This window comes from Numenius arquata, chromosome 3 (genome assembly GCF_964106895.1).
Source record: "Numenius arquata chromosome 3, bNumArq3.hap1.1, whole genome shotgun sequence".
NCBI classification, from domain to species: domain Eukaryota; kingdom Metazoa; phylum Chordata; class Aves; order Charadriiformes; family Scolopacidae; genus Numenius; species Numenius arquata.
Genome location: NC_133578.1, coordinates 1,768,514 through 1,995,844, shown reverse-complemented (window position 1 = coordinate 1,995,844; position 227,331 = coordinate 1,768,514). Strand labels below are relative to the sequence as shown.

At 49.0% G+C, this 227,331-nt stretch overlaps 2 protein-coding genes across 3 annotated transcripts; one reads left to right on the top strand and one right to left on the bottom strand.

Moving 5' to 3' along the window:
- The first annotated feature begins 24,426 nt into the window (after positions 1-24,426).
- FMNL2 (formin like 2) lies at positions 24,427-170,069 on the top strand. The gene is made up of 26 exons (XM_074144725.1): positions 24,427-24,594; positions 99,251-99,334; positions 109,944-110,024; positions 113,437-113,513; positions 115,622-115,705; positions 116,532-116,684; positions 126,086-126,194; positions 127,313-127,389; positions 130,075-130,168; positions 143,102-143,176; positions 148,432-148,542; positions 150,383-150,532; positions 152,395-152,496; positions 153,412-153,727; positions 154,159-154,362; positions 157,695-157,819; positions 159,158-159,360; positions 160,839-161,073; positions 161,718-161,786; positions 161,948-162,028; positions 162,321-162,450; positions 162,602-162,765; positions 162,936-163,037; positions 163,776-163,874; positions 164,355-164,478; positions 169,360-170,069. Exons 1-26 carry the CDS (start codon positions 24,478-24,480, stop codon positions 169,467-169,469), a joined length of 3,276 nt encoding a protein of 1,091 aa, XP_074000826.1. The 5' UTR covers positions 24,427-24,477; the 3' UTR covers positions 169,470-170,069.
- Positions 170,070-173,728: 3,659 nt separating this feature from the next.
- PRPF40A (pre-mRNA processing factor 40 homolog A) lies at positions 173,729-197,425 on the bottom strand. 2 transcript variants are annotated; one of them, XM_074144925.1, is made up of 26 exons: positions 197,039-197,425; positions 195,250-195,387; positions 192,396-192,476; positions 191,026-191,056; positions 190,786-190,808; positions 188,843-188,920; positions 188,637-188,747; positions 188,062-188,182; positions 187,145-187,169; positions 186,466-186,774; positions 184,790-184,898; positions 184,323-184,387; positions 183,602-183,766; positions 182,743-182,851; positions 182,256-182,406; positions 181,187-181,320; positions 180,687-180,801; positions 180,438-180,529; positions 180,141-180,257; positions 179,498-179,635; positions 178,747-178,842; positions 177,674-177,760; positions 177,491-177,587; positions 177,326-177,387; positions 176,024-176,158; positions 173,729-174,840 (listed from the first exon to the last, which is right to left on the bottom strand). In XM_074144925.1, exons 1-26 carry the CDS (start codon positions 197,399-197,401, stop codon positions 174,748-174,750), a joined length of 3,045 nt encoding a protein of 1,014 aa, XP_074001026.1. In that variant the 5' UTR covers positions 197,402-197,425; the 3' UTR covers positions 173,729-174,747. The 2 variants fall into 2 exon arrangements, with proteins under 2 accessions (XP_074001026.1, XP_074001025.1); XM_074144924.1 differs by having other exon boundaries at positions 180,438-180,541; positions 188,843-188,944; positions 197,039-197,401.
- Between the last annotated feature and the right edge of the window lie 29,906 nt (positions 197,426-227,331).

Sequence of the window (227,331 nt, the reverse complement as noted above, 5' to 3'; positions counted from 1 at the left end):
GGCACCCCTGAGCGGCGGGGGCCTCGCGGGGAGGAGGGGCTACAGGTGGCCACGCCCCTTCCCCGCTTCCGGGGTGCAGTCGCTGTGGGCGGGAGCCATCTTGAGGCGGGGGGTGGCGGGAGAGGTGGTCGTGTCTTCGTCTCCCTTTACCCGGGCAGCCGCCATTGCTCGGTATTTCCCCCTCCCAGTGTCAAAACCCGATGTTTAGAGCTCCCTGAGGGCACGGGCTTTGCCGCCTCGGTGGGTGTGGGGAGGGGTGGCGGGCGGGGGAACGGCGCCCGGTGCTGTGGGAGTGTGGCTGTGGGAGTGTGGCTGTGGGAGTGTGGCTGTGGGAGGTGTGTGGCTGAGGAGATGATGGTTGGGGGGTGTGCGGCTTGTGGGGGGTACGCCTGTGGGGTGTGTGGCTGAGGAGGGAATAGCCCATTCTGAGGGATGCGGCCTACCGCCGGCTGTCCCCACTGGCAGGGAGGGGAAGCTCCCCCAACAGCCCCTCTCTGAGGGTTCCTGAGGGGCTCCTGGCCTTGTGACAGCCATCACCGAGAATGACTTTTGCTTATTGTTTAGGTACTTTTGGAAAAAAAAAACAAAACAAAACTGGAAATCAACAGGATTTTGAAGGACTGAAAATTTTATTATGTTCCATGTCACTGCTGTAACACATACTTCTTCTTTACCTTCTGTCAAATACTAGGAAGTTCTATTTTTGAACCTGGTTCATTTATGAAAAGTGTTTACTCATGAAATGCATTCTTAGTACATTCCAGGCCAGGTTGGACAGGGCTCTGAGCAACCTGATGGAGTTGAAGATGTCCCTGCCCAGGACAGGGGGTTGGACTAGATGGTCTTTAAAGGTCCCTTCCAGCCTAAACCATTCTGTGATTCTTTGATTCTATCAAAAGCTGGTTGCAGGAACCCGGGAGCAGCACCACTGCCCGGTGTACCTGCTTTCTCTGAGGAGTAATGTGACTTCAAATGAACTCGGATGGGGTGTGAGTCAGTAGTTTCGCACCCGGTGCCATGTGGTTTTTGGAATATGCAGAGTCATACGTTTTAGATCCGCGTCTCGGAGCAGTCGTGAGCCTTACTCATCGCGGTCGTGTCAGCGCATTAGTCAGAGCCTATTTTTGACTTCCTCCACAAGAGAACTTGTGGAAAGGTGAGCAATACAGTGGCTGCATTTCTTTTAGAAGGGGAGGGCTTTGAAAGTCCTTTGAACAAGATTCCTGAAGGATTCCTGTGTGATTCAGTGATACTTTTCTTCCCACTCATCTTAGGGTTATGGGGCCATGGTTTTTTCCTCAGCTGTGGTATGCAACTATAAAAACTTGGTAAAAATTTCACTTACATGCGTGAAATACAATTTTTAGCGTATTTTGTAAGGAATTTTAGGTTACATATTAGAAAATAAATTTGATTTGAAGAACACACAGATGTTTCTTCCAAACTGATGGCAGAGTTGTTATTACTGGAGCGTTTTGTACATCAGAAGCATTTCTTTTAAATCACGTGGGGCCTACAATGTCCCACTATTATCAAATGTACTGTGTTTTTTCTTTGATTATGAAGTCTCAGCAGATCCCTCACCCGGCTGTAGCCAGTCTTGCCTCTGGGGTGGAATTCCCACTTTGTTCCCATTTTCCAGGGTTTGAGGCAGTCTGCAGGTGGCACCGTTGTCCCATGTTCAGGGCCATCATGGCCCATCCCGGACGCACTGCTGGAAACGAACTCTTGTCACATATTTTAAGGGAAGGAGAAGCGCCTTTGCCTCAGTCTTAAATTTACTAATTACATCGAAACTTACAATTTCACTTAATGATTCAGACTGAATAAAAACAGCACTAATTTGTTCAATTGCTTCAAAAAGGAAGGATGAATCAATTTGTACAGAAAGGCAATAAACACTAATGTTGTCTGGCTGAAACAGAAAATTGGGATGAGTTCTCTATGATTAAAGACAATGAGTTTTCTCGTTTATTAACTTCAGCTCCTTTCCCCTCCGCAGCATCGTGTGTGGCACAAGAATCCCAGCAGCTGCACACGTGAGTAAATGGGGAACTTCTGCGGTTCCTCAAATCCCGTAGCGTTGGTTTTGTCACCTACGTGTTGAACTAAATGTCACATCTTCTGTTATGTTTTTTCTGGTTTTTTATCTGGTCGTGGTGAGATGCGTCTGAGATGTGCTGTGCCTCCCAGCCACGAGGGGCTGGGCAGGACCCGCCTGTGCCGAGTCATGTAGGAACAGAGAGCCTGGAAGCATCTACAGAACTTCTGCTCTAGGTGACAAAAGCCATGGGACATTTACAATGGAAAAACCTAAATCCCACAGTAAATTATAAAATCCGTAGTCATAATAAGACCCAGGAAGAGAAAAGAAAATATTAGGGTGCTGCCAGTTATCCCGAGTCCTGCAGGAACAGACTATTGATTAAGGAGAACTCCTAGGAAGTACGAGAAAAGAGGACAGAAAAATAGGTATTAAAAAAGAAGGTTATTTCTAAACCTGTTTTTGCAGACTCCGGATCTGGCAATCTCTTTATCCCCGAGTAGGGAGCAGCCCATGCCCACGTGTCTTGGATATTTTACCATTATCAGGAGAAGCTGCAGACTGGTGTCCGTATCAGTGACGGGTCCCTGGGGCTTTGTAGGAAGTCGGTGCCTCCCCCTCCTCATGGCCAACGCTGATCTTTCCCCCGCTACTTTTGGAACAATGTGTTGTCATAATATTTAATCTCAAGCCTTAACTTTTGTAACATGTTTTAAAGGACAATTTGTGTTGTCCGAAGTGGACACTTCGTTAACTATCCGGAAGCTTTTTCCTAGTCCACAGAAGCAGCTGCTAAAGCTTCTGGCTTTGTTTTGTGTCTGACTGGATTCTCTCTATTCTTCCAGCTGCCCTCTAGTTTACTTTGTGGTTTGCTGAAATATTTTTTTCCTCTTTTTTTTTTTTATAGTGGACTCTCTCCCCTGGTGCTCCGTGTGGGAGTCATGCAGACAGGGAAACTGATTAAACAGAGAAATGCTGGAAATAATTCTGTAGAAAGCATTTCAAGATGTATGCGAGGACTCAAGATGTATGCGAGGAACCCCCTCAGTTCTTCTGATTTTATTGTTAGGTGATGCTCATGACGAAGGAATTTGGTGAGAATCATGCTCTTTAAAGTGTTAATATTCTGTGTTTTTACGTCTCTGCTCAGCAGATGAATAAACTTTGAATCCCCCGTGCCTTTGCATGAGAAACGATGCTGCATTAAACAAGTATGGAAAAGCTTGAGCGTTTTTAATAACAAATTCTACTGTACACACAGTCTGATGCCACTTAAATGGAACACGCTCTTGCTCTTTAAAGGCTTTGATTCATTATTGTTAAGTTTTCTTTGGCTTTTGTTATTCAGCTCAGGCGCTTGTTTCCTCATAAAAGCCTCTCAGACACTTTTTCGTGCGCGGCTGTTGCAGCGCCCTTAGAAACAAGTTGATGTTGTTAACTGGAATATGGGCCTTTTTTGTAATAATATATTTTATTTTCTTTTACCTGTTGTTACACAGTGGGATTCTTCTTTCTTGCATGGAGGAGAAAGGAGACAGATTAAGCAGCCAAAACGGCCGCATCCAGCTTTTCCCCACTTCCTACATGCACAGCACCCACCCAGCCTCTACATCCAGCAGTCACCCAAATGCAGAGAGGCGATTTCAGCGGCTAAGGACCTGCTTAATGAACCTTGCCCTGAGGGTCTTGGCATCTCCTGCCAAAAATAGCCTCTGCCAGGGTAGGGTTGTGCCAGCAGGATGGGTAGCTCCTTCTGGAGCAGCCAGAAGACCCAACCTTTGGATATTTCGCCATACGCTGCTTGGCCCTGGCATAGGTTTTTATATGGGAATGTTGTGGCTCCTTTGGCCACGGTTCTTGACTCCCTGTTTCTAGTAGGGAACTCTACAAAGAAGTGTCTAGCGCTGTGTAAGGCCTTGGTCCATGAGTCTTTGGGAGGTGTTCTCCCAGCGGTGTAGGCTTCCGAGAGTACTTACAGCACTCTGCAGTGGTATGTGAATGTCCATCGCCTGTAGTGCCTGTGAGAGGGGGGAGCTCAGACAAGAACATGGAGCTGGGGCATCACCTCCTCCTCTGGTGGGGCTCGCCATGGTGGAGAAGCTCCTGTGTGGTGGGGCTTGTAGTGGTGGAGCAGCTCCTCTGTAGTGGGGCTTGTAGTGGTGGAGCTACTCTGTGCCGGGCTCACCATGGTGGGGCAGCTCCTCTGTGCTAGGATTCGCTGTGGTGGAGCATTTCCTCTGTGTTGATGCACACCATGGTGCAGCAGCTCTGTGCTGATGCTCACCATGATGGAGCAGCTCCCCTGTGCCGATGCTTACCATGGTGGAGCAGCTCCCCTGTGCCAACGCTCACCATGATGGAGCAGCTCCCCTGTGCCGATGCTTACCATGGTGGAGCAGCTCCCCTGTGCCAACGCTCACCATGGTGGAGCAGCTCCCCTGTGCCAACGCTCACCATGATGGAGCAGCTCCCCTGTGCCGATGCTTACCATGGTGGAGCAGCTCCCCTGTGCCGACGCTCACCATGGTGGAGCAGCTCCCCTGTGCCAACGCTCACCATGGTGGAGCAGCTCCCCTATGCCGACGCTCACCATGGTGGAGCAGCTCCCCTGTGCCGATGCTCACCATGGTGGAGCAGCTCCTCTGTGCCGATGCTCCGGAAAGTGGAGCAGCTCCTTTGTGTTGATGCTCACTGTGGTGGAGCAGCTCCTCTGTGCTGGGGCTTGTTGTGGTGGAGCAGCTCCTGCCCGTATATTCTTTCATGGCAGCACATCAGATGCAGGTGGATCAGGCTCATTCTGGGACCATCTTTCCTACCCACCTATCCCCTCCAGCATAAGTGCTCCAGTAACCCAGTAAATTTGCCTCTAAGCAGTGATTTTGTTCAGTGGTGGGTCATGTGGGGAGCTCCTGTGGCCATAGACACTAAACCAAGTTTTGTCCACCTGTTTCCCTCCCTTCGGCACCGTATGTGCTTCCCGACAACATCCCTGTGCCTGAATAACCGCGTGCCGGGGAGGAATGCAGCTGTCGGGCCACCCCCATTGTTTCCCAGCGCGAGCCAAATTTGGGATCAGATGCTTCCTCTCCCAAGTTCATCCTCCTCCCACTGCCGACGTTTAAGCCCTGGATGAAAACTGCCGGTCTCTGTTGTGCCTCGCGTCATCCGGCCACGGCGCGCACCCAGACAGTGCCTAAGCCATTCTTCCTGCCGGGACCAGATTGGGATCTGTCTGCGTCCCCATCGCTGGCATCGCACTGGCTGTTGCTGGGACAGCTCCGGCTTTTATGGTCCCTCACAACTGGCAGATCCCACAATAGGTGATTTTTGAGGATGCCTTTACAAAATCTGGCTTGTGCCGTTCAGGGCTGTGGCTGCAAATAGAACTGGGCGCTGCACATTATTTTGGGATCCTCATCCCAACACAAGACTGAGGAGTATCCAGCCATCCTGTGCCTCTAAGCGTGTCATTAACAAGACAGCCTGGAATATGCAAATGCAGGTTTTTAATTAGCTCCGAAGGCAGACAGCCACCTGTGTGGATGCTGCAGTCGGGGAGAGGACAGTGGTTGTGTAAGAGACGCCCACGCCACCGCGCGTGCTTAATGAGTGCTCAGCAATCAGCTGATTGCCCGTTACAGAACGCATCCGGTCTGTGTTGCCAGTCCCGTTCCAGTCTTGGACACAAAAAAACCCCCGAAACCCAGAACAAATCAAAACAGAAAGAACCACCTCAGAAACTCAGGAGGTCACGGGACACAAGAGCAGGCCTGGCAGAATTAACCCTTGTGGGTAACGAGCAGCGCAGGTTAAAATTAAATGTGTCCAAAAAGTGGATGGAGGGGGAAGTAAAATCAATCACTAAATTAAGGACTGGATTATGCCCTTTGGATATGATTTAGAAATCCAGACTCTGGTCAGCGGGATCCTGAGCATGGAGGAGGGCTTGGGGAGGGAGGGATGGCCATGTCCCTGTCCCTGCCACCAGGCTCACAGCGAGGACGTGGGGACACCCCCAGCACCGCTCCCCTCCGTGCCACTGGGCCAGGGCTTCCCTCCCCGGCAGAGCGGTCTGTAAAATTGCTGGCATTTCAGAGTTTTACCCGAAAAATGGGCCTTCCTCTACTATTTCCAAGTGTTGCCCCATCAACTCTTTCCCTCTCCTAAACACTATCCAATACCTTTTTTTTTTCCCTATTGAGAAAGCAGTTAAAGTGGGTGTTTTCTAGAGAATTTGACTTCCTCCAGGGTTAACTTCCGAACGGTGCCTTTGGGAGTGACGGGGAGCAGGAGCATCCTCTGCTCCCAGCTCCTGGCAGGATCCTCTTGTGCTTCCACCCGTAAGAGCAGGGCTTTGGTACCCGCCGTGACACCAGCGTGCTCCTGCCTCAAGGTCACTCATGATACAGGGACATGGTTTGCAATTAACGCTGTCTTTAAGAAAATATTCCATCTTTTTTTTTTTTTTTTTTCCTATGTATTTCAAACCTGCCACAGCATGATTTAAAGGAAATTCCCCAAATTGTATGGAAACCTCCTCTCCTGCCCAAACCCGGGCAAGCTGCGTTTGCGATCACCCACTCGTTGGACAAGTAGGAAAGGCTGGGCCCTGCCTGGGTGTTTTGTGGCTTCGTTCATGTTTATAAACTACTCTGAGATCCTCAGATGAAAAAGGCCTTACGAGCACGAAAGAATTAAGTTGCCAAACTGTTTCTAACCTCATAAACAGATCATTTTAAATTCAAGGAGACGCCGCGCAGGGCAAGATCGCACAAGTGGTCTGGGAACAGCATTTCCATCGCCCCTCCCGGGGGCTCAGACTGCACGATTCCCGCCGTTGCTGTAAAACCCAGCTCGCCTTTTATCACAAGTTGAGAAAAGCCTTCTCTAAATCCATTTTCTAAGTTTTAAGAACAGAAAACTTGTTTGTTTTTACTAACCTCCTCCTCCTCCTTTTGTTTCTCTCTTTGTGCTGCGTTCACAGGGCGTTAGAGCAAAGCTTCCTGTAAATATTAACTGAAACTCAGGAATCGCCTCGGCTCAGTTTGACATTGTTCCCTTATGTCGCAGAAACTTTGGCAAACGTGGTTCTTCTGGGGCCATTCAGCAAAAAAAGGTAATTCGGACCGTTGTGCAAGGGGGGCGTCATGTGCCTTCATTCCTCCCACGTACGGGTTTGTGCTGGGAAAGCCGAAATCGGGGGGGCCAGGCAGCCTGTGAGCCCCCGCTGCCACACGCTGGGCTTGGCAAATGATGTCGGGGAAGTTTATGAGTTATTCACGGGCCGTTTTGCAGAGTGGGGTCATCAATAATTAACCGGCAGCAGCAGTGGGTGAATGGGCTGGTATGTGACTCAGTGGCCATGAGCTGCTCACCCGGCCATCTCGGGCTTCCCTGTCCCAGGGAGCGCTTGACCTCAGCCCCCCTGATTCATAGAATCACAGACTGGTTTGGGTTGTGAAGGGACCTTAAAGATCATCCAGTGCCACCCCCTGCCCTGGGCAGGGACACCTCCCACCAGCCCAGGTTGCTCCAAGCCCCCTCCAACCTGGCCTTGAACCCCTCCAGGGATGGGGCAGCCACAGCTTCTCGGGGCAACCTGGGCCAGGCTCTCACCACCCTCACAGCAAAGAAGTTCTTCCCCACATCTCATCTCCATCTCCCCTCTTTCAGGGTCAAACCCTTCCCCCTCCTCCTATGGCTCCCCTCCCTCATCCAGAGTCCCTCCCCAGCTTTCCTGGAGCCCCTTGAGTGACTGGAAGGGGCTCTAAGGTCTCCCCGGAGCCCTTTCTTCTCCAGGCTGAACCCCCCCAACTCTCTCAGCCTGTCCTCACAGCAGAGGGGCTCCAGCCCTTGGAGCATCTCTGTGGCCTCCTCTGGCCCCGCTCCAACAGGTCCATGTCCTTCTGCTGTTGGTGGCCCCAGAGCTGGAGGCAGCACTGGGGGGGTCTCCCCAGAGCGGAGCAGAGGGGCAGAATCCCCCCCCTTGCCCTGGTGGCCACGCTGCTGGGGATGCAGCCCAGGGTGTGGGGGGGTTCTGGGCTGCAGTTGAGCAGCTCCTGTTGAGCTTCTCATCCAGCAACACCCCCAAGTCCTTCTCCTCAGGGCTGCTCTCCAGCCATTCTCTGCCCAGCCTGGATTTGTGGTTGGGATTGCCATATCCCAGGTGCAGGACCTTGCACTTGGCCTGGTTGAACTTCATGAGGCTGGCATGGACCCACCTCTCCAGCCTGTCCAGATCCCTCTGGATGGCATCCCTTCATGGACATGTCCCCTCCCTGGGACGATGCTTTCTGAGTTTTTCTTCCTGCAGAGGCAGAAGCTCCCCCTGTCCCCGAGAAGAGCAAATCTCCAGGTGGAGCGTTCCCCTGCAGAGCATTTTGGAGGCTCCTTCCAGCACCTACAGGAAACCTGCTGCTGCCAACGGGAGCCCGGTGTGCTCAGGGGGAGCTACCCACCCATGACGTTCCTTACCGGATGAGGAGCAGGAGAGGATGAGGAGGATGGGGAGAGGATGGGGAGCCTGCACACAAGCCATGGTGCTCTTCAGGCGCTGGGGCCGATGACCAGCAGCAGATCTCCCTTCCAGAACCGGGCTGCTCTCCGTGCGATGGAGCTTGCGCTATTTAATAGTTTAATAGGAAGCAACATAATTACAGCTTAATCTAATTAATGAATCCTGATAAGAGCCATTGTAATATTTCCTGTTCAATACGTGCACGGCAGTTGGTGTTGGGCACTGGGAGCAAGGAGTTGGCAAGCCCAAGCTGGCCACCCATGGCCAGGGACGCTGCGGCCGAGGAGGGGGGTGGAAATGCAGAATGAAGAGGGTGGACGGCCATCTGCCACGTGGGAAGCAGCCGCCAGCGCTGACACCCCATTAGGACATGGACCAAAAGAACAAATCTGGTGGTTTGGCCACCGGCGATTTGCATTTTTCTACGGAAAAGGCTTCTGGCATTCATTAAAAAAAAAAAAAAAAAAGCAAAAGGAAGAGGAAGAGGGCCAAGGGATGTGAGGACTTGTTTCAATAACAGAAGGGCTGCTGCCACCCCATTTGTGTCATCAAAAAGAGGTTACAGCTTGGAACTGCCTCGTGGGCAACCACGGCCCAGACTCAGAAGCGCAGCGGTGCTGGATCGCTGCCCTTGAGCGGGGACTCCCGGGGTGTCTGTCCCCCAGCAGGCTGGCTGTGCCCCCCCCGGGCTGCTGCACACCTCAGAAATACCCGAGTCGTTTATTATTTTTTTTAATATAGAAAATAGGAGAAGGCGAGAATCGTAACGTTTCCCTTCCCCGAAGCATTTGATGTGCTCCAGCCTCCTCCCGTGTGTATGAAGCGTCACTGGAAAGGCAGTCAAGAACAAACCAGGGCTGGGTGTCACCCGCCCCGGCTGGGACCGAAGCACATCCTCTGCTCTGCGACCTCCTCCCGACACCGGCACTGCTCCATTGAGTTTTGAAACCATTTTAGTGCGTGCTGTAATATTAAAACCTATGCTGATGCTGTTATTATCCCGAAAATCACAAACCTTGTTACAATTCTACAAATCGCAAATCTTTTCTTACGATACTTAACTTTCCTGTGTACTGAACTATCCCGAATTCTCCCCCTTCCAGCCTCCGGCCAGTGAAACGCGCTCACTCGCTCACTCCACCTTGTGTTTTACCCTTATTTCTAAATAAAACCGAGCTGGAGTATATACGTGGGATAAATGTGTGTGAAATAGCCCAGTGGCGTCGCCAGCCCCGTTTCCACGAAATCCTGATTAATCAGGAGTTATTTAATTAAGAGAAAAAGCATTGTTTCTCCCCAGGCATTAGCGCTGGTGCGGCCAGGGGACGGTTTTCCCTGTGGCCGGCCGAAGCTGGGCAAGGAGAGGGGGGAAGGTTTCCCCCCCCCCCCGGTGCTGTGATTACAAGAGGAGCTTGTGGATGTGTAAACGCCTGATCTGGGCCTGTTGGGGTTGCGTCTTTGTGTCGAAAACCTCCCGTTTAACCCCTTCTCACTCGCTGCGTTTCCCCATCAAACACAGGAAGGGTCATTTGGGTGCCTTCTCTCGCGTCTCCCTCCCTCTTGCTGGAGTTGAAACCCAGCCCCTTCTCCCTTGCCAGAGCCTCAAAACCCGAGTACAATGAGCCTGTGAGTTGAAATACCGTGTCGCGGGAGTTTTCTTCATCTTTAAAAGGATGTTATTTCATTGCTGCTCCAGAAATAGACTCGCATGATGTTTTCTGTGGGACACGGAGGGCTTTGGCCGGCCTGGCTGGGGACGGGAGCTGGGCTGAGCAGGGTCCAGCCTGCCTTTACTAATTACCCAAAAATGAGTGGCTACGAGGAGCGGCTGAGGGAGCTGGGGGTGTTCAGCCTGGAGAAAAGGAGGCTGAGGGGAGACCTTCTCGCTCTCTACAACTCCCTGAAAGGAGGGTGTAGCCAGGGGGGGTCGGTCTCTTCTCCCAAGGAACAGGCGATGGGACAAGAGGAAACGGCCTCAGGGTGCCCCAGAGGAGGTTTAGGATGGATATTGGGAAAAATTTCTTCACCCCAAGGGTTGTGAAGCCTGGGAAGAGGCTGCCCAGGGCAGTGGTGGAGTCACCATCCCTGGAGGGATTTAAAAGCCGGGCAGACGTGGTGCTGAGGGACATGGGTCAGTGGTGGGTTTGTCAGTGGTGGGTTGATGGTTGGACTCGATGATCCGAAAGGTCCCTTCCAACCTGGACAATTCTATGAAAAATGAACATCATCTTGTCCGAAAGGCTGTGTGTAAAACAGCTCTGCGGTTAAAGCACTGCCGGTCCTCTTCTCGTTGGACCCCCATGACTTCAAAGTCCCACCATGGGCTTCAGCTGAACTGTTCCGGGCTCACTCCAAAACCACATCGGTGGGTCACATCCGTGCACGGCCAGTGAGCTCACCCGAAAGCGCTGGAGTGGCCCCATCCCCTCTGCTGCCAGCTCGGAAACACGGGCTCAGCAAAGCTTCCTGCAGCCCCTGGGCACAGGAGTGTGAGCAGCCGGGGGGCTCGCGGCGCTGCCGGTATTATTACTGTTATCCGTATTATTGCAGTTACCGGTGATGACGTATCCCAGGAGGTTGCTGGAAGGGCTCCGCTATGACAGCGGGGGGTTCCCGTAGCTTCGTTAGCGCTAGAGCTAATGCGCAGGAGTGATTTGTGTGATTCAGGCAGTGAAGTTCACCGTGTTTCGGGGTGGGTTCACGACGGGACGGGGGCTCTGGCTTCGGCGACCAGGCAGGTCCCACCGGTGCCACCTCCCCAAGCCCACCAGGACATCGGAGCCGTGGTCCCCTGCTGGGTTCCACCACAGTGCTTGGGAAGGAGCTGCTCCATCCCGGGAAATGCCGGCTCCCAAGTTCATCCCGGTCCGAGGGACCAGCCGTTAACCATTGCTGCTGCTTCCGGATTTTAGAGGAAAGAAAACTCAGTTAAAAAAGCCGGAGGAACGTCACTGACTGCGTTTCTGCATCTGCAACCTCTCAGAATAATTTATTTTAACCTCTGAAGATAGAAGGGAACATATTTGAAGGAGATGGAGACTTGCCAGTATTTCCAGTTCATTATAAGCCAGGAACTGTTGCTTACAGCTCTCTTTTCGGAGCGGGGAGCAGCCTGGTTTTAAACCCCTCCAGCAAGGAGCAATCCCGCACTCGCCGATGGAAACTCTTCTTCCGTAAAGAGTTCACTAATTAAAAGAAATTTAATTTTTAAATCGGGTCTAAGTTTCCTCCCTTTCTATAAACGTTCCATCCGCTTTCTAGGGGCGCTGCTGGGTCCCTGCCCGCCTCGGCGGGGGTTCACCCCCACGTCCTGCCCGCTCTCGGGACACCGGGAAGACGTGAGCGGCCACCGAACGCCGGCGAGGAGACCCGGGGACGTAAACACTGGAGCAGCTCTGCTCGCAGCCGACACGGCCGAGGCAGATACGTATGTTGCCGAGATTAAAGTTTAATTAAATTCCTGCAGGATTTTTTGGGTCTTCATAAATTTCCTTTGAGCTTTCTGCCAACTGGGATACGCTCGCCGGCTTCGGAATATAAAAGCAAGTGGTGGTGTGTTTTGCAAATATATTTTATAATGCGTGGAGGTGCTGACTATGCAAAAGTCTCCCCGGTTTCCACCATTAACAAAATTACAAAAGCACAAAGGGGAGCAGCTCTTCTTGTTTTTGACGATCCCTTAAAAACAAGAGAGGGATCAAAGTATCCTGTGATTTAAGTTCATTAATCACACCCGCCTCGTGAAAAACCATTGACTCTTCTGAACGCGCTTTTTACGGAGGGAGGACGCGCGGGGTTGGCCGGGGTGGATCCTGCTGCGGGTCCGTTGTTTATTTACTCCATATTTCCCAAACGGGGACCTGGATGGGTTGGGGGGAGGTGGGGGCAGGGATGGCTCTGGCCGGGAGGATCTGGGTGGGCGAGGAGTGGGCATCTCCCTGCCCGGCCCTCGGGGATCAGGGGCACAAACCCCTCTGCTGATTTTAGCTCCTTTGTGGGTAATTCCTAGAAGTGAGGGACCGAGATGCAGCGGCGAGGGGTCAGCGGGCAGGATGGGTACAGAGGTCATGGAATCACGGAATCACAGAATGATCTGGATTGGAAGGGACCTTAAAGATCATCCAGTGCCACCTCCTGCCCTGGGCAGGGACACCTCCCACCAGACCAGGTTGCTCCAAGCCCCCTCCAACCTGGCCTTGAACCCCTCCAGGGATGGGGCAGCCACAGCTTCTCGGGGCAACCTGGGCCAGGCTCTCACCACCCTCACAGCAAAGAAGTTCTTCCCCAGATCTCACCTCAATCTCCCCTCTCTCAGGGTCAAAGAAAAGGTCTTCCTCCTCAAAGAGGAGGTCTTCCCCCTCCTCCGATGGCTCCCCTCCCTCATCAAGAGTCCCTCCCCATCTCTCCTGGAGCCCCTTGAGGGACTGGAAGGGGCTCCAAGGTCTCCCCGGAGCCTTCTCTTCTCCAGGCTGAACCCCCCCAACTCTCTCAGCCTGTCCTCACAGCAGAGGGGCTCCAGCCCTCCCAGCATCTCCGTGGCCTCCTCTGGCCCCACTCCAACAGGTCCATGTCCTTCTGCTGTTGGTGGCCCCAGAGCTGGAGGCAGCACTGGGTGGGTGGGGGGGGGTCTCCCCAGAGCGGAGCAGAGGGGCAGAATCCCCCCCCTCGCCGTGGTGGCCACGCTGCTGGGGATGCAGCCCAGGGTGCGGGGGGTTTCTGGGCTGCCAGCGCATGTTGCCAGCTCATGTTGAGCTTCTCATCTACCAACACCCCCAAGTCCTTCTCCTCAGGGCTGCTCTCCAGCCATTTTTCGCCCAGCCTGGATTTGTGCTTGAATGTCTGTCCTGAAGCCTGGCAGGGGCAGACGGACAGACGGACAGCGATGCACTGGAAACCCAGCCCAGGAGCAGGATCCCCCAGCCCTTGTTGTGCCGCTCCCGTAGGGTTTGTATCTTCAACGCTTTTCATCCAGCGCTTGTCCTTGTCAACACCGTGACAGCTTGTCTAACGTGAAGACCTTTTATCTGGTGTATCTGGAAACTGAGCGCTGCACCAACCTTCGCGAGAGGGGCATCAGATCATCACCCCTGGGCTCGGTGTCCCCCCCACATCACGCTCATTTAAAGGCTGCTGTAAATGTTCTCTCTCGGGACCCCGCAGCCGTCTTGCCAGACGCGTGTTAAAGCACTCGGAAAATGCAAGAGCAGCCAGCCAGCCACGTTCCCCAGGCTCGCAGAGAAGCAAGAGAGGGATTTCACGTGAATCCAAGTGAGGACCACAGCTCCGTCCCTACGAGCGGCGTCTGACTGCAGGAGGTACCTTTGTGCATCCAGTGATGGAGCCGGAGGAGCTTCCAAACAGCCGGGAAATCACAGCAGACGATCAGCACAAACCCAGAGCTTTCACAGATGGCTTTTGTGGACACTGAGAAGGACGTGTACCGATGAGGGTCCTCCCTGACCTGCAAACATAGAGCGCCTGGCCCTGGGCTCTGGCAGAAGACACCCCTGTATGGACTGCGCACCCCAGTCACATCCTGCTCCTTCTAAAACCAGCCCCTGGATGCGGTTTTTGATGGAATGCTACCTCTCTGCCCACCGGAGAGGGGGCTCCAGCGCTGGTGGGTCAGGGGTCCGGGTCTGCCGCCTACATTCGGCCAGTGATGAGTGGAGTTCCTCAGGGGTCGGTACTGGGACCAGTGCTGTTCAACATCTTTGTCGGAGACATGGACAGTGGGATAGAGTGCACCCTCAGCAAGTTTGCCGATGACACCAAGCTCGGTGGCGCGGTCGACACGCTGGAGGGAAGGGATGCCATCCAGAGGGACCTGGACCGGCTGGAGAGATGGGCTCGTGCAAATTGCATGAAGTTCAACCAGGCCAAGTGCAGGGTCCTGCACCTGGGACGTGGCAATCCCAGGCACAAATACAGGTTGTGCGGAGAATGGCTGGAGAGCAGCCCTGAGGAGAAGGACTTGGGGGTGTTGGTGGATGAGAAGCTCAACATGAGCCAGCAACGTGCGCTGGCAGCCCAGAAAGCTGGGGGAACGGGCACAAACTTGAACATAAGAAGTTCCACCTAAGCATGAGGAGGAACTTCTTCACTTTGAGAGTGGCAGAGCCCTGGAAGAGGCTGCCCAGGGAGGTGGTGGAGTCTCCTTCTCTGGAGACATTCAAACCTGCCTGGACACGTTCCTGTGGGACCTGCTCTGGGTGGCCCTGCTCTGGCAGGGGGGTTGGACCGGATGATCTCCAGAGGTCCCTTCCAACCCCATAGCATTCCGTGATTCTGTGAATGTGTGTGCAGCACCGAAAGGGTTATAAAGCCATCGAAAGGCTTATTGAGCCACAGCAGCGCCACGTGGAACAAAGCTGGCATTTCAGGGAGGAGACAATGGATTGTGTTTTCTGTGTCCGTTTCGGTCATCCCTTTGGCATGGGGACCGAGGTCACCCACCCGGCCGCGCTGGGCAGCATCTCTGTTCCAGCTCGCAAGGAGAAGCCAAACAAAGAGGAGCTGAGTCGGCAGGAATCGGAGAGCAATCACGTAGGGAAAAAGCGCTCCGTTAAATGGCTTTTAGATAACGTCCTCGCAGCCCATTTTCGGGAGGCTGCTCAAAATCCTTCCGCGTAAGCATTTTCTCTGACACGCGTCTTAGCGCTTTGCACGGCCACTGGTCACACTCAATCCCCGTGTCGCCTCCCAAACGATAATTACGAGCTTGGCCTGGTTTTGCAGCCGAATGATACGATTTGCAACGCCAGCGTTCGAGCACCAGCCAAAAGGCTGGAGCCACCGTTATCCGTCTGTAAATATTCCCGCTAGCAACAGCTTCGTTTCCTTTAAAACGTTAAAAGGGCCGCGGATCAGAGCTGCAGGCTGTCCTGGGCTGAGACACAGGACTAACTTTTCTTCTAGTGCTGGGGAAAATTGCGCTTTTAGAAGACTCTAGTATCTGAATTTGTGAAAATATTTACTTCGTAGCCAGCCAGGCTCTGTGGGATTCAAGGTTTTAGTGTTTTTGAGCCTTGCCGGGTGCAGGGACGAGGAGGAGCAAGGCCTGGGCGTTTGACCCAGGCTGGCAACAGGATTATTTCATACCATGAACGTCACATCCAATATAAATTAGAAAAGTTTGCTGCGTAGCTCGCTCTCTCTCCCTGATGGCGGCGGGTCCAGACAACTCCTTGCCCCGGAGCCCTGAGCCCTTCCCTTCCTCCTGAAGCCATTGCGCTCCCAGTGTCCCACGTTTGGGGGGTTGGAACTCGATGATCTTTAAGGTCCCTTCCAACTCCAACCATTCCATGATTCTGTGATTTGCTGTCCCTGCTGGGAGCGCACAGCTTCTGCTGAGAGAATGGGCTGAGTATCATTCCCGTATAGCTTATATCAGTATCGGCATTAATACTGGTTCTTTAGTATTATTGTTAATTATTTAGCCTTAGTCTATTAAATCTATTTATATTTCAACCCTTGCGTTTCTTTGCGTTCCCCGATTCCCCTTTCTGGCTGGGGAGGGGTCATCGGGTGATGGAATAATTGTCTAAGGACAGTAGATTGTTATGGGTTCTCTCAAACCATAGCACAGCCATATGCAGGCACGGGTCTTGAAAAATATACAGCAGCCACACACACCCAACCACAGAGTCACAGAGTGACATGGGGCTGGAAGGCACCTCTGGAGATCATCTACTCCAACCCCCTGCCAAAGCAGATCCACCCAGAGCAGGTCCCACAGGAACGTGTCCAGGCGGGTTTGAATGTCTCCAGAGATGGAGACTCCACCACCTCTCTGGGCAGCCTCTGCCAGGGCTCTGACACACACACACACACACACACACACGTCTTGGTTCAGCCTGAGCTTTGTGCCACGCAATAAAGAGGCTCAATATGTCGCCCCGGCCTGTTTTCTAGAAAATGTGCTTTAATTAAGTTACTAACAACCGGGAAACCCGTGTTCTCCGTGCTACGGCCTTATCCCCAGGGAGGCGGCTCTGCCTCCTCCGCCTCATCAGCCCGAGGTGGAGAGGGTCAAGGAGGAGACACCCCACACCAGTACAGGTTTGGGGCTGACCTCCTGGAGAGCAGCTCTGCAGAGAGAGACCTGGGCGTCCTGGTGGACAACAAGTTGCCCATGAGCCAGAAACGTGCCCTTGTGGCCAAGAAGGCCAATGGTCTCCTGGGGGGCATTAAGAAAAGCATGGCCAACAAGTGGAGGGAGGTCATCCTCCCCCTCTGCTCTGCCCTGGGGAGGCCACATCTGGAGCACTGGGGCCACTTCTGGGCTCCCCAGTTCAAGAAGGACAGGGAACTGCTGGCGAGAGTCCAGTAGAAGATGATGAAGGACTGGAGCATTTCTGTGCTGAGGAAAGGCTGAGGGACCTGGGGCTGTTCAGCTGGAGAAGAGCAGACTGAGAGGGGATCTCATCGATGCTGAGCAAGAGCTAAAGGGCAGGGGGCAAGAGGATGGGGCCAGACTCTTCTCAGCGGTGCCTGGGGACAGGACAAGGGGCAACGGGCACAAACTGGAACACGGGAAATTCCATCTCAACATGAGGAGGAACTTCTTTGCTGTGAGGGTGGCAGAGCCCTGGAAGAGGCTGCCCAGAGAGGTCTCCTTCTTTGGAGACATTCAAACCCGCCTGGACATGTTCCTGTCCCACTGCTCTGGGTGACCCTGCTCTGGCAGGGGGTTGGAGTAGATGATCTCCAGAGGTCCCTGCCAATCCCTGCCAGGCTGGGATTCTGGGATTCTCAAGCTGTCAGGGATGTGGACATGGATGCAGGTAACTTTTTCCCTTGGGAAATGCAGAGTCTGTAAATTTACAGCAAAAGTACAGCCACCGGCTACGTGGGATGGAGGGGGCCGAGGTGGGGGCCATGCCCGGCGAGCCCCAGCCAGGGGAGCTCAGCGCTGCTGGGAGCTTCAGCCGCAGGGAGCCATCGATAGAGAGAGCTGGTGAGATCAGAAGAACCTGCTTTAAAACGCCAGGGCTGCAAAAGGTGTTTCCAGAGCCTGCACAGCTCCCGCTACGGCAAATCCTCCCCCTCCCCCCGCCTTGCTGGGAGACAAATGTTGTTAATCAGTCCCGTAAATTGAAATCCATATTTTTCTCATGAGTTCTGGAAACCCATTTAAGGCCTCTAAACAGCTTCTATCAGCTGAAAAAATTAAATTAATTTTATTCCTCTTGCCTAACCATCCTCGGGAGTTCTTTGTCAGGAGCCTTTGGTGGGAGGAAAACAATGGGAACTTGTGGGGCATTTATTTCTGTGGGAAGGCTGGGTGGAAGCACACCGTGCTTTCCTCCTGCCGCGGGTACAATGACCGGCATTGTCCCGGGGCTGCCGTCGGGAGCCACCAGCCGGCCGAGGGCCGAGGAGCCGACCGAACTCCGGCCCCTCCATTCCACACACCGGTAACTCTTCTGGGCGGGGGGAAGAAAAAAAAAAAAGGAGGAGAGAAAAGCAATTTTGCAATGAATCCCAACAGCCCACAAAGGTTAGAAAATATGTTTAAAAGGTTTCTGATGCTTCTGTCCTAGAGAAGCTGTTTTTCCAGCCCGTTTAAAGCTGAGAGAAAGGCGCAGAGGGACACATCCCATCTAGTCTCCGTCTCCATCCCAGCTCGGAAAGTGCTGCTTTACACTCAGATATAAGCTTTATTAAATATCGACTCCTTCCCCGCCTTTACTTTCTGCTCCATTATCTCGGTTTCATTAGGGTTTACAATTCCCAGCCTTTCTGGGAATTCAGAAGTTGTGTTTTGTCTGCTCGCCTTCCTGCCAATAAATCACGAAGGAGCTCCCGGCCCCGGGTGCATCACACCAGAAAATCACACCGGTGGCCACGTTCCCTGGCAGCGAGGTGGCGGCAGGCTGGGCACGGAGAGCCCGCGCTTTCCATCTCCCGGTCCGGGGAGCTTCTCCGACGCGCACGGACACGGGCTGAGCGGGGATGACAAATCTGCATCCTCCCGTTCTCAGTGCATGGGAAATTTTAGCTTTAAATTGTATTAATTTCCCGACAGATGAGCGAGCACCCCGTGTTTGTAAGTGCCTCTCTGGGGGACTGTGTTTTAAAAGCAGACACTCCCCGTGCTCCATCCCACAGAACAAACTCCGCTGTCTTCTGTAACTGATTTTTTTCTCCAAACTGTAGCAAATCATTCAGACGAGCTGTCCGGGGAAGAAGAAGAAGTCATCTTGCTTGCCAGAGATGTTTTCCCAGGAGCCATTCCAGCTCACGTGGGGCTGGAGCACTGTTGGTCTGTGCCTATAGACAGGGGTAGGTGGGGTCCCACGCGCATCCTTCCCCAAGGTCCACCTCAACCCTATGGTGCCACCAAGGGCCACCTGGGCCTGCAGGCAAGAGACGTGTTCCCCCAAACATATAAGTCCTTAAAGGTCCCTTCCAACCTAGAGGATTCTAAGATTCTAAACGCAGCTCTCAACCTCTGCAGCCACAGGGGGTTTGGAGCCCCTCAAGACAGGAGGGACATTGAGGGGCTGGAGCGGGTCCAGAGAAGGGCAACGGAGCTGGTGGGGGGTCTGGAGCACAAGTCTTGTGAGGAGCGGCTGAGGGAGCTGGGGGTGTTCAGCCTGGAGAAAAGGAGGCTGAGGGGAGACCATCTCGCTCTCTACAACTCCCTGAAAGGAGGGGGTAGCCGGGGTGGTCGGTCTCTTCTCCCAAGGAACAGGCGATGGGACAAGAGGAAACGGTCTCAAGTTGCACCAGGGGAGGTTTAGGATGGATATTGGGAAAAATTTCTTCACCCAAAGGGTTGTGAAGCCTTGGCAGAGGCTGCCCAGGGCAGTGGTGGAGTCACCATCCCTGGAGGGATTTAAAAGCCGGGCAGATGTGATGCTGAGGGACATGGGTCAGTGGTGGGTTTGTCAGTGTTGGGCTGATGGTTGGATTTAATGATCTGAAAGGTCCCTTCCAACCTGGACAATTCTATGATTCTACAAAGGTGGAAGGTGCTGTTAGACAAAGAGTCCAGGCAGGACTGATTAGAAAGTTGCTGCAAAAATCAGACCATTTCCATCGTGGTCTTCTGATCCTGCACCCGCTCTTCCTACTAGCCTTCCCTCCGTAGGAGATGGAAAGTGTCACAGACCTCTCACAGAAGCAAAAAGAAGGAAAAAGGAGGAGAAAAAAACATAAGACCTCTCTGCTATGGGCTGTCCACTGGCCTCCTCACTGGTTTTAACAGATGGCAGCAGCACGGACAAGGACCGGGCACAAGCGTTTAAGAAGAGCAGCGGGCTGCGTGTCCCCACCTGAAGCCATCAGATAACGAACTGTGGTCCAAGCCCTGCCCTTGAGTCAGCCTGGTGGGATGGGTGACTCTACAGCGGAGGAGAAACGGGGCAGAAACGGGGCTGTTTGCCATCACTGCAGCTTTTCTGCTAAATGTGTCTGCTCAGGCTTCCTTGGAAAATCCACACCCTCCGGACTAAGGAGAGCTTCTCCTGGTGCCACCCTGCCCTCGCATGCACCCATGAAGCCTTCATTATTTTAAGGAACAAATCAAAAGTCAGAAGAAAGACGCAAAGTTATTGTCAGCTCCTCAAAAGCTGAGAAAAAGAGATACCATCAGATTTGCACTTGTCCCTCTTGCGTGTTGCCGTGTGTCATCACACACTGGGTGCGGGGCTCGCACAGCCTGGCTTTGGGCTCGTTAGTCCAGTACCACCAGCTGGGAGGTGTCCCCACGCCTCGGAAAGACGCAGCGAGACTAAAAGGATCGATTGGTCTTGGATTAATTGGGTGTATCTCCACGCACCCTCCCGCAGGAGATCTGGGCGTGATGTTTAGGGCTTGCTGCTGGTGGAGGAGCGGTGCCCAGCAGATCTCATCACCATCCACATCGTGGTTTGCTGTGATGGAGCTGCATCCGATCTACACAAACAAGGGCTGGAAGTAAGGCCAAGGACGTCAGCGCAGTGAAACCAGGGCGTAGCTGCTGCCAGGAAATCAGATTCCAAGTTAATAATTTAATTTCTAGCAGACAGAGAAAAATCAGAGGGCTAATAAGACGTGAACCTAATAACTCGGTGTACTGGGACCAAGCGTTTCCATCTGTTATCGCGGGCTCAGATCTCAGCGCAAGATGCAGGAACAGCGATTGCGCAAGGAGGATGTGGACACAGGCATGGAAGGAGACAGTAGAAGCCAGGCAGCCGTGCCCACCAATGTGGCAGGAGGCAGGATCAAAGCCCAGGAGGCTTCATGAACAGGAGGTGGTGGTGGTGGTGGAACACATCTCCATATGGTAATTAGTAAGGTCCTTCGGAATGACTGCGAACTTTTCAGGTTCCGGGCGGTTTCTAGATGTCTATTTAATTAATTCTCAAACAAAACACGTGCTGTTCTAAGATGACCTACGCTAACACTAAGGTTAACAGGCCTGACCACTATTTTGCAGCTTATTTCTTCAATCAGTTGAGGCTAGACAAGGCGGGTTTCTGGTACTTGTAGCAAATTGCTACAAATAAGAGACTAATAGGCACTGAAGTGGATAGCAGATATATTGTACAAGGTAAAACGTGACGGAGCAAAGTGAAACCGCCTCTTCTTTAGCAGCGGATGTGCATGAGGATACAGACTACCAAGCATTTACTTCCCATCATCAGGAAATCCCTGCAAAAGCTGACTTTCCTTGAGAAGACCGTTCTCAGAAAGCAGCCCGTTTTATTTTTCTCCCATTTATTACAGAAAAAGTCCTCTGTAGTCTTCTAGGCAAGGTCAGCTGTTCAAGGGCTGCAATCAATAATCTCTTCGTAAGTGTGCACCGCTCAGCTCTCGCGATGGAGTTTATGGTTGCTCTACATCTTTATTAGGAACGAATTCTACCTCTGCCGCTGCTGAGCTTGGATGGAGCTATTTATTAAAGCCTGACGCTGACCCTCCAGCTTCAAGACCATTAAATCAGGTCCCATGGAACTTGCCTTGAAACGTCACCTCAGGATCCACCTGGAAATGCTGAGCACTGAGGGGAAAATGAGGGTCTGTAAAACAATCTGATTTTTCCTTCAGAGTTTCTTCCAGAGATAGAGAAGTGGACACTGGTTCAGGGGACTTCAGGAAATACGCGGGCCCAAACTTCCAGCTTTGATTGAATGTGGAGATTTTGGTGACAAAGAGAGCTACCGGTGAGCTTCAGGAGAGGCTGAGAAGTATTTCTCTCCTTCTCCAGTGAGACTCCCCAGGCGGCCGCGGCACGCAGCCCTTGCAGAGCTGGTACGGCCACTAACCCCGGCGCAGACCATGCCATCCCCGGCGGCATCATCCAGTGGGAATTGCCCAGGTGCCTGGGATCAGCCCTGTAAATAATGCATTGTGTAGCTGGTTGTTTAGTTTAAATAAATAAATGTAAAAACGAAGGTCTTGTTTATTAATTTTTACCCCAGAATAATTTCCTTCCCTTCCGTGTGAGCCAGCTAAGCAGCTTTTTTTATTTAGCAATGCTGCCACCCTCATTTTTGACATTCGCAAACGTCAACATCCCAGTTACAGACTGCAACAAATTGCTCAAAAATCGTCTTGTTCTCTTAAAAGGCTTCCTTTCCTCTGCGCTGCTGCACTGATGTTCAACAGTCGCCGGCCGAACGGATGGGTAGTTTCATTAAAAAATTTGCAAGTCTGTTTTTGAACTGAATATGCCCTTATAGCGTGATTTAGAGCTGCCTTTGGCTTCTTGCCTAAATATAAGGCAAATAATAACCCAGTTTGCCCGGCAGTTACCCTACCCTTTCCCGGGTATGCCTGGCCAGCAGCGGCTCCCGGTCCTCCCAACGTCCCCCTTTGCCCAGAAGGAATTAAAAACGCTGATTTCTCCTTGACCGGGAAAACTAAGGCTCCTGAGCGGGAGCCGTGGCTAGAGACCGTCTTCAGCACCCCGTGCCCTCGACTTATCTGTGATAAGTCTAACGCTTCCTTATCTCACAGCAGCGTTGTGAAGCTTAATTAACTAATTAATCTTGCAAAGAATTGTGATAGGCTTAGATAAAAGACATCGGGCAAAGTATCTATTACTATTTCCCTCGCTGTCGACAACGGTGCTGTTATTAACGCCCAAGAACCGTCTAGGGTTTTAAAACTTTGTTTGTTGAGGACACTGCGAGAATTTTAGGCTTTTAACAAAGCAATTGTACGAAATTCTCCACGAATGTGCCCGTGGAGCGGGAATCCACTCCTTCAGCATCGCTGGGGGTCCCGGGGCAAGTCCTGCGCTGGCTGATGCCCCGTGGGCAAGGAGGTCAGGTAAGCCAGGACAGGGTGCGTTGCTCGCCATCCCAGTCATCAACATATTACATCTTTTTTTTTTTTTTTTTTTCCAATTAGAACAAGCACATTTAATTAGTAGTAGATTTAGAGCACACACAGGGAAAAGCTTACCGTGGTGTCCTTGGGTTTTGGCTGCAGGATCGTGTGTGTTGCCGCAGGTGACTCCCAACACGGTGATTTGTGGCACCTTCGTAAGCACAATTTTCACCCTAAATAACGTAAATGAAGAAACGGTAATTTTCTAAACAATAATGCTTATCTTCTCGCTCCCCCATCCCCTCAAGATTAATCTCCATGTGGATCGTTACCATCTTCCTACCGGGCAAAGCCAGAAATGCTCCCACATCCCAGCATCGTGTAGCTCGAGTCGTAAGATTTACCGAATTTCCCGACCCAGCTGGCAGCAAAGGGCAGAACTTCGCAGAGGATCACCGAAAGCCCTTTAACGATGTTTGCAACGTTATCCCTAATTGCGAGGCTGGCACGATGCAGAGCGGGGACGGACGGAAGGCGGCGGCGATGGCCAGGAGGAGAAAGAGCGGTTGGTGTGTCGTGGTGAAGGGGAAAGCGGAGTGAAAATCCCTTCTTCCCTGGAAGGGTAATTGAAATGTTAAGATAGGACAGAGGGATATGGATCGGTGGTGGGGGGGGGGTGACAGGAGAGAAATGAGGTCTTGGACTGGAGAATAAAAGAGATATAAGCGCAATGGAGCCGTCACCAGGCGGGTGAACAGCCCCTCGGGCAGAGCTGGGGAGATTTCTCACCGAGGTACGGTGCTGCCCCTGAGGAACAGCCCAGGTTAAGCCATTAATGGGGTCTGTCTTTGACCACCGCGATGCCTAAACGCTGTGTTGGAGAGAACTCACCAGGAACGATAAAGAAAGGGAAAATAACACCTGAAGAGCGGGCGGCTTGGGTAACGCTTGGGAGAAGGATGATCCCCCCGATGACGCCCGGGCGGCATCGCCTCCATTACGGATTAGTTTGAGTGGTGTCACCCCGAATCCGGGGAGATTTATCCCCCCCAACCGTGGTTCCCCTTTCCATGGAGACGGGGGCTGTGGGGGTGGCAAGAGGGGCCGCGACTCCATGACAGCCCCTCAGGGCGGCAGGCGGCCTCCCCGCCACTGGGGAGCCTGCAGGCCCCCGAGGCCGTGTCTGTCAGCCCAACCGTGCCCGGAGGGAGACCCCCGGCACCCCCAGACCCCCAGACCCCCAGCCCGGATGGGGGAAGGCCGCCGGCGGCCGCCTGAGGTAAAATGGACGCCGAGGGGGGTCGCCCGCACCCACGCCCGCCCCCGAGGCGGGTCCGCAGCCGGCCCCTTCCCCTCCCTCGGACGGCGGCGGGACTACGAGTCCCAGCGCGCCCCGGGCCGGGGGCGGAGCGGGGCTTTGTGCGGGGCGGCATGCGGGGGAGCCGCCGCCGGAGCCGGAGCCGGAGCGAGCCCGCCCCGGGGGGAGGGCGAGGGCGGCGAGCCATGACGGGCGGCGGCGCGGCGGCGGCGGCGGCGTTCCGCCGTCGGTGCTAGAGGGCGACCGCGGGGCGCGGAGCCCGCCTGGCTCGGCGGGCGCGGAGCGCGGAGGCAGCGCGGAGGGGCCGCCGGGGCCGCCGCCGCCGCCGCCATGGGCAACGCGGGGAGCGTGGACTCGCAGCAGACGGAGTTCAGGGCGCACAGCGTGCCCCTCAAGCTGCCCATGCCCGAGCCCGGGGAGCTGGAGGAGCGCTTCGCCGTCGTCCTGGTGAGTGGCCGGCCCCCATTGTCTGTGGGGGGAGCGGGTCGGGCCGCCGGGGGCCTCCGCCGAGGGGCCGGGGAGGAGTTGCGGGGCCCCCGCGCCCGGTCCCGGGGAAGGGGGTGGGGAGGGGGGGGCGGACGGCGGGGAATGGGAAGGGGGAAAAGTTGGGAGCTGCCCCGCCGCGCTGTCCCCTCAGCCGGGGGCCGGCGGCACAGGTGGGCTCGGCGGGGCGGAGGTGGGCTCCCCCCCCCCCCCTCCCCGGGCCGGAGGGGAGCGGAGCGGGGGCCAGGCGTGTGCGGCGGCTGCGGCTCTTTGTCTCGGGAGCCCCCGAAGAGCCGCCTTCCCCCCGAGCCCAGGCGGTTCCCTCACGCCGGGCGCTGCCCCTCCGGTGAGGAACCGCCGGGAGCGGTGCCGTCGGCGGGGGAAGGCGGAACGGCCCCGGTGCCGGTGGTCGGCGGCCGCGGGGGGCCTCGGTGCGGCCTCGCCGGGGCCCGCAGCCCGGGCTGGAAGGGGCCGGGGCGGCGGGGCTCCCCCGGAACACCCCGGTCCCCCCCGTGCCCGGCACGGCTGGGGCTGGCTCCGTGCTGCCGGCGTGTCTGCCGGGCTCCGGGCTTCATTCGGGCTCTTTTCCCCTCACCCGAGGAGCGCCGGGGACTCGGTGGTTGAGACCCCCGTTCCCGGGAGGGCTTCCCGAGGAAGGGCAGCGCTTCCCTCGGCGCTGGGCAAAACCCCCCGTTATAGCGACCCATCCGTTCTTCCGTGCCCTCCTTTACTTTTGAGCCAGGCTTAGGTGAAAAAGCAGGAGCTGGGGAGAAGGAGGAGGAGGAGGAGGAATAAACCCCGTGTGCCTGCCCTGCCCCGAGCTCCCCGTACCGCCATGCGAAACCCGGCCAGGCGAGCTGTTGCGGGAGTAATTAATTCCCTTATCAGATACCAGCGCAACAACACCCCCCCCCCCCCCACTCCCCCCGGTATTTAAAATACTCCCGGTGCTGAGCGAGGATTCACAAACTGGTGTGTGTTGGGGATTATTTCTGGTTAGACCCAATTAGATTATCATGTCTAAGAAAAGAATAAGCCTATTCAGTTGAGGAACCCCCACTGACGAGCCAAATGGCGAGTGAGATGTTACGATCATTAGGCGCGGTGGAAAAAGCCCGGTCTCGCATTGCGCTTGTCGGGGGAAGCCCGTGGTTGGTTTAAGGATGGGAGATGCCCCCCACAAGCGGCGCGTTTGCTCGGAATCAAGCCTCGATTCATCTTAACCTTCCCAAAAGGCTGCCTGCCTTAATTTGTGTGCGTGACGTGTGGGAGAAAAATCAGTGGTTCCGAGTTAGGGACCGATTGATTGGATCAGTAAAAGGAAGAGGCATCATTTGGGAAAGCAGAGTGCGCTAGATAGGTGTAACGTAAATATGGGAGATAACAGGACCACGCCTGCAATTTCTTGAGGTAACTTGAAAGGAGTTAAGTGGCATCTGTTTTTAGAAGATTGACTTAAATGAAGGGTCAGAGGACGAGTGGTGCAGCTTCGCCGGAGGGAGCGGCAGGCCCTGCAGACGCATGTCTGTACGGATGGGGTGTTGGATGGTCTGCTCCCGTCGGGAGGAGCTGCGAGATGGGGCCCAAACACCGCCGCTGGAACAGCCAAAAATCGCCTTCAGCCTGTTCCCGAAGCCAGCCGGGGATGGCTGGTGTTTGTTGCAGCTTCCAGGAAATATCCGACCGCTTTTATGAAAGAATAAACTCCCAGGCTGTTATTACTTTGTTTTCTCTGTGGCTCGGAGGGGAAGATGACTGTGCCACTGGTCAAACCCCAGAACGGGGTAGGCAGTAGAACAGCAGGGATTAATGAGAAAGGAATGGTGATCGGGGGGAGGGGGGGGGGCGTGGGGAAGATGAGGAATATTTTCTGTAGGGAGAGAGGATTAGTCAGGAGATGAGAGCATGAAGAAGGAGATGCTGAAGGTTATGGGACTAAATCTCACCTTCTTTACGTGCTGTCTTAAGAAATTAGCCTGGCACAAGCGTTGCTCGCACACTCGGAGAGCCCTGGTGAGGTCCCGAAGGGCTTTGCTGACAATAGCAATTTTCGTACCGCTAATGAAATTTCCAGGACTGTTTTTGACGTTGATGAACACGCAGCTCGGTTGAGTTGTGGCCACATGCGGGTACACAGCCGCCACCACGCTGAGGGGTTCGTCCCCACTTCTGTGGGTAATGAGCGGGGCCGTGCGGGAAGGGTTCCTCCTGTGCAGCCCCACAAGAGTATTTTCAAGTTTTACTCATTTCTCCTTGTGCAAAACCAGGGCTGTGAGCCGCAGCCCTCTAAAACACGCGCGTGTCCGTGAGGAGAGTGCAGGTTGGTCACGTTTTTCCCGCAAGTGGCGAGACATTGACATTGTTGTTTTATTTTTTCCGCTTTGAACTTACTTTCCCGATCTTTTCCAGGAGCTCCGTGGTCCCTCCAGCAGGGGCACGGATGAGTGTGCCTGGAGGTGATGTACGTGTGCACTACCTTGCGTTTGCTGGGCTTAGTCTCGAGGAAGGTCACCGTTGAAATAGTTTTGTCCGCTTCAAACATGCGTAGTCGCCTTACTGCCTCCCCGCTTGGCCTCGCTCTTCGAGGTTTGAGGTGGCGTAAATTGCAGGAGACGATGGGAAGTGCTCCAGGTCACGCTTTTCGGGTGAAGCTCTCCGATCTAACTGTGCTGATGCGCTCCTCTGGTCCGCTACGGCGCCATCGGTGTTAGCGAGGATGCGCTGAGCTAAAGAGTTGCCAAAGGATTGGAAAGCTGAGTGTGAAAACTCTGGAAGGTGTGTGTGGCACTGCCTGACCGAGGTGAAGGGCAGCGAGGAGGGGTCTGGCTGCGTCCCACCTCTTGGTCTGCTGGGTAAAGAACACGAGAGGATCTTCCCCGTGGGCCTGTTTTTGGGACTGGTGTAGTCAATGTGCTCCCCTGGCTTGTTTGTTGCGTTGTGATTTGTACTCCTCTCTGCGCGTCAGGACCAAGGTCTGTCCGTGTGTTTCAGGAGTGCATCGTATTTGATGTATTTCGAAGAGGAAAAACGTGGAGGATAACCCGAGAGAGTTCCAGGTTTCTGTCTGTAAGCTGTGTTGTTTGTTCCGTCCTCTCAGACTGATGTGAATTCTCCCCTTTTGGCAGGACACGTGAAAGAATTCCCTTAGTTTCGTGTTTACACAAGGGTATAAAGTCCAGGGAAGTGGCAGCGTGTTATTGCCACCAAGTTCCCTATTTGCCCCTGAGGGGTGCCGAATAAACGGAGAGCTGGATCCCGTCTCCAGCACAGCCCCCCCGGGTGCTCATCTGCAGGAATCCCCCTCCATCATCCCTTCCCCAATGCGCTCCCTTTTCCTCCTCAGCTGTGTTGGACTTTTTTCCTGGCTTGGTCTTACGGACACATGGGGCAAGCGTGCATAAATCATGAATTTTGGTAACCAACCCTAGTTTATTCCATAGGAGGCTATTGCTCGGCGTGAGCGAGCGCTGTTGCAGCCCAAGTGGGCCGAACGTCTCCGTAGACATCGTGGCACCACCGTCCGATGGGGGGGTTAAAAGCCAGGCTTCCAGCTCCTGCATCAGGGTGGTCTTCCTCCCAACCGGTAACGGGGCTGCACGTTTGCAAACGACACATGGTTTGGAGGAAGCAGCCAGGACAGAGTTGGCAGGGTAAATCGTTGCCTAATGAGCTGTGATTGACATAATTTGACTGCTGGATTACAGATCTGCGGCGAGGCTAACAGGAAATATCCTCTTACCCCTCACCAAGCGGTGGTTCATTTTACAAAGGAATCTTCTGTGCCCCGGTCCCGCAGGATGGAGGGGAGCGTGGAGGGAGGAGAAGTTTCTGCCGGCCCAGCCGTGCTCCATCCTGGGTTTAACGTGGTGGAGCATCAGCTCTGCTTCTGCTGAACGCACGCGAGGCTTTGCCGAGAGGAACGTCTTCGTTCCGCTGGAATTTCCTCCTTCACAGTGGATTTTGCCCGAGCATCGTTTTCCACACCAGTCGAGGGAGTTTTGGTGTCTGTTGCTGAAGAATTCGAAAGCTCAGTGTGAAAACTCTGTAACGTTTCCCAGCTGTTTTCCATTCCTCTTCCTGATCCTCTATCAAATATATTATGCATTGTTCTATAATATGTATGGTTTGGAGCCTGCAAGTCATTAAAGAGCATGACATGGCTGCAGGAGATATCTGGGAGGTAGTGTTAGTCCCCTGGCTTTGGTGGGGCACTGGATTCCTTGCTGTAATTCCTAAATTTAACAGAACTCTCTTGGGACAAATTTCAGTCGAGATCCTGTGCTTTCATATCGGGTCTAATTTGTATCGTTTTTGTGGAATTTGAAAGCAGCACGATGGAAGTTGAGAGATACTGAATTAGATTCAGGAACCACCTTCAGGAAAAGGAGATTTCTAAAATTCGGATATTGAAGAGACTTGTTGTGTTTTCTTGTTCAGGCCCTGTCTCTGACAGGCTTCTGCCGCTGGGCTCTTCCCTCGAGGTCTCGTTTAAATGATTCCAGCAATGACACCTTTTGCTTGAAGAAACAATCCAATAAATCACGCTGTTAAATGTATGTATTTCTGAAGGGTTAAATTCACGGCGTGAAGTAGTGCTTGGTGGTGACACATCTGTCAGGCTGCCTTGTAAATCAGGAGACGGCATTTGTAAGTTTTTCCACCTAGACATCACAGGAGAATATTTTTGTAGAACTAATTATATATATATTTTTTTGTTGTTATTTTTTGAGTGTCTGGAATACAAGGGTACTGTGGTGGATATTTAGCTACTACCAAGTTAGTCACATTCCTAAAATTATTTTCAGATCCTGGAAACCTGGGAGACGTAAAGCTGACGTAGAGGCATACGTTTTCCTGTGTGCCATTTTTTCCACGCAAAATAATCTCCTTAATTTACTGGGCTCTAACGATGGAGGTATGAACCCATTCTGTCAAACTGCGTGTGTCACTTCTTCGTAAGCTCCGAATAGCCCCAGAGAAAGGAGTAGGTTTTTTTTGTCCCAAACCCCAGGTGAAAGGGATGGCTCTTGGATGCCCAGGCTGGGGCTGGACGTGGTCCCCAAAGAGCCTGGGCTGTCCCCGAGGGGGCTGCTGGTGGGGTGCTCGGCAGGGACATCCCGGGTGGGTGCGAGAGCCTGGAGCTGCAAACCCGGTTACGGTAACGATGGCAGAGAGGTTCCCTCATCCTTTTTCTGCTGGGTGCCGTATAAACCCATCATCATGTCATCTTTCCTTGCAAATTGCTCCGCTTTTGTCTAAGGCGAATAACAACAGGTCAATCAACTTCTTAAGGCGAGAAAAAAAACGGGGTGAGAAACCTGCACATCTGTGAATTTGGCAGAATTGGTACTTTTTTTTCCCTTTAGGTGTGAGTAGGTGTTTTGGGGTCTCTTTGCAGTACAGACCCTGCTTTCCATCTGTACCCTCTGCTGTGCGGGGCTCGGGGGGAGGACCCCGCAGCCACTGTGTGTGGTGGCCAAAGTCGTCTTCTGGGGAGGGGATGGGCCTCTGCACAGCACTGGTGGGGTCAGAATTACGGAATGCTATGGGGTTGGAAGGGACCTCTGGAGATCATCTACTCCAACCCCCTGCCAGAGCAGGTCCACCCAGAGCAGGCTGCACAGGAATGTGTCCAGGCGGCTTTGGAATGTCTCCAGAGAAGGAGACTCCACCACCTCTCTGGGCAGCTTCTTCCAGGGCTCTGCCACCCTCAAAGTGAAAAAGTTCTTCCTCGTGTTTAGATGGAACTTCTTATGTTCCAGTTTGTGCCCATTACCTCTTGTCCTGTCCCTGGGCACCACTGGAAAAAGCCTGGCCCCATCCTCCTGACACCCACCCTTGAAGTATTTATAGGCGTTGATCAGATCCCCCCTCAGTCTTCTCTTCTCCAGACTAAAAAGCCCCAAGTCCCTCAGCCTTTCCTCATCAGAGAGATGTTCTAATCCCCTCATCATCTCTGTAGCCCTCTGCTGTACCCTCTCCAGCAGTTCCTTACCCTGACTGTGCCCATGTCTGGGATGCCTTGTGTGCAGTGGTCCTTGGACTCGCTGGGACCTTCACCCTTTGCCTGCACCATCATCTTCCCTCCGGTGCCTTGAAGCTTTATCGAGCATCTCTATCAGCTTCCTTAACCCCTGCGTGCGAGATAATGGCTTTTTTTTTTTATTTTGTCTTCACAAGCAAGGTCATACAAAACTTGGCCCCAAGGTGTTAAATGGTCTCTTCTGCGGCGCTGCGTGTAGCGGGTGATGCCGTGGAAAGAATTTGAGAGACACAAAATGAAATTCAGGGTTTATGAGACGATCTTGGATAAAACAGTAGCTGTTGAATTGTTTTTGATCGATGATGGAATGACTTAGAGCCACTGGAGTCTGCTGTTAGTCTTTCATATTTTTTTTTAAAAAACATCACTTCAGCTTTTTGTGCTGCGTGAAAAGGTATTAAAGTCTACTGAAACTTTTTTCCCTCCCCCTGAATAGCAAAACCCACCAGAAACACAAAACCCAACAAAAATGTTTGATTTCCCCCATGTTTGTTCAAAAATACATGGTGGTACTTGTTATTTTTATTACGCTTTTGCATCATTCGGCAAAGATTGTAAATTGTCCAAGCAACTTTTTAAAGAGTCCAAATGCTTTTTGAAATAAAACAGCTGTCTGAAGGTACGTAGGCTAATTACCAACCCACGTCCTTTGCTTGTCTGGCTACTTAAGAGAAGAAGGGGAGTATTTTTCCCTGCTGGGGTTTGGGTGCCTTGTGCTCCTCACGCTTGAGAAAGGGACCCGTCTGGTGCTTCGTCTGGGATCGACACCACCTCGGTTTTTAACAGGGTCCTGGCAGTCTTTTTCTTTCATTTTGAGGGCTACACTTGCTGAATAAAACATTTTATTCCCCCCCCCCCAGTCTGTTAGAAAAGGTGGTTTAAATCTGTCATCTTGGTCTGTGAGTTCTTAGCTAAGGGAGGGAAAGACTCTACAGGAGTAGCTGGGATTTTTCCCTCGTTATTTGCAGCTCGGAGTATGTCCTGAAGTGAAACCAAGCTTTGATACTCACTTTCTGAGCTTTTGTTTGGTCATTAGGGTGTTACTAAAGGGCAAATCTAGGGCTAGTTCCTGCCTTTTCCCCTAAACGCATTTTTGGTCTCGAGCTTTCAGCATGCCTGCTCGTTTTTCGGCGTTGTTGCTGTTCTTCTTCCAAGTCGGTCGCAGAGAAGTGAGGATGAATGCGTTTCAGATTTAGAAGTGGTTCAGATTTAGAAGTGGAAAATCCCTGTGATAGATTTCAGTTTTGCTTTTGCTTTTCTTTGCTGACCCAACTGCTTGTCTTTCTGCAAGGTGTGACGCTTGAGCAGCAGCTTCTGGAGTGGTCATGAGCAGGAGGTGGCCTGAGAAGGGCCTCCTGGGGCAGGTTTGTGCTCTGGTGGCACCATCACAACTTGGGTCCAGCTGAAATGGTCCCACACCAGCACGGATGCCCCATGCAGACTTGTAGCATGGGGAGGGAAGTTATAAGTTGATCTCTTTGGTTTTGCTGCAGGTTCTGCTGCACAACTTGTTGTCGGGAGTCAACAGGGTACAGTCATGACCCTTGGTGGAGTTTAGTGCTGTTTATACCACGTCTGGTGTGTGAGGGGACGTGCCTGGCAGATGTGGGTGAGCTGACCTGTGCCTAGCCAAATGTAAAGCTTCATAGAATCATGGAATGGTTTGGGTGGGAAGGGACCTTAAAGACCATCTACTTCCAAACCCCCTGCCCTGGGCAGGGACACCTCCCACCAGACCAGGTTGCTCCAAGCCCCCTCCAACCTGGCCTTGAACCCCTCCAGGGATGGGGCAGCCACAGCTTCTTGGGGCAACCTGGGCCAGGCTCTCACCACCCTCACAGCAAAGAAGTTCTTCCCCACATCTCATCTCAATCTCCCCTCTTTCAGGGTCAAACCCTTCCCCCTCATCATGTGAAAGGGCGTAATCAACTTGACTCTTTTTGAGCGTCTTTTAAATAAAGGTGCTAAGGGGGCACTCCTAAATAGACTGTTCTTAGATAGCAGAGACTGCAAATTTAAAATTTAAAAAAAGAAATCATAGAATCATAGAATGTGTTGGGTTGGAAGGGACCTTTAAAGGTCATCTAGTCCAACCCCCCTGCAATAAGCAGGGACATCTTTAACTAGATGAGGTTGCTTGGAGCCTCATCAAGCCTGACCTTGAATGTCAGGGATGGGGCCTCCACCACTTCTCTGGACAACCTGTTCCAGTGTCTCACCACCCTCATTGTGGTAAATGGTAAGGTCTTTGTCCTGCTTATAGTTTTCAAGGGTGGTCTTCCAGGAGAGGCAGTGACAGAGGCTTGGAGGTCACACCAGCATCTCCCCAGACGTCCTCCTTGGTGCGATTGGGTCAGGCAAGGAAGGGAAGGCTGATGCCTGGATCAAACCGTGGAGGAGCACGTGTCTGTGCTGCCATCGTGACCTTGCATGGAGCGGGAACTGAAGAGCTCTCCACTGCTCGGTGAAATGAATTATGCAAAACATGTTAATGCAGCGACGCTCTTCAGCATCAGTTTATTTTTAAGCGTCTGTGGTGCCACTTGAGTTTGAATTAAGCACGTTATGATCAGGATCAAAATACTTCCCGGTGCAGGAAGCCATAAAGGAAACTGGAAGAGAAGTGGGTGGTTTTTCCAGGTCCCTGTGGGGTGCTGTGTCCTCGGGAGCTGTGTGTGACAGCAGAATCATAGAGCTGTCTAGGTCGGAAGGGACCTTTCAGATCATTGAGCCCAACCATCGCGTCCAACCATCCGAAGGCACGGCTCTGCAGGGTGGTGGTTGATCCCCCGGGAGCGCTTGTGGATGGAGCGTGCCCTGCTCCAAAGGGTTTTCTAGCTGCTGGGGGAGAGGTAAATGTGATTTTCTTTGGTAACCAGGAGATTAGACCTTAAAACCAGCTGAGGAGCAGAAACCATGCGTTGCCCGTTGTGAGAGGAGCAGTTTGAAACGTGCTTCCCGGCAGCGAAGCAGCCATTCCGGCCGCTGGAAGACTTCCTCAGCGAGGGGCCACGTTTTAGACAAACTGAGCTGAATTATTGTTTGTTTTCTTCTTTGTTTGTTTGGGAGAGTCCGTTTGGGAATTTGGTATGGGAAATGAGTGACACCAACTCATTCGATTTGATTTATAATCGAGTTAAAAATATCTAGCCCGAGCCTCCAGCTCTTAGGAGCTGCGGCATCGCTGGAGCCAAAGGCCTCAGCCGGATAGTCAGGTGAAAGCACTTTCAGCTGCTCCTGCTTAAAAAGCAGGAGTTTCCCATTTATCACGTCCTGCCAATTTCGATTCTGAGGGGTCAGTGTAGCAAAACGAGCAGTTTTAGGATTGCAGCAGTTAGAACCGAAGGGCTGCGCTCTTCCCCGCAGAGCAGTGCCGCTGAGAAATGCCGTGTTCCCGGTTTCCTCTGCAAAGGGCTGCGGGTACGTGATGCGCACCCCGGTTTTAATGGAATATTGTTTCACTCGGCACTGATTATTTTGACCTTGATCGTCTGTTTTGTAGTTTTAATAACTCAAGAGGCACAACATTATATATGGATGTATTGGAAAATATAAGCATTAATTTGTCCCAGGCTGTGTCTCTTCCTAAAATAGTGTCCTGCTGCCTTTCACAAGTGTTTCATTGCATAAAGACTTGGATAATGTATAACTTGCCCATACTCAGCTATAACGAACATACTGTAGAGATTCAACATGTGTTAGCTTTCAATTTACCGTGGGACCTCTAACAAAACAAGTGTTTGTCTTCTGTAACTGTGCCGCGTTAAACATATATTTGGGGAGGATATTCATAAAGCGACATAATAGCGGTATTGTACTGGAGATGAATGGTCTTCAGAGGAGTGCTGGGCGATGCGTGGACCTCCAGGGCTCGGCATTGCAGCTCTTCAGAGCAACTGTGTGTACTTGATCATGAGCTGGAGACGTGCCCAACCGCTTCCCGGCTGGAGAGGCAAGTGGGGACACCTCCGCACGGGCACCCTGGGGACGGTCCTGTGATGTGCTGGGACTCCTCGGGTGATGGCAGCCTGGTCTGTGCCCCAGAGAAAGCTCGCCATGTCAGAAGGAACCTCGGGAAAACCCCTAGAAGATATGACTTCTCTTGTCACCTTGCCTGAACAACGCAGAGCACCGTGGCCTCCTGCCCTTTCAGAAGTAGTATCCCGGTCCAGGGGGCAGAAGTGATGGCAGCAGAAGCCTTCAGAGCTGTCCTTGTCTTCTCTGATCCTTGTGACTTGTTCTGGCCGCTCTCCTCCACATGGAGGTTGTCTGAGGGCAGAACTTGCTCCTGGACAGAACATCCTTGAGGGCTCCAGGAGCATATGAAGTCATCTTAGGTTTTTTAGCGTGTGTTTGGGTGCTGTGGGAGATACCTTAAAATACAAGGATTAGTGGGGTGTTTTTTGTGTTTGGGTTGGTTGTTTTTTGAAAATATACATTATTTGGCCAGAAGTCATTTTACTATAAAAGGAGTGAATATATCTTGTACATCTGTTACTTGTTTGTCTGCGAAATGACTATACAGTCGAGGCCAAAAGTGAAGAATAGAGGGTTGCACAAATTGGCAAAGTTTCTGTAGTCTTTCAGAAGCCAGCAATTAAAATGAAGCAGCAAATTGTTCAATCCAGAAATTCTGGTTGTTCCATCCATCTGATGCTCTGGCATGTCCCTCTGCTGACTCCTCTCGTCCTGCTTCCCACCTTGTAAAAGAGGCAAATGAATTAACACAGTGTCTTCCTGGGGCGGTTCTGAATTCTGAAGCCAGATGTTCCGGCAGAGGTAGGTGACACCGTTACCCAAAGGGTCTGTGAAGCGATGGAGGTGGCTTGGCGGAGTTTATGCAGCAGTTTTCTGACAAATGCTTCCAATAATTTAGTGTGTTTGGGAGCGCTTCAAAGGGCTTTCTGCCCAGCTTTCAGCCTTGCGAATACAGAAGATCAAATAAATGAACTATCACAAATATTTAACTTAAAGAGTGGTCAAATAGAGCTTTGATGTAGCAGGCGTATATGAGAACCTCTGTGTATCTGTAGGCTCTCACAGATATGTTAGGTCAGCCTTGTATTTGTCTCTTCTCTCAGACATAATAAGCCTAATTCTGCCAATCTAAATGATTAATTTCCACCTTAGTAGGCAGGTGTGTTACCTGGCGTCAAAATAATACGGCGTGTAGAGTTGTAGTGGGGAGCTGGTGGGCAGCCACATCACTGCCTGGTGTGGTCCCACTTTTGAGGACTGTGGGGTGGGTTGACATCCCACCCCTCCAAAAGCCATTGGCTCGGAGCTTCCTTTTCATTGCTTTTGCATCAAGCGTTGCTCGATGGCCAACAGCGCTCTTCAGGGAAACTGAATAAGTCAATTTGATGTAGTAATAATGATTAAAGCATGCCGTGGATTGAGCCAGGAAGCGTTTGGTGATAATTTGAATTGTTCTGTGCTAGTATCCAGCTTACAGGTAACTCTGATGAGTTGTTTTGAATCTTGTTCTCTAAAAATTGCAGCTTCTTAAAATAGTCTCTGGGTTGTCACGTTCCTAGCGATCCTCCTCCCGTTCTGCTCCCTGTCGGAGCTTCAGATACAGATGCCTGTTCTCTTGATCACATAAACGAATATCTAAGTGTGGCAAATGCTCAATATTCTTTTCAGTAAATAAAACAAGAACTTTTATACTTTCAGGCATCTTTTATCCATGAATCTTTCACAAGCCTCGCAGTGCTGAGGAGGAGGAGGAGGAGCGAGAGTTACACTCTTTACCTTTTGAAGAAGGAAGCCTGAATTGCTCTGAAAACGGGGCAGAGATTAGAAATAACATCTCCCAACTTCCCAGCACTTGCCATAACCCCTAGGAAAAGGGAATGGGAATGTTGGCACCCTCCCATTGGGAACATGTGTTTGACACATTGGGAATCCCATTGTGTGCCTCTCCAAATAGCGTGGGGACCTGGCAGCTGGCATTTGGCTCTTTGAAGTCGCCTCTCCTTTAAAGTCTTTCATTATAAGGCTCAGTTACACAGAAGCTGAAAAGCAGCATTTATTTTGTTTATTTTCTGGTGTTTCAGGGCATCTTTTCTCTTTGCATTTAAAAAAAAAATATCTCATTTTGTACTGGTTTTGGCTGGGACAGACTTAATGGTTTTGCTTGCTTCTCACTTTCTCTTCCCATTTTCTGTTGTGTTCTGGAGGCGAGATGAGGGTTTTTTTGTCCCTCTTTGTGTATGCACACGTGTATGAATTGAAATGTCTCTTTTTGATGACCAAGGCATATTTCAAAGATAATTGGCCTGTGGGTCCATATGAGGGTGGGAGAGTTGATATTCACCCCCAGATGCTTCGGTCTGGAGAAGCTGGTCGTTGCCGCCGCCTGTTCAGCACAGCCTTCTCTTTTGGCGAAGTAAAGGTGGTGTCAGAGCTGGGATGGAGCTTGTTTCGGGAGAGAAAACCGATGACGGAAGGGGGGTCCTGAGGGTCTGAAGAATCACCTTGACTTGGAAATTAATTCTGTGTTTTCTATCAGCGGAAAAAAGAAAAATTTCTTCTTTAATGTAAAGACGTGCGAGCAGATGAGCGATGTACACAAAACACTGGGGGGGAAAATGCTTTTCTCTTTATTTTTTAATTTTTAAATCCTTTTATATGAGAAGCTGTAGTACCTGGGATAGACAGTCAACAGTCTTTGCCTGGTGCACGTTTACCCTGCTGAATGCATTAATGAAAAGAGATTCAGCTGACTCGGATCAAATGGCAAAAGTAATGGGAGAAGAGAAGTTTCGGAAGCTCGGTCTCAGACTTTGTAGGGACTAAAGCGAAGTGACCTTTCGGATCAGCACACATGAAGGTTTCCATGATCAGGTACGTGACTGGTGACCTTTCCCTCCGAGCGAGGCGTCTCTCTCGCACACGGTGAGTCTGCAAAAGCTTTGTAGGGCCAATTTGTGGTTCCGTGTCGTTACCGCAGCTGCCCGGCTCTGTGTTTGTGGGCCAGCGCTTGGTACGGGAGCAGCTGAGGCGTTCTCCAGAAATAAAGCTGTGCATACACCTGTAAACCCAGGCTGCCGTGCAGACCAGGAGGCAGGTGGGCTTTCTGTGTGCTGGAGAAGGGTTTTGGCAGAAGATTAAGTGCCTCAATCGGAAAATAACAGAAATTGTAAAACCAGCTGGCAGTTTTCACACGCTGATACTGCTCCTCCATCCTCAGATGTTGCCCTGATTACAGAGGGCATCGTGATCACGCTGGATTTTCCGGAACTCGGATACCTACAAACGTGAAGCGAGGCAGAAATTGATTAAGCATGAAATTCTTCTCTGGCAGCGAATTCTTGGCTGGCTCAGGCAGAGACAAAAGGTTGCACAACTGAAAGGGAAAAGGACTTTTGCTTAGAAAGCTCAAAGCTATTGTTTGTTTGGTTTTGCTAATGTTTGTTTTATGTCTGGTGGTAAATCGTTGTTAAAGGTGAATTATCACTTCTGTTTTAGCAAGTGAAGTGAAAACAGCCCCGTTGCACTTGCAAGGCATTCAGTAAATTGTTAAAACCTGCTAAAATTGCTAAAATCCTTTTTAGGTGAGGAAGCGGTGATCCTCGAGGCGCGGTAGCCCGTGTAGAGCAGAGTGTTCCGTGTGTGTTTCTAGCACAAAGCACAGTTGCTTGAAGCGAATCAACCCAGGCGGTACACATAAATGAGCATAAAGATGTGTAGATGCATTGAAAGAGGCAAAAAAGAATACCTTTGTCATATTTTTAAGGTTATTTATAAGCTTGTTTGGGTCCGTGCTCCCAATTGCTACTGCTGTGCCGAAGATATGAAAAGACATGGGAGGAGAAAACCTTCCCCTCTTAACATGGGGGGGAAAAAAAACCCTATTTGGATTTATTCCATCTTCAGAAATGGTGGGTGTAGGAATTACTCGTTAAGAAGATATTCCTCGTGTGACAGCTCTGCATCAGTGATGCGTATGTGGCATCTGCCCGAGTTGGCCATTCCAACTGGTGTGTCGTAGGAGAGCCCTCTTTTAAGGCTTTGAACCCTGAGCACCGAGGTTTGCTGCCCCGAGAGCTTTTCTCACAAAGATACCAGTGGAAAAAACAGGGAGTCTTTTGCTGAACTGCAAAGCAGCGTAGCCAAAACACTGATTTAAGGCCTTGGACTTGGTCGCTCTTGTCCTGCTGAGCTTCTAGCGTGGCTGACCTTGTGCTGTGTGATACCACCTCCATGGCCACGTCCCTCTGTGGAAGCCGTAGACTCCGACCCTCCAAAGCTCTCTAATGACCTAATTTTGGCTTCTGAGTTGCTGCTTCTTTAAGGTTCTGGGGGCCTGGCTGCGGGCTGCTTCCTCCTCTTTGAATTAGTAGAGATTTTTAGTTTTCTACTTATTCCCTTGATTAGCAATTTTGGGGTTGAAACTTTCTCTTTCAGGAGTGTGAATCAGCAGCTGTTGCAGCATCTCAGCGTACTAGAATAATAATAAGGGCTTTAGATGGTGGTTAAAATGGAGCAGATTTATGGATTTTTCTGGCCAAACTCCATCCTTGGAGACGTCTGTGCAGGTCCCTCTAGCAGGGACTTCTCAGAAATTGTGCCCAGCTGAGATTGGAGTGGTGTTGGCATCTGCAAAGGTGGTGTTGGCATCGCTGTTCCTGCCACCTTAACTGCCAGCGCAGGAGAGGGACTTCTGAAAATGATGGAGAGCTTAAAAAGTCTTTGTGTTTGCACCTTGAACCCCAGGAGTTCTACCAGGTGGCACCTTCTAGCTACCAAGCAGTGCTTTCTGGTGGGGTGGCCTTTGCTCCCGTGGAGCTGCCAGGACTCTGGGGCAGGAGAGACCCGACGGGGCTCTGGCAGGGGGGTTGCAAGAGTTAGTTATTACCCACAGGGGAACCTTAAAGGCATTTTTAGTACTTTCAGGAGTGCTGGACTAAATAGAGCCTTGGCTTCGGGTTGCTGTGCTTTGTTCGTGGATGCGTGCGGTGACGTGGGAAGTGGTGTGGTCGCGCATGGAAAAATTCAGAGGAGCGAGTTGGCGCATTCGGTGTGTTTATTAGAAAAGCGAAGGGCACCCTGGCTTCGTGGCAGGCATAGATTTTTATTTTATTTTATTTTTTTTATACATGAACGGGTCACTTCAAACGCAGCTGAGGATCTGACTTGGAGAGCAGCCTGCTCCGTCTGCCCTCGGTTATCTCAAAGGCATTTCTGGCTTCGTGGGAGGGAACGCGGCTGAAGAAATATCAACAAGTGCACTTCATTAGGGAACACAGTTTAAAATTTTTTGCATTACTCGGAGGCTGAACTGTGTTGTTTCTGTCTTGTTTGTGTACTCGGTGGTGGATGGAGGGAGGGATCTTTGCCTACTGTGCGTTTGAGCAGCAGCGAGCAATTTGACAATATATAATGAAAAATCATCAGAATGATAAGGCTTGCGGGGGGGGGGGGGATAAAAAGAAGGGCTGGTGGGGCTGTGGGAAGCAGCGCTCCTCTTCAGGGGATGCTGTGGTTTAAGGAAGTGGTTTTTAACTGTATTTTCACTGATGCTGTTATCTTGCCTGTCAGCCGAGGACGTGTGTCCTGCGATAGGCAGTGCGATCTGTTATGCCACGGTTTTATCACGTTAGGATCACTTCCACACTCTTCATTCTCTTGATCTTTTGCTCGGGGCAGCCTGTAGCTCGCCAACAGCCCAGCTCTCTGAGTGCTGTCCCTGTGTTTTTTGTCGTGAGGCGCCGATGGCGTTTGCACATCCTCGCCGTAGCGCGCGTTTGTGCAAAGTCATGTTAGCTGTGATGCCAGTTTTTCTACTTTTATGCCACGGTATGGTCTCTGGAAAATGTCACGAAGTGGTTTCAGCTGAGTAAGAAATCAAAAGACAAACCCTTTCTTTTTGGGCTAATTGCTGGCCATTGCTGCTCCGTCCCCAGGGAGTCACAGTGGTTGTATGGCTCTGGGCTCTGCCCCGTGCAGGTGTGTATCCCACAGGCTTATCAGGGCGTTAAAATAGTCCCTCAGGTCCCCTGTGAGTGACCAGGCACGTGGATACGGGCTGATGTTGAAATGTATTTGTCTTAAAAGCAGGATTTGTGTCTCCTGAACGGTTTCTGGGACCCTGCTGGGCGCAGGTCTGAGCGGCTGGGTGGTTACTGGGCTGTGCTGCATTGGACCAGCGAGGAATCATAGAATTGTCTGGGTTGGAAGAGGACCTTTCAGATCATCGAGTCCAACCACCAACCCAACATTGTCCAAACCACCACTGACCCATGTCCCTCAGCACCACGTCTGCCCGGCTTTTAAATCCCTCCAGGGATGGGGACTCCACCACTGCCCTGGGCAGCCTCTGCAAAGGCTTGACAACCCTTTGGGTGAAGAAATTTTTCCCAATATCCATCCTAAACCTCCCCTGGTGCAACTTGAGGCCATTTCTTCCTGTCCCATCGCTTGTTCCTCCTGTCCCATCGCCTGTTCCTCGGGAAAAGAGACTGATCCCTACCTCTCTACACGCTCCTTTCAGAGGGGATGGAGCTGGAGCGCAGGGGATAGCAGCAGGGATAGGAGTGAGGTCCTTGGCCCCGGGGGTGAGGACACCCTCTCCTTCCTGGGCTGGCATGGCCAAGAATGGGTTCTGTTCACTCAGAGGTCATGTTCATCAGAAAAATCGGTGTTGCACAGGTGTCTGGATGCACTAATAAGTTGGTTTTTCTGAATATCTGGGAGACTGTACGTACCTGAGCACTCAGCGTGTAAACAAGGAGCTCGGGGGAAGCAATTGTGGTTCCCCTGAGCTGAAGGTACTTGCCCTCTGAAACGTGTGGCTCGTTTGGAACATCTGGTGGACATCGCTTTTAATTTGAACGTCACTGATGTTTTTGAAAGATGCTTTTCAGTACGTTCATGGGGCCTGATATCGCTGACGTGAAAGGCTCTTCCACTTCTAGAGGGACGTACGGGTGTGTTGGGGGGATAAGAATTGGGCTCTTAGTTTATTTAAAATTACGCCATCTCATTGTGCTGGGGGTGAGGAGCAACAGCAGCAAAAGGCACTAGCTTGAAAGAAATCCTTGTATCAATGTTGGCGAGGACTGATAGTGGTTCTGTGTCTGTAGGTGCAAATCTAATCTTTTGTCCTAATTTGACAAATTTAGGAGGAGTTGAGGGACTCCAGAGGTGATCTCTGCTCTTCCTTCTTGGTGAAAAATACACTCTTCCTTGTAAGTGTGGTAATTCTCTGTGATATGAGATGGGACAAGTGGTTTTGGTTTTATTTCCCTCATCTGGATGTGTAAGATGAAATGAATACCCCTGGTTCCCTGAGAGCTTTACTGATGGAGATGTGGGCAGAATTTAGTCCTGGATCTAGCATATTATGTGTGAGCTCCTGCAAAATGAAAAGGTTTTATTTTACTTTAGATACAACAGTAACCGTACTTATGAACCTCTAAGAGTAGACCACTTTGGTTAGAGTTTTACACTGGATTCCTCACTTCCTTCTTTCTGTTAAGTGCTCAGACCCTCGGATTACATGAAAATATAAAACTTTCATTGTAATATGCAACATCTCTTTCCAAAGATTTCCCGGAGCCCCTGGCTTGCGGTAGGACTGTCTTGCGTGGAGGTTATGTTACACGAACAACCGTTTCACTTGTAGTCTCAGTCATACATGATTTAGGATCTACAGAGGTTTTTACTGTTCTTTGACTTAATAGTTAAATCATCTGGAAAACATATTTAAGGTTTTTACATCGTGTATGTGTTTGTTTTTTTTTTTTTTCTGACGTTAAACCAGTCTAATAGTTGGCGTAGGTTTTCTTCAGCATGTGGCCCTGGGCGCTCGGGAACGATGTCCCACCTCAGCAGAGCATCTGCGGTCGGCACCGGGTACGTCAGGAGCAGCTTCATAGGCTTTAAATTCTGGTGCACAAGCTCCAGATGATGAGAAATTCCTCTTTACCCTTAAAGCAAAATGTAAGATCTCTGATACAAGGGGTTTCACTTCAAAAGCAAATTGACAGGTACTTGAGGAAGTCCACTGATGCCCCACAGCAGGTATTATCACAGAATCACAGAATGACATGGGGTTGGCAGGGACCTCTGGAGATCATGTAGTCCAACTGTGCCTGCAAGAGCAGGTCCCACAGGAACGTGTCCAGGTGGGTTTGGAATGTCAGGTCCCACAGGAACGTGTCCAGGTGGGTTTGGAGTGTCTCCAGAGAAGGAGACTCCACCACCTCCCTGGGCAGCCTCTTCCAGGGCTCTGCCACCCTCACAGCAAAGTTGTTCCTCCTCATGTTGAGATGGAGCTTCTCATGTTCAAGTTTGTGCCTGTTCCCTCTTGTCCTGTCCCTGGGCACCACTGAAAAAAGACTGGCCCCATCCTCCTGACACCCACCTTTGAAGTATTTATAGGCGTTGATCAGATCCCCCCTCAGCCTTCTCTTCTCCAGACTAAAAAGCCCCAAGTCCCTCAGCCTTTCCTTGTTAAGAGAGATGCTCCAGGCCCCTCCTCATCTTTGTAGTCCTCTGCTGTACCCTCTCCAGCAGTTGCCAGTCCTTCTTGATCTGGGGAACCCAGAACTGGACCCAGTGCTCCAGATGGGGCCGCACCAGAGATTGAAATACTGTGTACGGTGATCACACTCCTGGTATTACTTTTTTTAGATGAAAAACGCAAGAGAGAGTTCTGCAGGAGAGCGGTGCAGATGCACAATCCAAGGGCATTTAATACTCAGCAGCAGTTACCAGTAGAAGAGATTTCTAAATAGTGGTGAAACCATTTACTTATATAAGAATTTTAGTTTAAATTCTTTAGAATCGGTGTTTTTAGCCATCTTGTTAGAAAAGTTAACGTACTGGCATATACCTCCTACTCGAGTTGGGTGCAGCGGGGGCAGTAACTTGTTTTTGGTTTTATCGTTGATTATACATGTTGCAAATGGGGCTTTTATTACTTTGTGTGTGAACTTCATCTTTCCTCAGAACTGCGTTACAGGCAAAGAAAGACACGTTGCTGTCAAATTTCATACACTGAATCCTCAAAAGCTCTTCTTTTAAACATCAAGTCATTTTTGTTAATTTATAAATTAGGAAGCCAGGAAAACCTCCAATGAGATTTAATAAACTCTATTACCAGCATTTATGCGTAAGATGAATTGAATAATAGAAAACAGCTTTGTTCATATATTCCCTTTCTTCCTAGTATCCTGAAAATGAGTCAGGGTGGTCGAGTGCAGAATTTATGCTAATTGGCAGCTAATGGATCAGCTACTCTCCAAATTAAGACAGAGGGCAGACAGTCTTACATTCTGCTAGGCCAGGTTTAATCATTTGGAGTAGAAATCCAAGGGAAAACCAAGGCACTGTCCCATTCAACAGTAGTGCTAGGCTGCTAAAAAATGCAGTAAGTTTGTAGGTTTTGGTAATTTGATGGTCAGAAAAAGTTACTGCCCTAAGTCAGTCGTGTTTCTCAGCAGACCAAATGAGATTTTTGCCTCTGAAAATGTATAATTTAAAGAGTGACTTCCAGCTCTCTAAGCAGAGTGTTATTTTCATCTTAGCATAGCAATATTCGAGCTGGAAATCCACCCGAGGAGCAGGCAATTGGTTAGATTCATGAGGGACAGATGCCTGGAAAAAAATGCTGGGTATTAAATAAATAAAAAGGCTTTATATTAAATGTCGGTATTTCGGGGGAAGAGTTCTGCAATCTGTTTTCTAGGAGGTAATACAGGAAAAGGGATCTGGTCCTGGGGAAGGAGGTGGGAGTGAAACCGGTCTGTGTTGATGCGGGGAGGTGATGTGAGCTCTTCATCAGGTGCTCCTGGACGGGTTTTGTGCACCAGAGGGCTGCAGACCAGGTATAAGCGTGACCTGTTGCTCTGGGAAGGGCTGAAAAGGCTGCTGATAAATACAGATATAGCCAGATAGTTCTGATTTTTTTTTTTTTTTTTTTAAATTTAATGAGGCTATTAATTTTCATTAAGTTTTTTAACATTTATCCCAGAGAACAAATGAGCTGTCTTAGCCGACGCTCTGCGCAGGAGCTGTACTGCAGGTAACCCCCCCCTTAGCACGCCGAACCCGACGTGTGGGATTTCAGCTGGGGCTTTCCAGATGGAGAGCATCTGTGCCGCCAGCTGCACCACGGGCACAGTGCAAGCGCCCAGTGGTGTGCAAGAACCCACCGATGTGCTCCTGGAGCAGGATTACACCCTATTCAGTGGACACGAGGAGAGGAGCTGGTAGCAGCCTGCCCCATAAAAGCAGGATGCTGAAAATCTTCTCGAATCCTAGAACGATAGAATGGTTTGGGTTGGAAGGGACCCCAAAGACCATCTCATTCCACCCCCCGTCCTGTGCAGGGACACCTCCCACCAGAGCAGGTTGCTCCAAGCCCCCTCCAACCTGGCCTTGAACCCCTCCAGGGATGGGGCAGCCACAGCTTCTCGGGGCAACCTGGGCCAGGCTCTCACCACCCTCACAGCAAAGTTCTTCCCCACATCTCATCTCCATCTCCCCTCTTTCAGGGTCAAACCCTTCCCCCTCCTCCTATGGCTCCCCTCCCTCATCCAGAGTCCCTCCCCAGCTTTCCTGGAGCCCCTTGAGGGACTGGAAGGGGCTCCAAGGTCTCCCCGGAGCTGATTTCATTACCGGTATGGGTGTGGGATAGTTTTTTCCTCCTTAACTGCTTCTGAGGATATTTTAAAGCTCTTAAAAACAAGGAAAAAAATAGTAAATAACCTGTAAGCGGACCTGTTCTGTGTTACTTAGCACTCGTGGTGTTCGTCTCTTGCAGCAGCAGCTTCAGCGGTTTATTTTAAGGATTGAGAAGTCTAGGAAAAGACTTGCTTTTGTCTGATCCTTTTGTTGAATTTCTCAGGTATGTTGGTCTTAGATATCCTTTCACAGTCACCAAAGACACAGAATGAAAAGAGGGTATCTCCCTCTTCCTTTTTTCCCATTTGGAGCCTGGTGCATCACAGTCCGTCCCTGCCTCTATTCTGCCAGGAGAATCCGATTTTATTTAACCTTTAAAAATGAGTAGGACTCCTGAACTGTATTTTGATGCCATGTGCTGTCTCTAGCTTTATAAAGCCCTTGCTGATGATGAAATAACTAGGTTTTACTGTTGTGTGTGGCATCTCTCATCTCCCCATATTCTGCATCCCAACAGTTTACAGGCTTCTGTTCTTCCTTCATGCTTTCCTGAAACCTGAAGACAGGGGAGTTTAATTCATCCGATCTCAGTCTCATTTGCTCTAAGGTGGTTGATAAGCCCATCGTGGTTTCTGAAAATGCTCCTTTATTTCCTATATCCTCTTCCCTTGAGGGCCTGGGGACCTGCCTTCCAGGGGTCCTCTCCCTCTCCATCCCAGAGGAGTTCTCCTGCACTTACTACGTCCCAGTGCCCAGCTGTGGGGCTCACAGCTTGGTATTCCTTCTGCAGCTTTTTATGTTATACTTGACTCCTCTCGTCCGGGCTGAGCTACAGGAGCTACTTTTCCATATCCTAATCCTCATCTGTCTAAATCCAGGTGGTTTTTTTTTTTTTTTGCTCAGGGATAATATTATCCCCTGGTTGTCTCCGTTCAATATTCCGCAGGTTTACTTGCATGTCCCTTAAGCAGCTTACGTGTAAAAAGGAGGATAATTTCCTAGTAATTTCCTGGGTTACCCAATTAAAATTTAGTTGTTCCAGTAATTCGGTGCGAGGGTTATTTATAGCACAGGCATTGGTGGAGTCTCGGAGTAGCCTGGAGCGCTCGAGCTCTCCCAGCTCCACGATGGGGACAGAGGGACCGCGGGCACCTGATGGGAAGGTGCTGCCCATGAAGGGACAGCTGTGATTTCACTTGGCATCTTGCAAGGGCGTCTGGGCAGAAAATAGTGGGTTTTCTGCATTTTTAGTAACGCCTTAGCCTGTATTTTCATTGCGGAGAGGCTGGTGGTGTGTTGGGATTTGCAGGGGACGATGCTGCTGCACCGTTCCCGCTGGATGCAGCCCTTGGATTCTGCCAAGAGACCTGGTTGGGAACCAACTTAAACACAGCCCGACGTAAAGAAGCGTGGCTCTGGCCCACAGATGTTTAAAATGAATCACGCTGCTTGTCTTTATTTCTCAGCTGGGGTTAACTCCTGGACTCTGGAAAATAAAGATGGTCTTTTTATTGCTGTGGAGGCCGCATTGTTGAGCTGATGCCATGGATGCTTGGTGATGAATACTGTAGCACCAAACAGCTGTCTGGGAGAGCGATACAATGGTGAGGCAATATGCAGTTTACCCGTCCAGAGATGATGTGATTGAATCGCAAATAGATAAACAGAGCTTTGTCTTTTCTCCCTATATTTTTTTTTTTCTGAGCAGGGGCTCCTCTTCCCCACCATTTCCAAACGCTACAACTTACAGGAATGAGTTATATTTAGCTAAGCAGCTAAAAAAAATCTCCATAAATTTCCCTGAAGGCGGTAGCATTAATGACATATGACAACTCAAGAGCAGCACTAATAATGTTTCTGGTCGTTAATTTAGGGCACGGATTGGAAATACTTAGGAGTCCTAAAAGCCGGGATGTTTCCAGGCTCTGCCAGAGCCTCCCGTTTGCCGGGTGCTCTTGGCTCTCCCCCAGGTGTCTCACAACACCCAGCCTCTAAAGCAGTGTGCTCTGACATCCTCGACTGATGTAGGAATATATGCATAAATATAAGCATACATAACGCAGAGTGGATTGACTAATGCTTTTATTCTGGCGTTAATACAATTGTCCTTATGAAAATCACTCTAGCAAATATTTTTAATGTAGACTAAAACATATTAAAATACACGAAATTCATTTTAACTTCTCAATTTCTTAAACTTCCTCGACAGCGAACTCGAATCCAGGCTTCTCGGTGCAAAATGATGCTGACTGAGAGCTGTTTATCGACGCTTGCGCCGCAATAAATCTTCCTTCGTCGTTTTTTTGGCCACCGATGCCCAGACTCAGCGGTCCGGCAGGGAGTTAGCACCGCAGCCTTGTTCCCGAAAGCAGTTATTTGGGAAGACGGGACACGAGCGGTTAAGGGAAGCTTAAAAAAATTTAAGGCTTTGAAGATGGATGAGATGTGGTGAAAAGAGAGGGCGTTATTTTAAATACTACCCCCCGTTTTCACCGATACGAAGCTTTCTCTCTTTTGGCCCGTGGGTAGAAATTGCCCAGTGGAGCGCCCCGCGCGCGCGAGAGAGGGAGAGAGAGTTTTTACTGCAAGATGCTTTATCGTTGAAGGTGTTAATCGGGAAAATGGGACGTTCTGCTAGAGTTGAATTAATTTAATTGCGGTTCAGATTTTCTGCGCGGAGAGGGAGTAGTGGGAGTGATTCCAGCCAGCCGGCGGGGGCGCGGGGTGGAAGGCGGGCAGTGTGTTAGCGACAGTCACCCTGCCGGAGTTCCTCTGGGCTGGGGCGTATTTTGCCGTGCCTCAACCATTAACACTTTGGGACAAAAATTTCACCCTAATTAGGCCTTATTTCTCGAACTGGCCATCTGTTCATTGAACCCTCTCTAAATCTTCCCTCGGTGGCAAACCTTTCTCTGGCTGCATTGAGATCCTGGCTCGCTCTCGCCTGCTTTTGTAAAGCCAAAGGGGCTGGGGCTGAAACAAGCCGAGGTTGAGCCTTCCTTCCCCCGAACCTGGGAGTAGCTGAAGTTTTTTTTTGGATGGACTTAATAAATGAGTCTATCTGGACAAGAAAAGACCCGAAAGACACACGTGACAGCAAGTTAACAAACAGCTATTGAAGACAATGGCCTTTTTCCCAGCCTCAGACTGCGCGTCTCTCTGGCTCCCTTTGCTTTTTGTGAAATGCCAGGGTTCTTTTCTCTCCCTCTGCTCCCCTTTTAAACTCCGGTTTTCGCTCCAAACCCTTCATTTAACTCTCATCAGACCCGTGCTTTTGGGATGGCTGCTGCAGTAGTTTGTGCCGGAGGGATTAGGGAGGCTGATCAGCTTTCCCTAAGCGCGGTGGGAAATCTCTTTTGCTGTTATTGCTTTAACAAAGAGAAACCAGAAATCTGGGAAGGTTTCACCTTCCTAATCGGTGTTTTAGGTGGCAGCCCCCTGAGCGGAGCTCTGTTTGGGAGGAGAGCCCAGGTACAAATTCCCTACCTGGCCAGGGCTTGGAAACCTTCCCGTCTAGCTCAATATTAAATCTGAATATGCCTGCAATCTTCTGGCCTCGGGGAGCTGGAGATATAATAGTGATAATAATCTATATAAAATAATATTTTTTAAATAATAATAATCTATATGAAATAATATTTTTTTAATTGTATAGTTCCCTGTGCAGTTGAATGTTTTATAGTTGCTAGCGTTAATAGTACATCTGAAGGGGTGAATCCTCCCTGCAAAAGCAGCCCAGTCAGTCGTGTACGGGGCTTAGTCCAGCTCTGCTGCTTTGGGGGTGAAGTTTTTGCTCTCCCCCTGTCTTGAAGGCAGTTCTCACAACTCGAAGGCTAATACCAAACTTGCAGTGATCTTTTGGGTGGGTTTTTTTCTTTTTTTTTTTTTTTTTTTTTTTCCCTCTTTCCTAGCAACTTTTCAGTTTCTTCCATCATCACTGCAGATGCAAAAGGAAAAAAGAGAATTAAAAAAATGGGCGAATACCAGAAGGTTTGCAGGTGACGAGACACAGTGATAGTAGTCGCTAGTGTTACCTTCTCTCATAAAATAGAGCAGAGAGAGGAAGTACAGATCTGAGAAAGAAACAAACCCCCAAATAAAGCTGTTTTGGCATTGGATTAGAAGACACATTTCTCTCTAGTGGTGTTTGTAGGTAATACCGGTTCAGTTGAGGCAGCTGTAGGTGCACAGCGAGAAGCCACATTCCTGTGTCCGGAACGGAACATTTTTCCTCCCTCCTCGTGCCCACGCCATGCCCAGCACGACGCTGCCCAGCAGCTTTCCACGCAGAGCGCGGTGGCCCTTCTCTTTTCCATGGAAGTAAGTAAGCGTACACCATAACGCTTCAGGGAGCCCGTACTGCTCCTGTGTCCGCCTTCACACACCTTGTGGCATCCTTGGGTGAAACTTGTGGATTGTGGCCCAAAAAGGTCCTTCCAGGCCGTGCACCCCCTCTTTGGGAAGGGCTGGGATGAGTCGCTGTGCCAGCCCTGTGGCTTCCAAAATTCACATTACAGGGAAAGACTCTGGGGGGTGGTGGTCGAGCTGGTCCTCCTGCTGTGTTGGCCCTGGGCACCAGCTGGAGTAGCCACCTGCTCCGACCTCGTAGCCAATTCTGTAACGATCAGCCATCTCTACAGATACATTCCTGGGGTCCTCCTTCAGTGCCGAGGGATCCCGAAAGGGCTGGAAGGGAGAGGGGCTCGGAAGTAAAGGTGGTGGCACAACCCCAGAGCATAAGCAAGCTCCAAAGGAATGAGTTGTTTCCAATTGTCAGGAGTAGCAGTGGGGTGTGGTGTCAGTAGGCTATAAAAGCACTTACCCTAAATGTGAGTTCTCTCTCAAAATATGTTAGTAGTGTCCGTTTAGACTATTGGGGATTTTTCTTCTTGGTAGCGCTGAACAAGAGAGGGTGAAAGGCATTTGCCACTTCTCTTAAGTAACTGTGAGCCTGGGTTTGTGATCCTCTGTCTGGGAATAGAATCATAGAATTTACAAGGGATGAGCCATGCTTTGGTCCGTTCTGCCACCTTTTGTTTGTGACCATTAAGGCATGAGTTAACCCAAGGAATCCCAGGGGATTCGGGCACGCTTTATTTTATTTTGGGGTTTTTTTGGGTCCCTCTCAGCAATAGTTTGGGATTTGAGGTTCCCCTCTCTCTTTTCCCGGGCTGTTGAAAGACGTTATCCCCGTCTTTAGCACATGATAGATGATGGCATAGCGTAATGCTATTTTCACACTGACATTGTGTATCTTATAACTGTAGAACAATATAATAAGAACTTCAGGGGTACATAGGAGGAAAGGTTTCTATTTTCTAGCCATTGCATAAGAGTTAGATTTGTGTATATGCAATTTATGATTTATGTTCAGGAAGGATGGAAACTCTGTCCCTGTGGTAGCTTCTCTTGAGTAATCAGTTTCATCCTTTATTTCCTGTGTTTTCTTCTTTAGCAGAATACGGTCTCTTTAGAAGGGTTCAATTTACATTTAATTCGTGTTCAGTTCTGTACATATTCATGGTCAAATTCTGGTTTTAGTTAACTTATAGACAACTTCGTTGACGTCAGGAGAAGCTGGGTGCATGTAACAGTATGGCTCGCCACCATTTTCTGCATTTATTGCTTTTGTTTTGGCTTACAGATACAGATCTCTGGTGTCTGCCATTACAAAGAACAGATGCCCCTCATTTCAGACCCAAATTTATTCCTGTCCCACACAGATCTGGTTAGTGTTCTTGCCCTGTTATTGTTGTACGCCGCACAAATGCGTTTGGGAGTGGGAGGTCAAGGAATCAAGAGTACAAACAGTGCTATATGTTTAAATTTTGTAATCTCACAATATTAACAGTTCCTCACTTTGCTCTTTCCACATTCTTCCTTTGGGGTTCTTGTGCTTGGGAGAAAGCTAAGGAGTTGCTTCACACTTTGTGTATTTTTATGTGTTTATATTTGTTGTGCTGGGTTTTTGGGTTCTGGGATACACATTTGTCGCTTTCAGATGAAATAGCTTTAAAAGCATGAGCTAAATTCTGTTCCCTGGTGAGGCGCAGATTTGGAGACTCGCATAGATGTAAATGACTCTAGAATTGCACTTTTCAGTTGTCCTACATGTTTGATATCTTATTTCCGAGGCAGAGTGAGCCCCGAGTGCTGCCTGTGTGCCCCGTAGGTATTGCACTGGCCAGGGCCAGGAGGAGCAGGACCCTTCTCTTGGTGCTCGAGTTGCTCTTGCAGATGTGCGGTCTCCAAACCTGCCGGCACCTGGTTCTCCTGGTGGGATGCTCTCAACCATGAAGGGGAATCCCTCAACTCTGCACTGGGGAGACCCCCACCTGGAGCACTGTGTCCAGCTCTGGAGTCCTCAGCACAGGAAGGACATGGACCTGTTGGAGCGGGGCCAGAGGAGGCCACGGAGATGCTGGGAGGGCTGGAGCCCCTCTGCTGGGAGGACACGCTGAGAGAGCTGGGGGGGTTCAGCCTGGAGAAGAGAAGGCTCCGGGGAGACCTTGGAGCCCCTTCCAGTCCCTCAAGGGGCTCCAGGAAAGCTGGGGAGGGACTCTGGATGAGGGAGGGGAGCCCTAGGAGGAGAGGGAAGGGTTTGACCCTGAAAGAGGGGAGATGGAGATGAGATGTGGGGAAGAACTTCTTTGCTGTGAGGGTGGTGAGAGCCTGGCCCAGGTTGCCCCGAGAAGCTGTGGCTGCCCCATCCCTGGAGGGGTTCAAGGCCAGGTTGGAGGGGGCTTGGAGCAACCTGGTCTGGTGGGAGGTGTCCCTGGCCAGGGCGGGGGGTGGCACTGGACGGTCTTTAAGGTCCCTTCCAACCCAAACCATTCTATGATTCTGTGAATAGCTCTTTAGTTGGCGTGAGGGTAAGACCACCTGAAACAAGTATGGCTGGACTTAGCATCAACCCTTCAAAAAATGAAAAAAAAAGACTTTTTTTAACACTTCAAAAAATTAAATAATCCTGAGCTCTTGGAGAAGAGCAAGAGGGGATTTGCAGCAGTTGTGACCTTGTTCCTGTTTGACCACTGACAAGCTGTCCGTGCTGCTGTCCTGACTTGACCCTCGCCTGCCTGTGCCCTGCTGGATGGATGTGGTGGGCCATGCCCTTCTTGGCATGGGCAGAGGCTGCTGGCAGGGACACTGTTAGTGCCGTCTGTCATGCCGGGTTGGACACAAATGCTCGCAGGCTGTGGTACTGGAGTGCTCTGTGTGTTCCCTTGCAGCAGCCATCAACGCTGCGTTCCTCACCACAGTGTGTTGTTGGCACCAGGCTCTTCACCCGTTGTGCCACCTCGTGCCCTTGAAACACCTCTCTGCTTTTGCCTTTGGACAGGTAAAATGGGGGTCTCAGACTTGTTTTGGAAACTGGGAGATAAAATTAGATGTTGGGATGGTTGTAGCCACTTCACGCAGTCTTGCATCCCTTTAGCGTGATGAACGTGAAGATTGGGCATGAATTCGGAGCCATGAGCCAGCAATGTGCCCTTGTGGCCAAGGAGGCCAGTGGTCTCCTGGAGGACATTAAAGAGTGCGGCCAGCAGGTGAAGGGAGGTCATCCTCCCCCTCTGCTCTGCCCTGAGGAGGCCACATCTGGAGCACTGGGGCCACTTCTGGGCTCCCCAGTTCAAGAAGGACAGGGAACTGCTGGAGAGAGTCCAGTAGAAGATGATGAAGGACTGGAGCATCTCTGTGCTGAGGAAAGGCTGAGAGCCCTGGGGCTGTTCAGCTGGAGAAGAGCAGACTGAGAGGGGATCTCATCGATGCTGAGCAAGAGCTAAAGGGCGGGTGGCAAGAGGATGGGGACAGGACAAGGGGCAACGGGCACAAACTGGAACACGGGAAATTCCATCTCAACATGAGGAGGAACTTCTTTGCTGTGAGGGTGGCAGAGCCCTGGAAGAGGCTGCCCAGAGAGGTGGTGGAGTCTCCTTCTCTGGAGACATTCAAACCCGTCTGGACACGTTCCTGTGGGACCTGCTCTGGGTGACCCTTCTCTGGCAGGGGATTGGAGTAGATGATCTCCAGAGGTCCCTGCCAATCCCTACAATTCTATGGTGATTCTGTGTGATTCTTCAAGAGCTGGGCTGGGGTCTGGGGAGAACATCAGAGCTGCAGAGGTGGGGTGGCTGCAGGAGACCCCGGCTGCCTGCGCCTGTCCCGCTCTGACATGGGTGCTTGCAAAGGGATCCCGGGAATGGGAGGGGATGTGGAGCAAGGCAGAAATCATCTGTCTCCTTCCCTTCTTCTCTTTGCTCCTGGGGGTAATTTATAGATGCTGATACAAAGCTCCCCGTTGAAGCCTCATTGAGTTTAATGAAGTGAGTTTGCCGCGCTTGGGAATGAGATAAACCCCCACCAAGTCAGTAACCTTCAAATGAACGAGAGGGTGATGAAAGTGCTTTATTCTGAACTGGCTGAGATGCTGAGCCGTTTACCAGATACGCTTACTGATTTAATAGAGTCCTGACTAAAAATTAAGATAAGCAGAAGAAGACGGTGTTTAAAAAAATATTTAAAAGGACACTGATACCAGGGGAGTAACATCTTTCCTGAGCCACATTTTCCACCATAGACCCCTTGGAGCTTCCAAGTCAGCCCACGTGTCTGAACATATACTTTTTGCATTTTTTGTGCTGGGGTAACTGTAAATACCTGCCCGCGTTCACAGAGAGGCGTTTCACAGGAGCTTCTTCCTTCTGAGAAATTACAGCTTCACCACCAGGCTTGTCTAAACGTATTCCTGTCCCCAGAGCTGCCCGGGTCAGGCTGTGGCCAGAAAAATACTGTGATGCTCATATCCATCTTAATAAAACATTTCAAGGTCTGAGGATGAGAAATAAAATGTGAGTGCAAAATCATTACATTAAAATCGGAGTGCAAAACCCTCCTGCAGTCAGGTAGGTGTAGTCCTTTCCAAAAATATATATATATATATATTTTTGTGGAGCCATTAACCGTGATCTCAGGAATGTTAATTTCTGTATGATTGTCATAGATGGGGGATATTATGTGTACTAATTACGTGGCTTGCACATCCGAACACGCCAGCAAAGAGCAGAGATGATGTGAGCCCAAATTCCGCCACGCAGGCTCTGATTTCACTATTTTGAAGTCTGAAGTCAGGCCGGGCTCGGGTTCAAGGCTCCGCCTGCGTCAGAGCCACCGTAGAGGTCGCTAATTCTGGTTTTATTTAAGCAGGGTAAAAATGCACCGAAGCTGGGGGTGTTTTTGAAAAAGGGCAGGGAATTCCCAGTCGGGTGTTTGGCCGAAGCACGAGCTGCTGCTTTTAGAGATGCCTTTTGAAAGAACGCAGAGCTTTTGAAGCGGTTTTAATTTCTTCAAGTCGCTTAGAATTGAGAGATTTGGAAACAGTTTTGTGAATCCTTTCTTTTTCTCCAAAGGATTTTTGTGCTGCTGGATGTCGGGGTGTTTTTAGGTGCCCCACTGGGATGCTGAGAGGACGAGGCTCTGAGGGGCTTTGATGTGGTTGCAGGAAGACACGCTCTCGTGGTCGGGTGCCATAGGTGTTTGCTTTCCGGGCAGCTGAAGTGAAAGGAGGAAAATGAGCCTGGACATCTGGAAAAACCCTTTTAAAGGCGTTTCTGATTTGTCACTACACATCCCCTTGTGGAGGGGAGCCTGTAGGTGACCTTGTGTGGGGCTGGCTTGGCGGTGGAGGCTCCAGGAGACGTTGCCTTGGCTCCTGGCCCAAGGCAGTTGATGGATAAGCTCTTGATGCAGAACCAGGAGGGAAATTTTCAGCGGCAGGTTGGGAAACGAAAAGTGAAAGAAACCCCCAAGCCCTTCTGGTTTATAGACAAAAGTCCCCTCTGCTGGGATCGAGGAGGATCTCCTGGACTTCATGGTCCTTCTGAGCTCTTTGGAAGACCTCGGTGACAGGGCAGTGTGTTGCTGGATGCATGTTCTCCCTCCTTTTCTTCACCTGGTTATCTGAGGGAGTTGGAGTTTAAGGGAGTAAACTGGGCTCCTGAGGGAGGGTGGGTGCTCTGGCGAACGTGGAATGGATTTTCCACATCATACACTAACTGTGGGTCAAAATTTTTAATTATTCCTTAATTAGCCCTAACAAAGGAAACTTTGTTACCTTTAAATTTACCGTTTATGCTGCTGTTGATGGCAGTGCCGTGGTGCCTTCCCAGATGTTTCCTCTTGTACCTTCCAGTCCCAGAGCGACGTGGCTCAGGGTTTTGACTTCCCCTTGTCTGAAGGCAGCGGAGAGACCCCCACCTTGTCCTCTGAGAGACCCCCCATGCCCACGGAGGGACCAAGTGGAAGTTCTTCTCGTGGTGTGTTCATACACCCGTGTATTCCTGAGTGAGGACTCGGCTCTGGAGCTGCTGGGGCTATTTTCCTACGTGTCTCTGGATAAGATGGGGACAAGGGAAGAGACACAACGTGAACTTTCTCCCCCAAATTTTCCCTAAGGCTTCGATAATGTTTTAAAGTCACTCCGGAGCTGCAGTGGGTAGGTGTAACTCTGGTGGCTTCAGGAGGGCTTCCTGGGGATGGCAGAAAGGAGGTTTTAAGGGGGTAACTGAGGGGTGCAGGATCTGAAACGTCGGACCAGCCAAGTACGGAACGGCAGAAGCACGCCTGGATTTTCTTGTTGTTTTAGAGATTATGTTAAGTGTTGCCTAAATGAAAAGGCTTTATTTTCTTACACCCACGTGCATGTTTACTTCCTTGTCGTACCTTCTGGAGTTGAAAGGGCTCTTTCATTATAAAAAAAAAAAAAAAGAAATTCCCCTGCAAACCAGCACTTTTGTTGTGGTTTGGTATGGTGATGGAGCAGTGAGTGTGTGTCTGTGTTTTCCAGCAAGAGCTCGGTGGATCCCGGGCTCTGCGGGCTCTGTTTTGTCCTCATGCCATTGAGTCAACGTGGGCCGGTGACTCGATGACGGCTCCTGTGGGAATGGGCTGTGGATCCTCCGAAGGAGGGGAGGAGGAGTGGGCAGGGGGACGAGGGCTTCGGCTGAGATGGGCCAGGATTTCAAGGAAAACATGATGGCGGGAATGTTTGAGCATGTGTTGTGCTCGTTTGCACTCCATTGAGCGCTTCAGCTCCTGGTTTTGGGTGGGTTATCGCTAATATCACTGTTTTAAAGTAAGATGAGAGGGGGGACGGCGATGGCACCTCCTTGCTTGGCCCGGTGCAGGCTATAAAACGAGGTCAGACTCACCCTACAGCTGGGTTTCCAGGAGCAGCGCGCAGCGTGGGAACCGTGTTTTGTGTTGTCTGTCAAACCTGTCCTCCCGGGAACCCTCGTCGGGTTCAGGCTGTGTAAAAACGCCTCCTTACAACCTGACAATAAGTGCCACTGTCACCCCCGGGGGGGCACTTTGCAAGCAGGCACTACATCTATCGGGCTGCTCCTGTCGAGGTGTCTTGATTAAATTTTTATCCCTTCCTTAGATCCTGAGGAAACACACGCAGTCGATTTTCAGCAAATAAAAAAAAATTGTGACTTTAATAATAAAGATGTAGCCCCTCAGAAATACAAAGATGTAGCCCCTCAGAAATACAAGACCCTTCCTGGTGGTACTTAAATGTTTGCTTCTGTAGTGTTTCAGAGAAATTAAAATAAACTCAGGTGAGTCTGGTGGGTTTGCAGGGAAAGGCTTTTGTCTATAAGCTTTGCTCCTGGAATTTCTCATCGTAAAATGCGAGAGAAAAAGGAAAGGCTAAAATCAGACCGTGAGCTATTGCTGAGCACGAGAAGAACCCTGCCTTGCTGCTGGACGTGATGATAGCGAGGAAGGAATGCAAACAGGGAGGGCTTTTCTAAAACGTCATTGTTGTTATGTTTTTCCCCTTCGGCCCAGCTGCACACACAGCTTTTGGGGCTGGGCGATGCTGCTTCTCCTGGGGACGTGACGGGGTGGTTTGTGCTGCTGCAGAGCGTTGCTTGTCTGAAAACCTTTATTGCAAATGAGCCAGCAAACATGGAATCACATTCCCCTTTAAACATTAAAAACATGTGGGGTTAAACAACAACTTTGGAATATGGCTCCAGTGAACAGAAATATAAATATTTTTTTTTTTTCCCTATTTTCTGATTACGTGGCAGGAGTCCTTTTCCCAGAGTGCAGGAGCATGAACTGAGGCAGCTCCTATTGGTTTTGGTTTTACCTGCGGGAGCACCTTACACGTTCCTTTTGGAGGTCTGGTGTCGCTGGAGGTGACAGCAGCGTGTACCGTGTTACTGGGTTAGTGGCACATCTGTACCCTCGGCTGGCACCCAGCCCGACGCTGCAGAGTTTTAAGATTGTTTTGGATGAGCTGCGTGGCATCATGCCATGGTTTTTTTTCAGGCTCAGCGTCGGGAAGCCCTTTCTGGGCACACTAATGATTTCCCGCGGTGTGTCCAGAAGGAGCAGGGAGGTGTGGGTGGGATGGGGACACTTCCCCAGGTTCAGCTCTGCTCATCCCTTGATATTCCCCCTGTACTCAGCACTGGTGAGGTCCCACCTCGAGTGCTGTGTCCAGTTTTGGGTCCCTCATGACAGGAAAGACGTTGAGGGGCCGGAGCGTGTCCAGAGAAGGGCAACAGAGCTGGTGGGGGGTCTGGAGCACAAGGAGAAGGGTCTGGAGAAGTTCTGAGGGAGCTGGGGGTGTTCAGCCTCGAGAAAAGGAGGCTGAGGGGAGACCTTCTCGCTCTCTCCAACTCCCTGAAAGGAGGGTGTAGCCAGGGGGGGTCGGTCTCTTCTCCCAAGGAACAGGCGATGGGACAAGAGGAAACGGCCTCAGGGTGCCCCAGAGGAGGTTTAGGATGGATATTGGGAAAAATTTCTTCACCCCAAGGGTTGTGAAGCCTTGGCAGAGGCTGCCCAGGGCAGTGGTGGAGTCCCCATCCCTGGAGGGATTTAAAAGCCGGGCAGACGTGGTGCTGAGGGACATGGGTCAGTGGTGGGTTTGTCAGTGTTGGGTCGATGGTTGGACTCGATGATCTGTAAGGTCCTTTCCAACCCAGGCAATTCTATGATTCTCTGATTCTATGCCTGTGGCCACCGCAGCTGTGGATGGAGCGTGTGGCACGAAGGAGACGCGCAGAGGCGAGCGTGCCGGAGGTGGCAGGGAGGGCAGAGCGAAAGGCTGCGTGACTCCAGCCATCCCGAGAGGGCAAGCCGTCAGCCCTCGTGCCAGAAAGCTGGAAGAATGGGGCAGCCCTTAATGCTCCTGCCATTAAGCGATGCTCGGAGCACCTGGGGAGGAAATTTCAGCCCGGCGCTTCCACAAAGCGAGCGGCGCCTTTGTTTGGCTGCTTCTGTGCCCAAAGAGCCGTCTCGGGTGTGTGTGTAGAGGGTTTCTCCATGTCTGCCTGGGAAACGCTCGGCCCTCGAGGGTATAACAGGAAAATCCAGGGTTTTCGTTTGAGCCGTACGCCTCTCCTCCTTGCTTGCTTCTAAAGTGCTGGCGATGCACTTTCTTACGGCTTTTAAGCCTTTGGGATAAAACGGGAAACAATCAGAGGTCAAGTGAAAAACAAAAAAACCCAACAGCAACAACAAAAAAGAAATAAATAGTTCTGCTGCAGGAGTAGAGAATGAGGCTGGGATGTAGGTCAGACACACACAGCACAGGGCTTTTAAGAGCTATTTTCTACAGCGATATTGTACTTCGAGACTTTTTTGAAGTTCACATCTGGTGAGCAGATTTAAGGTACGAGCCTCCAGTGTTTGTGTAGTAGTTCCTTGACTCGCTTTCTAAAAATATGACCTGGAGACCTCCCTTTCGGTGAAAACGTTGAGAATCTTGCCGGGTTTCTCTCCCCTGCACGTTGCGGAACTGATTGTGGAGGCTCCAGAAATGCGGCAGGCGGATTAAGGCTTCCTGTTTTCAGATCACCATCCACCTGCTGCTCAGATTTTGCAGGTCCAGCCCTGGAGAAGGGACCAAAGAGCCTCCAGGAGCATCCTCAGAGACCTTCAGGTGGTACAGCGTTCTCTCCCCGTGACCCAGCCACCTGGGAGATGTGGCAAAGATACAGGGAAAGGGGCTTGGGAAGGTTTTGGGAGGAGGGGGGTGGTAGGAGGTTGTACCCGTGGGTTATGCCCGATTTTTCCCTTCCTCTGGTGTTGCTCTTGGTGTTTGATCTCGCTGGAGCTGCTCCAGGCTTGCGTCAGAGTCAGCCCCAGCTCTCCTTTCCTCCGACAGAAATCTGGAAGAGCTCTCTCTAAGGCAGCGGAGCAGCAGAAAAATATTTATAGACAGGAAGGGAATCTGGTCTCCCCCCACCCTTTGGCAGAATAACTATCAGTTTCCTGAAGATACATGCTTGGCAGCAGTGAAACGTAATTCATCCCAGCGCGTATACTTCTCCTCGGCGTTCATCAGATGTAAAATGTCATGGATTTGTCATGTAATTTAATTTCTTCCATTCGGATATATGTTAGGAATGAAGTCAGCTGAGCAGATTACAAAAGAAGTATTGATGCTGTGGTCCCCGCGCATATTTCGATGGGAGGAATGAAATGCCACTCGGCTGGCAGTGCGTGCTCCTCCGCGGCCCGGGGAGCGCTGGCCTGTCCCCAACGCCTGGGACTTGTGAGTTGGACCAAGAGATGCCATAGGGCCACGGAGATGCTGGGAGGGCTGGAGCCCCTCTGCTGGGAGGACAGGCTGAGAGAGTTGGGGGGGGTTCAGCCTGGAGAAGAGAAGGCTCTGGGGAGACCTTGGAGCCCCTTCCAGTCCCTCAAGAGGCTCCAGGAAAGCTGGAGAGGGACTCTTGATGAGGGAGGGGAGCCATAGGAGGAGGGGGAAGACCTCCTCTTTGAGGAGGAAGAGCTTTTCTTTGACCCTGAAAGAGGGGAGATTGAGCTGAGATGTGGGGAAGAACTTCTTTGCTGTGAGGGTGGTGAGAGCCTGGCCCAGGTTGCCCCGAGAAGCTGTGGCTGCCCCATCCCTGGAGGGGTTCAAGGCCAGGTTGGAGGGGGCTTGGAGCAAGCTGGTCTGGTGGGAGGTGTCCCTGCCCAGGGCAGGGGGTGGCACTGGATGGTCTTTAAGCTCCCTTCCCAGCCAAACCATTCTGTGATTGTGTCTGGACACCCCAAGAAATTGGGGGGTGCCGATGTTTATTTGGCTGCTGTGCAGGGCTGCCCAGGGAGAGCTCTCTGGAACCCCCGCACCGTCCCAGCTGAGCATCCCGGCCTGTAACCTGCGAAAGCTGCTTTAAAAAATGTTTGAAAGCATCTATAAAGGCATCTTATGGGTTTATTGGGTAGTTTGGAAGCTGTCACATTCCTCCTATAAACTGTAGCTGTAGGTTCATGTTTTATTCCGCCTTTGAGTTTAAGACAAGGCAGGCTATGACTTGATGGTGGTTCTGTCACCACTTGTAACATTTGAGGAAAAACCCGGCGTTGTTTCTTCCCCTTTAATAGGAATATTATTCACCTTGAAGCAATGGCAATAATCACTCCTTTCGAAATAGATGAGAACTGAAGCGACTTTATGGGAAGAATTAGAGCAGTGAAAACACTGTTTTATATGTAACGAGGATCTGGTTTGCAAAGGGGGGATGCTGTTGCCTTCATGCATGGAAATTCTTGGCCAGCTCTGCAGTGCCATCCCGCCTCCGGGGAGCTGGGTGCGGTGCCTTCCATCAGCTGAGATCTGTACGGCGCCAGAGGCAGTTTTATCTTTCGGCTGCCAGGATTGGGAAAAGGGAGTAGCTTAGTCCCCCGCTCCTCCTCCTCCTCCTCCGGCGTGTCTCAGCCTCAGGTCACGGAGCCCCAGCTCTGCTTCACAGGAGAGCAGTGGGGTTCCCGAGCCACCTGGCCCAAAGGTGGCTGGTGCTAGCCCTTGAGGAGCAGGTGGTGACTTCGAGGATGAGATTTGAGGCATAAGCACCCCGGGGAGGGAGGCACGGAGCAACGATTTGGGCGTATGGTTTGTGGGGAGCCCCATCCTGCACCACCGCTGTGGGTACCAATACCTGCCGTGGGTGCTGGGCTGGCCCTGGGCTTGCAGACCAGACCTCAGTGGCCTTCCCGGTTTCCTGGGGCTAATCTGAAGCAGATGTGGAGGCGGCAGAAGAGGGCTCTTCCCCTGCGTTGTTTGCACTTGGCAGGGGTGGCTTTGCAGGAGCCTGCCCGGGCGGCATTCCTGGTGGTCCTGCTCCAGGCTGGCTGATGCCCTGGAAGCGCCTGCACCAAACAATAGTTATCCCCCGTGAAACGCTCCACTGATGCTTTTCCGAGCTGTTATTCCAGCATCCACTGGTTCTGTTATTCTTCCCTGGATAACTGCAGGTTGGGCAGAGCAGGGTCAGTCCTGGAGGTGTGCGCCAGCCCCAGAGACCTGCCTTGCTGTGGGTCAGGAAACACGTGATGAAGAGGATGAGTATGGGTTAATGCGAGGAGGCAGCAAGTACTTAGTCATAGCAGGAACAAGCAGGATCTCAGGGAAGGGTCAACGAATGTGCAGCGTTTTCTATGGAAAACTCCCTCACAGGAAGTTATTGGCTTTCCTGACTCACAGGAGAGGGAAGTGAAGTTGTGAAAGACGGGGACCCACCAGGCTGAGCCATGGGACAGCCCTGGCAGGCAGAGGATGAGCCAAGGGTATAGAGTCACAGAACGCTTAGAGTTGGAAGGAACCTTAAAGATCATCTTGTTCCAGCCCCCCTGCCGTGGTGTATATATATATATTTATTTATGTTTGTCATGCAATTCAATGTTTGGCTCAAAGTTGTGTTTTTTATATAAATAGCTTCAGTGGGCTTCACATGGAGGCAGAATCCACTTAAATCACTGCGATCTCCTCCGTGCCCGCTTGCTGCTTGGCTTTCTTATTTTCTGGAGCTGCTGCCCTGTGGAGCTGGGGCTTGGGCACCACCTGGATGGGGGGATTTTGAAGAGAGGAGTGGGCAAAGTCGATCCCCCCAGTGTGCATCCTATTTGCTAAGGCAAAATAGGGGCTACCCTTCTGGTGGGAATCGGTGTATCTGCCTTCATCCTACTGCATCGTTACCTCTTTATACCAGGTGGGGATCTGGGTGTGATGGTCACACATCACACACTTAATTGGTGTAGCTGTAGTGCTGTAACAGTTAGTTAATTAGTAGTTTATGACCCCCCCTTGAGTCACCCTGGCCTCCTGGCATTGACCCATCATGTTACTGCTCATGGCGTGGGGTTTTCCTCACGTTGGGGATGCGTGATCGGGGTCACCTTCTGCAGCAGGAGGAGCCCCTGTGCCCGAGGAGCTGCTCGGTGCTCAGAGGAGGTAAATCCAGGTAAGAAAAGGGTGACAGGAGATACCTACATTTTATGAGAACCCCCAGCTGTGGGTGTCTTGCAGCAGCAGCCTCCGCTGAGGGCTGACGGCGGAGCCCATCTCAGGGGAAGGTGATTTCAGTGCCGTGGTTGCTGCCAAGTGGATGTGGTCACCGCAGTCTTCTCCAGACAAGTGCACAACCTTCGGTCAGAGGCGCCTTTTTCCCGTGCTGGTAGGCCAGTTGTGTGTGTGTGCGTGTGCGTTTAGCGTTTCTTCTTTTTCTAGTTAAAGTATATAGCCATTTTTTATGCCTGAGAAAGTGGAAGGCTGCGAGCGTCGGTGCAGGCGACCTTGCACGACTGCGCTGTGGGATCCAGGGCTAAAACCAGTCTCCCCAGTCCCTCCTCCCTCCCTCCCCCATCCCTGATTTTTCCAGCACGATTCTTCTTGGGAAGGGATTTTCATCTGTGCCAGAACGTGCAGGGATTTTGTGCTTGGGATGTGTATCCCCCTCCCGCCCTGGGATTAATTTAAGGCTTGTTTTATTAGTGACCTAATCCATATCTGCATCCATTTCCCTGGCTGGTGGATGCACTACCCAGGCCTCCGACCTCAGCTGGGGTTTCTCCTCCCTGCAGCTCTGCTGTAGGAGACCGCTGGACAACTGGTGTGACCATCTGTGACCACCACCGGTGGGTGTGTGCAGACCTTCTCCTGCTCTGAACACCCTGAGCTGAGGGAATACTATGGGGGTGAGAAGTCTGCTACCCCACTTGGTCCTACTGTGCGATGGCCGTGAAGTAACAAGGGTCCTGTAGACACAATGATGTGCTTTTTTCCGTTGTGGATCATGCCCCGTGGCTTTCTTGGGGAGCATTAATTCTTTGAGTGATGCCACCGTGCGTATCACTGACGGCAATATTTGCACAATCCTTCCCGGGAAGGAAAATCATGGGCCATTTGCCTGACGGAACCCCAGTGGAGGAGTTTCATACATTAAATACCTTTTAATTAAAGGTGAGGAAACCAAGATGTGGAGAGATTAAGGACCAGTTTTCTGGAGAAGCTCGGTGGCTAGTCCGGACTGGATTTTCAAAAGAGCTCAGCTCCTGTTGAAGCAGTAAGTGAACAACCGGCCGTTCAAAGCATCCGATCCCGGTAGATGCTGGGCTGTGATTGCTGGGGGCAACTGCCCACCCCAGGCGAAGGGAGGGTGTTCCTCTCCCGCTGCAGTCGGTGATGGGGTTGTTTACCTCTGAACTGGCCCCTTGTAGCGTGAGGAGAAACAGGCGCTCGGGGCTGTGAGAGGTTGGACTGCGTTAGTTTTGCATCGGGGAGGTGGATGCTGGACGCGCTTGTTCCTCTGCGTTGGCCACAAAGGACCGTGAAGGACCTCAGAGGTACATGGCTGTATGGAGAGGCCAGTCTATATGGGAGGTGACCCTCCATCCTTTCTGTTGCTCAGAGATACGGTTTAGTGGTGGTTTTTGTCAGTGTTGGGTTGATGGTTGGACCAGATGGATCTAAAAGGTCTCTTCCAACCTACCCAAATCTGTAATTCGGTGATTCAACATCATCTATGTTGAAGGTCAGTGTCACCTGCGTTGAAGCTCCCAAGCGCTTTGGGAGCGAGAGGGCTGTGTGGGTAGTTGTAAGCAGATGCTTAAACCAAACATCTACAAAAAAAGACATTAAAACTGTTGAAGACACTAGTTTGGTGCCTCTATAGAATTTTCTCTTTTCCCTGTAAGTCACTGAATTCTATGAAAAATAAAAGGAGATGAAATAGTCTGTAAGCAACACGGGGGATTGTTACTGTTAAAAATACCCAATTTGAAGAACAGAAAGCGAGCGAGACATCATGAAAGCTTTGCTTCTCCAGTAATTCCCTAGTTTTGAGTGGAGACCCCAGAACCGCCCGAGGAAGGAAGGAGGAATGTGGCCTGTATTGTCCCTTTATATTCTAGGAAAAAAAAAAACCAAAAAACAAAAACATGTAGGAAATTAAAGAAAAAGTATTTTCCTGCGGAGATGCTTAAGCCCATGCTGTGTGTGCATGAAAGGCTGCTGCAGGAAGCTCCGTGTCAAAGAGGAATGACAAATACGGAAAATCTTGCTGTCACGCTCAGAACTTGCATCCGTATCCTGCGCTCATCGCGGGGTGGTGGGGCACGTGGTCGCCCCTGCCTCTCCGTGGCTGTGGCCACTCGGCGTGAGGTTGGGCTAGTGGTCGCGGTGCAGCTCAGGTAGCTCCGTTGTGGGAAACCAAGTGCCCCCGTGAATTCTTCCGTCCCTTTTCCGTAGCTTCCGCCAGCTGCGCCCGTCCTCGCTTGATGTGGCTGCCTTCAGATGGCTTCCAGCAGCCCCGCTAACCAGGGCTGCAGCTTGGCTTATTAAAAAGCACATGAAAGGTGCCCGCGGAAGCTGCTGATTTCCCTCCCTGGCCTCTTCTAAAATCATGGAATGAAGTCTTGGGGTTGTCTCTCGTGGCACAGATGGCAGCAGCAGTTCTGCTGCGCAGCTCCAGTGCAGGCACAGACCTAGAGCTTTGGAGAGAGTGCTTTTTTCCGTGCTTTTTTCCGTCTTTTTTCTTTTTTCCGTCTTTTTTCTTTTTTCCGTCTTTTTTCTTTTTTCCGTCTTTTTTCTTTTTTCCGTCTTTTTTCTTTTTTCCGTCTTTTTTCTTTTTTCCGTCTTTTTTCTTTTTTCTCTTCTCTCTTTTCTCTTCTCTCTTTTCTCTTCTCTCTTTTCTCTTCTCTCTTTTCTCTTCTCTCTTTTCTCTTCTCTCTTTCTCTCTCTCTTTCTCTCTCTCTTTCTCTCTCTCTTTCTCTCTCTCTTTCTCTCTCTCTTTCTCTCTCTCTTTCTCTCTCTCTTTCTCTCTCTCTTTCTCTCTCTCTTTCTCTCTCTTTTTTCCTGTCTGTTTTTCTTTTTTCCCCTGAATTTTTTTTCTCTGTGCCGTTAAATGTCATTTCTGCTCGGAGTACCTGCAGCCAGAGCGGTGAGTCTGGAAAACACACAGAGCATCGGTGGGAAAAGCTGAAAATCCCTTCGCTGCCGCCTCCTGCTGCCTTTGCGTGAGGAGGAAGAGGGTGACTTGCTGTATGAAGGATGCACTCACTCTTTGGTGTAGGAAACCGCTCGTCAGCCCCGGTGTCACTGGGGAAAGCTGGTGTCCCATCGCTCGCCACCCCTGCCAAGCTGGAGGAGATGCTCTGGGATGGTTCCACGCCAGGCGCCTTAGCGTGGGCCAAACCAGTCCGACTGGCTGCGGTGCGTAAAGGCAGATCCTGCTCCTGCCCTGGCCCCTTTGCTCTGAGTTAGACACAATCACAGAATGACATGGGGTTGGAAGGGACCTCTGGAGATCATCTAGCCCAACCCCCTGCCAAAGCAGGTCCACCCAGAGCAGGTTGCACAGGAACGTGTCCAGGCGGGTTTGGAAGGTCTCCAGAGATGAGTCCCTCCAGCCCACGGCACGGGACCAGTAGCCACCACCTTCCCAGGCACCTTCTAAACGAAGCTGGTGGCCACCGCAGCCTCGTTACCCTCTGCTTGTGCTGTCTCTGCAGCATCCCCAGGTCTCCAGCGGAGCATCAGCTTCTGCGTGACTCATCTTGCCTTCCTCCCCTGCGCCATGACCCCAAGGGGAGCCCTCTACAGCTCTCTGCTTCTCTAAAAGTGCTTTTTGGCACGAAGCACTTATGGTTTTGTTGTTCTCCTGGGCTAAATACGGCACAGAGTCCTCGCCCGGCTGATGGCTGCAGTTACGGAAAGGCTTCTTTGGGCTGAACTCGTGACCCAAAGCTCCGGTGGGTGTAGGACGGGCTTGTGTGAATTGGAGCGCGCAGCAGCGGCCGCGTCCAGCTTCCTGCTCTCCAGAGGTTATTTGCCTTTGCTTCTATATACAGTCCCTGCCCCAACACTCTTTTTTTCTTTTAAGGTTTTAAATTGGAGGAGGATTTCTGAAGATAGTGTGTGTTTTGAAGGCAGAGCTGAGGCGTCCAAGGGTTAAACGATGCCAGGAGTATTGAAATACTGAGAATTTTCCATAGATGATAAAGGAGACCTTATCGCAAGAATAGCTGTTATTAAAAACAGTCACAAAACAAACCGTGGGGAGATTTTCTTGTATCTGATAAGGAAAGTAAGAAGATAAAATGTTAGATCCAAGCAATGAAATCTTAGCTTAAATTAAGCTAAGAGGGATTTTTTGCTGTTTCCTTCTCAGTGGCCAGGATTTCAGTTCTCCACTCAGACGTTTTAGGAATTTCCAGGCTGGGTTATAATTTAAGGGCCGCTTCCCATCTTGCATAAGGGCCGGTCAGAACTTCAGGGAGCGGTTCCTGCCTCTCTGGGAGCTGGACGGCGTCTTGCAGGAAGAGGTCCCTTAGCGCCCAGCCCGACTGGCCGTCCCACGCAGGGAAAATTCCCAGTGACATCAAAAGGAAGCCTATGGAGAGCAGGGAAGGCGGCATCAAACCCGAGAGATTATAATTTTTTTTTATGTAAATCCGTTCTGATGAGCCGCTGGAACACCTGAAAGCAATACGCTGCCTAAATTGTCTTTTTGCATCTTTATTTGTCTTGTAAGCGGCTCGCCAGTTTGGAAGGAGGGATGCGTTTCAAATTAATTTGTGTAAGAGCCTGAGGTGGCTCCAGGAGCTCCCAACCCTCTCCTCACCTTTTCTCGTCTTAGCTGGCAGTTTAATTGGGTCAGAAACAGGATTTTTTTTTTTTTTTTTTTTGGTCTTAGCTGGGGAAACGACGAGCTCAAGGAGCAACAGCGGGCAAAAGTGAGGGCAGGGTGACCACCACGGGCAACTCGCTTGCTTCAAAGAGCCGTACCAGGGAATAGGTCTTTATTGCCTTTATAAAGGATATAACCACCACAAACTAGTGGATCTAGAAAAATACAATACCCGGCCGCTGAAAACAGTTATGGGCACAAGGGCAGTATTCTTAAGCAATATTCTTAATACTGCAAGAACAGGTTTACTTAAAAAAAAGGTTTTGTTACCTTTTTCTAGCTGTGCTCGCTTTTCATGTCCACAGCAATTTTTTTAACCGCAGATTTGTGTTTTTGCTGCAGGAATAGCTAAGTAACAGGATGCCAAAAGCCTAACTTAAAGCTGTTATTCTGATTTCTGTCCAAAAAGTGATTGTTTACTTTACCATTGCAAGTGCGTACACACGGCACCAGCAGCTGGCTGACGCTATCGTGGGCCAGGTTCTGCTTTCATTGAAAGTGGTGTAATTTCAAAAAATACAAAACAAAATAAAAGCCCCGTGGTCAGGGACAAAAAAAACCCACCTCCCTCCCTGTCTTCTCTTTGACCCCAACGCCTGGATCAAAGGGGTTTGCTTTTTGGGCTGCCAAGGAGGTCAGAGAGCTCACGGGATTTATCTCGTGGAGCAACCGAGAGGCAGGACCGGGACCGGGCGGACTCTGCACACGCGGCACGTAGCGAGGAGCCGCAGGGAAATGGAAATAATTTTCTCTCACTTCTCTTTAACTGGGTAGAAACAAAATGCTGGAGGTTAGTTGTGATGGGAACGAGGAGATGCTGCCTGTGGGTGGAAGCCGGTGGTGGGTCCGAGTGCTCCAGAACAGCAGTTTTGCTTTTTTTCCGGCTTTTTTTAGGAATGCTTTTCTCCTGAGCGTACTTATGTGCGTGGCAGGCGTTACTCTTGGAACCCAGGTATATTCCAGAGGTGGACAAACGATGCTGTAGTAATTAGTATCCGAGGTAAACGGTGTGTGCTGCAGCCAGCCAGCGAGCGCTGGCCCCGTTGCCTTCAAAGGAGACTGTATTCCTTCGAAGCCCCCGCCAGAACACGGGGAGTGTGTATTTAAAGTGGGTCTAACTATGGGAAAGAAATCGGGAGCAATACACCTTCCCTGGATGGTGCCAGGGCATCGGGCTCCAGTGCAAGGACGTCCCGTATTTTCATAGCTTTCCACATAAACTTCTGACTTTTTGAGACATCCCACAGAACTTTCAGTGATCCTGAATAACTAAATAATCTTCAAAGGAATATTAGGATGTCTCCTCTCAGGCTTCAGTGCGGCAGAAAGCTCCGCTTGAAGAAATATTAATAAAACGGCGTGTGATTCACCTAAGCTTTGTGAAGCTTAATTGATGCAGGTTTATAAAGAACTTTGATCCAGGAATGAAAGGCATTCGACAGATGTGAACAATTCCAGGTGACAATTAGCCTTTGTGTGGAGGTACTCCCTTGTTTGGCCGTAATTAATTTGTATTCTTCAGACCCAAGCCGGGATGGGGAGGATGATGTTTCCTAGTTGGGGAATGACTCCCGTTGAATTCAGGCTCCCGGGGTGAGGCTGGACCTCCCCCCCCGACGCCCCCACCGTCTGCTGGCCGGCGTGTTGCAGCTTGACATCACCCTTGGGTCCCGTCCCCGTTTCGCAATAATAAAAAGCAGAATTTGGAAGAGCCAGCTCCCAGTTTTAATAAGCCCTAAAACACACCCAGCCAAGTTTACTTTATTGTTCTTGGGATACACCAAAAAAAAAAAAATTAAAAAAAAAAAATAAATTTGTTTGTCCAGTAAGATATTTTGGAGGGTTTGGCTGACTCCAGCCTTTCCTGCCGCCTCCTTTGTTTTCCGGATGCATCAGCAGATGTCCATGAAAGCGCTAGATCTGCACCCTGCCTGACCTTTACCACCGGGGAAGGTAAATCACTGCTGGCAGGAGCCTTCCCAGAATATCTCCAGAACGATACCATTGCTGTTGTAAACAAATCTAATTAAAGAGGAGTCTTAAGAAGGTTTGGGTTTATGGTTTGGTTGGTTGTTGTTGGGGTTTTTTTTGTGATTTTTTTTTTTTTTTCCCCCTGCTAATATTTTAATTAGTAACCTACATCATCGCAGCGCCTACGTGGAGTTTTACACTTCGGTGAAAAATTTGCTAATGATTTGAATTTTAGGGTTTTTGGCTGTTGATTCTTTTAAAGACCTTTTTTGCCGGGGGGGGGGGGAGAGTAACTTAGAGATCAGGCCACCAAAATAAGAAATGATATTAGAAATAAGACTTGGAGCAAGGTGTTTTAGGCCTGTATTTGGCATATGTGGTGGTGGAGGACTCCTCTGGGCTCTCCTAACCTGGTCCATGGTGCTTCAGGGCTGAGAGGAACTTTTGGCTGGAAGGATTCGAGGACGGGAGCAGTTGTCCTAGTAACCAGCCTCAAAGAGATGGATGTTGAATCTTTGTCTGGATACCTCTCCTCAGATGGATCTTCTGTACGTCCACAGGTTGTTCATCTGTCAGTCCTGTCACTCATATTAACAAGTTGGCCTCTACTCCCTCAGCAATTAAGAAAACTTCCTGGGATCTAAAGATAGGCTCCTAAATCTGTGATCACCTCAACGAGCATATTCCTTTCCTAAGGGCATGTCTTTAGGTTCCTAAGTCCAGATCTGGTCAGCAACCAACTTTGAGGACGTTCTGATCCTTGTCCTGGTCCTGTCCCTGGAGCGTGTTCAGGCGAGTTTTGCAAAGTTCCCCTGAGCAGGAAGAGAAGGACCCCAAGTCCCCAGGTCCCACCTTCTGCAGGTGTGACCCTGGGAGTGCTGGTCTCCAAAAGGGTTCATCTGGAATATCCTGTAAGTCACATTTTCCGACGTATGTGTGAATGAGGGTTTATAAAGTGAATTACGGGGGAGTGGGTTGTTATGTGTAAGGGTAGGGAATGGTTATTCATCTGAAGTGCTGGTTGGGAAAATGCTCAGGACAGCGAGGGCTTTCTGCTGACTTGCGTGGGAGTTTTTGGCACCTCCTGTTTGCCAGGTAGCTCTTGACCCTGAGAAATGTAATCAAATTATTCTGTTGATTTAAAAAAAAAAAAAAAAAAGAAAAAGAAACCCACTGTTTTTAAATTGTGGCACGTACGTGTGAGCAACGTGAACCTCAGCAGAACTATGAGACTTTGGCTTAAAACAACTCAGACAGGAAACTAATACCAACGCCCATTTCCACAGATGTCGTGTGCCAGGAAATCAATATGATACGTTTCCAAGTAAAAGCCACGTTCTGCATGAGAACTGGGTGATGAAGTCATGATTTAACACATGGACAGTGTCTGAGCCCTTCAAAAGTGTGGATTGTTTGCCGTGGGGAAGGTGCTTCAGCACGTGCTGAAGGTGTTGAAGGGTCTGGACAGGAGTGTTGAAGATGATGGGCTCCGTGTTTGGTCCCCACCTCCCCTAAACGCCCTGTCCCATTGCTCCCACAATCATAGAGTCATAGAATGGTTAGAGTTGGAAGGGACCTTAAAGATCATCGAGTTCCAACCCCCCTGCCATGGGCAGGGACACCTCCCACTAGAGCAGGTTGCTCAATCCACATTTCCTCTGAATGGGATGGGGAAGAAGAGCTGTTCCTGGGGCAGAGTTGGATGTGTCTTCTCCTGTGGATAATCTGGGGCAGAGAACAATCTTGCTGTTGATCAGAGAAATCACGCTTAGATGTCCCCGGGGCTTTGGGTGGCAGTCTTCTTTTGTTACAAATACCTTCTACCATCACCTTTGCCTCAGCACTATGTAATGCCAGATTTTCTCTGGCTGCCCGGAGCTCCTGGGCTCCACCGCCTCAGTAACACATTTCCAGGGATGTCAGCTCCTGCTTTAGGCTCCCATTAAAGCAGCAGTGCAGTCCTGTGCTTCACCCCCAAGAAAAACCATGTTCCCACCAAATTTTGGGGCTGCACTGAGGTTTTTGGTGCGAGGAACGTCCAGTCCCCCTCTGTGTTTGTAGAAGCTCTAACTCCATAGGTGCTGGACTGAGAAAGAAGGGTCTAGCGGCACATGGGTGCTTTGAACGTCCCTTCTGGGTGAGCTTGGTGGTGGCTCTGCAAAGAGGGACTTCTCTGAGCGAGGTGGAAGAGGAGCCGCCCTGGAGGACGTCGGGGGGAAGAGCGAGGGGAAAGCTTTGAAATGCAAAGCGAAGGTGATAAAGATGTCGGGGTGGGGTGCGGTGGTTGGAAATTGGGGGTGTGATTGGCGCCTTGTTTTCCCTCGGCAGGGGCGGGGGGGGGGCAGCCAGGGGAGCGCTCCCCGGGCACGTCCAGGCGCCGGCGCGGTTTTGGCTCCGCATCCCCTCTGAGGGAGCAGCCCAGACGGGGGAGATAGCATCGAGGTGCTTGCGCTTTATTTTTAAGTTGGCGAGGCTGGCCAAGTTTATTAAGATAAGTATACATGACATTTGCATAACTGGCAAAAGGAGGCTGTTTACTGAATCCTGAGAAAATCGCCTGGCTTTTTATTAGCGATGCATTAAAATAACTGAATGTGCCGCCGGAGCTCCCCGTGGGTTGGTTTTGGTGAGCAGGTGGGTCCCCGGGATGCTGTCCCCCTCTGGGCATCCTCCTTGTGTCACCGTCTTCCAGAAGCTGAGCGACACCGAGCTGATCTGCAAAACTCGGGACACCGGAGAACCCTAAAAATGCAAGGAGTGGCTGGATTCAGGTTAAAATGTCGTAGATGAGGACTATGGAGACCCATCACCGGTTGTGCCATTCCTTGCCACAGCTGGGAATTTTCCACTGTGTGATCAGTATCTGGCGTGTTTTTCGGATGGAGATTCACCCGATAAATAGGTGCTGTGAGAGCTTGTGCTGGTGCAGCTCGGATTGAGGAAGGTGCAGAAATGGATTCCCGTCTTTTAAGGTGCTTTGGATTTGAGGTGGGATGGGCGGCTGTCCCATCGGTACGCACCAGGGACTGAGGCTAAAAGTTCAATAAGGCTGTCAGACTCCAGGAAGAACAAAAGGAAACTAAATACTGATAAATGCTAAGACTGTGTTGAAATCAGGTGGTAGTAAAGACCAAAAAAAAATCAGTTTTAAAATCTGTGTGGTAATGGCATGAGGAGTGTCTTCTGCCTTGGGAAGAAAGCAGAGTCCTGTTGTGTCCTGGCCTCATTTGTATGCTGCATTCCCAAGGATATTTGCCATGTTAGTGATTTTAACAGAGGTACCATCAAAGCATTTAGAAACGGTCCCTGCCATACCCGAGATGTGGAAGCGAGGAGCATCCTGTGCTCTGAGACGTTAATGTGCGGAATAACCGCATCCTTCCTGGCCAGGCTCCGCGAGCTCCTCATGCTCCATTGAATAGCACAGGGTGGGGAGGAGTTTTGCTTTTAATAATCATAGAGTCATAGAATAGTTAGAGTTGGAAGGGACCTTAAAGCCCCCCCAGTGCCACCCCCTGCCCTGGGCAGGGACACCTCCCACCAGACCAGGTTGCTCCAAGCCCCGTCCAACCTGGCCTTGAACCTCTCCAGGGATGGGGCAGCCACAGCTTCTCTGGGTGAGAAGTTAATAATGGGCAGAAAGAGGCCCATTTTCTGCTAAATGAAATGACAACAGGCCTTGATCCATGCTAATATCTCTGTGTTATTCCTAATTCCCTGATGCTCTTCCATTTTCCCAGCCTTTGCCACATCCCACAAAGGGGTTTGGCCCAGGAGCCCTCTCCCTCCCTGGGGACATGGAGGATGTTACACCTCTCGGAGCCGAAAATGGCCATGGCAGAAATAGAGTAAGGCAGTTTTAAACACACCTAAACAGGGAAATGGCCTGACTTTGGAAAACAAGGGAGTATAATTAATTAAACCCACTTAGGGCAGACTTCAAGGGGTTCTGCTGACAGTGTTGCAGCCGGGAGAAGAAAGGACCGGCGGCGTGAGATGGTATCTGTAAAACCCCGATACGTCTGTGGAGCTTTATTAATGGCTTTGCTGTGTTGTGCTGGGTGGTTTGATGGCTATCACGAGGTCCTAATTGGTAAAACATGTTTTATTAAAATAGCCCTCTGCCCTCCCGCTTGGCTTTCTGCGGAGGCAGTGTTTGTCGGGGAAGATGGGAAGATCTGGGAACGCCGAAATCCCGGCAGGGCTGCGCCCGCATTTCACTGGCCTGAGGTTCACGTGGCTGTATCTGCCAGGAGCTCGGGTCCAGCTGGACACCGGGCTGTGGTCCCAGCCCCTCGCCCCGCTTCGGTTGCAAAGCCACAGGCTGTCTTAGCTAATTAATTACTCTGTGAAAGCTCCACCGGGTTTTTCTCACCGGGCTTTCCTGCCGGGAGGTGCAGGAGGTACCGGGGCAGAGCGATCCTTGGCGCTGGGCTGTGCCGGGAGCTGCTGTATCCCTCAAAACACAGTGATGACCATGTCTTCTCTGCCTGGTCCTGCTTGACCAGCAGATTACGTGTCTCCTGGGTACCTGGTGTGACGGCGCAGGCTGGGCATTTCTTTGCTCTTTGTATTTTTATAGCGTGTTCTAGAATCACAGAATGCTTTGGGTTGGAAGGGACCTTAAAAACCCACCCAGTGCCACCCCCTGCCCTGGGCAGGGACACCTCCCACCAGACCAGGTTGCTCCAAGCCCCGTCCAACCTGGCCTTGAACCCCTCCAGGGATGGAGGGATGCTCTCAAGGTCCTCAGGGATCCCATAATCCCAGTTTCGGTGTGACAGCAGTGGCGCTGGCTGCTGGTGGTCTGTGGTGGGGAAGGGAAAGCAATGTCAGAATTCAGAGATTCAATTGCAATCCCATTGTTTATGTTATTTCTCATAATTTTTTCTTGTGCAGCAGTTGTCTTCATCCTCGTAGATGTAGGTACTTCCATGATCCTGCTTTTGTAGCAGTGTCACAATTGGTTCCTATTTGGTGCCTTTATCGTAAAGGTGTTCTTTCTGGTTTTCCATTCTGTGGAAGGTATCGGGGGGTACCATAACCCCCACTGTCAGCTCAGCCCCCGCTGGTGGGAAGCTGTCTCCCTGGTATAAATAACATCAAACTGCAGAAGACACTGCATAAATCCCTCTCCTGGCTTCGTCATTCCTTAGTTGCCGGGTGTCTGAGGTTCTGCTGATGAAGGCGTCCGTCCCCGTCTCCCGCTTCCCCTCTCTCTTTTTACAAGCGAGTTGAGCGATGTTCAATTTTGGGTGGTTCTGTTTTTCTTCTGACAAATGCTTTTGGACAAAGGCGCGCGTTTCTCTCGGGGTGGTGGAGGACTGGATTGCACAAGCTGATTAATCACCGCCGGCAGCGGGGGCCCGAGGAGCCCCATCGGGGCGCGGGGCCGAGCTGTCTGGGGCCGGCAGCACCCCATTCCTGCCGTCCCCTTAAACTCGGGAGTGATCTGAAGTGTCCCCCTCTCTCGCCGTTTCCAGAAGTTATCCGATGGTTTCTTTTCTGGTATCAATAATAAGGATTACCTTTAATCTGGAAACTCGGAGCACTTGCTAAAAATGTATTGATGAGACACAACGAGAGAGGTGTTCCCGCAGCCCCGCGACAGAGGCACAGGGGGAGATACAAGAAATACACTAAAGAACAGGATCGTATTGTCCTCTGCTTCCACAGATGCTTATTTCTTTGCCGAGCCTGACCTTTTGTGCCTGGTCCTGCGTATCGTCTGATATTCCTGTGTCGTTTTAGGGAATACGGGCTCTTCTTTTGCGTGGAGATGCTCTTCCTCAGCTGCAAGACCGTGGGGTGAGGGACTGGAAGCTATGGTTTCTGAGCCTACCTTTTCCAGTTTGCCGTGCTGCCGCTCGAGCAGAAGGAATTTGTGAGCACAGATACGTGTAGCCACATTTCTGATGATATTAAGAGTGCCGCCAGGGAGCTGGGGGTCCCCCTGCTACTGCTCCAAACCTCGTTTGCCGCAGACTGTTGGACCATTAACTCCCTGATGTCCCGGGAGTGAGTGTGTCCGCCTGGAAGGAGCGTTAATTATGACGTTCTGAGTTGTGTGATCTGGGAACTGATCATCTTTTCTGATCCCGTGGCGCCGTAACGTAGCTGGTTGCTTTGTGTTTTTCTTGGCAAAGCGTGAGGATGGGCATTACCCAGCCAGATCCTGCGTTTGCTCCCGCGGAGAGGAATTAAGATGGATGTGGTGTTCCAAGGGTTTCACACTGGCTTTATAATACTCTCTTTCTCTCTCATTTTGAACCAACAGCCCATAATTTTAACTGGTATTAATTGTGTAATTGAGCAGTAAAACTACCTATTTTAAATCATAGAATGGTTAGAGCTGGAAGGGACGTTAAAGATCATGGAGTTCCAACCCCCCTGCCCTGGGCAGGGACACCTCCCACCAGACCAGGTTGCTCCAAGCCCCATCCAGCCTGGCCTTGAACCCCTCCAGGGATGGGACATTTACCTCCAAATATTTATGTTCCCTTTTCCTAACGACCTGGCCAGTGGGCATGTGGGGCAAAGCGATAGCCAGGAATTCTGGAGGTCTGTGCTGGAGAATCTCCTCTACACCCCAGTGATCTGAGCTCTGTCCCAGGTCGTACCTTTGCTGATGATACCAGTTCATTTAAGAATGGTGAACTGGGAGAAGTTGACCCTGGTCCCCGTGAAGAAGCGTATGTTGGTCTGTGGCCAGTCGTGGTGGGTGTTTAATGGGCGTTGGGTGATTAGCCCAGTGCAGGAACTGGCCTGAAAGTGGGGTAAACCTGATGGGTGCTGATGTCTCGCTCTTCCCTTGGCTTGAAGAAGGACCTGACTCATGTGCCTCTTTTAGAAGCTGATTTTTTTAACGTTCTCTAAGAAACATGAAGAAAGCAGGATGGCGTGTCGTTCTTTTCCGTTATTATTCTTCCTGGGACGGTCTCGCCTCTCCTCACCCATGGTCATGCTCTGCATGTGTGGTTGTCCCTGGTGTCGGTGTGGTAACCCTGGGTCTTCGAGGTTCAGAAGCTTGGCCCTGTTGGCTTGCTCCTGGCTGAAAGTTGGTGGGGAAGTTTGAGCCTGGGAGGCGGTTTTTGTCATGCAAAATTAAATAAAGCCTTATGAGCATCCAGCACATTTTTGTATTCCTGCAAATCACAGAAATTCTGCGGTTTTGGAGTGAAACAAGACAACCTGCAGCCTGACCCAATGGCTCTGAGCCCATGGCAGCCCTGCGGGGTGAGCGGAGGCCACCCGGCATCCCAGGGTGTGCTGGGGATGGTCCTGGCTGCTGTCATAGAATCATAGAATGGTTTGGGTTGGAAAGGACCTTAAAGACCATCTACTTCCACCCCCTGCCTCATGATGGTGAATGGTGAATGTTGCCCGTGGGCCAGGGCTCCTCTCTCTCCTCCTCTGCCTTCTGCAAGGTGCCGTAGCTCCATCCTCCTCTGCTGCCCCAGGTGCTGGTGGGTGTTGGGGGCAGGACCTCCAGCCCATGAAGGTGTTTGCTGGTCTTCAGGGTGGCTAGGTGCCATCAACAACACTTGTGCCCAATGATCTTCTGATGGCAGACATGAGTTCCGCTCCTCTTTTGCCTTGCTGGTAGGAAAAGCGGCTGCTCCACAGCTTGGTGGCTACTGCTGGTGGTTTCTGCCCTTCCGAGGAGACTGATTAATGCAGGGTTTTTTTTTTAATTGTGAACAAAGTCCTGTTTCGGTGGCCCATTTCCTGGCTGGAGCAGTCCTGGGGCTGCTTGATGCTCTCCTGGTTGAGGGTGTCCATCTACAGAGCTGCTGTGTACTCCCATCGCCAGACATTTCGGAGAGATTAAAGGTGTGGCTTTACCTTACATTATTTAGAAGGCTAAAATACAATTGGAGAAACATGGAAATAAAATGGATTATGGAAAAGCATATTAGAATTAGGCCTTTTAAAGCTAGTACAGACTTCACCGACCAAAGGAAACGCAGAGATGCGTGTTATAAAATGGACTGCTGCTTTTATGGGAGGTTTGGTTTTCCTGTGTGTTATAGATTTCCTTATGGATAGCCCAAATGCCCTGGCTGTTCTCCAGCTCAGTGGGGGCACCTGTGGCTGTAGGAAAATCACCTCCATTCCTTGGTAAAGAAGAAATGACGTCTCTGATTCGGGGCTTTTCATCCCTGCTGGGGTAAAGCGATCCTCTGTGTATGTAAGGGCAGCGTGTTTAATTGCTCTTCACTCCTGTCATCCTTTGGAACATGGAGAGAGAGGGGTTTGTTCTTTCCCACGGCTGTCCCTGGAGGTGCCAGGACCAGTCCCCTCTCGCCAGGCAGAAGGAACTTCTCCCAGTCCTTTACTCGGCCGGGCAGCCCAAGCCGGGAGAACTTCCACACCAGCCACCCTGAAATACAGACATCACAGTGACAGTGCAGTGCCCGGTTCCCACCCTCATTAGCTTCGCAGAAAAGGAAGACTAATTAGCCCGTGCTGTGCTCAGTGTGGCTCTGCTGCGTGCTGTTCCCAGGAGCGCAGCCAGCCTCCCTCCTCGGCGCTGCCCTCGGCTGCCCGGGGATGTGGGGGGCTGCCCTCCCATCAAGCGTGCTCCCTCCGGGTTCTGGGGGTCCCACACGTTCCCCCCACCCTGATTTCAGCCCACAGGTAGCCCCCCTGTGTGTTTACGGGGGCTGGCGTAGGGGCTTGCCTGGGCAGGGGGCCAGCAGCCCAGGGCTGTGGGCACCCGAAGGGCTCTCTCTGCATTTCCAGATTTCAAGCATTTATCTGTTGAGCACATGGGTTAAGAAAGGGTGTTCCTTTACACTCACCTGTATGCCGTGCTTCCACACCCTCTTTGCAATTTTAATGAAAATAGTCAGAATATGAGTGATGTGGTAGGTCCCGCTGCTCCTCGTGAGGACCAGGGGTTGTTACCTTTTATAAAAACACACAGTTATCACTAGAAGCATCCTTGGTGAAGCTTGCGTGAGCTTCCAGTGCCAGGTATAACGTGGAAAGTAGCTTGAGCACAGGAAAACTGTGATTCACGTTAGCAACATACAGCCCAAATTAATTCCTGTGACGTGAATTTCATTTAATGCATAAATAGACGTACCCAGTGGGAAGGCAGGAGGCGGCACGATCAGAAGAGCTGAAATTCCTCTTGTAGTCATTTCCCCCAGCGTGTCGGCCTCAGCTTCGTCCTCTGCTGATGTTATTTTTTGAATATTTGGTCGATTAAACCTTAGGATGGGATTTGTCTCACCTGTCTTCAGTTTGAAAGTCAGGCGTTTGGCCTGCGGTCAGCGCAGCAGGACGGTGCGGAATTACCCATCCTGTCGTGCCTACAATTCTTTAGGCCACTAAAACCTCAATTTAGGTGCTTAATTTTAAGTAGGTAAGTTTTGGAAAACTTCCATCCCAGTCTTTCTGTGCCTATTCCGTACTCTCTGTGGCAGGGGTGTGAGGATGCGGATGTCCCGAGGATGCCGCGGCATCCTGCTGCGCAGCACCCCCAGTGCCTCCCATCGTAGAATCATGGAGTGGTTTGGGTCGGAAGGGACCTTAAAGCCCATCCAGTGCCACCCCCTGCCCTGGGCAGGGACACCTCCCACCAGACCAGGTTGCTCAAAGCCGTGTCCGACCTGGTGAAACGCCATGTTTCACGCTGGGAGTGCAAAACCCTGTCTGCAGGAGCGCTGCTGGTGCTGCTCGGCTTCGTCTGCCTTCAAAGGAGACTTAGTGCTTCCCGACAGAAGGCTGAGCATATGTTCGGAAGGGCCGTTATCAGGAACAATTGGTTGCAACCTCGGTGATACTAGGATTTACGGTCTTCCCCTAATCTCTGGTGCCCGTCAGGGCTGAGGAGATGCTCCCGAAGGCGGCTGAGGAGTTGAAGCCTTCTGAAAGGGGGGGTGTGTGGCTGATGCCCACCCATCTCCCATCGGGAATGGGGCTGCTGCTGGCATCCCACCGGCTACGGGTCCGGCAGGGGGCTGGTGGTGTGTCCTGCCACTCTGCTGAAATGCCATCCAAGAGAGCCCTCACTGTCCGCGATCGTATCTGCATTTGTTATTAATGAATATTATAAACATTATTATTTATTGCTGGCCATCCCTTCGAGGCTCCCAAAGAGCTGGAAGGGCAGGTGAGGAGCATGGGAGAGGCTGGAGAGGAGGGAAGCACCGGAGTGAGATTTCCCAAAGCTCTCCGGTATGTGTCACTCCACCTTGCATGGAGCCCAAACTTCAAGTCCCATGGGAATACTCCAAACAAGCCTTCCAGACACCATCACTTGGTTTTAGGAGTGACAAGCTGGTCTTCTGCCCGAGCTGACACACCACCCCCAAGGAAGCACAGCAGCTCCAGGAGGAACCATCTCCATCACAGGCTGGGAGCTTCCGTTGGCAGTGGGTACCTGTGCCGAGAGCTGACCCGGCTGCTTTCAAATACACCGTATAAAGCGAGTATATCTGAAATTATACATGTAAATTTGATTTGGGTTTTTTTGGACGTTTCTTCCTTGAGGCATCGTCAGCCACGGAAGTGCGTAGCGGGGACCTGGCCGATAGCATCTTGGAGTTTTTGCAGATAAGGATAATTGACGTGCGAGTATGATAAGGATATAGGATTGCCGGGAAGAATATATTTTTCCTTGCCAACTCCAGCTGAGGGTGAGGGCTCTTTGTCAGCTGGAAACTTCCTCTGCGTCTGTCTGTCAGAGAAGAGGTGCTTTGCTGCGGGGCTGGTGCTGCTTCTCCCATCACCAGCAGGTCCTGGTGGTTCATTGCAGTCCATGAAAGCAGGTTGCTCAGGGCTGGGGCCGGTTTGGCCTCCCAGGATGAAGGCTGCACGGCCTCTCTGGGCCAGTGCTGGAGCATCCTTATGTAGAAGTTGGTTTTTTGTTGGGTTTTTTTAGTGTTTAAGTGGAATTTGAGATGTTTCAGCCTGTGCCCATTAATTCTTGTCCTGATGGCAGGTTGGGGGCAGTTTGCTGGTGGTGCTGGTGTGGAATTAATTCTGCTGGTTCCCTCTGTCGTACGCGTTCTCTCGCACGCGGGATCGTTTTCGTTCAGTGCCACATTCTGCTTCGGCCTGAGCTGTTTAACCTGATTCCCATCCCGGGGACGGCCTGAGCTCCCGGCGTGGGAAGGCGAGGAGAGCCAGAGCTCGATTTAACGAAGATATCTTCATTTCAGCGCTTGCGAAGAGCTCTGGCTGCGCTGCGTGCCCCAGTGACATTAAAACACCAGACTTTTCACTCCTGCGTGATGATGCCCTTGCACGTAGGTGCCTCTTGGGGTGTGTAACAGGCTGGACGGGTAACAGATAAACATGCCTTCAGATGATGGAATTAGCAGCGTGCAACAAGGGCTAAAATACACTTGTTACCAGAACAGAGTCTCCTTATAATTAGCTGTTTTCAGCTGTTTCTCTTTTTTGGTATTTTTAAGCTCAAATCTGTTCAGTTCACTGATTTTGCTGACTGTGAAGCATAACTGAATCCAGCTTCCTCTTCCATAACCACCCTGACTCTCTAAGTAATTAAGAGGCAGCAATTAAGACAGCAGCTCTGGCTTAACGAAGCCCAGGAAGAGCAGGTACGCGGAGCAAGTTTCCTATTTCTACACCGTGGGCTGCGGTGAAGCACTGGGTGCCACCGAGCCGTCCCGCTCAGGTCGTCCAGGTGACAATACCATCCCTGCTGCCTGCTGGTGTTTCTCCGGAAGCTGGCAAATTTGCTCAAGCTGTTATAAAAATTGGGGTTTCTCCGTTCAGTAGGTGGATTCACAGGCTGACAGACACAAAGCCATGCAAGCGTGGCTTTTTCATCGCTGGTGGAGCACCTAGAGGCTTCTCCGTAAGAACCGGGCTGTTAAATGGTGACAGCTCGGTTGGCTTGAGGTCTCTGCTGGTAGACCTCATCCTGGCAATGCTGGAGAACTGATCGCAGGGATGATTTAGGGAGGAAATGCTGGTTCCGTGGTGGAGATAAAAGACAGGAGAGGCGTTAGCCCGGCTCGTTTGAAGCGTGCTAGCTCTGCGTGATGATGGAAGCAAGCGAGGAAATCTGCTGAAAAGATGGGAGGTTGTTTTTCTAGGAGGAATGATTTTGCTGATTCGTCGTGCTTTTGGCTGTGGGTCGCATGGAGAGAACCTGCAGAGCTCCCCCCCGAGCCCCTTTAGCGAAAAATGAGAATGCAGGTACCTCAGCAGTAAAATCAAAGCCCGTTTGCACAACATGTGGGTCTGTGACTCCTCTGTGATGAGGGTCTCTGCTGAATTTAAGCCCTGTCCTAAATAGGACGTCCCATTAAGGCAAGTGGTACCTCCTGAGTGGCATCTGAAGGTGCTGTGCCCTGTGCATCAGTGACACCCCGCATCAGAACGTGCATCGGAATTCTATGATTCTATGATTCCTCTGGGTAATGCGGGTTAATCAAAAGAGCATTAACACTCAATTTGGGGCTCTTGAAGAGCCGCAGAGCCTTCTGGAAAGGCAGTAGATAGCTCAGACTCCTCCCTCCCCCTCCTTCCCCCTTCTTGTGTTGATATTTACAGTGTCAAGGTCATAAAAAGAGAATTACATGGGAGGGCTGTGTGCTCTGAGCTTCCTTGCGTGGGGGTGAGGTATTTGCCGTTCACCCGAGAGTATTTCCCAGGAATCCCAGTCTGGTTCTCCCGGGACATCCTGTCTGGATGGCTGTGCATCCCGCCTCCCGCTCGCTGGTACCCAATGCCGTTTTTCACCGCGGTGACAGAGCAGTTCCTAAAAGACATCGCCCAAGAGACACCGATGTTCAGGCAGTTGGATCCTGCCCTTGACGGCTGGCATCCCCGGGGTGCTGCGGGCAGGAGGGGTGAGCGTGCGGCGTTCCAGGCTCTGCCACATTTCCTGTAGTTTATAAACATCCATCAAAGGGATTTTTGCTGAAATACAAGTTTATTCTGTTTACAAGTCTTCACGTGCCGCGCGGGGAAGATCGGGAGGTGGATGTCTCCCAGGGCGAGCAGGTGAAATAGCTCAAAGATGAAAAGATTCAATTAGAAACCTATTTGTGGACAAACAAGAGGCCGCTGTAGCGTGTGTGTGTGTGTTACCGTCAGGTGAGAAATCCTGCGGGAATCAGGAATAAGGACAACCTTGGGAGCGGGACTGGAGCTGGAGAGAAACCCACCGGCTGGTGCCTTGGAGCAAGCTCCTTGGGCAGTGCCTCTTCTCCTTGTGTCCTGGCACATCCTGCTGAGGAGGAATCAGATGGTAACTTGTGTCCTGCAGCAAGGAGTGAAGCTAAAAACCGGGGGGGGTGGAAACCAAGAAAAAAGAAATCTGTCCATTGCAGTGGGTGTGCCATGGGTTTGTGTGGATGGGGGCGGTCTTTTTCCAGTGGTGCCCAGTGACAGGACAAGAGGGAACGGGCACAAACTTGAACATAAGAAGTTCCACCTAAACATGAGGAGGAACTTCTTTGCTGTGAGGGTGGCAGAGCCCTGGAAGAAGCTGCCCAGAGAGGTGGTGGAGTCTCCTTCTCTGGAGACATTCCAAAGCCGCCTGGACACGTTCCTGTGGGACCTGCTCTGGGTGGCCCTGCTTTGGCAGGGGGTTGGAGTAGATGATCTCCAGAGGTCCCTGCCAACCCCATAGCATTGTGTGTGCAGCGCCTGCACTGGGTTAAGCCCTGACTGAATACACAAAGCAGTTGGAGCTGTCTGTACATGGCGTGTGTGAAGAATTCAGCCTGTGTTTCTGTGTGTAGGTATCCATCTACGCGTGGTTCCGACGGGAAGTTTCCAGAAATCTGATATTCATCATCTTACAGAGATTAAAAATAGCATCCAGAGTTGCCTCATCATTTTCCAACACAGGCATTTAAAGGGAGTTAACTTCAGAGCACAGATCTGTGCATTAACAACGCTTTATTTGGTTGATGTCTGAGCGTGGCGTTAGGTAACGTGTATCGCAGACGACTTGCTGATTTACTCTGAGAGTTAATTAGAAGCCAATTAGAAAACCTGCAAGGAAGGCTGAGGTCTATGAAGTGTCGGTGACTGGTGTGTGCTGGAAACTTTGGCGTGCTGATGGTAAGCAGGAGCCCAGAAAACACGGTTAGGGCTTTATTTGGAAAAAATAACCTAGTAGAAAGTTTTTATGGGAGAGTTCAAACGTTTATTGGTCTAGCGTCTACCTTTAGGAGGGGGTTTGGGAATGGCCGCAGTAAAAGCGCTTAAAGAATAACCCGAGTGTTTTTCCCCGAAGGGGAACTTTTCCGAGGAGGGTTTTGTCCCAGGCCTGGGAGCTCAGCAGGGTTTCCAGATGGATGCGACCCTCTGGGTACCCCAGGGCCCGTTCAGCCTGCCAAACCGTGGGTATTTCATCCCAGATTTTGGGGAGGAGAACAAAGGAAGCACCACTGGGATGGGGGGGGTCAGTGGTATCCGCATGGGTCCTTGATGCTGCTGATACCGAGCAGAGCATCCCGAGGCTTCGGGGGTAAAAACCCTGGCAGGGTGAGGGAGGAAAGTTCACGCTTGTAAAAAGTTCCTGTACCTAAACCAAAGAGCTGGTGGCTTTGTAGCATCTCGGGTCACTCTGTGAACTCTGCTCGTCTTCTGTGGGCAATAAATACGTGTAGAAAAAATGATGGAGAGCGGTGTAATGCACACGTCTGAGTTCCCGATGCGCTTTGGGTGGGTTTGGTACAAAAATACCGTGTTCTGTGGCCGGGTAGTAGGAGCGAATTCTGCTTCTGCCAGAGGCGGGGGGTGTATTTTTTGCGGCACAGGAGGACGGTTGGGGCCGTTTCCCCGCTTGCAGCGGCTCTTCATCTATATTTCATGCCAAGTCGTCTGGCGGGCACTGCAGAAGCGCTGATGTTTTGCTGGGTTTGACATCTGTAGTGCTGTAAAACCTGTGTCTGGAGGAGGAGGAAGAGGAGGAGGAGGAGGAGGAGGCAGTGGTTATTCACCGGTGAGGGTGACCCAGCGGAGACAGGGGGACGCATTCGGGCTTGGGATGGAGCGAGGGCAGGCGGTTCCCATCAAGGAGGGGGTTTTCTAGGACGGGAACAAAGGGAGCGGAGAGGGAGGTGTTTGCTCAGTGGCCACGTGCCGCCTCGCACTTGGCAAATACTTGGAACTTAGAAAAAAAAAAAAAAAAATTACTTCAAGAAGATTACATGAAAATGTGACCGGTTAAACAGCAAATATAAGGGTTGGTAGTTTGAAGATGCATAATTTTTAGGCACTTAAAATGATTCCTATGATGCGCGTGCCCGTGTGTCGTACATCTTCGCTGACTCTTTCATTGCCAGCCCAGGCAGAGGTGGTGTAAGGGAGCCTGGGGGTCAGCTGGGACGGAGGAGGAGACAAAGCAGCCCTGCTGGATGGAGTATTCCTCATTATGGGTAGAAAGTCACATGTTTGGGGTTTACTTTGGCTGCCCGTACACCCCTTCTCTGGGGTTGCGGCGGTGCCTGCAGTAGTTAGACCTGTAAATATTTCCAGTATAAACCAAAGTTTATAGCTTGCCTTTAAAAATTCGCTAGGGATGAAGCTTGGCACAGGAGAGCTTTTTCTTGTGTTTACATTTTTACGTGTAACAAACGCGGATAAATTCCTTTCTCTATTCATCAGGTACTTGAGGGAAGAAAAGAGGGATGTAAATAATTTGCAATTTTTTTTTAAAAAGTGCTTATCGCTTCTGTCTGCCCTCCTGGGCAGCGTGAAGAGACCTGGGAATTGGGAGGAGTGTGTCGGGCAGAGAAGAGAGCCTGGTGGTGGACAGGGAAAATTAAAAATAGGTGCCCCGGGCCGCTGTAGCTTTGGGGGACTCCGAGCATCCCATGGGTGCGATCCCCTCTGCGGCAGGAGCGGGGGAGTTTGCTCCGAGCCGCGGTTTTGCCGGGAGGGCTGGTGCTGACATCCGTCGGAGACATAAAACCTGGGACCGGGCGGGGGGCCAGGCTTTTTATCCCTGAGTTCATTTATTTTTCTTGGTTTATTCAGGCCCTTAATATTATTCAAATGAAGATTTTTGTTTCTAAACCAACATCAATCAGGGGAGCTGCCAACCGGCGCCGTTTCCTCTGGGTCCTAGCACTAAAATGTGGGGGCCGTGCGGGTTTTATTTGCTTTTACTTTTTATTCCTTGTCTGTTTTAAGTGTGTATCAGCTGGAGCAGGGGCAGGAGGGGGGGCTGGGGTGGACACACAGCATCTATTGCCCTGGGGGTCCCTGGGGTCCCGTCCCAGCTGCGGGAGAGCGTGGAGCGGAGGGGCTGGAGTTCAAATATCGGTAGGCATCGGGGTAAGAAACTCACTCTGAATAAATTCCATGGATTTATATGCGTGTGTGTATGTACACAGGGGAAAGGCATTCATCTGGATGAATGCTCAAGCTTTCGCTGAATTCAGGCTTTTTTAGTTGTGCTGCCACACAAATCTGGCTGGGCGGTTCCAGTCTTCAATGCCATATCTATTCTTCAAATGGTAGGTTGAGAAAGGGAGTGCTTTTTGTTGTTGTTGTTGTTGTTTAATGTACATTATGGTGAAAAATCAAAGCTCTTCTGCGTTTTAGGAACATTCTTACAGATTCCTGAAATAGCTATGTTTTTCCTTCCTATATAGACATTCAGTAGAGTGATAATACGCAGGCGTGAGAGGAAAGGAAGGAAAGCGCATGTGATAACACAAACCCCACTTTTCCTTATTTTTCTCACCTGATTCTAAAGCGCTGATTCCATATTGTGGCAGGGAAGAAGCTTCACTGATGCTGGAGTGTATTTTAGCCCAACGCTGTTAGCGCAGGCCAGGTGCCGGATGGAAGAGTTTCTGGGCAGCAGCTTGGGTTTGCTATCGAAGAAGTGCATTTTTGTATCATTTGTGATCATCAGCTGTGTCTAAAATGAAAAATAATGACCTTTGACTGCTTTTTAATCATTTCATTGAGAGCTTGCAGCTTTTGCCCAACGAGGTGGACTTTGCAGACTGTCGGGGAACAGGTCACTGCTTTGGGTGGTGGAGGAATCAGGAGTCCTGGGTGCGGGAGGGGAGGTTGGAGGTGTTGCCTTGAACCCACCCTCTGCAAAGCTCGTCTCTCCTCCTCAGCACAGGAAGGACACGGAGCTGTTGGAGCAGGGCCAGAGGAGGCCACGGAGATGCTGGGAGGGCTGGAGCCCCTCTGCTGGGAGGACAGGCTGAGAGAGTTGGGGGGGTTCAGCCTGGAGAAGAGAAGGCTCCGGGGAGACCTTAGAGCCCCTTCCAGTCCCTCAAGGGGCTCCAGGAAAGCTGGGGAGGGACTCTGGATGAGGGAGGGGAGCCCTAGGAGGAGGGGGAAGGGTTTGAGCCTGAAAGAGGGGAGATTGAGCTGAGATGTGGGGAAGAAGTTCTTTGCTGTGAGGGTGGTGAGAGCCTGGCCCAGGTTGCCCCGAGAAGCTGTGGCTGCCCCATCCCTGGAGGGGTTCAAGGCCAGGTTGGAGGGGGCTTGGAGGTACCTGGTGTGGTGGGAGGTGTCCCTGCCCAGGGCAGGGGGTGGCACTGGATGCTCTTTAAGGTCCCTTCCCACCCAAACCATTCAATGATTCTATATAAAACGATGCTCCAAGATGTTCAGCCTGTGTACAGGTCACATCCTTCTTGCCTCCTGTCCCTCATCCGTGTCGTCGCTGTTGACTCTTCCCCGAGGCATCCCCTCACCGCTCCCCTTTGCCACAGGGTGCTCGGGGCTGACTCTCCTCCTCTTCCCATCAAGGGGCCGTCACGCAGCACCGCTTCATTTCGCAGATGAGGTTTACACCTTTGGAGAGAACGTGGCCTTTGAACCGGCTCTTCTTTGCAGCTGCTTGTATGCTGGTGAGGTTCTGCCGTCGTCTTGCCTGCACAGATGGCAGATGGATTTTGGCAGCTGCTGATAGGTGCTGCTGCTCTTAATTTTAATTTTTCTTTTCCACAGTGATTGATGAACAGCAGGTCGGTTACGCAGGTAGCTCTGCAGCATTTCCTCTTGTTTCTGTAGGGTTCGTAGTGAATAATGTCCCAAGGGATTGGGATCCTCTGATTCTCAGATTTTCTCTGATAAAAGTTTAGGAGAACACCCGAAACCCATCGGTGTGTTTGGGGTAATTGTTGGGATGCTCAGACTTCGCCCCTCTGTCTGTACTGCTACATGCCAGCGAGGGATTGGAAAAGGTGTAAAAATCTCTGAAAGGCCTCATCTTTATGTCTTCCAACGTTTCCCTGTCCTGCAGCATCCAGCAGCCGGGGTGGGTGCTTGGACACCTCTCACCCCGACCGACCACGAGCTCTGCAAGTCCAAGCACAGCCTTTAGTGAATATAGTTTGGTTCTTCGGGAAGACCCTTTCTCAGACATTTCACTGAAACGGCTTTAAGTTTGGATTTTGCGGTTTGCCTTATCAGTAGCGAGTGCCTTTGAATGATTTAAGAAAGCCGCGGGGCTTGCTCGGAGCAATCTTCCAGGCCGGGTGAGTCAGGCGTGAGTTGGGCTTTGAACCTTTTGTAGCATGAAACTATTTTTCAGTGGTGAATTAATGAGGTTTCAGCTTTTCCAGAATGTGAAACGCTTTGGGCCGAGTCGGAATTTTTGAAAGGAACAAACAGCTCTGTGGTAGCAGCGGTCACTCCTTCGCCACCAAAAAGCCGTGGGAGGTTGCCCAGCTGAAGTTTCAGCAGTGGCACCAGGGAGGTGGTGACAGCCCAGCGAGACTCGACACGTGCTCCCGCGTGGAGATGAAGGGGTTGTAACACCCAGGACACGAGCTGTGGCCGTATCCGCACCAGGATGAGCCCACAGCGGTGGGGGGAGATGCCGGGGTTGCCTCTCGCACCTACAGCTTCGTGTGCAGCAGCGTTAAACCTCTCCGTGTTGGTCCTGACGTCTGTATGACATCCGTGTGACTATTTGTAGTGTGGGGATTGACCTCTGAGAAGAGCTTTGAAGTTAAATGCTAATTTATTATAAGTATGCAGACATTAGTGGTGATAAAGCAGAGAAGCAAAGTGAAAAGCAGCACGTGGAAGCTCAGAGGGTGATGAGTGAGGCCAAACATGGCGGGGCTCGAGGAAGTTGTGGAGAACTGTGGTGATGGCGAAACACAGGCATCAAAACAAGCTTCTTGGCATCTGAGTGTCAGCCTTCAAAGAACAATAGAATGGTTTGGGTTGGAAGGGACCTTAAAGCCCATTCAGTCCCAAACCCTTGTCCCAGGCAGGGACACCTCCCACCAGACCAGGTTGCTCCAAGCCCCCTCCAACCTGGCCTTGAACCCCTCCAGGGATGGGGCAGCCACAGCTTCTCGGGGCAACCTGGGCCAGGGTCTCACCACCCTCACAGCAAAGAAGTTCTTCCCCACATCTCATCTCCATCTCCCCTCTTTCAGGGTCAAACCCTTCCCCCTCCTCCTATGGCTCCCCTCCCTCATCAAGAGTCCCTCCCCAGCTTTCCTGGAGCCCCTTGAGGGACTGGAAGGCTGCTATAATGATAATAATGATAATAAATGCATGTGGATGTCATCAACCACCGCTGTGCTGGGCAGGAACCCCTCGTCTCTCTCTCTGGGACCGTCTCCGGGCCACACTCCGTCAGGATTCAGGGCTGATGTGCTGCCAGCAGAATTGCTGCCGGTGAGGCCCTTTGTCTGTAAACACCCGGGAGGTGACCGACCTCCCAAGAAGTATTTACCCTTCCCTGCTGCCGGATTTCTGGGTGGTTTAGTCCGTCCTTGTCTGCTGGGGAGCTGCAGGTCCTCTGGATCCCAGCTTTCCCCTTCAATGCGTGAAGTAGATGTTGCTGGACATCCTTGTTAGACCCACTGAGATGTCCATGGGGAATCACAGATCCAGAGTTAAAGAATTTTCCTTCGGTCTTTTTTTTTTTCTTCCCAGTGGTGTTTCTGAGGATGAGCTCTGTGCGAGTGTCCCCACTGCAGCGCCAGGCCGTGGTGACCCTCCGTGGGCCATGTCCTCTGAGGGGGGACACTGCAGCAGGTCACCCCATGCTGGCCAGTCTGATCCTGCTTTCCCTGCCGAGCCGGCGTGTGTTTAGGAGGAGAGTGGACTTGTGGGGCGAGAGTGTTGGTATTTTTAGATCAAAGACCAGTTTAATTAAAAAAAAAAACAAAACAATCAAAAAAAAACAAAAAAGAAGAAGGAGGATTAGAACAATGAGTACATTTAATTTTAGCCTAGCTTGGATCCCTCATAAAGTCAACGAACGTTGAGATTGCTTCACTTGCCTCTAGCTTTCCTAAATAAACACACCGTAGCAGGGTTGAGAAGTGAAGTAGCACAGAAAATTGCAAAAAGTTCAATTTTAATATTGTAGAAGAATATTCAGGGCTGATTTACGGGCCAGGTCCTAGAATTAAATTTTAATACTGTACAAAAGTCTCAAAGGTTGTTTTAGTAGGCAGCTGCTGAAGTTAGAGGTTTTTTTTTCTTTCTTTCTTTCCCCTGCAGAGCGGGTCAGTTAGGGGCAGGATGAGGGATGGGATGGTGGTCTTCTCCTGGGCAGTGTGGTGTGGCAGAGCTGCGAGCTGACCTTCTCCAGCGACGGCCAGAGTCGAGTTCTTGTGGAGTTTCACCCCAGGCTAAAGAGGCCTGATTGCCACCAACCTCCTGCGTTGCAGCGTGGGGTGATCTGCTTGGTGTGGGTTCACCTGGGAATGGTTTTGAGATGAAGACTGCTCTTCCAAGGCTTTAGGTGTTGGAGGTCTTTAGTAGACCTCAGGTCTACTTAACTTAAGTGAGTAGGATGAGTAAGGAGGTCTTGTGATGGCTTCATGGCCTTGAGTCAACATCAAGCAGCTGGTGTCTCCTCTGGAGCTGGTTGTCCCAGCAGAGGACAGGAGTTGGGTAGGTGCGAGTCATCCTTCATGGCTCAAGCCTTGAAGGATGAGCACAAAACCCTGGCTTTCCACTGCTGCCTGTGCATCCTCTGTTCAGTCAAGAAGATGTCTCTTTGTAACGTTATAAACTGGTATCATTTCACACCAACTAAATTTAGAAAACGTGAAGGAACATTGACAAACTCGGAGATGGTACATATCTGACAGCGAAGGGTGACGATGTCAGCGTCTTCATGAATATACATGAACAGATCTGAACAGCGTGATATGTTGCTTTACGTTCTCTTCTTTATTATTTTTGGAGTTTGGTGACTCTTGGATCCCGGTTTCTGGGAAGACGTAGGCACCTCACGGTGCCAAGAAGTAAACCTGGATCCACTCAGGAGCCGGTGGTGTGTTCTCAGGCTTCCTCCGGCCAGGGGAAGGGGCTGCTCTGTCTCAGTTCTACAAAGGTGGGAGGTATGGATTTGACTTATGAACCCATTCTGGATCTATTTTGTCAGAACTCAGTAGATATTAATAAAAGTTTAAAATAGTTCAGGCTGTGCTTTAAGATGACCCTGTCTGTAATGCAGAAAAAATTAAGATTGCAGCTCATCATGGTGGAGACAGCGGAGATAAAACCAGGAGAGCTGGAGGCAAAACGCAATAGCTGTGGCCGTTATGAAACACTGCGAAGGATTGAGAAGTTTGACTGATGAGCTGGAGAATAAGCTCAGATTAGGAAATTCCAGGTGAGGACAGGGAGCCCTTGAAGCCTGCCATTGCTGGAGTAACGAGCAGAGCTTTGATGTCGGTATGTAGATCTGACTCTAATTTACAAGGGCCAAGATTATTGTTTTTAATGTATTAAAGCCCCCATCTTTTTCATCAATGCTGTTGTGCAGCCAAAAATGACTCGGGCTTGTTTTTCTGTCTCTGGTAGCAGTGTAAATTGGGAAGAATCCCAATTGGAGGAAGGGCCGGAGGAGAAAGGGAGCTGGGAATTAGGTCCCAGGAATATAAACTGCTCCGCCATATCCCATATTCGTGCGCCTGGAGAATAACCGCACGCGGGGCCCTTCATGGGAACAGATGGATCAGGAGGCCTCCGTCGGGCTTGTGGCTAGCGCTTTCATGTCATGGTTCATAAATAAAAGGGATTTGGACTTAAAGATGATAAGATTAATAAGAAAGAGCAACAGCCTAACGCTATTAATTAGCAATCCTTATGCTTTTGACTCAGTCAAGTTGCTGCTGAACTTGTCGCTCGTCTCAGTGGCCACTCTGGCCCAAAGCGGGACATTTTCCAAAGCGTTGAGCCTTTTAATTCTCATTAAAACGAGGACTAAGTTAGAAAAAAATACAGCTCAGTCACCCCACCACCAGATCCTTGCAGCGCTGGTGCCGGTGTGACCTGGTCTGTGGCTCAAACCTGTATTTATGGGCTGGTCCTTTCCTCGGCGGCACCGCAAACGCTGCTGAAGGTTTTTGATATTTCTTTAATGGGAATAAACTCAGCCAGTTGGGCGTTATATCCCTCGGCGGCACGTGGGCTGCTATTTTAGCTTTTTCTCTGGGTAACGCTGATAATACGTGGTGCTGGGGGAGCACTTGGTCCTCAAGGCCCAGGGCCACCACCCATGGCCACCAGTGGCTCCTCCTTTTCCATGGATGGGGCCACCTTGCAGATCCCCAAGGGCCAGGTTCAAGGCCAAGCCCTGTGGCAACAGTGCCCGACTCTTGCAAATGGGTCTACAAAAGGAGATTTTAGTGCCAAAAAAAGTGGAAACAAAGGCTACGCCGTTTCTGTAGTGAATTCAGATGCTCTGTCGGCTCAAACCTAATTTGAAACTGCTTTTCTATGGAGGATTCTGGAGGACAGGGTAATATGGTTACAGCCGGATATAGTAGATGGCACAAAATCTGGTCAGTTTTGAAGAGGGCAGGGACCTGCCACCCACAGCTTTTACCTTGAGTTACGGAATAGTTCAGCTCTCGGCAACAAGGCTGTACTTAAAGCTGCTCTTTTCACAGAATCGCAGAATGCTATGGGGTTGGAAGGGACCTCTGGAGATCATCCACTCCAACCCCCTGCCAAAGCAGGTCCACCCAGAGCAGGTTGCACAGGAACGTCTCCAGGTGGGGTTTGGAATGTCTCCAGATACAGAGGCTCCACCACCTCTCTGGGCAGCCTCTTCCAGGGCTCTGCCACCCTCACAGCAAAGAAGTTCCTCCTCATGTTTAGGTGGAACTTCTTATGTTCAAGTTTGTGCCCATTTCCTCTTGTGCTGTCCCTGGGCACCACTGAAAAAAGACTGGCCCCATCCTCCTGACACCCACCCTTGAAGTATTTATAGGCGTTGATCAGATCCCCCCTCAGTCTTCTCCAGACTAAAAAGACCCAAGTCCCTCAGCCTTTCCTCATCAGAGAGATGCTCCAGGCCCCTCATCATCTTTGTAGCCCTCTGCTGTACCCTCTCCAGCAGTTGCCTGTCCTTCTTGAACTGGGGAGCCCAGAACTGGACCCAGTGCTCCAGATGGGGCCTCCCCAGGGCAGAGCAGAGGGGGAGGATGACCTCCCTCCACCTGCTGGCCACACTCTTCCTGATGCCCCCCAGCATGCCATTGGCCTTCTTGGCCACAAGGGCACATTGCTGCCTCATGGTCATCCTGTTGTCCACCTGCTCTTTTCCTTCTGGAGGGTGGCACATGAAGTGAAAAGCTGAGATTGTGCCAGCACCAGTGTCCTCCGGCTGCTCACGGCCATAAGATAATGCTGCCACGTGGGAAACACCAGCATTTTCCTGCCCCGTGCTGGAAGTGCTGCTCTCGCACTGACACGGCTGAAATCATCTCCTTGGGATGAGGCTAAGTCCCCACGCGTGCTGGGACCCAGCGCCGTTACCGAGTCCTCTGGCCCCGTGCTTCGGAGACGCTGTCGGGGCTGCCAGTTTGGATGGGGCCGGGCTTGGTTTCGTAGGTTAAAAATACATATATTTCCTTGATGCGCTGCTGGTTTTATTTTTAACTCTTAGGCAATTTAATATTTTGTAGGTCTGCTAGTATTTCCTCCACTTTTCCATCTGCTAATGTGATTAATTTAAGTTCTAGCTGCATAATGCCAACCCGGAGCAAACGGAATGGAAACCTTACCTATATTATTTGGCACGGAGCAGTAGACATGAATAACTTTGGAATTTGTGGGGAAAAAAAGAGAAGTTATGTGTGTCTGGAGCCAAACTATGGTTGGAAACCAGCCCTCGCAGACAGCACGATGCCGTGTCGGATCTAGCTGGAGTTACTTTTGAGTGCGGCGCTCCAGATTTGTGTTTTTGGGTGTTTCTGAGGAGTCGGAAACCTCACTGGGAGGCTGTAAAGGAGGCACCGATTTCCTACGGCCTCGCAGACGTGGAGGCAGGATGACGTGCCAGAGGTCTGCTGCTTTTTTTTTTTTTTTCTCCTCTCCAGCCCTAGAAGCGGCGTGACGTAGTGGAAATTTGCAGTATGGTGGGGAAAGTGGGACCCGTTTCCTGAGGCTGCGGGTCTGTGGGACCGGAGCAAAGCTGCAGAGCTCCCCGGGACCCAGGTGCTCGGCGTGGGCTGCTGAGCGTCGGCGTTTCACGCAGGGCTGGGTGACCCGGGGAGGGGGGGGATGACAGGGTGCAAAGAGGAGAAACAACCTCCCCGTGTTTGGGGTTATCACGGCCACTCCGTGGTCCAGCACGGGAGCTGTGGGAAGGTCCCGGCAGCCCCTCAGTTGGTGCCACCCTGCAGCTTGTCGGACTCAGGGCGCTGACATGGATTAAAAATAGCTTGACAAGAAGCAGTTATTTTTAATCCAGATCACATTCAGTATGAATCCAGAGTCCAGAGGAGGACCATAAAGATGATCCAAGGGCTAGAGCCCCTCTGCTGGGAGGACAGGCTGAGGGAGTTGGGGGGGTTCAGCCTGGAGAAGAGAAGGCTCCGGGGAGACCTTGGAGCCTCTTCCAGTCCCTCAAGGGGCTCCAGGAAAGCTGGGGGGGGACTCTTGATGAGGGAGGGGAGCCCTAGGAGGAGGGGGAAGGGTTTGACCCTGAAAGAGGGGAGCTTGAGCTGAGATGTGGGGAAGAACTTCTTTGCTGTGAGGGTGGTGAGAGCCTGGCCCAGGTTGCCCCGAGAAGCTGTGGCTGCCCCATCCCTGGAGGGGTTCAAGGCCAGGTTGGAGGGGGCTTGGAGCAACCTGGTCTGGTGGGAGGTGTCCCTGCCCAGGGCAGGGGGTGGCACTGGATGGGCTATAAGGTCCCTTCCAACCCAAACCATTCCATGATTCTGTGATTCTTCCTGAGGTGATGGAGGACTGCTCTGCTGGCAAAGGGCCTCCAGCTCATTAAGTGCTGGTGGTGACACTGGGGACAGTAAGGAACGACCTGGCTGGGGACACAGGCAGGAGAGGAGGGAGTGGGGTCATCCCTTCTGGCTACAGCAGGGACTTCGATTGTATCAGGAGTGGAATAGCTACGCTACCAAAAGCCTTCAAATCATGAGCTCTAATTAGGGTAAAGATGGAAAGAGAAATCACAGGTCAGGGACCTGTAGTTAACTAAAAAACGCCGGTATGTGTGAAGCCCATAGTCGTAAGTGCTGGAAGTGGCCAGGAGGCATTTGTGAGTCATTTCACTGATCCACAGAGAACGAGGAGCCCAGATTACTAATGCATCTGGGTAGTTATGACCGGAGTCAAAACTCCTGCAACCGGCAAGATCAAGCCAAGCCAATTCAGTAGCCGTCTGCGCCATAGTCACTGACGCAACAGCTAAAGGTTATGCAATTAGATACAGCACGCTTGGATTTCTGGACGCCAGTTGGTATAGTGCCATGCATAAACATAAAGAAAATGTATTGCTTCCCATTTAAATAAAAATATCACGGTTTAGAAACTAGTTTTCCAGCAGGGGACGGTTGTTAACAGTAAGACCAGCTGAAGAACAGCGTTAGTCCAGGTTTTAGAGAAGGCGTGATCTACACCTGGGTTATTTTGTACAAAGATAGAAGGGATATTGGGTACAGCCTTGTTGAAGGTGTGCTGGGGACAGGGAGCTCTGGGGCATCAGCGGATCTGATTCAGTGGATGTCTTATAGGTGGGGAGAAAGAAGGGAGTAAACCTGCACGACGAACAGCCTCAGGTTGTGGGTGAGAACATCTTGCGAGAGTTTCCAGTGAATGGGTCCAATTTGATCCAGTTGCTAAGAATCATCATGGAATCACAGAACGGTTTGGGTTGGAAGGGACCCCAAAGACCATCTCATTCCACCCCCTGCCCTGGGCAGGGACACCTCCCACCAGACCGGGTTGCTCCAAGCCCCCTCCAACCTGGCCTTGAACCCCTCCAGGGATGGGGCAGCCACAGCTTCTCGGGGCAACCTGGGCCAGGCTCTCACCACCCTCACAGCAAAGAACTTCTTCCCCACATCTCATCTCAATCTCCCCTCTTTCAGGGTCAAACCCTTCCCCCTCGCCCTAGAGGCATTCAAACTGATTTATGTGTAAACCATAAAAGTTAATGTCGAAGTGACGTTGCCAGCATGAAAAGCCCCGGTCCAAGTGCATTCCCTCCTTACTGCCGGAGGGATGGGGCCAGAGGGGCAGCAGACCACGGAAGTAGCAGTTTCTGTCCCAGTTCCTTCCAGAAGAGATGCTGGACGGGGCTGGAAGGGCTGCTGGGGGGACCCGCAGTGGTTTGCCTGAGCGCAGGCTCCTGTCCATGGCAGGGTAATGGACTTGCACCCAAGCAGGGCTCAAAACTGCTTTAAACCTCTTACTGAGAAGGGAGTGGGTGCAAATCACCCACTGCTTCCAGGCAGGGGCTGGGACCTGGTTGCAGAGGGTGTATTTATTCATAAAGGGTGTTACCGTGGGACCAGGGCAGGGGGTGTCTGAAGCGAGTTGCAGTGATTGTGGAAACACGTGAAACGCTTGTGTGCGGCAAAACGGCGCGGAGCGAAGGAGGTCGCCTCTCAGAATGAGCTCAGATTTAATTCCCGTCGAAATGAGATCACCGGAACCTGCTGCCTGCCTCTTGTTTTCCCCGTTCGGGGCTTTCGTCTGGGCTGAACTCTTGCCGTGGCTGGGTCCCGCAAAGGTCTCGGGGCAGGTTTCTGGTCCCAGAAACCCCGCTGGGCTGAGCCGATTAGCTCTAAGGAGCTCAGAATTTGAGAAGGGCTGTCCTGCAGGTAAACAGCGAAGCTTTTCCTACAGCTGGGAGTGAGCGTAGCTACGGGATACGCTTGCATCCTCGGAGGGAAGGAATGGTGCTTGAAAAGCCCCAGGAAAAATACCGAGAAGTGCATTAAAATGATAAGCAGAACTGATAAGGGACGTGGTGAGAGAGGGAGAGGAGAATCGAGCGCAGATACGATCGCTGCCTGTAAATACTGTCAGCATGACAGCACAGATGAGCAAAAGGAAGAGTATGTGTTATCTGATGGAAAACAAGCTTTAGGAAGAGCAGTCATCGCAGCCGCAGAGTGGTGGAGGGGATCCCCGGGAGCTGGGGCTCGACAGCCGGGGTGGAGGGAGGCAAAGGACTCGTGGGACGATGGTGGGGACATCTGCAACGTGCAGGCGGTTAGATCGGCTGGAGCCCCATGCTGTCTTCCCCTCCCTTGGTGGTCCCGTGTGGTCCAGGAGGTGCAAATGCACCGGAGGGGTCCTGTGGGGGTCCCCAGTATTCCCAGTAAGGAGAGACATTTGCTGCCCCACCAAAGATGTGGAAGGACGGTGTTGGGTGCATGAGCTGCTGTTCCTGCCTGTGGTGGTGGGAGGGGAGGTGGTGGCTGCATCTCACCAGCTATCCTGGGGATGCCCTCAGGTGAGGGAGACCCCTGTACTGAGCATCACAGGGGGCTCCTCCCTCTGGGCAGGAAGGCAGAATACCACATTCCTGCCAGCAGGCAGGAATGCCACATCTGCTCCCGGATCACCTGGGTTTCCAGCCTGTTTCCACCAGTAGAGCTGGGGAGAGGGAAATCTGGAACTGCAGCTGGGAGGGATCAGGGTGAGGAGCAGCCCCGGCCCCATGGCTGCCTCCCCGTGGGGCTGGGAGCAGGCTGAGAGGGAGTTAGCAACCCCACCAAGGCGTGGAAGCCCTGGAGAGGTGTAGGGGAAGACAGTCCTGCTTCGTACCCAAGCGCTGGAATACAAGGAGGGGAATCTTTGTCTTTGGCACAGGGATGTCGAGCTCAGCCACCTAGAAACGGTGCTGGGAAGCTTTCCCATGGATTCCCAGCTGCTTCCAGTCAACCTCTTGGTGCTCCTTCCCAGCCCCTCATCCCTCAAAGCTCGCCCAGGTGCCATCAGCATTATAGTCACTGTCGCAGCATCGCAGGGATTGCCCTCGGCACCCACGGTCCCCGTCCAGGGTCTCAATTAAATTTGGATTTTGCAGTGTGCCGTTGAGGGTGAGCAGCCCGGGGTGCCAGCAGCCTGGGCTGATCACAACTGGTCGTAACACCAACGCTTGCTGGTGTTTGTGGCAGCTTGGGCTGTCCGCATCCCTCTTCTTCTGGTACCCGCAGCAGGGTCTGTGGGAGGAAACGGAGGTCTGGACCCCAGGATGGGCAGAGTCCGGCTCCGGGGGTGTTTCTGAGCATCCCCAGATCCTCAGAACATTTTATTAAAAGCCTGCTTTTAATAAAATCTGTAAAATGCCAATTCCCCCGGTTGTGAAGGAAGGTGGGAGCTTCTGGACTGAGTGTTTGGTACCTAAACACCGGTTCATTGATGACACTTTTGCTGCAGGATTATTGGTTCTGGCCTCTTTTTGTGCTTCCCGCAGCCTTTTGACAATTAAACGTGGCAGGGTAGTGCCTGCTGGCGCTGGAGGTGTGCACAGCTTCACCCCCATCCCATTCCGGGATGGACCAGAGCCTTGTGGTCCTGAAGGGTTAACCGGGGAAAACTGGGGCTGGTTGGGAAGTGTGAGCTGGAGAGCAAGAGATGCTCAGCTGGATTTCTTCGCCCACTTCACCTTGCTGGGCTGATAGGGAAGCTCTCCAGGCTTGTGTTTGTGAAGCTCTCGAGGTGTTCCTCGATACTCCTGAGGCATTCCGGGGTTCCTGAGGCATTTCTGGGTTCTCCTGAGGCATTTCTGGATTCACCTGAGGCGTTTCTGGGTTCACCTGAGGCGTTTCTGGATTCACCTGAGGCGTTCCTGGGTTCACCTGAGGCGTTTCTAGGTTCACCTGAGGCATCCCTGGGTTCTCCTGAGGCGTTCCTGGGTTCTCCTGAGGCATTCCTGGGTCCTCCTGAGGTGTTCCTGGGTTCTCCTGAAGCGTTTCTGGGTCCTCCTGAGGTGTTCCTGGGTTCTCCAGCAGCGTAAGCATGACAGTTATGCTGTGTGTTTTGAGACATGGCTCTTAGAACTGCCTTGGGAGCGAGTGGCCGCCCTACCCGAGACAACTGGCCCTGGAAAGATAGCTCCTCTGACATCAAAGGAGCCAGCAAACGATAGGCATCACCTAATTGCTGCCTCTCCCTTGCCTTCCCACTCGGTTTATCAGGTTGTCATCCATGGTCTCGGTCTCAGGATCGTTATCTTTGCGTGTACAAGGAGCACAACGTCAGGACAGGCAGTGGCAATCCCACCTCTGGGATCTGTGTTCCCCAGATAAGGTGGCACGCGGTGACATTTAACAACCTGAATAGTGTCCCGCTGCTGAAATAAAATGAAGATTTTATTTCATCTCAAGATCTTGTTTGGAGGGAAGTGGCCTCCTGCAGCTGGAGTGTGTGTTCCCGTATGAGTGTGCTGGGAAGAGGGGATGATGGTGGGGATGTGGTGGACCACGGGGACCCGTCAGGGCTGGAGGGTGGTTGCCACGGCCGGGGGAGCCCTGTCCTCCTGTCTGGATGGAGGTGGTTCGTCCTGAGCTCCCGTCACTGACCACCTCCTGCGTCCCAGCACCGAGCCCTGCCCTTCGGTGCCTTGTGATTCACTGGTGCTTTTGGGGCCAAAGACAGCATTTGGAGGGAATGTTTCTGAATAACCCTGTCAACAGGAACTCACATAAAACAATTAGAGCAACCGCAGCCCCGTTGCCTTGGTTTGCTCATGCCTGACTCCCCCGGAGCCCGGGCCCTCTGCGGTCCCTCACGTTTGCTCTCTCTTTCTCCGCAGAATGCGATGAACTTGCCGCCCGACAAAGCCCGGCTTCTGCGGCAGTATGACAACGAGAAGAAGTGGGAGCTCATCTGCGACCAGGTAAGGGCGGCCGGGGGGGGCTTTTGGCAGACCTGGGTTCCATCAGCAGTGTCCCCAGGCTCCCTGCGGACGCCACGTACTCAGACACATTCAGACACTCATTTCTTTGGTGCTCTATTCCATCATTGCTAAGAGCTCGTAGAAGCTTTGTAACAATAGTTCCCTTTTTTGCCACAGAACGGTATTTCACTGAATTTCACTGAATTTTTTAGAGTTGGAAGGGACCATAAAGATCACGTAGTCCAACTCCCCTGCCGAAGCAGGATTGCCCAGAGCATGCCAGAGCATGTTACTCAGGGCTGCATCCAGGCGGGTCTTGAAGATCTCCAGAGAAGGGGACTCCACACCCTCCCTGGGCAGCCTGTTCCAGGGCTCTGCCACCCTCACCGGAAAGAAGTTTCTTCTCATATTTGAGTGGAACCTCCTATGTTCCAGCTTGTGCCCGTTGCCCCTCGTCCTCTCACTGGCAACCACTAAAAAGAGTCTGGCTCCCTCCTCCTTCAGCCCACCCTTTAGGTACTTACAAGCATTGATAAGGTCTCCCCTCAGCCTTCTCTTCTCCAGACTAAAGAGTCCCAGCTCTCTCAGCCTTTCTTCATAAGGGAGATGCTCCAATCCTTGAATCATCCTCGTTGCCCTTCGCTGGACTCTTTCCAGTAGTTCCCTATCCCTCTTGAACTGGGGAGCCCAGAACTGGATGCAGCATTCCAGTTGTGGCCTCACCAGTGCAGAGTAGAGGGGGAGAATGACTTCCCTCCACCTACTGGCCACACTCTTCCCTATGCAGCCCAGGATTCCATTGGCCTTCCTGGCCACAAGAGCACACTGCTTGCTCATTGTCATTTTTCTGTCTACCAGGACCCCCAGATCTTTCTCTTCAGAACTTGACTCCAGCAGGTCCACACCTAACCTGTATTGGTGCCTGACATTCTTCTTCCCCAGGTGCAGGGCCCTACACTTTTCCCTCTTGAACCTCATGAGGTTCTTTCCCCTCTGACGTTACCATCACCCCTGTGCCTGTCTCCTCTGGGCAGTGAATGCTGCTTATTTTGCCACGGGCTCGAGGAGACTGATCTTCAGTCACCTTTTGGCCAGTGCTTTGATTTTGGGCTGTCTTGACCCTGTGTAAGAGGAATGAACGCTCTCCGTCCAGGGATTATTTGGCTTTCCACGTCACCAGCCCTTGTGGCAGCTGGCGGTAGCTGTGGCCTTCAGGGACACGGAAGGGGTGATGGAGCCTGAATTCCTCTTCGCCTCCAGAGGCCAAACAACAACCTCGGATTAAGCAGCACCATATGCTGAGGCATCTTGGGGTGTGAGCTCCGCTCGGGCGTGCAGGCTCGGCAGCGATACACAGCAATTAACGGGTTGTCTCCCCCCTGACAAATGAACAGAAACCGCATTATTTAGAGAGAGGGAAGCGCGCAAGAGCTGGGGTGGGCATTTGTGAGCCAGTGGCAAAAGCAGGGTCTGCCCTAAACTTCGAAAGTAATCGTTAATGAAAATAATTGATCCGGGACTGAGAAAGTAGGATGTTTCTGTGAAATGTAAACACAGAATAAGAGTTTGGCAGAAGGTACAGTCGTGCTGTGAGGTCAGGAAGATTTTAATAAATAGGTAGGTCTTCCCTGGAGGTGTTCAAGGCCAGGTTGGACAGGGCTTCAGAGCTGGGGTTGTTCAGCCTGGAGAAGAGAAGACTCCAGGGAGACCTTAGAGCCCCTTCCAGTCCCTCAAGGGGCTCCAGGAAAGCTGGGGAGGGACTCTGGATGAGGGAGGGGAGCCCTAGGAGGAGGGGGAAGGGTTTGAGCCTGAAAGAGGGGAGATTGAGATGAGATGTGGGGAAGAACTTCTTTGCTGTGAGGGTGGTGAGAGCCTGGCCCAGGTTGCCCCGAGAAGCTGTGGCTGCCCCATCCCTGGAGGGGTTCAAGGCCAGGTTGGAGGGGGCTTGGAGCAAGCTGGTGTGGTGGGAGGTGTCCCTGCCCAGGGCAGGGGGTGGCACTGGGTGGGCTTTAAGGTCCCTTCCAACCCAAACCATTCTGTGTTTCTATGATTTGTGAGACATTTCCTATTCAGCTATGATGGTGGCGGAGCCTCTGATAAAATCCACTTACCTTATAGTAAAGTTGAATAAAGGATAACTTGCTTTTTCTTCCAGGAGTTTTCTGTGCAGAAAACCAAAAGCTTTGAGCTATTTAAAGTTTCAGTTCAGTGAGATGCTGAACAAATTGCTTAATCTGCTGTAAGTGATTTGTTTCATGGATGTTTGTGCCCACTCGGAGCGTGTAGATGGAAGGGTGAGCTCCGTGCCGGAGTCCGTGGGCTCTGTTTGCACCTCCTCGGCAGTGGGACAGGCAGGAATATTCAGATCAGAGCCTCGATGGGCGAAATCCCACCTGGGAGCGGATCCACCCCAGGCAAAGCACAGCTGCTGCTGAATCACTCCCGGCCTCGGCAGCCAGAGAGGAGGGACGAGCAGATGGAAAAGCGGTGAAGGAAATTTGCAATCTGCAGCAATCGCGTCTCTTAATAGCTCCTTGCACAACCCCGGGTCCACCCCTGGGTTGGGATGAGTCTGCTTCTCATCACTGGGAGAGAAGCAGCAGGACTGGAAGCCAGAAGGGCAGGGAACTGCTGGAGAGGGTACAGCAGAGGGCTACAGAGATGATGAAGGGCCTAGAACATCTCTCTGATGAGGAAAGGCTGAGGGACTTGGGTCTTTTTAGTCTGGAGAAGAGAAGGCTGAGGGGGGATCTGATCAACGCCTATAAATACTTCAAGGGTGGGTGTCAGGAGGATGGGGCCAGTCTTTTTCCAGTGGTGCCCAGGGACAGGACAAGAGGGAATGGGCACAAACTTGACCATAAGAAGTTCCATCTAAACCTGAGGAGGAACTTCTTTGCTGTGAGGGTGGCAGAGCCCTGGAAGAGGCTGCCCAGAGAGGTGGTGGAGTCTCCTTCTCTGGAGACATTCCAAAGCCGCCTGGACACGTTCCTGTGGGACCTGCTCTGGGTGGCCCTGCTTTGGCAGGGGGTTGGACTAGATGATCTCCAGAGGTCCCTTCCAACCCTGCCCGTTCTGTGATTCTGGGATGTGTCACAGGTCCCCGGCTGCCCTGTTGGGTCCTTGCCAGCCCCTATAAATCCCAGCGGCGTGAAGCAGGTGTCTGAACAAGCACCATGATACAGCATATGGGGTGTGAAATATTTATATCTGTCCACATAATGAGTGTGCGTGGCTGAAAGTACTTCCAGGAATAGATTTTTTACAGAATGTATGTTTAAAGCGTGGATGCAAATTCTGACTGCTGTTTTCTGTTGGTATCATTCATTACACTGTTTTCGCCTGTTTTTTTTGCTCAATGAAGGACTGAGGATGGAAATTAATGTGACAGCTTGAGGAAATTAACTCTTTCCCTCCTGCGCTGCTTTTCAGCTTTTGTCTGAAAGCAAAAAGGCTCCAGAGGTTGTCCTTAAATGCTATTTAATGAATCGTCTGTAAAGCAGACCCCGGCCCATTTTTCCGTGACATATTTTGAGAATGTTAGGGGGAGAGAGTGTGGCTCCCAAAAGGGAACTCTCACTTTCGTACAAGTGTGATTAATGACAGTGGGGAGCTACCAGTCTCATGGTAATAATGATAATGATAATAATGATGATGTAGTGAACTGTTGTAAGGGTTGCTGGGCTGGTTGGGGGGGACTCATCCTGTTCCTTTGCCTATAAACTTTGGAAATCATCTAAGCATCGTTGCTGGTGTCCTGAGAGCTTGCTCCCCACCTCTCTGGCTTAGGACACAAGGAGAAGAAGAGCAGCAACGCCAATAGACCTGTTGTCCATCCTAGAGAGAGCCAAGCAGTGGTCATTTTGGGGGTGAGCATTTGGAAGGATCCGGGCAGGGAAGGGGGATACCATTTCCAGGCGTGGAGAGCCATCCTGTTGGTGTCCTGGAACCTCTTCATCCATCCGCCTGCCTGAGGTGTTACTGAGGGGGGCACGGTTGTGGAGGGAAGAGGTTGGGGACATCTTGCAAAGTTCTTCGTTGCCCTCTAATGGCAAATCATGGCAGGGGCATCACCTTGTCCTCACCTTTGGAGATGCTGGAGGTGTGTGTGGGAAATAATGAATTAAGAGACCTAAAATCAAAGTCATGCAGTTTACGTCCAAAATATCCTCACGGAGGTGGTTGTAGAACTCTCTCCCTTTCCTCATGAAACTCCAAAGGAAGGCAGGTGCCGGCTGTTTCAGAGGCTGGTGGCCAGCGTGGAGCTCACCTGGTGGTGGGTTTCTCCTGGCTGGGGGTCCTGTCCCACACTCAGCTTTGCTTCCAGGGGGCTCAGGCCCCTCTGTGCCTGTTTCGGGTGGGATTACACCTAAAACCAGGCCACCCTGCCTCGTGGTGGGTGGCTGGTGAAGAAGGGGACAGGTGGTGACTGCTGGAGGGGACTGAGTGAGGATCAGGGTTTGGTGGGGATGCTGGGGGGTTGTTTGACCCAAATATCTCAGGTGAGACCCAAACCCCTCCCCAGAAATGAGATGGAGGGATGGCAATGGTTTGACCCTGAAAGAGGGGAGCTTGAGCTGAGATGTGGGGAAGAAGTTCTTTGCTGTGAGGGTGGTGAGAGCCTGGCCCAGGTTGCCCCGAGAAGCTGTGGCTGCCCCATCCCTGGAGGAGTTCAAGGCCAGGTTGGAGGGGGCTTGGAGCAACCTGGTGTGGTGGGAGGTGTCCCTGCCCAGGGCAGGGGGTGGCACTGGATGGGCTTTAAGGTTCCTTCCAACCCAAACCATTCCATGATTCCATGATTCCATGATTCTCTGACTGCCTGCTGGAGCTTCTGGTACCCAGCCGGATGCGCTGTGTGCTTCCCTAAGGTATTTCAATCCTGAGAATCAAACAACTAAGCGAGGGTAATAATAATAATAACATATGTCACTAATGCAGAAAATGTCCTGAATGTTTTTGGAAGCAAAAGATCTCTGGAAAAGCCACAATCTCCTGGTTATGGAATAAATAGGTTTTCCAGATTTGGGTGGACACGAGATGTGTCGAGTTCTTCGTAGGTTCACGTGGAAGAGGAAATCCGGCAGTTCCCCTTTGCTGCTGAAGTAAAGCCACCCCCAGTCCCTTCTTTTTGGTGTCCATCAGGAAAATAAAGTGCTAATTCTGGAGATTGCTGGTCACAGAAGCACGGGAGAGAGGTTGTGCTCCCACGTTGGAGCTTTTCCCCTGATTTCTCATCATTTCTTCCCCTGAAGGAAGGTGCTGGGGACCAGGTCATCTCGCTGCTCTTCGGTCCGGTGCTGCTGCCTCCTCGTGTGTGCTTCTCTGTCCTTCTGGCTTACGGCCTCAGCAATTTTTCACCTAATAAAGGGCCTTTTATCCTTGGGAAATGAAGTTAGTTTGCTCTCGAGGCGGCTGACAGAGGCAGGGCCGAGTTATTGCTGGTCTGCGCCTTTCTCCTTTCAGGGCTGGAGATAGCGTTGGTGCTTGTGTGAGTCACGTAGCGGAGATAAAACCGGTTTCTTTGGGATTTATTAACTTTGTTGTGTCTGAACGGGCCCGGTCCTGGGGCGAGCAGGAGGGGAAGCCACCCTGTCCCAGTCGTGATGTCGTGCTCTTTGCTCAAGCGAAGTTTGGGAGACTCAAAACCAGATTTTAAACTTTTATATGTGTGTGGTAGAAATCCCCGGCCGCCTCCTTCAAATAGCGTTAAACCCTTTGCCGTATAAATTCTTATTTTGAAAGCAGATTTGGCCAGTGAGCGGTTGGGAATTGCCAGGAGTGGAGAGGAGGAGCAGACAGGAAAAAAGCCACGGTTTTTAACTCCTTATTTACGGTATCGAGGGCAAGTGGATTACGCGTGAACGGCGGTGCCTCGGTGTTAGCCACGGAGCCTCTTTGTCTTTCCAGGGATGTGATGCTCTCAGGAAGGAGCGGGGGGAACCTTGAGAGGACCCTGGGGTGGCCAACCTGCCCACTCACAGCATTCATGGCAAGCAAAATTCCCAAATACAATCCCTCTGGTCCGACGAACGCCGTGTCTTCCCACCCCTGTGAAATCTGGCGGAGCATCTGTGTTTTTTGGGAGGATGGTGGCTGCGAGCAGACCTTCAGGGTGTCTCGGAGGTGTCGGGGAACCCCGGGGCTCCCCTTCCTGCCCAGCACCCGGCCCTGGTTCTTGCAGCTTGGAGTCTCCTTCTCTGGAGACAATCAAACCCCACCTGGACACGTTCCTGTGCAACCTGCTCTGGGTGGACCTGCTTTGGCAGGGGGTTGGAGTAGATGATCTCCAGAGGCCCCTTCCAACCCCATATCATTCTGTGATTCTGTGGTTCTAATATAAAACAGTCAAAGCTGGATAAACCCAGACACTAATCATAGCCAGGAAAGGGCAATTTTAAAGGCTAATCCCTCATGGCTTTCCAAAGCGAAAAACACACTTTAAGGGGCTATAAAAATGTTTCCAGGACTAGTAAATATTTACCACAAGTGGTTCTTGGCCACTAGTTAGAGAAGAGTGTTGCTGGTGTCTGCTCTTCATGGATAATGTCTCTAAAAATCCTTCAGCCCAAATAATTTCACTACACTGTAATGAGCAGCATCTATTTTAATGAAGTCATTGTAGAGATTATTACATAAATGCATAATTACAGCTAGGTTTTAAGAAAACGAACAAAACCGTGTAGTATCTGCATCATGGACTACGAAATGTGCTCGTTGAGTCTCTTGAAGCATTTCATTTTGAAGACTCCGGATATTAAAACTGGCAGTTAGGAAAAGCTCCTGTCACTTTGGCAGATGATGGCTGATTAGTTGGGAAGAGAAATAAATCCGTGAGAGTGAAATATCTTCTCTGGAGGATTGGACTCAATGCAGCAGAGCTACATTGGCGTGAGAGGACCCCCAAAAAGGAGAAGAATAAATCTGAGGTCTTCAAGAGTGGACTTTCACCTTGGTGCTCCACTGCTTCCCTCCACCACTTGTAGATGCAAAGAGTAATATTTGGACGCTGTTATCAAGAGGCACAGTGAAAACACTTCACAGAATCACAGAATGACATGGGGTTGGAAGGGACCTCTGGAGATCATCTACTCCAACCCCCTGCCAGAGCAGGTCCACGCAGAGCAGGTTGCACAGGAACGTGTCCAGGCGGCTTTGGAATGTCTCCAGAGAAGGGGACTCCACCACCTCTCTGGGCAGCCTCTTCCAGGGCTCTGCCACCCTCAAAGTAAAGAAGTTCCTCCTCAGGTTTAGATGGAACTTCTTATGTTCAAGTTTGTGCCCGTTCCCTCTTGTCCTGTCCCTGGGCACCACTGAAAAAAGACTGGCCCCATCCTCCTGACACCCACCCTTGAAGTATTTATAGGCGTTGATCAGATGCCCCCTCAGTCTGCTCTTCTCCAGACTAAAAAGCCCCAAGTCCCTCAGCCTCTCCTCGTAAGGGAGGTAAGGCTTCTGCCTTTGTGCTTTTGTGTAGAGAAGGACGTGGTTATTCAAATGCTGTAATGCCTCTGGAGCTACTGTAAAACTGTTGAGGGGGAAAATGTGAAATGGTGCTGGTCTCCCAAGTCCAGATACCCCTATAACTCTTTACTAGTCTGTGATGGGCCAGATTCTCACAGCAAGAGTGCTTTTTTTGTCTGTCTGCCAGCGTGAAGAGGTTTTAAAATGGGTTAATGGATAGAACTGGCTTCTAAATAACTTATATTTATGCTCACTGTAAAGCCACAGTCCACAGTGTCCTGAGGGGGCTGTAAGTCTGACTGAGAAACTGGCCCAACAGTGGACTGTAAAAAGGGCAAAAATGGAGCTAGCAGTTGCAATACTTTGGATATTGACATCTCATTATTTTAACTGATTGATTTTATATGCTTTTATTTTTTATTTATTTCTTTTTTATTTCCTTTAAAGTCCCTGTCAACATCCATGGGTGTTGCTGCTCCCATTTTCCAGAGAGTTGGATGCTGGGGCTGACCCCCTTTTGATGATTTCTGCTTGTGCTGGTGGAGCCGAGCAGTGGAGCCTTGGCACCCTGTTTCCAAACCTGTCTGTAGCTCCATCCATCCATCCATCCATCCCTCCATCCCTCCATCCATCCCTCCATCCATCCATCCATCCATCCATCCCTCCCTCCCTCCCTCCCTCTCATGTGTCTGCCTTTCCCAACAGTCCCACTTAGCAGCAAATTTAACTATGAGGGTGTGAAAGGGTCTGTGGGACCCATGGGGACCAGTTGGGATGAGACTGGCTCCAGGCACCCAAGAGGAAGCCATGCTGGTGGCCATGGTGCTGGGTGGGATGGAGCAGGACAAGATACCCTTGGTGTCACGCTGGCCAGAGAGGAGCTGCCAACCAAGAACTTTGTATTTCCCGAACTGTTTTATAGATAAAGAGGAAATGCCAAATCCCAAGACTGTGTTTGGCCCGTCCACGTGAGGGTGCGTGGAAAAAAGATCCTGTTGGAAAAGAGGAAGGCGATGTCTGCTGTCTCCCTCGCCGAGCCCCCACCGGGGGCTGGTGCACCACGGGGCAGAACTTAGGCTTCGTTTTTTCCTTCTGACCATGATGAATTCCCTTTTTTTTTTTTTTTTTTTTTTTTTAAAGCAAGGAGCAAGACAATAACAGGAACAACTTTTTGGTGTCCAGACAGTACGTTCTGGTAACTGGGCAGCAGTGTCCTATTTATTATGAAATAACTTTCAGATAATGTAGTCAAAATTGCATCCTGACCTAATAAAGGGAGGTTTCAAATATCAGTTATAAAATGCGAAATTTCAGGAGGAAATTGTTATGAGATCTTTCCTCAAGGGAAAGGGCAGAATAGTTTAAAATTCTTCCAAGATACAAATAGTATCAGAACTTTCGGTAATGCTCTTAACAGGTTTGGACACAGCATACTCCTCGCAGAACAACTCATGTTCCACAGCAGCTCTGCGGGATAAATTTCAAGCTGGTAAAAAAAGCAAGCAAAAATCAAGGAGTTCTCAGAATATAAACCTTCCAGACCTCATATTTGTTGTTAAAATCTTTAATTCAGTTCTGAGCGCGGCCGGTGCTGGATTGCAGATCGAGCAGCCCCCTGTAAGTTTAGGCGTTGGGAAACCTTCGGGGAGAAACGAGTCTCGAAGGAAGGTGGGAATTTCTTGGCGCTGGAGAAGCAGAGGGTGGGATGGGGAAGGGAGATGAGGGTCGCTGCTGGTGTAGGACAGAAAGCAGGAATGAGATGTTTTACATGGGTAAAGCCCACAGTCATGGGCACCTGCCTTCCTCCGTGGTAAATTCCCTGGTAAATGGAATGGTGGCCTTGGTAGCGTTTGCCAGCTCACTTCCCACCATGCTGGAGATCCCTCAGCTCTGCTGGCTCTCGTGTGACACCGGTGCTGAAGGAAACCCTCCAAATCATTGCATGGTTTGGGTTGGAAGGGACCTCTGGAGGTCACCTAGTTCCACCCCCTGCCCTGGGCAGGGACACCTCCCACCAGACCAGGTTGCTCCAAGCCCCCTCCAACCTGGCCTTGAACCCCTCCAGGGATGGGGCAGCCACAGCTTCTCGGGGCAACCTGGGCCAGGCTCTCACCACCCTCACAGCAAAGAAGTTCTTCCCCACATCTCATCTCCATCTCCCCTCTTTCAGGGTCAAACCCTTCCCCCTCCTCCTAGGGCTCCCCTCCCTCATCAAGAGTCCCTCCCCAGCTTTCCTGGAGCCCCTTGAGGGACTGGAAGGGGCTCGAAGGTCTCCCCGGAGCCTTCTCTTCTCCAGGCTGAACCCCCCCAACTCTCTCAGCCTGTCCTCCCAGCAGAGGGGCTCCAGCCCTTGGAGCATCTCTGTGGCCTCCTCTGGCCCCGCTCCAAGAGGTCCATGTCCTTCTGCTGTTGGTGGCCCCAGAGCTGGAGGCAGCACTGCGGGGGGGTGTCTCCCCAGAGGGGAGCAGAGGGGCAGAATCCCCCCCCTCGCCCTGGTGGCCACACTGCTGGGGATGCAGCCCAGGGTGCAGGTGGAGAACAAAGAAGGCTTCCCGTATGGGGGCTGGTAACGAAGTCTCCATCGTTACTGCTGGGAGAGCTGACCAGCCTCATGCGTGCTTTGTAACGGAAATTACTCTTGCTTTCTTTTTTTTTGGAATCTAAATGATGAAATGATGAACCTTCTCCCATGAATAGACCATGCAGCGTGTTTTTAGGCTTCTTCTAAATGATGAAAAGGGTGTCTCAGCTTTTGCAGTGATGGCTTTCAGTCAAACACAGACACGCGTCCGCTCTTCTAACCCTTCTCTTTCCTCTCAGTGCCCCTGGCTACTGGGAACCCTGTTTTTTCAGATGTCTGCCTTTGTACCTGTAACTAGAATTCAAAATTCTCGTTGACTGTGTAAGGTATATTTTTATGCACCCCATATAAATATCAAATTTCAAAACATGTATATATATTTTATTTGCATGCATATTGCATATGCATAGAGTATATATTTATGGATATATAAGGAATGTACATTAAAAACTCTATTATAAGTATGTGCTGTTTAAATATATATGTGTGTGCATGCATTTTATATATAGTAAGGAAATATAGAAGATGTTATAAAATGGCTGATGTTTATTCTTGCATCCTCTGCAGGAAAGATTTCAGGTGAAGAATCCTCCGCACACGTACATCCAGAAGCTGAAGGGCTATCTGGACCCGGCTGTCACCAGGAAGGTGAGGAGCCTCCTGTTTCCTCTCGCCCGTCCCTCCTTCCTCCGCGAGGATGGTCCCGGGCTGCGGGTTCCTTCCTGCCTTTGTGTGGAACGCCCCGTCAGAAGTCTCCAAGAAGACTCTGGGAGATGGAATGAGCTGCAGAGAGAAGCAAAGAGGAATTGGAAAGCCGCTGCGGTTTTGAAGGAGAACAGATGTTGCAAGGAAAAGGACCGGCTGACACACGAAACAAATTGTTTTAATAACTTTAGCTTCAATTTATGACAAGTGATCGCTGGGCTGTTCTCTAGGTCTGACTTCCACCTGGGCAGTGCTGGTGGTGAAGGAAACCTCTGTTGGCTGGCGCTTTTCTCTCCTGTGTGAAGGGCGTGTTGAGGTTCTGAGTCCTTTTCTCTGGGCTTGGGGGTGACAGCAGCTGGGTCCAGCTGGCACAGCGCGCCTCTCGCTTGTCATCTCATCTGTGGCTTCAGGGCTGGGAAGTTAGGACATAAGCTGGGGTCCGTTTACACGGCACAGCCTCATCCATCCTTCTGCGTATTATTTTGTCCGAAATAGTTTGTTAATCACTCGAGAAGGACTCGGGCACTTCGCTTGGCCTTTCACATGAACGTCGTGCATCCCTGAAAGCGGCTTTTGTACCGGGGCTGCGTTTGTGGCTGGTTCTGATATTTCTGAGCTGCTTCCCTGGGCTCAGTAATAGCCTCCAGGATTTTAGAATAACAGTCAGCCTCCATCCCTTTTAGAGGCACCATCACTGAACCTTTGGTATTTAACCGCTTTGGAGATCAGCTCATATCCTGTGCTGAGAGTTATAATAGCCTTAAAAAAAAACCCCAAAACAAAACAAATAAGAAGAGGCAGCGAGAGCGTTGCAGATCCTGCCATTGACTGGCTCTGCCTCGTCCCCAACAATCGCGGCTTTGTGTTTGGGGGACAATGAGCTGAGGTTGGTGCCCTGCGGTAAAATCCGTGTCCTGACACGGGATCCCGGGATACGGGGCCGGCTCTGGCTCCGGCCGAGGTGCAGCCCCATCCCTGCGAGGGACCAGCGCTGGGTACCCTCTGCTTCCAGCTCCGGGGCTGCAGGGATGTCCTCTGCCAGCCCTGCTCTTGTTGGAGCCTCCGGCAAGGAGTAGGAAACCATTTAGTAGGAAATCTTTAAATTTCCCTGTAGCTGACTATTGTGGTTTTTTTTTTTACAAAACCGGTGAACAGGGGTCTTTGTGTTTTTCCTCCTGAAGGGTTTTTCAAATTCATTTAGTGTTTGGCTTTGCTCCGTGGGCAGACATTGAAGCCTTTCTTATCCCGATACCACTACGAGTCCCATGACAAATGACAAAACCGAAGGCGCCTAAAAATAACTGCATCGAGTTCCTCTCTTTTGTTGGCGTCGTTCTGCATCACCAGCAGCCTTTCCTCAGCCGGGGCCGCCAGGCGGAAAGATCTCCGAATGGATGGGGCAGACTGTGGGGAGAGCTCGTTTTACCGGGGTTATTGCTGGAATTGGGGTGGTTTGGGGGTTTTTGCTGACGGTCCCCGGCGTGGCCAAGAGAAGGTGGCTCCGACCGCTGCTGCAAAACGTGCATTTTGGCTTGTGATTGGGCTCGTAATGGCTCTTCCCAGGAAAACAATTGCTTTTCCTCTGAGCTGGACTTTGAAAGAGGAAAATGAAAGTGTTGAAACAACATGGTTTTTTTCCAAGAAATTGCAGCTTGGTGGCTCCGGGAGCCGGTTCCTTGCTCCCTGCTGGGGTTGCAGAGAGCAGCCTGGCCTCGCTGGGGATAACGGTCCCGCCTGGGAACGGGCTGCCCATGTCTGCCGTGCCCTCCCACCCCTCTCTGCCCTCTGCCTCTCGCTGCATCAGTATTTTACCTTTATTTCTGGAGAGGTAAGGTCTTACATTGCTTGCAGTTACATTGTGTGAACTCTCTAGGGAGAGAAGGCACCGTGGTTTTGTACTCTGAGCTAATTAACTGAGGTCCAGAGTAACCGTATGTCTGATCTCAACTAGCTATTTCAAAGTAAAAATTAATAGTGCCTTGTGTCTACCAGGACGTTACAGGGAGACACCCATTTCTGTCTTTCTGAGCTGGGATTTCGCCTTACCTCGAGTGAGGCAGTGGTGGTAACTAGCACCTGATAAAACCCTGGTGATAAAGGCAGCTGATAATTTTCCCGTAGGTCAGCAGGGCAAGGTAAATCCTGTCCTTTCGTCACCTCCGCCTCAATAAAAGAACTCCTGAGAATTATTAACTGCCAAGTAGTCCCCTTGATTTTATTGTGGTGCACCGAGAACAAACCCTTTTTTCCCCAGGTATTCATAGCTTAGCCCTACTTGCGGCAGCATCGCCTGTCTCCTGAGCGTTTATAAGCCCTTCTCAAACCCCTCAGGGCCGTGTGAGTGATAACCGATGAGCAAGGTGGTTGTGAAGTACCGCAATTCCAAGATGATTGTCATCATCCATCTGCTTCTGCTCTCCTTTACCTTGTTCACAAATGAGGATTTAGCGAAACAACTGCTCCGGAATAGTTTATCCAACTGGTTTAGTGCATTTCCATGGGCAGGGAGCCCCAGGCAGGAGAGAAGATGAGTCTTTCTCCAGCTGGGAGTGTTGGAGGCATCACTGGTTCACCGTTTCTGCCCACCAAAGGGAGTCCTGCCCCAAGATGGTTGTCCAGAGGATGGAGAGGAGCACCTTGACTCAACTCAAGACGAGTTGAAGGTCTTCTGGATGCTTTCATCAGTGGAGTGAACTGGGGCTCCCACTGTGTCCCAGGGAGATGTTGCCAGGTCGCCCTTTCTCTTCCCATATGGAGACAACCTGAACCCTCATCCCCTTTCTGCTCCCTTGCAGCCCAGTCTTTGACTTGTGACATTTTATGGCCTTTTCCCAGAATCTAATTTTGCAGATACAATTTTGCGCCCGTTGTCAAAGCGTGCAGATGGCAGCACGTGTGTATTTCGTTAGTGGCACACACGCGCGCACACACACACACACACACACACAGATTTGGTAATTACAGAGGAATCATGGCAGGTTTTTCAGCGCGAGTGTGAGGTCACAAAAGCGAGGTTGAAGCACCGGGCGGAGAACGAAGCCCCAGCGCTGTAGTTCTCAATGGAGAGTTTGATACTAAAACAAAGCTTGTGTTGTAAAGAAATGTTTATTTATCTGCAGGCTTTTAATTTTCTTAATCCTGGAAACTCAAAAATGTGCATGGGAACAGAAGTTATTCTTCCGAGTTTGTTTTTGTTGACTGCCGAGCTGTTGTTACTGCATTCCTCGGGATTTAGGGGGGTTCTCGGCTTACCTTAATGTTTTGTTTAGTCATTCTGCACCGCGCGAGATGTTTGTATTTTTAATAGCATTGCGTGAGTCTTAATTGTTATTTCTGTCTGCTCGCTCAATTACAGAAATTCAGAAGACGAGTCCAAGAGTCTACTCAAGTGCTCCGGGAACTGGAAATTTCTTTAAGAACAAATCACATCGGGTAAGAAATTTTTGATGACTTCTGGTCTAAGGCTTTTTTTTTTTTCTTCACGTCTACTGATGGATGCCGTTGAGAAAATATCTCTTTGCATGTCAAGCAGTGATACCACTTGATTGATCGTTAAAGCCTGAAGGGCTCAGTTAAGCAATAGCTGGGCATCTCAGGAGAATAATTCAGCTTTAATCCTTTCATGATAGGGTTCATCCACGTCTCTGTGAAGGCTGCGAAAAGATTGCAGTCAAATATCTGCTCGCCCTCAGTCAGTCAGAGCAGGAGCGGGCAGGGTTGTGTCTAGAATTGTAATAGTGTTGCAGCTATAAATATATATATATAAAAAAAAAACCCATGCTGTTTTATAGCTTTAACACGACGCAGTTCATGAAGCCTGGCTGTGAGTAATATTCCCAGTATTTTAGTTCTACAAAACACAAAATTCTCAAATAGCAAAAGTAAAGGAATCGCCAGAGACTGCAGTTTTTTGATGGAACGTGCCGTTCCCATTGCGTTCCCACCGGTCTCACCTCTGGGCTTCGGGTCTCGGCACCAGAACCCCGTTCAGCACTGGCACCTCAGCCAGGGAAGTTTCTTCAGCGTTTTGTTTCATGTGTCCACCTCAATTACATCGACTTTCCAGGATGCTGCTCTTATTTTGAGGAAGCCAGGGCGTTTCAAACAGTGGGAGGAATAGCCCTTCTCTCCCTGGGGGGTCAGGCTCCCCACGGACGGTGTACGTGGCGATGGGGGACCCTCCCAAAAGCTGCACCATCACAAATATCTACAACAAACTTCTCCCACAGCCCTGCTCTGCCTCCCGTTTAATTTTCCCGTATTTTCCAACACAAAAGATTCCCCACCAGATACTTGGGGCATCCAAAGCGTGAGGCTCTGCGGATTGACGACGGCTCACGGGTGCGCGGAAGGAACCGTGGTGGTGCAGCAGATAAATAAAGGAGGCTGAGGAGACCAATGTTGATTGATTTTGCTCGCCTGCTTTTGAAAAATACGTTTCAAAATAGGTTTTATCAGAATGCCAGGTTGTTTGTTTTACAGCAAAAGATTTAAAGCCCACAGACTAGAATAACTCCGAGGCAATGAATTCCGGCTCTGGTGGGAGCAGGGGATGCAACGCCCCAGTTCCCTCCCTGGCTCCTCACTCCTTCCAGTGGCCCCCAGCCTGCTCCTAGGGGGGGGGTTGGCTGCCCCAGTTGGGATTTGGAGGAAAGCGGCACTGGGGCTGTGCTGAGGCTCCTTGCTCACCTGGGTTTGCCCCCAGATGTCTGGATTAGCAAATTTTGCTTGGCATTTGTGAGTTTTTGAAATCTTTGGAAGACAGGAACGTTGGTTAGTGGTGGGTTTGTCAGTGTTGGGCTGATGGTTGGACTCGCTCATCTGGAAGGTCCCTTCCAACCTGGACCATTCTATCATTCTATAACAGGCTTTTCTGAATTGAAGATTATTTTGCCAAGTTCTCAGGGACCAAAATTCTCAGTAACAGGTGATCTATTAAAAAGAGAAGGTAAAAATTACTGTTAAATGTACGTCCGGGCTGTTAGATCTCATCCTTGATGCTATTTTTCTTTTCCTGGTGTGCTGTCCCGATGCTTTCGAGATGCTGCTAGGGATCAGGATGTGGGAAAAAAATAACCCAGGTCCCTGCGACTCCTGTGTAATTTGGTGGCTGTGACCACCTCTCGGGGGTTTGTGTGGTCCATGCCCTCCTCCAGCGACACCGCTGTGCTGGGAAAGGCACCTACCAGCTCCAGACCTCAGTACTTTGAAGAAAAAACATCTAGTTTCTGAGAAACGCAGAGTGTGCTCAGGGGTTTTTATGGTTTTGGGGGGTTTTTTTTTTGAATATTTTTCCTGTCATAATGCTGCAAAAAAGCTTGTTTCAGTACATTTGTAAAGGACTCTATTTTATAAAGTCCTCTAAATAATAATAAAGGGCGCTTTTTAAAAGTTGTCTTTTCCCCAGTGAGAAAGCAAAGTTTAGCTCACTTTAGCTCATGCCTTTCCTGCAACGGCTCTGTCTCCGGTTTATCTGCCCGGAATTCCAGCGCTCCCCGAAGCCTGCGAAAGGCTCTGATGTCTAATGATTTTTCTAACAGATGGGTGAGGGAGTTCCTGAACGAGGAGAACAAAGGTCTGGATGTTCTGGTGGAGTACTTGTCCTTCGCACAGTACGCAGTCACGTAAGTAAGGCATTATTAGTGATTAATTATTCATGGTTATTAAAACTGATGACATTAATGAGTGCTAAAACAGGCTGGGAACCAAATCCGCTTTCGTTAGTCGTTGTATCACACAGCTTGAAATAGTTGTTCAGCGGAGGGTCTGTGTTTGTATATCCCCAGCCTTTCACTTCAGGGTGTTGTAGCAGTAGATCTTTGTATAAAATTGCATGAAAAGAAGCGGTGGGTTAAAGATCCTGTTTAGTCAGGAGCTCGAGCTGAGGAGAGTTGGTATTTTATTTTCAGAAGAGATGCCATCAGTTGTATGTATACGTATCATCGCACAGAAAAGAGATTTTTGGTGGGGTTGCAATAAAATTAATGAAGGAAAATTACATGTTTTAGAATGTTCCTAACACTGGAAAAAACTGCATAGCGAAAAAGAAGTGTTTGTATAAAGATTTTCTTCCTAAAATTATACAAACGTACGCAAGTTAGCTTGCCGGGTTTTTCCCCTCTCTAACGTGGTAAACATGAGTAATAACCTCAAAAGCTGTAAGGGGAACAAGCAATTTTTGCTTGAAATAGCAGTACAATGGGCACCGAGTCAGAAATCAAAGAAAATCTGTAATGATTATGGTAATACGTGACAGATACTGGGAGATCTGCGGGGGCCAGCGAGGCAGTGGATCACATATCGATGGAGGGAACTGGATCGGTAGTTGCACAATATATTGATTTATTGAAATAAAATGGGGAGAGCTTTAAGCATCTTTCCTTCGAGGCAGGGCCAGTCGTCACCACCTCTTCTCTCTAACCCGGCGCTGGGATTTCTGCTGCCTTTCAGGTTTGACTTCGAGAGTTTGGAGAACAACGTGGAGAACTCCATGGACAAGTCCAAGCCTTGGAGCCGCTCCATTGAGGACCTGCACAGAGGCAGCAATTTGCCCTCTCCGGTCGGCAACAGCGTCTCCCGCTCCGGCAGACACTCCACGTTACGGTAAGACCTTTATTCGGGCTGTGGGCGACCTACAAACAGCCATGTCCAGCGTGAGAAGAGTCGCTGTGGGTTTTCTTCAAATTAGAATATTTTTCATCTTCCCTTTTTTCACAGTATAGGATTGACATAAGTAAGAAATGTGTCGTTGAGCTGATGGGTTTGGGGTGGAAAGAAGCGCTAAAATAGTGACACAGCGTTACACTCCTCCTCAGTGGAGGAAGACTCAAGAATAACTCTGCCTTCCTTCCCGGTGGCAGAATGATCTAAGGATGTGCCACACATTCCCGGCAGGTACCATGTGGCTTGCACAGAGGAAGCAATTCCTCTTTTCCAAGGAGTATCTCAAGATTTCCACGGACCCAGCCAGCCTGGAGCTCCCATCCGGCATCTCGTCCAACAAAGGTCTCTTCTAGCAGCACATTCCTTCCGTGCTGCTGTGAACAAGACTTTTTTTTATATAATTTAAAGACCACTTCCATCCTTCAAACCTGCTGTGAAGTCCAGTGTCACCCTGGCTTTACTGTGAAGCCTCTCTTGCCAAATCCTGGGGGTTTTTTTTGAGTTTGTGGAAGAGGCAGGATCGCTTCCCAGGGCTGAAGGGCAGCCGACTCTCTCGCATTCCTTCACTGCTTTAAACCATACCAAACACCACCTTTAAACCCTCGGTGCTGTTACCCAGGGGGGCTTTACTCATTCCCTTTTTTACTTACTTTTTGGCTTTTGTGGAGTTTTGTTACATAGTACTGCGGGCATAAAGGAGTCCAGAAAAGACGGAGCCAGCGAGGACTCGCAGCTTTTTCCTACATCTTCCCGTTGAGGTTCAGTTCTGGTTGGTCGGTGGATGGTAACGTTGGCTCTTTAGCTCTCCTCCTTCCACCTCCAGCCCGAGCTGCGGCGGGTGGGATCCCTGGAAGATGCAGTTCACAGACAGCAGCAGCGGGGAGGAGGCAGACACACAGTCCTGGTAAAGAGATACGGGCTGTGGAGTCCAGCAAAATCGCTCGACCAGCTGATTTTTTTAATTTTTTTTTTAACATTGCAAAGGTGTTCTGAGCGGTTTTGGTTTTCTTTGCTCTTTAATTGCTATGACAGAGAAATGGCAGAGTCTGGTGGTTGCTGGAGGATGTCTGGTTCTGCTCTCTGTCCTTGGGAGATGCCTGTAACATCATGTTTGGGATGAGTTACACTGGAAATGCATAACTCAGGTTTACATTACATATCTCTTACATTTTTTCTCTTCATTTCCTTCCATCCTTTTTTCTTTTTCACATCCTTACCCTTTTTATTTTCCATTTCAATGTCTCCTTCCTTGCATCCTTCATTCCCCCTCCCTCCTCCGGACGCTCTCCTCCGCTCCTTTCTCTCTCGCCATCCTTCCCTCCTCTGCTCTCACGTGCCGTCAGATTGGTTTCTCTGCCCGAGCAACTTCAGTTCAAACGCCGCCAGAGCTGCTTTTCGGCCAACTGCCTCTGGAGCGGCTTCACTTTACGCTCTTCCGATGAGGCTTCCAGCCGGAAAACCTCGTAAGTCCCAGGTCGGAAGGTTGGAGACGCAGGGCATGGGAGCGCTGCGCCCCATGCCTTATAATCTGCTAATCCCACGCCTGGGGGAGAGCCCCTGCCCCAGCGAGCATCGGGGCCGGGGGGTGAGTTTTGAGCCCCCAAACCGTGTGGTTATCACATTATAACTTCAAAGTGTAGTTTGCTCCCGAAGAGCGGGGTTTCCCTAAAAGAAAAGCCAATGGGGTTTGCTTTGAAAGAAGATCTTTATCTCTTTATCGTACTGCAAATAGCTTCATACCTAAGACCCAGACCCCTCAGCCATTGTCCGTGGTATTTCGTCTTTTTTATTACGAATTTTATCCAAAGCTGGGTTACAGAAATGTAACCCAGGACAGCGTTTTTCAGCCGAGTGCCCCCTCCTGCCCGCAGAGCCACCCGTGTGCCGGGGCAGCTTGGGCAGAGACTGCCCAACATTTTACGTAGAATTAGCATCTTTGGTTTGTGTTTCATTAAAAAATAATAATCTGTGTTTTAAAATATATACTCTTCCAATAGCTGGGGACTATGTGTATTAAAAAGAGTAAAAGGTAAAAAGTAGGTGGGAAGCTGTTAAGAAGGGTGTTTTGGTGTAATTAGTAAATATTGGTTAACTGAAGCAGAACCTTTTCCTGAGAACAAGGTGGGTGCTCATGGAACGAGGAGGGTGAGCAGGATGGCATTTCTGGTCAAAACCAGGAGGTTCCTGCCCCGTCGCTGGGGAGACGACGTGTCTGGGACCTGTGGAGACCCAGACCGTGGGTTCCTCTGTGTGCCAGCTCCTCTTCTGTCTTTGTTAGAAAAGCCATTAAAATGGAGAGGGAGGAAGAAGCCACCCTCCCTCTTCGGGTGAAAAAGGAGAAGGCTGACAATCTTCACAGGGTAATTTCAAATTCAGGAGCTGGGCTCATCCCTCCGATGCCACAGCAGTCTGAAAAACGAGAACGGATTCGGCCTGGATTCCTCTTTATTAAGAAGATTTGGGGAGACAGTCTTTCCTGCCGGCTTTGACGCCGTTTTTCCCCTCGTTTTCGGTGCCTGTTTGGCGGTGTCGTGGCACCAGCTCTCCCCGTCCTCGGGGCTCAGTGGATGCAAACCTGCTGTGGCCCTCAGGACCCTGCTCGGTCCCCGCTGATGTGTGCTCTACACGTTTAATTATAGGAGAAGGAGCAGGAGCTAAGCCAGGGGTGGGACGTCACCCGGCGGTGACCTGGGCACGGGGGCTCTCTGCCTGTTCCTTTGCCTGGCCGAGACTATCCATTGCTAATCGTGACTTTAACTGCCTTCCCCATGCTCTCGTTAGCAGTGCTAAACCCTGCCGGGTCCCTGCTCGCTGGGTTTCCCTGGCAACTGAGGTGGGGTTTTATTTTTTATTTTTTTTTAAGAGGAGGCGCAGGGATTTGGGAAGCAAACACCAAAATGAGGGCAGGAGGATAAAAACGGGGATGAGCCTGCAGGGATTTTATTGCTGCTTTTTTGGGGGGGAGAAAGGGCATTGCTTTCACATGAGAGTGATACTCTCCTCTCAGATAAATATTAATGCAGGCTTTGCCATGTCGCAGCCCAGTAGAAATTCCCTTTCTTCCGAGTCAAATGCTTCCATTTTTAGGGGGATTGAACTGAGAAACGGCATTTCTTCCTTCAAAATCTGCGGGGTCCGTAATGGGGGGATGATCCAGGCAAACGTAGCTTTAGCCCAGAAGCGGAGTTTGGGTGCGTTCAGGAATTGGACTCAAACTTGGCACCGCTTCTTGGGTGCAATGAGTTGGACTTTCACCGTCGCCATTTTTGTCAGATGCCTGCCATCGTAACAGAGCAGATTTTTGAGCAGTCAGCTGTCGGCATTGCGATTCTCGTGGTTTCGCTGCTTTGAAGACCATGATTTTTACAGACCTGGCGCAGGTGATGGTCGGGCAGTGGTGTCTCTCCAAGGCAGCGTGTCCCCCGCTTCTCGTGTCACCTGCCTGGTGGTGGTGTGGGGTGTCTGTCGGAAACTGGCCTGGTCAAACTGGAGGGGAATCCTCTACATTTTTTAAGCAGCAAAGATTTTCTCAGCTTTCTGGATTAATAATTTTCTCAGATTCTTTTAGATGAAGACAAACCCAACAGGCTCTAAGTCCTTTGCCCAGAGAAGCTGTGGCTGCCCCATCCCTGGAGGGGTTCAAGGCCAGGTTGGAGTGTGCTTGGAGCAACCTGGTCTGGTGGGAGGTGTCCCTGCCCAGGGCAGGGGGTTTGGAGGTAGATGGTCTTTAAGGTCCCTTCCAACCCAAACCATTCTATGATTTATTTTCTTTACATTTGTGGCACAGACCAGCTTTGTCATCACACAGCACAGGCTCAAGGTCTTTTCTTCTCCATGTCTCATCCCCTGCAGTGGGGTGCAAGTTCAGGCTCCCCACGTCCAGCAGACCCAGCTTGTATCTTGCTCTAAGAGAAATCCAAAGTTTGTAGGAGGTGCCAAGACCTTCCTCTTCCAAAGTCCCTTTCTGCTGTCAGAAGGACATTCATCATACAAACACCACCAACTCCAAACCACCGCCACCAAAATTGCAGAAATGTGATCCAAAACCCACCAAACCCCAATGAAAACCAGGAGTCCCAGCCCACGCAGAGCTGGGCGAGCAGCCGGGGGGGTTGGTGAGGTCCACCCTGGGTTGTCCACTGCTCTCATTGCTCCTACTCTGGGGGAGGCAGGCCTAGACAAATGAGGGCATGGTATTCTTTAGCAGAGAGTGAGATAAAAAATGGTAGGAGAAACCAGCTGTAACTCGTATTTGTTATTAACGTGGGACATCAGGAGTCCACGCCTCTGGGCTGGGCACATTGTCCTCTCTTTAAGCCTGCAAGTCCTTCCATTGGAGTTGGCAGAGATGGCAGGAGTTTGTACTGAGATCTGCGCTCGCTCACCATGGTGGGGAGGGCTTTTATTTACTTAGAGTATCTGCGTTCGTTGCGTAGGTGTTTTAATTATCCATCCGCGGGTCTTCAGTGTGGAGCGCCAGGAGACGCCCTCGCGGGTCACCTTTTCTGGGTCTGGGTTGTACAAAGCGCTGGGTGAGTCGGGGACAGGCTGGACGTCTTCAGCAGTTCTGGCTGGTGACGTTAACGATGTGCCGTGGAGACGAAGGCAGGAGGAGAGCGCTCCACCACGCCGCAGGAGCTCGCACACCGTCAGCTTTTCTCTTTCTGCTCTTTTTTCAGAAGTAAGTTTTTAGAGTTCTTCTTTAAAGGCGGGGCGGAGGAAATAAAAGAGGAACCATCTGAATTTAATTACCAGGATAAATATACTCGTGGTGACATAATCTTTGACCTGCAGCAGACAGGAAATCAAACCCAACAATTCATCCAGATGCTCGGATCCAGCCTAATGGTTGGTAACAAGAACTGAAATAAAAGCAGAAGAAGATCATTCCGCCCCCCGGCTCCCCCCCCGGTTTGGCTCATGGCGTGTGGAGGGAGGTGTTGGAGCTACCGCCAGCCTGCCCTGCCCTCGGGAAGGAGACAAATAACATCGGGGGTCCTTGCGGTCGCCGCTAATACAGAGAAAGCTTCTTGAGCCGGAGTTCCAGTGCACGGAGTCGTCGCAAAAGAGTTTCTGTACCAAAAAAAAAAAAAAAAAAAAATCCTCATTAATTCTTGGCATTCGTGTCTGTGTGAAGAAATTTGCATCTGTTGAAGGGAAGGGATCTAAATCTAGGGCAGGATCCCATCTGCGCGGGAGATATTTTCTCTGCGCTGCAGCTCTCGATTGCGTATTCTGTACCCGTTCCTCAGCCTGATGGGGAACGGCCACGGGTGGAAGCTCTGCGAGCTCTGCGTGTCGCCGATGGTACCACTGATTAACAATTAACAATGTGTGGGATGGTGGGGACAGCAGGAGGGCTGTGGCAAGGAGCACAGAGCTCAGGGCTGGGGCTGTGTCCCATGGGTGAGGGTCATCTTAGCTTTTGGGAAGAGAACAGGGCAGGTCCCTCTGTCTTTGCCTACTTGGTGGGCCACTTGGTGGGTCATTGGTATGAGAATCTTCCAAGTGAACATCTCCAGGCGTCAAGACAGCGGTTTTCCTGGCTGTGGGCAGGTAGCGCCGTACGGGGTGTCTGCAGCCCTTGTTGGGTTTCTGTGGGTCTTCTCTACCTCTTCAGAAGAGGTGAGTGTTGTTTCCACCTCAGACCTTCCCTTTGGTGGCCGCATTGCTCTGCAGAGCAGGGGTTCGGTTAGGTGCGGGTAGTGAGATGTAGATGAGAGCATCCCTCAGCCCAAGGAGGCTCCATCCAGGTGGTGGATCCCAGGGAGACAGACCCAGCCTGCTCCAGGGTCCTGCTGCATTTCAGGGGATCCTTGCTCCCCAATTCTGTTTCTCCCCGCTCCCCAAGCAGCTGGAAATGCCAAATTCTGCCTTTATGGTCATCTTTTATTAGTTTAAGGAGACTTGCTCCCATTTGCTGCAGCTGACAAAGCTCTGTCAGATGTTTAAAGACATCCTGAAGTGTAAGGAGTTGGTACACCAGGCACCGAGGAAGAGTCTTTTCTTCTATCAGTAGCGTGATAAAGATCTGATTACTCTACTTACTTAAAATTTAAAGGGACATAATGTATGGCGCCTTTAGTGGCTTAAAACTGAGATAAGTCATTGTAGGAACGATCTCTCAATGACTAGAAATGACTTTTAAATCTTTTTATTGCAGCATTTTTCATATTTAGTGACATTAATGTATGGAAATACGCCGGTGCGGTGTGGCGACAACGTTCTCCAGCCAACGCTGGCACTGCTTCCACACTTCCCAGTTCAGATTCAATGCAGGGCTCCCAGTGGAAGGTTGAACGCCTCTTTCGTTGACTCAGGAAGGGAGATTTGGAAGATAAATTTGTCCCTGGGCTCAAGGTCTGTGTGTGGGCAGGCAGCCTGTCTCTGGGGACAGTCCCTTGCTGTCCTCATTCCCCCCAGGAGCAGCCAGACCATGTCCCGCATCCCAGGTGCGTGGGGTGCAGTGCAGCATCCCATCCGAAGGGCTGGTGGGGGCTTGGGGCCACCCCCACAACATGGGGAGCAGCCCAGTCCTGTCCCGGTCCCACGTCCCTCCTCGGGGTTTGCTCCCCAAAACCCGGCTCCCGTGATCCCACCACTCGCTGGGCTCCGGCAAAACTAGGTCATGTTTCCCGCAAACCTGAAATCCATCTGGAGCGCCCTGAGCTGATTTATGCATTCAGATATACGGGGGAAAAAAAAAAAAAAAAGGCAAAAAAAAGGCATTTTGACTGAATTCTGCTTTGATTTTTGGGGTTTCTTTCATCTTGGGCGCTCCTGGAAAAATAAAAGCAAAGGGAAGAAATTGCCGAAGCCTGAGAGTCACGGGCTCTCCGTGGGCAGGGGGGTTCGGCACCACGCTCCGGAGCTCGACGCCGGTTCTGCTCCCAGAGAGATCCCACAGGCGAGGGTGATGCTGAGCGGGAATCACTGCCCAGCACTCCCTGCATCCCCCTGCCGTTTGTACGTTTAAAGTGAGAAAATCTGCAAGTACGTTTTTTGTGCCAGGGAGTGAGCCGGTGAGTCGGAATAAAACAAGTCTGTTATTACTTGTTCATGTATTTATTATTAATCCTTACTATGATGATGATGATGATGATGAATATGATGTTAATCACTGATTTTAAAAGCTACACCTCCGTTTTAAACACAATGAGTAGCTGGATTAGACAAGTAACTGCACGGTAGCATCAGCAATAATCAGGGTAACCCCCCAAAAGGAAAGGAAGAGGGAAACGGTGCAGTGTGAGGGCGTCGAGGCCATGTCTCTGCCCTGTCTCACTGAGTCTCCCACTCACTGCGGGAGATGCTTGGAGCACTCGCTTGGTTCGAGCAAGGCGGGTACCCGGGGATGTTTCTCCTGGTACTTGCTCCTGCTTCCAGCACTCTGTAGATCTAAGCATCCTCGCCTAAGGATTGCATCTCGCCTTTAACACTTCTTGATGGATTTTTTCCCCTCTGTAAGTGCTTCTGGAGCCCGTGCCGGGCTCTGGGCTCCGCAGCAGTCCCGCTCTCCGGAGTGCTGCGTGGAGGAGCGCTTCCAAAATTACCAGGTTTGCTTTGATCCTGGCACCTGATAATTATACGTGCGGCCGCATCGCCCCCGTGTTACGAGAAATGATGACAGGTTGTTCCCTGCTGACTCCCTCCACGCCACTCATACTTTCTTGGGAATGTCGGGATAGTTCCCGGATGGAAGAGCCTGGCTTTGCGTGTCCCCTGGAAGCTCTCACCTTCTCCCACTGCCTCGGTGAGTGTGTGCAGTCATTGCTGGGTACCAGTAGGGATTGGTTTCACTCCTGGTTGGGGACTGGAGCAGGAGCTAAGGATGCTGTAACCCAGAAGCTTTCCCCACTGCGGTTGTTTTCCCGAATCAAAGATTAGAAAAGCCTTCCCGTGTGTGCTCTCCAGGCTGCAAAGGTGGCACTGGGAAGTGTGAGCCCAGCTCCAGTTCTCTCCATCAGCCTCCTTTTTCCTGGAGGTTGTATTTACTCCGGCTGTCAAGCTTCACCCGTGAATTTCCCTTTCCTCCCTCCGAGGAGTTGCTCTTTGCTTAGGAAACGTCAGGATTTGCACGTCGCTGCACGCGCATCACCTGATTTTTCTTTCTATCTTCCCGTCAGCAGATTTTCTAGACTTTCTTCCTCCATTTTCAGGCCCGAGTGCAATAGTTGGAAATGCAGAAGGATTGCTGTGCCTGCCCAGAGGTTTCCTTAGCCAGCGAGCTCGTGTCCCCTGGTCTCTGCTCTCACCTGTAAATCGGGAGCAAATCCCTGGATGCTGCAGCCTGGACCTTCTCTCCCGGCTGTTTTTACTCTGTAAATTGGGGGAGCAGAACAAATACCGTGTTTTTCCACCCCCAAACACCACGCTCTCGTTTGGGGCTGCTGCGGGCCACTCGCATGGCTTTGCAGAGACCCCCGGTGTCCCTGGCACAGCCGGGGGACCCCGCAGCCCCCCAGTTTGGATGGAACTTCTCCTGCTGGTCCCGGGGCAGCACCACGGCCACCCTCGTTCCATGGCAGCAGTTCCCGCACCACTGTCAAAAGAGTTTCGTGACCATAATCATAGTCCTCTCATTGCTTATTCAGTTCCACATCCGTAAGAACATACATGGATTTCCCATGGAGCCCGTCTCCTCCTCTCCCGTTTCCTGTGCTCGGCTCCCGGAGCAGGTTTTTTCTTAAAGAAAATAAGCAGCATCTCAGGGAAGAGCTGAAATGTGGTTTTCATTTACCATGCCGTAGAAATGACAGACTTAAAGATTTCCCTTTGTGTTTATTCTGTGTACTTATTTAACTGAATTCAAGGTTGCTTTACCAGTCAGGGGTTACAATTAAAATAATTAATGCCTCTGTTCCAAGGAAAGTTCCTAAGGGCTGCATTTTCCTCAAATAATTTGGAGGGCTTTCAGAAAGCTCAGCTGCGGAATAGAAGAGAGGCACCATTCTTAAATGAAGCGCAGCAGGAATTAATACATTTTGCTGATGCCTACGAATGTTCAGATCCATTAAAAGTCCGTGCGGAGCGAAGTGCATGGAAAAAAAAATCCGGAAAAAGCTCTGGTTGTGGGTGGATGGTTCTGTCCCCGTTGGGTGCCACGGGAGATGGAGGTGCCTGGCTTTGAAGCTTCATGGACAGGGCTGGGACCGGCGTTCCTGGTCCGTCCGTCACCTTTTCCCCGTGTTACTTGCACGTGTGCTGTCCGATGGGCGTCTGCTCCGCAGAACTTAAAAGCAGCTGCCTTTTCACCCAGAGGAGGGATATTTCCATCCCTTTGTTTTTTCTTACCGCCTCAAAATAGCCTCGCGATTGAGGAGAGCTGTTTCTCTTTGCAGGTATAACACCTTGCCGAGCCGAAGAACGCTAAAGAATTCCAGATTAGTGAGTAAAAAAGATGACGTCCACGTCTGCATCATGTGTTTACGGGCTATAATGAATTACCAGGTATTTCCCTTTTCGTTCTGTTGGACCCCACCGCTGCTTTGTTGCTGGGAGGGAGGAGGAAAAGGTTAGCGGTGAATTATTAAGGTAAAACCGATGCAAAGGTTTAAATTCTTACTTAATCTTAGGCGGGGAAGGTGGGAAGCAGGGTGACATAGTGCTGATCGTGCAGGCAGATGATTTAGAGCAGACGTGAAGACACAGGTAGATCAGAGCACTTATTACACACGCAGCCACACAACTGCAGTTACAGTTTGTCTCAGAATTTAGTACGAGCGCTGAGGAAATAGGAGAATTTTTCAGAAGAGCTGGACACGGGTGGAAAATCCGAGCTTTAGCTCTTATTTATCGCAAGGTAATTGCGACAACTGCAAATCGAAGAATAAAGCAGACCAAAGCTGCTCTTATTTGCATGAGTTTCTTTTCGGTGGGATGCTGTGATCATACGGCATCCCCAGGTAGCTTCAGAGACTGGGGATTTTTTGCTAAAAATATAACAGCTAAAAGATAAGTGCTCCGAAGGAAGGCGAACACCTTTATTGTGAGTTGTACGAGGTATTTCTAACACGCTGCCCTTGGGGATACCGGCTCCCTGGGAGTTACAGGGTGTCTTCCCTCCGATGGGAAGGATGCAAACAACGATCCTGTACTAATAACCAGTACAGGGTTTGCCAGAACAATTCTATTTTTTTTTTTCTTTTTGGAGAGCAAAGGCAACCTTACCCGTGCAGTAACTGCACGCTGCGAGTTTGGCAGATTTTGGCAGCCGAGTGGCAAATTCCTCTTTATAGAGAGTAAATGATGCACTTGACCGTCAGAATGAAAAGAGAGAGGGAGGGGAAAGGAGGAGCAGGAGGGTTGGCAGGGGGGGAGTGGACCCCTTTTTGTTGGCCGACGTGGCCAAACTGGGTAGTTTGGACCCTGTTGGTGGCAGAGAAGCTGTTAGGCGCAGTGGGAGATGGAAGAGTGCTGGCTGACTTGGTAAATTCAACGTTTTGTTTGGCTCACGGCGTCGTGCAGGTCTGCCGCCGGGTCTGGTCACAGACATGTCATTTCTTGGATTTTAAAAATAGTGGTTTCAGTCTCCAAACTGAACCGATGTTTTCCCCTTCTCTTTCCAGTACGGATTCAATATGGTCATGTCGCATCCACATGCCGTTAACGAAATTGCACTAAGCTTGAACAACAAGAACCCCAGGTAGGCTGCCCTTGCTTTTAGAGAGTTTAAGTGGTAGGTAAGTACACGGGAAAGGATTTTCAGGGGTATGTTTGTGCTCAAACCTGTAGCAAAAATTCCGCCTTCATCCTGAATCAGATTAAAACTGTTTTATGGTGCAAATCGATGAGCCATTGCCATCTAGTTCTGACTCTTCAGCTGGAAGTTCGCTGCTTAAGCCCTGCAGCTCAGTGGCAGGAGCGTGGATTTTCCCAAAGAGTCGGAAAATCGTCTTAACTGGGGTGTCCTTAGCTTTACATTTCTTTGACAGAGGGTTCCGTTCTCGTTCTGGGTGGGGTTGCTGGTCACCCACAGCAATAGTGGGGACAGGGGAGCTGCTGGCGGTGTCCCCTCCTCTCCCCGCACACACTTGTCACCCTGGCAAGCCACTTCCAGCAAAGCCTGGAGCTCTTGCATGTCTAACGGAACCAAATCTGACATCGCAGTGCCTGCAAGGAAAGGTAAAACTAGGGGCTGAGACAAAACTAAACAGCACTATAAATACATACATATATATATATATATCTCTCTCCTTTGCTTAGGCTGTCCGCTTGCCTTACAGCGCACCGCTTGAAATCTTGTCCTGATGGAAACTGGCACTTCATTCCTTGCTTTTATTTAGCCCTTAGTCAGCAAACCTGACATGGGAAGGACATGGGGAGTTCATTTTTTTAACCATTTTTGGTGTCCTGTGCCTGGAAATCAGGTGATCAAGAGAGAGTTTTCATTTGTGAAATAGGTGGGTTATTTATTAAAAAGAAAAAAAAACCTTTCAAATGTGGCTAAAATAATCTGAAACCAAAGCTTAATATTAGTGCTGTTCAAAACCTAATTTCTTTTTGTTTTAGCCCCATCATGATTGTGGAAGAAGGCAGAGGTTGGAATGTTTAGGGTTGTCTGAGACGTGCTAAAAGGGGAAGCAGCAGCTCTGAGCGATGCTGCGGAGCTGCTCCCGTCCCCAGGCGGTGCTAAGTGCCGCAGGACTGGGTGGAGGATGGACGTAAGGACTCTGCCTCCTCTGGTTGTCCCCAAACAGATGCCACCGACACAGCCATAGCTGTCCTCTCCCCATCCCCACCCTAGATGTGTTGGCAGCTCCGGCCGGCATCGGAGACCTGGGCATCCCCCAGGCTCTGTGCTTAGACATCATGGAATTGTGGAATCATAGAATGGTTTGGGTGGGAAGGGACCTTAAAGATCATATAGTTCCAACTGCCCTGGGCAGGGACACCTCCCACCACACCAGGTTGCTCCAAGCCCCCTCCAACCTGGCCTTGAACCCCTCCAGGGATGGGGCAGCCACAGCTTCTCGGGGCAACCTGGGCCAGGCTCTCACCACCCTCACAGCAAAGAACTTCTTCCCCACATCTCAGCTCCATCTCCCCTCTTTCAGGGTCAAACCCTTCCCCCTCCTCCTGTGGCTCCCCTCCCTCATCCAGAGTCCCTCCCCAGCTTTCCTGGAGCCCCTTGAGGGACTGGAAGGGGCTCCAAGGTCTCCCCAGAGCCTTCTCTTCTCCAGGCTGAACTCCCCCAACTCTCTCAGTCTGTCCTCACAGCAGAGGGGCTTCCGTCCCGCAGTCACCCTTGGAGGGGATATTGCTGAAGATCTGTAGGAAGAACCCCTTGATCCCATCTGAAAGAGCTTGGGTTTTCTTCTTGGGGCAGGAAAAATAAAATCGATGACTAAGAACTGAAAATGATACATTTAAAATTTCCTAGGAAGGTGAATATTTTTTCTGGTTTCCAAAGATAACCTTGACACTTTGAAAGCCAAAAGGTATTTTCTTTTTCTGTAACATCTGGATTGAGTCGATGCTTTAGCATGGGACTAATTTCATATGTGTCTGCATGATTTTAATACCTGCTCAGAGCTCACCGGGCCATAAAGTCCGATTGGTGCTTTTGCCGTATGTGAACCCGGTAAGAAAGTCCCGGGAATTATTTATTTTGGAGCTACATTGAGTCTGGTTTGGGGTTTTTTTGCATGCTTTTCTTTCAGTAATCTGTTGTCTTCTCATTAATACGCCTGTGTTAGTGCTGCTGTTGATCAGATGCCTGAATTTGTGATTCAAGAGGGGAAGGACGTGCTGAGGCATCCTTCAGCCAACCACCTCTATTTTGGGTTTTCTTGGTGGCTATGAATAATAACAAATTATCACAGAAAATAATTCAGATTTGTATCAGGAGAAATACAGATGTGAATTATAAGCACATGGATGAAAATCTGGGCTGGGAGGGAAGGGGCTGGGCTGCGGTGAAGCCGGTGACTGATGGCTGATGCGCGGTGACCGTGGCTTGTGTGAGATTTGCGCAGGTGGACCTTCCGGCAGGGCAAGAAGAGGTCAGCCTTCGCCAGAGCTGTGTGACTGCCGTGGGTTTGCTTGTATTTTCCCAAATATAATTTGTGATTTCAATTTTTGCATGTTTGGAGAAGTGTTAAAACATGGGGAAAAACGCATGGTCCCGGGAGAGTCACCGTTCCCTGGATCAGCTGATGCTCCAGATGATGCTCAGCATTATACCTCTTGCAGGTTTACTAGTTTTAGGAGATTAAAAACACATGGGATGCAAACTCCCAGTGTCTCCACGTCCGTTTTGCAGACGGGTGGAAAAAAGGTGGTTCAGGACGGTGTGGTCATTGACTGTGACTGGTTCTCTTCTTCGCAGGACGAAGGCCCTCGTCTTAGAACTTTTAGCAGCCGTTTGCCTCGTCAGAGGAGGGCATGAAATCATCTTATCTGCATTCGATAACTTCAAAGAGGTACGTTATTCTGCTTTATTAGAATTTGGTGTGCCTGTCGATAGTTCTCTTACTACTGGCTAGAGCTTTCTCATTCAGCTAAATTTGCCACAGGAAGGATTTTCCATAAACTGCAGATTTTCCATAAGTCACTTTGGTTTGCAAAGTTGACTGTCGACGCCATCAGTTTCTTCACGTTTGCGTAAAAGAGCCGTAATCCCAACAAGATGAATCCAGACTGTGGATTGCTCCCTTCACCTTTTGGTTAGTCGAGCTGTGTCCCTGAAGTCGAAAGCTCATGGAGATCTTGAGAGCTTTCCTCCAGTTCTTCTGTCTCTGAAACAATCAGGAATGGTGTATTAGATCTCCCGTTTTCCGAGCTGTTTACACAAGCCCTTGAGATGCAAAACTCCTGGTTTTCCTGCCAGCGGGGATTTTATTTGTGAAGAAATTACAAAATCAAGTCTCTGTGATGGAACACTGACTGCTGAAATTAATTCAGGCATTCCGGTTGGATCAAATGAGCCAAAACAGTGTCATTTGGGGGTGTATACGTTCAAGCATATCACATATTTACATAGGGTGATTAATGGGGTTTGAGAACGTTGTATGAAGGTTCAGGAGCACTAATGGGGGAATCGAGTCCTTGAAAGCTGCTGTTCTAGTTAATTTTGAGTACTGGGTATATGTGTGGATTTATCATCAAAGGAAAAATGAATCTAGACTTTCCAGCTCAAAAGTTATTAGACTTGATGAGTCCCAACTGGACTGTGTATAAACACGTTGCATGTTCCTCCTTAACGCCGCTGTTGCTGTAAGTGGGTTAATGATGATGATCAACAAGCCAAGTTGTTAATTTTTTTCTTTTTTAGTTTTTGTGTTTGGGGAATTATTTCTGGTGGAGAGATACCAATCTCTGATTTACATCCACTGTAAATATTTGCATGTCGTAGACAAATAATTGTATTTCTGGGGTGCTCGTCATTAGCCGGAGCAAAAGGTTTGAAGTCGTCTCCAGTGTGGGCCTGGAGAAACCTCAGCTCTGCAAGACCAGACATGTCCTAGGTGTGACTGTGGTGTGTAGAGCTGCCCGAGGAGAGAGGGAATGGGAATGGCATGGAAAAGGCACGCAAAAGCTGCCGGTGAGGCTTCCCGGGTGTGATGGGGAAGTCAGGCTGGGCTTTTGGGTTACACCAGCGGAAGGGCTGGGCAGAATATGGACATAAAACACGGCCTTTCCCGCTGGGGAAAGGTCCTCAATCCTGCAACGCGGGCACGGAACTGGGACTGGAAATTGTAGTTTGGCTCTTTCATTTATCCATCGGTAGCCTCGGGCGAGGTGCCGGTATCTTTGGCTTTATTTGCACCTCGGTGAGATGAAGGGAGCAGGGAAGCAAACGCAGGTGAGGTTGTTCTGAAGGACAGTTGGGTAATACGAGAGAAGGGCTTTAAATAGGAAAAGGACTGTAAACATGCAAAGTCCAACGTTATTATTCCGGGCTTAAATTCTTCTGGCTTATTACTACTCCATTACAGAAGAAATATGAGTCATGAGGGAGGCCGGTGTGAGGGATTAGAGATAAATCGGGCAAATGACTATATTGGGAATACCACCGGTCGGGAGGGTCCGTAAGGCTCGTTACACAGCCCTGTGCCTGTCACTGGGAAGGATGGGTAACGTCCCGTTTGCTTTCTTACCTCCCCGACACCTTCAGTCGAGGTTTTGCGCCTCCGCTGTCTCCCAAGTGCTCAGCCATCTCTCTTTCCTCCTGCGGACACTCAGGAATTCCTACGGAACACGTTCAGTTTCTCTGCCCTTGTTCATTTATTCCATTCCCGTTGGTGTTTGACGGAGTCGTTCGCTGCAGTGGGGCTGCCGGGTGTGGGGGGTGAGGGGGGTGTGCAAGGAGGGGGTTTTACCTTTCTCGGTTCTCCATTTAGCCCTTCTTCTCTTTATCCAATTATACTGCTTATTTTCTTGCTCTGTGCTGTTGTTTCCCAGTTTCCTCCTGGGTGAGTTTTCAGTGAGGGTTCCAAGTTTTCGTGTTTATAACTCATTCAGCCGGTATATTAAAAAAAAAATAAAATAAAATCTGGGGAGTTGCTGACATGTAAAGCACCCAGGGTTAGGTTTCTAGCGGTGTACTTCCAATTCAAATTGCTGTAAGCTCAATCGTATTCGTGTGGCTTCTGCTGCTCTGCGTTGCAGGGCTGCCACAGCTTCCCTGCGGTTCTTTCGTCAGGCGCGGGGCACATATTTAGGACAGATTAGACTCGTCGAACTAGATCTCTGCCACTCTATCTCCTTGCCATAAAATAACTTCAAAAGAAACCTGCACTCCTGCCTAACGCTCGCCCTGTAATAAAGTCAGTAGGGAATACAGGATATTTCGGACCAAATTCTGCTCTCATTTACATCGGGGTGAACATCAAATATTTCATTAGGCTTTGAGCTTTGCTGCTGGGATGCAAATGAGAACAGAATTTGGTTCTCAGGGTCTGACTGAGCTGGAAAACCGCAGCTGATGTGAACCTTGTCAAGAATCCTGTTTGAAAAGGACTTCTCATTTGAAAACGAATTTACAGCCCAGTCTCTTTCTGGCTGGGCTCAGGATGTTCGAATGGAGGGCGGTTTGTTTTGTTAAGCTGTCTCCTGAAAATTATTCTCATCCCTTATTCCACCTGAAGTCGTTGATTCTTGTGCGGGGATTGTTTCTCTCCGCAGGGGACTCATCTCCACAGACGTAGCCCGGTGCTCGCTGTTCAGTGCAGGGTTGAGATCGTGTTGCACAGGTCACTTCTGACCACAGGAACATTTCAAAGCCACCAAGAAGGTACAACAAACCAGGAGCTTGAGGTGGAATTGAATAAAGCAGAACTCCAGAGGAAAAGGAAATCCAGAACCTGGATGGGGAACAGATCAGGAGAGGGAAGGAGCAGGTTGGGATGGGTGGGAGGGAAGGCAGGGGATGAATCAGGAATTTGAAGGGAGACATCAGAGTTAGTTCCTCATCCATCTTTGTATTTCTCCTGGGAGTTCTCAGTAACATGGAAGGAGTTTCCATGTTGAGTACAAGCAGGGGATGGTTTAGGTCGGTCTCTCGGGGTGCATGTGTCTGTTTTCTGCAGCCTGCTCTGTGTTTTGGGAACTATTCAGCATTGACAGAACAGCAACTTCCAACTCTGGGAGGGAGAAATGCCCCAAATGTTCACACACCTTCTGGGGTTGGTCGTTCCTTCCAGGCCCGTGCAGACGTTGGGAATCGTCCCGAGTTTCCAGCCTAAATTCAGCTCATTTGTTTTCAGGAGGTCTCAATCCAGGCTAAGCAGGAAAGAAAGTTCAAATTAAAATGTGAAGACCCTGTCCCTGCTTGTTCCTGGGAAAAGTGGATTTTTACACCATCCCGCGTTACTTCCATAACTCATTGCTTTTGAAGTCAGCTTGGACCTCAGCTCAGGAAGGACGTGGACCTGTTGGAGCGGGGCCAGAGGAGGCCACGGAGATGCTGGGAGGGCTGGAGCCCCTCTGCTGGGAGGACAGGCTGAGAGAGTTGGGGGGGTTCAGCCTGGAGAAGAGAAGGCTCCGAGGAGACCTTAGAGCCCCTTCCAGTCCCTCAAGGGGCTCCAGGAAAGCTGGGGAGGGACTCTTGATGAGGGAGGGGAGCCCTAGGAGGAGGGGGAAGGGTTTGACCCTGAAAGAGGGGAGATGGAGCTGAGATGTGGGGAAGAAGTTCTTTGCTGTGAGGGTGGTGAGAGCCTGGCCCAGGTTGCCCCAAGAAGCTGTGGCTGCCCCATCCCTGGAGGGGTTCAAGGCCAGGTTGGAGGGGGCTTGGAGCAACCTGGTGTGGTGGGAGGTGTCCCTGCCCAGGGCAGGGGGTGGCACTGGGTGGGCTTTAAGGTCCCTTCCAACCCAAACCATTCTGTGATTCTATGGAGTCCAGGTGCTGCTTAGCCCTTATGTCAGGAACAGCCTGCCTGGGGAGGTGGTGGAGTCACCATCCCTGGAGGTATTTAAGAAACATGTAGACATGGCACTTCAAGGCATGCTCTAGCGCCCGAGATTGTTGGTTTGTGTCTGTTTGTGGTTTTTTTTGGTGTGTGTGGTTTTTTTGTGTGTTTTTTTTTTGTGGTTTTTTTTTTTTTTTTTTTGTGGTTGGACTCGATGATCTCAAAGGTCCCCTTCAACCATGAAGATTCTGTGATTCTTTGATAAGCCTCAGCTGCTCGGCTAAGTTTGTACTTGCAGGATGGTCAGATCTTGGTTGTGAGGAGCTGCAGTAGCCAGGAGGGCTAGCAGACCCTTTGGTTTGGCTGTAGCCGCTCTCGGTGCCATCAGGCCTAGACAGCTTCTGGAAGGTCCCAGAGCAGGAGGACCTTCACCCCAACTCTGCAGCTGGAAAACTTCCTTCTTCTGAGTGCCGCTTGGCTGAATTCTGCTGTATTTATGGGAAACAGTTCGTAGCTGTTGTGCTCCAGGTCACCCACGGGAATAGCTGGGGCATTTGTCTATTCCTGTATCTTTTTAACTCTTTCTGGCCTGTTGCCGGCTCTCTTTGCAGCCACCTCTTATTCCCAGCACCTCCTCCCGAAGGGAAACGCTGGGTGAATGGGGCTATCAGAGCGGTGGCTGGGTGAGCCCCTCAGCACGGCCACGACCCCTTGCCTTTCCCCGCTTGCCACTGGGCTTCCTTAGTTCCTCCCAGTGTTCCCGGCCCTTTGTGCTTGTTTCCATGGATTTGTGAGAACGGGCTACGCGGTTTTATCCCAGTTGCCTGGGGTTTGTGTTGGAGGACCAGCAAATGCGCTTCAGCGGAATGCCAGGGGAAGAAGGGAAGGAGAGCAGAGGTAGCCACAGGGCAGCGCTGGGGCAGCTCCGAGGGGCGCAGAGCAGACGCTGAGAGCTTGTGCCCCGTTTGCATCGAAGCAGGCTGAGTGCGGTGCTAGAAAACAAGATGTCTTTTCCTCGTGCTTATTCAGAGTAGTTAGTTCATTTCAATAATTAAGCTGCCATCTTTTACTGCCAGTAGTAAAACTGTGGTTTACTGTTATTTCATTGCTTGCTTCTGGAAATGCGTCTTACTTCGAAGAATCACAGAATGGTTTGGGTGGGAAGGGACCTTAAAGCCCACCCAGTCCCACCCCCTGCCCTGGGCAGGGACACCTCCCACCAGATCAGGTTGCTCCAAGCCCCCTCCAACCTGGCCTTGAACCCCTCCAGGGATGGGGCAGCCACAGCTTCTCGGGGCAACCTGGGCCAGGCTCTCACCACCCATCATCAGTGCCATTGGAGCTTGTAGGAGATGTTTCGCTGTGGTTTATACTGGTGGGAAGACAAAGAAGACTCAAGATGTCTACGGTGGGGTAAAGATGTCTTCAGTGGGCTGAAAACCCAAGCGCGTTCCGCACTGAGGGCGGCTGTAGCTTGAGTCACCCGCACCCTGCCAGGTCTTCCTGCAGGAGGGGTGAAACAGCGCGTGGGAAAATTCAGCTTTCCGTGCGGCTGGCGTTGTGAATTGGGGAAGAAACACGCTTTCAATGGAGAAAAATACTCAACAGGGAAAGTACAAAGCGTTGAGCTGCACCCCTGATGTGTGTGGTGGGCTGAGGACCGCTGGCTGTCCCTGTCTGCAGGGCAGGAGAGGACTCTCCAGAGGCTGGACCGCAACGTGTTGGGCTCCTGCTCCCGCCTTGGCAGAGCAATCCCTCGGCTCAATAACAGGTCTTAAACACAGGGTGCAATTTTCTTCTCTCTCTTTTCTCATCTGAGTGCCAAAACTGATGGGAACCTGCCCTGCTGGAGGATGGGAACCTGATAACGATGTTATCGGATGCTGCCCTGATGGAGAGACGTGACTCAGACTCCTCGGGGACCAGCTCTGAGCTCTGCTATGGGTTAGATTTGCTTCACGGTGAAGTTTATTAAGTTTGTGCCTTCCTGGCAGAAGTTATTTAATGCTTTGTCCATTATATATATCCATTTTTATATGTATATACACCCCCCCCCCCCCCCCTTTGACTCATGGGTTAGTTTTTTGCTTGCAGGCAGAGCCAGAGTTTCTCAACCCATTTGTCTTCAGCTGTAGAGAACGTTGAGAGCCTGGAGGCAAAGGTTTCCACCAAATATCCCCAGAAATACCCAAATTAGCTTAATTTGGGCTGCAGCATCGCGGGGCGTCCCTGGGAAGCGGGCAGCCAGACCTCTCCTGGTACCCCCACGGGCAAGAAACCCCTTCCTCGCCTCAGAGACCACACATTGGTGGTCGCAGGCTCTCACAGCATTCCCAAGCCTAAAGGAGGATTCCTCGGAGCTGAGGCACAGAAATAACATGGCCGGGCAAACTGGGAGCAGGGTTAATGAAACCTGGTGAGAACATCCAGAAATAGAAATAGCACCAAAGTTCTAGTTCAACGGAATTAAGGCTTGGTTGAGGGCTACGAGTGCAGAAAGCTGTTTTCCAGCTCACTTATGGCCTGGCTTCAAAATTGAAATTTTTTTGTGGCGTTTCTAGTTAGCTGGTTTATTTACATGGTTTACATGTTTTTCATTTACTGGAAGCGAAGCAGCTAATAAAGGAGTAGCTCCGGTAAGTTTACAGATACATTGAAAAAAAATCACAACCCGGCAGCGTTAATGTGATTGCATCACGAAAAGAGTTACAAAGAAATTTTGGGGTTTTTTTTTACAAATATTAATCTCCTCAGCATTAGTGAAGACCTGAAAATGACAGGGTTTGAGTGTACCTCACAGTGCTCTGAATTAACATTTTAAGGAGTGCAGTCTCAGATCCTTACGCAGCTTTTCGTTAATCTTCATTTTAAACATAGCGGAATTCACTTTAATAACGACGAAATATTTCTGGGAAAAGACCAGAGGACTCTACCACGCGCTTTTTTTTTTTTTTTTTTTGTAATAAAAAAAACAAGCACAATAGTAGTTTTAAAACGGATCCAAACCGAGGAGGCAAAAGAATGGAGTGGGATGTGCAGTGAGACAGAAAGCCAGCCAGGAATAATCCTAGCTCTCTGCAGGGAACGCTTCCTGACTCTGGCTCTTGTCCAGCAAAGCCGTTCAATTGCTTATTATACAGGCACGTACCAGAATAAGTGAATTCCGTAAGGTGAGTGTGTGCTCACTGTGCTTCTCTGTATGGGAAATAATTTTAGTATTTAAAAATAAAAACAGAATTGAGGTGCTTTTCCTAAGATGCCTCATACTTTTAAAGAAGGTTTTGCTCCGAGAGAAGAAGAAAGGCCAAAAAATAAAAGGGAATTCAGATAATCCAGGGGAATAATCGGAGAATATTCAGATAATCGGGGAAGCTCATCCTCTGGTGGTTATTCCAGCATCTGAACATCCCCATGAGCTGGGAGAGAAGAGTTGGCCCAACTCGATGGAGACCGGGGGATGAGGGAGGGGCAGGGTCTGGTGCTCCCTCGTGTTTTAACATCAGTTTAGTTGATGTATGTGTTTGCTGCTCTGAAATACCTGGCGGGTGAGAAGAATCACAATCACCTCACACATCTCCTGGTGGTTTTAGCACCGGGTCCCTCCAAAGGACTGGGTGGCAAGCTGAGAGGTGGGGACATGGCCAACGGGACCTCATTCTTCACCTCCAGCACTTTTCACTCCGCCAAAGTGAGACAACATTGTTCAGCCCTCGATTTTCACAGGGCTTCATTCAGAGGCAGATTTCTCTGTTTGAATAATGAATGGCAGGGCTGAAAACAGCAGTTCTGGGTTATTCTTGCGGGCCATTATAATAACTCGGCGCCAGGAGAAACTATCTGCAAGTGCTGGAAAATGTAAATCCGTTTGTTGTCTTTTGCGCTGCGGCAGTATTTTGAGAGTGCCTTCACCCTGCTGGTGGAGAAGTAAAAGGTATTTTAACCTAGTAAGTATTAAATAACTGTTTACTTAACCAGTTACTTATGGGAAAACGGATTTTTTTGTTCTGTAGCAAACTGCAAAAATGTCAGCGTGATCAGCCCAAACAAAGTGCTCCTGTGGAGGGTGGCTGGCCGGTGGTGGGATCTGCTGGTGACAGTGGGCTGTTGTGGGCGAGAGAAAGCCAGCATTGTGCCGCCGGACAAAAGGAGCACAGACAGGAGAAAACGGGTCACAAAGGGTCCCCGGAATTTTTTGGGTTGCGTGTACATCAGGCTGTGTATAACACCACCATCCAGTGTGGGCTGCACTCCTCTACACGGAGCGTGTTTGCTGTGAAACTGCAAACTTTTCAGAAAGTTATTGAAGGAGGAGCTTAAAACAGCCTTTGGGCGACACATGGTTAGATGGTCAGTTTAGCGTTTGCACTGACAGAAAAGTCATAGAGTCATAGAATGGTTTGGGTTGGAAGGGACCTTGAAGACCACTCAGTGCCACCCCCTGCCCTGGGCAGGGACACCTCCCACCACACCAGGTTGCTCCAAGCCCCCTCCAACCTGGCCTTGAACCCCTCCAGGGATGGGGCAGCCACAGCTTCTCGGGGCAACCTGGGCCAGGCTCTCATCATCTTCTTACTGAAGGTCCACCCAAAGCACTCCTGGCAGGGTGCAGCTCTGCTGTGGCGTCCGTCCCTCCTGGGACACATATCTTCCATGCAGGAGCCATATGCTTCTTCAGGAGGAAAAGGGATGGAACGCTGTGAAAATGCCGGCCTCTGTCAGGAAGAACCAAAGAGAAAACCAGAATCTGGCCGGGTTTCAGGAACCTACTGGCACCGCAAGGATCAAAGGCAGCAGCTGCCGCCAATGTAATTTGATTTTGGAGGCGTACGCTGGGCCCAATCCAACTCCCGCTCAAAGCAAACCCGAGGAACCCTCTCCTTCCCTTCCACCACAGGCTGCTCAGATGCACCCATCCCTACGTTATTATCCCAACCCATTTTTTTCCAGCTGTAGTAAACGGGATGGTTATTTCAGTCCAACCAAACTGCAGATCCTTCCAGCGCTCGCCGTCCTCTCCCCTCCGAGTCAACATAAGAAATGAAAAAAAAAAGTAGGATCCTCTCTGTTTGAGCTCTAAACAGTCACGTCTCTCTTGTACCCACTTCAGGTAAAAAACTGGGCCGCTTTAAACAAAATGCATGTATTGTGGAAACACACATGACAATGGTGCGTACCATCACTCAACAGCAAAAGCCAGAAGGACCGATTTCTGGGAAATCTAACGTAAACCATTCCACATGGAGGAGAAGAGCTGGCATAAACAACTACGGAGCCACTCACGCCCCACTAATTAAATGAAGGAACAACCCGTAGTGCCGCAGCCCCAGCAGAGAGTTGCCGATCCGGGGGATACAGCCGCTTCTTCTCCCAAGTCACAGGCGACAGGACAAGAGGAAACAGCCTCAAGTTGCGCCAGGGGAGGTTCAGGTTGGATACTAGGAAGAATTTTTGCACTGAAAGAGTTATTAAGCCTTGGAATGGGCTGCCCAGGGAAGTGGTTGAGGCACCATCCCTGGAGGTGTTCAAAAGACGGGTTGCCATAGAGCTGGGGGACATGGGTTAGTGATGGGTTTTTTTGTCAGAGTTAGGCTGATGGTTGGACTAGATGATCTTGAAGGTCCCTTCCAAGCTAGATGATTCTGTGATTCTATGATAGCCAGAGGAAGAAGCAACAACAACCGGTGGCTTTCGGTGGCTGCCGGCGGGTGTTTCGCACTATCATCAGATGAGTCAGAGCTGGGGCCGCGCACCCGCCGAAGAGACAGCGAGCTGAACTTCCACGGAATGATATAATTTATCCCGGAAGATTAAAGGGAGTTGAAACCGTAGACGAAGCCCTACGGCCTGAAGGTTGGCCAAAGTCCAAGGCGAACGCTGAAATCAAATCCCCACCACATAAAACCATATGTTGCCGTTTATATTTGCATAAATTTCCAAGGTCTGTCATTTGAAAGTATGGCTGGGGCTAAGAAAGGCTGATCTTTCTTTTATTAGCATTATTCTGTGCGAGAAGCAAGATTAAACGGGTTACCACAGCTATAAAAAAACCCTCTGTCTCTACTTAGGCTGTGAAAAAAACCCCGACTTTTTAGGTTGCATTAAGCCCACGTCATTCTAGAAGAACAATGTGGCTTTATGGAAAACCACCCACGAAGGGTCCTTTCTCCGGGAAGGCTTTGGGTGCTAACGAAGTAAAGCCCTCGCGGATCCATTACAAAGGTACCACACAATCCTGCAAGGAAGCAAGAGGATCCGTTACGAAAAATTTAGTGATGATTGTATCCATCTCCACCTGGCAACGCTCTAGGGTCATTCTGTTCCCGTCCAGACCACCCAAGAGCAAAGTTCAACTACGACAAGCCTTGCGTTCCTCCTGCTCATGCGGCTGGATGAGGCTCCAGAAAGGCAAAAGGGTATTTTGGAAAAACTGAGGATGTTTTCATGTGCAGTGTCAGGCAGCAAGTGAAAATCCAGGCTGATGGAAGCACATCCGTCATCCTCCTACCTCAGACATCTAACGGCACAAAGCACCACCTCGTTTTGTTGGAGAATGGAACTCGTCACTGAACCTCACTGCCAGCAAATCCCGCGTGCTCCACCGAGGAGGAGACTTGTTCCATCTGAGAGCGGGTCTGTCTGGGCTCTGCTTTACTCCATCTTAGACCTTCATGTGTGTTTTATGGACCTGGTGGAGCAACCCATGTGAAGGGCATTCAGTGCTTCACCACCACTGTCATGGCTGTAGAGAGAGGAGTCCTTTAGCTTTGAGATCGTGACGATTTGCTGGACCAACAGCGTAATCCGGTTTTCATGAGGGTGCAGGCTCTGCTGTTTCAGTGTGTTTGTTCTGCCTTCTGAGTCTTTAAGGTTCAGCTGGAAACTTTTAAACACAACTTCAGCAAGCGTTTGTGGACTTCAGCCTCCTGCCTATCAGAGGCTGTGCCGAGCCCATTAATTGCAGCTTGTGGGATTGTGGCCATGAATATTGATGGTGATGTTATCAAATAATCCATCCCAACCAGTGTCCCCGTCCTCTCACACAGATCCAGTGCCAGCATTCCCATTGACGTCAGGTACTGACCACAAACATCCGAGTAACCACCCGGTTGTGGGCAGTTTTGCTTGGGAATGTCAGAAGACGTATCACCTACACCACAAGAGTGTTTTATTTGGGCACAACAGGCAGCAGAAAGCCTGGCGAGAGGTCACCCAGCAACCTCTGGTCACTGCTCACAGATCTGCTCATCAGCTTGGTTGAGGTCCCACTAAACCCTGTGTGACTTCAGTGAGGTCTGCGCAGTGCCTTGATCTTCCTGGAGGTACATGCTGGATGATAGACACAGCAAGAGGAAGCTGATGTGGGAATAGTAATAATAATAATGCGTACTTTGTGAAGAACTTCCTTTTTGGGGAATATCTAGAAACCCCAACTGGGGATTTAGTCTCCTTGTAGGAGACACAGATGTAGAAATACGCACAAAGAACCCTGCCCCACAGAGATTGGGTTCTAAAGAAGTAGCCAGCGCTCCTGCCAATCCTTAACTACCATTCCTTGGCTAATTTCACGGAACTACTCTGCCATGTGAAACAGCAGCTGATGTCTCAGAGGGGTGTGCTGCTCGGAAGCTGGTGGACCCTAATGGACAGCCAGGGTTGGAGGTCCCACTGCTGTCCTGTCCCCCCTGCTCCTCATGAGGAGCACCCGGGACGTTTGGGTGAAATCTGGTTAAGGAGGGAAGGAGCCTCTTGGACTCGCCGAGGGTTGTGTTTCTCAGCAGAAGGGAAGTGTCAGTCCTCTGGATGATTGGGCTCTGCTTATCAGGACCTTTCAGAGCAAAAGAGCTTCTTTCAGAGCTTCTCCTGTCCCTCTGCAAACAGCCAATGTCTGAGGAAGATGAAGCTGGGAGCAGCATTTAGCACAGGACGTGGATGGATGGATGGATGGATGGATGGATGGATGGATGGATGGATGGATGGATGGAAGTGCCAACCACTTTGTTTAGAAGAGCATTCCCGTGTTCTTCATGAATTCACTGCTTGGTTTGACGCCAAAATCCAGCAAGTGAGAAGTCAACTCATGGTGCAGGATGTGAGGAAGCTCCCAGTGGATTTGAGAAGGTGCTGGACCCTTTGCACTGTCCCATCACCTCCTCTTGGACCGTGCTGGGATGGTCAGGCTCGGGATGGCTGCTGTGCACGGCTCCTGCCCCTCTGGCTCAGGTGTTTGGTGTTGTACATTCATGCAGAGATAGAAAAATACCCCAAAATGATGCACGACGGAGGGAGGGGTTGCAGTAGGCAGTGGGTGAAATGGGTGCACCTCCCGGTGCTCACCTCCGCTCCTTTTCGCCCTCCAACTTACTCAATATTTTGTGATTTTGGCGTGGATTGCCCTAGATCGTTTGTCCACTGGGAAAAGTAGGGACTGAGGCAGAGGAGCTACTGGGAAGTAATAAGATTTAAACAATATCCTGAGACCTGCTTTATCTTAGATCTTATTTCTCCCTCAAGTTTCTTCTGTTTCCTGCCAGCACCCCTGTGTTACGGCTCTGTAGTTCTGACCAGCTGATAGTTATGCTGATGCATTTCACTCCTCATTTAGCCGCTGATGATTTTCTTTTTTTTTTTTTTGCCCCTCCCTGTAATTTGTTCTCCTTCCTAATTACATTATATTACAGTGGAAATCCAATTCTGCCCTGTGAAAGAGGCCGAGCCTTCCTCTGGTGTAGCCTGGTGCAACTCTGCTGCTCATGTTCTTACCATTGGTGGGGATGATTAAATTTTTTGGAGAAAAAAAGAGATACAAAGATTTGTGTTATAAATATACCTGCAGCGCAGGTATTCACCTGTGATGCCTCCACTGGATTTGTCATGAAGAAGAGTATTTCCAGGAGAGGAAACCTGGACGGAGAGGTTTTGGGCAAGCAAATAAGCTGCTTTTTGCATGTTTTTAATACTCTCTCTCGCAAGCTGTGGTTTAACAAACACGTGGCGATTCTTTCGTAGGTGTGTGGAGAGAAGCAGCGCTTCGAGAAGCTGATGGAGCACTTCCGAAATGAAGACAACAATATAGACTTTATGGTGAGTGCTGTTTATCACCAGGAGGCTTTGGTTGCAGTGTTTGCTGTGTCTGGTCCTGCAGAGACGTATCTGCCTTCTCATCCTTGGCCTGAAATTACCACAATACAGGCTTTTTTTTTTTATATTCCAACGTGCGTTTCGTTTTTAGCTTCCGTTCCATTCAGTTACCTCCACGAAGCGCCTCGTACCGTAGTGAAGGTAAGAGGAAAGTCACCTTTTGGTGGTGTGTGCTCCTTGGCCGTGGCCAAAGCAGCAGCTTCTGCAATACCCAAGACGCGCGGATTTTGTCCCTGTGCCAACATCCCTGGAGTCATAGACAGGGAAGTGTGGGAGAGACTGGCTGCAGCTGCCGTCTGGCCTTATCTGCCGATAAATATAGCACTAGTTTGCACCACTTCGGGTTCCCCCGTGTGCGTATGCATGGTTGTTCACCCCCATCCGCTTCCCCCGGGGCGCGGGAGGGAGGAAGCTCTGGCCGGCACCCACCAACACCAGCGCCGGCTCGCGGGGTGGCAGCACGGGGAAGGCAGAGGTCACGAGAGTCCTATTTTTAATTAGAAAACAAATGCTGGCACCATCGGTGCAGTCTCCCTTCTCCTGCTCGTGCCCTGATCCTCAGATGAAATTCAGCAAAGGCAAGTGTCGGGTGCTGCACCTGGGGAGGAATAACCCCCTGCACCAGGACAGGCTGGGGGTGACCTGCTGGGGAGCAGCTCTGAGGAAAGAGACCTGGGAGTCCTGGTGGACAACAGGATGACCATGAGCCAGCAATGTGCCCTTGTGGCCAAGAAGGCCAATGGCATCCTGGGGTGCATCAGGAAGAGTGTGACCAGCAGGTGGAGAGAGGTCATCCTCCCCCTCTGCTCTGCCCTGGGGAGGCCCCATCTGGAGCACTGGGTCCAGTTCTGGGCTCCCCAGTTCAAGAAGGACAGGCAACTGCTGGAGAGGGTACAGCAGAGGGCTACAAAGATGATGAGGGGCCTGGAGCATGTCTCTGATGAGGAAAGGCTGAGGGAGTTGGGTCTTTTTAGTCTGGAGAAGAGAAGACTGAGGGGGGATCTGATCAATGCCTATAAATACTTCAAGGGTGGATGTCAGGAGGATGGGGCCAGTCTTTTTTCAGTGGTGCCCAGGGACAGGACAAGAGGTAACGGGCACAAACTGGAACATAAGAAGTTCCATCTAAACCTGAGGAGGAACTTCTTTGCTGTGAGGGTGGCAGAGCCCTGGAAGAGGCTGCCCAGGGAGGTGGTGGAGTCTCCTTCTCTGGAGATGTTCAAACCCACCTGGACACATTCCTGTGCAGCCTGCTCTGCATGGACCTGCTTTGGCAGGGGGTTGGGAGTAGATGATCTCCATAGGTCCCTTCTGGCCCCATATCATTCTGTGATTCTGTGGTCTGACCTGATCCCCTTTTGAGGTTAGAGCAGAGCAGAAGGGCTTCCCACCCGCTGATGCTGCCCGGTCTGCCCAGCCGCATCTGTGACACTTTATACCCTTTTAGTGCTGAGCTTTTGTGTTCAGTACCTCTTTTTGCCAGGAACTGGCTGTTAAAGCACCCAGTGGGGTGTTTCCAACTCTCCAGGCTTGCACTGATGGCCAGGGCAGGCTCGCACCCTTGAGGGGATAGCACAGTGAAAAAGGAGGTGGTGTCAGCGAGATAGGATGGCCTTTTTCTTGTATTTAAAAAGCAAAATTAAAATTACAGCGATCCCTGCAATTTTCCTCAAGTTGCCAAGGTGCTCCCTGACATGTTACGGTTGGTTTTACTCCTTATTACCCCAGTCCCAGTAAGGACGTGTTGGTGCTCACAATATACATTAAATATTCTCAGATGTGGGCATGGTTTCGCCTGTAATTTAACAGAAAGGTTTGTCCGTCCTCAGCACCCGACTCGCAGTCGTTTCTCCGCTGCTCGCAGGGAGGGGTGATGGATTTTGGGGAGCGGGAGAGTAGCACAGCTCCCCTGTTTTTTTAAACGGACGGTGGGATAGAGTGCACCCTCAGCAAGTTTGCCGACGACACCAAGCTCGGTGGCGCGGTCGACACGCTGGAGGGAAGGGATGCCATCCAGAGGGACCTGGACAGGCTGGAGAGATGGGCTCGTGCAAATTGCATGAAGTTCAACCAAGCCAAGTGCAGGGTACTGCACCTGGGACGTGGCAATCCCAGGCACAAATACAGGTTGGGCGGAGAATGGCTGGAGAGCAGCCCTGAGGAGAAGGACTTGGGGGTGTTGGTGGATGAGAAGCTCAACATGAACCGGCAACGTGCGCTGGCAGCCCAGAAAGCCAACCGCATCCTGGGCTGCATCAAGAGAAGTGTGGTCAGCAGGTTACGGGAGGTGATTCTGCCCCTCTACTCTGCGCTCATGAGACCCCACCTGGAATACTGTGTCCAGCTTTGGAGTCCTCAACACAGGAAGGACATGGACCTGTTGGAACGGGTCCAGCGGAAGGCCATGAAGATGATCAGAGGGATGGAGCACCTCCCCTATGAAGACAGGCTGAGAGAGCTGGGGTTGTTCAGCCTGGAGAGGAGAAGGCTCCGGGGAGACCTCATAGCAGCCTTCCAATATCTGAAGGGAGCCTACAGGAGAGCCGGAGAGGGACTCTTTGTCAGGAAGTGTAGTGACAGGACAAGGGGTAATGGTTTTAAATGGGAAGAGGGGAGATTTAGATTAGATATTAGGAGGAAATTCTTTCCTGTGAGGGTGGTGAGGCACTGGAACAGGTTGCCCAGGGAAGTTGTGGCTGCCCCATCCCTGGAAGTGTTTAAGGCCAGGCTGGATGGGGCTTTGAGCAACCTGCTCTAGTGGAGGTGTCCCTGCCCAGGGCAGGGGGGTTGGAACTCGATGATCTTTAAGGTCCCTTCCAACTCTAACCATTCTATGATTCTATGATTCTATGGTCTTTATTCAAGCTGTAAAATGGTGTATTGCAGGGGTGTAATGGGGAATATGCATCTGAGTGTGTGTCCATTCAAGCCCAATAAGCTGTGAATATTAAATATTCAACTGGATGGCCCATAAGAAAATTCCGTGCTCCTCTTGGGGTTGAAGGTAGTGGTGAAATTTGCTTGAAAAAGGATAAATTGGGGTTTTATTTTTCAGGACTTGCCCAAATCCTAATAAAATCTGCATCTTTGTGGCCTTTCCACCAGCTAAGGGCTTGACTGTATGACAAGCCTAAAGCAGGGAAGAGAGAGAGCTCATGACAAACGAGTTGGCAGGTCCCCCTGTTTGTCACCATCTGTCCCTAACGAGTTCCTCGTGCTGGTGGCAGCGCAGGTGGAGGAGCTCGCTGCCGTAACGTTAAAGCTCGAGTAATTCAAGGATTTCTAAGGACTGAGGATAAACAAAGAGCTGTTCTGCAGGAGCGAGCTTTCCCGCTGCCCTAAATGGAGAAGGCGAGAGGTGTCTGGGACGCTGGAGCTGGAAGGGGCTGCAGTTAACTGCGTGAATCAACAGGGAGGAACGAGCACCAAAAAGGCAGAAGTATTTTTAGAGAAGGTTCCTGTTGTTGACATTGACTTACTTCATTTTGAAAGCAACTCCTTTAGATTAGTTTTCTCTGACTCGATAAATTCCTGAGTTGTGTATGTAAGGAGCTGAGGAAGGAAATGAGAATTTGGCCCTCGTGTGGCAAGTACAACAAAAGCTCTTTTGAAACAGGGGAATTTGGCTCTGGGTGGTGGGATGAGACAGCAAGGTCCCCCTGGCGAAGGCCAGTACCGGCACTAGGAGGAACTGGGGTTCACCACAGGAACTGGAAAAGAGTCCTGCAAAGACTTCAGTCTTCATTTCAGTTTCCAGCTGCCTAAATGGGGTTGTTTGTGTAAGATATGGGTAGACACCAAGAGGTGGGGACGAGGCATCACAGGAGCTGCTGGATGAATCTTTAGACCATCTTCCTTGGAGTTATCCCTGCTTTCAGTCTCACAACTTTGCATTATCTAGGGTTAAAGTCACTTTGGAAACATCTGGTTGGGGTCTACATGGGAAGATGTAGCTGTAGATGTCCCTGTGGCCATGGTTCCTCCAAAACCAGGCAGAACTGGGCAGTTCAGCCGGGAAAGGTCTTATGGCAGCTCAGTGGCTGCCAGGAGCTCCAGCTGAAAGGAGCAACCTGGGACAACCAGGCCAGACCTGTAGCTAAAGGCCACCACGCAGCAGGTGCCTGCCTCCAGGTTAATCCTCTGGGCCCCGTAGTGGATCACAGAGAATTCGCCAATTTTCTGTAGCAAACTTGGGATCCGGAGAGTGGCCTTCAGCTCTTTCTGCCCACAGAATGACCCAGAGACGTGTGGTCTCCTGGAGGCATGTTCTGTGGGTAAAATCAGGTTGCTTCAGTATTATCTTCTCAGGTTTGCTCTAGGAATCTGGGAAGCATCGCAGTAGATGCTGAGAAGCTGGTATTCCCCCTGTAGCAGTGTTTCTAGCAGGATAGGCTTTTGTCCTTCAGAAACCCAGCAAGGAGTAGTCAAACCCTCTCTTCAAGCAGCTCAGAAGGTGACAGACGTGGTCATCTGTGAACTCAAAGAGGGTTGGGACACTTGTGCAGAGCAGGGTTTGGCCGTGTCCTACATTCAAATAAAGGGAAAACAAACCTTTTGGGGTTTGTAGCCCAATTCCTGCCACTCTACAGGTTTCCCCCAGTGCTGCTGCTCATGACCCGCTTCGCTCGAGAGACTTTGCCTTTCCTTCACTGTGTTGGGACGCGTTTGGATGCCAACTCCTATGATCTGGTCCCTTGTTCGGTTACCAAACCACAGCTTTGGAAATCCGCTTTCTGCACACAACAAAGCACTTTCTGTGAAAGTCCCGTTTCCTCAGCTCGGGGTTCCAGTTGCAAAATTAATCTCACTTTTACGGGCTGTTTCAGAAACAGCATTGTTTTCTTAAGAGCTCGTGTGCTTGTACGATGTCTGGCTGCGCGAGCTGGCATGGAAAGCCTTCACCGGCACGCAATAAAGGTGGACTCTGCAGACATGATTTAATTTCTGGAACCTGTGTTTGCCTTTATCACAGCAGACAAACACCCCGTTAAGCCCGGGTCCAGCACCAGCTTGGAAAAAAGCTGCAGAATAAGCAGATCGTGATTTCCCCTCCTAGTAACCCCAAGGAAATGTGGTTGCTGGCTGTGCCTGACCCATGGGGTCTCGGGAGAGCCTGCTCCGACCCTGCGCTGGAGCTCTCGGGGGGCAGCCGGGGCCGTGCCGTCGCCTTCTCTCACGTACAGCTCTTCTCCTTGCAGGTGGCCTGCATGCAGTTCATCAACATCGTTGTCCACTCGGTGGAGGACATGAACTTCAGAGTCCACCTGCAGTACGAGTTTACCAAGCTGGGCCTGGACGAGTACCTGGACGTGAGTACCACCTGTGTCCCCACCGCCCCATCCTGCCTGGGGCTGCAGGGTGGCCTTGGAAGGTCCTGTGGCCATGGAGACTCCATGCCATGTCCCACATCCGCCAGGGCTGCCCAGCACTTAAACCTCCTTAAACCCCCTCATCCGAGAGCTTTTGGGAGGGCAGAGCAGGGTTTGAGCAACCTGGTCTAGTAGGAGGTGTCCCTGCCCATGGGGGTTGGAACTCGATGGTCTTTAAGGTCCCTTCCAACACAAACCATTCTTTGATTCTATAGTCTCGGCTAAAAATGCAGTGCCTTGGCCACTGACTGGGGGCTGTGGCCTGGAGCCACCCCTGCTGAAGAAAAATCAGCTGCAACTGACTGCAATTACACCCCGGGAGCTAAATTTGTAGCTCCGCCGGATAACAAAGGGAGGATGAACCGCAGCCGTCCGCGCCCACGCCACGTCCCCGACCTCCAGCCACGGGCCTCGTGTCGGCCCCGTGCTGCCGGGGACCCCTCCGTCTCCACGGGAAAAAATCCTCCTTTGAGTTTTCTGACAGCCAGGCTTTTTCTGGCGTCCCGTGGGAAATGCTGTCTTCCAGAAGAAAGCTGCTTTTATATTTCCCTTTTTTGTATTTTCCTCCCTGTCCCTGCCCTTGGGAGCGCACACAAGAAAGGGGGCTGCTGTTGACGGGGGGTTGATTTGTCCCTGCTGACTTTTGAACCCGGGAGAGAGGGTTTTTTGCTGTCTGCAAGAAGTATTTGTACAGGGCGATACTGAGAACGGGGGCTGTTTGGGGTCCCGGGGGGGGGGGCACAAACCCTTCAGCCCGTGGGGAACAGGCAGAGCAGTTCAAAGCCTGCTCTGATATTATCTTCGGAGATAAAAACACCCTCATTTTGAACACAGCAAACTCAGCACCAGGTCAGCCAGAGTGATCAGAGCATTTACTTTGGGCCACTCCGGCTGCTTTGAACCCAAAGTGATGGCCTCACCTCTGCCTACCGGCTGCTGAGCTGGTGGCCACCGTGGGCAGCAGCTGAGTTGGCCCCACCGGCCTCACACCGTCCCAGGGCTGGGCCAAGCACGGAGGAAAGCAGTAGCATCCTCTGTAGTGACAGAAGATAAGACACTGCTTAGCTATCTTTGAAACCTCTGGATGTACTGTGTCCAGCTCTGGAGTCCTCAGCACAGGAAGGACATGGACCTGTTGGAGCGGGGCCAGAGGAGGCCACAGAGATGCTGGGAGGGCTGGAGCCCCTCTGCTGTGAGGACAGGCTGAGAGAGTTGGGGGGGTTCAGCCTGGAGAAGAAAGGGCTCCGGGGAGACCTTGGAGCCCCTTCCAGTCCCTCAAGGGGCTCCAGGAAAGCTGGGGAGGGACTCTTGATGAGGGAGGGGAGCCATAGGAGGAGGGGGAAGGGTTTGACCCTGAAAGAGGGGAGATTGAGCTGAGATGTGGGGAAGAAGTTCTTTGCTGTGAGGGTGGTGAGAGCCTGGCCCAGGTTGCCCCGAGAAGCTGTGGCTGCCCCATCCCTGGAGGGGTTCAAGGCCAGGTTGGAGGGGGCTTGGAGCAACCTGGTGTGGTGGGAGGTGTCCCTGCCCAGGGCAGGGGGTGGCACTGGGTGGGCTTTAAGGTCCTTTCCAACCCAAACCAGTCTGTGATTCTATGTTTGGTTTTAAAAAATAACTATTTATCACTTAAGACCCCAGCTAACATTAATGTGTGAGGTGTTGTCTGGGGTGATGGCAGTGCCCTGAGCTCCCACCGCTCTCCCACCCCGTTTGCTGTCTGTGTCCCTCCTCCCGTGACGGGCAGCCCCTGCCGAGTGACACCCTTGTCTCCTTGGATTTGCAGAAACTCAAACACACGGAGAGCGACAAACTGCAGGTGCAAATCCAGGCGTACCTGGATAACGTTTTTGATGTGGGAGCTCTACTGGAGGATGCTGAAACCAAGAATGCAGCCCTGGAAAGAGTCGAAGAACTGGAAGAAAACATTTCCCATGTTAGTACCGCCCTTTGTCACCTTTGTCTCTGAACTTATATTTCAAACCTCGTGTTCTGCATGTTTTAGGTAACGGGTGCTCCGGGTGGGGTCCCTTGGTGCCCGGAGCCTCTGCAGAGAGTTCCCTTATGAGCTGGGAAAACTAATTTACTTCAAAATTGCAAATTCCTCAGCGATGCAGTGCTGGTAAATAGAGCAGATAACCATCCCCTGGGTGTCTCAAAACACATTTACTGGGCTCCAGAAGGAAGGGACTGAAAAACAGCGCTGTGCAGACGCTCGGTGTTTGCTCAATTCAGTGTTTGCTCACGGCTTTTCTGTCCCGTACCTTCTTGGTGTCAATTACTTTAGTCCAGAAAACATGGCTTGGCTGTTGTAAAATCAAAGTGGTTTTCCGTACTTAAAAAAAATCATAAGAATTTAGTTAGTTAGAAGAGGCCCAGCTAAAAAGTAAAATTACTGAACAGAAAATTGGTTCTATTTTACCTCAAACTGGAACAATCATCATTCTCTTACCATTCCTACACCATCACTTAGAATAAATCTTACGAAGAGCGACTGAGGGAGCTGGGACTGTTTAGTTTGAAGAAGAGGAGGCTGAGGGGAGACCTCATCACTCTCTACAGCTACTTGAAAGGACACTGTAGAGAGGTTGGGGCTGGTCTCTTCTCACAGGTCATTAGCGATAGAACAAGAGGGAATGGCTTCAAGCTGCAACAGGGTAGGTTTAGACTGGACATTAGGAAAAAATTCTTCACAGAAAGAGTGGTCAGAGACTGGAACAGGCTGCCCAGGGAGGGGGTTGAGTCACCATCCCTGGATGTGTTTAAGAGACGTTTAGATGTGGTGTTGGGGGATATGGTGTAGGGGAGAACTTTGTAGAGAGGGGTTGATGGTTGGACTCGATGATCCCAAGGGTCTTTCCCAACCTGAATGATTCTATGATTTTATGATTCTATGAAGTAGGTTCTTAAAACAACTTGCTGTGCAGTATTTGCCCCTGTGAGGTGCCCTGCAGCTGGAGACAAGTGAATTAGTAGAAATGCACTGTTTCCTTCCCAAATCTACTCCTTTTAGCTGGTTAGAAACTTCCTGGTTTACTCTGGTGGAAAATTTTGAAGGGCTTGCTTCTGATCTCCTGTTCCATAAACTGGACTCATCCCAGGAGTATGGATGTGACTGTCTGTCATGTGCTGACAGAAACACTAATAATAGAATTGCAGAAGTTGTATCTCCAAACCACAGCGACTGGTGCCACCTCACCACCTCTGGAGCCTCCCCTGCCTCGGCACAGTCGGTGGTGATGGAAAAAGCCAGCAAGAACTGCAGGGCTTTCAGATCTCAGGCTTGTGGAGCCGGCAAAAAATAAAAATAAATTGAAAGATCATGCGGGGAAAAAAAATATGAATCGTTTCATTCATTCCTAATCAAATTAGTCTCGTTGTGAGAGGTGGTATTTAGAGGTTCCACCATTTCAGCAGGTATTGGTTTTGTAATGGTGCCACTGTTGTGTTCTGTGGGGTTTTAGGGTTTCAGATCAGGCTTAGTATGAAAATAATTGCATTTTAAGTGCTTTATTGTAGAGTAGGCTGTTACCTGGACAGGTTCATAGCTGCAGTCCGGCCGGGGTACTGCTGGTGATAGCTGAAGGATAGCACTCATCATCAGAGAAACCTTCATCTGGGCACTTAGTGCTCCCCAATCACATGCAGGAACCCTCTCTCTTTCCAAGAAAGACTTCAGGGTTTGGTGGAATATCAATAATTTACTACCTCCCACTGCTCCAACAAGCCTTGCTGACATTTTGGTTGAGAAAACTGCCGTTATCCACTTACATCATCTGTTTCTTTTATGAATGATAGTTATCGGAAAAACTCCAAGATACGGAGAACGAAGCCATGGCGAAGATTGTGGAACTGGAAAAACAACTTATGCAAAGAAACAAAGAACTGGATGTGATTCGGGTAAGTGCGAGGGGGAAGCCCTGGCTGGGGGCCACGCTTCAGGGGAGCCGTCTCCTCTGCGCTTGGTGGATGGGAGGCAATGACTCTTTTAACGGGCAGGTGACTTCTCTCAGCTTCCTGATTTTGAACCTGGGCCAGATTTCAAGTAGAATTAGCAGTGTGTGCACTCAAAGATGGACATAAAACTCTTTGTACGTGCCAACAAATCGGTGAATGAGACGGGTATGGGTCTGCAACATCTCTGTTTGGAGTCTTTCACCTGTGGTTGGCTGCGGAGGGGTGTTGGAGGTGGACGTGGAGTCCTTCAGACCTGGGCTGCACAAGCAGCAGGATGGGAGCCGATGCCCTGTCTCGGTGCTGTCAAGCACGGACGGCTTTTTGTGCCCGATCCAGACTCGTTACCTTGGTGTACAACTTAGTGACAAAAGTTATTAGTATAATATTAATTAACTTCAGCCTAAATGTTGTACCAAAATGTGGTGCTTCTCCCCTCCATATCAGGAGCTCTGCTCCTGCTTCCCTTTACGGGCCAACATCTGCTCATAGGTAGAGCAACCAGCAAGGCATCAGATACTCTCTGTTAAAGTCACAGTCGAGGTAGCCCGCCTCCACTAGATGTTTAAAAAATGGGAGACATCGTGAAAAAGTGATGGTGAGAAATTCTGCCCCCCCACCCCGAGGTTGGTGCCCGCAGGTGAGATTTCTCAGTGCTGCCCACAGCCAGGCTGCTGGTGTGGGAAAAGCACCAAATTCATTCTTCCTCACCAAGAAAGACACATGGTTTGCATCAAAGCTCTTTGTAAGATAGAGCCTGGTGGTGCCGTGACCGTCCCGTGTCAGGCTGTTCCGTTTCTGCTGTTGCTGTTGTGTTTCGTGAGTACAAGTGCAAATCCCTTGTTTCTGTGGCGCTCTCAGGAGATCTACAAAGATGCAAATACCCAGGTTCACACCTTGAGGAAAATGGTGAAAGAGAAGGAGGAAGCCATCCAGCGACAGTCAACGCTGGAGAAGAAGATCCATGAACTGGAGAAGCAGGGGACCATTAAGATCCAGAAGAAAGGTGATGGTGACATCTCTATCCTCCCGGTCGCTCTGGCCTCTGGGATGGTGCCGGCAGGGTCAGAGGCCGGGGCTGGCACATGTGTTGCACCAGTCGCTGGAGCTGCATCTTCAGTACCGTTGCCACCACCTCCGCCACCATTGCCCGCCTTAGCAGCGGCATCTGAGGCAGGTAAGAGGTGTTTTGTCCCAGAGACGTGGGCTGGCCGGGAGCTGGAGGTGGAGTTTGCTGTGCTGGGGACAGTCCCAGGAGCATTCCGCTGATGAAACCACCTTGAGTTGTAAGGAGCCTGCAGGTCACGGCACCTTGGAGCAGCCGAGGATGCTGAGGTCCCCAGCACTGTCACTCATGGGTGGCTCCTGTGTTTGTCTGATCCATTTCTGAGATAGAAAAAGTACTACCTTCTTTCATTAGGGTGATTTCCTCCTGCGTTAATGCACTGAAGTACTTTGGTGAAGACTCCAATGAACACTAGGGCCAGTAGAGTGGTGGAGAGGAGACGTGTAGTGGGGACAAGGTGGATGTTGTGACTTTTTCTCCATGTGCTTATGATATTTCAATCGGCGTTCGTGGAAATACCTCGTTTTTCCTTCATTTTATAGTGCAAAACGGTCCTGTGTCGGTGCCGATGCCGCCTCCGCCGCCGCCTCCACCGCCCCCTCCACCACCTCCACCACCGCCTCCTCTCCCCGGTCCATCCTTGGAGACGCCTCCTGCGGCCCCGCTGCCCCCACCGCCCCCGCCCTCGGCACCCCCCCTGCCCGGGACAGCCTCTCCCACCGTGGTCTTCAACTCAGGGCTTGCAGGTAAAACACCCCCCTCTACTCGGCGCGTGGGCCAGAGCGGGACTTCGTTACTTAATCACCCAAATAACACCCATTTTCTCTTCTTGGGATTATACTCAGGGGGCTTTATAACAGGAAGAAGCATTTATCCCCTGAATGCTTTTGGTTTGGTCTGGAAGAGAATGGTTTTTCTTCAGTGAAACTAAAAGCTATTGCCAAGAATATTTTTCAACCACGATCATTTTTTGGCTTTAAGCGAACGAAATCTGGTTCTGAAAGAAACGCAAAGCTCCGTGGGTTTGATTTCTTCGGAGAAGTTGATGCAGAAGAATCTGTGCAAAAAAAAAAAAATTTTTTTTGGAAGGAAGAAAAATTTACTGGCTGCCTTTAATCATGTTTTTGTGCAGTCTCTGACATATGCCAAGCAAGTAAATGCTAATTGGTATCACACCGCTCCCCCCGAGGAAATCTCAAGAGCATGGTGTGGGTCCAGAAAGAGAGACCAAGGAGCTCTGATTAATAGCTTTTTTTTTCTTAAAAAAAAAAAAAACCCTGATTAAATATTCCAGCCTTCAAAGTTTCCTCTGAAAGCGAAGAGCATCATGGAACTGGAGGGGTCCCAGGGTGTATTACAGAAAAAAAAAAAAAGCAAGCAAGCTCAAAAGGCGCGACAGAGCTGAGATTTTGGGCTGATCCCTCCCCGCTGGGTCGGGGGGCGAGTCGGTGAAATTTTGCTTTTCTGACCATTACTAACACTTTTTTCTCTGTTCTTTCTGCTTCCTGGTCAGACGGGCCCATCAAGCTCTTCTGTAGGTTGCTTTCTGCTAAGTATTTCCTATTTCCCCCCACCCCTTCCTCGCCTTTCCCTCCCTGCGGTGCCCGTGTGTGTGTGTGTGTGTGTGTGTGTGCCCGGGGACTCGGGGGGCGGTGGGCAGGGGGGAGGCTGGACCCCGAGCACGGGGGAGCTTTGGGGGGATGCTGCCAACCGACAGGATCTGGCCCCCGTGCAGCAAAGCACTTCAGCAAGTGATTAAGAGGCGCGGTGTCTCCGGAGCGGCTCCCGGGGCACTCACCTCCCCAGGGCTCTGCGACACAGGAGGAACGGAGATTTTTTTAAGAGATTTTGATCAGGAACTGGCTGAAAAAGCAGTTGTTGCTTCCTTTCCTGTCCTGAAATAACCCAGGAGCAGTTAATAATCTATTCTAATATATTCGCAAGTGGAATTTTTTTTTTTTCATGGGTATTTTAGATGGAAAAAGCTATTTCCTTTTTTTTAATTTTTTTATTTTAGGAATTATTTTGAAGTAACCACATTAATTAAGCAGAGAGTAAAACCGTGTAGTTTAGATGAGCAAAAGCTGCTCACCTGCGTTCATGTCTTTCAGTTGGATAAATATAATTCTCAAAGATACTGAGCTGGGTATTACAGAATCACAGAATGCTGTGGGTTTGGAGGGGACCTCTGGAGATCATCTAGTCCAACCCCTCTATCAGAGCAGGGTCACCCAGAGCAGGTCCCACAGGAATGTGTCCAGGGGGGTTTGAATGTCTCCAGAGAAGGAGACTCCACCACCTCTCTGGGCAGCCTCTTCCAGGGCTCTGCCACCCTCACAGCAAAGAAGTTCCTCCTCAGGTTGAGATGGAACTTCTTATGTTCAAGTTTGTGCCCGTTCCCTCTTGTCCTGTCACTGGGCACCACTGAAAAAAGACCGGCCCCATCCTCCTGACACCCACCCTTGAAGTATTTATAGGTGTTGATCAGATCCCCCCTCAGTCTTCTCTTCTCCAGACTAAAAAGACCCAAGTCCCTCAGCCTTTCCCCATAAGAGAGATGCTCCAGGTGTAGCCCTCTGCTGTCACCTCTCCAGCAGTTCCCTGTCCTTCTTGAACTGGGGAGCCGAGAACTGGACCCAGTGCTCCAGATGGGGCCTCCCCAGGGCAGAGCAAAGGGGGAGGATGACCTCCCTCCACCTGCTGGTCACACTCTTCTTGATGCCCCCCAGCATGCCATTGGCCTTCTTGGCCACAAGGGCACATTGTTGGCTCATGGTCATCCTGTTGTCCACCAGGACTCCTAGGTCTTTTTCCTCAGAGCTGCTCTCCAGCAGGTCACCCCCAGCCTGTCCTGGTGCAGGGGGTTATTCCTCCCCAGGTGCAGCACCCGACACTTGCCTTTGCTGAATTTCATCAGGTTCCTCTACCCCTCTTCCTCCCTTAGGGTTCTTTCTTTCAAGCAATACTCTTGCCAGTCATTTTTTCTCTGTGATGTCCCTGCAAAATGAGCACGAGGGATGTGAAAAGGGACGCGACGCCCAACTGGATTCCTGTTTTAAAAGTGGAATGACAAATCGAGAGAGGAAGGACCAGGGCTTCTGTTTCACATTTGCAGCTTGGAAAGAAACAGTTTATTTTCTAAGTAATTTGGGAGGAAAACATTGCTTGATCTCTTCAACACACATTCTGATTTTGTAGCAACTAACAGCTTCGTGTTTACATCGAGATAGAAAGAAATGAGAACTGAATTACAGACAGTGTTCATGTACCTTCTGGACCTGTTGAATAGGAATAGGAATAGGAATAGGAACAGGAATAGGAATAGGAAAGCGTTGTTTTCCTTCCTCCAACGTTGCTTTTTTGTGCTCTGTTGACAGATGAGAGCAGTCAGTCTTCATTTTCATAGCTTCTCTGTGTAAGTCCCTGACTCGTTCCCTGGTTCTGCTCAGCACAAGGAGATGAAACCCGTTTTTCCGACCACCTTAAAGCTCACGTGTGTTCCACCCGCCCCCTTTTCCTTTTAACAGACAAAGCTGGTGAGAAGCAGCGCTGCCTCATTGCAGCAGGCGGTGGGACGGGGTGTTCCCTCTGCCAAAAAACCTTGGGAAAGGGGCTTTTTTTCGTCTTGTCACCTATTCTGCGTTGTGACACGGATGACAGATGAGCTGTGCGTGGCTCGGCGTCAGCTCGGTGGGCTCTCCCACCAGCAGGACAGGGTTAAATCCAACCACTCTCTCCATTTAAGAGTGTTTAAAAATAGCCTGGGCTTTTAAATCAATCCAGACAACAGGCGGTAATAAAGTAATAACACATTTCCCTTAGTGAAGTGTTCACAAACCCTGGCGTGGGGTGCTGCTCCGCAGAGGCTGGGTCTGAAGCAGCTGAAGGCCTGGGTGAGACCATCTCGGTCCTCTTTGCCTGGCAGGGCTGTAAGATCTTCCCAGGTTTTCCAGTGTGATAATTGAGCTCCGGCCAGTTCTTCCTCCAGAGCTGAAACGCCGACTCGACAGTTTGGGCACGCGGGGTGTTTTTCAGGGGTTAGGGAATTTACCGTTTTCCTCTCCTCTGCCATCTCTAGCTGTGAAAATCAAGAAGCCGATCAAGACCAAGTTCCGCATGCCGGTCTTCAACTGGGTCGCCCTCAAACCCAACCAGATCAATGGGACGGTCTTCAACGAAATAGATGACGAGAGGATCCTGGAGGTACGAGTGCTGCTTGGCTGCCTTCTGCCTCCCACTTCTGTCCGTAACACAAGGGAATGTCGGTCTTTGCAGGGATAAATTGCGGCAATTATTTTGGCAAACAGCTCATCCAGCGGCCCCTGGCACCCAGTAGGTCAACACGAGCACGTTGGTTGAGAATTAGAGATAGTAGCTGGTAGTATGGATTATAAAGGCTGCATAACTGTTGTGTGCATTTCTTTCATAGAATCACAGACTGGTTTGGGTTGGGAAGGGACCTTAAAGATCATCCAGTGCCACTCCTTGCCCTGGGCAGGGACACCTCCCACCAGACCAGGTTGCTCCAAGCCCCCTCCAACCTGGCCTTGAACCCCTCCAGGGATGGGGCAGCCACAGCTTCTCGGGGCAACCTGGGCCAGGCTCTCACCACCCTCACAGCAAAGAACTTCTTCCCCACATCTCATCTCAATCTCCCCTCTTTCAGGGTCAAACCCTTCCCCCTCCTCCTAGGGCTCCCCTCCCTCGTCAAGAGTCCCTCCCCAGCTTTCCTGGAGCCCCCTAAGGGACTGGAAGGGGCTCCAAGGTCTCCCCGGAGCCTTCTCTTCTCCAGGCTGAACCCCCCCAACTCTCTCAGCCTGTCCTCCCAGCAGAGGGGCTCCAGCCCTCCCAGCATCTCCGTGGCCTCCTCTGGCCCCGCTCCAACAGGTCCATGTCCTTCTGCTGTTGGTGGCCCCAGAGCTGGAGGCAGCACTGGGGGGGTCTCCCCAGAGCGGAGCAGAGGGGCAGAATCCCCCCCCCTCCCTGGTGGCCACGCTGCTGGGGATGCAGCCCAGGGTGCGGGGGGTTTCTGGGCTGCCAGCGCGTGTTGCCAGCTCCTGTTGAGCTTCTCACCCACCAACACCCCCAAGTCCTTCTCCTCAGGGCTGCTCTCCAGCCATTCTCTGCCTTGGGGTTGCCCTGACCCAGGCGCAGGACCCTGCACTTGGCCCTGTTGAACTTCACGATGTTCACACGGACCCACCTCTCCAGCCTGTCCAGGTCCCTCTGGATGGCATCCCTTTCCTCCAGTGTTTAAAACAAATCAGCCAGGATGAGGGAGATGCATTGTTTCCCAGGCCTGAGTGCTAATATGGGTGTTCTCCTGAACTTTTGAACATGTATGGGGCTGTTCGGGGGTGGGGGCCAGATTTCCCAATCACTAAGTCAGGAGCATCCTGAGTTTGTTCCATCCTGCAGCCCCTGATCCGGGTTCTCTGCTGTGGTCACCACGTTGCAGGGTTTGTCCTGCAGCTCTGGCCCGGGCAGCGTGGGTTTTAGCGTTTGCTGCAGGGGTGATAAATAATTTTCTTTCCTTTTTAGGATTTAAACGTGGATGAATTTGAAGAAATATTCAAAACAAAAGCCCAAGGTCCAGCCATTGATCTCACTTCAAGCAAGCAGAAGATAACTCAGAAGGGGTCAAACAAAGTCACGTTACTGGATGCCAACAGAGCCAAAAATCTTGCCATTACTTTAAGGAAAGCTGGAAAGACAGCAGATGAAATATGCAAAGCTATTCACGTGTAAGTAAAACACTTGTCAGCAAAGAAATCATGTTTGAGATTTACTGTGATTTTGGTAAGTGGAATGGTCTTGAATTGGCAGTTGAGGGAAATGTTTTTCCATCTGGAAAAAATCCAGGAGTAAGGATGGAACCGTTCTGAATTCCCAGAAATTAGATTCCCTTGAACTAAAATAAAAAAAAAACAACTTGCAGTTTTACGTCGCTGTATCGCTATTTAGGCTTTACAGGTTAACACTTCTTGTATGATAGCAGCTAATTTGGGTATATCCACAGCGTGCCGTTGCCTACTGCAGCAAAGCACGGCTTCAGTCCAAGCACGCTGGGAGGGTTTTGCATAGAATTAGGTTTGTGTGGTGGCCCCAGGCGGTGCCAAACCCCCCAGTGTGATGCCGGTGTCCCCGAGGTACGTGGCAGAGGAGGGTGGCGAGGAGGGTGACCCAAACCTGCTGCAGGCTGAGGTGGGTTCAGCAGGTGGGGTTTACGTGTCTCCGGAGCAGTTAAATAAAACTGCTATTTGCTCCTCCACACGTATCTTCTTTTCATCGGAAGATGTGGCCATGGAGGGGTTGGGGGAATGACCATGTCTTTGCAAACAGAATTGAGGTGCTCAGCAGCACCTTTCACATCAGCACAGTGACCTTCTTCACATCTTCATGTGTCCCCTTTATAGTTCAGGAGGCATCTTTAGGCATCTTTAGGCATCTTTAGGCATCATGTGTCCCCTTTATAGTTCAGGAGGCATCTTTAGGCATCATAGGCATCTTTATAGTTCATGATTGTGTTACTGACTCAGGCTCACGTGTAGCTGAGCAGCGTAGGAATCCCAGAATCCCAGCCTGGCAGGGATTGGCAGGGGCCTCTGGAGATCATCTACTCCAATCCCCTGCCAGAGCAGGGTCACCCAGAGCAGTTGGACTGGAACATGTCCAGGGGGGTTTGAATGTCTCCAGAGAAGGAGACTCCACCACCTCTCTGGGCAGCTTCTTCCAGGGCTCTGCCACCCTCACAGGAAAGAAGTTCCTCCTCATGTTGAGATGGAATTTCCCGTGTTCCAGTTTGTGCCCGTTGCCCTTTGTCCTGTCCCCAGGCACCGCTGAGAAGAGTCTGGCCCCATCCTCTTGCCACCTGCCCTTTAGCTCTTGCTCAGCATCGATGAGATCCCCTCTCAGTCTGCTCTTCTCCAGCTGAACAGCCCCAGGGCTCTCAGCCTTTCCTCAGCAGAGAGATGCTCCAGTCCTTCATCATGTTCTACTGGACTCTCTCCAGCAGTTCCCTGTCCTTCTTGAACTGGGGAGCCCAGAACTGGCCCCAGTGCTCCAGATGTGGCCTCCCCAGGGCAGAGCAGAGGGGAAGGGTGGCCTCCCTCCACCTGCTGGTCACGCATACCCTCGGCAGCTTTCTCACTTCTGTTACTTTTCCATCATTTTGTGTAGAACGTTATCTTAATGCCACTTCTTCTGGTGTGTTGTCGCGCAGGTTTGACCTGAAGACGTTGCCGGTGGATTTTGTTGAATGCCTCATGCGGTTCCTGCCCACGGAGAACGAGGTGAAAGTGCTGCGGCAATACGAGCGGGAGAGGAAACCCATCGAGAACCTCTCCGACGAAGACCGGTTCATGATGCAGTTCAGTAAGATCGAGAGGCTGATGCAGAAGATGACCATCATGGCCTTTATAGGCAACTTTGCAGAAAGCATCCAGATGCTGACCCCGGTGAGTGAGGGACAACCATGGGGACACCGGGGCCATGCTTTGGCTGTGCGGGGATCGGGGCTCTACAGCGTGGGGCGGGCAGTGAAGGTTATAGAGATTTTAATTTTTCTAAGACAGAGGGATGGTTTGAGTGTCATAGGGTGGCTGTGAGTTTTACAGGGACAGAATGAGAAACACACAAGGGAAAAAGTGATTTTCTAGCTATATATTCGTAGATCAGCGACTCCAGTATCCCAGGTGCTGTCTGTGTAGCCTGGGCTGCTCCATGCCGTCCTGTTCCATTACCCTGTAGAAGTTTAAAACCGGTTTAAATGGAAATCTAGTTGTTTGTATCGTCAGGGGAAGCTATTATCAGCTCTGGTCCGTGGGCTCTTTGAAGTGTGTCCCATTCTACCTGATGCGTCTTTTGCACTCGTAAGGATTGAAATGTAAATATACGCTTTTACCCAACCACATCTGAGTGGGGTAAATGTGCGGTGTGGGTGAATTAGCTGGAATCCTGACGTGTCGGGGCAGGAGAACATTCATGCTCGGGCCCATGGTATGGATGAAAAACAAGAGGCTTTTTCCAGAATGTGAGTTTTTAGATTTTAATTTTGGGTCGGACATGCGTTAACCAGAGCTCTCCCTGTGTTTACCTGCAGCAACTTCATGCAATAATAGCGGCGTCCGTCTCAATAAAGTCATCCCAAAAGCTGAAGAAAATACTGGAGGTAGGTCTGATTTTTAGATCCATTCAATAGCTCAGCCACTCACCCTTCTGTGTATTAAAACCACACCTGGGTGCTGACAGACCAGCTCTCCTTCCAGAGGGTTCTGAAGAGCCCTGCGTTTGTCCTAGAAATTCACGCTCTGCTTTATTTCATCCCGGCAGATCATCTTGGCTCTGGGAAACTACATGAACAGCAGCAAACGAGGAGCTGTGTATGGATTTAAGCTACAGAGTTTAGACCTGGTAAGTGAAGCAGTGGTGCCTCGTGGGGACCGGGTGGGAACACGTTCCACCCACGTGAAGCTGCTCCCTGCCAGGCAGTATGAGTTTGCTTGGTTTTTCCTTGTTTTGGGGGGGTGTTTAGGAGAAGGCACGTGTCTCTGCCGCCCACAGCTTGAAAACCACCCTCTAAACGCTTAAATGAGCTTTTACGGCCATCCCTATCAGATGGAGAAACACCCGGGAAAGGCGAGCACCGGTTGAGGGGCTTTGCTTGGAGCCTCCACCTAACAATCTCTTTGCCTTCTCCCCCCAGCTCCTGGAAACGAAGTCAACGGACCGAAAGCAGACCCTGCTGCACTATATTTCAAACGTGGTCAAGGAGAAGTATCAGCACGTTTCCCTCTTCTACAATGAACTTCATTACGTGGAGAAGGCTGCTGCAGGTACCGTCACCCTCCTGCGCCGTGCTGGCACGACTTAGCAGCACCCCACACGTGGGTTCTGCGGGCTCTTCTCCGTGGGGAATCACTCAAGCTGTGGGTTTGGGTGCTTGTGGAGCAGTAGGGATGCAGCGGTTTTGGTTTTATTTCCTAGTGTCTCTTGAGAACGTCCTCTTGGACGTGAAGGAGCTGCAGAGGGGCCTGGACCTGACAAAGCGCGAGTACACCATGCACGACCACAACACCATGCTGAAGGAGTTCATTCAGAACAACGAAGGGAAGCTAAAGAAACTGCAGGACGATGCCAAAATAGCCCAGGTATTTCCTTATGCCGGGGGTTTGGTGAGGGGGTAGATGTAGACCTGCTGGTCTGAGCCAAGGGTTGTGCGTGCAGAGGGAATCTAGACCCTTTACACTGAATACTGCGGTAATGGATGGTGAATTTATCTTGAAATGCGTGCAACGCGGTAAAACTGTGCTTTTTGTAGGATGCCTTTGATGATGCTGTGAAGTACTTTGGGGAGAATCCCAAGACGACACCCCCCTCGGTCTTTTTCCCAGTGTTTGTCCGGTTTGTGAAGGCCTACAAGGTAAACAGGAGCATCCTCCTCTCCTCTCCTCTCCTCTCCTCTCCTCTCCTCTCCTCTCCTCTCCTCTCCTCTCCTCTCCTCTCCTCTCCTCTCCTCTCCTCTCCTCTCCTCTCCTCTCCTCTCCTCTCCTCTCCTCTCCTCTCCTCTCCTCTCCTCTCCTCTCCTCTCCCTTCCTCTCCCTTCCTCTCCTCTCCCCTCCCCTCCCCTCCCCTCCCCTCCCCTCCCCTCCCATCCCATCCCATCCCATCCCATCCCATCCCATCCCATCCCATCCCATCCCATCCCCTCCTCTCCCCAGTTTGGTCCCAGTGTGGCTCAGGGCTCCCAGCAGAAGGGCCTGTGGCTCCCTCTAGCTTTGATGCCGCATGGGCCATCCCCGGCAGCAGCAGCCCGGGGCAGCACAAATAGCTGTTTTGGGATAATTTTCAGGGCTGAAGGACAACGCTGAGACGCTGGGGGAACCCTCAGAAATTGAATGTCTGGGCGGCTGCAGTTTACACCTTTAACCCTGACTTTTGGGACTGGGAGGGGATGCTTTGTGCGGCCGAGGAAGGTCTCTCCCAGCCCATTTTTGTTCAGACTGTGTTCAGAGGCAGGAAAATTGCTCCATCTAATTTTGCTTCCTTGGAAAGCCCCGTGGTAGCACCTGATAGCGTTACTCATCTGTAGTATTTATTTTCCCTCTAGCAACGGGAAGCTCTAACCTGTGCTTTTTTTTTTTTTGGGGGTGACAAACAGCAAGCAGAAGAGGAGAACGAGTTGAGAAAAAAACAGGAACAGGCCTTAATGGAAAAACTTATGGAGCAGGAAGCGTTGATGGAGCAACAGGACCAAAAGGTACGAAACCAGATCAGTCTCACAGGCAGGAGCCGTCGTGTTCAGGTGGTTTCCCTGAGCTTTCGGGAGGGTAACTCTTTACGTTTGCCAGAGAAAGCTTCCCATGGCTCCGAAACAGCCACTTTGTCGGCTGGTGCCACTTCCCCCAGCTGTTGTGGGGGTCTTTAATCCCAGCCAAGCTTTTTCCCCCAGAAGAAAAGCCCCTTCTCCTTGTTCCCCTAATACTTCTGAGAGGTAAGAGCTTGGAGCTCCAGTCCCAAGCCACAGGAGAAGACTTGGAAGTAGATTAAACACGTAAGAAAGAAAAGCATCCTGGCAGGCGGGTTAACCTGCGGCTCTGCCCGTCCCCCTCCGTGGGACGTGTCTTCTCCTGGTCTGGAAAACTGGGCAGAAAACTGGCAGTTACTGGTTGCTCACAGGAAGAGAGGAGCGGGGGAGCTGGAGGTCAGTCCTTCCAAGTCCTCTCTTCTTCTCTTCCAGTCTCCTTCACATAAAACAAAGAGGCAGCAGCAGGAGCTGATCGCGGAGCTGCGCCGGCGGCAGGTGAAGGACAACAGGCACGTGTACGAAGGGAAGGACGGTGCTATTGAAGACATTATAACAGGTAAACACCTTTTGTTCCGTAATCCGAGGCCCTCTCACAAAGGATAAAAAAACGCCTGTCTGCCCTAAAAAAGTATTGTAAAAGTGCTTCGTGAACTTCTTAAAAGTGTGTTACTGGAGCACAGCTTGGGGGATTGTTGATACGATGCGGATCAGGGATAGAAACTTCTGCTAACGGTGTGTAACAAACCCCAATAACCCGCCTTCGGGCCAAAACGCTCTGTTTCTTAGTTCTTCTCTTTCAGCATGTGGGGACGTTCTCGGTCTGGGACCTTTAGAGCAGGCAGTTCGGGGCCCGACCTCAGCGGATGCTCCGGTGGGGGTGTGCATGCCCTGCAAATCTTTCCCAGAGAAACGGGGCGGTTTTTTTTTTTCCCCCCTAAATTGAATGAATGACGGATGTTTAACATTATTAAGAGCCTTACGTTTTCATTAAAAGGTACTAACAGTGATCGCACCGCCTCCTTGCGCAGTTAGGGCCGATCATTTAGTCAAAGCCGAATGATTTATGACCCCAAACTGCTTCTGGTTTTAGTGCCGCTGGGTTTGGGGGGCGAAGGCTGCGCGGATGGCAGCCTGGGGCCGGAGGGAGAGGGGCAGAACCCGCTCTCCCGGCCAGGGACAGGCAGGGCTTTTTTCGATGCCGATATTTGCTGATAAAAAAGAGCTGCCTTCTAAACTGCGTTTTGCTCAGGAGTCAAATCATTTTCAACCTGTACAGCTGCTCTGCTTGCAGTAATTCCATTTCACTGCACGTTCTTCACCCGTGCTGTGAAAGGAACCCAATTTTAGCGCTTCAGTAGCTTTACAGTACTTTGTTCCTGTCACACAGAAGCTCAAAGTAAGGTCTTTGGGCAGAATTTCCTTGGCTCCTGCTCCTGAATGGTTTCCACGTGGGTTTTTCCTGCAGGAGAGGAGGAGGGCTGTTTTACCACTCACCAAGGAAAGCCAGGGAATTTTTGCCCGAGCAGATGCCAGGGCTGAAATGCTTGAAGTTTTCACAACTCTTTTTTAAACTTGATTAATAGCTTCCTAAGAGAGTATTCTTTATTTAAAGGGCAGAGTGGCTCTAGTATCTAATCTGTTCCTGATACTACAACTCCTTCAGACTCCTGGAAGCTTGTTCAATTGGTAAAGTGGGTCTCCTGCTCTGTGGGAGAAACAGATTGTGGGGCAGAAGACCATCCACGTGGAAAAGGCAGTCCAGGGGAGGGAGTGCCAGGCTCAAATTTAACACTTGCCATGCTCTCGTGCCGGGTAATTCCCATTATGGGGGTGTCTCTGGGGGCCTCAAGCCAGGTCATGGTAAAGGTGAGGTGCAGAAAGTCAGGTAGGACCGAGGTCGCTTGAAATACGGCCCAGGAGATCTCTGTCAATGGTGTGGAAATGGTAAAAAATGGTGGGTTTAAATTGGATGGTGCCTCGCCAGGCGCCGAGGAAAGCCGTGCTGATGGGGAGCAGAGCGCTCTCTGACAGCACACCCTTTCCCGGAGCGCTTTTGGCAGCAGCCTCTTAAAAACCACCGAAAACCAATCAAAAAAAAAAGTAGTATCAGAAAGACTTTTTGAGGCAGTGGGCTTAGGCAGGTGGTGGGAAGGCGCGAAGCCGTCCCAGGGCGTCCGTACCCGAGCACTAACACGGTACTAATGCCATAGATGCGCTTCTCACGGCTCTGTTTGTCTGTTTGGCTGTTGTTATTCCCATGCAGCGCTGAAGACTGTGCCCTTTACCGCTCGAACCGCCAAGCGGGGCTCTCGGTTCTTCTGCGAACCCGTCCTCACTGAGGAATTCCATTACTAAACTATTCCTCTTTCACACCTGATGCTCTTAGAAAAAAGAAAGGTTGCCGTAGATCTCTCTTTGGGGTTTTTTTTGTGACACTTCTCCGTTTGTACGGATCTCAGCCAGGACCATGTGAATGTTGAGTGTCCAGTAATGTCCAGCGTCCACCTGGAGTTGTATTTGTGTCACCTCTGTTGCATGTTCTTGCGTCTGGGTAACTTCAGATCCCATCCCATCCGCTCCGCGCCTGATGCTTTTGCCCATCCTCGCGTTTCCAAGGCGTCTCTGCCCACGGATGCCATAGAACAGCCGGTGGTGGGGGTCACCGGAGATTGGGTGCGGGTTTCCTGCAGCTCCCCGAGGCTGAGGAGATCAAAGGCAGTCAAAAAAAGAAGCGACGGAGGGTTCACTTGGCTTTTCTATGGCATCTCTTCTGGCCTCCAGCTCTCTCCCTGGGGGCCAGCCCACCTATGGGAAACGCATGCCATCCCGCAGCCGGGTGCCAGAGGAGAATTAGGGGCTGCGTGGACTAAGGGGGACTCTCTGGGGTCTGCTCTCTGCCTGGGGAGGGTTGTCTCTAATCACCTACGTCCTCTGCGAGGAGTGCTCTCTCTTAGACTCTTGTAACCAGCACCTGCACGTCTGCATGTGAGATACGGGGTACGATGAACCCTAAAAACCTTTCCTCCTCCGCTCACCTCCATATCTAACGTTAGTTTCAGTTCCATGCCAACGTTACCTGAATTAAATCGGGGCTTTTTACCGAGCGGCGAGTGGTGGGTGGGTGGTGAGGGGGGAGAGGGAAGGGGCAGAGCTGGGGGAACCCTCAGCCCGGGGCCGGGAGGGCAGGAGCTGTCGGGGTGAAGAGCTTGACATGGAACTGAGCCCTCGACCCGGCGTGGCGTGAAGCCCGAGAAGGGGGTGTTTAACCAGCATGTCTGTTAACACTGTTGTCTTGAATTAAGGACCCAGCGGCTTAAGAAGACAACAGTGTTTGACCTCCGTGATGTGTATTTTTTTACGAATGCTTCTAATAAAATGGCAAACCGTAATCAGCTCAAGGGTTATTTGCTCTTTCGAGTTAATTGCTGTTATTAGCTTCCTGGAGCCAATCTTCAAAGCAGCTTGGAACCTGGTTTAGCGAGAGGCGAGGGTGGCCCTGTCCTGTCCTCTCCTCTCCCTCTCTAACCTCCTCTCCTGGCCTTGGCCTTGCCCCCTCTCGTGCCTGGGATTTGTGAACGCTGACTTGACTTGCTTTTTCATTTTCCATCCCATTATTTTTTTTTTTTTTTTTTTTACTTAACCATCATTTTGTGTTTTGTTTTTGTTTTTGTTTTTGTTTTGTTTTGTTTTTCTGTTTAGCCCTAAAGAAGAATAATATCACTAAATTTCCCAATGTTCACTCGAGGGTAAGGATTTCTTCTAGCACACCGGTGGTGGAGGATACACAGAGCTGGCAAGCATCACTTTTTACTTAGCTTCCTCCTCTCTCTGTATGCCAGAGGGGCTGTCGGTAGATGTGGCTGAGCGTAATACTGGTGAGAGCCCCGAGGCCAGTGGGGACCGAGACCTTTTATTTCCACCCTCTGTGGTGTCGGGGGATCCACAGGCCACGGGCTGGTGACCGGCTTTGTCCTCTCCCCATTTTGGCCCTTTCTCCTCCAAAAGTTTAGCCCGAGATAGATAGCGGTTTTCTCCCCACGTTGTTCCGGCCCCGTAGTTCCCTGTATGTTCTGCCGCCCCCGTCTCGGTCCGTCTACGGCCACCGAAGGGGACATTAGAGATGGACAACCAGCAGCTGGAGCAAAGGCACCTTCTTCTGGGGTGCACCAGGACCTGAGAAGTTTGGGAGTGGTTTTTAAACCACGACATTAAATCAGCCAGGAAATTTGAGGGAGGGTTTGCCCAGTCCCACGCAAATTGGTTTTCCAGGAGAGAAATAACTTTAACTTGTAATCAGTCTTCAGGTGTCCCAGGTGTGCTCGTTATAGCGTAGCCGCACACGTAACAGCACATGTCACAGCACGTGTAACCCATGTAACAGCACATGTCACGCGGGCTTCCATCGACACGGCCATCTCCAGCTTTCTCCATTGCATGCTCCATATTGCCTCCTCTTCCCCCCGAGCTCCAGCAGAGCAGGTCGGGACGGGCTTTGCTGCCGATGAGGAGGATGAGGATGGAGGGGGTTGGTGGCTCTGCTGCCTTTGTCTAACAAAGCATCTCACCAGGTGAGATGGTGGCAGTGGGGCAGGACCAGCTGCTTTTTCCCAGGGCCCCCTCTTTTCAATCAATCATGGAATCATAGAATCGATGGGTAATTGGGGGGCACAGACCCACCCGTGTGTCACTGCCACTGGCACCGTCGTGCCCTGGGGTCACACGTCTCCAATGAGCTTCATCCCTCTCCCCAACCCTTCTTGAGAGGCTGCGGGATGGACCAATGCAGATGCCAAGCAGACTGGTTTCAGCTGCTGGTGCCTTCTTCATGGAAGAACTTCTTTGCTGTGAGGGTGGTGAGAGCCTGGCCCAGGTTGCCCCGAGAAGCTGTGTCTGCCCCATCCCTGGAGGGGTTCAAGGCCAGGTTGGAGGGGGCTTGGAGCAACCTGGTCTGGTGGGAGGTGTCCCTGCCCAGGGCAGGGGGTGGAATGAGATGGTCTTTGGGGGGGGTCCCTTCCAACCCAAACCATTCTATGATTCTATGATTAAACACTGGCAGCCCGTGGGTGGGGAGACGCTCACACTAACTGGAGGGCAGAACCCCATTTTCACCAGCATTTCGGCGCGTTTCACCAGTATTACCTGCTGCTTTGGGGGGGGGTGGGGGTGGTGGGGGTGGCGGGGGGGGGCGCATAGTCAAAAGGGCACGTCAGCATTTGCTCCCTCTTGCTGTCGTTGGGTTGAAGTCCCTTCTCCTCTCCCTACACAAGCTGCTTTGATTGGCTTCCAGCAGGACTTTCCCTTGTCTCGCCTGCGTGTGCGTGTCTGTGTGTGTGTGTGTGCGCACGGGGAGAGGTGGGGGGGGGAGGGGGGGGAAACGAGCCGTGCCCCCTTGACGAACGCCCCCCCCCCCCCCCCCCCCCCCCTTTCCTCTCCGCAGATCTTAGAAACCAGCCCTACCGACGGGCCGACGCGCTGAGGAGAAGCGTCCGGCGGCGCTTCGATGACCAGAACTTGCGCTCCGCCAACGGTGCCGAGATCACCATGTGAGCCGGAGACCCCGCGGGCACCCAGGAAAAGAAGTTGGGGGGGGGGGGGGGGGGGGAAGGTTTGGGAGGGGGGTGGGGGGGGGGTGCTTGAATTGTCCGGGTGACCTCTTCTCGTGTTCTGCCACTCGCCTACAGCCTTGGGAACAGCCACGTTGACCTTCTGAAGGGCTCCGAGACCTAGAAAAACACGGCATAGGAACGTCAGCGCGGGGCTCTCCACCCAACCCTAGCTACCAAGTGCCTAACACTGAAGTACCTGCTCAAATTAATCAAAGCAATAGGACTCGATTTGACTGGGTATCTGTCTTTCTACACCAATACATTCTTCAGTGGGGTTTTTTTTTTAACCAAAATGTAAAATACATGTTGTGGGTTGGTTTGGGGTTTGTTTTTTTTTTGGGGGGTGGGCGGGAGGGTGTTTAGTTTGGTTTTGCCGATAGAAAAGTTTAGGGACAGGTCTCCTGCAGACCTGACCTGCATCCCCACTGGTTGTAAACTGGTGATGCTGGGACGTGCTCGGCTTTTGAATGCATTCCTCTGCTGGGAGCCGAGGGTTGACCTCAGCTGCAGCTGCACTTACTGGCTTTGGTGGTTTTGTTTTAAAAAAAAAAAAAAAAAAAAAAAAAAAAAAGGAAGACATTTAAGGGCTTTCTCTCTATATATAATATGGAAATGATTCCAAGAAGAGACCCCGTACCTTTCCCACCACCCCCAGACTCCCCACCGCCATAGGTAGGACCACAGACGTCAGCCATCACACGTGGTGGATCAACCTTGAGGTTGTGCCCTTGGCCACGCGGGGCCGAGACGGGGGTGTCCTGGGGCACAACAGGAGCCGGTGGCCAAGGCACGCGACCTTCTTCAGCCCGAGGCAGCTTTTGGAATAACAAGCGTATTTATTAATTAGCACTAAGGTATTAACATCTCAATAATCAGTATTAGGACTCTGAGGAGCGCCGCGGTCCAGTTGCTCGCGCAGAGAAGCATCCCGGGCCCTGCTCCGCGGGATCAGCCCCCGGTTCCTTGGACAATCCGGGCTCCCCGTGAGGAGCCTTTGGCCGGGGAAAAGGAAACCCGGCCTGAAAAAATTAAAAAAAAAATCAAAAAAAAAAAAATCCCGAGAGGTTGTAAAAGTTGGACAAAGCTTCAAAAAAGGGACGTGAGACTCACTTGAGGCAAATTACACACACAAACACCCCCGCCCCCCCCCGCTAGCGGGCACCAGTCATCCCAGCGCAGCCACGCTGGTGCCGGGCAGGGTCCACCATCTCCTCAGCGGGGACCAACTGGACCGAAGAGAAATTCCTACTTTCCCAGATAGATTTTTTTTTTGCTTCCAGCTTCCCTTCCCTGGGCTCGTGGCATCAACATGTTAATTGTAAAATTTATTGTATAGTATTTAACCACTGAATTTCTTTTTTTTTTTTTTCTTTTACGTTTGTGCTTCTGTGAACCACTGGTGAAGGTCCCTTTTTGGTTTTTTGTTTTTGTTTGTTTTTTTTTTTTCCCTTGGATAATGTGTAGTTATATGATAATCTGTTTTTAAATGTACAGATATTTTGCTACAAAATTGGTGCAGTTTTTTATGGTTTTTACACTTCTCTTTTATTCCCACTGTAGCCTCTGGGTAATATTGTAAATATTGTTTAAAAAAGAAAAAAAAATAATGCATCAGCCTGTGCTATACAATCTGAATGTTATTTTAACTTATAGTTTTTGTTTTTATATTTAACTAAATGGACAGTTTGGGGCTCCGAGTTACCACATTGACCTCTGCTTACCTATTTACGGGAAGGTTCTTCTGCAAACCGCCACCTCCTTGTGTTTGCCAGCGCCGTGTCCTGGACACGCGAAAGAGAACATGCCAAAGCGCCTCTTCCCGCGCCGCCGGTGCCGGGAGGGAACCTCTTCCTCCTGCGTTAAGGAAAGGTGACAATTAATTCACTAAGCCGTTGGGCGAATGGTTAAGAAGCGCCGTAGCGCTCGCGGTCTTAAGCTCGAAGGTATTTTTTTATTTTTTTTTTTTTGAAATTGAAGACAAAAAAGATTCTCGCACAACTAGACCCCGACGCTGGCATGTTCTCTTTAATATTTTTCTAGTACTAGACCTGCTTCTTAGCAATATTAGAAGTGTTTTATAAAAGCAGTTCATGTTACTTTCCTGGTCTGTTCCTGCCATAAGATCAAATAAACTATTTACACTACTACGCAGGAGCCCGCGGAGGGGGTTTTTTTTGGTGTCTTTTTATGCTTTTTCCCACAACCGGTGGAGTTCTGCAGGTGAACACCTGGAGCTTCCAGCGGAGCGATAGCCTGGGGGGGGGTGGCTTGGTTTTGGGGGGGGATTTTTTTTGTGTGTTTTTTTTAAAAACCACTCACTGTTTGCTTTTGTGCATCCGATCACTCAGTGGCTGTAAATGCACCCCCCCCCCCCCCCCGGAGGGGGTCTTTTATTTTCCCCTCAAAGTGGAATTCTCTGGGGCTGTTGGGGTTGGGGAAGGGATGGGAGGGACCCCATCCTGGCAGCGAGTTCCCGGAGTTCCATCAATATTGACACCGAGTAATTCCCCAGGTCGTTTCCAGCAGCGCTTCGCTCCTCGGCAAGGCATGGGCAAGGGCCCTGGGGACAGGTCTGGAGGGTGGCACAGGGACCTCAGCCCCTGGGGCTGCGGCAGATGCCAACCCCCTCCGGTAGCAGTTTGCCATAAATACACACAAAAAAAAAAAAAAAATTTCCAGCAGTACAAATATTTAAGAAGTCCTAAAGAGACCAACTTCATAATTTAGCCAAAATTCAGCTTTAATTTTTGGAAGGGTTTAACAAAAAAAAAAAAAAAAAAACCACAATGTGGGGGAGTGGGTGGGATTGGAACGAGCCGGTGACAAAGGGGACAGTGAACTGTGCAAAACTGAGCAAATGGAACAGAAGCCAATGTCCCCACCGCGCTGCCAGCCACCGGTAACGCTGACAGTTGCCCCACCGTGTTAAATCCCTTCCCGTTTCCAGGCAGGAACGCGGCGGTTGAGCTCGGAGCCCCATTGTGCCGGGCAGGCGGGAGGGACGGCGTCACCGTGCGAGGGCACGGCTGGGTGACACGGGCACCGGCAGGAGACGAGGCTGAAAACTGGGAAAGAAAAGAGGGAAAAAAGCAAACAAACAAAGAAAAACCTGCAAAAAAAGCCTGACCTCATTTCCCTTAACAACTGCATTCGGCCTCGCCAGGATTGGCTTGAAAGGAAGGTCCTTTTATGATGCATTTCTCTTGGAAGAGCTCATTAAGAGATACAAAAAAAAACAACCCTCAGTATTATAATTTACAGGTTTTTATTTTTAGTGGAAAAATAAAGGCAAACCTTTTAAAAGTAATATTTACTTAGAAACATTTTTTTTTTTTCCCCCCCTTATATTACGCAAATGCAACAGCAGAAGATTGTACAGAAATTCCTACGTGTTTGCGAACCATCGCGACCCGTCAGATGCCGACTCTGCCCAGCACCTTCCAGACCCACGTAAAACCCACCTGGAACACCGTTAATAATTAACAGCGCCTCCTCCAAACCATTCCTTGGGGTTTTTTTTCCTACCTGCTACACGAGCTGCTCACTTCCATTTTAAAATCTGTAAGTGCAGAAAAGTGAATTGCCAAGGTCAGTAAAAGACGCGTTTGGAGTCCGGGCTGAGCAGATGCAGCTCCGGGAGCCCCAGCTCCTGCCGAGCCCCAGGGGAGCCACGTCCTACGGGGGGAACCTGGAAGAAAGCCCCCATTTTTGACATTAAACACACCACTGGATACAAAAAAAAAAATTACCTTTTTGACCAAACTCAGGGTTTTTTTTTTTCCCCCCAAAGTGACAGGCGATGAGCAGCGACCAGGCGCTGCTGGAACGCAGCGGGAGCATCCCCCACGTCCCACCCCAGCTCCACGGACCATCCCGCTGGGTCCAGCCAACAGCTGCCACCAGCAGTTTGCATTTTAAGTGATTTAATTCCAATCTTACACAGTATTCTTAATTAGCCCGAATCCCGTCTCCGCCCTAGCAAGAAAAAATGCTGTACGAACTGGAGCTTTCGGGAATGTATTCACTATTCACAGCCGCCATCTATCAGGAAGAGACGCACCGAGAAGGAAGCTGAACTCAAAATAAATCTTTCCAATGTTTTTTGTGAGCGCAGACGGTGCCGAAATCCAGCCCAGAGAAGCCGGACATCAGTTACCAGAGCTGTACAGAGCATTTAAAAACCAGAAATAAATACTAGTACACACTAGAAGACAAGGTTTAATAATTGATAGAAATGTACAAAAATATTCCCCCGGGCCAGGTCTGCGCACAGGGACCGCAGCGGCCGCTGCCGCTCCTCAGCTGGGCTGGGAAAGCCCTCCCCAGGCAGCCCCAGGCAACCAAAAAGGGGAGCTGGGCCACCAAGCTTCTTCCTTCTCCCGCAGTGAGGGGTCAGTGAACACCCCCGGTACATTCTTCAGCAGGTTCTTAAGGCAATAACATTGAAATGCATTTACAACTGAAGTTTTATTTATAAATTTTCTTACTGTGAAGACAAGCGCTGAGATTCCCCCCCCCCCAGGGAGGTTTCGGGGGGGTGGGGACACGCAGCCCCTCTCTGCTGGCACCGCAACGAGGGGCCGGGCCCATTCTCAGCAACTGCAGTTCCAGGGCTTTGAACATTTACCGCAGTAATTCCCTCCAAGATGGTCCTTGGACCCACATCTCAGCCAGGAAATCCAAGCTCCCGTTCCGTACAAAAGCTCAGCGCTGCTTGACACAAATATTTGACATTTTTTTGCGGTACAGATCAAGGAATGGATTCATTACTCCCCTTCCCTTGCCTCCCCCTTTCCAAAATAAAAATAGATCCATAAGACAAATTAAACCACAAGGAACTATATTAAGAATCTCTCTAAAAATGGAATTTTACCTGCCTACGCTGGCCAGGAAAAGCCCGCGTTAACGCCTTTCTAGGAAGAACCGTCCTTAGGGGATGCTTTGCTAGAAAGGTGCCAACGCTCCCCGGGGCCGGCAGAGAAATCCAGGGGTCACGGAGTTCTCCTGGGGGGGTCCAGGACAGACACCTTCGCCCTCAGAATTTCATTCTCTTCTCTAGATTTGATGCCGGGCCCGTAATAATCTATTTATCTGGTAAAATTAAACCCCACTGTCTTTTCAGCAATGGAACTCAGGATATCGGAACCCACGTCCTGAATTAGACATTGGTTTCTTTTATTATGCCACAATGTAAACATATTTGGTATAAATAACGGTTCTCATTGATCTTCATCCAGTTGTTCCAAAAGAGTCCTCCTCTGTTTTTCCAGCTCCCCTTCGCTCAGCTCGCTGCCCGACGTGTCCCAGTTCCCCTGCGGAGAGAAGCCAGGTTAGGGGTAAGCACCAGGTATTTTTGACGCTGTGCCCCATTGTCACCTCAGCAGGAGGAGTGGGGGGCACAGGAAGGTCCCCAGAACCCCCCGAGCGGCAGCAGGAACCGGGGAGGGTGAGGAGGTCAGGGCAGCCTGAGCTGACGTCCTGCCTCTGCTTCATCACCCCCAAGCCCATGCTCTCATCAGAAGATGCCCTCGTTAGGCCACACAGTTGTTTTTATCAAAAGCACCTGGAGGGCAAAGCAGCTTTTATATGTGAAGAAAAGGCTTTTCTATTTTAAGGAGATAATATAAGAAGCAGACACCTGCCCTCCCATCCCCTCCGGGAAGGTGGAAGGTAATGGGGTGTCATCCAGGAGGACACCGCCCCCAACTCAACCTGAATAACCTGAGCGAGGCAAATAATCCCCCCCGAGGAGACCCCAAAGATGCTGAACTGAAAGAAATTTATGCTTTTCATTCCAACGCTTTGATGTGTCTTTGAAAATACTCTTCTAAGCCCCTCCCAAAGCAAGATACACGTGGAAGCATCACAGCCAGGAGCAGGACGGCAGCCACAAGCCCAGGAAGTGCAAGAATTGGGGAACTTTGTTCCACTAAAGTTTTCTCCCTATCAGCCCAGCACCAGCCCAGCACCAAAAGCACTACAGTTCTGGCTGCTCATCTCTTTTGGGATCAATCCAGCCAATCGGATGGAAAAAAGATGGGCAGTTTAGTCATACTCGCTACGTTGTCAGAGCACGGACCAGGCTTCAGTATTGTCTATAAAATAACGTGCCTCCTTCATACTTAACATCAACCAGCAACAATAAATAGCATTTAATCATAGAATTGTCCAGGTTGGAAGGGACCTTTCAGATCATCGAGTCCAACCATCAACCCAGCGCTGACAAAGCCACCACTGACCCACGTCCCTCAGTACCACGTCTGCCCGTAAAGTCAAACAGCAATTTCACACATCAGTAACGAAGCACTAAACGAGGGCAGAGGATGGCTATCATTAAGCTCCGCTTGAACATTTGGTCCTTTTTATCTATAAACGGAACATAAATAAAGCTTTAGCACCTTACTTAGAGCAAACCTATAAAGCTCGCGTACTACCCTACAGCACCCCGCTGACACCTAAGCCCAAAGCATCGGGTAAGAAGGGAATGGAGCTTACAGAATCCTTTCCAGGCCGTTTTTTAGTAGGAGATTTATGTTTTGATTCCGATCTTTGTCTGGCTCTATCCTTTTCGCTCTCTCGCTCTCTCTCTTTTTTGTCTTTTTCTCGTTCAATATCAGATTCTGGCGAGTCCTGTGTGAATAAAGGGGAAAATATTAATTAATATGGAATATATTAGATATTATTGCTAGAATAACCACACCTCAGAAAAGTCTGCCTTCATTTCAATATAGACCATATTAGAAAAACGGCTTCAAGTGGTTACTAATTAAGCACATCTCATTAACCACTGCAGAAGAGAGTAATGCAAAAACATCACTGAAGTGATTTGAAAAGAAAAGGGGAGAGGTTTGTTCAGTGCAGAAGAACTTTCACCATTCCCAGTGCACGCAGAGACGGGACACATTGGGTGCCATACGATAAATCTCTGCACAAATCCATTCATTCATTAAGATCCCCAGCAAGGGTGAAATCTGTTCCACGGCAGCTTGGCCATACTGGAATGCTTTAAAGCTGCTGGGTTTTTACTGGATATTACCCACACTGTGAGGGATTAGGGGGCAGGACTGTGATTTTATCCCAGTTTCATCCCAGAGTTGCTAAGCTTGTGTGACCCTGTGGCCTGCATCCCTTTAGCACTAATATCTTACTCAACAGCTAACAATTAATATCCCCCTCCTTGTGAACACTGCCCAGCGAAGGGCACAGCTAACTGCTCGGAAATTACAGAAACAGGAGAATAAATCAGTTGTGAAGAGTTTTGCAGCCAAGACGATTTCAGAGACTCAATATTCTTTCTTTACCCAGGAAAAAATAATTCTTCTTTAGCCTCAATCGATAAACAGAGGGAAAGCTCTTCCTGCCCTTTCTGTCCTTTTGATGCTCCAGTGGATTCAATATCAGAGCTTCTAACCCAACCCCGAGGCTCAACAGACAAAAGGAACGATGCTCAGCATGAGGCAAAAAGAGAAGACGGCTGGGCTTGTTCCCACCTCTCCACAGTAACAGCGAACACCAAGATTTGCCACCATGAACAGCAAATACCGGGCTACTACGACAGTCCTCAACGTCTGCTCGAATGGTTGCAGTTAAACCCCCCAAATTCAGCAGTCTTAAATGGCTTAATATTAAAGTATATGTAACAGAGTTAACATATTACCAATATCCACCCTCCAGTCTGATCTCACACGGTCCCTACTCCAAAGACAGCTGGATGATTAGGGACCTAAAAAGGGTTACTGAGACCACGAGGTGCCAAATTGTTCATTAGTCAACTAAAAAAAAATTAACCGCACTTACAGACTTGTGTCTTCTCTTCTTGCTCTTTTTCTTGTGTTTTTTTGACTTTTTGTAACTCCTCTCTGCAGAGGCAGGGAGAAAGAAAAACATCAATAAAATGGTAAAGATCCAGCAACAAAACAGTGATGCTAATTTAAAAACAAACAAAAAGAAATAATCTCATACCGGATTCTGCGCTGGAAGAACGCTCAGAAACTGATCTCGACTCTGAACGCTGCCTTTTCTTCTTTGAATGGCTGTCGTCATCCTCAGACTCTGAGCCCTGGAGGTACAAACCCAACGTTAGCGGGACCACAGCATCAGGAATAGCAACAGAAGGAGATTTTAAGACACCAGGAAAGACCTTACCGAGCGAGACCGCGATCGCTTCCTGTGGTGTTTTTTAGATTTTTTAGAATGTTTCTTGTTCTTCGAATGATGATGCTGACACTCGTGCTGAAGGACAAGAGAAGGCACAGCATTATAATCGGTCTGCAGGACACAGCAAGAAGCTGTAATGATGTTTCTCATCATCCACAGAGGCATTTACAGCCAGCAGTGGTTAAAAAAAAATAATAAATCAAGCATTTATTGTGTCGAAACCCATGAAGAGCTACTGGTATTGCCATGTTGAAATTGTAATAACAAGCATCTAGGAGCAAGGATGCACAGAGCTTGTCACCCGCATCCCTGTTTCAATGCTCCCAATTAAACCCCCTGCTCAAGAAAACCTAGAACACACCATGCACCTCGCTCTGCCGAATTTGAAATTCTGAAATTAAGCCATTTTAAGAACTCTTACAAACTCCAGAAAATCAAACAAGAAAACCCCCAAAGAGCACACGCTGCAAAATGAAATCTCACGTTTTCTAGGAAAAAGCAGCACCGTATTCAACAAGGACAACTCGTCAGAACTTCTGCACCTTAACTTCCTGCAGCCCAGCTAAAAGCTAAGAATGACACTGAACTACATCATCCCGTTTGCATATCAGCAAAAAACTGGCTGCAGTAAAAAAAAAAAAAAAATGTGTATTTGCAGAGCTTAGTATGTCCTTGAAGTTCCAGATTTGTAGTGAATAAAATACTGCAGAAGTTCTATTTCCAGTTTCACCATGTTTTGTACAAAAATCACAGCAATAAACAATTTTTCTAAAACAAAACAGGAAATTCTGATGTTAACTCCTGAAAATTCTTGTAGGGAAGGAGATTAAAAGAAGAATTATATATTAAATAAAATCTAATAACTGTAACTCGTTTCTTCAGTTCCTTACTTTCAAGATGAAGTTTTAATATCCATTACTTTTAGGTAACACACAGTGTCCACTGTAACAGAGTTCTACTGATTTCTGTTAAATCCCTCTCTCTTCCCACACGATTTAAGAGCCAATCAATTAAGACATCCTTTTATATTCTCTGATCAGGAAAAATTAAGTAATAATTACCTCTAGTACATGCATGAAATCTTTAAATATTCTTTTTCTTTCAGACTCCAGAGTGATGTCTTCAAATGCTGGTTCCTTCACAAACCTATCTCTGATCTGTAAGGAAAATAGCAATGAAATACTGCCATTCAGAAATAAAAATAATTATAATAATAATAATAAAAAAAGAATTTCAGCAGTTGAAAAAGCCATTGTACTATCCTAAGGCTGAACTTTGTTTTTGTGCCAGGTTCACAACCGGAACAGTCTGCACTAAAACTGTGACAGCTGGAGACCTGCAGAATCAGGCTGTTTTTTCCTGCATGTCCCATTTAAGCCACACAGCTTGTTAAAACACGCATTTTTATACAAAGCACTCTTCAACACAAAAGGTTTAGAGTTGGTTTTTTTTTTTAAAAAGAACTAAGTTAATAGAGTTTTGACTAAGCAGAGTGCTTTATCTCCATTTAAATCAAGGTTGGGGGCGCTGTGTGATTAGTTTTTTGGGGATGGTGGTGGGTTTTTGTGTTCTTTTTAGGTTGGTTGGTTTGGTTTAGGGTTTTCTCATTTTAGTTTTAAATTGCATTGAAATTAAAGTATCAATGGAATGAAGTTACTCGCATCAAATGTTAAACTTTACTGAACCACAGGACAATTTCTATGGGTCTGAGTTCTATAAACAGCACCACTAATGCTTAGAGAATCTAGGTTTACGCGCAGCAGCTGTTAAATCTATTTGGAAAGATTTTCTTAATTAAGTGGTGACACGTACGTCCTCCCAGACAGCATCCAGTTCAATCGGAGGGGTAGCCTGCTTCAACATACTCTTGAAGGCAGACTCTTTCCGCTTCATTTTGCGAGCCTCTTCTTTCTCCCTCTCTCTTTCACGGGCTTCTGCCTTTTCTAGCAGCTACAGCAAACAAAAGTCGCAAGATCATTTCAAGGGCATCAAAGTGGAAGACTAATAATTTGGTTTAATGCAAGTTTTTGGAAAGCCCAATGACAGTTCACGTTTGGAGCTTTCTATTAGTCAGTTGGGCATACAGAAAATTAACCAATTACTTAAAGCTTTAGATTCTCAAACAGAATCTAAAATAGAGTCAATACATCACACAGGCCACAACTACAGAAACACACACACAGAAAAAAATCCCTCATGTGAGAAGTATAAATGAGAGAACGTTACTTCATTCCTACCACAGAATTTCTCAAATCGAAATGTTTTGCATAAAGATATACCTCTACAACGTTTATTTCGGGAACTGATACCAGGATAAGCAAATCTAAATCACAGCATCTCTCTCAAGTATTATGAAAGTAGCCATAGCACTGCAGTGAAAGTAAGGGCCAATTCTTGTTTTTACTAAAGATTTCACATTGCAAGGTTTTGAACATTCCTATATACTAATACTTACACTGTTGAAAGCCAGCTTGATATTTCCTGCATCTAGAGTAGTAGCTCTTTTAGTTGAGCTGATGACCGTAACGAAATCTTCAAAAGAAGTATTCACTTCAACCACAAATCCTTTATCCTGTAAGAAAATTGCTCCTTTGGCATCAGGTAGATCAGGAACTCTCCCTTCAGCGCTAACGCCCATGACATTAATGCCATGTGAAAACCCATCTCCCAGCAGCAAAGAGGTCACTTCAATGATATATTTGGCATTAAAAGAAGAAACCACATAATGAAGCTTTCTGCCCAGGCCTCTCACCTTTAGGATATCTTTTATGATCTTCTTTTCATCGTGGTAACGTGCTTTCAAGTCTTCAACATAGAACTTGAAAAGATCAAGTGCTGTTGATCCTGATGAAAAAACTAGATAAGTCAAAAGCTAGCTCTAATAAAAGAGCTGCATTTTTTTAAACAGTTAGAAAATATACAAATAACCCTGCTCTATTCTGCCCCAAATCCAAGATTTCTACCTTACTTTCCACAGAGCTGGAAGAGGCAGCATTCTTACCAGGCTGACCCAGCATATTTGTGAATCTGATGTCAGAGCTGATGGTTGGGTACAGCTCCATCCAGGATGACATGGAATGCAACTGTCCGTGCTCGTGCAGTTCATCTAAAAAGAGCTGCAAAATACAAGTGAAAGGGAAATATGTAGCCATTCATCATACTTCTACTTGCCTAACAGCTGGAATGGACACTTTTGATAACTGGAATTCCATTTTTGTTAAGATGTGATTGAATAATCACTTTTTACATCATCCTTTCTTCCTGCCTTCATCCAGCAATGTTCCAATTGCATTTCCTTTCCACCCAATTCTGTTTCCTCTTACTTCCCCCTACTCTTGCAGCTTTCTGGCAAACGGATGTATTATACGGCAGGCAAAATGCTACAACGCTGGTAACTGGTGCATTCATTATGCACACCTGTGAGCCTGCCCTAAGAAACAAAAAAACCCACAGGGTATCTAATCACGACCCATCTAGGACAGAATAAGAACATCCACCAACCTGAAAAGATTCTCTATTTTTACGCTGCCGCCTTCTTTCTCTAAGCAAACTTTTCTGTTTTTCTTCTTCCTCCTCTTTTTCCAGTGCCCTGATGTGTTCCTCAAAACAGATCAGTGCATCCTCCTTATCCATGTCTAGTGACAGACAACAACAGAATGCTAGGAGTAAAAATTAGGTATTTCTTCCCACTACCTGCAGAAAGTTTCTTACTACGAGATAATGGTTGCCAGTTGTTAGTGTGAGTGGAAATTTCATCAAGCGCTGAAATATATCAAGATCTGAGCAGCAGCAAAAGCCAGTCTCCCCCAACCTGGATAAATTATCGCTGCAAATAAGAGAGTATGGGGGCCTTTATGAGAAAAAAAGCGTTGTGGATGAGCACTTGTGCATCTTCCCCACCCCACCACAGGTATCTTGAAAACACAGGACAAAGGTAAAACCACAGAGCATCTTTGTCAAATGCTTTATAAGCTGTGTAAAAGCATATGCTGCTCTTAAAATACAGAAGAAAAAAATATGCTCATAATGGAGAAAACTGCCTTATTACTCTAGAAGAGTAAAAAGAATTACTTTTCTAGAAAAACAAACACAGCAGGACCTCAGTCTAGGAAAAGGTAGTGCAAGTATTTGCGACACAGATTACATTATCAAATAATTATTCAGATTTCAAAGGCTAATAACTACTACGGCAATTCAAGCCCCATGAAAAAGGTATCCTTTATTACCAGGGTTAATCAGAAATGATTTTTGAAGCTGATGTGTTTCCTAGGAACCAAATAAGACAGGTTCCTTCACACAGGCTGCTCAGAAGCTGTCGTAGAAACACGGAATAGTCTGGGTTGGAAGGGACCTTAAAGACCATCCAGTGCCACCCCTTGTCCTGGACAGGGACACCTCCCACCAGACCAGGTTGCTCCAAGCCCCGTCCAACCCGGCCTTGAACCCCTCCAGGGAAGTCACAGCAGCTCTGGCCTGTGCAGGAGCAAGCCATACCCAGCCAGGAGTCCTCGCTGCTAAAGACAAATCCATTCCCCTCTTCCAACAAGAAACCCGCAGACTTTTTACGTACTCTGAAGTTCCTCGTCTTCTGCAAATGTAGGGTTGTCCATCAGATACTGCTGAGCCTCTGACCACGTGGTACAGTAAGTGACATTGGCCATGTTATCTAGTATGTTCTTCAAAGCTTCCCAGTTCCTCTTTCGTAACTGTTTGGCTTGTTCCTGAGGAGAAAATGCAATATTTTTTTGTTATTGTTGTTAAATTTGAGGTTGTACAGACAAAAATACATGATCCCTGAAGTTTGTTCTCCAAGAAAACACAAAATTAACCTTTTGTTTGCGCGCAAAGCTACTTAATACAATTTTGACCTACATATAATTTCTACATACTATTATTGCTCGCATCCACGGACAAACCATTTCAGTACTATTATCTCTTGACTGTTCCCCACAGATGGGAAAAGCTCACAAAACGGTGCTCATCTTTTAGAGATACTGCTACAGGTATAAACTAATTTACAGATACCAAGGGAAAAGAGAAGTTTGAAAGAACGTCACCTTCTCTTTCTTAGACAGAAAAAACAAGACGTCTTCATAAATTTCGAGTCGGTCACGCTCAGATATCGCATTCCAGACTTCCATCTCCCCAAACATTTGTTCAGCTTTTCTGGACAAAAAGAAAAAACATACAATTATTTATCGGTAAATGCCGATTTAAATTGTCCCATTGGGTTACAACGGACATCACTAATGTTGTAAGTAATACCGGAAATAGTACTGCTTTTGTATGGCATCTCCCTCATTTTCTGTCTTGGGAAACTTTTTCTGTAACACCCTCCTATCTCTTATAAACAAAGGAAACAGTTAAAAATTAAAGCTGATGTCACCAAACACTCTGGTCCCTAAAAGTGCAATTTCACCTGCAGTGCATTACATCAGTATTGTTATCTGAGGGCTGGCACATGTTCAGGTCACTGTTTTAGTAAACATTATATAAAATCAGATCTATGAAAATTTCAACAAGCTTATTGGATGTACCTCCCTTTGGGCATGAACTTCCATGAACAAGCTATCAGAACTACTTAGATGTAATATAAAACTCCTCCCAGTGCTATCTTTTGTTTCTACTTATTAGAAGCTCAACCCATTGTCATCAGCACTTCACTCCTTTGAGTTGGTTTTTTTTTTTTTTTACCTGGGTCTTAAACACGTTCTATGAAAATGAGACTATTTATGTTCCTATAAAAATTTCAGTTATAGGCTTTTCCAGGCTGAGCACATTACAAAGGTTGGCATTCATCAAGAGCAAACCAGCAAGATTTGATTATTAACCTGGCAAACTAGTAAAGGCTGGTAAAAATTAAAAAAAAGTAAAGTAAAAAAGAACATAAACTTCATATATATATATAGATCTTACTTGTATCTTGTTGTGGATGTCATCTTTTCATGGTTCTCAAGAAAACGCTGGAATGATTCTTTAGCCTCTTTGTATTTTGATCTCGCTTCTTCTTTCTCTTCTTTTTCTGTTTGAACTTTGTAAGCATTAAAAGCTTGCTTTTTTTCACTTAATTTCGCCAAAGCACTTCATATCAAAGAAAAAGGAAACAACAGTGTCAATTATACAAAAGGGAGTTAAAATTAGAAAAACAAAACCAAAGAATCAAAAGATAACAGATTTGAATAATCCAGATTTTTGAAACAAAATTAAATATAATCTAAATGGCCAGTCATCACCCTGCCTCTCCCTCGGGATTAATGGAAAGTCATTTAAAAAAAGCAATAAAATCAAGCACTTACTAATAAAAGCAGTTAATACTAAAACACAAGCTACTATCATGCTTTCAGGTTGCATTTCCACATTTTACATTATAATACTATTTTTATCATAGATATCAACCACAAATAATATAAATAGCATGAAATACAACCAACAACTGCCACATTTTTCCCCCAATGAAAAAGTAAGCCTAAGACCTGAATTTCTTTACACAGGAAATTAATAAAAGTTTTCTGACAATGGTACATGTTCACAAACGCACAAATACCTATTAAAAAAAATCAAAAGTTATGTCAGTAAAGTCAGATTACCTAAAATAGCATTTGTGTAGAAATTTAAGGAAGAAAGAATCGAGCAGTACCTGTATCTAGGATCATTAATGATCATTTTCATAGCTTGTTCCCAAGAAGCATTGGACGGTACTCGCTGTAAAGACATGAAATCATTAACTAATTAGATTTAGAACCAACATCCAACAACAACAAATTCCTCAAAAAATAGCCCTTAGAAAAAAAAAAAAAAAAAAAAAAGGACTACACTTTCGAGGTTAAGACAACATTCTTTGCCACAAGTTTTATTTATAGTTTATTAACAGTCAACATGGAAAATGAAACAAGGTACTTTTTGGGTTATTGCCATTTCTACAATAAATTCTTCTGGAAGTTTGTGTACTATACAACCATGTTGACTCACTAGCCAAAACACACACAGACCTCATACACTCTGAGGGAAAAACAAAGCTAATCAGAAAAAAAAAGAGTCCAGCAATTTCTGGCAAATGCAGTTTTTGTGGTTCAAGAAAGCATTAAGAATAGTCGACCAAAATACCTTTTCTTTTAACAGCTCTTTAAATGCTTGCTTTGCTTCTTCCTTTGTATTCCACGTATAGGTTTTTTTAACTGGTTGGGCATCGTCGTCCTCTTTCTTCGAAGCACCACTATATAAAAAAAACAGTAATTTTATTATTTACCCATTTTTTTACCTAAGAGCCAACATAATCAGATAGAATGAATTTTTTAAATAGCAACTCAAAGAAAAATAATAAAGCTACACAATTCTATGATATACACAATTTGTACCAAACTTTTCCTTACAAGCACCATACGCAACTGATCAAAAAAAAGCAAACTATTTCAGTATTATCACTTATGCAATTGGCTACCTGCTCAAGTTATCTAGAAATGATTCATAAAAATATAACGCTGAAATTTAGCAGGAATACTTACACATATATAATCTATAAAAATATAAAGGGGAGTGCCTAAAACACGCTTTTTGCCCTTAATTATCTCCTGCTGGCTCTTAACCCCCACAGCATGGATTTTTTTTGTTTGTTTGAATGATAAAAAGCATAAGCTATAATTCTCCACCTAATCAAGTCTCCATTATTAAAAAACAAAGGATCTCACTTCTGGTGGAACAGATAAAGGTCTACTTAGTATTGTATTTTCTTCTAACGATAGCCAATTGCACAGATCTGTGTGTCGAGGTTTAGGCTGAGCTGGCCACTAAACAAGTGACAAAATGGGAAGGGAGAGAAACTTACGAGTTGAAAAAAAACCTAAACCAGCTTTAACAAAATATTACACAATAAAAAGAAGACAGTAACAATAATAAGAAAATAATGAAATATACACAAATATACATAAAACCAATCTCAAGCTCCCAGGATGAGGATCACATCACCGGCCAGCACTGGGACTGGACTCGGTGATAGATGGGAACTGGGTTGGGATCAAAGGCAGTAGAAGAGAGTCCTCCCTAGGCACTGGCCATTGAAGGAAGAGCCTGACCCCTTTGATCCCTCAGCCTTTATCATCAGCATGATGCCGACAGAATGGAATACACCACTGGCCAGTTTTGGGTCACCTGCCCTGTCCACTCCTCCCTGCAGGTGCCACCCCCTTACGCTCTTCCACTTCCAACCCTCCAACGGGGCACATAAAAGTTAGTTGACCTTAGGTGTTACATCAGTAAGTATAAGCAAGAGCCTCTCTGCATCCCATTCCTTGGTATTCACTATAAACATCAGGCTTTATCACTGCTAGAAGCAGACACTGTCTGAAAAACATACCATTAATTTCAGAGGGTGCAGCTGGTTAGAAGAGACTTAACTGAAAAGTAAAATTACTGAAAAGTGGTTTTGTTCTATCTCAAACCAGGACACTTTGGAAGCGGAAGCACATAACGTCACTCTGGGAAACTCTTACAGCTACCAAAAGTTTACGAAGTGTTTGAGGCACGAGTGCTCTCCGTGGGGTGTTAAGAGTTTTGGGGGAGGACTGGCAAGGGGAGGATACTAACTTTTCTAAAAGTACATTTAACACTCTCTCTCTTACTCATTCTCCTCTGCTGTCATTGATTCATGTTCACGTTTCACTGAAGAAACAACTAACCGTCAAATAAACCTGGCCTCCTACAACTGATTATAAACCAGATCCCAGAAGAAATAAAAAACTGCAGCGAAACTGCAGCAAAACCACGCGCTTGGTCATTGCGCTTACTCTGCCGAGGCCTCCTGCTTGGAAGAGTCGTCTGCTGCGTTGGCCGCAGTTTCTCCACTCTGCTCCTGCGTGGCAGAGGCAGAAGTCGCTTGTCCCTGCTCCTCGGCTGTGGCCGTGCCAGCGCTCTCGCTTTCCCCAGCAGAACCTGCCGCAGATTCTGCTTCGGGGGCTGCTGTGGCCGCAGAGGCTGCCGTGGTGGTAGTGGCAGCGCCGGCGGTTTCCGCAGCAGTCGTGGCCGCCGTGGCTGCATTTGCTGCTTCTGCCGCAGCCGGAGCAGATGCCGTCGGAGTCGAGTCTTCGGGCTTTGTGCTGGAGGCATCAGAAAACAGGAACCGTCACACACAAGAATAGGACAACTTAATGGTTTAGGGAAACGCTGAGTTTAGATAAGTGAATAAAGTGCAAAATGAGAGGTTTAAGTCTAGTTACAAAGATTTCTCAGAAGAATAGAAACCAATCTTAGCTCAGAGAAAGGAAAGGCTTTACTGAAACTGGGTATCCACGTACATCAAGCATTTCAGTTAAAAAGAAACCCACAGTATATTGAGTTTTTAGATATTAAGCCACGATTTGGAATGAAAAGCTGAGAGAAGAATGTTTAAAGCTTGAAGGACTAGATCCCATTTTTACAAAATAGGTAGCTTAACATAAAAACATTAGCACACCATTAAAAACATACCTGTTTTCTTCAGCTTTAATCATTGCTAGAGGACAAAGGGGAAAAAACAATCAAAATATAGCTTAAAAATAAGTTTATATACGCACAGTAAAAAGTTACTTTTAATATTATTTAATAAAAGCATAGCTTTAAATATTTTTGTTACTAGCAATAATTTTAATATTTATGCACTTTGAAGACTGAAATCAATTCAGACTAAAACAAAATTTAGAAATCCCATTAAAGAAAGAAAAGGGCACATAAAGAACGACTTCTTCGTTTAAAATAATTATTTTAGCTTTAAAAGACTATCTTAAAGAACAGATAAAGTCAGGTTTACTAAACAGATCTTTCCTCCTTTTTTATTCTAAGTCACTGATGCTTAGTCTTTGTAGTTTAAAATACTCATTTCTTACCCCACCTGGTTTTGTAGATTTTTCACCAAGATCTTATTTCCCTTACAACACCAAACAAAACCACGCTAAAAGTGAAAAACGGGGGCACAGCATCATATGACATTTGTACAAAAGGGGACACGACCTTTCTAATGATAAGGGCAATAAAACATTAGTAATTACTAACATCATAGTTTCTCAAAGTAATTTTTTTTTTGGTCAAAAATTAAAAGCAAACTGATACCAGCCTTGAATTAGCCACAGCATAATTCAGTTCCCCTTTAGGGACACGAGGGGGAGCTGATGCTGCTGCCACATAAATAGGGAAGAACTACAGGTATAATGGAAAAAGGGATGGTGGTGAGAACACAGGAGACAAAACTGCTCCACAGAAACTCTACTACATAAGGAATTAAATCTACTGAAATAAGCTTTAACACAAGTTTGAGTGTTATGCTGTGATGCCAAATTTCTGCCTGAGGTCAGGCATACGCACAGCTTGCAATCACTGCCACCCTCCCTACTCGTTTTCCTTAACGTTACCTTCGAGATCCTCGAGCTCTTTGGGTTTTGCCCAGCGCGATTCCTTTGTTTGGGAATTGTAATAGTAGGGCTTGCCAGAATCAGATTTATACTCTTTCCAGGGGCACTTAGACAACAATTGCTAACGGACAGAAAACAAAAACATAAAATTAAAATTACAACAGTGTTTTAAAATTAAAAAGGTAGCTAGAAGCGAGCCACAAACGCTATGCCAAGAAATAATTTAAGGATCAATGAATGTAGGCATATACTTTCCACAGAAAATCCTCCTTAGCATTAAACAAGCACATTACTTATCTAAATATTAAAGAATGCCATTTTTTTAATGTGGAAAATTTACCTAAAAACTCAGGAAAACTGTTGAGAGTTTCGTCCATTTTGCAGCCTCAAGTTCTACCAACATAAGGAGTGTGATATAAACATTTTTGCAACATTCTTATTTTAAGAGTTTGCTCCCATTGGAAAAAAAATAATCTATTGGCAGAGCTACCCTCCTGCACAACAGTTCTGATAGTAAATGCTTGTGTTCACACAAATTCTCACAGTACAATAATCTTCGTTTGAATTCAGTTTACCTCAGCAGGTGTTTTGAGATCGTCTGGCTTCTCCCACGTAGACTGCTTTGTTTCAGTATTATAGTAATATGTTCTCCCATCGGGTGATTTGTGTTCTGTCCACGTAGATTTCTAGGAAAAAGAAAAGATATCATTAATGATGAGCAATAATTGCTGACCGAGATGTTATCAAAAGGCACTGAAAAGTTAAATACAAGTGGAAAAACCTGTTTGGAGTGCTCGTCGCTAACAGAACTGTTGGTTGTGGCGGTTTGCTGGGCTGCACAAACCACAGGATGCGTTGTCTGAGGGCGAAACAAAACAGAGCTCTGAAAAGACATTCTGGTTAATATTTGTTTTTCATTTGAGTGTGTATATCAAATATACCAAATAATTTAGCAGCACAGGAAAGACAGCAAGCCAAAATCTAAACACATTTAAGTCAGTGTTTTCAAGAAACTACTTCTTTGTGAGAAGAACTATTAAGAGTCTCTCAAACCCCGCTCCCATTCAGCAACCCAAGGCAGCAATTACCATCAGAAAAGAAAGCAAAAGTGAGTGTGACAGGACCCTAAATACTCCAAGTGAAAGTCCCAGAAGCACACCATGTTTTCAAAACTAAGAAAAATTTGCTTCAAGAAGCAACATCCCCAAATTTGGAACCAGAAAACTTACAATGGGGTATCTTTGAGGCCACATAACTATCTTTACAGATTCTGCCTCTTCATTATCTAGCCAAACTATTTTCTTTATCATCTTAAAAACTAAAGGTAAATGTCTGTGATAGCCTCTAGAGAAGTAATTTAGTATTTACAAAATTTTAAATAGAACTCTGATAGCAACTGGAAGTTATTTATCATCATCCAAGGTGCCATCAAAGGCAAAATTTGGGATTAGTTTTAGATGACCTGCCTACCTCAGTTCAAAGTTACATTAATCCATGAATCAAAAGTTTCAATACTGAGATATACAGCACCGGTTCTGTTCCATCAGCAGTTTCCCATCTGATGGAAAGGTGGAAGACTACTGAAAAGCACCTAAGGAAGTCAGTTTGGCCTCCATGCCACCTTCCTGTTTACAAGTTCAGCCTACGTTAAATCATCTTCCGTGCAACCTACCCAATATTTATTGCTCCTTAAGCTACTGAATTACACTGTTCCCACAAACACAGGAGACACTAACAAAAGAAAATTTCAAGTAATGTCAAGACTTTGGTGGGGGGAGAAGTTAAGCTAAATTATCAACGAGCAGCGAACTGATGAAGTGGTGATGACCCTTCTTTTGATGTTAGTCCTTTATATCCTTCAAAAAAACACAGAGATTTTTTCAAAATTATTCTGGGTAACTTTATAGGCTATTCTCTTTTTATTGTTGAAGTGTTTGGTAACAAAACCCTCAGTAAGCCAGCAATGCTAATAAAGGTTCCACTAAATCACACAGGACTGAACAATACCAGAACCTTGACCTGTTTTTTCCTGCTAAGTGCAGGTGTGTTAAGGAACAGCAAGAAGACTTAATCCTTTGTCCTGGTTTGCCTGACAAATTTTGCTATCCACATTAGAACTGCTAAAGCAAAATATTCATTAATATGTAGCAGGCAAGAAGTTACCCCAATGTAGGTAAAACAAAAAACTGCTTATAGGGTCTTCCTGGTTTTAACCTAAAAGTGTTTATAAACTGGTCACTAATATGGAAGGAAAAAAGAAAAAACAGGAACAAGACAGAAAGAGGAACAACCTTCAGTCTTCTTCAGAGCAAATAACTCCCATCTCTACCCTGAGCATCCATCTAGCCCAACGCTTGCCAAGATTTGAATCTGAAAACAGCCAGTTTTAAACACACAGGTATCTAATCTAGGCTACAGTTCCCTTTCTGCGCAGATACGGCAAAAAGACTTACAAACGTCACAAGAAACATCTCCTATTGCTGTCCTGCACACTAGAAGAACAACAGACAGACAGACTTCAGTGCTCAGAAATAAGAGGAAACATAACAGAAAACACGCCTACTTTAACTGTTAACATTAATTACAGACTGACAGTCAAATAAGCAAAGCAGCACCACATGAGCAGAAAAATAAGATACCAGGTTTTCTTTTAAACCTGTAAAGCCACATATGCACAACACCACACTGCTATTACAATCTTCTACAATTCTGGTTTTCACATACCTGAGTTCCAGGAGGCGTTACACCTGGGGAAAAAAAAATAATTAAAAAATGTTTGGTTGATATGCTTTTCTATATAAAGACTAATTAATGTTTGAAAGAAAAATTTTCTGGGAATCAATGAAGACATCGGTTACTGAAGTGCTAAATCATGTTTTACAGAGAAGTATATTTATTTTTTTTAAATACTTCACTTAATTTTGGTGAACTATTTTGAAATAATAACAAATTGTTTATACTCACCTACTTGCGCATCCATACTGTTCACCCCTGGCTGTAGAAACAATCAACAGATATTTAAGTACTGAGTGCAACTGTAATTAAATCATCAATAAATACAGTACATACCCAAACAAGTGCTTTCAGCAACACAATTCTCTGCTGCCTTGACTATGCATTCCCAGCTTCCCACCACCCACTGAATTATTACTGCTCCTTAAAGAAGCGATTAGGAACATCATGCTACTTTTCAGAAAGGCAATATATACAATAAACTACACCAGGCGTTCCCTTGCCATCGCTCCAATACCCATCTTTCTCTCCCAAATGAGTAGGTTGGGAGCAAAAAAAGATATTAAAAAAAATATCTGAATTTCTGCTGGAGTAGCTTAGTAGGCTTCTGTTGTAATTATGTACCGTAAGCCTTTGAATGTATTAGTGTTGAATTTGTTGCACTCATAAAACTGCTTCCAAATAACCAAAGCTCCTACAGATACCCTTTTTGAAATTCTTTCAAGCTGAGGGAAAAGATTAATGGGATTCAAATAGAGTTTTCCCAATTTCTTTCTTTTTCTCTAGGCAAAAATATAGCTTGCGGGTTTATCTTTTGCTAAGGTTTACCTTTCAGCTTTCTTCTACACACTTGATTAACAAAAAACTCCTCTAAGCAAAAAAGTAAAAATTACTAAAAAGAGAGAAGAAATCACATTGGATCAATTATGTTTGCTATTTGCAATAGGGTGAAACCAGGTCAATCATCAACAAACCTTAATTTCAATCAAAATTTATTCCTAATCCCATATAAAAATTGCTTTTATTTTTTTTATAAGAATGCTTTTATTTTTTTCTTGAATTTAGCCTTTTCCACTTCAGAGAGAGGCTTAATTTATAATATCCATTAACTCTTCCCACTCCATTTCCACCCAAATAATTTCTTCATACCTTTGTAGATGTCAGCAAACTTTACTCAAGATCTCAAACATGCTGAATTTCAGAAACTTTCACAGAAAATCAGATATATAGCAGTCAGACAATTAGTCCTCCCTCCCAACAGCCAGAGTTCACACTGGTTCCTGCCAAGCTCAAAGCAGGTGAGGGTCAAGGGAGGAGGCCAGGGGTGCAGGAACCGTTATGGGAAGCAGAATCCAGACAGAAAAAAATAAGGAAAAAGCAGAGCAGAGTTTAAAGTGATGAAAATCCACTGGACACCAAGTATCACTAGCTCTACCTCTCGCAGAAGTCTCACTTTTTACAATAATTCAAGAGCTAGATGAAACTTAATAGCAACCAGCAATACCTTTTTCTCAATCCAAGAAAAAAATAAAAGCATAACCAGACTGAAGTAACAACAACTGACATGGAGACCTTTTTAAAAAGCAGTTAATTAGACTCACCGGGACTGTAGGCTGCATAGCAGCTTGAGACATGTGAGACATCATCATTCCAGGCATTACTGACTGCATCATTCCAGGCATCTATAATTAAAAAGTATTTCAGATATATTTTATGATATTTTAAACATGAGGATTCTTTCATTTTTATATAAAAGCAATTACCTGCTACTAGTTTTTATTAAAAAACCCTTTAAATCACTTGGCAACAAAAAGAACAGTAGGTCTGTAGAATGCTGATTCCCTTCATTACATTTCCACAAAATAGACATTAGGAATAACATGTCTAAGGTTTTCCAAAGTCTGATACGAAATATTAATAATAAGACCACCATTTAAACTACAAAAGAACAACAGCAAATGGTAAGATCTGTGATCTGTTAATAAGGTATTACTGAAATCCCAAGTTAGAGCAGGCAAAGTAAAAGGTTGGGAAAGACTTTGCAAAATTCCAAGGCCGCACGGAACAAACTAAACAAAGGAAAGGTAAACTGCGAGTCTGAGGTTAGTTCTGCTCATGTTTTTTGACAACTTTCAGTCTGTCTCCCTTCCCTCTTACCTCACAAATAGGAAGAAACGCTTTACAGGGATGCTAGAATAAGGAATTTCTGCAACCGACTTCAAGAGGGAGAGCGCTATTAAATTTAAACATCAATGATCTAAAACAATTCCGAACTCTTTTTTTTAAAGGTCTGGGGAAAAAAACCTTAATATAGACATACAATATTAAACCATGTAACAGTGTGAACTTGGTCATGGGGACCTACCACACTACAGAAATGAAAAGTTTGAGTCTAGACTTGTATCTGAGTTTGTCGGGTGGTCCAACGAGGCCAAAAAACCCACAGAGCTGCTACTCAGATAATCTAGCTTTTGCTCAAATATTTATGCTCGTAGTCTCAAAGGGATAGTTACGCAGAAGTTATAACTCACTGAAGTGATGCACTGAAAGGATGTCAAAAACGCTACTGAAAAAGTGTTTAATACCTTGCATGTTTCCTTATTTTTGCTGGCTTTTAAGAACTAAGAAGCCATAAAGAAGTGGCAAAGCGAACAAAACATAAATTAGGTCATTACGAACATGAACTTTTGGCCACTCATCCCAAACAGGTCTTGAAGTCAACCCCCTTCAACCTTTCCGTTATGCCCCTTTACCTTTATTGTCCTTGGCAGGCTGGCCAAGTGACCCCATCCCCCTGTATCTTCAGGGAGCCTCTGGTTACCACTCTCCTCATCTTGCATCTCGTGCGGAGAGAGGGCTATGTGGCAGGGCTACTGCTCCACCCTCAAATCCACAAGGTTTTCTTGGGAGGGTGAGGGAGGAAGGAAAGACTGGAAGGCGGCCCCTCCTATTCCTCGCCATCCTGTAGAAGCAGGAGAAGAAAGCACTCTTGCCCCATCGCTACTTGCAACTAAGGGGGCTTTGAGCGTGCGGAACTTCTTAAAAGCCCTAGCTCGGGTCCTGAAAAAACCCTGCGCACTGCTCGGTTTCTGCATAACACTAACCCAAATTCAGCAAACCAAAAAGAAATAATTGGGAAGGAGAGTGAATTCTTTTCCAAAAGACCCTCCTCTGAATGGAGGCTGTTGCTGTTATCTATGCAAAGTATCTGCCCTACAGGGGTTCCCCTCAGAAAGGGGAAAAAAGCTACAGAACATCCCATCCTGCAAAGCCTCACAAAGAAACCTCTGATATCTGCTGGAAGAAAAGAGCTTATCGTTCAAGGAAACAACCCAACATGAGCTGTTACTTCCAGCACATTAGTTCAGGCATGAGAATATCACTGTCCTGTTCCGTCCTTAGGGCTGCAGGGTCACTGAGCCTCTAATCTCTCTGCCGCATCACTTTTACTGAGCTTTTTACCCTGCATCTACCTGAGTTCTCAGGTCTCTGGAGTTCTGGAGTCTGGAGTTCTCTACATTACTCACTAAAATATTAAAGACTGAAATATTCAATACATGACTGAGAACAGTGGAACAGAAGCTACAAAGCTATTAAGTAGAGGAATAAAAAAGAATTGTTATTTAAGTTTCTAATGAACACACACAAAAGCTCCTGCTACTAGCTATCTTGCTAACGGTGAAATCCTCTTCATCTTTTAAAATTGCATTACTTTTACATCAGCTCTACTAGGCTGCAAAACCATGCTGAAGATTCCTTACCAAGCCTTTATACGCCAGTTAAAAAAAAATAAAAAATGAAGAAACAAAACCACGCTCTATCCAAGGCACTGCAAAGGAAGACACTGAGTTTCCAGCGTGACCTTGTGGGCTCTTCTCAAAGGGTTATTCTTTCTTGCCATCCTCTGTCTGGTCTACTCTATCCCCCTAGTCTAGTTGACGACACTCAGTTTCTATTTACACAAACCATTATCACAAGTAGTATCTATCTAGAACATCTATTATACCCAGACTGAGAATTGCTTCTTTTAGAAGTTCAGAATTTAATCAGAAACTACACAGGAAAGGATCTTCGATTACTGAAAATAAAAGCTTTAAATTTGCAACAAGCACACATAGGATTCCAGCTACTCTACCTGTCAACCCAGGTTGACAACTGTCAATCTGAACGGCCAAGTTTATTTTTCAATCACATTTAAACGCCTTAATAAAAAACAAACCATGGATTCGTACCTACTGCTATTTACGATCAAAGTTCCACAGGAGGCGTGTCAATTAGCTGTTACAAATGAGAAGAGTTTCTGCATGGATAGGAACTGTGGCATAAAATATCCTGAATTATTAGCCTTACCGTGTGCAAACTACTCAGTAAGACTTACCTACCTCAGGGATTACTTGACATCATTACGGTAAGGAAGAAAGAAAAAAAAAAAACAACCTTGTAAAAGTGCCTTACCTGCCCCATTGGCGGTCCTCCCATGGGGGGCATCATCTGAGGCATCATACCGTGAGGAACTGGCGGCATATTTGGTGGTCTCTGACCCATAGGGTGCATTCCCATGGGAGGATAATGTGGCATGCCTGGGTGTCCCATCTGAAAGGCAGCAACAAACGAGGAAAATCAGGATGAAGCCAACGACCCCAAGTCCCACCAAAGCATTAATAACAAAGAGACACTCGACACTGAACTGAAAACGATCTGGGCGATTTTAGATTGATACTGCAAAACAGCAAGCAAGATCATTGACTCTTCTAGGTCATTAGAGCCTGAGTTAATCATAATCCATTTAAAATTTCAAAACCAACATACAAATAAAAAAACCCATGGTCCATACTCTTTCATCTTATGCTTTGTCACAGAAAAACATAATGAATTTAGGAATGTAACTCTTTCTGCATGCTTTTCGGACAACTACGATTAATGCAAGTAACCCTGTAGTTACTTGCACAGAAGTCAATTGAGATAAACAAAATATCTTCTACTCCTGACGTCCAAGTCTGAAACAGCTTTATACTGACTACCACCTCCGTACTTTCTTAAAGTCCTGAGTCCTGCTGCTGTTCCAGTACTTGGTATAGTCACACTGCTAGTACAAAAATAGATATAGACAATTTTTCCTATTTTTTTTTAATTACAAAAACATAGTAAGAGCATTCTATTCTAGTAAGAAGCAACAGCTCTAAGAGTACCTTGGAAAAACCTTGGAAAGCATCTCACTTTGAAGAATCACAGAGTTAAAGAAAGGTTTAGGCTGGAAAGGACTTTCAAGACCATCTCGTTCTACTCCCCGCCCTGGGCAGGGACACCTCCCACCAGACCAGGTTGCTCCAAGCCCCCTCCAACCTGGCCTTGAACCCCTCCAGGGATGGGGCAGCCACAGCTTCTCGGGGCAACCTGGGCCAGGCTCTCACCACCCTCACAGCAAAGAACTTCTTCCCCACATCTCAGCTCAATCTCCCCTCTTTCAGGGTCAAACCCTTCCCCCTCCTCCTATGGCTCCCCTCCCTCGTCAAGAGTCCCTCCCCAGCTTTCCTGGAGCCCCTTGAGGGACTGGAAGGGGCTCCAAGGTCTCCCCGGAGCCTTCAAACATTGTAACATAAACACACACATAGAACATATAACTTGAAATACATAAAACAAGTGTGCTAGCTTATTAATAAGAAAACTACTGTTGAGCAAAATATCATTTTAGAAAGGTCCTTAACAGAAAAAAAAAACAACAAACAAGTAAGGTTTCTTTTTGATGTGCTTAAAAACAAATTTTCCATGATGTTTTGTAGCAGAAGACCCTCTGAAGCTGGGAGTGGGTGGTTCACACACAGAAATCACAAGCAACTAGAAAGGTATAAAACTTCTGAATGTAACAGTCGACACCCCGCCACATCCTCCACTCTCCCAGGACAGGCGGTGACAGCTCGCCTGTTCCCTGAGCCCCAGAGCAGTCCAAGCAACTCAAGGTACAACACCGTTTCCTCAAACCCTCCTCAGACCCTCCTCTGGGTGGGACTGCGTTTTCTTTTACTCTCAGAGGGCCCTGCCGACCCGGAGGGGGCTGGCACGGCGGGACCGGCAGTGGCCAAGCCCCGACTCCCCTCAGCCACACGCACACCCACCCGCGGGGCTCCACAGCGCCGCGCCGCCCCTCCGGAGGCGGAAGCCCGCCCAGGGCCCGGCCCCCTTCACCGCTCTCCCCGGTTCTCCCAACAGACGGGCCGCGTCCCCCTTCCCGGCCGCCCCCACTCACCATGAGGGAGCCGCGGTCGACGCCGCCGGGCCGCATCGAGGGGCTCAGGAGGCTGCCCCCGCTGCACCTGCCAAGAAGCCGCCCTCTGAGTGGCTGCCGCGACGAGGGGCCAAAGGGCATGAGCGGCTCGGGCTCCGCGCGGGGCGGGAGCAGCGGGGCCAGCAGGCTGACTGGCTTCCCGGCCGGCCAATCCGGGCGGCCCGCCAGCCGGGTGCTCTTCGGCGATTGGTCGGCGGCGGAGGCGACTGGGCGGACGGCGTCCCCCGGCGTCAGCTGCATGAGGGGAGGGGGCTTCGGCAAGGAGAACGGGAGCGGCTGCGGGGAGGCGGTCGCCGCCGCCGCCGCCGAGTCCCCACCTGACATCCTGGCCGCCGGGAGCTCTTCTCCGCCTCCCTTAGCCTCGGCGCCCGGCGAGGACCAGGCGGATGGCGGGAGGCCCCCGCGGAAAAAAGGCGGCTCGCCGAGCCGGGCTGGGCTGGGCTGGGCCGGGCTGAGCCGGGGGTCACGGCGAGCTGAGGCGCCTCCCGGCGAGAGCGGGCCGCTGCCGGCGGGGAACGGGACGCGGGCCCAACGGGCCGCGGAGCTGGCGCGGGGGGAAGCGGCTGCGGCGGGGGCCGAGCGCAGGGCACGCTGGGAAAGGGCTCACGTGGGCCGGAGGCGGGGCGCTGGGAGCCGGGCGGCACCAAGGACGTCTGAAGGAGCGGGGGGGAGGCGCCCGGCGCCTTCTTGGCAGCCCGTTCAAGGAAACAGGGAGGTGGCGGCTGCCTTCCCCTCCGCCCTGCGGCAGGTGGCACGCGCCGGCACGGAGGGTCGGCCTCATCGTCGGTCCCTCCCCGCCGTGACGGGTTGGTATGGGCTGAGCGGGGCTGCTGGAGGCGCGCGCGGCAGCCTGTCCTCCGCCCCTCGGGCGCGCGGTGGTAGGCGCCGCCTGAGGAGGGAGCGGCCGCCATGGCGGGAGGAGGCTCCTCAGCGCAGCCGGAGGCCCCTCAGGGCGGCCCAGAGCCTCTCCCCGCTGCTGAACCGTGGCTAAGAGCCGGCAGCCTGAGGCTGCTCGGCTGAGGTAGGCCCGTGGCCCCGCCACTCCGGGCCCCAGGCCCGCTGGGCCAGCTGTGGGCCCGTAGAGGAGCAGGCTGGAGGGACAGGTAGCACTGCCCTAAGGGTGGTTGGCTACGGCCCTGGGGTTTGAGGCCTGCACGGTGTGTGTTTGGGGAGGGGGGGTTTGCCTCCCTACAAAACCCCTGTCTTGGCAGCTCCGGAACTCTTCCTCCAGTTCCGGGAGGAGAACTGTCCTGCTTTAAATCGTTAGATGCTTTAGGGCAAGTCGAGGTACTGATGTTGAGGTAGACAGCCATTAAAAATCTAGTCGAAGGCAGTTTAAGTAGATTTTTTTCAAGCTCTGAAGCCTTTCACCTCTTCCAGGGAGATGTGGAGAAATCTGAGAGATTTTCTCCTTTTTTGGAATCCTGTTCTACCACCTCAAATGAGAATTGGGTTGGAGAGGCTCAGGTGGGCAAGGTGTGACATTCCAAACGTGGATGCTTTCATGGGTTCTGTGGGGCATTTTTATTAAATCCATGTTTTATGAATAAGAACTTTTTGATAAGCTTTGATAGTTAATATGGTGGACATGAATAGGGATTCAAAGTAATCTCAATTTAAAAAACCTGCTTGCTTTTTATTTAGATAACATTAACTGCGTTTGATAGAGCTTGGCTTCAACCAACAGACTGTCTTAAACATCAGTTTTGCACTATTTCCTTGTTCCTTCTCCCTAATTCAGATCAGAACCTGCTTTACTACTTCAGTCCTGGTCCCTCTGCCCTTTCATAATTTGTGGTCACGTTTAGTGCTGGAAGTGGGGGGAGGGGGGAAAGCCAGAAAAAGAGAGCTGAGAATTGACTTAATATTAAAACTCACTGTAACTTCAATTGAAATTAAGTGTAACTTCTATGTAACTCTTCGTTTTCAATAAAATGGTAAAAACTGTGTCAAACTGGGTTGGTTTTTTTTTAATAGGCTTTGTAGCTACCTTTTTATAAGAATGTATACACCTACTGAAAAGTTTTTGGTGTGGAGGAAGGAGTTAACTTATTATACAAAGGTAAAAATTGTACGAAGATTGTCTTTATTTTATATATGTGTAGTGTCAACTCAATTTTTTATGGCTTGGTATCTGTAACTTGTGAGCACAATGTACATATTTTTGTAGGTTTTTAAAATCTTGTGCATCTGGACTTTCAAGTGTAATAGCGTGTGAGGTTGTTTTGGTTTGGGTGGGGTTTTTTTTATGATCATCCTACTGTAGTGATATTCTTGTGGAACTTGGAATTTGTTGATAGAGTTTCTAGTTCTGCCGCTGTTTTTTCTCCTTTATGCGGAACATTTGTCAAGTCAATTCCTTATCCCTTAATAAGGAGCAACAATTGTATATATTGAAGCTTAATTTGTTTTGTGTGAAAGGCACAGATTATTTTAAAACTCTGTAAATACAAAATACTATATCCAGGCTGAAGGAATACAGGTCTAACGTCACTGGTCTTGGGTCAGAGTCTCTAATTAAGAGTTCTTATGTGAATAAGGTATTAAATTCCCAACTGGTTGTCCACTAGGAGCTGAAGAGAGCAGAGTAGTGTGTGCAGCTCTGTCAAATTACTGTAGATAAGCATTATCTTGATGCTTTCCTCTGGCTTTTATGGGTGTGTTATATAAAAGTTAATCCTATTAAGCAAATTTTCAGATTGATGTTATTAAGGAGCCAAAAGCATTGACACTTCTACCACATACCTTGCTTCTAACTTCTGGCATCTCTTTGCTTGAGTTGTCCTTTTATGAAGAAACACGCTGAATTTGCTCAGGTTGATGTTAACTTTTGCCAGGACCAAAAGCGGAAATTAAAAAGCAGGAATAATAACGCGGAAAGACTGAGTCGTTGATTTGTAACAGTGTTCTTGCTTTAATGTGTGTTGTTACCATGTTGAAGTTTTGTGCAGGTATCACCACGTGATAAAAGAGGGCAGTTTGTGGGTGGGGTATTATAACTTGATTTCTGTCATACTAAAAATTGGTTTATTTTCATCAGTTCATCGACGTCCTTTCCGAACAGCTTGGCATGTCCTGCTGCAGGATGTAAGACTTGATTCCTAGCCTTTAATATGTTAATCATGCAAAATTACATATTTCAATCACTGCCACTTCAGCACACTTAATGGTAAATTTGAAGTGATTATTTTGGAAACTGCTTGGATTTTGCAAACTGACCAACGTGTGCTTTTCTAGCCAGGTTCCGTGTGAACAGGGCATATCTGCAGCTTTGTTTTGCCTGGCACAAATCCACTTGTAAATCCTGGGTCCTGCTGGAGAAGCTATCAGTCCTGCTCACCGGGGTTGTCCATGCCATTTAGAGCTGAATAAAAGGTTACTGTCGGTGTCAGAAAAGTGTTGGAAACCCAGCTTCCAAACTATTCATAACTCTCTGAAAGTTCTCTGAAAGCTGTGCTCAGAGCAGCTGTGAAGATGCAGACATTGACAATAGGGCGTCTTCAGTAAAGAAGACGTTTGGGTTTAAAGTTGTGGAAAAACAGATTCAGGCATGGTTTCCTGATTATTTTTTTTTTTTATTTTCTTTTTTTGAGGGAGGAGCAAGCGGTGCTGTGAGCACTGGAAACAAAGTTTTACAGACTTCTCTTTGTGAATGAATCCCAGGATGATTTCTCTATTTTCTAGGGAGGGTTGAACTCATGCTGTGCCCTTAGAAAAGGCAAGTGTCTGTTCTTGGTAGTTTTGTGAAAGTTACAGGAGCTCGCTGTAAAAAACAAACGACACCCCACCAGTCTGTACTCAAAACTTCCAAGAGGGATGGGTGCCTGTAGGAGATGTGAACAATGGAGGCAGGAGTTTTCCCGAAGTTCAGAATTTACCTTATCTCCTGTTTAAAACCATCTTGCAGGGTTGGGTGGTTTGTTTGGGCCGGACCAGCTGTGTTACAGCTGTTGTGTGTTCTCTTTATTAGGCTCCTCAGGTGGGGTGGGGGCAGATTTCTTCTTCTGCTGATTCCACCGGTACAATAAACTCACCAGACACCTTGATTAGCAAACCTCCGAGAAGGGGTCTCAGCAGAAACCACCCGTGCTGATTTGTTGTGTCGAGTTGTCCATGTGGGCTGCCAGAATAGCTGGAAGCTTCTAGGATGTTGTTTTATTTTTAGGATGTTATTTAGTTGTTATTTTTTCTATTTTTCCTTTTTTTTTTTTTTTTAGCTGAGTGGGAGAAGTGCTGGTGGGGTGGTAAAGGTGATGGCAGTGCTGGAGAGGTGGCTGCTGTGCAAGGACAGCAGCTTCTCGGGTTGAATTGTAATATGGTGACATCAGATTAAAAATGAATTTTAAAAGTTATTTTCACTCTTATTACTCTTTTCACAGAAAGAGTGGTCGGGCATTGGAACAGGCTGCCCAGGGAGGGGGTTGAGTCACCATCCCTGGATGTGTTTAAGAGCCGTTTAGATGTGGTGTTGGGGGATATGATATAGGGAAGAACTTTGTAGTGTAGGGTAGATGGTTGGACTCGATGATCTCAAGGGTCTCTTCCAACCTGGATGATTCTATGATTCTATGATTTATCGTAAACTCAAATTAGAGGGTGGGGGTTTATTAGAATTGAAAAACTGGTGCTATTTTCTGGCCGCTGTCATACACAAAGGCTTGTTTTCTCACTTAAAACAATTTTCGCTGCGATGATGTACTGCTAAAAAAAGAGCTAAAATTCAACAACTAGTAAAAAAACTTCTGGAACTAACTTCTGTAGGAACTGAAGAGAAAAGCTTAGTGAGTTTATTGGTTTGTGAGAGTGATGTCACGTTTCCTCTTTCTTTCGCTACAGTGTAACTCTTGTAACTGGTGTTTACTTCCTATAATTGCAAAACTTGGAGTATGTTTTTCTTTTGCTAGCACCGCACTGCATATCCTATGTTACGTTGTCTTCCCCTTTGAAGAGAGGAGGTATTGAGAAATGTGGCTTTTATTTTTGCTCCTGAATAATATTATCTGATTTCCACCCACCGTTAATCAAACACTATTAATGTCGCGCGGTGAGGGTACAGCCGTTTAAACCACTTCTCTGCAGCCAGACGTGGGCTGGTTTGGGTAAGATGCTGGACTGGTGAGCTTTGAGGCACCCCTGATAGGGAAGTGCTGGCTCGTTAGCTGAAGCTAATTAGAGGCAGGGTGTAGCAGCACCCAGCTGCAACCAGCCACCAGTTTGTCCCCAGTTTGGGGACAGCACAGGTCCCAGTGGCTTGGAGCGAGGGCAGGCTGAGCCCATACAGACCCGTTTTCCACATATTTTAAGTGTCTCATAGCGCTCCGGGGATGGAAGTAAGCGAGTAGCCTTCGTCTTTTATTTCTAATCTTCCTTAGATCGTGGGATCAAGGAAAATGTCTTTGTGAATATCTACTGTAGTTCTTATGTTGCAGATAGGAGATTAAAAATGCAATCAGCTTGTATAATTTTATTTCAAGTCTGTGTGTGTGCTTGTGCATGCGTATATGTATTGAGGGAATGCATTATACGGTGTGGGTTTTGCATTCTTCAGTGTGTGAAATAAAGGTATTCTGGGATTTATTTGGTATCTCTGATGTGTGTATGAATGTTTTCTGTGGAATTGGGTGTTACTCTTCAGTGCTAGTGAAAAAAGCCAGTTTTACCCCGATTGCAGGCAAGGCTTCACAAGAGTTTAAAGTTTGTTACAAACAGGTTGAAGATGTTGTAATGGTATTAAAATTGAAGAGGCAGTGCTTTTACTGTTCCCAGGCCCACACCAAACCTTCAGGGTGGAGATACCGATCCAGTAGCTCCGCAATCAGTATTTTACAAAGCTCTTGCATCTCTTGAAATTAGAGTTAAAACTATAAACTCTAATCCTCACACCTCTGGCAGAGCCCAAATTGATGGTTTCTAAATACATAAATATTAAAAGGCCTTCACTTAATCAGATTTTTCTGCCATGGTGGAATTAAAATTTTAAATCTTAGATTTGCTGTCTAGAATTAACGGTGCTACTAAAGTATTTAATTTGATCTGAAACTTCTTCCTATCCAAACAAGATCTGTTTGCCTTGTACAAGAAGAGAAAGGACCCATTCGAAATCCAAGAGCAGAGGCTTTGTCTTCTCTTGGCTCTGCCCAGCCCTCCCTGGGGTACTCTCTTTAGCCCTGTGATTTATGGGGGATGTAGGTGCTATTACAATAAGCTGTAGGAGCAGTTCCTCGTTTCTTGGGAACATCACCCCAAGCAAGGACACCTGAAAGATGTTCCTCCCCTCTTTGTGTGAGCACTTCACCTCACTTTGTGTAGTTTTGCCTGCCTAAAGTCTAAATCGAGTGATTTTGTTCCCCCCCGCCTTGAAATTTTTAACTTTTTGCATTGGTTTTTTGTATGTTTTGATTGTATGTTTATCAAAACATTGTATGTTTTGATAGATCTTTCACCTTCCTTCCTTTCAGGTCCTGTAGGAAAGTCCTGCCAGTACATGTGTTGTGAAATACAGAATGTGTAGGCAGCTGGGGAGAGGAGCAGTGCTTAAATTTCTTTTATGATAGAATGATAGCACTACTAGTTAGAGTATATTTGAATGCACAGCAGTCTTTTATTTTGGCTCTTAGAATAGCAATTACACTTTCTATGTATAAACTAAATACAAAATTACTCCCAAATGTTTCCTGGGCGCCTGTCACTTTATGTAGAGCTGGTTACTTTTTGGGAACGCGGCGGATTCCAGGACAGTCTGTGGTCTGGCCAGCAGGGTGAGGGCTTGTACACAGAATGAGCTTTAAGACTCTGAATCTAAAAGGAAATATTAGTGAAGCTTCCAGCTTGTCTGTCTTGGGATTCAGTTAATAAACCAGGAGCAGCTTGTTAAGGGAAAAAAAAAAATAATTTGCAAGATTATTTTTTTTAATTTTGGCATGCCATTTAGACTTCTGTCCTGCTTCAGGTGCACTGGTAAAATATTTTCAAATGTTGGCATATTAAGCAAAGAGCAAGCAGGTCTCAAAGGCAGTGTTGCCTTAGCAACTACAGTCTTAGTGTCTGGGTAGATTAGAAGTATTGGATTCTAACACATTGAGTTAAAAAAAAAAATAATCTCTGGACATTAAAAAAAAAAAAACCCCAAACGGGTAAAATCATATTCTATGTGAAGCTGGTTATGGCTTTGGTTTGCTGGTGTCTGGTTATTTCACAAGAGATGTGTTAGAGGTTACACGGAAGCCTTTTTTTTTTTTTTTTTTTTTCTTCTGTGAGAGCTTCATAAGTTATTCAAGAATTGAATTGATTTTGTTTTTTTATAAATACAGTTTTTGGAAGCTTGATGTTATGGTATGGCTGGGTTGGTTTTTTTCCTTGCAAGGAGTCCCAGGGATATGAGATACATTCTGGTTCGATATCTTCAGCACATAACCTTAGGCTCTTTTGTCAAGAGCTGTAGGGAGCCTTTTCCTCTGCTCCAAATGTATTCTTTGCAGCTTATTCCTTCCTCTGAACAACGTAACCTAATTTTCAGTCTTTATTTAATGAAAAATGTATTGAAATTTTTGCTTTATAAACTGTGGGATTGTGTTATATCCTGGGTGCTATATTCTCATGGCATGTTATCATGATTGTGTTCTGCTCCCGCTTGCACTGCCATCACGGAAAAAGAGCAGGCTGGATTCAGATCAGTCCAACATTAGGAAAAATAGCCTGAAAAGTCTAACCTTTTCCCTGAAAAAAAATCGAAAGCTGAGAATGTGTACAGAGTTACTTCTAGGGAGTGTTTGGTGCCGTAGATGTCAGAAGAAACCGAAGAGGAATACCTCTGGAAACGAAGTGTCATTTTTGGGGGCTCTGAAACTTCCTTTGAGCACCTTGACCTGGGAGGTGTCCATTTCCTGAGATCCTTTTGGGGAATATGGGACCCTGAAAAACTGGGGCTCTGCAGAAATCAGTTGAATCCCTATTTCTCTGCCAGCTCAGGAAGGTAAGAGTTTAGGTGTCAGGTGCCACGAGGAGCAGCGCATCCCAAACCCAGTGCCGAATGAAGGACGCGAGGCAGTTGTAGCAAAGTTAAGGCAAAATGCAAAGCAAAAATATGTGACAATTAAAAAAAAAATAAATTTATATTCACCTTGGGCAGCTTACAGCTCTGTGAGCGTGTGATATACCCGGGAGAGTTCTCACTCGGAGGTGGAGAATTTGTGTGTTTGCAGGTCTTTTATGGTAAATGTTGGACTTTTTCCACCTGATTTGCTTTTTAGTAGAATCCCAGTTAAGATTTGATGCAAGTGACTAATTATTGGTTTTGATAAAGCTAATAAGGGATTTTATGCTAAGTAATTGCGTATCCCACTTTATTCTTTTCATATGCTTGTTTTGTTTCATAAAAATCGTGCAATGAAACATAGATCAGTAATGCTTGTTGCTTGATCCTGCTGCTGTATAGCTGATGAATTCATGGATTTAAGACAAATAATCCGTATTTCATTACTAGCAAGCGCTAGAAATAAAAATGTACTCTGGACTATTGGTTGAAAAACAAATCCTGAAGTCGTAAGAGAGGATTAAAGTTGAAAAAAAAAAATCTCTCAAGAGAAATGTTAAAAAACGAAGAGAGTAATGACATCTGCTTAATAGCATCCATCCCTCTCAAACAACAGTTATGAACCTTTGAAGTCTTTAAATATATGAAATAAAAGCAGGAAAAAAATAAAAAAGGCAATGTGTGAGAAAAATCAGAATATTATATCAGTCCAGGTTATCTGAAATTTTTATTTTCTCCATGGGGAAGCTTTGAAGCCTGTCTGAAATGTGTTCTGAAGAGACTAATGAAGCTAAAGATAAAAGCATAGTAGGGATAAAGCTTAAAGGGCAATAGAGCTACATTTAATTCACAAACAACGTTAGCAATAGGGAGCGAAATTCTTATAATGCCTGGACATTTTCCCTCTTTCTGAAGGAGGTTTCTTTCACTTCAGGGCACCTATCAGCAGGAAGGGCTTTTTGGCTGAGATAAAAACAAAGGCAGCCTTTCAAGTTAATGTCAAGTGTGATGGAAAAGTCAGAACAAAAGCCCTAAAAAGGGTGTATTTGGAAATAGTTGTGGAAATGCAGCTCGTTCCGTATCTAAGTGTGGCCTGTCCATCAGGAAGGCAAATTAATTCTTTCATAATCTTCTCGAATGCTTTTTTTTTTTTTTCTTTCTCCCCCTGCCCTCAACGTACTGTCTTAAACACCTTCTTTCACTTCTGGAGTTCATTTCTTAGGGAAACTTCTTAATGCGTCAAGAAAGGAATTAATTTGTTGTGATCCAGGAAGTTGTCTCTGCAGGTAATGGGTTTCTGTGAATTTAAGCTTGAAAATCAGGGTAAACAGCGCTTGGCCACGCAGAAAATGTTGTTCCTCAGGCTTCTGATGGCAACGTATTTCCTTGTTTCTGATGGCCCCGATTTGAGCTTACGTGAGCAAACGCGGAATGGATATTAATGAGCTTAATCTCATTTTCAGTTTTATTCACTTAGAATGGTGTTTCCCATGACAGTCGATGTGAGAGCCATTGGCTATTGCAGAGGTTTTTATGGAAGTTCAGGTGAATCCGTTAAAGCTGTAAAGTCAGAGCATCGGTGCTTCATAAACGGGGTGTCACCCGGCAGGAGGGGCTGCTTGGGTGGCTTTGGCTAAAGCTTCTGGGGTTACTTCGCTGTGATCCTGTTCCGAGTCCATTGTAAGGGAAGGTTCTTACAATCCTTTGAGAACAAAATTCACCAAGAATCCAGATGAAGTCTTTCAAAGAAGCCACCCCATTTAGCGGTGGGGGTTTTCCAGTCTGCTACCTCATCCTGCAAATAATAGTATGGGAGGAACGAAAGAACCTAAATTAATATGTTAATCTGACCTTGAACTTGAGAGAGAAGTTGAAGACGGGCAGAGGAACAGGGACACAGGGAAAGCAGGTTCCTTCTCTGACCGTGTCTCACGCCTGGAAAGAGCCATCTCCAAAGGGATTTTCTCCATACTCACTCAAAAAAGCTTTTTAATTCCACCAGCATGTCCCTGCAGAATGAAATAATGGGGAAACTGAAAATACCTTTTTCGGTAATCCATCTGAAAGAAGCCAGCGCTTCCCGGTGGGTCATCCTGCCATGTTTCTAGTCAGCTTAAAATGGCTTTTACGACGACTAACTTTTCCCAGTGTTTCATTTTACTTTGACTTAAATGTTTGCTACCCCTACGCCTTGCTATGCAGGCCTGTCTATAAAGACAGGATTTCAGCCTGCGTTGCTGCAAAGTGGTTTTTTGCTTGTTTTTCCACCGTGTTGAAGTGTACGGGCAATCTGTGCGACGTGTAATGGAAAATGAAATCAGTTTGACAGTACCAAATGTTATCTGTGCACCTGCTTGCTTTTGGCACCCTTCAGCAGCTTCCCTGTTCTTCCTAATGCGCCATGGAAAAGTCTAGTAAAAGCAACTTTTTTAATGATGCCAACAATTAAAATTTAAACATTTTAGTTGAATTTTCACGTTTTCCTGCTGGTGCACCGCTTCCCGCCGGGTGTTCTCGCAGCCTGGGCAGCGTGAAGAGCACAACTTTCCGCTGGCTGCGTGTTTTCGTGGGGAGCAGAAACCCATGGGGGTGCCACCTTGTCCCAAATCAGGGTTTGGAGAAGCGTTTGAGGGTGACTCTAGAGGAGAAGGGATTTCATGGTCACCGGCTGATTCTGCAGATGGGCAAACCCAACAAATCAAAGCCTGCTGTCGTCGTTAAGAAATGTAATTAAGCATTTTTTTTTATGCTTATGGAGGTAGCCATGATTATGGGAAAGATCTTGAAGAATTTTTTGATTTTTATAAGCTTGCTTAAAGATCTTGGATATAATCCAATTTTTTAATTTATATAAAAAATGCAAATAAAAAACGTTGCATTTTAATTCTGGCGGTGTCGAGCTGGGCCGGAGTTCTGCAGCAATGCTGTCCGTTTTCATTGTTTCCCTCTCACTTCTTACTCTCCATTTCAGTGAGTTTTTACATGTTTTCAGAAAGCAACCATCCCATCATCCAACCAACCGCCAGGAGAGCCGGAGAGGGACTCTTTGTCAGGAGATGTAGTGACAGGACAAGGGGTAATGGTTTTAAATTGGAAGAGGGGAGATTTAGATTAGATATTAGGAGGAAATTCTTTACTGTGAGGGTGGTGAGACACTGGAACAGGTTGCCCAGAGAAGCTGTGGCTGCCCCATCCCTGGAAGTGTTCAAGGCCAGGCTGGATGGGGCTTGGAGCAACCTGCTCTAGTGGAGGTGTCCCTGCCCATGGCAGGGGGGTTGGAACTCGATGATCTTTAAGGTCCCTTCCAATTCTAACCATTCTATGATTCTATGATCAGCTGTGTTCATGAACGCCCTTGAATCCATTCCCGAGGCAGGAAGGGGTCCCTGGAGGCTGCCCGGTCGGGGCCAGCGCTGGAGCGGGGCTAACCCTGTGGGGGGTTTGTCCTTGGAGGTCAGCTCGGCGGGGACCTTCTCCGGCTTTTCCTTGTCGTTACCCTTAATTATGTTCTGCTTTCAGGACTCTGACTTTTGCTCTAGTGCACTTTTTTTTATAAACGCAAAAACTTTCCCCGACCAGAACTTCTCCCTGAATCCCACAGCGAAGAGTTTGTGGCTTAAATGTGTCTTCTGCAAAGATTATTTCTGAATTATTGTCATCCTGGCACAGCACCGGCGGGTGTGAGCCGCACTGATTGCCTATCAGAGCTATTGTTTCTGCTGCAGGGAAGGGAGGAGCCGAGGGGGCAAGTACTCGGCAGGACCTCGAAGATAATGCATTATAAATAAACACCCAAAATTTGTCTGGAGTGGCAGCACAGAATGGCACGGAAGATTGGATCCGCACCGTGTTATCTGCAGATTGCTGCCGACGGCTCCTGGCAGCGCCGTCTCTGAATTGGAAAGCTGAAATGATTGCAAATTGTCTGTTTCAGTATGGATCCCACAGCTGGCTGGAAGGAGAGTTTAATCAATGTTTGTTCTTGTCAATGTACTGATCAGGTTTTCGTGCAAGGTTCTCTTCTTCTGTGCTTTTTTGGTCAAATTTTATTTTAAATTTGTTTGCTGTGCTCCATAGTAGCTCCAGCGGAAACATAAGCATCCGCCAATGAGGAGCTTAAATTTAGGGCACATTGGAGAAATCTGAGAGTGTTTTTCGGTGTGGATAAAAAAACATTTTCTGTGTTTTCCTCTTCTGCTGCTGCTATGGGATGTTTTAAAAGAAGAATCCAAGATGTTTGCTTTCCAAAGTGTCACCGTGCTTGTTTGTTCTTTCGTTTGTGCTCCTCTTTGGCGGCTGCAGCAGCAATTCCCCGTCAGCCGGAGCCACCACGCTGATTTCTGAACTCCTAATCCTGCAAAGCCTTATTTTAGCTTCCTGTCTGATTAAATGGGGCTTGTGAGACGAAGGCATTTGCCCTGTCTCTTCTCCTCTGTCCTGTTCCCATCGCCGCCTCAGAAAAGACCTTTGGAGCCCACTGGGCAGCTTTGGTGGAACTGGAAGGGTAGAGCTTGCAAAGAGAAGGGGGTGGCAGAAGAGGCAATGGTTTTCCTCAGCTCAAGGGGAAAGCTGTTGGGTGAGCTCAGCTCTTGCTGCAGAACACAAAATTGACTTGGGAAATGTTAGGAATGTCCAACCACTGGAAAACAACTGAGTTTGCCCTCTGTTAATGCATATATATATGTATTTATTCTGATACACATGTATCAGAAGAGCACCTCGCATCTCGTATGCTTATAGGAAGCTATAACATTGTAAAGAGTGTTTTGTTTGCTCAGTCCTTGCTTTACCTGTTAAAACAGTAGGAGAGACTAAAGGAAGGTGTCCACCTTGGGTGAAGTTCATTTGTTTTAATGAATTTTATTATATTAATTTCCTTCGGCAGGGACCAACAAGCTATTCTTTCCATATCATTTGGGCTGTGGTGGCCGCGCTGGTGGTTTTATGGTACCCAATGTGGTAACTCAATGACGTTTGTTGATGCTCCTTGAAGATGCACCCAGAGCCTACTGATGGAGTTTGGTGTCTTAGATACCACTGTAGAGAAGGACGGCTCAGGTCTGAAAACAGAATGGTTTGCAATTCCCTGTGTGTTTCACATCTATAGATGAAGCCTCAGACTTAGTGGGTGTTATGTGTAAGAAAAAATGAAAGGGGATGTATGCTTATCTGCAAAATATGAGTCTTTCTCTTCTGGAAAACAGACAGTGTTTCAAAGCTAGAGGATTTTTTTTTTTGGTATTTTTTTTTTGTCTGTGCTTCTAGCTGTTCTCTAGAGGTGCAGGTAAAAGAGAAAAACTAATTTGCAATTAAAGACATTAAAGAAGTCCAATAACTTTTTTTCCCCACTGCTCTTGCTGTTTAAATTATAGCTGATAAAAATCAGCAATTTTTAGTTCATATAGTCAAGTACTTGAGCTTTCTGATATTTGTACAGCACAGTAGGTATTTTTTTACCTAACACTGCAGGGGAGAAGTTATTTAAGCATTTTTATTGGATTCAGAGAAAATATGATTTCTTCTATATCTGATTTTTAGAAGTTACTCTTTCCTGTGTTTTTTGTAAGCAATCTCAGTCTTCTGCGTAAACCACTTGATGTTGTATTTACCTGCAGCCATTATTGAATATGTAAAAATATTTGCGCTAAGAATATAAGATTTTGACAAAGAGACAAAGGATAAAAATGCAGCTCCGTTCTTATACACTTAAATCTTATGTATATTCATGTGGTTTAGGTTTTTTTTGGTGAATATACACACTGAAAAGCTGCAGAAGTAGCTGTTACAAGGGGTTTCGTTTTTACAAAATATGTAAAACTGTTGACCTTTTCTGCATATTTTTTTCACGCTTTGAGAGGAACAAGTCTGTCAGTCGCGGACGATGGAGTTTGGTTTGTCTCACTTTATTTGCTTAATATTGCTGTCATTCTGGGATTTTGTAATATAATCTATCAGAAAGAAGTCTGGTTTATATATAAATGTAAACTGGTTGTATGTTGTAACTAGCATTGTGAAGAAACATTAACTTCTAAGTAGATCTATATGATTTCGAAGTCAATATCCTTTAGAATTGAAAGAAAGAAATTTAGAAAGAAAGAAATCTTGCTGTTTAACTTGATAAATGCCACAATCTCTGGCTGCACTCCGAAAGCTGTCTCTGTCTGAAAGAACGTGTCTATGGAATAGAATTTTCATTACCTAAACCTATACCTATAGCTGCTGTCAAATGCAGTGTTTTCCATTTTTCCCCGCTTTGCACTGCACAGAAAACACTGTAGATCTAAATACTGCGCTAATAACCTGTATTTTCTGACCTGTATTGTTGCAGGATATTGTTGGTGTGTTTGCAGACACTTTTTCAAAGTTCAGAAGGAAGGGAGATCTTTGCATAAGATATATTTATACTTTTCTCTTGTACTGTCCACGTCCTCCCAGTGTCGCGTGAAATAGGTGCAACCCCTTTGTGCCTTTTGGTGTATTTTTGGATTCCTGTTGCCACAGTGAAGCGCAGTTCCTTCAAAGGACGAGCAGTTGCAAAGTTTTGGTTGTTAGAGACAGTGTTAGCCGAAAGCGCCCAGTTCTCTTGTATATCGATCCCTCACAGGTTTGCTCCTCAGTCCATCTGAAGAGAAGAAAAATAGAAAGTACACAGATGAAGCGGACTTGGTCGGTATCACTGTGTAATGAGGGGGTTGATCTGGAAAAAGAGTTTTATTTAAAATGCAGCAGCGTGGGAGGGTAAATTGCCACTCTATTAAAAAGGTGTGCTGGATTTTTTGCTTTTATTAAAGTGCTTGGGCATGGATCGCGGTTGTACCGAGTGCGAGCTCACTGAAAAGGTGAGATTTCTTTGAATTAGGCCGGTGGTCAGGTAGGGGCACCTCTCCCTTGCTCAGATCCCGCCGAGAAAGGAGTTGCAATTATTGCTCCTGCCCCCCTGCCTGCGGGCTTTGCCCTCCGGCTTCTCAGCCCAGTTACACTCTGAGCTTTCCAGGGGAACCGTGAAAACGCCTCCATCAGAGCGTGTTCCTTCAAAGGCGTGAATAAAAAGCAGCCGTAATCGCAGCAGGTATTTTATGACTGACAGCTCAAATTAGAAACGCACAAAAGATACATTTGTATGAATGCACGCAATGTTTGAAATCTCATGCCAAGTTTCCACCCTCGTTATTCCAAGCAGTCAAACGAGGTCTGGCCTCTTCCTCCTCCAGCTGTTGATGTCGCGGGTGGGAAAACAAACGGCTGCTCCCACTTTGAGCCTCCTTTAACTATTGCTAATTTGGAAAACCAGAAATAAATTCAATCGCGCTCAGGTGGCGTTATCCCTTCTGGCTGCTTTTTAACTCATTTGTGGATCGAAACGTGGTCTTTCAGCTCTAGTCGTTCCACACGACGTCATCCCCCTGGATGTGTCCGAAACTTCTTCAGCATTTGTAGGTGACTTCACTATTTCTTTATCATACGGCATGTGAAATCCTTCTCAGCACTCCCTAGAGCATGTGTAACACCCGCTGGGGATTATTTTTTTTAAAGTTTATTTTTAGCTTTTCCAAATAATTCACAGATTTGGATTAAATTTCACTCTCCGTAGCAATTCAAAACAGTTGGTGTGTGCTAAACGTCTGTCGCTGAGAACCATGACCTACAAAACTGTGTTATAATATCCCAAGCGATGAATTATTCAGACACTCACACATACTGTAGATGCGAGAGTGGCTTCAGAAATCCAGACTGAGCTTTTGATCCCGTCGTTCCTCCCCTGCTGGCACTTGGCCTGCCTGGCGCGTGGGGAAAGGGCTACGGAGGCCACAGCAAACCCTGCGGAGCGAACACCAGAAAGAAGAGGGGTTGTGGTGGACAACAGGATGACCACAAGCCAACAATGTGCCCTTGTGGCCAAGAAGGCCGATGGCATCCTGGGGTGCATCAGGAAGAGTGTGACCAGCAGGTTGGAGGGAGGTCATCCTCCCCCTCTGCTCTGCCCTGGGGAGGCCCCATCTGGAGCACTGGGTCCAGTTTTGAGCTCCCCAGTTCAAGAAGGACAGGGAACTGCTGGAGAGGACACAGCAGAGGGCTACAAAGATGAGGAGGGGATTAGAACATCTCTCTGACGAGGAAAGGCTGAGGGACTTGGGTCTTTTTAGTCTGGAGAAGAGAAGACTGAGGGGGGATCTGATCAACGTCTACTATAAATATTTAAAGGGTGGATGTCAAGACGACGGGGCCAGTCTTTTTTCAGTGGTGCCCAGTGACAGGACAAGAGGGAATGGGCACAAACTTGAACATAGGAAGTTCCACCTAAACTTGAGGAGGAACTTCTTTGCTGTGAGGGTGGCAGAGCCCTGGAAGAGGCTGCCCAGAGAGGTGGTGGAGTCTCCTTCTCTGGAGACATTCCAAACCCACCTGGAAACGTTCCTGCGCAACCTGCTCTGGGTGGACCTGCTTTGGACTAGATGATCTCCAGAGGTCCTTTCCAACCCCATAGAATTCTATGAAGAGACAGAAAAGGTGATATGGTTATCAGAGAGCAATGATGCTCCAAGATGTTGCATACAGAGTCTCCGCTCACTGCCCTGGGTCATAACGGATGTGGGAAAGAGGTTTTTTGGAGAAGGAATAAAAGAATAACAACTGGAAAAGCAGTTGATGCAGTTGCAGCATTTATATACAAGTTTCCAGCTGCTGCCGTGAATACGTGAAATGGGATCAAACTTTATGCCTGAGGACCAATTCTTTACCGGTGAAGTATTAATACGTGTTACAAAATAATAAGAGTTCCAAGTATACATCTCAGAGTTAGGGAGCTGCTCTGATCTTGAGGGAGAACGGTTCAGCCTGAGGCCAGCAGATGAGTGCCCCTGTTGGCTTTGCATGAGGAAAAAAATTGATGTTTCATAGCACTGCTGTCCCCGAGGAGCTGGTTTGTGTGTCTCATAATGGAGATAAGGGAGAGAGTTTTTTGCTCTAGCTTCTTTCCCTCATTTAAAATCAAGACTTGATTAGGCAGAGGAGCTGAGGTTGGCGAGGTATTTTCAGCAGCAGCTGGCTAAGCCAAGGCAACTTGACCAACGTGACAGGATGAGGGGTAATGGTTTTAAATTGGAAGAGGGGAGATTTAGATTAGATATTAAGAGGAAATTCTTTACTGTGAGGGTGGTGAGGCACTGGAACAGGTTGCCCAGGGAAGCTGTGGCTGCCCCATCCCTGGAAGTGTTTAAGGCCAGGCTGGATGGGGCTTGGAGCAACCTGCTCTAGTGGAGGTGTCCCTGCCCATGGCAGGGGGGTTGGAACTCGATGATCTTTAAGGTCCCTTCCAACTCTAACCATTCTATGATTAAGACAGGTGGAGAGTCAGTGGGATCCCCATCCCACCGGGGCCCTGGGCAGCCTCAGCTCCCAGTGCAGGGCTGTAGATATTCCCAAAGCAGCGTTGTGGATATTCCCAACCCTCCCCAGAGCACAGGAGAGCTTCTTCCTTAGTGTTCTTCAGCACCAGCTGGCAGCAACGCAGCGATTTCCACACCACCGCTGCCGGTAGCCGTGACTACAGCAGAAACCTGCATTTTCCGTGATTTATACGGACCGTGGGAACTGCGAACTTGGCTGTCGAGAAATGCACTCGCCGACAAACTTCACTGGCAATCAGCCTGCTAACGGAGCCTGTGCAAAGAACTGAGCGTGGAAAATGACTTTTTAGTAAAATATTTATCTAAACAGGCTGTTACCTGCAATGCACTGTTCATTTTGCTTTTGTAGGACTTGTAAATGTTCCCCGATTTTTCTTTTTTCTCTTCTTGAAACGCAACTTGTTACTTGTTTTGATTTGCATTTCTGTAATTGACTGCGCTGTGTGAGAACAAGCAAATTGTCCTCAAAAGCTGCAGGAAAAACAAGCGACGCTATTTTAGCTAATTTATTCATCAATATAACCCTCTGCCAGTTCACTGCAAACTAAATGAGAATTTCTCGCTCTTTCAGCCGTTCAAACCAGGTCTTGGCTGTCCTGCTTTGTCAGCAGTGAAATATTGCGAGTGTCTATTTTGAGATACTTGCTGTTTTATTTTTTTAAGCAGTAAAAATGCATGACAAGTGCAAAAAGTGCAACTGCCCGATTCAGTCTTGCATTAAAGAAATTGGTACTAGAGTCTTGTTTTTATGGGGCTGATTATAGCCTATATTTTCTTCACTCTTGTTGTTGCTGTGAGCAATGGTCGTGGCTGTGAGAGTGGCCCAAAGAGCGGACGTGCCACTGCTGGTACCCCCGTGGCCACTGGGGGCTGCCGTGGCTGGGGCATGGGGGGGACACCTCAGCTGAAATATATCCCTTTGCCCAGAGAGCTTTAGTCTTTACGTTTTCTTGCTACGCTACAACATACAATTCTATTGCCAAATTGTATTGTATTAATTATAGATGGCTAGACCAAGTTCAGATATATGTGTGTTATCTATGCTGACTGCAGTCACATCAGGACACTCTGTGTTGCAACATTCATTTTCTGACCATTTTCCTTACTTTTGGGTCAGGAGTGGGGAAATCTCAGTAAAGGAAGCCTATGCCTTCAAGCACAGCCTGCAGCGGCACTAATTCTGTAGATTTTTGTTTATTTTATCAGTCAGAGGCTGCAATAATGAGTAAAAGGAAGTTTAAAAAGCCCTACTAAAATACTTTTTATTTTTTTAATGACAGCTAAGATAGAATTCTATTATTAATTTGAAATTACTTAAAACCTATCTGTCTCAGTAGTTAAAATGCAATTTGCTGAGTCTTTTATGCTGTTGATCGATATAAATAAATAGAAACTTCTGTTGTTCTGGCCTTTTATCTAAATATATTACCATTTTTAAGGTGAGAAAGTGATTCCTCTGTACCATTGGAATTTAAGACATTTTAGTCCTGATGCTCGTACAACGACATTAAGTAGTACTTTGTGTTGAAATTATATATAGGTATTAAATGGCTTCCTGAAGGCTGCTCTTCGCATAATACCATCTTCAAAGCCCTGCAAATACAGGGTGTATTTAATGGTCATGAGGGGCTTGCGAAGTAGCCAGTCTGCACGGTGGCTATTGCAGCTCCTGGGTCCCCAGCCCCACTTTCCCACTGCCACCCCTCCTGGTGGGGCTGATGGGCTGGGGAGACCCTGGCTGGGAGGAGCGATCAGGCGTACGGTGCCACCAGGGTGACCAGCAGTTTTCCTGGGAAATAATTAAGAAAAATGTTTTATTTGCTTTCTCTCTGGTCCTGAATGTAGTAACAGAAGTAGGTTTTGTAACTGAGGTTAAGAACATTGTGTTTTGGTGAAAGCAAGCTTCGTGGTGTGCCAAAGCAAACAAGTTTTCTTCTCTGGGAATCCGTAAAACAGGAGTGAGAGGGAGTGGTGTGTCTGATTTTTGTGGCCATGATCCGATTTCTTGTAAAACTCCAGTTTGGGGAGGTCAGTGCAGCTTTCTAAAAGGTAGACAGTTTGTGGGAGAAGCAGGAGGTGAAGCAAAATACGAAAACACCCATTTCTCTCCCATCCTTTCTCTCTCCTTCTCTGATAAGCCGAGCTGCATGTAATAGCGTTACTTTTGCTGAGCTGTTTGGCTGGTTTGTTGGCCAGTTGGTTACTGGGGGGCCAGTGGGACCCGCAGACCTTAGGAGCCGGGTGGAGCAACGGTTTCGTTTGGCACATCACTAGGGGACACGGGGACTGACACGAGCGTGGACAACGACAGCTCTCTGGCGCTGAGCTTGGGTTCAAGAGCTGAACCCGTGGTGATTTTGCTAAATACGGGGTTTTCTCTTGTCCGGGTTGGTGGTGAACCAAGGGGGCTGCCGGGGGTGCAGCAGGTCACCCCCCACACACCCTGCCCTCCGGTCTCATCAACGCTCCCTCTCCCTTCCCTGGAGCATCCCTCGCTGATTGAGCTGCCCAAGCATCACAAAAGGGACTGCAAGCGATACAGGAGGATTGTGCTCGGCTTTTGTCCGGGTGCGAAGCGGCCGGGGCTCGTCTGTCAGCTACCTGCTCGTTTTTATCTGAATTCCAGCGGCGCCTCCACTCCCATCGCACAAAGAACCATTGAAAGGGATGAAAAAAAAAAATAGAAACTAGCGATCTGCATACCTTAGTGGCATCCATGGCAACGATTTTCCACTTGCAATTAGGTAGGCTCAGGAGACAATAAGAGTGTTTATCATCCTAAAGGAGATAAATAATAATAACCATCTTTTTAATAATGCTTCCCCCTTAAGTTTTCCATTTCATGATTTAGATTTAGGAATATGTTACCTTGCAGATTGGTGTTTTTTGTTCAGGTACTCATCTTTTCCATCTTTTTGGCATCTGGTCAGTGTTATTTCCAAAGCAGAGTTTTTTAAGGTGCGTACCAAAATCCACCTTGTCTACTTGAGTGACAAAGCACTATCTTGATCTCAGAAAGCATAAGCTGCGTGTGAAGTACATGACATCAACAGTATATAGCAATATCAATGGTTATTGCTCCTGATTGTTTCCAAGAAGTCTGTATCTTAGAATCACAGAATCATAGAATGGTTTGGGTTGGAAGGGACCTTAAAGCCCATCCAGTCCCACCCCCTGCCCTGGGCAGGGACACCTCCCACCAGACCAGGTTGCCCAAAGTCCCATCCAACCTGGCCTTGAACACCTCCAGAAGGTCTTACCTACTCAGCTGGAAAGATGTGGTTGTCGCCATCATTATACCTGTGAATTGAGCTAAAAACCCCCAAAAGATGCAAGTGATCTGACAGTAAAGGTCTGCCACACTGTCACCTCTCCCCGGTCCAGCCCTCCCGGCTCTGACCCAGGTGATGCTCAGCCTGGTCCGGTCCTTCCTTCACAGAGATCTCTTTTCCACATTCATTGTTCATTGCCACGAAAATCCTTTTCTTTGCTAAGTACATCTTAGGTCCAGGATGGTCTATTTTTCCAGACTGGAGAGCTTTCAGACCTCAGGTCACTGGAAGTGTGCTGGTCATCTCTCTCTGCCTTGGGGCAGGGGTGAGGGCTGACTCCAAAGTTAAGAACTTAGTTAGGGGTGACTCCAAAATTAAGAAATGACAATAGGGCAGAAAAATCAAGAGATTCTCTGCTTTCATCAGCACTGTACGCATTGCAGCACACAGGACATAAGGATTATCTATTTTTATATTTATATGTATATTTATTTTATATATGTATAATTATATATACTTTTTAATAGTTTCCCACAGTTTACAGTGTCTTGGACTTTCTAAAGATCACCCTTTTTGAAATAGGTGATCTTTGGAAAGTCCAAGACCCCTGCTAATGCCAGGGCACTTATTTCATTAAGTCTCCTTAGCATAAATATTGCAGAAACTCTCTGACATTTTTTGGCAATGAACTATTTATAACAGGCAACTATCACCCCAGTCCTTGCAAACTGTGATGCTTGATTAGCAAGGCTCAGCGTCATCAAAACGATGGAAGTGGATGTTCTCAGGGCTGTTAAGTCCTACAGAGAACAATCAAAATTCAAGCTACAATCCCTCAATTAGCCGCGGGGTTAACTTCTGATGAAAATGAGGCACCCAAAATGCCTCAAACTGCGTTTGACGAGGCTTTGTATAATGAATTGCTCGGTGCTTTCGTGCTCTAGCAGCATTCTTGCTTTGCGGAGCCACAGAGATGCTACGTGCGCCCTGGCTCAGAGAATATAAGTTGCGTTTTTTCGCTTGCGCCATTGTATCATAGGGGAGTTGTTATGGTTTGAGAGAACCCATAACAGTCTACTGTCCTTAGACAATTATTCCATCACCCGATGACCCCTCCCCAGCCAGAAAGGGGAATCGGGGAACGCAAAGAAACACAAGGGTTGAAATATAAATAGATTTAATAGACTAAGGCTAAATAATTAACAATAATACTAAAGAACCAGTATTAATGCCGATACTGATATAAGCTATACAGGAATGATACTCAGCCCATTCTCTCAGCAGAAGCTGTGCGCTCCCAGCAGGGACAGCAAATCACAGAATCATGGAATGGTTGGAGTTGGAAGGGACCTTAAAGATCATTGAGTTCCAACCCCCCAGACGTGGGACACTGGGAGCGCAATGGCTTCAGGAGGAAGGGAAGGGCTCAGGGCTCCGGGGCAAGGAGTTCTCTGGACCCGCCGCCATCAAGGGAGAGAGAGCGAGCTACGCAGCAAACTTTTCTAATTTATATTGGATGTGACGTTCATGGTATGAAATAATCCTGTTGCCAGCCTGGGTCAAACGCCCAGGCCTTGCTCCTCCTCGTCCCTGCACCCGGCAAGGCTCGAAAACACTAAAACCTTGAATCCCACAGAGCCTGGCTGGCTACGAAGTAAATATTTTCACAAATTCAGATACTAGAGTCTTCTAAAAGCGCAATTTTCCCCAGCACTAGAAGAAAAGTTAGTCCTGTGTTTCTCAGCCCAGGACATGAGTATAGAATATCATCGTTAAATACCAAACATTCATCCCGGAGAATGACAGTTATCATTTCTCTCACGCTTCCAGAGCCGGGGCCAGATGGTGGAGCTCATTTGCTGGAGGTACATTCTGAGCAGGTCTGGCTCCGTTGGGGTACGGGCCCCGAGCACGCACAGCTGGCGGCTCCTCCCTCAGAACGGAGCAGAAGATGCTGTACCCATCCCGCAGAGCCGAGGAGGACGAGGGGTAAATACAGACAGCAAAAATAACCCGAGCAGACCGAGGGAGGGCAGAGGTGAGGAGCAGCAGCTGTGGGCAGGGGAGCTGCTGAAGGACACAGCAGCGTTCCTGTCAGTCCTCCTTTCCCTTAGCGGTGTGCCAATCTTTTTAATTTTCACCTTCTTTACACCCATTTTAAGCCACGGCATCACACTTCAGGTGCGGCTGATAACACCTGTGTTATGCTTAGTGTTTCTCCCCAAAACACCCCCAGAATAACATTATACTATCAAGCCAGCGCTGCCAAAAGGCAGAGTGTGACAGCAGGAGGTCCGTGCAGGGTAATTACTCTGTGTCTTAATAAACTGACTGTAGAGGAAACATTAATATCAGGCTTGGATGGCTATGTCTAACCCGCGAGTGCAAATGTACCCCCAGAAAACGACCCTGAGCGTGGTCAGGGTTGATCTCTCCTGGTGTAGAACTTCCCTGGTAGCAGCCCCAGCCTATCCCACCCGAGATTTATCAATTGCTTGGAAAAAAACAACTTGAGAAATCATGGGAAATAGGAAAAAAGTGTTACAGCTCTTGACATATCTGGGAATTTTGCTGTTGGTTTAAATGGGGTGAGGGTGTTGCCCGTGAAGCTCTACTAAGCACCTTGAAAATAAGTCACATGCTTTGCTGAGTGGGACTGGAGTTATTTTTAATTGCATGCCCCCTGCTTGTGCACAATACTCCCATTTTAAAACAAGCTCCAAAAGGGCTGTCGTTAATAGCCCTAGGACTTGCTTAGCACGTACAGCAAATTTTTGAGCCGCGGAGAACATAAAGGATCCAAAATAAGTCTCGCTTTACAGATAGGTGATGCACATCTTTATGTCTCCATAATTCGCTGTAACACTATCAAGCGATCAGAGCAAGCCCAATCACTTATTCCTGGGAAAAACAATTCAGAGGAGAGATCACCACCAGAAGTTGTTTATTCCTTTGCTTCCCGTAGACAATCGCATAAGATAATACAATAATAACCAGATATTTTCACTTATTCCACATTCTTGTTGCTGTAATTACCAGGAAGAAATAACAAAAATTTATTATTGAGGAACTTTGTGATCAGGCTTGGCCTCAGTCCTTGGCAGAAGAAACCTACATCTGTGTCTTTTCATTTTATCTATCATCTTAGTTATATAGGCCCTAAAATTTAATTCTTCTTATAAAATTTGCTGTTAATCTTCATGGGATTCCTTTGGCAGAATCCAAACAAAAAGAAATTAAAAAGCCACAAGTAAAACATTGTTAGTATATCCAGTTGTATAACAACACATAAAATACTTTTGTAGGAAACTGAAGAAAACCAAAAGCAGAAAATGAGAGAAGTGAAAAGACTGATGGCCAAGTTTGATGGGCTGTCCACCGAAAACGCACTTCCTTTAAAAGAAATGTATAATCATCAGTAAAAGCAGAGCTTTGATTTTATCTAAGTGTTGCTGAATTTTATGTTTCCAAATTAGCTAAGAAAGCTCTTTAACAATTCGAGTGAGTTACTTGGAGATGGGGATGGTTCTCCCAGCACTGTGGGCATCTCATCTCCTGCACCTCTTGTGCTGTCCAGTTTAATAACCTGGCTGATATTAAAGTGGTGTCTTAAACATCGATGAAGGTGGAGGAAAATGGCCCTTTTTAATTAGACATCAGAAGCAGACCGTGTCAGGCCTTTTGATATGAAAAGTAAAGACTTTTCTGGGGCAAATGCTGCCCGTGTTTTTTCACACCTGGATAGCTCAGTGACAATTACTTGCTGGGTTTCAGTCCTTTCAGGATTCGGCTCATAAACAGAATTTGTGGTGGAAATTAATAATTTTTAAATAAGAATGGATTTTAAAGTTCCTCATAGACTTGTTTCCTAATGAATAAGATGTAGCTGTGATTACAATTACATACGGCATTGGGTTGATTGCCTTTCAAAACTTCTTAGGTGTCTTCCGTTGCCTTTTAGGCTCCTGCAGAACTTTGGAGTTGGGCTGGGAATCTGGAGTTCGCCCACCGGAGCAGACCATGGACCACCTGTAAAAACAACTGAGAACAACAGGGAGATCCATTATGGCAGAGGTCAGGGTGATCAGAATGGAGAATCCCAAATCTTCCCTCGGCTTGACTTGTGGTAGATGGAAATGCAGGAATTCTCATGTCCCAGAGAATCTGGTGGCAGGGTGTCAGTCTTTCCTTGTTGGGGTGGTTTGGTCTGATTTGATTTATAAAGAGCAACTTGCAGCCTGGAGGTGATGGGCGCTGGGAGAGCTGGGCTCACACCTCTGAGTAATATTTCTTTCTATGGAGTGCAACTGTATGAGGAGAAGGAGCTGGGAGAAGGTCCCCCAAGTTCCTCCACCGGCTGATGTTCAGGGCACCTTGCTGTGATGGAAAACATCTCCATTTACATCCCTGCAGAATGGGGCTTGGAAATAGAGGCTGTGGGGTGGAAGTGGGTGCTCTGGCCACACGACAAGGATTTGGGTCCCTGTCCCTCTAGTTCTGCCACCCTTGTTTGTTAGAGCAGCTCAGAGTACACCAGTGAGTAGGGATTCAAGCGCAGGGCCCTGGCAGAAGAACTCAGCCCGTCACCTTTCTTATAAAACATTTTTTCATGGAGGGATTTATTTTCCCTTCTCCCATTGCATATTTTTCCTTTTCACCTCCTTCCAAGCTGTCAGGAAGACCCTCTGTGTGATATCCACGAGAGAAGGCAGATGAATAGCATCCTGTCATCTCGCTTATCACAATGGATGGGCTGGGGATTTTTTGCTCACACTGTTCTTAAACGCGTTGGCGATTTGGTCAGAGCTGCAAATGGTTATAGGGACAAATGCAGAGATAATCTGTTCCCTGATGAATATCCCCCCCTGAAAGTGGTTTATCTACAAATTAGGAGCCTATGCTGTAAAGTGAGAGCACTCTCTCTGTCAAATCTGGGCTTTATTTGAAGATTATCGAAAGGACAAAACAGATTCTCCATTTCCTGTGTTTAACAGTTCACATCTGGAGCAGCCGAGCTGTCTGAGGAGAGGTGCCGTGGTTCACAGCACTCATTGCGGTGCATCATTCATCCATGAACGGTGTCCTAATTTAAGCCGGGAACAGCCATTCACATCTTCAAGGACAATTGTGATGGCAGGGGTGGGTTTCTTGTCGTTTTGCTAGTTTTTGTGTCAAAGAGGTCAGAAGACACAGCAAGCCAACCAGCAGAGCATCTGCTGCACCACAAGTCGTGGCTTCATCTCCTCTTGCTGCTTCTTCAGCTTCAGCTCTCACCCGCGGTCGAATATAAATACACATTTAGAGCCGTACTCCACGCCAGCCACGCTGTCAGCTTTGTGAGTGAGGAAATTAATTGAAATAGTGTCAGGTGCCGGCTTTATTAGTTAGACCTGCACACCGCGTAGATAGGCAGGTGTGGGAAAGCAAAACCAAAGAGCCCGGGCTCGCAGCATCCCCACGTGGTACCCGGGGCTGGGTGCGTGGCCGCTCTCCTCCAGCTGCTCCATCACCAGCACTTCCATCAGAGGGAATCTTTAGAGGGATATAAAATACTGTATCTGGAGAGCCCATTTATGGGAGAGCTTTAATGCTGCTTTTTATTACAGTGGCAAGAAAGCAAAAAACCTTTTGCGACCTTTTTGTTTATCCCTGGCTCTCCCGCACTGAGTTGAAATTCTTCACTGATTGGAAACTCTTGGAATGAGATCCAGAAAGTGCAATTTGGCTGGACTTTGTCCAGCTGAATTCAGGAACACGATCCAAGAAACCTGGCTGATGGGGCATAGATGCCATAAACAAGTTTCTGACAAACACGGCTTTGGGCACCTCCAAGTTCTTGTGCCCAGGCTGGGCTGAGGATTTAGGCTCAGATATTCCCTGATGGTGCTTTTGGCATTCAGAAAACTAACGGCCCCGCAGACCAACTCCCTGCAGGACCCAGTTCATGAGGGGTGATTATTTGATCCTACCAGCACATACTTCCTGTGCTGAATTCTGCTTCAGGTGGTGGTCGTAACGGCCGCCTGTCTGTCACCAGCCTAAAACTTGTAAGGGTCAAAGCCAACGGTGCCCGCTGCGGGGCCAGACCCTGGACATGGGGCTGGTGACAGCCCCGCTCCTCTCTGGGTGTCCTGTCCCCAAATGGCATTGTCTGGAGAATGGTTCCTCTTTGCTAGTCCTCAGGAGGCTGTTTCCTGAATGAAGGTCTTTTCTGGTGTCCCATGGGTTCACTCTTTGTCTCCTTGGTCCTTTTTCTTGTCTATGGAAGTTTGTATACGCTCCCCTCATCCCATGTTACCCGTGTGCGTGTCCCGGGGCAGCAGAACTAACCCTCACCAGATGTGCAGCATCTGCGGTGGCCGAGGACTTGCTTTGCCCAGGCAGAGGCTTCAGCTCCTGCCAGATGTTGATGCCACCACAGATCAGAGAGAAACCGTGCGGTGCCAGCAGCTGCCTCCCCTTCGACGAGATGAGGGTCGAGGTCTGGGGGTTGTGTCTGGCAGAAGAGGGGGTTTGGGGCTCTCTGTGTCTGCAGCCCAGCTTTGGTGGAGGACAAAGTCAAATCCCATCATGGGCAATATTCCCTCTCTGACTAGTGCCGGGAGATTAATTGCTGGTGAAGTGTTGATGGCTGAGCACAGGAGGGATCTGAAGAAGGGTGGCCTCAGGCAGCCTCCACTCCTGGAGCCCACCTGGGACCACGTGTGGGGACTGGCCCAGGGGAGAGCTCCCCAGCTGCCCTTTCCTTGGAACATCTGTGAGGAAAAGGACAATGTGAATATGTTTTTAAACACATCACCAATTTCTGACTGTCGCTCTCAGCAGAGCTAGGCTGGATTTTACAGCTGCCTTCGATGCGGATGGTTTTGGAGCTCTCTCGAACAATCTTAATTTTGCTCTGAGTGAAAAAAAAAGCAACCTTGCTTTTCTGGGGACTCTTGGCTTATCAGAAGAGGAACATCCCGCTCTGAAAGAGGAAAAATCCAAGCCTTTTAAACACAAAAAGACACCGCTCCTTGTGCCACAACCGACCTGCCTCGAAATGCAAAGTGTTTGGTGATAGCGTCTTCTTTCATCTCTTCCCGGAGCATTTCATGCATGTCCTCAGCCATCTCCCAGAAGCCGTGGTGTGCCACTCCCAGGAAAAAAAAAACCAAGAAAGAAATAAAGAAAAAAAAACCCAACAGGGGAAAAGTGTGATCCCACAGCAAGTGAAGCAGCTCGCCCGCTGGCCGTGCCACCGTTTGGGTGGTGTGGGCTCCCCACTTTCGAACCCGCTGCCAGTTCTCCCTGCTTCTCCTCCTGCCACTTCTCCTGCACCCTGCTCCGGCTGGCGTTTTGGATCCGAAGAGCTGTATCAAAAGCTAGAAAACTTTAAAACCTGGCAGAACAAATATTTTAGGCCCCGCTCTCTGTTGGCCAGCTGATTCAATTAGTATTTGGCTGTGAAAATGTCTTATTGCAGGCAGGCTGTTTGTCTGGCATGCAATTATCTAAGTGCTTGCCCTGCTTTCACAATCGTTTCCATTCAGAGCACATTATCGTTATGTTTTATTATTTGTGGGACTAATGTGTTCCCGTGTGCCTTCATACAGCCTGTCTCTTGCTTACATTGCCAGCTGACTTAATGGTGAAAACAAATGCTTCAGTTAATTTTAGGCGTGTGTTTGTACTTTTAAAGACTTTCAGCTTCGTAGTGAAGGATTTAATATACAGCTCCGTGAATACACATTTATATTAGGAAGAACTTCTTTGCTGTGAGGGTGGTGAGAGCCTGGCCCAGGTTGCCCCGAGAAGCTGTGGCTGCCCCATCCCTGGAGGGGTTCAAGGCCAGGTTGGAGGGGGCTTGGAGCAACCTGGTCTGGTGGGAGGTGTCCCTGCCCAGGGCAGGGGGTGGTACTGGGTGGGCTTTAAGGTCATAGAATCATAGAATCATAGAATGGTTAGAGTTGGAAGGGACCTTAAAGGTCATCGAGTTCCAACTCCCCTGCCCTGGGCAGGGACACATCCCACTAGGCCAGGTTGCTCGAAGGTCCCTTCCAACCCAAACCGTTCTATGATTCTATGAAGGTGGTAAATGTTTGGGTTTGTTTCAGCAGGCCAGGAGAATGATTTGCTGAACAAGTTCTGCCCGATTTATGTAAGAATATCCATGATCCTGGAAAGTTGCTTTACGGTTTGGATCGGCTTATGACCACTTATTTTCCATCTGTAGTCTTTTTCACTGCTGGCTTTTAATGAGCTTTTTGGTTTTGGGTTTCATTTTGACTTCTTTCACACCCAATTGGAAAGCTTTGAATGCATTGACATCACCATAAAAAAGCTATTATTTTCAATTAGTTATTAAAGACCTTGGGATTTGACACTGCCTTGTAGTTCTGCCTGCTCGTGTTTCTTGGGGACTCTGTGGGCTTGGGGCTGTCAAATACGAATTGCTAGTCTTGATCAAAGTCCATACCAGTTCTTAATGAATTATTGAGTTCTTGGTAAAGCTGCACGCCATTTAGAAGCACAGAGAATGTGAAATCTAAGGCAAAACTTAAAAAAAAAGGGCATGAAATGACCTACAGGCTTGGTAGAATTCTGAATATTCTGAATTCTCATTTTAATAGCGGAGAGTATCGCTTTGGATTATCAAATCCATTTTTTTTTTCTTTCTTGCAGCTCCCGTACTAAATTGAAAGAATAAAATCTGGAGAGCTGTCTTGGCATCTAGCAGAGATCTGAATGCTGAAGAAACTCTTTGAATAATGTATTGCTGCTTTCCTGACTGATGCCCTTAATATCAGCTTCCCTACACTCAAGCACGTTGAAGAGAATCTTTTGAAATATTATATTGCAAGATGAAGTGTAGTAGGGCACAGCATCCTGGCTGGGAGTCAGAAGATGCTCTCAGCTGCCCTGTTGAGTCACTCCAGTACCTCCGGGTGGCTGCTTGGCCCCTCTCCTCTCCCCGACCTGTGTCCCAGGGCAGTGACAGTGCCCGGGGTTCCCACACAGCAATTTGGGACCCAGAGAGAGAAGCGTTAAGTGTCAATATTAACCTTTCGATACCCTGCGCTATTGAGAGGCGGGGGCCAGTCTCTTCTCCCAAGGAACAGGCGATGGGACAAGAGGAAATGGCCTCAAGTTGCACCAGGGGAGGTTCAGGTTGGATATTAGGAAAAATGTTTACACTGAAAGAGTTATTAAACCTTGGAATGGGCTGCCCAGGGCAGTGGTTGAGGTACCATCCCTGGAGGGATTTAAAAGCCGGGTTGACATAGAGCTTAGAGACATGGGTTAGTGATGGGTTTTTATCAGGGTGAGGTTGATGGTTGGACGAGATGATTTGAAAGGTCCCTTCCAACCCAGACAATTCTATGATTCTATTGGTTTCCATGTTTTTCTTGTATACAGGGCAGTATTTTCTAAGAACTGAACTTTATTTTTGAAGCGTATGTCACAGCATTGGCGGTTATCAGTACGCCCAGGAGATGATTTAGCGACACTTGCTTTTTTGCAGACACAGGACCAGGGTGGGAGAGATCTGGACCTGCAGAC

Excerpts from the sequence above, each read along its gene's own strand:
- FMNL2 (XM_074144725.1), top strand. The coding sequence starts at position 24,478 with ATGGGCAACGCGGGGAGCGTGGACTCGCAGCAGACGGAGTTCAGGGCG. Across the intron at positions 113,514-115,621 it reads TTAAGAACAAATCACATCGG|ATGGGTGAGGGAGTTCCTGA; the intron begins GTAAGAAATTTT and ends TTTTTCTAACAG. Across the intron at positions 162,029-162,320 it reads AGCTACAGAGTTTAGACCTG|CTCCTGGAAACGAAGTCAAC; the intron begins GTAAGTGAAGCA and ends TTCTCCCCCCAG.
- PRPF40A (XM_074144924.1), bottom strand. The coding sequence starts at position 197,401 with ATGTCAGGTGGGGACTCGGCGGCGGCGGCGGCGACCGCCTCCCCGCAG. Across the intron at positions 179,636-180,140 it reads TCAAGCTGGCTTTCAACAGT|CTGCTAGAAAAGGCAGAAGC; the intron begins GTAAGTATTAGT and ends TGTTTGCTGTAG. Across the intron at positions 174,841-176,023 it reads AACGGCCTGGAAAGGATTCT|GGGAACTGGGACACGTCGGG; the intron begins GTAAGCTCCATT and ends TTCTCTCCGCAG.